This window comes from Aotus nancymaae, unplaced genomic scaffold (assembly GCF_030222135.1).
Source record: "Aotus nancymaae isolate 86718 unplaced genomic scaffold, 86718_ANA_hifiasm-v0.15.2.pri h1tg000049l, whole genome shotgun sequence".
In the NCBI taxonomy this organism is placed as follows: domain Eukaryota; kingdom Metazoa; phylum Chordata; class Mammalia; order Primates; family Aotidae; genus Aotus; species Aotus nancymaae.
This window is the reverse complement of record NW_026988463.1, coordinates 4,640,424-4,903,313: the sequence shown is the minus strand read 5'-3', so window position 1 is coordinate 4,903,313 and position 262,890 is coordinate 4,640,424. Positions and strand designations below refer to the sequence as shown.

General features: G+C 50.5%; 10 protein-coding genes and 1 non-coding gene across 39 annotated transcripts; 6 read left to right on the top strand and 5 right to left on the bottom strand.

Moving 5' to 3' along the window:
• Positions 1 to 21,916: 21,916 nt before the first annotated feature.
• Positions 21,917 to 79,914, top strand: PPL (periplakin). The gene is given in 22 exon segments (XM_012448233.3): positions 21,917 to 21,978; positions 50,800 to 50,899; positions 57,781 to 57,935; positions 58,983 to 59,103; positions 60,135 to 60,260; positions 60,353 to 60,394; positions 62,445 to 62,606; positions 62,730 to 62,837; positions 64,379 to 64,474; positions 66,433 to 66,555; positions 66,747 to 66,893; positions 67,559 to 67,710; positions 68,529 to 68,626; positions 68,827 to 68,984; positions 70,024 to 70,202; positions 70,288 to 70,426; positions 71,646 to 71,839; positions 72,235 to 72,385; positions 73,346 to 73,429; positions 74,194 to 74,310; positions 75,214 to 75,306; positions 76,392 to 79,914. Coding segments are annotated over 22 exon segments (5,271 nt in total). The 3' UTR covers positions 79,056 to 79,914.
• A 114-nt stretch (positions 79,915 to 80,028) lies between these two features.
• Positions 80,029 to 113,256, bottom strand: UBN1 (ubinuclein 1). 5 transcript variants are annotated; one of them, XM_012448238.2, is made up of 18 exons: positions 112,524 to 113,256; positions 106,686 to 106,973; positions 103,596 to 103,682; positions 103,005 to 103,100; positions 102,509 to 102,643; positions 101,694 to 101,797; positions 100,560 to 100,998; positions 93,401 to 93,471; positions 91,956 to 92,085; positions 91,666 to 91,784; positions 91,325 to 91,453; positions 90,996 to 91,142; positions 89,718 to 89,768; positions 89,579 to 89,621; positions 87,236 to 88,453; positions 85,859 to 86,099; positions 85,499 to 85,588; positions 80,029 to 82,307 (listed from the first exon to the last, which is right to left on the bottom strand). In XM_012448238.2, exons 2-18 carry the CDS (start codon positions 106,932 to 106,934, stop codon positions 82,258 to 82,260), a joined length of 3,399 nt encoding a protein of 1,132 aa, XP_012303661.2. In that variant the 5' UTR covers positions 106,935 to 106,973; positions 112,524 to 113,256; the 3' UTR covers positions 80,029 to 82,257. The 5 variants fall into 5 exon arrangements, with proteins under 5 accessions (XP_012303661.2, XP_012303660.2, XP_012303657.2 ...); XM_012448237.3 differs by lacking the exon at positions 112,524 to 113,256 and adding an exon at positions 112,340 to 112,516; XM_012448234.3 differs by lacking the exon at positions 112,524 to 113,256 and adding an exon at positions 112,340 to 112,516 and having other exon boundaries at positions 80,029 to 85,588.
• Positions 113,257 to 113,438: 182 nt separating this feature from the next.
• On the top strand, positions 113,439 to 157,980 carry GLYR1 (glyoxylate reductase 1 homolog). Of its 7 annotated transcripts, none has more exons than XR_010337345.1 (17): positions 113,439 to 113,509; positions 114,556 to 114,592; positions 115,600 to 115,679; positions 128,336 to 128,474; positions 129,029 to 129,271; positions 136,755 to 136,841; positions 137,744 to 137,800; positions 138,795 to 138,845; positions 138,939 to 139,012; positions 143,820 to 143,919; positions 145,736 to 145,846; positions 146,836 to 146,937; positions 147,656 to 147,818; positions 148,102 to 148,281; positions 148,610 to 148,734; positions 155,872 to 156,651; positions 157,029 to 157,980. XR_010337345.1 is itself a non-coding variant. In XM_012448240.2 (16 exons), exons 1-16 carry the CDS (start codon positions 113,472 to 113,474, stop codon positions 155,944 to 155,946), a joined length of 1,662 nt encoding a protein of 553 aa, XP_012303663.2. In that variant the 5' UTR covers positions 113,439 to 113,471; the 3' UTR covers positions 155,947 to 157,980. The 7 variants fall into 7 exon arrangements, 5 of the variants coding, with proteins under 5 accessions (XP_012303663.2, XP_012303665.2, XP_064218502.1 ...); XR_010337346.1 differs by having other exon boundaries at positions 113,449 to 113,509; positions 145,754 to 145,846; XM_012448240.2 differs by having other exon boundaries at positions 155,872 to 157,980.
• A 567-nt stretch (positions 157,981 to 158,547) lies between these two features.
• On the top strand, positions 158,548 to 164,611 carry ROGDI (rogdi atypical leucine zipper). 3 transcript variants are annotated; one of them, XM_012448226.3, is made up of 11 exons: positions 158,548 to 158,649; positions 158,723 to 158,794; positions 159,552 to 159,634; positions 159,842 to 159,896; positions 160,898 to 160,978; positions 161,681 to 161,776; positions 162,800 to 162,898; positions 163,253 to 163,366; positions 163,449 to 163,498; positions 163,599 to 163,725; positions 164,082 to 164,611. In XM_012448226.3, the coding sequence occupies exons 1-11, from the start codon at positions 158,605 to 158,607 to the stop codon at positions 164,121 to 164,123; spliced, it is 864 nt and encodes a 287-aa protein (XP_012303649.1). In that variant the 5' UTR covers positions 158,548 to 158,604; the 3' UTR covers positions 164,124 to 164,611. The 3 variants fall into 3 exon arrangements, with proteins under 3 accessions (XP_012303649.1, XP_064218500.1, XP_064218501.1); XM_064362430.1 differs by lacking the exon at positions 159,842 to 159,896; XM_064362431.1 differs by lacking the exons at positions 158,548 to 158,649; positions 158,723 to 158,794 and adding an exon at positions 159,229 to 159,323.
• Positions 164,612 to 164,993: 382 nt separating this feature from the next.
• Positions 164,994 to 165,945, bottom strand: SMIM22 (small integral membrane protein 22). Of its 3 annotated transcripts, XM_012448229.3 has the most exons (4): positions 165,872 to 165,945; positions 165,464 to 165,607; positions 165,265 to 165,374; positions 164,994 to 165,085 (listed from the first exon to the last, which is right to left on the bottom strand). In XM_012448229.3, exons 2-4 carry the CDS (start codon positions 165,585 to 165,587, stop codon positions 165,044 to 165,046), a joined length of 276 nt encoding a protein of 91 aa, XP_012303652.1. In that variant the 5' UTR covers positions 165,588 to 165,607; positions 165,872 to 165,945; the 3' UTR covers positions 164,994 to 165,043. The 3 variants fall into 3 exon arrangements, with proteins under 3 accessions (XP_012303652.1, XP_012303650.1, XP_012303651.1); XM_012448227.3 differs by lacking the exon at positions 165,872 to 165,945 and having other exon boundaries at positions 165,464 to 165,821; XM_012448228.3 differs by lacking the exon at positions 165,872 to 165,945 and having other exon boundaries at positions 165,280 to 165,374; positions 165,464 to 165,821.
• A 3,863-nt stretch (positions 165,946 to 169,808) lies between these two features.
• On the top strand, positions 169,809 to 181,860 carry SEPTIN12 (septin 12). Of its 2 annotated transcripts, XM_012448305.2 has the most exons (10): positions 169,809 to 169,874; positions 170,502 to 170,689; positions 172,339 to 172,464; positions 172,555 to 172,636; positions 173,887 to 174,024; positions 174,173 to 174,290; positions 174,382 to 174,477; positions 180,106 to 180,202; positions 181,331 to 181,382; positions 181,470 to 181,860. In XM_012448305.2, the coding sequence occupies exons 2-10, from the start codon at positions 170,524 to 170,526 to the stop codon at positions 181,669 to 181,671; spliced, it is 1,077 nt and encodes a 358-aa protein (XP_012303728.1). In that variant the 5' UTR covers positions 169,809 to 169,874; positions 170,502 to 170,523; the 3' UTR covers positions 181,672 to 181,860. The 2 variants fall into 2 exon arrangements, with proteins under 2 accessions (XP_012303728.1, XP_012303729.1); XM_012448306.3 differs by lacking the exon at positions 173,887 to 174,024.
• Positions 181,861 to 187,899: 6,039 nt separating this feature from the next.
• On the top strand, positions 187,900 to 218,675 carry ZNF500 (zinc finger protein 500). Of its 5 annotated transcripts, XM_064362427.1 has the most exons (10): positions 187,900 to 188,032; positions 189,001 to 189,512; positions 193,003 to 193,186; positions 193,421 to 193,485; positions 195,869 to 195,968; positions 200,381 to 204,152; positions 206,087 to 206,158; positions 212,265 to 212,338; positions 215,251 to 215,348; positions 216,832 to 218,675. In XM_064362427.1, the coding sequence occupies exons 2-6, from the start codon at positions 189,099 to 189,101 to the stop codon at positions 201,061 to 201,063; spliced, it is 1,446 nt and encodes a 481-aa protein (XP_064218497.1). In that variant the 5' UTR covers positions 187,900 to 188,032; positions 189,001 to 189,098; the 3' UTR covers positions 201,064 to 204,152; positions 206,087 to 206,158; positions 212,265 to 212,338; positions 215,251 to 215,348; positions 216,832 to 218,675. The 5 variants fall into 5 exon arrangements, with proteins under 5 accessions (XP_064218497.1, XP_012303648.1, XP_064218496.1 ...); XM_012448225.2 differs by having other exon boundaries at positions 195,872 to 195,968; positions 200,381 to 206,158; XM_064362426.1 differs by having other exon boundaries at positions 200,381 to 206,158.
• On the bottom strand, positions 203,363 to 220,854 carry DNAAF8 (dynein axonemal assembly factor 8). 2 transcript variants are annotated; one of them, XM_012448223.3, is made up of 10 exons: positions 220,704 to 220,854; positions 218,184 to 218,401; positions 216,834 to 216,971; positions 212,581 to 213,087; positions 209,424 to 209,541; positions 206,978 to 207,119; positions 205,811 to 205,948; positions 205,296 to 205,379; positions 204,692 to 204,983; positions 203,363 to 204,026 (listed from the first exon to the last, which is right to left on the bottom strand). In XM_012448223.3, the coding sequence occupies exons 2-9, from the start codon at positions 218,310 to 218,312 to the stop codon at positions 204,701 to 204,703; spliced, it is 1,539 nt and encodes a 512-aa protein (XP_012303646.2). In that variant the 5' UTR covers positions 218,313 to 218,401; positions 220,704 to 220,854; the 3' UTR covers positions 203,363 to 204,026; positions 204,692 to 204,700. The 2 variants fall into 2 exon arrangements, with proteins under 2 accessions (XP_012303646.2, XP_064218495.1); XM_064362425.1 differs by lacking the exon at positions 220,704 to 220,854 and having other exon boundaries at positions 218,184 to 220,452.
• Positions 220,855 to 223,268: 2,414 nt separating this feature from the next.
• ANKS3 (ankyrin repeat and sterile alpha motif domain containing 3) lies at positions 223,269 to 259,896 on the top strand. Of its 5 annotated transcripts, XM_064362410.1 has the most exons (16): positions 223,269 to 223,860; positions 226,918 to 227,116; positions 227,315 to 227,436; positions 228,636 to 228,717; positions 242,521 to 242,656; positions 251,321 to 251,455; positions 254,288 to 254,428; positions 254,982 to 255,091; positions 255,355 to 255,519; positions 257,271 to 257,395; positions 257,508 to 257,649; positions 257,795 to 257,967; positions 258,304 to 258,389; positions 258,922 to 259,005; positions 259,308 to 259,394; positions 259,514 to 259,896. In XM_064362410.1, the coding sequence occupies exons 1-15, from the start codon at positions 223,691 to 223,693 to the stop codon at positions 259,382 to 259,384; spliced, it is 1,947 nt and encodes a 648-aa protein (XP_064218480.1). In that variant the 5' UTR covers positions 223,269 to 223,690; the 3' UTR covers positions 259,385 to 259,394; positions 259,514 to 259,896. The 5 variants fall into 5 exon arrangements, with proteins under 5 accessions (XP_064218480.1, XP_064218481.1, XP_064218482.1 ...); XM_012448219.3 differs by lacking the exon at positions 226,918 to 227,116 and having other exon boundaries at positions 223,689 to 223,860; XM_064362413.1 differs by lacking the exon at positions 226,918 to 227,116 and having other exon boundaries at positions 223,764 to 223,860; positions 258,265 to 258,389.
• LOC135269182 (U6 spliceosomal RNA) lies at positions 240,213 to 240,319 on the bottom strand. The gene has a single exon (XR_010337476.1). It is a non-coding gene; the product is annotated as a U6 spliceosomal RNA (small nuclear RNA).
• A 554-nt stretch (positions 259,897 to 260,450) lies between the features above and the next one.
• Positions 260,451 to 262,689, bottom strand: NUDT16L1 (nudix hydrolase 16 like 1). Of its 5 annotated transcripts, none has more exons than XM_012448221.2 (3): positions 262,384 to 262,689; positions 262,035 to 262,295; positions 260,451 to 261,327 (listed from the first exon to the last, which is right to left on the bottom strand). In XM_012448221.2, the coding sequence occupies exons 1-3, from the start codon at positions 262,642 to 262,644 to the stop codon at positions 261,106 to 261,108; spliced, it is 744 nt and encodes a 247-aa protein (XP_012303644.2). In that variant the 5' UTR covers positions 262,645 to 262,689; the 3' UTR covers positions 260,451 to 261,105. The 5 variants fall into 5 exon arrangements, with proteins under 5 accessions (XP_012303644.2, XP_012303643.2, XP_064218491.1 ...); XM_012448220.2 differs by having other exon boundaries at positions 261,965 to 262,295; positions 262,384 to 262,579; XM_064362421.1 differs by having other exon boundaries at positions 261,965 to 262,289; positions 262,384 to 262,579.
• Between the last annotated feature and the right edge of the window lie 201 nt (positions 262,690 to 262,890).

The window sequence follows — 262,890 nt, the reverse complement described above, 5'->3', positions numbered from 1 at the left end:
CCAACATGGCTAAACCCCATCTTTACTAAAAATATGAAAATTAGCCAGGCATGGCAGTACATGCCTGTAATCCCAGCTACTCCAGTGGGCTGAGGCAGAAGAATTGCTTGAACCCAGGAGATAGAGGTTGCAGTGAGCCGTTATGGCGCCACTGCACTCCAGCCTGGACAACAGACTGAGACTCCATCTCAAAAACAAGAAATGTACATAAGTTACCGTTTAAACCGTTTCTTAGTGTACAAATCCGTGGCTTTTGTTATATTCACAAGATGCATGTGCAGCCAACTCCACTTTCCAGTTTTGGAACATTTTAATCGCTCCAAAAGGAAACACACCCATGACGCTGTCACTCCTCCTTCCTCCCTTCCCGCAGGCCCTGGAAAGCATTCATCTGCTTATCTGCTTCCTAGAGGACTCTCATTCATCCCGGACAGCCCCTACATTGTGTTGTTTCTTACCCCTTCTCGAAGCACAGCCCAGAGGCCTCCTGGAATTGGGAATCTCTAGGGCTGTCAGGATGCTTGGCAGGGCCGCTGTGTACAGGTGTACAGGTTGTAACCTGTGCGACTCTATGCAGCAGTCCTGGTCATGGGGGCAGCTTTGACTGAGCAGAGGCTGAGTTTGGGGGAATCTGACCCAGAGTGCTGTACAGCCAGGACCCACCCACCTTGACCCCCAGCCTGGCCCCCAAGTCCATTCACTTCCACAAAGACTTCCAGACTCCACCAAGTGCTGCATGAAGCCCAAAGGAGAGAGTGACCCACAGTGGGAGGTGGGTGGCCCAGGGGATGGGAGCGGTGTCCCTGTGGGAGGGTCGGGTGGCCAGGCACTTGGGGTGGGTACAGGAGTCAGACCAACCTTGATGTGCATTCTGACCCTGTCATCCCCCAGCTTTGTTGCCTCAATGTCCCCTCCTTTAAAAATGGGGTAACATGGTCCGGGCACGGTGGCTCACACCTGTAATCCCAGCACTTTGGGAGGCTGAGGCAGTCCAATCACCTGAGGTCAGGAGTTTGAGACCAGCCTGGTCAACATGGCAAAACACTGTCTTTACTAAAAATACAAAAATTAGCTGGCGTGGCGGCACGCACCTGCAATCCCAGCTACTCGGGAGGCTGAGGCAGGAGAATTGTTTGAACCCAGGAGTTGGAGGTTGCAGTGAGCCAAGATTGTGCCACTGCACTCCAGTCTAGGTGACAGAGCAAGACTCCATCTCAGAAAAAAATAAAAAATAGGGCTGGGCCCAATGGCTCATGCCTGTAATCCTGGCACTTTGAGAGGCCAAGGAGGTGGATCACAAGGTCAGGAGTTCAAGACCAGCCTGTCCAAGATAGTGAAACCCTGTCTCTACTAGAAATACAAAAATTAGCCAGGGGTGCTGGCAGGAGCTTGTAATCCCAGCTACTCAAGAGGATGAAGCAGAGAACTGCTTGAACCCAGGAGGCAGAGGTTGCAGTGAGCCGAGATCATGCCACTGCACTCCAGCCTGGGCGACAGAGCAAGACTCCATCTCAAAAAATGCATAAATAAATAAATAAATAATAAAAATTAAAATGGGGTAACATGGATCAGGCATGGTGGCTCACACCTGTAATTCTAGCACTTTGGGAGGCTGAGGTGGGTGGATCACCTGAGGTCGGGAACTCAAGACCAGCCTGGCCAACATGGTGAAACCCCATCTCGACTAAAAATACAAAAATTAGCCGGGTATGATGGTACACACGTGTAATCCCAGCTACTCGGGAGGCTGAGGCAGGAGAATTGCTTGAACCAGGGAGGCAGATGTTGCAGTGAGCTGAGATCGAGCCACTGCACTCCAGCCCGGGTGACAGGGCAAAACTCCGTCTTAAAAAAAAAAAAGTGTAGGGGGGAAAACATGGCAAATTATTCAGCATTAGAGAGGAATAAGGCACCCACATGTGCGACAGCATGGATGAACCTGGAAGACACTATCCTGAATGGGCAAGAACTGAGTGATTTCACATATGAGACACCCAGAGAAGCCCAATCCATGGGGACAGAAAATACAATGGTCGGGGCCAGGGGCTGGGGGAGGGGCATGGGGAGTTATTTAATGGACACAGAGTTTGGGTTTTAGAAGATGAAAAGAGCTCTGGAGATGGGTGGTGTGATGGTCACACAACATGAACAGGACCGAACCACATACTGAAAAATGGTTAAGATGGGCAATGTCATATGTATCTTACTGCAATGAAAAAAATCACGCAGGCTGGACGCGGTGCCTCATGGCTGTAGTCCCAGCACTTTGAGAGGCCAAGGTGGGCAGATCACCTGAGGTCAGGAGTTCGAGACCAGCCTGACCAATATGGTGAAACCCCACTTCTAAAAATTACAAAGATTAGCTGGGCGTGGTGACATGCACCTGTAATCCCAGCTACTCTGGAGGCTGAGGCAGGAGAATCGCTTGAACCTGGGAGACAGAGGTTGCAATGAGCCGGGATCGCGCCATTGCCCTCCTGCCTAGGCAACAGAGTGAAACAATCACACAAGCTGGTCTGAGTGCAGTGGCATTTACAACTAGTTATCACAGCCAGTTGCAGATTTCTTTGTTTTGTTTTTTCCACTCCTGCTGCTTCACCTGATTACCCCTTTAAAAAAAAAAATCACCTTGAGGCCAGACACAGTGGCTCACACCTACAATCTCAGTGCTTTGGTAGGCCAAGGCAGGCAGATCATCTGAGGTCAGGAGTTCGAGACAAGCCTGGGCAAAATGGCAAGACCCTGTCTCTACAAAAAATACAAAAATTAACCAGGCATGGTGGCAGGCCCCTATAATCCCTGGTACTCGGGCGGCTGAGGAATGAGAATCGCTTGAACGCTGGAGGTGGAGGTTGCAGTGAGCCAGGAGCTTGCCATTGACTCCAGCCTGAGCAACAAGAGTGAAACTCCATCTCAAAAAAAAAAAAAAAATCACATTGGAAACTTTTTTTTTTTTTAAATGGGGTTAACAGTAGTGTTATCCTGAAGGCTGAAGGAAATTACATGAGGACAGCAATGGCACAGGGACCCCCAGAGGACCCGGGTAAATGTTCGTTACTCTGCGAGCTCAGAAGAAGGGGCATCTCCCATGGGACTTTACGGTGAGGGGGAGTGGGGACTTGGTGTTTGACATTTGAGGTGGTGGCCAACACAGTATAGGAAGGTGATAACTCTGCTTTTTGGAGATGCATAATTCATTTAAAGTGTGCAATTCAGCTGAGTGTGGTTGTTCACCTCTGTCATCCCTGAAGTTCAGGAGGCGGAGCCAGGAGGATAGTTTGAGGCCAGGAGTTCCAGGCTGCGGTGAGCCATGATCACACTACTGCACTCCAGCCTCGGCAGCACAGCAAGACCCTTGGCCAGGCACAAGGGCTCACACCTGTAATCTCAGCACTTTGAGAGGCCAAGGAGAGAACATCAGTTGAGCTCAGAAGTTCAAGACCAGCTTGAGCAACATAGTAAGATTCCAATCTCCACAAAAATTTTTAGATGGCCGGGCACAGTGGCTCACGCCTGTAATCCCAGTACTTTGGGAGGCCGAGGCGGGCAGATCACGAGGTCAGGAGATCGAGACCATCCTGGCTAACATGGAGAAACCGTCTCTACTAAAAATACAAAAAAATTAGCTGGGCATAGTGGCACAAGCCTGTAGTACCAGGTACTCAGGAGGCTGAGGCAGGAGAATCACTTGAACCCAGGAGGTAGAGTTTGCAGTGAGCTGAGATCATGCCATTGCACTCCGGGCTGGGAAATAAAGTGAGGCTCTGTCTCAAAAAAAAAAATTTAAGGCCAGGTGAGGTGACTCACACCTGTAATCCCAGCACTTTGGGACGTCAAAGCGGGCAATCACGTCAGGTGCTCAGGACCAGCCTGGCCAACATAGTGAAACCCCATCTCTACTAAAACAAACAAACAAACAAACAAACAAAAAATTATCGGGGAGTGGTAGCATGTGCCTGTAGTCCCAGCTACTCGGGAGGCTGAGGCAGGAGAATCGCTGGAATCCAGGAGGCAGAGGTTGCAGTGAGCCAAGATCGCGCCATTGCACTCCAGCCTGGGCGACAGAGTAAGACTCCGTCTCAAAAAAAGAAAAAGAAAAGAAAATTATTCAGCATTAAAGAGGAATAAAGTACCCACATGTGCTCCAACATGGATGAATCTGGAGGACATTATGCTGACTGAAAGAAGCCAAATCAAAAAAACAGTATTCCAAGCCGGCCGCGATGGTTCACACCTGGGAACCACCAGCACTTTGGGAGGCTGAAGCAGGTGGATCACTTGAGGTGAGAAATTCCAGACCAGCCTGGCCAACATGGTGAAACCCCATCTCTACTAAAAATACAAAAATTAGCCAGGCATGGTGGCACGTACTTGTAGTCCCTGCTACTGGGGAGGCTGAGGCAGGAGAATCGTTTGAACCGGGGAGGCGGAGGTTGCAGTGAGCTGAGATCATGCTGCTGCACTCCAGCCTGGGTGACTGAGCAGGACGCTGTCTCAAAAAAAAAAAAAAAAAAAAAAATAGTATCCATTGTACAAAATGGAAATGTATAACAAAGTGTATGGATAGACCACAATTCGTTTATCCCATGTTTCACTGACAGACATGTGGGTTGATCACTGTCTGAATAATTGGATAAAGAGTATTTGGATAATGGGGAAAGTGAAAAGAAAACACCACACAGGGAAGAGCCCGGAGACGGGAAGCGGACGCTGTATGTGAGCAGAAGACGCTGTGCGTGAGGAGTGGACGCTGGACTACTTGAGCAAGGGACGCTATGCGCAAGCAGGGGATGTTATGCGCGAGCACGGAACGCTGTACTACGTGAGCAGGGGACGCGGTGCGTGAGGAGGGGACGCTGTGCGTGAGGAGCGGACGCTGTGCATGAGCGGGGACTCGGTGTGTAATGAGTGGACGCTGTGCGTGAGGAGTGGCGCTATGCGTGAGCGGGGACGCGGTGCGTGAGCAGGGGACGCTGTGCGTGAGGAGCGGGCGCTGTGCGTGAACAAAGGACGCTGTGCGTGAGCGGGGACGCTGTGCGTGAGCGGGGACGCTGTGCGTGTAGAGGGGACGCTGTGCGTGAGGAGTGGACGCGGTGCGTAAGCAAAGGACGCTGTGCGTGTGGAGGGGACGCTGTGCGTGAGGAGTGGACGCGGTGCGTGAGGAGTGGACGCGGTGCGTGAGCAGTGGCGCTGTGCGTGAGCAGGGGACGCTGTGCGTGAGGAGCGGGCGCTGTGCATGAGCAAAGGACGCTGTGCGTGACCAGGGGACGCTGTGCGTGTGGAGGGGACGCTGTGCGTGAGGAGCGGGCGCTGTGCGTGAGGAGCGGGCGCTGTGCGTGAGCAAAGGACGCTGTGCGTGAGCGGGGACGCTGTGCGTGTGGAGGGGACGCTGTGCGTGTGGAGGGGACGCTGTGCGTGAGGAGCGGGCGCTGTGCGTGAGGAGCGGGCGCTGTGCGTATAGAGGGGATGCTGTGCGTGAGGAGTGGACGCTGTGCGTGTGGAGGGGACGCTGTGCGTGAGGAGTGGCGCTGTGCGTGAGCAGGGGACGCTGTGCGTGTAGAGGACGCTGTGCGTGAGGAGCGGGCGCTGTGCGTGAGCAAAGGACGCTGTGCGTGAGCGGGGACGCTGTGCGTGTGGGGGGACGCTGTGCGTGAGGAGCGGGCGCTGTGCGTGAGCAAAGGACGCTGTGCGTGAGCGGGGACGCTGTGCGTGTGGAGGGGACGCTGTGCGTGTGGAGGGGACGCTGTGCGTGAGGAGCGGGCGCTGTGCGTGAGCAAAGGACGCTGTGCGTGTGGGGGGACGCTGTGCGTGAGGAGTGGACGCGGTGCGTGAGCAGTGGCGCTGTGCGTGAGCAGGGGACGCTGTGCGTGAGGAGCGGGCGCTGTGCATGAGCAAAGGACGCTGTGCGTGACCAGGGGACGCTGTGCGTGTGGAGGGGACGCTGTGCGTGAGGAGCGGGCGCTGTGCGTGAGCAAAGGGCGCTGTGCGTGAGCAGGGGACGCTGTGCGTGTAGAGGGGACGCTGTGCGTGAGGAGCGGGCGCTGTGCGTGAGCAAAGGACGCTGTGCGTGTAGAGGGGATGCTGTGCGTGAGGAGTGGACGCTGTGCGTGTGGAGGGGACGCTGTGCGTGAGGAGCGGGCGCTGTGCGTGGGCAGGGGACGCTGTGCGCGTAGAGGGGACGCTGTGCGTGAGGAGCGGGCGCTGTGCGTGAGCAAAGGACGCTGTGCGTGAGCAGGGAACGCTGTGCGTGTAGAGGGGACGCTGTGCGTGAGGAGCGGGCGCTGTGCGTGAGCAAAGGACGCTGTGCGTGAGCGGGGGACTCGGTGTGTGAGGTGTGGACGCTGTGCGTGAGCGGGGGACTCTGTGTGAGGAGTGGACGCTGCGCGTGAGCGGGGGACTCGGTGTGTGAGGAGTGGACGCTGCGCGTGAGCGGGGGACTCGGTGTGTGAGGTGTGGACGCTGCGCGTGAGCGGGGGACTCTGAGGAATGGACGCTGCGCGTGAGCGGGGGACTCGGTGTGTGAGGAGTGGACGCTGCGCGTGAGCGGGGGACTCGGTGTGTGAGGAGTGGACGCTGCGTGTGAGGAGTGGATGCTATGCGTGAGGAGTGGCAGTGTTCGTGAGCAGGGGACTCTGCGTGAGGAGTCGACATTGTGCGTGATGTGTGGACGCTGCGCGTGGGGAGGTGATGCTGTGCGTGAGCATGGGACGCTGTATGTGAGGCGGTGAGGAGTGGACGCTGCATGTGAGGAGGGGACGCTGTGTGTGAGCAGAGCTGTGATTCTCATGGTGACTCCCATGGTGTCCCTGGCCAATTCCCAAATCTGGACATCTTCCCCCAATTCTCTTAGATTTGGAAGATACCCCAAGAGGCGCAGAGGCAGGGAGCACCCTGTAAGGAGCAATATGCACCTGCTCCCAGGTCTCAGGTGACCCCTAGAACACTGCCCACCGTTTGGGTAACTCTAGTTTGGGAGGTATAGGGTGAAGGCAGGAGAGGATGGTGGAAGGACAGACCCACTACCAAACCCCAACTCCCCACCTTCACCCATGACCTTCCACTGGCCCCGAGTCACCCTGATGGCAGCAGAGACAAAGGCCCCCGTAGGGTGGACAAGGAGCCCTTCCTGAGTCTCAGTATCCCATGGCCACTGCAGCAAATTACCACACACTGAGTGACTGAAAAAATAAGAGGCTAGGTGTAGTGGCACACACCTCTAATCCCAGCACTTTGGGAGGCCAAGTGAGTCAGGAGGATCACTTGAGCCCAGGAGTTCTGGGCAACATGGTAAAATCCCAGAACTGCTAAAAATGCAAAAACATTAGGTGGGCGTGGTGATGCATGCCAGTATTCTCAGCTATTTGGGAGAATGGCTTGAGCCCAGGAGGTCAAGGCTGCAGTGAGTTCTGATTGCGCCGCTGTTCTCCAGCCTGGGCAACAGAGAAAGAGACCCTGTCTCTGAAAATAAAAATTTTAAAACAAAATTATTTAAAAAAAAAAAAAAACAAATTCCTCACCTTTCTACAATTCTAGAGGTCAAAAATCTGCACTCAGCCTCACTGAACTAAAGTCAAGGTGTGGGCAGGGGTGGGTCTTTCTGGAGGCCCTGAAGGGAGACCCTATTTCCTTCGGTTTTTCAGCTTCTAGAGGCCACCTACAGTGGAAGAGGCACAGGAGCCGTGGAGCCTTGCAGAGCCCTCCCAAGTTGAGGTAGGCAAGCCTTTGCAGCCCTGCATTCCCCAGTGATGGGCATGGGAAGGGACACAGGCCAGGTTGTGACCTCAGGGAGAGCTCTGCTGTGAGCCATCAGCAGCCAACACTCCTGGTCACTGGGCCATGTGTGCCTCGTCCCAAAGGGGAATTGGGGCACACGCAGCCAAAGCAGCCTCTGCATCCCCAAACACTGGGCTGATGAGAAATGGAAACTTAGCCTGTCCTGGGGCTTCCTCCCTGTGTTCCCCAGGGGCTTCCAGAGGACCCACAGAGCCGTGCTGGAGAATACTGCAGGGAGAGAGGTCCCAGTCCCCACTGCTCACCCAGGTCTCCTCCTCGACCAGGGCTGCAAGCCCCTGAGTAGGGGGCAGCAGGGAGTCTGCTGTTTCTCATAAGCTCTGGGGTAGGGGGGTCTGGGATAGGGGTGCGCTGGGCTGTGTCCAGGTCCAGCCTCCCCCAGTGCATATGGCCCCATTCAGAGCTACAACACAACACTGCTAAGTGCTGGCAAAGGCCAGGCTGTGTACCGGGCACTGCGAATATTGCAGTGAACAAAAACAAATCAACAAAATCCTGCTTTGGTGGAGCCCCTGTTCTGAAGGAGAGCACATGTGTGACCCGTGAGTGACTTTTTTTTGTTTGTTTGAGACAGAGTCTCACTCTGTCACCCAGCCTGGAGTGCAGTGGCACGATTTCGGCTCACTGCAACCTACACCTCGTGGGTTCAAGTAATTCTCCTACCTCAGCCTCCTGAGTAGCTGGGATTACAGGCACGCACCACAATGCCTGGCTAGTTTTTTGTATCCATGAGTGACTTCTGTTGTGGGTTAGGTTGCACTGAAGGCCTTGATTGGCGGGAAGGGAGAGAGGATGGGAAGTGCAGGATTACTATCTAAATAGGAACCAGGTGGGCTGTGCTGAGAAGGTGATACGAAAGAAAAGCAGGTGGGCCACGCAGAGACTGGGGCCCAGTGGGTAGCTGGTGCAAAGGCCCTGAGGCAGGAGCATGCTTGGCATGTTTGAGGAACGGGAGGCTGTCAGCGTGTGGTGCAGAGTGAGTGGGAGGGAGGTGGCAGGGAGGAGAGCAGACTTCGAAGAGAACCTGAGGGAAGGGTCTCATGGGTTGTCTGGCTCTGATGCCGGGGGACTCAGAGTTCCTGAAAGGCATAGGACAAGGGACTCTGCTGGCTTTACTTTAGCCCTCTGGTCCCTGTGTTGGGAATAGATTGTAGTGGACCATGGTGGAGGAGGGGGCAGGGTACAGAGAGCATGGAGGAGAAGCCAGAGGAGGGAGGAGCTGGGAGGGGAAGGGAGGAGCCTGGAGGAGGAGGGAGGCTACCAAAGTGACCTCAGGAATCTGGAGGTGAGAGGGGTGAGATCCCGGATCTCTTGCCCAGGTAGATGCTGCAGGAATGGAAAGGCAGCACCTATATAAACCAGGAAGGGGAAACTGTTCCCAGAGAGCCCATCCGTGGAGTGGATGCAGACAGAGGAGCCTAGGGACAACCACCTCTTGTCACTGGAGCTCAACACTCCCACCTGAAGGTCAGCTTTGGTCTTCAGGACTTCTCAGTGTGTGATTCTGCCCACCAAGCAGGGGTCAGACAAGAGACTGGCCAATGGGGAGGGGCCACAGGCACCAACACCCAAAGCTCAGCCCCATTAACAGAGTGACTCCAGGAACCCCCAGCTCAGTGCCTGAGGCCCCAGCTGCTCACCCAGCCCCTCCAGGCTGCCCCTGCCTGGAAGAGGACCAGGGACCTTCCGGGCTATCCTCTTGTCCATGCTGGGCCCAGATGGACCCTGTGACAGCCACCAGATACATGCTGGCTACTTATGTTTGCATTAATTAAATTCTGTAAATATGAATATGTTCTATATTTACATAAGTAAAAGTACACATAAACAATGAAAGTAACAATTCAGGCTGGGCATGGTGGCAGGCAACTGTCATCCCAGCACTTTGGGAGGCTTAGTCCAGAGGATGGCTTGAGCTTGGGAGTTCAAGATCAGCCTGGGCAACATAGTGAGAACCCCCCGATCTCTACAAAAAATAAATTAACTAATAAATTAATTTTTTTTTTTGGAGACAGAGTCTGACTCTGTCACCCAGGCTGGAGTGCAGTGGCACAATCTTGGCTGACTGCATCCTCCACCTCCAGGGTTCAAGCAATTCTGCCTCAGCCTACCAAGTAGCTGGGATTACAGGCATGAGCCACCTCACCCGGTCAAAATGAATTTTTAAACATAAACAATTCAGTTCCTCAGTTGCACTAGTAACATTTCACGTGTTCAATAGCCACACGTGGCTTGTCGCCACCATGTATACAGAATATTTTCATCGTTACAGGCAGTTTTGTTGGACGAGGCTACGTTGAAATCTCCCCACCCCCAACCAGGTTTGGCCCTTTAGCTGTGGGGTTGGGACAGGATGGTCTGGGTAGGGGTGGGACAGGGACTTCAGGGCTGGGAGGAGGGTTATTTGCCCAGAGCAGAGTCCTGGGCCTGTGTGGGGATTAAGCCTGAGTTTGTGCTTAGAGAATGGCCTGGGAGGCAGCTGATGGGGGCTTGGCTGTCTGATCTCAGCAGGAATGTTGGAGCTCAGCAGAGAGCTTGAACTAAGGGCGGAGGCAGAGCCAGACAGGCAGGCAGGACAGGGCAGCTCCGTTCTAAAGTGTAAATGGCAAAACACGACACCTAATGGCAGGCAGCTTCCTTTTTTCACTTGCTAAACCCTTGGCTTCCCTGTGAGGCCTATAGGCCTCCCTGAATTCCTCCCAGACTAGGGCAGTTTTGTAATTTACCACCACTTCCCCATTGATGGGCACTTAGGTTATTTCATTTGTAAAAAATGTGATTATCTGTTTGCTTTTCTGTCCCTATTCCCTTCCAAGATAGGGGGACCCCCAGAATGTGGGGGCTATGTTGTGTTTACTACTATATCCCCAGATCTGGGTACATAGTAGATGCTCAATAAAAGGATGAGTGACTTGTTGGAGGTATTGTTGGGGCAAGAGGTCGAGATCCTCTGCTGGAGTCGGGGAGGAGCCTGTCTCCTGGGAAACGCCAGTGATGCAGAGAACACGAAGGCATCTGGCCCCCTTCAAGCCAGGGCCTTCCCCTTCCTCACTGGGTCCTCAACACCCCTCAGACTGGAGTCTGGGCACTTTCTTCATAGTGTCCCTGGGCCCCCACTTGATGGTGGCTCTGTGCCCACTGCAGACTGTCTGCTAGGAGAGGCACCATGATCCACCCAAAGGGGCCTCAAACTTAACACTGTTTGGCCATTCCCACTTCTGTCCCCCTCAGCAAGCTCCCTGGGGGCAGGAACCAGAGTCTGTTGTACTTGATCTTGTATCCTGAGTGCCTAGAACAGGACTTGACATGTCATAGGTGCTTAATAAATATTTGACAAATGAAGGAATGGATTGAGGGAGGGAAAGATGGATGGATGGATGGATGGATGGATGGATGAACAAACCAATGAACCCCTTTTCTTCCATCATAGTTTTAAGACAGGACCAACTAACCCTTCCCTGGTCCTCCTCTAGGGGGACCTTCCCTGGGATAACAACAGTGCACTGGTCCTCCCACTCATTCATTTATTCATTCAACAATGATGCTGAACACTTAGTCTGTCGCCCAGGCTGGAGTGCAGCGGCATGATCTTGGCTCATTGCAACCTCTGCCTCCTGGGTTCAAGTGATTGTCCTGCCTCAGTCTCCCAAGTAGTTGGGATTACAGGCACCTGCCACCATGCCTGGCTAATTTTTGTATTTTTAGTAAAGATGGGGCTTCACAATATTGGCCAAGCTGGTCTCGAACTCCTGACCTCAGGTGACCTGCCCACTTCAGTCTCCCAAAGTACTGGGATCACAGTCATGAGACACCATACCTAGCCTCAAATTTTTTAAAATGTGCCCTTTCTTGCATAGTCATCATGTCTCAATCAAGCTGGAAGAAAAAGTGCCAGTCTCTAAGCCTGGTACTTAGCATGTGGCCTGGTTCATAGTAAATGCCCAACAAAAGTTATTTGCCATTATTCCATGTCTTCCTTTATTGAAGCTTTTCACCATACAGAGCAGGTGTCAGAGTGTCCCCATTTTGCAGATGGGGAAACTGAGGTTGAAAGAGGTGAAGACATTTGCCCAGGATCACACAGCTAGGAAACAGAGTAGTTGAGATTTGACACCTTGGCTTACTGGCTCTTCCCCATGTTACAGAGAGGTTAAGCCCCCAACCCATGGTCACAAAACTGGGCGCATGGCAGAGCCAGGGTTCAAACCCAGGTTGGCTTCAAGCTAAAACCTAATTTGGCTTTGTATTCTGCCCCTTGTGGCTTGGTCTGTCCATCACTCGGGCATCCTGGCTGGGGAGGAAATGGGGCCTGACCTCCTGACCTGGGCTGTCCCCTGTCACACTTGACACTGGCCCCAAAAATGCAGCCCCACCAGTCTGGGCAGCTCGAGGTGAGGTGGGGCAGGGAGGAAGCAGGCTTGGGCGTTGGACAGAGGACATTAGTTTTGGGGCTGGGTTGGGCAGCCTGTCCTGTGGGGATCCTGAGCTGGCAGAGCCTTTCCAGCCCCGCCCAGCCCCTCTCTCTGTCCTGACAGTATGACTTCCTTACTTAATGCCCCCAATGAAAGGCCTAGGGCCAGGCTTGACAAGTGAAAGATGTATAGCAGGTTGTATCACATAGTGGCCCAGGGGCTGGGCATGGTGGCTCACGCCTATAATCCCAGCACTTTGAATGGCAGAGGTGGGAGGATCACTTAAGCCCTGGAGTATGAGACCAGCCTGGGCAACATAGCTAGAGCCTAACTCTACAAAAAAGTTTTTTTATTTTATTTTATTTTTTGAGATGGAGTCTCGCTCTGTCGCCTAGGCTAGGGTGCAGTGGCATGATCTCGGCTCACTGCAGCCTCCACCTCCCTGGTTCCAGCGATTCTCCTGCCTTAGCCTCCTGAGTAGCTGAGATTTCAGGTGCCCGCCAACACCCCCGGCTAATTTTTGTATTTTCAGTAGAGACGGCATTTCACCATGTTGGCCAGGATGGTCTTGAACTCCTGACCTCAGGTGATCTGCCCACCTCGGCCTCCCAAAGTGCTGGGATTACAGGCGTGAGCCACCTCACCTGGCCCAAAAAAGTTTTTAATTAGCCAGGTGTGGTGGCGACCCTGTGGTCCTAGCAACTCAGGATGCTGAGATGGGAGGATTGCTTGAGCCCAGGAGTTTGAGGCTACAGTGAGCTGTGATCATGCTCCTGCACTTCAGCCTTGGTGACAGAGTAAGACCCTGTCTCAAAGAGAAAAAGAAGAAAGAATGTGGCCCACGGTGCAAGATGAGGTGTCTGAAACCCCAAAAATCTGGATCTGCAAGATGGGCTGATGGGCTGGTCATCATCATGATGGACCCCAGCCTTGGGTGAGGCAGAGCCCAAAAACCCTTTCCTGAGTCCAGGGCTAACCCCTCAGTGGCTGGGGAGGGAAAAAAACAGGGTTGCTGGGGGCTCAGAGCAATCACTATTCAACTACCGGTCGGGAGCTGATTCAGTATTTTGATAACACACAGGCTGCACAGGTGCACATCTGCATCCAGGAGAGAGCCAAGAGGGCGGTTGTCAGAGCAGCGGCTCCCTGGGCCAGCAGGAGGGCAGGGCTGCCTGGCAGGCAGGGGGAAGTGGCATTCTGCCAGGGGGCCAGGGCGGGTAGGGGCCTGAGGCACATTCTCAGGGGATGACTCAGGGGCAGGCAGAGCGTGACTCACCATGGACCCTCTCCTGCTCCAGCCGCCAGGGCCTGGCCTCCCCTCTGGCCCCAGGGGGGACTGTGGGGAGCTCACAGGGCCCCCAGCCCGGAGCTGAGCGTGAGTCAGCCCATATGGGCTGGAGGGCCAGCACAATTTTCCACCCCTTGAATTGTCCCGCAAGAAAAGTAAACACATGTTACAAAACAGGGGTGAGGCTGGGCCAGCCCCCTCCTGTCCCCTTGAAGCGGGGTCAGGAACAGGTTCTTCATGCCAGGCGCTGTGTACACGTCCCTGCCCACCAGCTCTTCCCTATTTTACAGACGGGGAAACTGGGGTCTAGAGAGGTTAAGAGAGCCCCTTGCCTAAGGTCACGCAGCTGAGTTGTGAGGTGAAGCCAAGTTTGTTTCAAACCCAGGTCAGCTTCAGGCTGAAGCCTATGTCTTCTGGCTGTGGGCAGACCAGGGCCTGAGCTGCTGCTGCATCTGTCTCTGTTCACAGCTGTGTTTCTCAGGGTGGCCCCCAAACCTTCCTGCCTCAGCATCCCAGGGAGTAGGTGTTTGTTAAAATGCAGATTCCTGGCCAGGTGTGGTAGCTCATGCCTTTAATACCAGCACTTTGGGAGGCCGAGGCTGGTGAATCATTTAAGGTCAGGAGTTCTAGACCAGCCTGGCCAACATGGTGAAACGCCATCTCAACTAAAAATACAAAAATGAACCAGCGGTGGCAGTGGGTGCCTGTAATGCCAGCTACTCAGGAGGTTGAGGTAGGAGAATCACCTGAGCCTGGGAGACAGAGGTTGTGATGAACCGAGATCACACCACTGCACTCCAGCCTGGGTGACAGAGTGAGACCCTGTCTCAAAAAAAATGCAGATTCCTTGGTGGCTCATGCCTTTAATACCAGAGGCAAGAGGATGGCTTGATCCCAGGCATTCGAACCCAGTGTAGGTAACACAGTGAGACCTCATCTCTATAATTAATAAATAAATGCAGATTTCTAGGTCCTGCCAAGACTCACCCAACTCTAATCTCCGGGAGGGACCCTGGAATGTGCATTTTTAAATGTACCCCAGGTGGAGGTGAGGCCATACGGTTGCAGATGGGAGAATGGCTGTCCCGGAGAGGAGAGACCCAGGCCTCTACCCTGGGAGAAGGCTTCGTGTCTATCCCACATGTCACTCTGTCTCGGGCTGGGGGAATGCGGCCCTTCTTGTTTCAAACCGATTCACAGGCAAATACCCCAAACACCTCTCCAGCTGCTGGGACAAGCAACAGTGATGACAAACAAGGAGGGCGGGCGAGGGGGACCCTTCCAAAGTTGGTGGCCTCCCATGAGCTGGCTGCCCAGTCTGGCTCCAGAAGGAGCACAGGTTTCAGGGTTGCTGAGGGCGGCCTGGTTGCCAGGGAACCAATGGCCCTGAAGGTGCAAGCAAACCTGAGGAAAGCAAGCACCCTCCCCCACCCTGGCGGGCTACCCCTCCACCCACAGCAGCAGAAGGGATGAGTCACTTGGCAGGAGAGGGCTTCGTGGATCCAAACAAATCCCATCTGCACAGAGGAGGATGCATGGGGTGAGAACGGATCTCCCACCCCGTCCGGCCTGCCCACAAACGTGTGGCGTGCACACGTGTATACACATGTGCGCACACACAGCCACACCAGCTCCTAGCCCAGCTCTTAGAGAATGGAGAGGGGAGGGATGGTGAAGCACCACTCAAATTCCTCCCTAAATCAGCTAATTCTCCCCGCCACTCCTGGGCCAGGCTCAGCTGAGTCAGCAGGAGACCAGCCCAGCTGCCCCAAGCTCAAGCCTAGGAATTAGAACTCTAAAGAGTGGAGGCAGGCAGGGGTCTGAGAGCCCAGGCCCGGAGCAGGCTGACCCAGGTGCCAGCCCACCTGGGCACTGTGCTTCTCAGGGCCTGTTCCCTTCCCTGAAAATTAAGAGAGGCCAGGCACTATGGCCCATGCCTGTACTCCCAGCACTTTGGAAGGCCAAGGTGGGAGGATCACTTGAGGCCAGGAGTTCTCAACCAGCCTGGGCAACAGCAAGACCTCATCTTTACAGAAAATTTAAAAATTAACCAAGCTTGGCCAAGCGAGGTGGCTTATGCATGTAATCCCAGCAGCACGTTGGGAGTCCAAGGCAGGCAGATCACTAGGTCAGGAGATTGAGACCATCCTGGCCAACATGGTGAAACCCAGTCTCTACTAAAACGCACACAAAAAAATTAGCCGGGCGTGGTGGTGTGTGCCTGTAGTCCCAGCTACTGGGTATGCTCAGGCAGGGGAATCACTTGAACCCAGGAGGTGGAGGTTGCAGTGAGCTGAGATCGTGCCACTGCAGTCCAGCCTGGCGACAGAGCAGGACTCTATCTCAACAACAACAACAACAACAACAACAACAAAATTAGCCAAGCTTTGTGGTGTGTACCTGTAGTCCCAGCTACTCAAGAGGTTGTGGTGGGAGGATCTCTTGAGTCCAGGAGTTCGAGGCTGCAGTGAACTATGATTGCAGTGAACTATGTACTGCAGCCTGGGTGACAGAACAAGACCCTGTGTCTTAATTAAAGAAAGTAAGACAAGGAAGTGGCTACCTCCCAGGCGGGAGCACTGCCGTGCTTCACCCAGTGGGAGTGGCTGGGCATGTGCCATGCTGCCTGGCACGGAGTCGGCCCTCAATAAACAAGAGGTGACATTACTATTATCAGTGTCGTTACTATTATTCAGCAGCTGAGCTACATGCCTGCTGACCTAGAGGCCCCTGGTCCTGTTCCCTCCCCCAAACTGACTATTGCCTTCCTAGGAGTTTTAGGGAAAGGAGATTTAGCAGATTGGAGAAGCCTAGAGTTTTGACAGTGTTTGGAGCTCCTATAATCACTTGCACCCTCAGTCCCACAAACACACAGTCTCTAGCTACAGGTAGAATCCCCTCCCCTTCATCAGGGCCTCCCTAACTGCCAGAGGACATACTGAGTACTTAACACACAAGCTTTCATCCTGTGAAGTTGATGCTCGTCTTGTGCCCACTTCCCAGATGAGGAAAACTGAGGCTGAGAGAGGCAAAATGATTTGCCCATGTTCACACAGCTGAAAGGGACTGAGTGGGATTCAGGCTCGGGTCCGGGCCTGGCACAGTGGCTCACATCTGTAATCCCAGCACTTTGGGAGGCTGAGGTGGGCAGATCGCTTGAGGTCAGGATTAGAGACCAGCCTGGTCAATATGGCGAAAACTTGTCTCTACAAAGATACAAAAGTTAGCCAGCTGTGACTGCGCACACCTGTGGTCCCAGTTATTCGGGAGGCTGAGGCAGAAGAATCGCTTAAATCCAGGAGGCGGAGGCTTCAGTGAGCCAAGTTCACGTCACTGCACTCCAGCCTGGGTGACAGAGCAAGACTCTGTCTAAAAAGAAAAAGGAAAAAAAAAAAGGGCAGGTGCAGTGGCTTACTCCTGTAATCCCAGCACTTTGGGAGGCCAAGGTGGGTGGATCACTTGAGGTCAGAAGTTCATGATCAGCCTGGCCAACATGGTGAAACCTCATCTCTACTAAAAATACAAAATTAGCCATGCGTGGTGGTGCACACCTGTAATCCCAGCTACTCAGGAGCCTGAGGCAGGAGAATCGCCAGGAGGTGGAGGTTGCAATGAGCTGAGATCGCACCATTGCACTCCAGCCTCGGCAACAAGAGCGAAACTCAGCCTCAAAAAAATAGAAGAAAGACCCAAAACCTAAAATGCAATTAAAAAAAAAAAGAAGAAGAAGAAAGAAAAGAAAATTCAAACTTCTTTTTTGTCCTTTTTGGGGAGATTCAGCTAACAGTTTCTCATGTATCCTTCCAGAAGTTTTTTGTGCATAGACAAGCATATTACACACAGCATACTCTTTCTCTTTCCCTCTCTTTTTCTGCACTTTGCATCTGGCACTCGACTTTGTGTGTGGTCTACATATGGCCTCCACATCTGCCCCTTTTCCAGCTGCAGGTCTTCCCAGTGTAGGCAGCTCTGGATACCTGACCAACACCCTCCCAATGGGCAGCAGTTTCTCCCTAGAGCTTCTCCTTTAGCAACAATGTTGCTAAAAGCATCCCGGAATGCACAGTGAGCACAACGTCGGCAACACTCTTGCAGTCACCATCCTCAAGGCATGCTGAGCCAGAGTAAGAGCCCACCTGTGGGGAAAGTCATAGGGAGGGTGTCCAGGCAGAGGCAGAGTAGGGGCAACAGCAAGGACTGATAAGTTCCCTGGAACCCCTCTTGGGTGGTGGGGATGAGGTCTGTGTGGTGAGCCAGCTCTGTTTGAGTTCAGGCTTCTGCAGGTCCCAGGTGACTCCCCACACACCTGTGTTCTGAAACCCCAGCTCCTCTCTAACACCTGCTCCCAATATCAGCTGGCTGGAGGGAGCGTCCCTTAGGGAACCTAGAACTAGGCAAGGCAGTCACTTTTGGACTAGGGAGGGCATTGTGACACCCTTACCTTCCAAGGAGGAATGCCCACCTGGGGACAGCACCTGAGACAGAGCCAGGCAGAGCCGAGTTGGGGGAGGATCAGGTTTGGTGGGAAGCTCTGTTCAGGCCTGCCTGCCTGAGCAGCTGGGGGGCTGCACACACAGGTCTCAAACCACCTGGTGAGCTCGTCCAGAGTTCACATTCCTGGGTCCCTCCCTCCTCATACCCACCAATGAGGATGTCAAGGGTGCCAGGGACACAAAATATGCCTTTTACAAACTCCCCTAGAGATTCTAAGGTGCAACAACCTCAGAACCACCGTCTCTCCCAGGATCTTTCTCCTTCATAGGTCCCAGACCCATTCAAAAAGTTCACAGTTTGTCCAGGAGTGGTAACTGACGCCTGCAATCCCAGAAGTTCGGGAGCCTGCAGGAGTTCAAGACCAGTCTGGGCAACAGAGTGACAGCCCATCTCTACAGACAGTTTTCAAAATTAGCCAGGCATGGTGGTGCACACCCGTGGTCCCAGCTACTTGAGAGGGAGGCTGAGAAGAGAGGATGGCTTCAGTCTGGGAGGTCAAGGCTGCAGTGAGCTTTGATTGCACAACTGCACTCCAGCCAGGGTAACACAGCAACACCCTGTCTCAAAGAAAAAAAAAACAGTTAACATTTTTAATATGTGTCCACTGCCCCAGGACCTGAAAGCTCCCAAAGAGAAAGGCCCTTTTGTGTTTCTTCTTCTTTTCCTTTTTCTCATCTGTGTACAACAAGCAGAGCCAGGCACACTGAGGCTGGGAGAGTGATGAGAAACATCTGCCAAATGAGTGAATGACTGACTGCACTGAGCACTACATCCTCCCCCAGAAACATGCACATATGGACACACACATTTTGAAAGCAACTTTAGGGCTGGGTGCAGTGGCTCACGCCTGAAGTCCCAGCACTTTGGGAGGACAAGATGGGACGATTGCTTGAGCCCAGGAGTTCAAAACCAGCTTGGGCAACACAGTGAGACCCCATCCCTACAAAAAACATATAGGCCGGGAACGGTGGCTCACGCCTGTAACCCCAGCACTTTGAGAGGTCAAGGCAGGTAAATCAACTGAGGACAGGAGTTCAAGACCAGCCTGACCAACATGGAGAAACCCTGTCTCTAGCCAGGCATAGTGGCACATAACTGTAATCCCAGCTACTTGGGAGGCTGAGGCAGGAGAATTACTTGAACCTGGGAGGCAGAGGTTTCAGTGAGCCAAGATCACCCCATTGCACTCAAGCCTGGGTAACAAGAGCAAAACTCTGTCTCAAAAAAAAAAGAACGGAAACAAAAATCATGTAAATATAAAAGTTTTAAAAATTAGCCAGGTGTGGTGGTGGACACCTGTGAATCCAGCTACTCAGGAAGCTGAGGTGGGAGGATTGCTTGAGTCCTGAAAGTCAAGGCTGCAGTGAGCTATGTTTGTGCCACTATACTCCAGCCTGGGCAACTGAGTTTCAAAGAAGAAAGCAAGCAAAAGAGAGAGGGAAGAAGGAAGGAAGGAAAAGGGACAACTTTAGGAGGAATCACGCCCCTAAAAATATATGCCTAGTGTTCCTTTATTGGAACACTATGCCTGTGGGAGTTATTTATCTGCTGCTCAAGGTCATTGGCAAGGTCTGATTGTTCAATTCAAAAATTGCAACCTCAGGCATAAATGGGTAAAACCCACCCATAGAAGCCCCATTAAGAATAACGTTGGCTGGGTGTGCTGGCTCACACCTGTAATCCCAGCACTTCGGCAGGCCGAGACAGGCGGATCACCTGAGGTGAGGAATTCAAGACCAGCCTGACCAACATGGAGGAATCCCATGTCTACTAAAAATACAAAACTAGCTGGGGTGGTGGTGCATGCCTGAATCCCACCTACTCGGGACGCTGAGCCAGGAGAATTGCTTGAACCCAGGAGGTGGAGGTTGCAGTGAGCCAAGATGGTGCCATTACACTCCAGACTGGGCAACGAGAGAGAAACTCCATCTCAAAAAAAAAAAAAAAAGAATAACGTTGGATGGGCATGGTGGCTCATGCCTGTAATCCCAGCAACTTGGGAGGCGGTAGGCAGGCAGATCACTTGAGTCCAGGAGTTCAAGACCAGCCTGGGCAATATGGTGAATTGAAACCCCATCTCTACAAAAAATTGTAAACATTCGCTAGGTGTGGTGGTGGGTGCCTGCAGTCCCAGCTCCTCAGGAGGCTGCGGCAGGAGGATCACTTGAGCCCAGGAGGTTGAGGCTGCAGTGAGCCTGCATAGGCAACACAGTGAGATGCTGTCTCAACAATAATAATAATAATAATGTTTTCTTAGAGTTTCCTGTAATACTTGGAAACCACAGTCCTTCCGTGGCAGGGACAAGAGAGACCTGGAGAACACTTGATTTCTTAGACACTCTGGGGCTGTGGGCAGGAAAAACCCTTGGAAATGAATTCCCCATCAACCGCCTTATTTTTATTTTATTTATTTTGGGACAGAGTCTCACTCTGTTGCCTGGGCCAGAGTGCAGCGGCACGATCTCAGTTCACCGCAACCTTCACCGCCCAGGTTCAAGTGATTCTCCTGCCTTAGCCTCCTGAGTAGCTGGGATTACAGGCGCAGACCACCCCAGCTAATTTTTGTATTTTTAGTAGAGACAGGGTTTCCATATGGCTGGTTTTGAACTCCTGACCTCAAATGATCCACCTGCCTTGGCCTCCCAAAGTTCTGGGATTACAGGCGTGAGCCACGGCGCCCAGCCAAGCCACCTTATTTTTAAATACAAAACAAGTGGAGAAGAGACTGGTCTGAAGACTCAGACAGCTGAACTTGAACCCAGGACTCCAGATGCCCAGTTGGAGGCCCCTCCCCACAGACCTTAATCACTCCCTACCTGAGCCCTAGTAGCCTTTTGGCCATAACATAGTCTCTCGATCGCTCCCTTCTGGGGTCTCCCCTGGGCTCCTGCTTCCTGCTGGGCTCAGATCCTTACCACCCTCCACATTGGCGCTGAACCCTCCCTGCTGTGAGGCCCCATCCGGGCTCCAGGTCAGATTCGATTTCCGTCTAAGGGCAGCCTTCTCCACTGGCACACAGTCTGAGCCAGGACATGCTGGCAGATTTGTGCAACGTCGTTGTTTTGAGCCGGAATCGAGCAGCTTTTATGACCAGCTATGAAGCATTTCTCTCGTGCCAGGGCCTAGAGTTATTGAAGTTTCAAAGGAGTTTTTGTCCACCCGAGATGGCAGGCCGAGAGCAGATTCGGGCCAGGGCACTGCGCTCAGCGCCTTGCTTGTATTACCTGTAGGGACATCCCCACAAGCCTTTTAGATGGAGTGGCGGTTATCATCGTTTGACAAAGAAGTAAACGGTAGCTAGAAGCAGCAAAACACTTTGTCCAGGAGTGCCAGCCGACGTGGGGGTGGCAGGATTTGAACTCAGGCCGATACCCTCCGCAGCCCAGCCCCCTTCCCTCAGTTGCCACCATCTGAGTGCAATTCACTAGCAACTAGGGCACAGGGACTCGTGCGGATCTCTGCTGCACCTGTCTTGCGGGGCTCAGCTGGGTGTCCGCCAAAGCACCAGAAGCGCTGAGTTCCCGGCAGCGCAGAACCAGGTGAAGGCCTCCGCCAGAGGCGCGCCGCGCCGTGTAGGGTGGGGCTGCGAGCGCTCGACCCGGCGGCCTTTGCGCCCCCGCGGCTTCCCAACCCCGGAGTCCCCCGGCTGGGGGTGGGCAGTGTCCGGCCAAGACCCGGTGTCCCCACCCCCGCGCCCAAGCCCCGCCCGCGCGGTTGCCCCTCCTCGGGAAGGTAAGCGCCACCTTCTCGGGGAGCGGCCAGCAGAGCCAGTGGCCGGCTGGCGCCCCGCCCCCCGCGAGTAGGGACCCGGTGCCGCGGCCGCGCTGCACTCGGGGCTCCCCGCGTCGCGGCTCGCTCACCTGTGCTCCCGCCCGCCCCTCGGTGCGCGCCAGGCCCACCAGCCGCCGCCGCCCGCACCCCGAGCGCCACCATGAACTCGCTCTTCAGGAAGAGAAACAAAGGCAAATACAGCCCCACCGTGCAGACCCGCAGGTGAGGAGGCGCCCGCAGCTCCGCTCCGGGACGCTCTTGGGCCTGTGGGCGCACAAGACCGGGAAGACTGCCCGGGCGGTATAGGAATAGGGGGCTGCACGGGGGCCCAGGAATCGGTAGCTGAGCCCCGAGTGCGGGACACGCGGGACCGAGGCCACCTCGAAGCTGGGAAGCAGCGCCGGGTGGGAGGGGACTGCCTGGGGTGCCGGAGGGGGGCGCATAATTGGGGACATCGGGGACTCAATGAGTCGAGGGGGCATTGCTTTCGGGGCCTAGGGCATGGGCAGCTAAGCTAGGGGTACAGGGCACCCCCGGGCCCCAGGGTCGCTTTTGCGCCGAGGGTCGCCCAGTACCGGGAATAGCCACCGGGATGCGGGAGCGGAGTTTTCGGAGGACCCGGCACTCAAGGCGGGGTCGCTGTGGGGGACCCAGGAAGCTCTTGGGTGCGACTTTCACACCTAAGGCAGTACCGTCCAGGGGGCGCCCTGAGGCAGGGAAATTGAGCTGGCGTCGGAGGGGCGCTCTCCGGTGCCTCTGAGACCGCGCAGGTGTGTCCTGGCGTCGGGGAGGTGAGGGGTGGGTGTCCGGAGGGGGCGGGCCACCTGCTGCTGCACTTCCCGGCACCTGCCACCCTGCGCTCCAGAGCCGCGCCCAGAGGCACTGGGGGGTGCGGGGTCGGGTCCGGGGACGCAGGCGGAGGCACCACTTTACCTCCCCACCCTCTGGGTTCTGAGCAGAGGCTGGGCGGCGTCAGGGCCTCGTCTTCGAAGCTCGAAGCTCGGTTTCTCAGAGGTGTGGCTCCCTGCCCCCATCCCAGCCCCGAAACTGGCGGAGTCTCTGAGCCGCGGGTTCCCAGGGCAGTCTGGGAGGGGAATGACATGTCTTGATGTGTTTGCAGTGAGAAACAGCCCACGTCCGTTTTGATAAGCCTAATGTACTCACTTAATAACCGGTTTAGGGGAGCCTGGTGGAGATGCTGAGATTGAGGGAGGGGGTGGGAATCCAGCTCCTGCCTTATTCCCCTACTTTGGAAAATAGAGTGGGGGCTCTCAGCTAGCAAGGACCATTTTGCCAGCTTCCGGGAAGGAGGCTTCAGGCAGGTGAGGGGGCCTGAAAATGGCATGGGAGTTCTGCCCCCAAGCTGCCCTCACTAGGAGCCCCCACTGTGCCCTCCAGCAGCTCCTCACTCCCTCCCTAGCCCCCAGATGAAGGCAAGGAGATGCCTCTGGGCCCAGGGCTCCTACCCCACCTCTGCAGTCCGGCCTAGGCCGACCAGTCGGACAGGTACAGACGGTGGCGGGGCCCTGGCACGCTGGAGTGCGACACTTCATTCCCTGGCCTTCCAGCCCCTTCAGAACCCCCCCCCACCCCTCCACCCCTCCGCCCCGCCAACCCTGTGATCCCACCCAGCTGCATCTCTGTTTGGGCTGTTTCAAGCTTAGAGGCATCACTCGCCTTTGGAGATTTCCCCACCCCTCCCCTGTCTTTCACAACCCCAGAGACTGGGCAGGGCCCGCATGCACGCTGCTTCTCCATGACTGCGTCCAGCTGGCACTCAGACCCAGTCAGGGGCCCGTCCAGTCCCTGCACTGCTCCCTGAGGCATTGCACAATTGGATGCTCTGTGCCAGCTGTGGAGAACCGTTCTGTACTCTCCAACCCAAAGACTAGGCCCATCCAGTCCTTCACCAGTGCAGACACCCACACACCAGGAGAGGGGCCAGGCCTCGCCCAGCCCTCTGCCTCCCCACAGCCTCCCTCCTTCCTGCTGCTCTCCATCCCTGAATGCCCCAGCTTGGACCTGACAGAAGGTTCTAATGAACCCAGATGAGCTGGGAGGGGTGGGACTTTCTCGGAAGCATGAGGGTGAAAGGCCTCCCATTCTTTACAGCTGCAGGGACTCGGAGGGTTTGGGACAGCAAAGATTTGGGGTCCTGCCACTCTCTGTATCCATGGCCCAAGGCAGCCACTATCTGTCTTAGGCTGATAGCCATTGGTCCCAGACATCAGTTTAAAGGTCTCTTTCTCCAGGAAGCCTTCCTGATTCTCTCCCCAGCATGGGGTGAAAGACCCTTCCTTTGAACCTTGCCACCCCAGCAGAGAAAGAGCACAGCCACAGTCCTGAGAAGGTGCCAGATGCCTCCCTGGATGGTCTCCCAGCCCAGCGCATCCCTCTGTCACCCCCCTTAGCGGGGACTAGTTCTCAAACTGGATTGTGAGGTGGGAGCAGCCCTGTACCCCTTTCTCTCAAAGGCATCTCTCGAGCATTGACTGATGCCCAGCTAGTGTCATAGCAAGTGTTGTGGCAGAGGGTGGAGGGGACAGACTTGTGGCTTTAGGCTGTGGTTGCTGGTCACAGGGAGCGGATCCCCCAGTTATTCTTTCCCCCCCGAGTTTTCCAGGGGCCCACTTCATTGTCTGGGGGAGGATGAGGTTGCTGGTGATATTTGGCATGGTGGGGCAGGTAACAGCTCTGGCGCTGACAGCAGAACACCTCACTGTTGATCCTCACGTTTCCACCCTGGAGCCTCTCAAGCCTTGTTTTCCCTTTCTGCACAGCAGGGGTGGTGATACTGAGTATCTCATGCATGGGGCTGCTGGGAGAAACAGTGTCGTGGCACACAGGAGGTGACCCAAAGGGTGCCCCCTTTCTGATCCCAGGGGACCCAGGAGCCCCAGCTTGTGACTTCCACACCCAAGGCAGTCAGGCCTTCGGACTATGAAGTGTAGATTAGCAAATGGAACACCCCACCGAGAAAGCCACCCCTTCCAGTTTGTCTGCCTTTTAGCAGTTGAAGCTTGGGAGGGCTGGGACAGGGTGTGAACCCCGTTGTTACCATTGCCTGGGTTCCTAATGACAGGTGTGGGAGCTGGTGTTCACACCTGAGCTAATGATACAGTCAGGTGGGATGGTGCAGATCACTGAAGACAGCGTCCAGCCTGGCAGAGAGGCCCTGGAGGAGACACACTCCCACCCTCCTAGCTGTGCAACCTCAGAAGATCTGCTTGGCCTCTCTGAGCCTGTTTTCTCACCTGTGGGGTGGGAATAAGCACAGTGCCTGTCTGGCGATGCTGGCTGAGGATTAGATGTAATAATGCATGGGAGGCTGGGCGCAGTGGGTCACGCCTGTAATCCCAGCACTTTGGAAGGCCGAGGTGGGCAGATCACCTGAGGTTGGGAATTCAAGACCAGCCTGATCAACATGGAGAAACCCCCTCTCTTCTAAAAATACAAAATTAGCCAGGTGTGGTGATGCCTGTAGTCCCTGCTACTAGGGAGGCTGAGGCAGGAGAATTGCTGGAACCCAGGAGGCAGAGGTTACAGTGAGTTGAGATCACACCATTGCACTCCAGCCTGGGCAACAAGACCAAAACTTAGTCTCAAAAAAAAGAAAAGAAAAGAGATAATGCAGGGGAAAGATGGAGAACAATAAGAAGTCTCAGGTAATGGCAGTGTGATGATTATAGTTATTAAGCACATGCGGGCAAGGTAGCTGTGTTGTGCCCAGGGTTCAACTTGATATCATGGTGGACAGGCTGTGCACTGCAGAACTTCATAGCACTGTTGCCGGGGTTAGCAGGTGGACGTGGAGAAGACGTTGACAGCCTCCCTGCACTTGAGTCGCTGGCAGTTACATCTTAGAGATAAGATGGAGTTAAGTTTCAGTGCACATGTGATTACATGAGCCTCAGGATGATGGGGCCAGGCAGGAGCAATGGAGCATAGAGCTGGACGGATGAGGTCTCCAGCCTGGCCACCTGTATACTTTGTGACTGGCCTTAAGTGAGAGCTGTCACAGTCTGAGCCCAGATGCTGGGAGGTGAGGGAGGAACTCCCAGAGGAGGCGTCTGACCTGTCATGGGATAAGTGGAGTAGCCAAGACCCAGCTCTGCAGCCAGCCTGAATTCTGCCTCTGTTTGAAAAGAAACAGCCTCCCTGAGCCTCAGCTTCTGAATCTGTAGAATGGGATTAATCTTGCCCTTCCCCACAGACCTGCGTCCCAGTAAACACCCAGCAGCTTGGCCTCAGCTAGATGGGTCTTGCAACACTGACCCAGCCCTGATGTAGGGGATCCTGCATGGGAGGCAGGACCCCAGGCTTTCGAGGGAGAGCTGGGAAAAGGGAAGCGTGCTCTACCAGAGGCACCTGGAGTATGAGCCTCTGGGTGGTTAAGAACACAGTGTTGGGCGGGGGTAGTGCCTCACACCTGTAGTCCCAACACTTTGGGAGAACGAGGTGGGTGGATCAGGAGATAAGGAATTCAAGACCAGCCTGACCAAGATGGTGAAACCCCATCTCTGCTAAAAATACAAAAAAATTAGCCAGTTGTGGTGGCAGGTGCATGTAATCCCAGCTACTCAGGAGGCTTCGGCAGGGAATTGCTTGAACCTGGGAAGCAGGGGTTGCAGTGAGCCGAGATTGTGCCACTGATCTACAGCCTGGGCAACAGAGCAAGACTGTCTCAAAAAACAAATACGAAAGAACACAGCATTTGATGGTTTGATGCTAGCCGGGCGTGAGTTCAGGCCCCAGCTCTGTGTCTCCTAAGCTTCTTGATCTTGGGCAAGTCATTTAATGTCTCTGAGCCTCAATTTCTTCATCTGTGAAGTGGGGTGATAAGAGCAACCTCCAGCTGGTGAGGCTGCTGGGTGGATCAAATGAGAGGATGCACGTGATGGGTCCAGCCCATGACCCGGTTCAGAGCAAGTGCCTGGCAAATCATAGCAGCTGATACTAGGAAGTGCACACTGCTATTAAGAGTCACAACATGTAATCCCAACACTTCGGGAGGTTGCAGCGGGCGGATCACAAAGTCAGGAGATCGAGACCATCCTGGCCAACATGGTGAAACCCTGTCTCTACTAAAAATAGAAAAATTAGCTGGGCATGTTGGCATGCGCCTGTAGTCCCAGCTACTCAGGAGGCTGAGGCAGGAGAATTGCTTGAACCCGGGAGGCAGAGGTTGCAGTGAGCCAAGATCGTGCCACTGCGCTCCAGCCTGGTGCCTGGTGACAAAGTGAAACTCTGTCTCAAAAAAAGTCACAACAGGCTGAAAGAAGTGGCTCACGCCTGTAATCCCAGCACTCTGGGAGTCTAAGGTGGGCAGATCACTTGAGGTCACTAGTTCAAGACCAGCCTGGCCAACATGGTGAAACCCATCTCTACAAAATTAAATTTTAGAAATTAGCCATGTGTGGTGGTGGGCATCTGTAATCCCAGCTACTTAGGAGGCTGAGGCAGGAGAATCACTTGAACCTGGGAGGCAGAGATTGCAATGAGTCGAGGTCACACCAATGCACTCCAGCCTAGGAGACAGTGAGACTCCATCTCAAAAAAAAAAAAAAAAAAATGAGCCAAGCCCAGAGTTTACCAGGCAGCTGACTCAAGCAGACACATGCATGCACCCCTTGATTAGTGACGATGGGAATGCCTGATGGATTTGGGAGAGGGCTCTGCCAGCAAAGCCCGTCCTCCTCCATCCACCATGTGGGTGATGGCTTGGAGAGAGCTGCCCTGCCATATCTCAGGCACGCACTGTGAGCCCAGCAAGGCCATGGATGTTCCATCTCATTCTGACAGTGTGCCTGCCAGGCAGGTGGGAGTGCCGTGTTTCACAGAGGGCTCACATTCACCTTGGGCTCATAGCTCAGAAATGACTGATGCAAGGAGTCCAGGGGGGCCCAGGGAAGGAAATTAGGGCTCTGCACCAATACCTGGGGCTGGCAGCAACTGTGTCTGGGGACTGCTCCAGGCCAGATGGTAGAGTCACTGGTGTTTGTGTTCACTGCCTCCACTCCCAGCAACCCCCTCCATCTCTCTTCCCTCTCTTCCCTCTGGCCTTGGCCCTCCATGCCTTGCCCAGTTCTCTTGGCAGAAGAAGGAATGAGACTCAAAAAATTTGATTCAGGACAGAGCTGAGCTTACCTGGAGGAGCAGCTGCTAATGGTAGCATTTCAGGCATTGTGGGGTGGGGGGTGATTTGAGGAGAGGGTGTTTTGGGGAAGAGACACAGCTCCCTCCACACCCTTTAGGCAATACCCTAAGGGTATGGTGGAGGGAGGCCCTGGGACTGGGGGACCTGGGGGAGAAGATGCCTTAGAAAGCTTCCAAGGCTCGTCCTCAGGGAGGAGAACCCGGGCTTCCCAGCGTGCAGCTGCTCTGCTCCCGCAGGGCTGTGCCAGGGTTGGTGGCGCCACCTTCCATCCTCCCAGCCTGCCTGCCCCAGCCTGTCTTGGGAACAAATGGGAAATGGCCTCTGGTCTTTGTTCTCTCCGATTCTCTCGATTCTCTCGGTGGGTTGCTGTGCTGCAACCTCTGGAGCCTGAGAGACCACCCAGTGTCCCTTTCCGCCTCTAGGCGGGACAGAGCTCTCTTCAGGTCCCAGCCCTGCCCTTCCCTAACCCAATCTGGTTTGGTTTTTGTTGTTGTTTTTTTTAAGTGTTATTTATTCTTTAGAGACAGGCTCTCGCTCTATCACCTAGATTGGAGTGCAGTGGTGTGATCATAGCTCACTATGGCCTTGAACTACTGGGCTCAAGCAGTCCTTGTGCCTCAGCCTCCCAGGTAGCTGAGACTACAGGTGTGCATACCAACATGCCCCACTAATTTTTATTTTTTTGTAGAGATGGGGTCTCACTATATTGCCCACTCTGGTCTTGAACTCCTGGGCTCAAGCAAGCCTTCTGCCTTGGCCTCCGAAAGTTCTGGTTTTACAGCCATGAGCCATTGATTGCATCCAGCCTCTTTTCCCTTTAAATGGACCCCCACTTCTCCCTGCCTACAGAGCCAGCAGCCCAGCAGGTCTTCAGCCCCTCCCCACTGTTGCTTCTTCCACTCCAGCGCTCTAGTCCCTTTTCCCCATGGCAGCCAGGGAGCTCCTTACAACATATAAATCTGACCATACCTCCAGCTACTTGGCCCCTGGCCCAGACCTCCCTTTGCTCTTAGGCCCTGGGAGCTGGTGCCCTACACAACATCAGCACCTGCCTGCCGCTGTCTTGTGTCCATGCTGCACCCAGTCACAGTGTGGAGACAATACAGTGTGTTTCCCTGTGCCATTCCTACTGCCCAGAATGCCCCCCACACCCCTCTCTACTGCTGCTCTTCTGATTCCAGATTCACCTCCTGTTCCTCAGGAAAGCCCTCCCCAGCCTCTCTGCTGGAGCAGACCCACCTGTCCTATGGTCTCCCCTTCTCCTTGGTAGCTCTTCTCTCAGCAGCCATGTGAGTGGGGTAGCCAGATGTGGCTGTGTGGCTGCCTTCCCCCAGAGACTGGTGCTGCACATGTGCTGACTGAATGAGGGTAAGCCATGGGGGACTGCTGAAATTCTCCCCTTCCCTCAGCATCTCAAGAGAGCACACATAGGCCTGTGCTTCACACCCCAGGAGCAGCGTATCCTGGAGGTGGAGGAGGACGGGTGGGGTTCCAGCTAGCCTAAAGGAATGTGAGGACTGAGCAGGCTGTTCCCTGCCCTGTCCCCATCCAGTCAGCTCCTGGACACAGAATAGTGAGCGGAGAGTGGGCTGAGTACACAGCTGGCAGCAATGCGGGGTGATAGGCAGTGAGATAAAGGAGGGCCCTGACCCACCCATAGGGGCTTCTGCAGGAGGGGTCATCTAAGCTGAGCCCAGGGGTTAGCTGGAGATGGGTGGATAGTGTGCGGTTGACAGAAAGAGACAGAGACATGTGTATCCATGACCTGAAAAAGCATGATGGTGAGCAGGCGAAGCAAGCTGATGAAGGATACAAAGACGATGCTTGTATATGTACATTTTTAGAAACATACACAGAGCAATTCCATATACTATCCCCGAATGCAGATGTGTCTATGTATTGGAAGGCTTAGCAGACTGGGTGCAGTGGCTCACACTTGTGGTCCCAGGATTTTCAGAGGCCAAGGTGGGAGGATGGCTTGAGGCCAGGAGTTAACACCAGCCTGGGCAACATAGTGAGACCCTGTTTCTAAAATTAAAAAAAAAAAAAAAATTAGCTGAGCATGGTGGTGCATGCCTCTAGTCCTAGGTTCTCAGGAGGCTGAGGCGGGAGGATCCCTAAGTCCAGGACTTCAAGGCTGCAGTGAGCTGTAATAGTGCCACTGCATTCCAGCGTGGGCAACAGAGCAAGACCCTGTCTCTAAATAAGTTAATAAAATAAAACAGGCTTAGGAAGAACCAGTAAGTCTAAAATTCTGCTGCTCCTAAGGAGAGGGCTGAAAAGATAACGAACATATCATTTTACTTCCTTTTTAGAAAATTCTGCAGCAAAGATGGCACTGTGAAAACCTCAACTAAACCCTGATGGTGGGGACATGGGTAGCTGATTCTTCTCAGTGCTTTTCTGCGTGTCTGAGTAGATCATGAGTTTTACAGTTTAGGTGAGGGGTGGTGTAGAGAAGGCGAGCTAGGGTGGGGCACAGCTGGTGGAAAGAGCCTGCAGGGAAGCCCTGAGTCCTCGGTCTCAGAGTTTAGTCCATAGCAAAAGACAGGGTCTGGGAGAGGAAGGAGAGGGGTCTCAGGAAGCAACAGGGACCCATTCCAGGCAGGCAAGCAGGCAAGCAGGCAGGTTCTGGATGGGAAGACAAAAATGGAGAGTCTCTGTGAGGAAGTGGGAGAGTAGAAGGGGGAGGGGACCAGAACTGGGAGAGGTATGAACACAGAAAGTCCCTCAGGTTGAGGCTTAGCTTAAAACGGTCACCCTAAATCATGATTGCACTGAGATCAATTCTATACTCGGCTCTCTTTTCCACCCAAGCTCAGAGAGTTTGAGTGACTTTGCTCCAGGACTCTCAGTGGTTGCTTTTCTTGAGACAGAGTTTCGTTCTTGTTGCCCAGGCCAGACTGTAATGGAGCAACCTCAGCTCACTGAAATCTCCACCTCCCAGGTTCAAGTGATTCTCCTGCCTCAGCCTCAGGAGAAGCTGGGATTACAGACGCCCACCACCATGCCTGGCTAATTTTTTGTATTTTAAGTAGAGACAGGGTTTTACCATGTTGGCCAGGCTGGTCTCGAACTCCTGACCTCAGGTAATCTACCTGCCTCGGCCTCCCAGAGTGTTGGGATTACAGGCATAACCCACTGTGCCTGGACATCTCAGCAGTTCTTACCCAGACACTCTGAGAAGGCTGGCAGGGTGTCCTGGCTGCCCCACCCATCCTTTCCTAGGCAGAAGGTTTTTGTCACACCTTATGAGTTAAAACATACCAGGACTGCTGGCTGAGCCTGCAAGGCCTCAGGGCTGAGGGAGAAATAGAATTTGCAGAATTTTTTGCTGCTCCCACTGCCTGGGCTTGGACTTCAGGCTGATACCTTTTAGGGTTTCAACTTCTCTGCCTTGGCCATGGGGACACTTTGTTTCCCATTGAAGGCTGAGAAAGGATTCCAAGTGTGTACCACAAAGAAGAGACAGGGCTTTAACCCTGCTTCAACCCCAAGAAGCTCAATTTGGCCAGGTACAGTGGCTCATGCCTGTAATCTCAGCACTTTGGGAGGCTGAGGTGGTTGGATCACTTGAGGTCAGGAGTTTGAGACCAGCCTGGCCACCATGGTGAAACCCCACCTCTACTAAAAATACAAAAATTAACCGGGCATGGTGGCACATGCCAGTAATTGCAGCTACTTGGGAGGCTGAGGCAGCAGAATCTCTTGAACCTGGGAGGCAGAGGTTGCAGTGAGCCAAGATCTCACCATTGCACTTCAGCCTGCACAACAGAGCAACACTCCATCTCAAAAAAAAAAGAAGCTCGATCATTCCCTACTATAAAATGGGCAAGCAGACCCTCATGTTGCTGAGGAGTAGCCAAGGTCTGTGAGGAGGGACTGAGGGCTGAGGGAGCTGCAGACCAGACTGTGCCACTTGTCAGCTGGGAGGCTGGTCACATCGCTGTCCCATTCTGGGCTTCTATCACTGGCGCATAAACTCCTATAACCCCAGAACTGTGCCTAGTGTGTAGTAGGTGCTCACGAAAGAGTGATGGAAGGTAATTTTGAATCTGTGTGTTGGAGATGTGTAGGATTGTGGAGAGGATTGAGAGTATGTGTGTAAAGCATCAGGCACCTAGTAGGTGCTTAAATTATGGTGGCTAGGCTGGGCCCAGTGGCTCACACCTGTAATCCCAACACTTTGGGAGGCTGAGATGGGAGGATAACTTGAGGCCAGGAGTTTGAAACCAGCCTGGGCAACAGGCTGAGACTCCCAGCTCCAGAAAACATTTTTTAAAAATTAGCTAGGCATAGTGGTATGCACCAGTAGTCCCAGCTACTGGAGAGGCTGAGGCTGGAGGATCTCTTGAGCCCAGGAGTTCAAGGCTGCAGTGAGCTATGATTGCACCAGTGCACTTTCAGCCTGAGTAACAGAGCAAGATCCTGTCTCAAAAAGTAAAAAAAAAAAGAGAGAGGCTGGTACTCTTTGTCCACTGGTCGTGAACCCAGAGTGACATCCTAATGTCCAGGGACCCCAGAGTTGGCTTGAGCTCTATTTGTCCCCTGAGTCTAGGAATTCAAGGCTGCGATGAGCTATGACTCCTCCCGCCTCAGCCTCCTGAGCAGCTAGGACTAGAAGCATGCACCACCATACCAAGCTAATTTTTTTTTCCTTATAGAAATAGAATCTCACTATGTTGCCCTATCCTCAGGACTTGCCTTGGTGTTACCGGAAGCAGCTTGAACTTTTGTATGTTAGTAACCAGAGCCCAAAGGAACCCTAGGCCCCGTCAGAGGCCTAGAGGCAGGGCAGAAACAGATTAGCCCTTAAAAACAGACCCGGAATTACTACACCAGCAACCCTCTCATCTTAGGATATATTTCCCCAGGATTAATAGCTGGGTGTGAGGACATTTACTGTCTAATTAGCACAGGAGTTTCTAGTAGGGAGAGTATCAGTCAATTGACCAATCAATCTGGTATTTATTGGGCACCTCCTGTGTACTGCTTTCTCACAAGACTTCCTTCCTATAGAAATCTAGGGATTTTTCCTCATCTGTCTTCCTTTTAACCTTGCTGTGTTTCAGTTCCTTGTTTTCAGCCCTGACTACACATTAGAATCACATGAGGACTTTTGAACAGGATGTCAGAGTCCTTGCCAAGACCAATTAAGTCAAAATCTCCATGGACATGGGTCCGGACATCATTCTTTGGATGTGCAGCTGGTGGGATCTCATAGTTTAGATAGCCTCACTCCCTCTTGACTTTGAGGTATACGGACAGTGCTTTTTCTCTTCGGTGCCAATTGCCTGGTAGTATGTCACTCTCCATTTCTTTATTCTCAATCTTCATGTATCATTTAGTTTCTAGTGTGTGTGTCTTACAAAATGACATAGCTTGGAGGAGGGGTGTATTTTGTATTCTCACCTGAGAGTCTTTTAACTTTTAATAGGTAAAATTAAATCATTTACATGTATTGTAATGACTAATGTGTTTGAACCTATTCCATGTTGCCCTATTTGTCGGCTTTCCCTTTGTTTCCGTTTTGTTCTTTTCCTGGTTTTTGTTGGATTGAGTATATCTTCATCATTAAAGTTAGATTATAAGGCCCACATGGAACACTGGATGAAAACACCCTGATGTAAGTGATCTAGAATCTTTGTAATTACAGCCATTGGAGTGTTTTTCCTTAACCTACCTATTAGCTTACAAACTTTTGAACAGTTGGAACTTACTCATCTTTTGGGAGAAGACCTTCCGTTGTCCTTAATTCCAGGCCTTACATAAGCTTGGAGCTCCATAAATCAGTGTGAAATTGAGCAGATGTTTTATAGCATGTCAACAATTCGTATCTCTGGGGGCTTGTTAACAGAGAAGGGCCTGTTGCCAGGGCCTGTAAGGGGCAGAGAGATGACAAGGAGTTGGGGGGTGGGGTTGAAAATTTATTTGGCAATTACTGAATATCTAGAAAGTGCCCAGCTGGAGCTGCAGCAGTTACAAGCATAGACCTTTACTGACCTGTTAACCCTGAGCAAGTGGCCCCTCCTTCCTGAGGCTCAGTTTCCTCATCTGCAGTAGAGCTGTGATAGCACAACTAGTTGTTATAAGGATCAGAGATGAAACCTGCATCTGGTGCTGAAGTAGGGTGTGGGCCAGGAAGGTGTTCACTCAATGCCAGTTGCTTCCACCTGAAAGGTCTGTTCACAAGGAGAGGCTGGGAGTCCCTTGTGGTGGCATCTTAGGAGAATGACTCAGTTCACCATCACTAATCATTACCCAACCAACCACTGGGATTAATTGTACTGATGAAAATGGCATCAAACTGTAAATCACTCTGCCTTCCTTGGGTGGTGAACGCCTGGCCCCAGCATCCTGTCTCCCTAGTGTCTCTTGTCTCTTTGTCTGTAAGGGGTGAGTGTGGATGGATATTGATGTCCCCTTTGTACTGAGAAGGTAGCTTTGAAGCCTGTCTTCATAAGTTCGAATCTTGGCACCAATGCTTCCCAGCTGTGTAACCTTGTACCAGTTTCTTAACTTCTCTGAGTCTCAGTTATCTTCATCTGGAATACAAAGACATAGGAGTTATTGAATTGTGTTAAAACATCTGCTCAATTCAACACCCGTTTATTGACCCCAAGCCTAATTCCAAGGTGTGGAATCAAGGGTTATAGAAGGGCTCCCAAAAAAGGTGAGTCAGTTCTTTTTGTCCAAATGTTTAATAGCCTAATAGGATTAGGAGCCCCGATAACACTGAGGGTGCCTGCTTCCTAGGACTGTGAGATTGCAGTGGGTGATGCGCAAAAGGGCTGAGTGGTTGCTGGGCACCCAGTAGGTTTCCTCAATGTTGTTACTATTCATAAGTCGTTTCCTGAGTGTCCATGGTGGGTGCCTTTGTGTCAGAGCCAGGACACATGTTTCAGGAGCCAGGCAGTGTTTAAAGAAGGTGGGGGCAGAGGGCTACACGGCACCGGAGGTGCACCTCCCCCCAGCTGGCCCTGCAGGCAGGAAGAATGCCAGAAGAGGATGACCGTGGTGGCAGGAGGCCCGGCCTCTTCTCCGGGCTCTGAGAGAGGTGAGGCTGGTTCCAGGGAGGGGTGTACCCTCCTGTGCGTTCCAGACATTCCAGCATCAATGCATCCCCCATACACACCCACTGAGACAGAATTAACCCCCAGAGGGAGGAACTGCAGACGTGATCAAAGGCCGATGGCCCAGGCCAGACCAGAGTGCTGAGCCTGCAGGGACCCGTGTCCACATATGGGAGGATAGTGTAGGCTGGGCTGTGACCCAACAGGGACACAGCGGTTCTGGGTGACAGGGACAGCTGAGGCGGAGGCGATGGCAGGAACGTGGCCCCTCTGATGTTGCTAAAGTATGATCTGTTTCCGGGGTGGCTGCTCTCCCAGCCTGGAGAAGGGGATGGCTGCGAGCAGGCTAAGTGCCTCCAGCTCTGCCCAGGGGCCTGTGGGCAAGGTGGCAGCAGCTCTGGGGACCTGGGAAAGGGTGTTGTGCTGTGGTCTTTGTGCCAGCGTTCCAGGCTCCACTGGGCACAGGTGGGAGCCCCGGATTGTTTTGGAGTCAAGCAGCCAGGGAGGGACCTGCAGAGGAGACCCTGACCTGGAGCAGACATCTGGCCAGCGAGTGTAAGCAGGAGGAGGAGTCGCAGGGTTCCAAGAGAATGAGTATTTATTAGCTATTCCTGGGTACCAGGCACTGAGTGAGACTGGAAGATGCTCTGAGCGCCCGTCAGCTTTCCTATAGCAGAACTGATAGGCTGTGGTCACTGCGAGCTTAGAGCAAAGCAGGTCTGGGTACCCCAAAATCACCTAGAATCTCACCATCCTATTCAGTAATTACCAGCCCCGTGACATGGGCTGTGCAAGTATGTCTGTGTACCAGGGTTTGAAGACTTGGTATGAAAAAGAGAATGTAAAAGTATCTCGTTAATAATGTTCTGTTGACTACCTGTCAAATTGATCATATTTTGGACATATTAGGTTAAATAAAATAGAAAAACATGTCACTCACTTCTTACTGTTTTCATGTGGCTACTAGAAAAATATAAATTATCTATGTGCCTCAGGTTTGGTTTCTACTGAGCAGTGCTGGCCTTGCATACAAAGCAACTCAATACCTGAACTCCCAGGGGAATGTTTCCCAGCTATTGGGTGGTCTTTCTGCTTGTTACATGACAGGCAGGCATGATAACCCCATTTATGTTCAAGGAAAAGAAGGCCGAGACAGGCGGAGTAATACATGCTGTTCCGAATAGCCAGCAGAGTTAATTCAGTTTGATGGGCACTGTGGACGTGGCAGTGAGTAACAGACAGAGAGCCCTGCCCTGGCAGAGCCTCCGTGCTCCAGTGACAGGGAGGAAGAGGATGAAACCTGGTTATCCTAATCCTGGTGTGGCCACACCCAAAGTGCTTTCATTCACAAGAATTATCTCCTTGAATTATCTCAACCCTCTGCAGTGGGATCAGTTCCTATCTCCATGTCACAGATGAGGAAACTGAGGCACAGAGAGACTAAGGAGCCTGCAGGATCCCACACCTTGGTCACAGCAACAACACCATCTATGTTCCCTGCCCTGGCCAGGCTGCCTCAGTTTCCCCCCTTGCAAGCAGGATAGAGAGAATGGGCCATTTGGTGCCATGTGACTTGAACAAGTAGAGCTGAAGGCAGCAACGGTGGCTCTCAAAGCCCCCACACACAGGGAGCCCCCCTCCCAGGTCACTGCTGGCTAGAAGGTTGGCCATTCATGGTGTCCTTGGAGGGTTCGGGTTTCTCTTGGGGACAGGAGGCTGGGAAGCATATCTCCCCAACTCACGACGCAACCAGATTATCCCATCATCCAAACTAAAATCTACCTATGCTCCCAAGTGCTCTTAGAAAAGAGAGTGGGTGGCAGTCGAATTGGGCCAGGTGAGTAGTGGTAACTTTGACCCAAGTGGAGGCTGGAGGGGCAGATGGAGGTGGATGTGCAGGGCACCTGTTCCCCGGTGGAACCAGCGGAGGGAGAGGCAGGGACAGGTCTCAGGGTTCTGCTACCATAACCGGGTAGACAGGTCCTCCCTACCCTCCCCTTCTGTGGTTTCCCTTCTGCTATCAGAAGAGTGTTCTCAGAGCAGTGGAAACACCCTGTACCCTTCAAATTTCCAAACCTACTGACTCAGATCTTTAGCCAAAACTGTATGTTTGTGCCCCAGCCAGGCCCAGGGGTGGGCATCTGGGACCCAGGGTCTCCTGTCCTCCCAGCACCTGATTACCCATATATGGGCACCAGACTCTCCTCGCAGATGTTGGAGGAGATGCTTCCAAATACTGAGGTTACTTGCGAATTCCCCGTGCCCAGGCAAGGCGACATACATGGGCAGAAGCAGAGCACGTCTGGGCTTGCACCAGGATCAGAGTGAACAGTGTGGATGGGCCAGGGTCTTTTTCCAGCTCCCAGGTGCTGGAGGATTCTGACTTCAGGCCTTGGCTTTTGGCTTTTTGTTTGTTTTTAGGGTTTTTGTTTTATTTTGTTTGTTTTTGTTTTGAGACAGAGTCTCGCTCTGTTGCCCAGGCTGGAGTGCAGTGGCATGATCTCGGCTTATTATAACCCCTGCCTCCCGGGTTCAAGTGATTCTCCTGCCTCAGCCTTCCAAGTAGCTGAGACTACAAGCATGTGCCACCATCCTAGGCTAATTTTTATATTTTTAGTAAAGACAGGGTTTCACTATGTTGGCCAGGCTGGTCTCAAACTCCTGACCTCAGATGATCCGCCCAGCTCTACCTCCCAAAGTGCTGGGATTACAGGCGTGAGCCACCGCGCCCAGCTGGCTTCTGGCTTTTATCAGCTCCTTAAAAGGAGCCCAAATCCCAGAATGGTGAACCTAGATCGAGGCAGAGTCAGGCTCTGAGGAGGCAGCATCCCTTATCTGTTCTCTCAGTCACCCCCATCATAGCCCTGCGGCATGCATACTGTGATGACTGTCATTTTACAGCTGGGGAAACTGAAGCTCGGAGAGGCTAAGTAATACAACTTACTAAGAGCAGAGGCAGGATTTGACCCCAGGCCATCTGGCTTTGGTCTGGGTGCTTAGAAAGTGCCAGTGGCACCCACACAAAATTAAAGCAGGAAGAGAGACCCGCAACAGGGAGAGCGAGGGTCCTCTGAGACACCTGTGTTCTCTTTCTCTGCCCACGTGGAGCATCAGTGGTATGTTGGGGCCGGAATGCTACCTCTGTCCCTGGCTCCTCTGTTGAGCATCCCTGCTGGCCCTCTGAGGACTGTCTGCTGTCCTGGCATGTCCAGAAACAGCCCTGGGTTCAAGTCACAGCTCCCCGCTTTGCAGCTGGGGTCACTGAACCTCTGGGTCCTCAGCCTCGAGTTCCCACCTTTAATGCAGGTCGGAAACAGGCACGGTGGCTCATGCCTGTAATCCTAGCACTTTGGGAGGCCAAGGCAGGTGAATCACTTGAGGCCAGGAGTTCAAAACTAGCCTCGCCAACATAGCGAAACCCCGTCTCTACTAAAAATACAAAAATTAGCCGGATGTAGTGGTGCATGTCTGTAATCCCAGCTGCTTGGGAGACTGAGGCATAAGAATCACTTGAATCCAGGAGGCAGAGGCTGCAGTGAGCCAAGATCATGCCACTGCACTTCAGCCTGGATGACAGAGTAAGACTCTGTCTCAGTCAAACAATCAATCAATAAAGCAGGTTGGGCTGTGGCTACTGAGCCTTTCACTCCTGGTGACAGGGCAGGGTGACCTGATGCTATTTGAGGCTCCCAGGCCCCCTCCCTGGTGGTTCCTCTGCTCTGAGCACATCCTGGGACACAAAAAGACAGCTGTTAAGGCTCAAGCATGCGGGCTCAGACCCAGGAAGCCCTTGTCTGGTCCCTGGGAGTACCCTGAAACCCGGCCCCAGAACTCTGAGGAGGAGCCAGGCAACCCCGTGGCCAGCTGGTTCCATTTTTCCTTGCTTGCATCAGGACCCTCATATGCAGCACTAGGCCGAGAAAATGGGGCTCCTTGAGACTCCTCAGGACTGTCCCAGACTCTGGCGTCCCAAGCCCAGAAGGCAAAAGCTATGGAAAAACAGCCTCATTTGACTCAAGGTGACTCCTGCTGACTTGCGAAACCCATCCAACAGGCAGCCCCTGACCCACAGCCTGGCCATGGCTGAGGGGGCTGTTTCTGCTGCCAACCAAGTCCTGGGTCCCCATTCAGACCCCCTGGTGAAACAGCCAGTGAGGCCCCAGTTGTATCAGTAGTGTAATTATACCAGGTGCAGTGGCTCACGCCTGTAATCCCTGTACTTTAGGAGGCCAAGGCAGAAGGATCCCTTGAGCTCAGGAGTTTAAGACCAACATGAGCTCCATATCTACAATACAGAAGCTCCATATCTACAAAAAAATTAAAAACTTAGGCCGGGCGTAGTGGCTCACACCTGTAATCCCACCACTTTGGGAGGCCGAGCCAGGTGGATCACGAGGTCAAGAGATTGAGACCATCCTGGCCAACATGGTGAAACTCCATCTCTACTAAAAATAGAAAAATTAGCTGGGCATGGTGGCGCACACCTGTAGTCCCAGCTACTCAGAAGGCTGAGGCAGGAGAATTGCTTGAACCCAAACATGAAGATTGCAGTGAGCTGAGATCATACCACTGCACTCCAGCCTGGTGACAGAGCAAGACTCCCATCTCAAAAAAAAAAAAAAAAAAAAAAATTAGCCAGGGCTGAGTACAGTGGCTCACACCTGTAATCCCAGCACTTTGGGAGGTTGAAGCAAGCAGATCACCTGATCAGGAGTTTGAGACCAGCCAACATGGCGAAACCCTATCTCTACTAAAAATACAAAAAATGAGTTAGGCGTGGTGGCATGCGCCTGAAATCCCACCTACTCAGGAGGCTGAGGCAGGAGAATCTCTGGAACCCAGAGGCAGAGGTTGAAGTGAGCCAAGATCTCACCACTGCACTCCAGCCAGGACAACAGAACAAGACTATTTCAAAATTTTTAAGAGTTTAAATGATCTCGAGTCTGTTTCGGGCCCCCGGATGCTGCTCTGAACCTCCAGTTCAGCCATTGAACCACAAAGGTGTCTTTGAAATTTGACTGAGGTGTTTCTCAGAGTGACCCGGATTCCCCACACCCCACACATACACTTTTTATTGTTGTTTTAATTTGAGGCAGGGTCTTCCTCTGTCTCCCAGGCTGGAATGCAGTGGTGCAATCTCAGCTCACTGCAGGCTTGACCTCCTGGGCTCAAGGGATTCTCTCATCTAAGCCTCTCAAGTAGCTGGGACTACAGGTGCGCACCACCACATCTGGCTAATTTTTATATTTAGGAAAACAGGGTCTTCCTACTTGCCCAAGCTGGTCTCAAACTCCTAGGCTCAAGAGATGCTCCTGCCTCAGCCTCCCAAAGTGCTGGAATTACAGGTGTGCACCCTTTTGCCTGGATCCGCACGTACACGTAATGAAAGAGGATTTCTTCCTCTCATTTTATAGACGATAAAACTGAGACTCAGAAATAGAGTAGCTGGCCGGGCATATGGTAGCTCATGCCTGTAATCTTAATACTTTGGGAGGCTGAGATGGGAGGAACACTTGAGGCCAGGAGTTCAAGAGCAGCCTGGTCAACATAGTGAAACTCCATCTCTATTTAAAAATTTGAAGAAAATATAAAAAGATTAAAAACAAACTACAATGTAGCTCCTTAGTCACACTGTCACAGATCCCACTGCTGGTTGGCGCAGTCAGGATCTGAACCCTAACTTCAGACCCAAAGTCTTTCTCCTACACAGGTTTCCCCCAGTGACCCTGGGTGGTGACTTCACATCCGGACCTCGGTTTGCTTATCTGGGTAATGACCAGGTGGGGCCTGATGGTTTCTAAGGCCCCTTTGAGGGCCAGTGGCCACTGCCCTCAGCACGTGTGTCTGTGTTACCCTCTGAGTAAGAGAGGGAGGGCTGGGCGTGTCCTCTTGGCTGTCACTCAGGTCCCTTCCCTTTTCCGGTGCGGGTGGACAGACAGGGGTGCCTTGGTCTTCCTCGCTTAGCCAGGTGGCTGCTGTCTGTGTCTTCGTGGGTAGGATAGGGCTGTGTCTTAACCCGGGGGTGCCACGTCTGGCCTTCTGATAATGGCTCATTACCAAGACGAAAACCTGGACCAGTCTAGCCAGTTCCCAGCACTCCAGGGACCCGTCCCCATTCCTGCAGGTTCCTGCCCCGCCCACATTCCTGCGGCCCTCTCAGCATGGGGCTCCATGGCTCTCCAAAGAACACTCGTGGTTGGTTCATGCTGCCAGCTGGATGGTGGGGGGAACACAGGACCTTATGGGGCCTCTCATTCGACCCCAAACCTACAGGGCAAAAACACTGAGACTGTGCCTCTGGAGGCCTGGATTCGAATCCCAGCTCTGCCTTGCTGCTGACAGCAGAACTGTGGCCAAATGATGGAGTTTCTTTGTACCTCAGTTTTCCCATCCGTAACTGATTTAATTGCATGGAATTCACATACCATGCAATTCACTAATTTAAAGTTGTAATCCTCCAACTTTTTTTTTTTTTTGAGACAGAGTTTCACTCTGTCAACTAGGCAGGAGTGCAACGGTGAGATCTCAGCTCACTGCAACCTCCAACTCCCGGGTTCAAGCAATTCTCCTGCCTCAGCCTACAGATGCGTGCCACCATACCCGGCTAATTTTTTTTGAATTTTTAGTAGAGACAGGGTTTCACCCTGTTAGCCAGGATGATCTCGATCTCCTGACCTCGTGGTCCACCCGCCTCAGCCTCCCAAAGTGCAGAGATTACAGGCATGAGCCACCGCGCCCAGCCAATCCTCCAACTTTTGAGGAGAACAGTGCTCCTTACTTACAGGGTAGTAGCATTGATGAGCTAGTATATATGTGACTTGCTTAGCACTAGGCAGGATAAATAGCCCTCTAAGCGTTAACTAGCATCTTCCAGGCTGCTGGGGGGTTACCTGCAGCTGGCCAGCCTCCCTGGAGAATGAGACAAGAGGCAGGACCTGACTTGGGAGAGAAGAAGAAACAAACCCCTATTATTTCTAAATGGCACTTGCCATTTATTTTTTGTAGCAGCTTTAGTGTGATAAAATTCATATACCATGCAGTTTACTCGTTTAAAGTATCCGATTCAGTGTTTCTGTTTTTGTTTTGAGACAAGGTCTCACTCTCATCGCCCAGGCTGGAGTGCAGTGGCAAAATCTTGGCTCACTGCAGCCTCAACCTCCTGGGCTCAAGCAATCCTCCTACCTCAGCCTTCCAAGTAGCTGGGACTACAGGCGCACACCACCACACCTAGCTAATTTTTTGTATTTTCAGTAGAGACAGGGTTTCACCATGTTGCCCAGGCTGCTCTCAAACTCGCGGGCTCAAGCTGTCTGCCTACCTCAGCCTCTCAAAATGCTGGGATTATAGGTGTCGTCCACCGCGCCTGGTCCAGTGGTTATTAATATAGTCACAGAGTTGTATAACCATCACCATGATCAATTTTTGAACTTTTTTTTTTTTTTTGAGACAGAATCTTGCTTTGTCACCGAGGCTGGAGTGCAGTGACGCAGTCTTGGCTCACTGCAGCCTCTGCCTCCTGGGTTCAAGTGATTTTCCTGCCTCAGCCTCTCAAGTAGCTGGGATTACAGACATGTGCCACCATGCCCGGCTAATTTTTGTATTTTTAGTAGAGACGGGGTTTCACCTCGTTGGCCAGTCTGGTCTTGAATCCTGACCTCGTAATCCACCCTCCCAAAGTGCTAGGAATACAGGTTTGGGCCACCATACCTGGCCGATTTTAGAACATTTTTACCACCCCAAAAAGAAATCTCACACCCTTTAGTAGTCACTCTCCATTTCACATCCTCCTGGACCCTGGCAACCACTAATCAATCCACTTTCTGCTCCTGTACATTTCTCCATTCTGAACATTTCTTATCAGTGGAGTAATACGTGACTGTTCGTATCTGGCTTATCTCACCGAGCATAACACTCTTGGGGTTCATTGGGCTGTAGCAGTGGTCAGTGCTGCCTTCATTCTTTGGCTGAATAATAGAGACAGATCGTATTTTGTTTATATTTTCGTCAGCTGATGAATATTTGAGTTGTTTCCCCTAAAAAGTGGAAGCCAAAAGGCTATTATGAATGATGCTGCTGTAGACATTTATGTACAAGTTTCTGTGCAGGCATAGGGTTTTCTGTTTTTTGTGTTTTTTTGTCTTTGTTTCTGTTTTGAGACTGAGCCTTGCTCTGTCACCTAGACTGGAGTACAGTGGTGCGATCTCAGTTCACTGCAACCTCCGCCTTCCAGGTTCAAGTAATTCTCCTGCCTCAGCCTCCCGCGTAGCTGGGATTACAGGCACATACCACCATACCTGGCTAATTTTTTTGTACTTTTAGTAAAGATGGGGTTTTGCCATGTTGGCCAGGCTGGTTTCAAACTCCTGACTTCAAGTGGTCCCCCCACCTCAGCCTCCCAAAGTTCTGAGATTACAGGTGTGAGCCAGTACACCCAGCCCAGGAACAGGTTTTCATTTCTCTTGGTTAGATATGTAGGGGTGGGTTGGGGGCAATGGCTCATGCCTGTAATCCTAATATTTTGAGAGGCCAAGGCAGATGGATTGCTTGATCCCAGGGGTTTGAGACCAGCTGGGGCAACATCTGAAATCCCCCTCTCTAAAGAAAAATAGAAAAGTTAGCTGGGCATGGTGTCAGCTGCCTGTAGTCCCAGTTACTCAGAGGCTGAGGTACAAAGATGGCTTGAGACTGGGAGGTCAAGTCTGCAGTGAGCTGAGATCGCACCACTGCACTCTAGCCTGGACAACAGAGTGAGACCTTGTCTCAAAAAATAAAAATAAGGCCAGGCTCAATGGCTCGTACCTGTAATCCCAGCACTTTGGGAGGCCAAGGCAAGTGGATCAGGAGTTTGAGAGCAGCCTGGCCAACATGGCAAAACCCCATCTCTACTTAAAGTAGAAAAATTAGCCAGGTATACTGGCACACACCTGTATTCCCAGCTACTCAGGAGGCTGAGGCAGGAGAATCACTTGAGTCTGGGAAGTGAAGGCTGCTGTGAGCCAAGATCACGCTACTGCAGTCCAGCCTGGGCAACACTGTCTCAAAAAAAAATAATAAGTAAATAAAAAGCTGGGCGAGGTGGCTTACGCCCGTAATCCCAGCACTTTGGGAGGCTGAGGCAGGCGGATCACGAGGTCAGGAGTTCAAGACCAGCCTGACCAACATGATGAAACCCTATCTCTACTAAAAATACAAAAATTAGCCAGGCATGGTGGCATGCGCCTGTAATCCCAGCTCCTCAGAAGGCTGAGACAGGAGAATCATGTGAACACAGGAGGCAGAGTTTGCAGTGTTTGCAGTGAGCTGAGATTGCACCACTGCACTACAGCCTGGGTAACAGAGCAAGACTCTGTCTCAAAAAAAAAAAAAGTAAATAAATAAATAATCAAAACTTAAAAAATACAGAGAGTAGACTCGCTGCGTCTTATGGTAACTGTTTAACTTTTTGCAGCATTTCTAAGCTGTTTTCCACAACTGTGCACCATTTTGCATCCCCACCAGCAAGTCTTGAGGGGTTCCAATTTCCACCTTTGTCAACACTTGTTATTGTCTTTTTTATTATAGCCATCGTACTAGGTGAAAAGTGGCTTCCTGGTGTGGCTTTGGGCTCTTGGCATTATAAATTAATCTGTGAAGTACCTGCTGTGTTCTGGGAGTCCTGTAAGATTGTCACATCGAGTTGTTAAGGGCCTGGAGTCCTGGCTCTGCCATCTATTTGCTGGGTGACTTTGGCAGAGTTACTTAACCTCTCTGATCCTCAGTTTCCACACCCATAAAGCGGGGATAATAATACAATTACCCGCTGCCCTAACACCCACCTTGCAGTGTTGTCATAAAGACTAAGTCAGAAACAGTGAGGAGCCTGGCATGTAGAGGGTAAGTATTAGCTGATATTATGATGGTGCAGATTGTTACTGGTGTGATTTTCCTAGCATCCCAGTGTGTAACTATTAGCCTAGTCAGTCACAGGTCTCTGGAGTGAGATTACCTGAGGGGAGAATCATTATTCACAAGCTGTGTGACCCTGGGCCAGTGCCTTGATGTCTCTGAGTGTTGGTTTCTTCCTCTGTAAAGGGGCACACAAACCTCCCTGGGGACTTAGGATGAGGACGATATATATATATATATTTTTTTTTTTATTATTTTTTTGAAACGGGTCTTGCTCTGTCACACAGGCTGGAGTGCAGTGGTGTGATCTCGGCTCACTACAACCTCTGCCTCCCGGGTTCAAGCAATTCTCCTGCCTTAGCCTCCCTAGCAGCTGAAACTACAGGTGCCCGCCAAGACGCCTAGCTAATTTTTTGTATTTTAAGTAGAGATGGTGTTTTACCATATTGGCCACAGGGCTGGTCTCGAACTCCACGTTGTGAACCACACACCTCGGCCTCCCAAAGTGCTGGAATTACAGACGTGAGCCAACGCACCCGGCCACGAGGATTATATTGAGCTGCTGCCTGCGAATGTGTCTGAGGCCTGGCAAAGCCCGCAGCAAGTGGCAAGTGCCCAGGACACCTTTGTGGTTGTTACCAGTGGACAGATGGAGAAGCTGAGGCTGCACAGGGTAGGGCACTTGCCTGAGGCTGTCTCAGCACAAGCGGCCCAGTGCTGGGACTTGGGCCTGGCCTGTCTGCCCGGAGCTTCTTGCTGCTGCTTGCGGCTTTGTCCCATCAGGAGTCCAAGGTCCCTGAGGCAGTGGTCATGGCCCCCCGTAACTCTCATGTCCCCGGGGCAGGGGTGGGGGGCTTTGGCTGGAATAATAGGCCCCACCAGGATAGAGTCTAGAAGGTGGCTTTTCTTGAATCTGCCGCAATCTGTGAAAGGGCTGGTATGGGAGCTGGCCCTGTGCCTGAGATGGGGCTGGGTTCAAGAGAGACAAAGGCCCCCACCTGAGCCACAGTGCAGACCCCAACCATGCTCTGCAGAGTAAGGGGTTCAATATTTGGGGGGAGACTCACCACCTCTCGGTGCAGCTGGCCCAGCATATGGTCAGTGACTGCAGTGGGGGTGTGGGGACCCAGAAACTCCCGTTCTCCATGTGGTCTCCCAACCAGGAAGTGGGGGGTTAGGGAATGAGGGAGGAGTGGGGGGTGGACCTCTGACCTGGCCGTTCTGGAAGCCCAGCTTATCCCTTCTTACCCAGATCCTCCATCCAAAGCTCCCCCTGCTGAGCCTTCCTGGCCACCCCACCAAACACCAGCTTTTTCCACTGCAGGATTTATCAGTGTCTTTGCTGGCTCATGAGCATATCAAGGGTGGGATTTTCCTAACTGCCTTGACCAAGGAAGAATAAGACTTCTGAGAGTTGGGTTCCTGGACCCCACTTTGGGAAAGGCTGCCCCCAGCTGACCTTGCAGAAGGTGTGCTCTGGATCCTGTTTCCCCAAGTTCCCACAGCTCCGGTATATCCACGTCTGCCGCAAAGCTGGCCCTTAGGCTAGGTTTGGGACATAGAGGGGTGGATTCCCAGCATGTTTGCTGCTGCCATTTCCACCCCCAAAATCAACAGCCCCTGCAGTGCTGGTCCATGACTCCAGTGGGTGTCCGGGTCCCCTGGGGAACCTATAAAAATAGCAATAATAGGCCAGGCGTGGTGGCTCACACCTTTAATCCCAGCACTTTGGGAGGCCAAGGCAGGCAGATCACGAGGTCAGGAGATTGAGACCATCCTGGCCAAGATGGTGAACACTTGTCTCTACTAAATAAAAAAATACAAAATTAGCCGGGCATGGTGACACACACCTGTAATCCCAGCTACTCAGGAGGCTGAGGCAGGAGAATCACTTGAACCTGGGAGGCAGAGGTTGTGGTGAGCTGAGACCTCGCCACTGCATTCCAGTTTGGTGACAGAGCAACACTCCATCTCAAAAATAAGAATAATATAAGCCAGGCGCCGTGGCTCACGCCCATAATCTCAGCACTTTGGGAGGCTGAGGTGTGTGGATCCCCTGAGGTCAGGAGTTCCAGACCAGCCTGGCCAACATAGTGAAACCTCGTCTCTACTAAAAATACAAAGATGAGCTGGGTCTGGTGGTGGGTGCCTGTAATCCCAGCTACTCGGGAGGTTGAGGCAAGAGAATCGCTTGAACCCGGGAGGCAGAGGTTGCAGTGAACTGAGACGCACCATTGCTCTCCATCCTGGGCAACAGGAGCGAAACTCCATCTCAAAAAAAAATATATAGCAATAATAATATAGCTTCCTGGGCCCAGCTCTGAAGACCTGTTTCAGCAGGTCTGGGTTAGTGGCCCAGAATCTGAATTTTTCATGCTAGGCCCCAGAACCTTGACCATTAGAGCATCACTCTAAAGGACTGGTGGTCCCCTCTGCCTTGACCATCAAGAACCCCACCCTGGCCCACCTCATGGGACGCGCCAGGACCTGCTTCTCTAAGGCCTCTCCTTACTGAAGCCTTCTGCACAGGAACCCCTCCTTCTCCTTCAGCACACAGCAGACACCACCTCCTCCAGGAAGCCTTCAGTGGCCACCTCTGTCCCCACCCAGGCAGTCCGGAGGCTTCCCTAGGCATCCCCAACCCCCAGGCCTGCCTCAGCCTTGTGACCGTTTCTATAAATACTTATTTCCTCCTGGCCTGTCGGGTGGATCAGGGAGGGAGAGGCTTGTCTGGGTCGGGTGCTGGGCCCACACACAGCAGGTGCTTAATGAGTGTGAGTAGAAGGAAACGTCTGGGTGCTTAGCTGCTCAGGTCTAGTCACAATCGTCACTGCTGGCTAGGTGACATTGGCCAAGTTGCTTTCCCTCTCTGGTCTCTGTTTCTTTGTTTAAAGAAAACAACAAAAGAAGGCTGGGCGTGGTGGCAGGTGCCTGTAATCCCAGCTACTTGGGAGACTGAGGCAGCAGAATCACTTGAACCTAGGAGGCAGAGGTTGCAGTGAGCTGAGATCACACCACTGCACTCCAGCCTGGGTGACAGAGTGAGACTCCGTCTCAAAACAACAGAGGCAGAGCTGGGTGATGGCTAAGGTTCCTTGACAATTAGAATCACAAACCTTTGTTGAGACTTCCTCTGTGCCTGGCTCTGTGCACAGCCTTTTGCCTGTATAACCTCACTTCCATTCATAACCACTGCCGCCCCAGCCCCGGGAAATGTTCTGTTACTCTAGTCTATCGGATTGGCAGGCAGAGGCGCAGAGAGGCAAGGAAGCTTGGCCAGGTCACACAGCCACTAAGTGGCTGATGGAAGCCAAGATCTGAACCCACAGCTGATCCCAGGGCCAAGGTCTTAACTAACTCCCATTGAAGCATTTCCCAGAGTGGTCTGTGTGTGGTTCTGAGGGATGGGGGCAGTAGACAGATGTGACAGAAGGGAACACAGAGGCAGTGAGGGAGAGGGTCAGGCTACTTTCAAGTCTCTTTATCTTTTTCTTTCTTTTTTTTTTTGGTGAGACAGACGCTCTGTCGCCGAGGCTGGAGAGTAGTGGTGCTATCTCAGCTCACTGCAACCTCTGCCTCCTGGGTTCAAGCGATTCTCCTGCTTCAGCCTCCCAGTAACTGGGATTACAGGCACCTGCCACCACACCCAGCTAATTTTTGTATTTTTAGTAGAGATGGGGTTTCACCATGTTGGCCAGGCTGGTCTCAAACTCCTGATCTCAGGTGATCCACCTGCCTTGGCGTCCCAAAGTGCTGGGATTATAGGCATGAGCCACCATACTGGGCATCAATTCTCTTTCAACCTCTCTGAGAAGATCAGGAAAAACGCTGGGCCTGACACCACCACGGCTGTCAGTAGTAGCAGGCAGCCCAGTGTCACCACAGAACCCAATGCCATTACATTCCCGTGAAATCGATTTTAGCAGCTAATTGACTCATGGTGAGGGATTTTGGTTTTCTGTTTAAAATGGGGAGAGCAAGTTACCTTTGTAAACACATTTATTTAACTCTAAAATAAAATGAGTGGTTGAAAGAAAAATATCAGGTGATTAAAAATCAGACTGCTCACACAAAAGCTTGTTCCCGAAAGTTCACAGCAGTGTGATTCTCATGACGGCCCAGAGGTGGAAACGGCTCAGATGGTTGTCAGGTGTTGAATGAATAAGCAAAATGTGAAGTACCCACGTGATGGAATATTATTCAGCCATAAAAAGAATGAAGTTCTAATCAATGCTGCAATATGCATGAAGCTTGAAAACATCATGCTGAGAGAAGGCAGATGCAAAAGGCCACGTATTGTGTGATTCTATTTATGTGAAATGTCCAGAATAGGCACATCCATAGAGAGAAATTTCTGGTTGCCCGGGACTAGAGGGGGTGGGGAATAGTGAGTGACTGCCCATAGGTGTGGAGCTTTGGGGTGATAAAAATGTCTGGAATTAGATAGTGGTGATGGTTGTACAACTCTGAATATATAGTACTAAACACCACTGACTGTGTACTTTAAACAGGTGACTTTTACAGCATGTGAATTATCTCTCAATTTTTCAAATATGGTACATTTTGCCAACATGGCAAAATAGAAGCAGGCTGGGTGTAGTGTCTTACACCTATAATCCCAGCACTTTGGGAGGCCAAGTCAGGCAGATCACGAGGTCAGGAGTTCAATACCAGCCTGGCCAATATGTTGAAACCCCGTCTGTACTGAAAATACCAAAAAAAACTAGCCAGGTGTGATGGGCACATGCCTGTAGTCCCAGCTACTCGGGAGGCTGAGGCAGGAGAATTGCCTGAACCCAGGAAGCAGAGGTTACAGTGAGCCCAGATTGTACCACTGCACTCCACACTCCACACTCCAGCCTAGGCATAGAGGGAGACTCCGTCTAAAAAAAAAAAAAAAAAAAGCATTAGAAGCTAGGTGTGGTGGTGGTGCCAGTGGTCCCAGCTACTCAAGAGGCGGAGGCAGGAGGATTGCCTGAGCTTAGGAGTTCGAGGCCACAGTGAACTATGATCATGCCACTGCACCCCAGCCTGGGTGACAGAGCAAGACCCTATCTTTCAAAAAAAATCTGTAGGCAGGGTCTGGTGGCTCACATCTGTAATCCCAGTACTTTGGGAATCCGAGATGGACGAATTGCTTGAGCTCAGGTGTTCAAGACCACCCTGGGTGACATGGTGAAACCCGCTCTCTACCAAAAGTAATGTAAAAATTACCTGGGAGTGGTGGCATGTGCCTGTGGTCCCAGCTACTTGAGAGGCTGAGCGGGGAGGATTGCTTGAGACTGGGAGATAGAGGCTGCAGTGAGCCATGACTGTGCTGCTATACTCCAGCCTGGGCAACAGTGTGAGACTCTATCTCAAAAAAAAATAATGAATGAATGAAAAAAAATAAAAAATAGAAACAGTAGAGAGAATGATCAAAGCGGAGGCTGGCCAGGTGTAGTAGCTCATGCCTGTAACCCCAGCACTTCAGGAGGCCGAGGCAGACTGATCACTTGAGGTCAGGAGTTCGAGACCAGCCTGGCCAACATGGTGAAACCCCATCTCCACTAAAAATACAAAACTTAGCCAGGCTTGGTGGTGTGCACCTGTAATCCCAGCTACTGGGGAGGTTGAGGCATGAGAATCATTGGGAGGTGGAGGTTGCAGTGAGCTGAGATCGCACCATTGCACTTTAGCCTGGGTGACAGAGCGAGACTCCATCTCAAAAAAAAAAAAAAAAAAATTGGAGGCTGACTCCCTGCCAGGCGCTGCCTTATCTCTATGGCTTTAGTGACGTCGCCCTACAGGAACAGCCCAACTCCCTCAAAGGCTCTGTGAACAGCTCCTGCTCAGAGCGTGGGGCCGGGGCCAGCCGGAGGATGGGGTGCTAGTGAGGGCACAGCCCACAAGGCACCCCGCCCATCTCCTCTCGGCTTCTGCCCGCAGCATCTCTAACAAGGAGCTCTCGGAGCTGATCGAGCAGCTGCAGAAGAATGCCGACCAGGTGGAGAAGAACATCGTGGACACGGAGGCCAAGATGCAGAGTGTGAGTGCCCCCACTCCCACCTCGGTGACCCTGTGCTGCCAGCCCCGTTCAGGACCAGGGTCTATTTGGAATCAGTGATTCTCATTCAGGGATGATTCTGGCCCCCAGGGAACATGCATAGACATTTTGGTTGTCACAACTTGGAAGGAAGGTGCTCTGGGCGTCCATTTGGTGGGAAGTGGGGATCGGGGATGCTGTGGAACACCCTACCATTCACTGCAGGGCAGGGGTGCCGAGGTAAGGAAGCCCTGCTCTGCCAGAGGAACCTTACCATTGTTGTTAATACCAGTACCCACCGAGTACTAAGTTCCTGCCGCCCCCTGCGCCCTGTGCGAAGTGTTTCCTGCCTGAAGGAGCGCCATGGTGTCAGGCTCTAAGAAAGGAACCCAGCCTTGTCCTTGCTGGGTGACCTTGGGCAAGTGAGCCATCCCACCTCCCCATGAACAGGATTCTCCCTAAACGGGCAGGAGTGTTCATTCCCATCCGGTGGGGTGGTTGTAAAGACTGAATGAGACTATGCAGATACAGTGCAGGGCTATTATCATCAGTATCATTCTCACTGCGCATCCTGCTGCGGCCAGCACTCAGGGTGCAGCTCTTCCTCCACGTTTTTTGGAGAAGAGAGAGAAAATAGCTGGGCAAATCACTTTCCCCTCTCTGAGCCTCAGTTTCCCCTTCTGCAACATGGGCCTAAGAACTGCCCCATGGATTCAACATCACGAAGCCTCTGTACCCTGCGGGACACACGAGCCGCTGGAATGATCGCCTTCTTTTTGAACCTTCCACCTCCTCAGCCTGGTGCAACTGAGTTGATGCCCGTTTTGTAGCCTGGAGCAATTGAGGTTCAGAAGGGGCTAGGGTGACAAATCAGTGACAGAGACGGTGCCAGCATCAGCCTGGAGGTGGAGTTAGCAGACTGAGCAAATAAAATACAACATGCCCAGTTACATTTGTATTTCAGAACACATCTTTTTTTTTTTTTTTTTTTTTTTTTGAGACGGAGTTTTGCTCTTGTTACCCAGACTGGAGTGCAATGGCGCGATCTCGGCTCACCGCAACATCCGCCTCCTGGGTTTAGGCAATTCTCCTGCCTCAGCCTCCTGAGTAGCTGGGATTACAGGCACGCGCCACCGTGCCCAGCTAATTTTTTTTGTATTTTTAGTAGAGGCGGGGTTTCGCCATGTTGACCAGGATGGTCTCGATCTCTTGACCTTGTGATCCACCCGCCTCGGCCTCCCAAAGTGCTGGGATTACAGGCGTGAGCCACCGCGCCCGGCCACAAATCATTTTTTAGTAACAGGAAAGCACATGTATTATCAGGGATAGGCTTTTGCTAAAACATTATTATTTATCTGAAAATCAAATGTAACTGGCGGTCTGTATTTCTTCTGGTGTCCCTACTGAGGAGGCAACTAAGAGGTGGGACCAGGCCGGGCACTGAGGCTCACGCCTGTAATCCCAGCACTTTGGGAGGCCAGAGGTGGGTGGATCACCTGAGGTCAGGAGTTCAAGACCAGCCTGGCCAACATGGTGAAACCTTGTCTCTAATAAAACTGCAAAAATTAGCGGGACATGGTGGTGCACACCTGTTATCCCAGCTACTTGGGAGGCTGAGGCAGGAGAATCACTTGAAGCTGGGAGGGGAGGTTGCAATGAGCTGAGATCACGCCATTACACTCTAGCCTGGCGACAGAGTGAGACTGTCTGGAAAAAAAAAAAAAGGTGGAACCAGAGGAGTTGGGGGGCTGAGGGTGGAGAGGTCAGCAGGGAGGTCAAGGTCTTCCTAGCCACACTGCAGTCCCCAGGCCCAGCCACAGGTGTCCAAACCCCCTGGGCTGCCCCTGATGGCCCAGTTGCCCACCCTCTGAGGGCCTGTCCAGAGCAGCTGAGAGACCGGAGCGGGTGGGTGGGCTGGGGTGGGCATAGTCTGCAGGGGTGCAGGGGGCAGGCACGTGGAGACTCTGTTCTCCGCCACCAGCTGTCCCCTGCAGGGGCCCCAGGAGTGGGCCTCACCCCAGCCTCCTGCCTGGGGTCCTGCCCTCCATACCCTCCTGGGCCTCCACCTCCTGCCTCCCTGGCTTCTGCCCAGCCAGCCTGCACCTGTTCCCTCCCATAAGCTCCCCTTGTCATTTTTAGTTACATCCCCTGCCATCTGGGACCCCCTGGGGTGGTGGATTTTTTCTTTCTTAAAACAAACATCTTTTGGGGGTGTGTCTTTTCCTCATAACAAAAGTAACGTGTTCATCACACACATTTCAGGATGGATAAACAAGCATAACAAAGCAAATTAAGATCATAAGCCAGGCGCAGTGGCTTGCACCTGTAAGCCCAGCACTTTGGGAGGCCTAGGCAGGCAAGTGGCTTGAGCCCAGGAGTTTGAGACCAGTTTGAGCAACATGGTGAAAACCCATCTCTATAAAAAATATGAAAAATTAGCCAGGCATGGTGGTGTGTGTGCCTGTCGCCCCATCTCTTCGGGAGACTGAGGTGGGAGGCTCGCTTAAGCCCAGGAGGTTAAGGCTGCAGTGAGCCAATATCACACTACTGCACCCAGCCTGGGCAGCAGAGAGAGACCTGGCCTCAGTTAATCAATCAATCAATAAAATCAATCATGTAGAATTCCACCACCAGAGGTATCCATTGACTATTAACATATTGGTGTATATCTGTTTGACCTTTGTGTGTGTGTGTGTGAGAGAGAGAGGGAGAAAGAAAGAATAGGGTTTAACCTTCTCATTTTATTTCGCTGGAGTAATGACTCTGAATAACAAGCATGTATTTGGGATATAATTTTGAACCATTTTTATTTTATTTTTGTAGAGACGGGGTCTTGCTATGTTGTGCAGGCTGGTCTTGACTCCTGGCCTCAAGCCATCCTCCTGCCTCGGTCTCCCAAAGTGCTGGGATTATAGTTATGAGCCATGTGTGCTTGGCCTGAACTATTTTTACCTGCCTGCCTTCTTTCTTTCTTTGTTTCTTTCTCTCTCTCTTTATTTATTTCTTTTTTTCTTTTTTTTTTTTTTTTTTGAGAGGGTCTCCCTCTGTTGCCCAGGAGTGCAGTGGTAGCTCACTGCAGCCTCCACCTCCTGGGTTCAAACAGTTCTCCTGCCTCAGCCTCCTGAATAGCTGGGATTACAGGCGTGTGCCACCATGCCCAGCCAATTTTTGTGTTTTTAGTAGGGACGAGGTTTCATCTTGTTGGCCAGGCTGATCTTGAACTCCTGACCTCAGGTAACCTACCCGCCTCAGCCTCCCAAAGTGCTGGGGTGATAGGTGTGAACTAAACTTTTTTTTTTTTTTTTTTTTTTTGAAATGGAGTCTCATTCTGTTGCCCAGGCTAGAGCGCAGTGGCATGATCACAGCTCACTGAAGCCTCAACCTCCTGGGCTCAAGCCATCCTCCCACCTTAACCTCCCAAGTAGCTAGGACTACAGGCGCATGCTACTATGCCTGGCTAATTTTTATATATTTTTTAGAGATAGGATCTCACTGTGTTACCCAGGCTGGTCTCAAACTCCTGAGCTGAAGCAATCCCCTGGCCTAGGCCTCCCAGTGTGCTGGGATTATAGGGGTGAGCCACTGCGCCTGGCCCCTATGACTTTAAAAACTTTTTCATCAAGGTATAATTTATATAAACTGTATAGAAGGGTCTGCATTTGAAGACTTCACCTGGGTGAATTTTTGCATCAGTAGATACCCATGTTACTACTGTCTGGGGCAAGATGGATAACACTGTCTAGAAAGCTCCCTGGCCATCTCCTCAGTTAATATCCCTCAGAGGTCAACCCTATGCCAGTCTCTCACCATCGATCAGTTCTGCCTGACTTTGAACTTTTGCACACTAGCCTCCCTCAGCTAGATGTCCTCTTTCTCTCTCAGCCAGTGTTTTGAGAGAGCTTGCATTCCCACCTGGCAGCTTCATGAATTAGGCAATGATTAATAGACTTCCTCCTTTTGCAAAATTAATCTTTGATCTGCAGCTCAGGGAAGCTGGTGATAGTGGAGTGAATAAAATTCCACTCCAAGCCAAGAAGTGTGATGTTTTGTTGTAATTAACTGGCCAGCGTACCCCAGGGTTGGGGGATGCCTGGTTCCATTGGTTTTTTGGATACGTTGGTTTGTTTGAGATAGGGTCTCACTCTGCTGCCCAGATTGGAGTACAGTGGTGCAATCTTAGCTCACTGCAGCCTTAAACTCCTGGAGTCACATGATTCTCCTGCCCCAGCCTCCTGAGTAGCTAGGACGATAGGTGCACACCATCACACCCGGCTACTTTAAAAAAATATTTTATAAGAAGTGGAGTCTCCCTATATTGCCCAGGCTGGTCTTGCATTCCAGGGCTCAAACAATCCTCCTGCCTCAGCCTTTCAAAGCGTTGAGATTACAGGCATGAGCCACTGTGCCTGACCTCCATTGGCTTTTGGAGACATCAGTCTCACCTCCAACCCCCTGGGGAGCCAGGCCTGTTCACCCCTCAGCCCTCCCAGACTTAGCCAGGCAAAGACACTCTGAACACATTTTCTTCCTCCAATAGGAAGCCAAGTTTACTTCATACCGGCACCACATCGCCTCTGTGTATTTCTTATTTTTCTTCTTTTTTTCCTTTTTCTGTCTTTCTTTTCTTTTCTTTTTCTTTCTTTTTTTTTTTTTTTTGAGATGGAGTCTAGCTCTGTCATCAGGCTGGAGTGCAGTGGCACAATCTTGGCTCACCAGAACCTCTGCTTCCCAGGTTCAAGCGATTCTCCTACCTCTCAGCCTCCCGAGTAGCTGGGATTACAGGCACCACCACACCTACCTAACTTTTTTGTATTTTTAGTAGAGACATGGTTTCAGCATGTTGCCCAGGATGGTCTCAATCTTGTGACCCCGTGATCTGCCCACCTCAGCCTCCCAAAGTGTTGGGACTACAGGAGTGAGCCACCGCACTTGGCCGCTTTTTCTTTTTTTAAGACAACTTTATGGATACATATTTTACTTATAGAATGTTCCCATTTCAAGTGTACAAGTCAATGATTTTGAGTAACTTTAGCAAGGGGCGCAGCCACGCCCATGAATCAGTTTCAGCACATTTTTGTCCAGCACAAGATCTCTTGTGCCTATTTACTGTTAATGCCTCTTCCCAGCCCTGCCTGGGGCAACAATTAAGAGACAGAGACTTTTTGTGTCTCTGGACTTGCCTATTTGGGACACTTGATGTAAATGGATCCCACATCATGTGGGCTCTGTCTGGCTTCTTTCCCTTTGAATAACCTCTTCAGGCTCGTAGTTCCTTCTCTTTGTTGTTAAGTGGTATTTCTCAGTTCACTTCACAAAGCGGGTATTTTCCTTATGCCCATTGTAGAGATGGGGATGCTGAGGCCCAGCCAGGGGATGGGATTGGCGGCTGCCTCTGGGTGCCCCAGCGTCAGCCAACCTGTACTCAGTCCCTTACTGACATGTGACTGCCTCCCCTGTGGGACTGGGGATCACTCAGGGATTCATCCCTAGGACCTAGCGTGGTGCAGGCTCACAGCTGGGCTTCTCAAATATTGACACAGTGAATTAACCTGCTGTGTTTAGAAACCTGCTGTCCTGGCTGCCATCCATCACTCTTCTCTAAATGAACAGAAGCCCTGTACTCATCAGCAACTATCGATGGCCCCTCCCAGATATTCCCCCCTGCCCCCGCTCTGTTCCTTCTCGCTGGTGCCACCTTGCTCTCACCTAGCTGCTGCCACAGACCACTACCTGCTCTCCCAGCCCACAGCCTCACTACCGACATCCTCTCCCTGCAGAGCCCCTAGAGGCATCCCCTTTAAGCACAAGTGGAGCTATGCAGGACCCCTCTTTGCAGCCTTTCTGTGCTCTGGCCTCCCGTCTGCGCTGTTTCATCTCTATCCTTATCTACCAGCCACAGCGGCCTTTCACTACGGCTTAGTTGTAGCTTGCTCTCTCTCCTCCCTCAGGACCTTTGCACAGGCCGTTCTGTGACTGGAACACCCGTCCCTTTCATCGTTTGTTCTTAGCTTGTGTCTCCGCCACAGAGAGGCTTCCCTGACCACCAGAGCTGAAGCAGGTCCCCCTCGTTCCGCCTCTGGTGCATTTCTTTCATAAACACTGACTTGGAGGGACTTGCAATCACCTCTGTGAGGCTCATCCTTTGACTGGCCTTCCTGGTGATCTCGCAGACTGGCTGTGAGTGCCAGGCAGGGAGGCCATGTCTCTTCTGTTCACAGCTGTGTCCCAACACCTGGCATACGGTAGGTGCTTGAGCTCTGTTTGCTGGGTGCTTAAGGACAGGCTGGAAGGGGCATAAGTAAAATACCCACTTTGCAAAGTGAACTGAGAAATACCACTTAGCAACAAAGAAATGGAACTACCAACTGTGCTATCTAGACAAGCCTGAAAGGCGTTACTCAAAGGGAAAGAAGGAGGCTGGGCGCGGTGGCTCACGCCTGTAATCCCAGCACTTTCAGAGGCCAAGATGGGTAGATCACGAGGTCAGGAGTTCAAGACCAGTCTGGCCAAGATGGTGAAGCCCCATCTCTACTAAAAATACAAAAACTAGCCCAGCGTAGTGGCAGGCACCTGTAATCCCAGCTGCTTGGTAGGCTGAGGCAGGAGAATGATTTGAACCCAGGGGGCGGAGGTTGCAGTGAGCTATTGCGCCATTGCACTCCAGCCTGGGCAACAGAGCGAGACTTGGTCTCAAAAAAAAAGAAAAAGGGAAAGAAGGGGAGCACCTTGCTGACCCCTCGTGATCTGCCCACCTCAGCCTCCCAAAGTATTGGGATTACAAGCAGGCGTGAGGTTCATCCTTTGACTGGGGCTCATCCTGTCCCATTGCCACAGTGCCCGCTCTCAGCTCCTGTTCATTGTCCCCTCTCTTGTGACCCTCACAGGACGTGGCTCGGCTGCAGGAGGGTCGGCAGCCTGAACAACGGGATGTGACCCTGCAGAAGGTCTTGGACTCGGAGAAGCTGCTGTATGTGCTGGAGGCAGACACAGCCATCGCCAAGCACATGAAGCACCCGCAGGGAGACATGATCGCTGAGGAGTAGGTCCCTTCCACTTCTCGTCTCAGGGAGCGATCGGGGGCTGTGAGCCAGGGTTGGGGATCCTGTTCAGCATTCGGGATCCCAAATCAGAGGTTATCAAGGGTTAACTAGGTGCCAGGCACGCGCCAGAGGCTCATGTGATCTTCTTGACAACTGTATTTTGCAGTTAGGGAAAGGGAGACTCGGGGAGTTGATGTCTCTTTTCTGGAGCCACCAGCCTGACCTTTGAGCTTTTGAGCTAGCTCTCCCACTGCCTGGTGCCCTGTCCCTGGCTTCCTTGGCTCACTTGGCATTCAGTTTATCATGGATGAATCAGCCCCGCTTGTCCCATGCCCCACACCCCCAGCAAGGGCCAGGCTCTCTCAGTGCCCCACGACCTCTGGGACTTGTCTTTGGCATGGCATGCACCACCCCATGGGCCCTGCTGGATGACAGGCTCCAGAAAACAAGGTCCTTCCTGCTTATTCCAGAACCTTCTATGGTTCTGGGCACCTAATAGGCCCTCAGGAAACTCTGATTCGGAAAGGAAAATTGAGGGAAAGTGGGTGGGGCAGGCATGATGGCTCACGCCTGTAATCCCAGCACTTTGGGAGACTGAGGTGGGCGGATCACCTGAGGTCAGATGATCCTGAGGTCAGGAGTTTGAGACCAGTCTGGCCAACATGATGAAACCCCGTCTCTACTAAAAATACAAAATTAGCTGGGTGAGGTGGCGTATGCCTGTAATCCCAGCTACTCAGGAGGCTGAAACAGGAGAATCACTTGAACCCAGGAGGCAGAGGTTGCCCTGAGCTGAGATTGTGCCACCGCATTCCAGCCTGGGCGACAGAACAAGACTCTGTCTCAAAAAAAAAAAAAAGAAAGAAAGAAAGTGGGCGGGAGGAGGGGAGGGTGGGGGTGAGAGGATGCAGAGATTGTCTAGAACCCAAGACCATGGTCGCCGTGTCCTTCCAGGCCACTGAGGCCAGGGTCTGGATGGGAGCCCCCTCCTGGGGCACGGGCAGTGCCAACCAGCCCCACTAAGCGGGCAGCCTCTTTCCCATCAGTATCCGTCAGCTGAAGGAACGCGTGACCAACCTGCGCGGGAAACACAAGCAGATCTACAGCCTGGCTGTGAAGGAAGTGGACCCACAGGTCAACTGGGCGGCACTGGTGGAGGAGAAACTGGTATGGCCAGGGCGGGGCCACTGGCTCCAGGGCTTCAGCTAGGGAGGGGGCCGTGTGTGTACAGGGAGAGCCTCACCATTTAATCAGCATCCCCAGTCTTGCCGGGGAGAGAGCCCTGGTCCCGATGTTTTTCCAGTGTGCCCATGGGAAAAGTGAGGCTCAGAGGAGTGCAGCGCCAAGTCAGGGTCACACAGCTCAAGCAGCGGTGATTCAGACTCTGGGGCCTGTCAGCTGCGCCTGGCTGCTGCTCCTGGGTCCCGCCTTCCAACCCTGGCGTGTTGGGGTCCTGGCAATGCTTTGTGGGCAGGCTGGGGTGGGAGCAGCCAGACTTCTGGCTAGTCTCTGTTTTTCTTATGCCTTCGCCACAGAGAAGCAGGCAGCCGCTGCAGCTAGGTGTCCCAGGTTCAAGCCTCAGCTTCCCTAATTTTATTTTTCATTTATTTATTTATTTTTGAGACAAGGTCTTAGTCTGTTGCCCAGGCTGGAGAACAGTGGCACGATCATGGCTCACTGCAGCCGCATCTTCCCAGGCTCAGGTGATCCTCCCACCTCAGCCTCCCAGGTAGCTGGGATTACAGGCGCACGCCACCACACCTGGCTGATTTTTTGTATTTTTTGCCAACGTTGGCCAGGCTGGTCTCAAACTCCTAGGCTCAAGTGATCCACCTGCCTTGGGCTCCAAAAATGCTGGGATGACAGGCATCAGCCACCATGCCCGGCCAGTTTCCCCAGCATTAGCAGCGTGACCCTGGGCAAGTGACTTGCCTCACTCAGCCTGTGTCCTCATCTGCGAGATGGGACGGTAACCTTGCGGGCCTCTGAGGCTGTGTGAGATAAAAGACAATACGGAGGTCAGTGCTCAGCAAGTGGAACGTCAGGGTTGAAGGTGTGGCCAGCATCTCCCTGTGGCACCACAGGGTCCCATGAGGAAGAGAGCAGCATCATGGCCACCACCGAGGCTCCTGGGGTGGCTGCATGTCCCCAGCCCCCAGCCCACCCTCTCCCTGTTGCTTCTCTGCCTTCCCGGCCAGGACAAGCTGAGCAGCCAGGGCTTCGGGACTGACCTGCCGCTGGTGGATCACCAAGTGGAGGAGCACAACATCTTCCACAACGAGGTCAAGGCTATTGGGCCCCACCTGGCCAAGGATGGGGACAAGGTGGGGCGTGTGCTGGTGTGGTGGGGACCCAGGGATGGAGGGGGCCGCACCTGCATCCTGCCCCTGACCCGTGCCCTTGACTCTGTCCTCAGGAGCAGAACAGCGAACTCCGGGCCAAGTACCAGAAACTGCTGGTGAGGAGCTCCCTGGGGGAAAAGCCTCCCGGGAAAGGAAGAGGGTGGGAAGCTCAGAGTCATGAGGGACAAGGATATATATATATATATATATATTTTTTTTTTTTTTTTGAGAAGTCTCATTCTGTCACCAGGTTGGAGTGCAGTGGTGCCATCTTGGCTCAATGCATTCTTCACCTCCCGGTTTCAAGTGATTCTCCTGCCTCAGACTCCCAAGTAGCTGGGACTACAGGCATGAGCCACCACGTCCAGCTAATTTTTGTATTTTTAGTAGAAACCGGGTTACACTATATTGGCCAGGATGGTCTTGATCTCCTGACCTTTTGATCCGCCTGCCTCAACCTCCCAAAGTGCTGGGATTACAGGCATGAGCCACCGTGCCTGGCCAAGGATGTATTCTTCTAAAAATGACACAAGCAGCTGGGTGTGGTGGCTCACACCTGTAATCCTAGCGCTTTGGGAGGCAGAGGCAGGAGGATCACTTGAGCCCAGGAGTTTGAGACCAGCCTGGGCAACATAGTGAGACTCCAGCTCTACCAAAAATTTAAATATTAGCTGGGCTTGGTGGCATGCCTGTGGTCCCAGCTACTTGGGAGGTTGAGGTGGGAGGATCACTTGAGCCCAGGAGGTGGAGGCAGCAGTGAGCTGAGATCGTACCACTCCACTCCAGCCTGGGAAACACAGCAAGACCCTGTCTTTAAAAAAAAAAAAGAAGAAGAAGAAGAAGAAGACAGACGTGTAGTAAACACTTCAGTCAGCAGAGGGGCCAAGATGGGAAGAGACCTGCCCCAGCCCCATCCTGAGTGGCTGCCAGGTTTGCCCTGTTTGCTCAGGGAAAACCTTAATAGACCCAGGGGTACTGCCTGTCCTGCTTATTAAGTACCTGCTGTGTGCCGCTTGCTTTCTATACAGAAGCTTTCCATTTTCCTTCCCAAACCTTTAAAGAATGCATTCTTGTAAAAATTGCATGAGTGTCATGCAAATACTTCCTCGCTGCCAGTGTTTCAGACAACTCAAATAGAGAGGCAGCATCGTGTAGCTGTTAGGAGCCACGCTGCCTCTGCCCCTTAGTGTTGGTGGTGAGAGACTGAGTGAGTTACTTAGCCTCTGGGAGCCTCAGTTTCCTCTTCTGTGAAATGGAGTTCCTACGTGTTCCTGTCTTATAGGGTCGCTTTGAGGATGAAATGAGTTAATGTTGCAGAAGTTCTTAGCTTAGTACTGGCTTGGGTACGGCCCCATGTACCAAAATGCAAACATCCCTCCTTTCTCTTCCACCCCCGCTTCTCAGACGTAAAGTGGTGCTTTCCTTCTAGCCCTCTATAAGATGATCATGATAAACAGTAGAAGCTGTAGTTACTGATTTTTTTTTTTTTTTTTTTTTTTTTTTTGAGACGGAGTTTCGCTCTTGTTACCCAGGGTGGAGTGCAATGGCACGGTCTTGGCTCACCACAACCTCCACCTCCTGGGTTCAAGCAATTCTCCTGCCTCAGCCTCCTGAGTAGCTGGGACTACAGGCACGCGCCACCATGCCCAGCTAATTTTTTGTATTTTTAGTAGAGACGGGGTTTCACCGTGTTGACCAGGATGGTCTCGATCTCTTGACCTCGTGATCCACCCGCCTCGGCCTCCCAAAGTGCTGGGATTACAGGCGTGAGCCACCGCGCCCGGCAGTTACTGATATTTATTGAGCACCAACTATATGCCAATCTCTGTGCCCTCTGAGGTTGGGGCCGTCATCCTCCCCATTTACAGATGGGTAAACTCAGCCTTCACAAAAACGTCAGTTCCATAAGGGTTTTGTGTGTTTGATTCACTGCTGTATCCCAAGTGCCTGGAGCCACGTCCAGCGCATAGTAGTTGCTCAGTAAACATTTGCTGAATGAATGAATGAGTTTTAGGGGGTCAGGTGATTTGTCCAAGGGGGCCTGGCCTGGAAGTGGCTAAGCTGGGCTTGTCCTCAGGCCAGCTGGGCCCTGCGGGAGTTGGGGAGGAAAGCGAGCAGTGGCAGTGGGCTGAGGATGCAGCCCCGTCCTTGCACCGGCCCCTGCAGGTGGCATCACAGGCCCGGCAGCAGCACCTGAGTTCGCTGCAGGACTACATGCAGCGCTGTACCAACGAGCTGTACTGGCTGGACCAGCAGGCCAAGGGCCGCATGCAGTACGACTGGAGCGACCGCAACCTCGACTACCCCAGCCGCCGGCGCCAGTACGAGGTGGGCATGGGGGGCCTGGGGCACCAGGGAGGAGGCAGCCCTGGGGGGAGCATGGGGCCACCAGGCGGAAGCATGGGACTGGCAGTCTGGGCACTGAGGCTCCTCCCCTGCCCCCCATTGCAGAATTTCATCAACCGGAACCTGGAGGCCAAAGAGGAGAGAATTAACAAACTGCACAGTGAGGGCGACCAGCTGCTGGAGGCCGAGCACCCCGGGAGGAACTCCATTGAGGTGCGTGTTCCCCGAGGCCACACATCTCCTCCAGGGTGGCTTCTGGTCAGCCTCTGCCTGTGGGCCACCTGGAGCTCGGGCAGATCCCGGAGCTGGGGGTCCTGCAAGCTGCATCTTGTGTTCATCTGTCTCTGGCTCTGTCTGACTCTGTCTCCTCCGTTTATCCTGATCTGTTGTCACCTCTGCCCTCAGCTCCTGGATTTCTGAAGGCCCTGTGGGATCTGTATTAGTTTCCTAGAGTTGCTGCAACAAGTTACCACAAACTTAGTGGCTTTAAACAACAGAAATGCATTCTCTCAGAGGTCTGTGGTCTGTACTTCTGAAATCAAGGTGCTCCAGGACCCCATTCCCTCTGGAAGCTCTAGGACAGGTGCCTTCCTTGCTCTTCCGGCTTCTGGAGGTTGTCAGCAGCCCTTGGCATGTGGCTGCATCAATCCAGTCCCTTCCTCCATCTTCACACGGCCTTCTCTCCCCATGTCTCTCTGCGTCCTCTCTTATAAGGACACCAGTCACTGGATTTAGGGCTCACTCTAATTCCAGGATCCTTAACTAATGACATCTGAAAAGATCCTATTCCAAATAATGTCCTATCTTTTTTTTTTTTGAGATGGAGTTTGATTGTTGTTGCCCAGGCTGGAGTGCAGTGGCTTGATCTCGGCTCACTGCAACCTCCACCTCCTGGGTTCAAGCGATCCTCCTGCCTCAGCCTCCCGAGTAACTGGGACTACAAACGCACACCACCACACACGGCTATTTTTTGTATTTTTAGTAGAAACAGGGTCTCATCATGTTGGCCAGTCTAGTCTCGAACTCCTGACCTCAGGTGATCCACCTATCTCAGCGTCCCAAAGTGCTGGGATTACTGGCATGAGCCACCGCACCCAGCCAGGGTCATGGATTTGGTGGGACACTATTCAGTCCACAACAGTGCCTTTGCGCAGATGTGTTGAAGGTACTGCTTTAGGCAGACGAAGCCGGCACTTGCCCCTTGCATACCGCACAGCCTGGGCATCCGCACGTGACATCCCTGTTTGGCTCCCTTTTTTTTTTTTTTTTTTTTTTTTTTTTTTGAGACGGAGTTTCGCTCTTGTTACCCAGGCTGGAGTGCAATGGCGCGATCTCGGCTCACCGCAACCTCTGCCTCCTGGGTTCAGGCAATTCTCCTCAGCCTCCTGAGTAGCTGGGATTACAGGCAGGCGCCACCATGCCCAGCTAATTTTTTGTATTTTTAGTAGAGACGGGGTTTCACCATGTTGACCAGGATGGTCTCGATCTCTTGACCTCGTGATCCACCCGCCTCGGCCTCCCAAAGTGCTGGGATTACAGGCGTAAGCCACTGCGCCCGGCCTGGCTCCTTAACATGATGCCTCTGTCCTCCTCCTATCCCTGAGCAGAAGCTGGCTACCTCTGTGGAAGCCACACCCAGGCAGATACCAGATGCCTCCCTCCCCTGCCATGCCCCGGTCCAGTATCCCAGAAGTCCCTCCTTTGGCGTCTCCGGTACCTGCTCAATGGTGACCAGCCCCTTCTTCTGCTGGCAGGCACACATGGAGGCTGTGCACGCAGACTGGAAGGAGTACCTGAACCTGCTCATCTGCGAGGAGAGCCACCTCAAGTACATGGAGGACTACCACCAGGTACCTACCTCTCCCAGGAGCACCCCCAGCACCAGGGGTACTACTCTCTGAGAGTGCTCAGTGCCTCCTTGGCTCACGCGTGGCCTCGTGCTGCTTGATCCAGGAGGCTTGCAGGCCTGCCATCCCAGGTGCCCAGCGCCCATGCTTCTGATGGCATGTGCAGACATGTCCCAAGCTTGTTGGCCCCTGGCCATCCTCCTTGGGGACCGGGGCCAGAGTCTGATCCCCCAGGTCACATGGGTCCCAGGGATGAGTGTGTGGGGTTTTAATTTTTGCTAAATCTATAATATACATGCAGATACATAAAACAAAATTTGTCTTTTTTTTTTTTTTTAGGAGAGTCTCGCCCTGTCACCCAGGCTGGAGTGCAGTGGTGCCATCTCGGCTCACTGCAACCTCTGCCTGCTGAGATAAAGTGACTCTCCTGCCTCAGCCTTCTGAGCAGCTGGGATTACAAATGCCCACTACCACACCCGGCTAATTTTTATATTTTTAGTAGAGACAGGGTTTCACCATGTTGGTCAGGTTGGTCTCAAACGCCTGACCTCAAGTGATCCTCCCCTCTCAGCCTCCCAAAGTGCTGGGATTACAGGCGTGAGCCACTGTGCCCGGCCAATTTGCCATTTTTAAGTGTACAGTTTAGTGGCATTCATTGTTTCACAATGCAACCATCACCACTAGCTATTCCAACTCTTTCCATCACCTCAAACAGAACCCCTGGCTGGGCGTGGTGGCTCACACCTGTAATCCCAGCACTTTGGGAGGTCGATGCAGGTGGATCACCAGAGGTCAGGAGTTCCAGACCAGCCTGGCCAATATGATGAAACGCCATCTCTACTAAAAATACAAAAGTTAGCCAGGCATGGTGGCACATACCTGAAATCCCATCTACTTGGGAGGCTGAGGCAGGATAATCGCTTGAACCTGGGAGGCAGAGGTTGCAGTGAGCCAAGATCGTGCCACTGCACTGCAGCCTGGGTGACAGAGAGAGAGACTCCATCTCAAAAAAAAAAACAAACCTGTACCGATTAGGCAGTAAGTCTCCATTCCTGCTCCCCCAGCCCTGGTCAACTCTGGTCTGCTTGCTGCCTCTATGGACTTGCCTATTACAGATGTTTATATCTAGAGTGAATGTGAAGGATAAGCAGAATCATGCAGTCTCCGCCCTTTTGTGTCTTGCTTGTCTCACTGAGCATCATGTTTTCTGGATTTATCCGTGTCATAGCATTTTCAGTGCTTCGCCCCTTTTCATGGCTGAATCATATCCCATGGTACGGAGAGACCAGCGTGTATCCACTCGTCTGTGGCTGGATGCTTGTCTGTTTATAGAGGAATGAGAGTTCTTAACAAGCTGCGAGTGACTCTTAGGACTGAGGTGTCTGGGGGAAGCTGGATGTGGGCGACCCCATGTCCCTCCTCGTTCACTGTCTGAGCTGCACGATGGGGGCTTCAGGTGCTGTTCATGGCTGCAGCCCAAATGCTCGGCCTGTGGGGAGAGGGGGGTCACTGACACACCCCTCTGCACCCCCTTGGAGGTTCATGCAGGAGAGGGGCAAATCACTGGGCCAGGGGTTAGCGGACAGTGACCCAAGAGTTCATAGACTGAAGAATGGTCAAGAGATTTTGTGAGAACATAAAGGGGAGACTATTATCAAAACCTAGAAAGAAAGTATCAAGTCTGGGTGTTCCTAGTACAGAGAGAGGAACAGAATTAAAGACACCCCAAAACTTACTTGTATATGAAAGGAAGCATGTCACAGAGGTGGCATTTCGTGGATGGGTGGGAAAGGATCTGGCTTCTCCCCAAGGAGCTGGCTCAGGGAGGGTGGGGCTGTCTCACAAAGGGAGCCTCAGGTTCAGCACAGGGTCCCATCTGAGGGATGAGCTTGAAGCCTCAAACAGAAGCCCAGGTTCTTCTAGTGGTTTCCTGGCTGTGACAGGGTCACATTCTCCCCTAGTTCCACAAAGACATGAAGGACGCTCAGGAGCTGCTGCGCAAGGTGGACTCGGACCTAAACCAGAAATACGGCCCTGACTTCAAGGACCGGTACCAGATTGAGCTGCTACTGCGGGAGCTGGATGTGAGCGATGGCCCAGGACCCCTGCTGGCTTGGGGCAGGGGAGCGGAGGACCCCTCTATACGACGCCCGCCCTCAGCCCTGGACAGGGCCCTCCACAGCCCCCGCCTGTTGATCCCAGCCCCCACTCAGCGCCCTCCCACCAGGGGAAAGGCTGTTTGTCTCACCCCGGTCCCCCACCCCACTTTCTCCAGGACCAAGAGAAGGTACTGGACAAGTATGAAGACGTGGTACGGGGGCTGCAGAAGCGAGGCCAGCAGGTGGTGCCCCTCAGGTACCGCCGGGAGACGCCGCTCAAGCCCATCCCCGTGGAGGCACTCTGTGACTTCGAGGGGGAGCAGGTGCGCGGGGCCAGCTTCTCTGTTCACGTCACTACAAAGTCTTTGGGGTAACATGGCTGGATCCGGGGCCTCAGGCAACGGTCTTGGGAACCTTTGCCTGTTTCCATGGTTGGTGTCACTCTGCCCACCCTTCCCCTCATGCAGGTACACTGACACCCCCATGCGACCCCCATGCGACCCCCACCCCAGCTGGCCTGGCCTGTGTTCCACCAGCTTGGCAACCCCAGCCATTCCCCAGAAGTCCCAGGGCAGGTTCTCATTGGCCCACTGTGAGTCATGTGTCTGCCAATCACTGTGGCTGGAGAATTCGTGTCCACCCTATACCAATGACTGTGGCTGGGGAATGCCAGTCTCTCATTGGCCAGGTCCAAGTCACATGTCCATCTGGAGCTTGGGAATGGAGAAGGAATGAGACCACAGGGACTGGGAATTAGGAGGAAAGCTTCTCCAAAGGGAAATGGAAGTGGGTTGCTGGGCTGGCAGCCTCAACACCTGTGCCCCTCCTGTGTGCCCCCCTCAACTCGATGGGCAGAGTCCAGGCAAAGAGCCAGGGCTCCTCAGGTTCGAGAGTCAGGGGTGCAGGAGTGAGATGGCTACCGGGCTCCCAGGCCATCTCACTCCTCAGCCCCTGCCGGGATCCTGACTGTCCGGCCTGCCCCTGCCAGGGCCTGATATCACGGGGCTACAGCTACACCCTGCAGAAGAACAACGGGGAGAGCTGGGAGCTCACAGACAGTGCTGGGAACAAGCTGATCGCTCCTGCCGTCTGCTTTGTGATCCCCCCCACAGACCCCGAGGCCCTGGCTCTGGCTGACAGGTACAAGGGCAAAGGCGGGAGCCTGCACGGACCAGCCCTACTCCTGGGGCTTCTCAGGCCCCATTCATAGCCCCAGGCATTCGGACTCAGCCTGTGGGGAGGGGGGTCGCTGACACTCTCCATCTACACTACTTTGGAGGTTCATGCAGGACACGGGCAGATCGCTGGGCTGGCTGACTTGCTAAACATGTCTGGCTCTGGGCTTCTTCCAGCAAGCCGTTTCTAAGGGCCTCTGGCTCCTGTAAGCACTGCTTCCTGCACCTGAAGACCCCAGCTCCTCGACTGGAGGACTCAGCTAGGATAAGAGCTGCCTCCTCTTGGCTCCCAGGCACCTTCTTCCACTGCATGCGCTGCTTTTTATTTAGTGACTCATGTATCCATCAGTTTCGTTGGGCCTGGGCTTCTTGAATTTCCTCTCTCCAAGGCCTAGTTCAGTACCTGGTGCAAAGTAGGTGCCCAGGAACTCCCTGCTGGATGAGTGGATGATTCCGGGAATGGCTTTATTTATTCAAGTATTTATTGAGCATCTGCTGTGTATGCTTCCTCAGAGGTAACATCTTGGTGAAGACTATTGGACAGACTACTGTAGGTAGTAAGACTTCCTATGGAGAAGGAAGAGGGAAGGAGGGAGAGAGGAAGAAGGGTTCTGAGCCCAGGAGCACGGAAAGGCCATTACCACAGTTAGCGCTTTCTGTCTGCATCTAAGGAGCCGTAGGCTCCTCTGGGGTGTCTGCCCAGCCAGGGTCCGCAGTCCCGCCTCTGTGGGTGCAGGAGGGTGGTGGGCTGCCCAGGTCCCCAGCTCATTCCTGTCCTCACAGCCTAGGCAGCCAGTACCAGAGTGTGCGGCAGAAGGCAGCCGGGAGCAAACGCACGCTGCAGCGTCGGTATGAGGTGCTGAAGACCGAGAACCCCGGAGGTGGGTGCCAGGGCCACTCGACTGAGGCTCTCGGGGTGCCAGGGAAGAGGGGCTGGACCCAGGGTCTGTGCTGTGGATGGGACAGCAGGGGTCTGGTGCAGGGGGTGGGGTAGGGCAGGTGCTGGTCACCTAGGTCCCTCCCTGGGCCTCATACCCCTGACCCACTGTCACTCCTGCCTGTGTCCTCCCTCTTTCCACAGATGCCTCTGACCTACAGGGGCGCCAGCTGCTGGCTGGCTTGGACAAGGTGGCCAGCGACCTGGACCGACAGGAGAAGGCCATCACAGGGATCCTGCGGCCACCGCTGGAGCAAGGCCGGGCTGTGCAGGACAGTGCCGAGCGGGCCAAGAACCTCAAGGTACCTGCGGGTCAAGAGCACAGGTGGGGCCTGGGGAGTCCTGCACTGGCCCCCGGGGCCCCTATTCGAGGTCTTTTCCCCATGGGGTCCTGAGACACTCACTGCACGTGTCTGACAAAGACAGCCTGCTGCATGTAACCGGGTCCCTAGTTGTGGAGGTGGCAGGGCTGCTCCCATCACCTCCCCAGGTTCCCGAGCAAGGACCAGGCCTCCAGGGAGGTGCCTGGGCTCTTTCCAGACACATCCCCAGGAGAAAGACCTGGCAAGGTTTGCACTGTCCCTGCACGGCTTGTCAACTGGGCACCTGGCACAGCATGTGGACTCTGGAATTCCGCAGGGCCGGGTCACTGGCTGGCTTGACCACAGTCACGTTGGCTAAACCCCAGACCTCAGTGTCTTCAGTAGGATGGGCGTGCCCTGCTTGCAGGCAGTGGCAAGGACACAGCTGATGCCAGGGAGCACGTGGCAGGGCCGCCACCCCCACCTCCTTTCCTACACAAAGTCTCCTCCATCCTTCACACAGCCCTCTGAGGCAGGGAGTAGCACTCCAATTTTACAGAAGGGGATCTGGGATTGGAGAGGTGCCATAGCCCCTGAGGGGGCCTCCCAGTGAGGGCCGAATCAGGGCGAGAGGATGGTGGTCCTTGGGTGTAGCCTGACCCCACAAATCTAAGTTGCTGGGTGTTGCCACGCCGCCCCCCCACCCACGAGTGGGTGGAGTCATAGTACCCACCTCCCAGGGTTGCCGCAAAGATTAAACAGAAGCATCCACATGCTTAGTACAGCACAGGCTGGCAGCTGCCCAGGTGCTGTTGGTGTCATGTGGTCCACGGAGAACCTGCAGCAGTTCCCTGGGATGCTCATGAAAAATGCAGCCCTCAGGCTGGCGTCCAGACCCCGGGTCAGATCCTGAGTGTGCCAGGCCTCTCCGGCTGCTTCTGCCGTCCCTGATGTGGGAATCTGTGCCCACTCTGGGCACATCCTCAGGGGAAGGGGCTGCCTGGCTGTGTCCAACACAGAGGGGCCCTGATCCCCACAGAACATCACCAACGAGCTGCTACAGATCGAGCCTGAGAAGACGCGGAGTGCGGCCGAGGGCGAAGCCTTCATCCAGGCCCTCCCGGGCAGCGGCACCACACCCCTGCTGAGGACCCGGGTGGAGGACACCAACCGGAAATATGAGCGCCTGGTGCAGCTGCTGGACTTGGCCCAGGAGAAGTGGGTGGCAGGCGGGCAGCATGGAGGTTGGGGTGGATTCGGGGGGCTGGCTGGGCACCCCCCAATGCCTAACTGGTATCCTCAGGGTTGACGTGGCCAACCACCTGGAGAAGAGCCTGCAGCAAGGCTGGGAGTCGCTGGCCACACAGGAGAACCGTCTGAATCAGGACAACACCGTGCCTGAGAGCAGCCGTGTCCTGGACAGCAAGGGGCGGGAGCTGGCAGTGAGTCTGGGGTCTGAGTCCTGGGAGTCCTGCTCTGAGGAGGTGGGGCATCAGGCACATCCACTCGCCCTGTCTGGACAGCCGAGGACACCGGCGTCCAGTCTCTCTGGGTTTGGAATGCCCTGTGTGGCAAATTGGGAACTGCAAATGGTGGCTGGCTCGCAAATGGTGGCTGGCAGCACAAATCCAAGCTGTTCATGGGATCTGGGTGACCTATGGGATTTTGGGTGCCAGCATTTTAGGATCGAATATCTGTAATAGCCGATGCAGTAGTGCATGCCTGTAATGCCAGCCCGTCAGGAGGCTGAGGTGGGATTGCTTGAGCCCTGGAGTTCAAGTCCAGCCTGGACAACATAGCAACACTCTATCTCTTTTTTTTGAAATAGATTTTTTTTCTTGCTCTGTTGCCAGGCTGGAGTGCAATGGCACAATCTTGGCTCCCTGCAACCTCTGCCTCCTGGGTTCAAGCAATTCTCGTGTCTCAGCCTTCTGAGTAGCTGAGATTACAGGTGCCCAGCACAACGCCCAGCTAACTTTTTTGTAGTTTTAGTAGACGAGCTTTCACTATGCTGTTCAGGGTGCTCTTGAACTCCTGACCTCAGGTGATCCACCCGCTTCGGCCTCCCAAAGTGCTGAGATTACAGGTGTGAGCCACCGTGCCCACCCAACACCCTATCTCTTAAAAAAAAAAAAAAAAGGCACGTAAACAATCCAGGTTCCCGGTATCTCTTGCTGAGCAGAGCTGGCATCCTGGGCTGTAGCCCACAGGGTAAGTCAGTGGTCAGAGAAGCAGCTGCCTTCTCGGCCTGCTTTCCCCTCGCAGTTGCCACGGGCCAGCTTCACATGTTGCCTGCCTGAGCAAAGAAAACATTCAAGGCTGTGACCCGAGGCCCCTTATTCACACTCCATCTCACAACTTGCTTTTGCCAAGGCCTCACGGCCAGATAGTGGCAGGCAGGCTTTTCCAGTGCCGGGCATGAGCTGCCTGCTGCAGAGTTTTTAGAAGCTAGTTTTTCAGGGCTTTGTTCGTTGTAATAAAACAGAAGATGGCAGAAGTGACCCAGGTTTGAGATGTGCAGAGCAAGGCTCTGGTCCTTCCTGCTGCTGGCCTTACCCACCCTCCCATAGCCAACGGCCCAGGGCCTTCCGGGGCTGTTGTTGCCTGGCTCTGGGAGTTGTGGCCACAGCATCACCACCATCTCCTCCTCTGCCCCTCCAGGCCCTGGCCTCTGAGTTACAGGCCCAGAAGTCTCTCCTGGGCGAGGTGGAGCGGAATCTGCAGGCGGCCAAGCAGTGCTCAAGCATGCTGGCCAGCCGCTTCCAGGAGCACTGCCCAGACCTGGAGCGCCAGGAGGCCGAGGTTCACAAGCTGAGCCAGCGTTTCGACAACCTGTGCCAGCAGGTGGAGCGCAGGTGAGGGTACAGTGGGTGGTGCCCATTTTTCTTTTCTAATATGAGAATGCGATCTAGTTCCCTGTAAGCAATGCTTTAGCTATGTCCCACAGATTTTGCTGTTTTTATTTTGGTGAGTTTGTCAGATCCTCTGACGACGCTGTGGTCTCTCCTTTGAGTCATGGTTACCGGCTCTTGTAATCCACAATCGGCATCTCTGCAAGTCAATGTGTATGGACCCACCTCGTTCTCCACACTCCAACATAACGTTCCCTAATTAACACCCACCCTGTGTGGGAGATGCTTGGGGTATTTCTAGTTAAGTTACATTTGGTCGTTTCCCACTTTTTTAAAAAATGAGGGCTCAGTGAGGCATCTGCTCACTGTGGCCAAGGCCTAAATGCTTTGCCTCGCAGGGCACAGAGCCTGCAGAGTGCCAAGGCGGCCTACGAGGACTACCGCAGCGGCCATGACCACATGCTGCAGTTCCTGGCCAGCATCCCCAGTTATGAGCCCCAGGAGACAGACAGCCTCAGCCAGATGGAGACCAAGCTGAAGAACCAGAAGGTAAGATGGCCACTTCTGTGGCTCCAGGCACATGCTGGCAAGGGAGGGTCAGAGGTCAGCAAGCCCCTTTCTGGGGAGCCAAGCTCTGGGAGGCAGAGCAGGGCAGAGGCCTACCATAGCTGTGTCCTCCCTGGGCCTCGGCTCTCAGGCTCCCAGTACCCAGCCTTCTGAAAACAAGAACGGAGTGTGCGACTCACCTCACCCTGCTCAGTGCCCCACATAGGGCCTGGTGCAGAGTGGATGCTCGGCATGGGTTGGCTACATGAGTTAACAGCTCCAGAACGAGGAGACCTTGTGGGAAAAATCCCATTTCCAAAGACGGGACTCCTGCCTCTCCCATGCCCTATGCAGTGCCTTGGGGTGAGGGAGAAGAACATGGGAAGCCAATGGCTGAGATGCAAATCGTGGGTCCACCCCATCAGCCACATCCCTACCTCAAAAGCTTTGCTTTCCTCACTCATAAGGCTGGTGGTCACACTGCTTGTATCCCGGGATCGCTTGAAGATTAAATGACGAGAGCAGAACAGTGCCTGGTGGTCCAAAGCATCAATAAACATTTATTTCCTAGCAGAGATAATGATCTTGGCCCTTCTTCACAGGGCCTTAGAACTGCCTTTTGTGGCCAGTCGAGGTGGCTCACACCTGTAATCCTATCACTTTGGGAGGCCGAGGTGGGCGGAACACGAGGTCAGGGTGAAATCCGGTCTCTACTAAAAATACAAAAATTAGCCTGGCATGGTGGCATGTGCCTGTAGTCCCAGCTACCTGGGAGGCTGAGGCAGAAGAATCACTTGAACAGGGGAGGTGAAGGTTGCAGTGAGCCGAGATGATGCCACTGCACTCCAGCCTGGACAACAGAGCGAGACTGTCTCAAAAAAAAAAAAAAAAAGAAAAAACAGAAACTTCGTCCATGGTTCTTTTTTTTCCAGTTAGTTTTGATTTTTAAACTCTGTCTTACAGAACCTGCTAGATGAGATAGCATGTAGGGAGCAGGAAGTACAGAAGATCTATGCCAATTCCCAGCAGTATCAGCAAGCTGTAAAGGTGAGCCGGGAAACTTCTGCCCGAAGCACAGACAGTAAGGGGCCTCGTTCCACCATCACCTGGCCAGAGAAGCAGCAGGCACCAGCCCTGGCACAGGGGGTGAAGCTGGCCATCTGGGGGCGCTGCTGGCTACTGTGCAAACTGGCACAGGCTTTTGGGAAAACAGCATGGGACTAGGCATGGAATGCCATAAAAGGGTTTTATACTCTAAAGCAATAAACTCTTTGGGGGAATTTATCCTTAAGGGAAAAATACAAAAAAAAAAAAAAAAAAAATGCAGGATAAACAAAATTGTTGCAACAGCATTATTTACAATAGCAAAATTAGTAAGCTAGAAATGACCAGTGTCCAGTGGAAGGGGATGGCTGCGTGAATCAGCATGCATGCACTTGATAAAGTCAGCAAGCTGGTAAACGTGAGAGGTGGTGGTGGCAAGGTGAGACAGGTTTATGGTACAATGTTAAAAGCAGCAGCAGAACACGAAAATCTCTAGGCATGTAGGAAGCCGGAAGGGGAGTTTGGGGGTGGGGGCGCTGTTTCTTGTCTTTTATGTTGTTGAGTGATGGAGCTATGTCCTGCTGAGGTCTCAGCACTTCTCAAAACCTCCTGGCAGTCACTACAGGGTGTGGCTGTGAGGAAGACCCAAGCAGATCATAAAACCAGCACATAGCACAGGATAGGTCTGGGTCAGCCGGAAGGGGTACCAGAACATTTCCATCTCAGCTGTTTTTGTCTACCCTGTACCATCTCTCTCCCTCATCCAGGACTATGAGTTAGAAGCAGAAACACTAAGGTCCCTTCTTGACTTGGAGAATGGAAGGAGCAGCCACGTGAACAAGAGAGCCAGGCTCCAATCTCCAGCTGCCAAAGTGAAGGAAGAGGTGAGCAATATGGGTGGGTGGGGGGGGTGTGTGTGTGTATGTATGTCTGTGCGCGGGTATGTGTGTGTCTTGGGGCTGAGGTGGAGGCCCAGCTGCCCTGCTCCCCAGGAAGCACTGTGTTGCATGCTGGCCTTAGATGCACACACAGCAGGGAAGCCAGAGAGCCCTCCTGTGCGCAAACAGGTTTGTTAAGAGAAAATGAGGAACTTGTTCTAGGGCAGTGACATCGATACACCTAGAAAGACAGCAAGGCCGGGCACGATGGCTCACACCTGTAATCCCAGCACTTTCGCGGGCCAAGGTGGGAGAACTGCTTGAGCCCAGGAGTTGGAGACCAGCCCAGGCAACAAAGCAGGACCCCATATCTACAAAAACTTAGCCAGGCGTGGTGGTGCACGCTACTGTAGTCCCCGCTACTCAGGATGCGGAGGAGGGAGGATCACTTGAGCCCAGGAGTTCAAGGCTGCAGTGAGCTGCAGTCACACCAATGCACTTCAGTCTGAGTGAGAGACTCTTTAAAAAAAAAAAAAAAAAAAAAATTTTTGAAAACACAGCTGAACAGAGATGCATGGATTTCAGAAGTTCCTGCTTTGCTCACCTCATAAGTACAGTGGACGGCTGAGATTCGTCCCTTATACACACACGAGAGAGAACACTGGTGCTCAGAGAGGTTGAAAGACTTGCCCGAAGTCAGTAGGACCAAGACTCTAGGCTGGATCTTCAGCCTTGAGATCCAGTTTTCCCTCGACCCATGAGACTATCTTCTAACTACAGGAGTGGGCCAGAGCTGTGCCTCTACCCCCAATTTCCACACTTCTCAAGAGCCATGCCCGTGCCATCTAGCTCTCTGTTGCTTACCCTGTGGATGCCTGTTAACCCCTCTCCTAAACCTCTTGTCTGCAGGAAGCAGCTCTTGCTGCCAAGTTCACTGAAGTTTATGCCATCAACAAACAGAGGCTGCAGAATCTAGAGTTTGCTCTGAATCTCCTGAGACAGGTAATTGATCTTAGTAAGAAATTCTACTTCAAGCTGTCCTAACAGGTGACAAATACAGGCTTTGTCTTAGAGAAACGGTCTGTGAACTGATGGGAGTATACCCTTGCTAATGTTTCTGGGCAGGACCAGTGCAAAGACTGGCCCGAGCCAGCGCTTCTACTGACATGAGAACTGAATACACATTTGCTGAAAGTGAATGCTATTTTTGGCTGGGCATGGTGGCTCACACCTGTCATCCCAGCACTTTGGGAGGCTGAGGCAGGCGGATCACCCGAGGTCAGGAGTTCGAGACCAGCCTGGACAACACGGTAAACCCTGTCTCGACTAAAAATACAAAAACTAGCTGGGCGTGGTGGTGCACACCTGTAATCCCAGCTACTCAGGACACTGAGGCAGGAGAATTGCTTGAACCCAGGAATTGGAGGTTGCAGTGAGCCAAGATCATGCCACACTACACTCCAACCTGGGCAACAGAGCAGGACTCTGGCTCAAAAAAAAAAGTGAATGTTATTTTCTGAAGTCCATGATGTTTTATGACAGCATTGTTTGTAACAGCAAGACACAAAGCAGTTCAGTATTCATCAGCAACAGGCTAAACTGCAGTCTGTCCATAGAGTGGAAACGGTGCTACCGTTAAACCATAAAGTAGTACTCTCTGTGCCAAGTTGGAATGATCTCTATTTTTAAGTGCCATCAGCAGCAGGGTACACAGCAGGTATTCCATTTGTGCAGGAAAGACAAACACATGGTGCATACCTCAGACAGACATGCTTATGTGAGCACAGAGAGCGTCTCCAAGGCTGATGGACACACCCTAGGAACGGGACCAGAGGAGGGAGTTCGTGGTTTCCTCTTAAACTCTGCAACAGCTTAAAAATGTTTTACCTAATTCTTAAAAAAAAGAAAATACCCAAACTAGTTGTTTGATCATCTTGTAAGTAACCCTAGAACTCTACAACTAACATGAACTGGCACTGAGGGAGTCCCTTGGGGATCACAGGACAACCGCTCTAACCAGGTGGGGACAGGCCCCATGTGTGCTGCCAGAACCTGGCTTTAACCTTGCCTTGTCTTCCCCGTCACAGCAGCTGGAAGTAGAAGTGACCCATGAGACCCTGCAGAGGAACAAGCCGGACTCCGGAGTGGAAGAGGCGTGGAAGATCAGGAAGGAACTGGATGAGGAGAAGGAGCGGAGGCAGCAGCTGGAGAATGAGATCAAGAGCACCCAGGAAGAGATCCGGACCCTGAGGAACCAGGGGCCTCAGGAATCGGTGGTGAGGAAGGAGGTGCTCAAGAAAGTGCCAGATCCCGCGCTGGAGGAGAGCTTCCAGCAGCTGCAGCGGACACTGGCGGAAGAGCAACACAAGAACCAGCTGCTGCAGGAAGAGCTGGAGGCACTGCAGCTGAAGCTGCGTGCCCTGGAACAGGAGACGAGGGACGGGGGGCAGGAGTATGTGGTCAAGGAGGTCCTGCGCATCGAGCCTGACAGGGCCCAGGCGGACGAGGTCTTGCAGCTGCGGGAGGAGCTGGAGGCACTGAGGCGGCAGAAGGGTGCCCGGGAGGCGGAGGTGCTCCTCCTCCAGCAGCGTGTGGCCACCCTGGCAGAGGAGAAGAGTCGGGCACGAGAGAAGGTCACTGAGAAAGAGGTGGTTAAACTGCAGAATGACCCCCAGCTGGAGGCAGAGTACCAACAGCTGCAGGATGACCACGAGCGGGAACGCCACCTCCGGGAGAAGCAGGAGGAAGAGCTGAGCTTCCTCCAGGACAAGCTCAAGAGGCTGGAGAAGGAGCGGGCCATGGCCGAGGGCAAGATCACCGTCAAGGAGGTGCTCAAGGTGGAGAAGGATGCATCCACTGAGAGGGAGGTCAGCGATCTCACCCGCCAATACGAGGATGAGGCTGCCAAGGCTCGTGCCAGCCAGAGGGAAAAGACTGAGCTGCTGCGGAAGATATGGGCCTTGGAGGAGGAGAATGCCAAAGTGGTGGTGCAGGAGAAGGTGCGTGAGATCGTGCGGCCAGAGCCCAAAGCAGAGAGTGAAGTGGCCAACCTCCGCCTGGAGCTTGTGGAGCAGGAGCGAAAGTACCGGGGGGCTGAGGAGCAGCTCCGGAGCTACCAGAGCGAGCTGGAGGCCCTCAGGAGGCGGGGCCCCCAGGTGGAAGTCAAAGAGGTGACTAAGGAAGTCATTAAGTACAAGACTGACCCCAAGATGGAGAAGGAGCTTCAGCGGCTCAGGGAGGAGATCGTAGATAAGACCAGACTGATCGAAAGGTGTGATTTAGAGATCTACCAGCTGAAGCAGGAAATCCAGGCCCTGAAAGACACCAAACCCCAGGTCCAGACCAAAGAGGTGGTCCAGGAGATCCTACAATTTCAGGAAGACCCTCAAACCAAGGAGGAGGTGGAGTCTCTGAGGGCAAAGCTCTCAGAGGAGCAGAAGAGGCAAGTGGACCTGGAGAGGGAGAGGGCTTCCCAGGAAGAGCAGATTGCCTGGAAGGAGGAGGAGCTCTCACAGGTGAAAGAAAGATTGGTGCAGCAGGAAGTAGTCAGATACAAGGAGGAGCCTGGCCTGAGAGCCGAGGTGAGCTCCTTCGCCGAGAGCATTGACGTGGAGCTGCGGCAGATCGACAAGCTGCGTGCGGAGCTGCGGCGGCTGCAGCGCCGGCGCACCGAGCTCGAGCGGCAGCTGGAGGAGCTGGAGCACGAGCGGCAGGCCCGCAGGGAGGCCGAGCGCGAGGTGCAGCGGCTACAACAGCGGCTGACAGTGCTGGAGCAGGAAGAAGCTGAGACCCGTGAGAAGGTGACCCGCAAGCAGAAGGTAGTGCTGCAGCAGGACCCGCAGCAGGCCCGCGAGCATGCCCTGCTCCGACTGCAGCTGGAGGAAGAATAGCACCGGCGGCAGCTCCTGGAGGGTGAGCTCGAGACCCTGCGGAGGAAGCTGGCCACCCTGGAGAAGGCGGAGGTCAAGGAGAAGGTGGTGTTTTCCGAGAGCGTCCAGGTGGAGAAGGGCGACACTGAGCAAGAGATACAGAGGCTCAAGAGCAGCCTGGAGGAGGAGAGCCGCAGCAAGCACGAGCTGGATGCCGAGGTGAGCCGGCTGGAAGCCCGGCTTTCGGAGCTGGAATTCCATAACTCCAAGTCGTCCAAGGAACTAGACTTTCTAAGGGAAGAGAACCACAAATTACAACTGGAGCGGCAAAACCTGCAGCTGGAGACCCGAAGGCTCCAATCAGAAATTGAAATGGCCGCGATGGAAACACGAGACCTGCGGAACATGACCGTGGCAGACTCTGGGACCAACCACAACTCTAGACTGTGGTCCCTGGAGAGGGAACTGGACGACCTCAAGAGGCTCTCCAAGGACAAAGACCTCGAGATCGACGAGCTGCAGAGGCGCCTGGGCTCCGTGGCCGTCAAGCGGGAGCAGCGGGAGAACCACCTGCGGCGCTCCATCGTGGTCATCCACCCCGACACGGGCCGCGAGCTGTCCCCGGAGGAAGCCCACCGCGCCGGGCTCATCGACTGGAGCATGCTTGTGAAACTCAAAAGCCAGGAGTGTGACTGGGAGGAGATCTCAGTGAAGGGGCCCAACGGGGAGTCCTCAGTGATACACGACAGGAAGTCTGGCAAGAAGTTCTCCATCGAAGAGGCCCTGCAGAGCGGCAGGTTGACCCCTGCTCAGTACGACCGTTATGTCAACAAGGATATGTCCATCCAGGAGCTGGCGGTCTTGGTGTCTGGGCAGAAGTAGGCACAGCCCTTACAACTCTTCTTAGCGGCAGATACTGGCCCTCTCTTATGACGCAGTGACCTCCTTGGTGTCGTCTTCTCCCTGTCCCTGTGTAGGCCAAGCGTTTTATAAACACCCTCGCTGCCAGGCTGTCGAAGTCCAGCCCACATATGGGACAGGCACTGGCTGAAGACAGGCAACTCTCATCCCAACCATCATTCACTCTGAGTGACCCACTTCATCCTCCAGTGATTGGACAAATCTGATACCCTCTTTTCCTCCCCTTTCCCGTACACTCCCAGCAACAAACTCCTCATGATAGTTGCACACAATCTGCAAACCACTAAAGGACAAGCCGACCACAGCAGCCAAGCCCACTCAATGCAGCATGGGCACTGGCACACCAGACAGTGACACTCTGCCCTACAAAGGGCTAGGCCCATTGGGGCTGCTGCCCGCCAGGACATCTCTCCAGATTTCTGACTTAAAACCAACTTTACATCAGAGAAGCCTCCTCGGTAGTTACTCTGCTCCTAAAACAGATCTGGGCTCCATGCCAGGGAAGGCAAACAGAAATCACAAGTTTCCAGCCCTCGGTGCTAGAGTGGACAGTAATTGTCAGCCGGACTGTCCCAGCACCAATAGACAACACTTCACAGTTCTGGCACTGAAATCCTTTGATAGTGGATTGTGTTGCTGTTAGCCCTGGTTTCAGTGCTTTACAAGTCTCACTTACTATCTTATTGGTATTTAGGTATACAAAAACAGTTGATTATTCACCAAGCAAATTTCTGGTTCTCTGTATCTCATGTATAACAGAAAATGGGAACAATAGGGAACTTATTTACAGCATGAAAATAAACCTGGTGGCTGGAGTCTACTGGTATGGTCAGCTCGTTTCTTCTTTTTTTGCATGCAAGGCTTATTTCCCCCACTCCCTCTTGTCTTTCAGCCAAAATGGATATTCCATACATACCAGCTCCTGTAGAAGCACTACTTGTACAGGGTAGAAAGAAAAGAGAAAAAAAATGTTTTGGAAACCTTGAAACAATTTATTAAATCGCTTTATACAAGATTAACAATCTCCACACCACCCCTAACACCAACATAGTCGCTGCACAAAAGCCACAGCCCCTCTCACACCTAAGAAACGGCCACGCCCGGTAAGTGCTCAGAGACGTTTGCTGCGCCAAGGAAACCCCTGCAGCCCCCAGACCCTGAGGCCGCTCTGCCCCACCCTCTGCCGCAGCCTCGCCTGTAGATCTGCCCTGCCATGGCTGTTCAGTCATTCGCTCTTTCATTACCACAAATAAAGCATAAACAAGAATAAGAAATCTCAAACTTCCCATCAAAGAAACATTTCCCTGAGGCAAGAGGCATCACTAGATTCCTAAAAATGAGGGTATTCTGCTCCAGCCGCGCGCGCAATGGTACATGGGGAAGAGGGAGCACCAAAGGGAAAGGAAGGAGGGGCTGGGACCCGGGTGTTCATGGGCAGAGAAGCCTGGAGAGTCCCTGCTCAGCCTCCACTGCCGGCCTCTGCTTGGCTTTGAGCTCAGCAATACAAATCTCTTCTTTGGCTCTTTTGCTACTACCTAAGACTACTCTGTAAACAAACTGGAAATCCAAGTTGCAAAAAATATATATAACAAAGGGATAAGGATTCCGCTTAGCCCAATGTGAAACACCTATCGGTTCTTATGTAAAAAAAGAGTCAGAGCAGAGGCTGGGCCAAAGGGTGGACAGAGGTCTTGCTCCTTGGGAAACCATGAAGGCCAGCAAACCTCTGCATGAAGGATGAGTTACTGAGCACTGTACCCTGGGAGTCAGGAGCCAAGAGCGGTCCATTTTCTCACAGTATGTGCTAAGGATGCTGTATACTCTCAATGTGCCTGACATCACCTAACTGGAGCAGTCAGTTCAGACTCACATTGTGGCACAGACCTCACAGGACAGGCAAGTGCCCTCAAACCCTTGTGAAACAGCCACTGGTTGAGTGGTGACTTAGGAGCTCTGCGGTAACTGTTCTACTCTCTCTGATCTACTCTCCAAGCTCTTCCGCACAGCACCCTTAGGTCGACACATAACCCTACTGCCTGGAGAGCCCCAGGACTTCAAGGCCTATCTCTGGCAGACCCTTCACAGAGGCCTGTTTCTGCAGATCTACCTAAGAATGATTCCGAAGAAGACAAACTGGAATGTCTATCTGTGGTTTGGAACCCCTGGTATCCTTGGCCTTCAGAGAGATGAAGGGCTTTGGGCTCTGCAGTCCAACTGCACAAACTGGAAAATGGGAGCCCTGGCTACACTGGGACTTGGAATTTGGGGGCCCAGACAGCCTTCTAGTCAGGACGGCACAGATGATGTTAAGTGTAAAAAAACTCAATTAAATAAAACTGGCTATGTCTTGAATACAGACAGATCTTTAAAAAGGTCTTCATCTCAGATCCACTCAGGGCTGAATGGACATGTGTTGTCGAATTCTGCTCCACCATAAAGGCACTGGAATTATGTCTTCCTATATGATGTGTGAAGAACAGTCCCCTTCTATCCAATGCATTTAATGGTAATGAAGAAAACTGAGCCCAAAATAGATGTCTGTAAAAATCCTATCACAATTGTTGAATCTACAAAGGTCTTTTCTCTAAAAGAGCTTCACTGTCATGTTCCAAGGAGAAACTGGCCCCCACAGTGTGTTCTTAGTATTCTGCAGGGACAACGTATGTCTCCCAGCTGTGGCTCTGGCCTGGGTTTTGTCCTCTTGAGCACACAGTCTGGAGACGGGACGGCACTGTGACCATCCAGGGAGCTTACTGTGGCCAGAATGAGCCCCTGGGCAGTGGGACGCTCTGAGGTACTCTGACCACACGCCAGGGGGTCGGGCAGATTCATGTGCCAACTGCTCTGCCACCAGAGCCTGTAAACACCGTGCCTCCTGCCACGGCCCAACACACGCCCCAGCCTAGAGCTGCCCCACCAACACCGTCCAGCAACAGAGCCGCAAGGCCCAGAGCATGGGGAAGTATGTGCCTCCTCGGCAGCAAGGAGACGGCTCCCTCCGTGGGAGGCATTATCAGAAGTGCCAACAAGTGCTCCACTGAGAACTCACACTCCTCCAGAAGAACACCAAGCAGCAGAAAGGGCGCAGTGAGTGTCCATTCTGGGAGACCTGCACATTCTGATTCCACCCAGACCCAAGTGGCAAGCCTTGCCTCTGAAACGGTCATAATTTCCGTGGTACAGCAGGCCCTTTCCCGTGAAGCTGAGAAGCACCTGGAAAAAGAGTAAGAAAAATCAGAACACGAGTTTTTCAGGCTTTCTGATTTCCTTAAGGCAGTGGTAACCAAACTTCAAGGGGATCACCTAAATAGCAGAAGTCCCCAAATGCTGAGTGTTCCAGGGTTCAAACGAGCCATGAGACATCGGCCAGTGGTTAGCCGTGTCCACTGCTCCTGGCCACAGCCTGCAAGCACACTAGCACTGTGAGGGTCAGTGGCCATTCAGCACAGTATTCCCAGAATAGCGACTCTGCTATGCAACTTGGATTACTTCATCTCAGGCTACAATTGCCATCCCAAAGTGAGGTCTGACACTGACAATCACACAGAACTCAAAGCAGCAATGATCATTCATTCTCTTACCATCAAAAGACACAGGTCCTATAAAGACAATTTCAAAGGCACTAGCATTCTCAGTCCACAGAGGAAAGGAAAGCAATGCAGACACAAGTCACACAGCTGAAACACGCAAATAGCTTCTCACCCGCATCTGGTGTCCTCCTCTATGCTGAAGTACATCTAAGGAAGTGAGAGAAGCTCACCTGGATAATCCTGTTTTGGCATAGTTGCTTTTCTCATTGCCATTTTTCCCCTCCGAACTTTTAAATTGATGTAAAAAAAATTTTTTAGGGGGGACAGAATTTCGCTCTTGTTGCCTAGGCTGGAGTGCAAAGGTGAGATCTCTGCTCACCACAACCTCCGCCTCCCAGGTTCAAGCAATTCTCCTGCCTCAGCCTCCCAAGTAGCTGGAATTACAGGCATGCACCACCCCGCCTGGCTAATTTTGTATTTTCAGTAGAGATGGGGTTTCTCCATGTTGGTCAGGCTGGTCTCAAACTCCTGACATCAGATGATCCACCCGCCCTGGCCTCCCAAAGTGCTGGGATTACAGGCATGAGCCACCACACCCAGCTGAAAATTTTTTTTTAAGAGATGAGGTCTCACTATGTTGCCCAGGCTGGAGTACAGCAGCTATTCACAGGTGTGATCACAGCAACTATACCCTCTAATTTCTGGTTTCAAACGATCCTCCTGCCTCCCAATGCCATCATGTCCAGCCTCTGAGACCCTTGAAAAGTTTTACAAAGTGACACATAACAATAGTACGTATTTTATGGGGTACATAGTGATGTTTTCACACCTACAATTTGTAGTGATCAGATTAGCATAACTAGCATATCCATCATCTCAAACATTTATCATCTCCTTGTGTTGGGGACATTCAATATCCTCTTCCTAGCTATTTGAAACTACATACTACTGTTAACCACAGTCACCCTACAGTGGTACAGAACATTAGCACTTACTCTTCCTATTCTGGTAGTCTTTTCATACCCAGAGGAAAAATGAAAACATAGCAGAAAGCAATCTTTTTTTTTTTTTTTTTTTTTTGAGACAGGGTCTCACTCTTGCCCAGGCAGGAGTGCAGTAGCATGACCATGGTTTGCTGCAGCCTCGACCTCCTGGGCTCAAGTGATCCTTCTGCCTCAGACTCCTGAGGAGCTGGGACTACAGGCACATGCCACCACACCCGGCTAATTTTCTTCTTTTAATGTAGAGATGGGGTCTTGTCATGTTGTCCAGGCTGGTCTGGAACTCCTGGACTCAGGCAATTCTCCTGCCTTGGCCTCCCAAAGTGCTGGGTTTACAGGTGCAAGCCACCACAGCCAGCCTCAATTACTTTGCTTTTCTGAGAGTGATGTTCCTGGGAGCAAGCAGAGGCAGGGCAGCCTGACATTGAAAAGACCCCTGCTCTCACCGAAGTGGCTCTGCAGCCTCCGGTTTGTAGAGGAAGTCACTGCATTTTACTGCTCCTCCCAAGGAAAGGAGGAGTTACCAGTGTTGTAGGCTTAGCCCCTCAAAGAAGCAAAATTTCCACCATGGAGATTTACAAATCCACTCTTGCCCCATATGGCCTGTGGCATTCACTATAAATGCCATGGTGCCAGGGACCCACAGCACATCATGAAGCAGACATTAACCTGAGATGTGCAGCACAGGGGCTCCTTACTGCCACCTGGCACCAGTTCACCAGGGTTACCTCGGCTGGCTTCCGTAAGAGTGGCTCCCCTTATCCAAGTAGCACCCTGGTCATGTCTGAAGCAGGTCTACAGCAGGAAGAACACTAGGTCAAAGCCAAGATACCATGACACTTCCCATACCAGAATTCCAAGAGGCATACCCAAGAATCGAGGACTCAGGATAGAGTGAGACAGATACACTCAGTGCAAAGGTGCCAGCCCTCTTCTCAGGTGCAACCAAACCAGCCTCAAGCCTGGGGCTTTTACAGACTCCCTATTTCAGAAGGCGCTGTTCTACAGGGAGCAGTGGTCACCTGCCTGGTGTGCTCCCACATCTGTTTTGATGAAGTTTTTACACCTGAACAGATTTAAAGCTGCTCCTCTCCAAGTCTTGCACTGTGGCCTCTGGCTGCTACTTGGATTTTCCCTTTAATGGAAACAAAGCTTAGAGAGCCTTCTGTTAAGCAATCGTATCTGGAAAGTGGAGCAGCTTGCATTTCAAGGCCTTGTTGTACCTAATTGGCCCTTGGAGAAGATGCACCATTACCATTTTTTTTTTTTTTTTTTTGGGAGATGGAGTCTTGCTCTGTCACCAGGCTGGAGTGCAGTGGTGCAATCTCAGCTCACTGCAATCTCCGCCTCCTGGGATCAAGCAATTCCCCTGCCTCAGCCTCCCGAGTAGCTGGGATTACAGGCGTGTGCCACCACACTAAGCTAGTTTTTTATATTTTAGTAGAGACGGGGTTTCACCACGTTGGCCAGGATGGTCTCGATCTCCTGACCTTGTGATCCACCCGCCTCAGCCTCCCAAAGTGTTGGGATTACAGTTGTGAGCCACCGCACCGGGACCATTAACCTTTTATTAACTGAAGAGAAAAAACCAAGCTGAGAGTTAGGAGCTCCTCTGCTGCACACAAAGCTCTCCCCCGCAACTTTCCCTGTGATCACACAGGCTGAGGCTGACCCAGCAGCAGCTCCAAGGGGGGAATAGAGGAAACCCCAAGAGAAGCACGTGTTACCCTGAGTACACAGCCTCAAAGGACAAACCAAAACAACAAGAGCGACAAGGCAAAGACACCAAGACCCTTGGCGGTGGCACAGCACCTAGGGGCAGAGAGGGCAAAGGCACACAGTGCGCGTGGCACACTGATCGTTGGGCGATTACCTGGCAGACTCTGCGGGATATGGGTGGGCACGGCAGCGTGTGGGAGAGGCGCTGCGTGGGGTGGGCTGGAGTGCAAGCCAGCCAGAAGACCTGAGAGAAAACAGGAGGGGAGAAAAGAACAAAACACACACATTGAAGACAGGAACAGAAAAGCAGCTCCAGCAGCCAAGAGCCCCCGACAACCTATCAGGCCAGTCTGGGCACCACACCCAAAAGGGCAGGGCCTCAGCACTGTTCCCCAAGATGTTCCCCACAGTCACACACCAGACTCAAACACAGGAACCAGAGTACACAACAGCAGGAGCCCTGGCGACAGCCTAGAGATTTCCGAGCGACCAGAGGCAGCAAAGAAGCACTTACTGTGGCCAAGGCCATGGTGGAAGGGCCCGGGGGCAGGGCCTGTGACGATGGCATCCTTGGAGACCCCTGCTTTGGCAGAGGAGTCGGTGCTGAAGGAGAGCACGTGAACAGGAATCGGGACGGGGGTTATAATTCCCAGGGAGTTCGAGCTCATGGCCCCAGACAGCTTTGGGCTGCTGGACTTGTAGGGTGAAGGCATCAAAGAGGAGCTGGCCAGCAGCAGAGTCCCACCCGCTCCTTTCTAAGGAAGAAACACAGCAAGCAGTAAGAACTCCAATCCTGTTCCCAGCTGACTCTCACCAAACCTGGCAGCACAAAGGAGGACACACACATGCAGGTCAGATGGCCCTGGGAGGCACCCACTGACCCTCAGCCCTAAAGACAGGACCAAGGACAGTCTTTATGAACCAACATGGAATGGATTCCAGGGAACCAAATTTTTTAAAAAGCAGGATATTAAATACATCTCCTACAAAGTTTGCAGTGAGCTGTGATTGCACCACTGCAGTCCAGCCTAGGAGACAGAGCCAGACAGACTCTGTCTCAATAAAATGAACAAATATGTCTCCTTGGTGAAGGGAAAAATATTGTCAGATATCTACAAATGTTCATGTATATTTATACACGTCTAAAAATATTTACATACAGACATACATACACATACATACATACATACATTTGTATGTATTTGTTAATCTTTCATTTAAAAAGAAAGAGGGAAATAAACCAGAAACTAAGGAGCATAGTTACCTTACAGGGGTGGTGGATGCAGGGAAGAGGGAAGTGAGACCTCCAACAGACCTTTCCAGTTTTGTCTTTTCAACCACATAATTTATATATTACAAAAAGAAAAAAAAATGCTCACTCCCTCTTCCCGAACCTGCTGTAATTACATACAAGCAGGATGCATGAATTATTGGACTCAGTCCTTCTAAAACCAGCAGAATCACTCTTAGAGGGTACTGCTATTCCTGGGCCATGAACACCTCCACATGACTACAAACTGACAGGGGACAGCATTTCCGCCCCTACTTGTTTGCAGAAATGGAGAGGCAAGGGGTCACGGAAGGCAAGTGCTGTGGCTCATTCTGTGCCACACACAGACCCAGCCTCTGAAAAAGCACGGTGCTGGCCGTCCTTTCGCTCCCTTCGCCCTCCTCAGAAGAAGGTTTAGGCCATCCTGGACCTCCAGGATGGAAGCACCAGAAAAGCAAATAGCTGATAACAGGAAGCTGAGTCTCCCTTCCTCCATCTGAGCCCACTGTTCCTACCTGACCTGTGGTTTCAGATCTCACACTGCACCAGGGGCAAGGCAAGAACCTCATCCCCAAGGCCCCTGCAAGTGGGGCAGGGCAGGCTGCTATGCCGGATACTCACTGGCAAGGAGGTAGACGATGTCACACTAACTGCAGAGGGCTTTAGGGACGACGAGGTCAGCAACTTTGCCACTCCCTGGGTCCCACCGCCGGAATCTCCGTTTGGACCACCTGGAGGGGCTACCAGGGTCAACTTCTGGGAAACGGGCATTTTTTTCCCTGCTGAGCTTGGAACGGGTCGGCTGGTGGCCTGTCCCACGGAGGGAGGCTGTATGCCAGGGAGCAGGTTCCCAGAAGCAGAACCCTGGACCGGTGTTCCTCCTGACGAAGAGCTGCCAGAGGAAACCCCATGTTTGGAGATAGAGCTGGCAAAGGGATTACTCTTGTAAGATGAGCCTGCAGAGCTGGCTGAGTGTGGCTTTGCTGGATGGCTCAGGGCAGAAGAGGACGAGGCTGGAGTCTTATGAGAGCTGCTGCTGGAGGCTGGCAGGCCTCCTGAGGTGGCTGGTGTGGAGGGATGGAAGCCCTGGCCTTTGGCCGCTGTCTTCACTAGCTGCAGGAGGGAACGATGACACTGTGGCGGGGAAGCCTTTGGGCCTTGGAGTTTATTGGCAAACGCAGATTGGGGTGTGAAGTTTTTCTGCTGCTGAGTGCCAGCATGAAAGACTTTTACCTGGGGGCCGGGCAAGGGAACTGCCACCTGGGGCCCATGAGACGTCCGTGGCAAGCTGTGGTGCTTTGCTTTGGACTGGTGTACTTCTGGCAGGCCCTTATTGAGGGGAGTCTGGCAGGACAGGTCTTTGTAGCCAGAACTCTCCGGTTTTTTCTCCTGAGAGGACTGCCCCAGTGCCAGAGCCTGTTCTGCCAGAAAATTGAGGGGTGACTGCAGAGAGCTACCTGGTGGTGGAGCAGAAGGATTAGGCTTTGCAAAGTTCCTTTTTTCCTCTGTACATAAAACACCTCCAACTTTTTCTGCAGGTGCTTTTGAGGGTGCAGGCAGTGTGAATTCAGAGTTCCCAGCTGCTCTACTATTCAATGCAGCCAATTCCTTGGACACGGCTTCCACAGAGGAGGCTGGATTACGGATCAAATCTTCACCCGAGTCCTTCAGGGTGACAGAAGGAGGGTTAGCAAGGCCACCCGATGCCTGGGATGGGAGCTCCCTACTTGAGGCCCCAGTGCTCAGGCTTCCTGTCTGGTGATCTGAGGGCAAAGCAATGGGGCCGCCAATCTGTCCTGATGAGACAGAAACCTTTTTATCAGACTTCATAGATGACTCCTAAAGGAAAACAGAAATGTTGGTGTTTAGAAAGGTCCAAGGATGCCAACATTCGTCTGTTGTGAGGAAGCAAACATGTGAATTCGAGTCGCAAAAAACTGGGACTTCCCGTATAATTACAAACAAGTGGTGGGAGAGCAGAAGCTGTGCCCACCTTGACTTTAGATGCCACGACTTCAACACCCCCTGGTGAGTATCTGATTGGCCAGAGCCGGGTTTACCCTGGCATACTTCGTTACTAAGAACAAATACACCACCAAGAGAAATTTTTTTGTTTTGAAAAGTCCAAGACTCTAATGAAGAGACACTCTGCCTACTGGCATTCCCACCGTCTCAACGTGCTCATAGCTGCAATCAGACCAAGGCATGGGGTAAGAATTGCCTTACAGCAGCTCTGTTTTCCTCCCGGATTTTTCCCAGCACCTATCTCCTAAGAATGTATTCAAAGATGAGGGCTTTTTTCATGGGAAAAGGAGTTGGGTCTAATCCTTCACTCCTGCAGCCCTGGTGCTTAACACAGTGTCTGAGACATTGTGGGAGTTCAACAGATACTCAGGAGTAAATGACCTGCACATCTCATTCTCATGGTCTGCTTAGGGATGGCTAAGGACACCACACTAAGAACTGGCAAAAATGTTGATAAACAGCAATTTTTACTACACTGAGAGGTTTCTGCAACATCTAAGTGTCTATTCTTCAGCCACTGCACTGCCCTCCATTTCTGCCTGGTAGCTCAGCAAAGTCACCTTTCCTTTCTGCTGTGGCTGCAAGCTAAACTGCACTTGGCTAGAGTATATTTCTTTCCATACAAAGATCATCACAGTGCAATAATACATTCACACCTGCAGGAGCTCTTGACTCCTCAGAGGGCTGCCAAGATGATCCCACTTAATCCCACAAGAACCCCAGGAACTGGGCCAGCTGCATACTGTTTGTAGAACCAAGGCTAGAAGGGGGGTAAGTGGCTCCAGTCTCTGTCCTGGTAGACTGCAAGAATGCCATCCTGAATAGCTGTCCCCAGACCAACAAAGCTCAATGAGCTTTCACAGTCACTTGAGAGATTTCCAGAGCATGGTTGCAGGGAGATGAGCACAGCTGATGCATGACCTGAGCAGGATGACTCACCTTCACCTTGATTTTAGAAGGGGCCATAACTTTCTTCTTGGCCCTGTTCAAAGGAATGAGCATAGAAAAGGTTTAGAGGATATCCACAGGAGACCAAAACAGCACTTACCCCGAGATGTGAAAACACCACGATACTCACAGGATTGAAGTCAGGTGCCCATGGCCTCGTCTGCTCTCCTTGAACAGAGTCCTGAAAGACACAGAACACTGGGCATCTGTATATGCCCCAAAAAGCTGGGACTCGGCTTCCAGAGCTTTGCTAGTATTCCTGGAATTCAGTGGCTATCCCTCATTAAATGTCAATCGGCTGGGCGCGGTGGCTCATGCCTGTAATCCCAGCACTTTGGGAGGCTGAGGCAGGGGGATCACCTAAGGTCAGGAGTTCGAGACCAGCCTGGCCAATATAGTGAAACCCCGTCTCTACTAAAAATATAAAAAGTAGCCAGGTATGGTGGCGCTGTAGTCCCAGGTACTGAGCAGGTTGAGACAGGAGAAGCGCTTGAACCCGGGAGGCAGAGGTTGCAGTCAGCTGAGATAGTGCCACTGTACTCCAGTCTGGGCAACAGAGCAAGACTTTGACCGCCCCCTCCACAAAAAAAAGGTCAATCAATTGGTGAGCCAAATTCTTGGTGAGATGATCACAATGGGCCACATTGGCTGCCCAAAGGCTGAGTCTGGTTTTTACCAAGAAGTGTACGGCTCTGCCCCAAACCTCTCATGGTGATGCTTCCAAGCACTTTCCTTACTGCCTATGCCCTCCCTTCCAAGAATAAAACAAGGAGTGACCCAGCATGTCCTTGTCCTGAAAAACTCAACAAAAATGTTCTTTATCTGAGTCCAGCCTATGTGGAGAGGACAGCAATTTCAAAGGTTCAAAGATCTGGTAGCACAACAGATGATTTGGGCCCAATCCAGAAAATCACTCCAGATAACTTTCTCTGTCCCGTGCATGACAGAAGTACTTCATTCACAGGAAGCAACTTCTTATACGGCAGCCTCTAAGATAGAAACCTGGCATTTAGTTCCAATAAGGAATCATCCCTGCTACCTTGCAAATGAGACTTCTTCAGGAACATCAGGAAAGACCCAAGAAGAATCCATCTCTCAAATGCTCACAGGAGCCCGTATGTTAAAACAGGAAAGTGCATACTGAGATGGGAGGCCAAACCTCAACTGAAGTGGGACAAGAAATGACAAAGACAAAACCCCACAGGCAACTTCCCTTCCTCCAGGGAAAACCCAGAAGACCCTTTCCCAGCTACCTGCATGTCCCCCAGTTACTCAGGTGAGTGAAATCAGAGTTGAGGCAACTAGACAGTGACTTCCCGCAGGCAGGGATCCTGTTGGCCTGGCACAAAAGCAGCGTTCAAACATGTCTTGACTGCACAGATGCCCCATCTCGGCACACAGCCCTCACCTGGCCTGCATCCAGCCTTTAGGCCAGAGGGGCTTGACTTCCGAGTCCAGAAAGGCCTTCACGCAGTCCTCCCAAGCCTGGGCTTTGTTGTTCCTCTCCAGGTCGTGGCTCTCCAGTTTGATCTTCACCACCTGGCACAGCAGCTCCCTGAGGAGGAGGCAGAAATCATAAACTCCAAACTACTCCAGATGTTTCTTCAAGGTTCCCGTCATGTGCTTTCAGCAGCCCTGATGAAAGCGAACGAGCCTAACCTTTGTCAGCAATAGGGGACATGCTCAGACACTGCCCCACCAACCCTCCAGAGAGGCCAAGTCCCAGTGCGGGCACACCTGATCTCATCATTCCACTGGAACTTCTTCCGGGGTCCCATTATCCTCCTGCCCCCCTTTTCTTCATCTTCTTCCTCATCTGAACAAATCCGGTCCCTCTGCTCCTTGTCTTTCTCCTCTTCCAGCATCCTATGGGGTGAACAGAACTACATGGGGCCCCAAGGTGCTCCTGCCCACCACCTCTCCCCTCACCCTCTGCACAACTGGGACTTCACAGAGAATGAGAAAAGGCCAAAGAAGAGCTAAGAGGCTCCTTTGGAAACAGCAGTACATATTGAGAAACGGGAGGGCAAGAGGCAAGATGGGAGGGTCACGCCACTGAAATGCCAGGACACACTTACTTGGCGACCTTTGCCTGCGTGTGTGCCTGGCATTCGTCCTGGTACTTGGCCATCTGCTCCGGCATTGCCCTGCCAATGGCTTCCTTCAGCTTCTGGAGAGGCTCCTTCAGACGCCCCCCCTGCAAAGGGCAGGACACAATTCAAGGCAGGTTTACACATGGCCCTTACACTTGGGATGCATGACAGGGTGATCACAAGGAGGCAGTGGGGCAGCAGATGTGGCATCAGTGAAGATTCAGTCACCCCTCCACCAGGCCCCAAAGCCAAAGGGCTTCACTTCAGTCACCCACCTGCTCATAAAGGTGAAGTTTCCGAGCACGCTTGAGCAGGGCATCCTTGCTGCAGGGCAGGAATGATGCGAGATAGGCATACACCCCAGAGCGGACCTGACTGTTCAACTCCCGAGTCTGCGCCTCTATGCTGAAGAAGAGAACACAGTCACCACTGGCTGCAGCTCGCTGCAACTCCCGTCTTCATCGGCTCCCCGTACGTGCAGAGGAAAGTTAGCAGCCAAAGGCAGGTCAGATCCTGTCTTGTAGGTCACACAATGTAACTGAGGGCCCACAGAAATACATCTTCAGCAATCAGCAAACAAGAACAACTCCCAACCTGATGAACATGGCTAAGTAATGTGGATCAAGGCTCAGGTCAAAAACAAGACCGGGAAAACAGAGCCCAGAAGAACAACCTCTGAAGCATTAAATTTCATAGAGAAAACATAAAGCTTTCAAAGTAGAAAGTCGTGAGTTACTTGGGGCTGACAGGAAATACTTCCCAGCAGCATTTCTTTATTTTACCCCCTAGTTCCCAGTTCTATCAACCATTATAATGTTAGGGAAAGCCTGACCCCTCCAGTTTCTCCATCTAAATAAGCAAAAAAAAAAAAATTCTCTTCAATGCCTTGAGCTGTCCATATTTGGCATGCTCAAGCAGGTTCCTTGTTTACACAACCCTCTCATCCACGCCAATGCTCAGGTGCTCTCTGCAGCCTACACTTCCTGACCCAAGGAGCCGATCCAGGTCCTGGCCAGGAGAGGCCATTTGCTAAAACACACCCACATACTGACAACTCGTCTTACATATACAACCTCCTCAGCTGTTGAGCAATAAGCTTCTCCTGCCACAAACTGCAACCAGGAGAAAAGATGCAACACTGCAGGCCAGGCCACAAGGATTCACTTTTCTCAGTCTGGATTTATAGAACTTTGCTCTTCTGCTTTTTAGCCCAATTCACACAGCATGGTGTCTCAGAGGCTCAGGAGTATGGGAACAGCGTTACAGGATGATGCAGGTGGCACTAGGATCAGAAGTGTGAACGAGAGGGGACCGGCCAGGGACGCCATGCAACACTTGAGGCAGAGCAGGTCCCTGAGGCCACCAGGCGATCTCTCATTCTTCACAATTCTGAGAGACAGGAAAACAACACCTTCTCTCTCTCTCCTCATCTCGTACCTGCCAAGAAATCCTCTTCTAACAGGCCATGATTATCATATGCTATTAATGCCTGCTGCCCAAGATCAGGAAGGTCTATGGCTTCTGGAGACAAGAATTTGGTGTCCCTGTTGTGTTTTGTTTTTTAATAGAAAAACAACAAACGATGTTATTAATCCAATCCTTTTATCTCATTGGTGGTCACTTTTACGCAGTTCAATTGTACTCCCATTCTCCCCTGGCTGGCTCACCCCAAGCGCAGTAATAGCAGAAACAGACAGACAGACAGACAGAAGATACTCACTCTAATAGGATTCCATTAATATCCTGGGTGAAGAACTTCTGTCTGCTCTCCCCCTCAGCAGCTCTGGCAGCCTGGTGCACAGCAGACAGTAACAGCCGTTAGTGCACTTTCCCCACATGTCCCTCAAGCTCACCCACCGGCACAGGAGTCATCACTCCATAAAGAGCACCTGTCGATACAATCACACTGCCACCTTTCGACTCCACCCTAGTCCCGGGTTAACTTCGCCTGTGATCAATATGCTCTCTTCAAACGATGCTGCAGCATCTGTGGGCTGCTAGTTCTCAGGACTTAAAACAGTCACAGAAAAGAAAATCACAGAGTCAAAGCAATTACAATGCACTTTGTCAGAGGCCAATACGGCCAACTAACCCGTGTCCACATGCTATCAACTACACCGTTAGTTGGGATTTCCATGTATCTACAGTACAAAAATAATCAAAACTTCCACCAGCCTATAGGATTTAAAGGCCTTTTATCTACGAAAATAATAATAATGTGTAGCTCTGGCACTTAAGGACATTAAAACTCTTTGAAAATTCCTAATCTACTTATGGTATACAACAAGCTCTCTATCATCCAGACCATGTGTATAACTAACCCAGCATACCACCTATTAACACAAGGTTACAGGAATTTTGGCACAGTCTTAGTTTACTTTCCAAAAGAACACAGTTAACAGACACCCTGGATGGCAAGCTCAGAGACTCCTGAAGCAGCCATGGCGGGCAGCCAAGACACTGAGAGAAGACAGAAAAGCAGACCCTGCAGAAGTTTGCATTAGGGGTTCTCACACTTGGTTGCATACTGAAATTCCTGGGCAGCTTGGACCAACTCAGGCCACTCAAATCACAATCTCTGGAAAGGAGACTCAGAAATGTGCACTCTCTAAAAGTGGCTCAAGTACTCTTTCAAAGCAACCGGGCTGACACTGATGTGCAAAGAGGGCTGGGAACCACTCATCTAAACCCAAGAGCTGCTGGTTTGAAGGCTTTGGGTGAAATAAAATTACTGAAATCAGACATGAGATATAATAATGACAGCAAACAAGGGTGATAAGGTGACTATCTAAAACGAAGGGATCAACCCCTCTGAAACTGCAGACACTGCTAACCCCTTCACCATCATCTCCCCTACTCATCTCCTCTCACTGCATCCTCTGGGGTCCCTTCCAACCATTCAAACTTCTCCATCTGCCTCCTCCACCAGCTCCTTTCCATAAGTGGACCCCAGGATTCTCAACAGAACCCACTTCTCCTAATACCTTCTTCCCCCTCAGGGCTTCAAAATAACGCAGACAACTCTACCCTCAAATCTAAACTAAGCCCTTAACCCTCTCATCTAAGCTCTGGACCAGAATTTCCAGTTACCTCTGAGTAATTTCCAATTACAGTCAACGCCGGGTATAGGCAGAGTATTGGTTACAGGACCCCCGCATATACCAAAATCCAAGTGTACAGTCAGCCCTGAGGAACCTGCCTATACAAAAAGTTGACCCTCTGTACACAGATTTAGCATCCCTCAAATCAGCCTGCTTTTGGTTAGAAAAAGTTTGCGTGTATGTGGACCCACGCAGTCCAACCCCATGCTATTCAAAGGTCAACTACACTTCTGTGGATGGATGACCTTCTGGATTGCAAACTCAACTTACACCAGACCTACTAGCTTCTGCTCTTCTGCCTGTGCTCCCCACTTCTGATAATCGCACTCCAACCTTAAGAGCGTCCACTCCTTTCTTTAGAATCCTTCAGCAGCTCTTCCCAAGCCTAGAATCAAACCGAAACTCCTTCACATGGCATTTGGGGTCCTCCACAATCTGGCCCAGCCATCCACCAAGTGGCCCATCTTCAGCTCTGCTCCCCACCGTCTCTTAGGCATCTTCCCCAGGAGGCCGGCCAAGTCTGTTGCCTCCAGTCCACTTCCTATATGCCCCCCTCAGTGTCTCTCTTTTACCCCTTAAGTCTAGCTATTTATAGCCATCTAGACATCACAGAGCTTACTTCATTCTGCTCTGTCCTACAGTCCACTGTCTGCCTATCTATCAGTCCTTTTACGTAACGAGCTCATGGAAAATAACAATGGAACCTTGGCCAGGAACGGTGGCTCACACCTGTAATCCTAACACTTTAGGAGGCACAGGTGGGCAGATCACCCGAGCTCAGGAGTTTGAGATCAGCCTGGGCAACATGGCGAGACCCTGTCTCTACTAAAAATACAAACAACAACAAAAAAAGCTGGACATGGTGGTGCATGCCTGTGGTCCCAACTACTCTGGAGGCTGAGATGGGAGTATCATTTGAGCCCTGGGCACGGAGGTTGCAGTGAGCCAGTATCATGCCACTGCACTCCAGTCTGGGTGACAAGAGTGAGACCCTGTCTTAAAAAAAAAGAAATGAGTCTTATTCATCAATATATTTCCCATGGCTGCCTGTCACATAATATTTACTAAATGTTGACTGAGTGAATGAATGAACCAATTAACAGGTACTCCTGTAAGAAGGCACACCAGAGGAAGAAAAGCTTAACGTCAAACAACCAAAACTAAGTTGGAAGAAAATATGCAAAACTCAAGCTTCTAAAGATCCCTTGGCTAGGAGAAAGTCCAGAGGGGAGAAAAGAACAGAAGGATAATGACAAAAAGGGCATGACTTTTCAACCAGCCATATGCCAATTTCTTACACTCTTGGAGGCATTCAGAATTCTACCTTGGCACTTGGAAGGTACTAGAATTATATTAGTCTGAGAAAAAAATAAAACAATTTTTTTTGCTTAAGTTTATGCTGCTAGTTATAAGATCCAGAAGCACCCTCACATTAATTCAAACTAATTAACAAGTATTTCAAATGCCACACTGTTAGACCCATCAAGAGCTTAAATTTCCAATCAAATTTTATCTCATTTTATTGAGATGGTCTCACTCTGTCACCTAGACTGAAGTACAGTGGCGTGATCATAGCTCACTGCAGCCTTGACCTCCCTGGCTCAAACAATCCTCCAGCCTCAGCCTCCCAAACAGCTGGGACAACAGGAGCACACAACCACATCTGGCTAATTTTTAGATATTTTTCTCACTATGTTACCCATGCTGGTCTCAAACTCCTGGGCTCAGGTGATCCTCCCACCGTGGCCTCCCAAAGTACTGCAATTACAGGCATGAGCCACCTTGCCTGGCCAAATTTTCTGTTTAGATAGCCATTTGTACAATATTTCAGAAGCTTTCTAGGTAATCTTTATGTAATCTTATTTTAAATATTATGTCATTTTAAAAAATATTTTTCTGAAACTTTTTAATTGCATAGACAATATCTCCAAGGGTCTGGTTTTATACTGAAGATAGTGTACTGTGGCGTTTTAAAGTAAATCTAATTAAAAGAGCAACTGAATATATATCTGACAGTCTTCCAAAAATAAGTGAGGTCCCTCACCCCTAAAAAGAGACACTCTTACCCCAGAAGTTGTGTAAATTAATCCTAAGTTAACTAGGAAATGAAGTTAAACACCCCAATCATGCTGACTCATAACAGTTCCAACAACCTTTTAAAGGGCTGTTTTATTTATTATAAGAAAAGCCACTTGTAGCCTTTTGACACCCAGCTCAAAATCTTAAATACTGTATCTGTTTTTCCTGAATAGAAGAAAGTCTGGCATGATTTCTTTTTTTAGGAAGATCAAAAAAATATTTCTTTTTTGTTTTTTTCCTACCTTATTCTCTTTGGAGCCATCTCTCCCTAGACTTCCTGTGATGAGGGGTTCTAATTCTACAGGAGGGCAGACTAGAGGGGTGGATGACATGGGGTCTCTTTCATTCCTGCTCTTAATATTGTCTCTATGTTACCCTTGACTGAAGAGGACCAAAATAGACCTGGGTTATTTGTATAGCCTGAGGCTGAGTAGCTGCCAAACTACCTCAAGACAGTAACCCAAAGGGACATCAAGCCTGAGCTTTCTCAGCACCTGTACCTGCCAACGACCAAGACAGAAGACACCATCAATGCATATTGAGAGGACAGGATAAGGCCATCAAATCACTGGATTCATTGGAGCCTATACAAGTGTACAATACAAATCAGTAAGAAACGAAAAACAGGCTAATCTGAGAACATAGTGAATGTTAGCAGAGGCATCACCAAGGTTCCCTCTCAGAGGACCTCTTTAACATACACAAGTTTTCAAAGGTATTTCTTAAAGTTTTAAGTACCATATTTAGTTAGAAGATATATCTAATTTTGCTTCCCACAAAGAAAGTGTTTTTCCCCTAAGGGATCAATACACATGGGATGAGAATCTGCTATGTATTGTGGTAGAATGCAAAACAGGATCACAGGCTAGGCACAGTGGCTCACAGCTATAATCCCTGTTACTCAGGAGGCCGAGGCACGAGAATCACTGGAACCCGGAAGGCAGACGTGGAGGCTGCAGTGAGCCGAGATCACACACTGCACTACTCAAGCCTCAGTGATGGAGTGAGACTGTCTCAAAAAAAAAAAAAAGAAAAAGAAAAAACCAGATTACTCCCACAAAGAAATCCTACTCCCCAACCCTAGCTCCCTAATCCTTGGATCTGTGTGGAGCTTGTGATTCATTCTGACCAACACTGTGGTGGAAATCATGTGATACAGCCTCTAAGGCTAGATCTCAAGGGACCTGCGGCTTCCACCTTTGCACTCTTGAAATGCTGCCCTGAGACCACCATGCCCTGAAGAAGGCCAGGATGAAAGATCAGGAAAGAAAAGCCCTGCCAGCACCTGGCCAACTTGCCAGCTGAATGCAGCCGCCTGCGTGGGTCCACAGTTAGGAGAAACAAACTGCTGTGATAAGGCAAATTTTGGGGGCAGTTTTGTAGCCAGTGATAGAAACTGATTTGTGTGTCATCTAGGATCAAGATGTAAAGTCTAACTAATCTTATAATAAAAATAAAGGAAAAAGCAGGGAAAAATTAGGGGTATAAAAAATAAAGTGAGAAACACATAACACAGCTAATGTTCCAGTTATATACACCACGTTTAATTTAAATTTTTAAAATGTGATGTCCATTTCAAGATCTAGGATGGACTCCTTATTAAGGATCCAAATATCCACATGTGGCTTTTGGAATCATATGCAATTTGTGTGTACCAGTGCATTCTTTCCCTGGGAAGCCTATCTTTCTCAGCAGATTCTCAGTGGGGTCAGGGGTCCAGAGCACTTGCACACACATGCAGGGACTCCAAGTGCCCCAAGTGCAGGGCCCTGCCAGAACAGAGCACCTGAGGACCCTGTGGAGTAGCATTAAGCAACTTTCTAAAACAAGCCACCTTTTTAATGCAACCATGAAAAGTGATGAGGGCTTTATAATAGTATTTATTAGGTAAAAAAGCAGGAAAACAGTTATTCACAACTAAAATTACAGCTGCATAAAAACATATACACAGAGGCTAGGAAAGAATACGCAAATAGAAATTGTTCTTATATTGGCAGGATGATGGATAATTTCCATACACTTTCCACCCCATTTTTCCAAAGTGTCTTAATGCTGTTATAGTAAAAGGGCAATGTGAAGACTCGAGTATCAACCTCACACTTGAATACTGCATTTTCAAACCAGAACATCAGCCTCTCCTGGTCACCACCTCTCCACCGGGACCCAGGCCCACCTTGTTTATGGGATCCTGAACCCTGTGTTTGTTATGCCCAAGAGCTAACTGACACTTGGCAATCACTGAGGAGGGACAGCCTGCCTAATGAGGTATTTACTCAGCTCCACTTTCTTGTACCACAGCCCAATGCTGTTTCCAGTTATGTCATTTTGTTGTCACTAAATTTACTTCCATCTTTGCCAAGAAAGTGAAACACTAAGTTTTCACACTAGAACACAACCTATGACAGGAGTAAGGACACGGACAAGAATTCATTTTTTTGACTTTTCTCTAACGACCAGCTCTTGTCACATAGACCTTACTTAAATGATTAAACGAGACTTTCAGAAGCTATGAAACAATTTGATTACGAACTGGAGGATTAAAAAGAACAAGGAGTAATGTTTGTTTAACATGAATTCTGAGAGCAAATATAGGACAGTAGGCTCAAACATGCCAAGTTCAGATTCAGCTACTTCCACCTCAATGTCATACTAAGAGATACTCCAAACCCCAACATGGCATAATTCATTTAAATCATTACATTCAAATACAATACTTGAATTTCCAATGCTGCACACAAGCTGACAAAGGTGAGCTAGAGATTTGAATAGGATACTTTATTTGCTTTGTATATGGTGTTCAAATATTTTTTCAAGTGAGAAAATCATTTTAGCAGTGGCTGACAATTTATCCTGCCCTAAAACACAAGGGATATTATACGGAACAATGCTTCTGACATCCTGTAAGAATCACTGGTGTAAAACCTACAGCTGTAGATTATGAGTACCACTGGAGCTGCATCACAAGTCCTGATGCTCAAGGTAAAACGTTATTTTAACTTAAAGGTAAATGACATTACAACCAATGATCCATGCCTGGTTTACAGTTAGAAATGTGTTACTGAACAGACAATTCTCAGTACTTATGGAACAATTTCCAATCACTGGAGGAAAACGGCAGCAATAGCTGCTGTATCCTAAAGGTGGTGATGGTGGGTTTTAATGGGACACAGACAGTGTTTAAAATTAAGCTCCTTTTCATTCATCACATTTGAGGCATTCTTGTAATTGCTTCCTAACACTGGATACACAACATAAGGGAGCAACTGAAACCTAGGGGCAACGAAGCATATACTCTATGTGTAACTTACATGTTTGCAAACTTTTGTCAATTTGCAAAACCCACAAAAGAATACAAAGATGAATCTCTTTCTCAGCTGCCTGCTGCCAACATCATCCGTCTATCACATAAAAGAAAGATACCGTGTGGAAAGCAAACTGACAGAAAACAGAAAGAACAATCTCCCCAGAAGAAAGCAAATTTTCCAGAAACAAAACCAAGAAAGGCCTAAAATGAAGCCTGATGGGCAAGGCTTACAGTGTTTTCTCACTCAGGATGAGAAGAGAGTTTGGAAAACGCTGACACCTTAACTGCCAATTCACTAAGGGTTTCTCTGGGCATCGAGCTTCATGCAGTGCAGAACCAACGGCAATCTGCCCAAACTGCTTCCAGGAAAGCCCAGCCACATTGTGTCACCATACCTGAGCCAACTCCTTAATGCGCTTCTCCAGGGGTGCTGGCAGGCCTTCGGGGAGAGAAGAGGGCTGCCTGAATTCCTGGTCCAATCCCACCCCAAGGGAATCGCTTCCATCATCCATATCACGGAAGGGGCTTCCTTCTGGAGACTCACTAAGCAGATGCTCCAAGTCCAAATCCGTCAGCGAGTCCATGGCAGTGGCTGCCTGGAGCAAGTCGTTGTCAGAAGTGGAGCCGAAGAGTGAGAGCAAGGGGTCAGAGGCACCCTCCAGTTCCCGAAGGCCCTGAGCTTCCGCCGACGAGACTGCAACAGGCTTATGCTCCTCCTCCCTTTTTTTCTGAGCCTCTTTCTCCTTCTGAAATTTCTTTAGCATCTCTTTAACACTTAAAGCCCCAGAGTATTTCTTCTTCTTCTTCTCCTTACTGGCATTGAGGGCTGTGAAGCTGCAAACAAGAGGAAAACTGGTCACTCAGACTACAGGACACCTCCAAAGGGAACTCAAGAGGCCTTCACCCCTGCTCCCAGGGCCATGGTCTCCAGGAGAACCTGTCACAGTCCACCCTGTTATTCCTCCTCCCTCCTCTTGACATATGGAGCTCGTTCTTGCTGAGACCAAAGCTTGAGAGTTAATACAGGTTAGCAACACAGTGTCACATAATGCTAAATTTCCGATGGGTTTTTAGAAATCACTGCCAGGCTGAAATAAAAGGTTGCAAAAAGGGGCAGGGAGGACAAGAAAAGTATTTAGAGGGAGAAAGCAGGAGCAGCAGAGAATAGCAGCAACTTGAGGAGCAGCTGGGGCGAGACCAAGTGAGAAGAAGGAAGCATGACCACAGACGACAAGGGAAAACAGCAGAGAAAGGAAGAGAACTGGGGCGGAGAGGAGAGCCCCGGAGAACGAGAAACATCAGCAGTCACACAGTGACAGGAATAGCTGCCAACACTGACAGTGGAACTATCTGACACACAGAGAGGTGCGCGTCTATGCCCAGAATGGCACTGCGGGAGGCGTGCAGGAGGACAGGAAGGCCAGGCCCTGCTGCCTCTTCCGAAGCTGTGGGGAGGAGGTGAGTCAGCTCCCAGTCGTCCTGCCCTAACAGTTCAGGCTTATCCTAGCAAAGAAGCTGCTGCCTCTCACCCGGCTTTGGAAAACTTGGACTTTTTCGATTTCTTCTCCTTGTCATAAGTGTCATCTTTTTTCTTCTTCTTTATCTTCTCACCACCTTCCTTCAATTTCCGCTTCTGAGAATTAAAGACAAGGCACAGTTACACGGCTCCCTAACTCAGGGAGCAAGTGCACTACATGGCACTGGCCTTGCTCCGCCCGGGGCACATCCTGAGACCTGTCTCATTTTCTTCATGAACAAAAAGCTCTCAGATCAGTCCCTGGACCACAAACCCACAGCATTCCCACCGATGGTGTCTCCTGGAAACACCTGGGGCTGAGATAAGTGACCATTCTGGAGCCTGAAACCTTTCTAGTTTGAAACAGTTACAAGTGAGCCCTACCTCTTGTTTTAAACACATCGGGAGTGGCAGACAGGTTTTTAAACACAGTGATCCTAAGGTTGACTGGTTTTCAGTGGGATGACAGACAGCCCTGGGAACTGAAGTCCTATACACGTCCACAGAAGAGGGTCAGCAAGGGTGGTGCACACTCCCTCACTCCACATCCTTCCCACCCTGAGGCCACTTCCAGAAATGACCCCTGCTGAGCCTGCTGGGCTGTCATGTGATGTGACACGATGACCAAGAGCTGAACAGAGCCCCCACAGGCACGTGTCCTCGTCAGGGCACACGTGTGAGAGGTGAGCTATCAACCTGGCATGGCTCTGCCTTTCCACCAGCCTCCTGAGCCAGCCTAAACCACCGTATATTCTGGCAAGTCACCTACTGATCTGAAAGGGTCACGTCAAAAAGCATTCTGAAATCCAAAAGCAAGCACATTCTAACCTTTGGAGATTTTTTCTTCTTTTCTTTAATGAAGTCATCCTCAGACTCTGATGCTTGTCTAAATTGCAGGGTTCCCGAGTTAATGTAAAATCCTCCATACTTTGTAGTCAAAGAAGCAGGAACAAGCTCATCATACTGAAGGAGGGAAACAAACGGTCAGCTCCAAGTTTTGGTTCTATAGTCCGAAGGTGAAAAGTAGGTCTCAAGAGAGAGGTGTCTACGTTCCTCTGCCACTTCCAAGAGTATGCTAAAACATCCTTCTGGTCAATCATGAATGTCTCAGCTACAAGGTGTTTTGGACAGATCTGATCATCATTTTCAGAAGAGGGAACTAATACCCGGATCAAGAACGTCATTTCATCTCTCATCAGTGCTGCTACTGCCTCATGCTGGGAAGAGGGCACATCCACTCTGATCCCACCCCCAGCTTCCTGGCCAGTATCAGGAGGAGCTACAGTGCAGTGTTTCTGACATGGCATTTTCAGTAACTACTTACCGCCTCAGAGTTATCGATGAAGGAATCGGATTCATCATAACCATACCCCATATCAATCAAGTCCTGTATTCGGTCTTTTCTACGTTTCTTTCCACCCTAAAAATGTAAAAGCAACAGATCACATACTTTTTGATAAAAACACATAATTAACTATTGCCTCAAACTTCATCAGCTATGATTCAAAGAGGTAACGCACTAACTAGAACGGTCACTCTCTCACATACACACAAACCCCAAAACCTTCTTTCCTGAACAACTTTTAACGAAGGACAGATTTCTATCTGTATAAAATGTCCTAGGACAAAAAAAGGAACTAAATGGCTTCTTATGCTTCGTACCAAAACATTTCTTCTAAGGCGGTCACAGCCCTTCTCGGTTATTTGTCCAATTACCTCCTCACACTAGCTCTGCCATGCACCTTTTCTGTACCTTAATGCATTAGATTTAATAACTGCTTCTGTTCTCTCCAAGCTTAATGCTTACTTCCGGAGCAGTGTTGTTTACATGACAATCCACTAAAGGCATACAGAAATGTGTGGAAACCTCCCCAACCCAGGAAGGTTGTTTTGTTGCTCATGAGAGAAATCTTACATATTTTTCTTCAAATTTCCGGGCAAGGGCCTCCACTTTATGCCTTTCCTTTTCTTCATCATTGAAAGGATCCGACAGATCTTTCTTCTGTAAAGAGATCATTCCACAAAAAGTAAGTCACAAAATATTCCCATGTTCTTATTCACAGAAACTTCACTGACTACTCAACACCTATAAACAATGTTTTTATGAAAAGGACAAGGTAGAAAACATGCTACCATCTCATCAGTGTTTATCTTAATTAAGAAAAATTTCCATTCATGTACTTTAGTAAAACTTCACTGAACGCCTAAAATTGCTCAGCACAGCATGAGGGGCTGCAGGGCTCAAACACAGCAAAAGGCCTTTAGAAAGAGATGCCCAACCACTAGACAACCATGTTTAATAAAGCGGACTTCCTTATTAACTCTAAAATTTACTTTATGCATTTAAAAACATTCTAGAAAAGAGTCTACTGACTTCCAAGATAGCCAATCGTTCAAAAACATTAAAATCCCACTGAATGTAGTGCAAGTTCCTGAGAGCCATTCTGCCATACTGTTTAGAAAGGTCTGAATCTGTACTTCTCTCAGTGCTACCAAAGTTAAACTCAGGCTTCCAAGACTTATTTCCATTTTATAAGCTTATTCTTTTCTCATCAAATTTTCCAGAGGAAAGCCTTAAGCTTCTTGAGCAAGAAATCTAAAAAAAAATTTGTTTTTTTTTTTTGAGATCAGAGTCTCACTCTGTCACCCAGGCTGCAGTGCAGGGGCACAATCATGACTCAATGCAGCCTAGACTTCCCCAGGTTCAGGTGATCCTCGTGCCTCGGCCTCCCGAATAGCCGGGACTATAGGCATCCAACAGCATGCCCAGCTAATTTTTTAAAAGTTTTTTATAACCCAGGAGGCAGAGGTTGCGGTGAGCCGAGATCGTGCCATTGCACTCCAGACTGGGTAACAAGAGTGAAACTCTGTCTCAAAAAAAAAAAAAAGTTTTTTATATAGACAGGGTTTCATCATGTTGCCCATGCTGGTCTCAAGCTCCTGGGCTCTGCCCATCTCGCCCTCCCAAAGTGCTGGGATTATAGGTGAGAGCCACCACACCAGGTGCTACGGTGCAGTGGTTCTGACATGGCATTTTCAGTAACTACTTACCGCCTTAGAGTTACCAATGAAGGAATCTGATTCATCATAACCATAAGTGGAAGAGGCCAGGAGCCAGGAATCTTAATTTTAGTAAGACTCCTATACCAAATATGCTTAAGACTTCAAGGCAGACGAAAAACACTAAAGACTATATGCCTCATTCAAACAAACTTTCTTATCTCACCCTCCCATCTCTGCCTACTAAAATAGTTATCAGTTAAATGATTTGTGGTATACACATAGAATGGATATTACAGAGCACACATCTAATGAAGATACCACAAATGGGGAGTCTTTCAAACACACTTATCTGGATCTTCTAATTTTTCTACAATGATCACATATAACTTGAGGGGTTATGTAACTATAAGAAATCCACCAACCGGCTGGGCGCAGTGGCTCAAACCTGTAATCTCAGCACTTTGGGAGGCCGAGGTGGGTGGATCACGAGGTCAAGAGATCGAGACCATCCTGGTGAACGTGGTGAAACCCCGTCTCTACTAAAAATACAAAAAATTAGCTGGGCATAGTGGTGCGTGCCTGTAATCCTAGCTATTCAGGAGGCTGAGGCAGGAGAATTGCCTGAACCCAGGAGGTGGAGGTTGCAGTAAGCCGAGATTGCGCCATTGCACTCCAGCCTGGGTAAAAAGAGTAAAACTCCGTCTCAAAAAAAAAAAAAAAAAAAAAGAAATCCACCAACCTTGAGCAGCACTGGATTCTATGTATACTACTCAATGCCTTGCCTACAACAGTCTTCCAGTAACTTCTGTTTCCTGACTATATGACAGAAGGTCCAGCTCTGTCCAAACACTAATCAGGATGTAGCTCTCTTCTGTCCAAGCCCTCCAGGGCCTGTGTTGTACCAGACTTAAACAATGACCATATTGTAACTTCTGTTACCTGTGGGTACCATTTTTAAAACACTGGGCAACACAGTGAGACCCCATCTTTAAAAAAAAAAATTGTGGGAGGCCAAGGCGGGTGGATCATGAGGTCAAGAGATCGAGACCATCTTGGTCAACATGGTGAAACCCCGTCTCTACTAAAAATACAAAAAATTAGCTGGGCATGGTGGCGCATGCCTGTAATCCCAGCTACTCAGGAAGCTGAGGCAGGAGAATTGCCTGAACCCAGGAGGCAGAGGCTGCGGTGAACTGAGATCGCGCCATTGCACTCCAGCCTGGGTAACGAGCGAAACTCCGTCTCAAAAAAAAAAAATTGTTTTTAATTAGCCAGGTACAGTGGCACAAGCTTGTACTCCCAGCTACGCAGGAGGCTGAGGTATGAGGTTCATTTGAGGCACTTAAAAATGCTCTTCACCAATCACGTGCAGTGGCTCATGCCTGTAATCCCAGCACTTTGGGAGGCTGAGGCAGGCAGATAATTAGTTTAGGAGTTCAAAACCAGCCGGGCCAACATGGTAAAACCCTGTCTCTACTAAAGATACAAAAAATGGGCAAAGTGGCGTGCGCCTATAATCCTAGCTACTCGGGAGGCTAGGAATGAGAATCGCTTGAACCCGGGAGGCAGAGGTTACAGTTAGCTGAGATCACACCATTGCCCTCCAGCCTGGGTGACAGAGCGAGACTCTGTCTCCAAAAAAAAAAGATAAGCAGTCTGTATGTTTTCTTGTCTGCCCCTATACTAGGTAGACAGCAAGATTCCCTTGGAAGAAAAAAATGTCCAGCATGAAGTTCTAACACTGGAACTGTCAGGGAGTGGTTTCATTAAACCTAATGTTTATAACCTAGGCACAGAAAAATTTACTATTTTAAAAATTTATATTAATTAGCTATTATTTAAATTAGCCTCTCCAAACCTCGTGCTTGCCTTGAGTGAGTGACAGGATCTTGGGGCAGCCAAAATCTCAGTAAGTCTTGCCTCCTGACTCCGGAAGCCCCACATGCACACAATGACCCCTGTGCGTTAGAGCCATAGTGCCTCTGGGAACCCAGGAGTGTACCTTGTCTCCAGGCTGAAGGCCTTTCACCTTCCCTCGGATATTCTTCACCAGCTCTGGGTAGAAAAACTCTGGGCAGCGTTTGTGATCTGGTTCAAAGAGGGTGAGTGTAATTCGAACAGCTGCTGCGGCTGGCTCACAGTCCTGATGCTGTTCTGCTCCCCCAGCCTCCTCCTTCCGGGACTTCTTCAAAAATGCAGGATTCAGGGAACCTGGGAGAGAGGTGAACTGGACCCTGTGGGGCTCCGACATGGCTACCAACAAGTCTTAGCGGGTGTCACTGCATGGCTTCTGTTAACATTGAAAAGAAGAGCCAGGTCAAACGAAGACGATAAAATGGTTTACCTGTCTAATTAAACAGATTTAAGTTTAAGAAAATTTAATTGTCTTAAACTTCCTAACAAACACTCCTGCCCTGCGTACCAGCCTCTCACACCCAAACACTGCCCTTGCCAAAATAACAAATTATCACATGCCAAAGACCTTCAAAATCACTTGAGAATCATCAAAATAGATTCTGAATCCAGAATTCTAAATGTTCACAGAATATAAATATGCTAATACATGTTATACATATTTTCTGCTTACTTCATACATAATTTTGTGTCCTGCTTTTTAAAGTTTATATTCTAGTGTGAACTTTCTACCATACCAATAAATAAGGATATTCATTGCAGCCTTGTTTATACAAGAAAAATGATGGAAGCAACCAAAGTGATAATCACGAAATAGTTGAATAAATTGTGACTTTCTAACTGATTTGTAAGGGCTCTTGATATTATACATAAATTATTATATTATAGATTTATAACACCTGTCATATCTCTTTTAAGTGCTTTTTCTTGTCTTGTTTTTTAATTTGCGGTTTAATGTTGCTTAGAGTGAGGTATGATAAGAGTCTCGCTGTTATACCCAAGCTGGAGAGCAGTGGCCCAATCACAGCCACTTCAGCCTCAACCTCCCAGGCTCAAGCAAACCACTCACTTCATCCTCTCAAGTAGCTGGGACTACCACCACCACACCTGGCTAATTTTTTCTATTTTTTGTAGACATGCCGACCCAATATGTTGCCCAGGCTGGTCTTAAAGTCACAACCTCAAGTGACCCTCCTCCCAAGGAAATGTTACAGTCAAAACTAGGCTCTTTTCCTCTGTGACTCCTCCCATTTCTTTAATGCCTAGAATGTCTCCAACCAGATCTTACAGAAGAACTTGTGTATATGGGTTTGTTTTGTTTTTGAGACAGGGTCTCACTCTGTTGCCCAGGCTGGAATGAAGTGGCCCAACCTCAGTTCACTGCAGCCTCAACCTCCCAGGCTAAAGCAATCCTCCTACCTCAGCATCCCTAGTAGTTGGAACTACAGGCCTGTGCCACCATGCCCAGCTAATTTTTTAATTTTTTGTAGGAATGTTGTTTTGCCATGTGGCCCAGGCTGATCTGAACTCCTGGGCTCAGGTGATCCTCCTGCCTTGGCCTCCCAAAGTGCTGGGATTACAGCTGTGAGCCACTGAGCCCGGCCTATATGGTCGTTTATTGATATTTTTTCACATTTACCTCATTAACACCAGCTGAATTTGCTATGCTATAAAGTATGAGGAGAGGCTCTAACTTGTTTCTTCCAGCATCAATCACTGAAGAGTCCTTCCTTCCTCTGCTGATTTGGTATATACTGCAAAGTAACATCACAGATATCTAAGGTCTGGTTCTGAAGTCCATCGGTCATATTAATCTCGTATTTAGAGATTCTTTAACCAGTCTGCGCTGTTTTGAAAAGTTTTATATGTTAATAATGTGAAGTTAAAACTCACATTTAGGCTGGGTATTGTGGCTCATGCCTGTAATCCCAGGACTTTGGGAGGCCGAGGAGGACGGATAACAAGGTCAGGCGTTCGAGACCAGCCTGACCAATATGGGGAAACCCCAACTCTACTAAAAATACAAAAATTAGCCAGGCGTGATGGCATGCCCCTGTAATCCCAGCTACTCGGGAGGCTCAGGCAGGAGAATCGCTTGAATCCAGAAGGTGGAGGTTGCACGAGCTGAGACTGTGCCATTGCACTCCAGCCTGGGCAACAAAGTGACACTTAGTTTCAAAAAAAAAAAAAACCCTCACATTTATTATCCTTCTTTATAAATAACACTTTCCCATTCCAGCCTATGTATTATTTTGACAGGTTTCCAAAAAATTCACTGTATTTTGGTTGTTAATGAATCACAAACGTGAATTTAGGAAATTCAGTATATATCGTATATATCCATACACATGTAGAAGTGTATATAGCCAATATTCACTTGTCGAATTAGGACTGTAAAATTGAAATTTATAAGATCAAATAAGGGAACAAAATATCTACAAATGAAGAGCTAAAATAATTCTAATCAGGCAGCAAAACGATAAGCAGCAAAACAGTCTGGTGCTCCAAAAGACCATCTCCCAGCACACACTAAGACGTTAAAGATTTCCCTATAAGAAACCTCCAAGGCCCTCAGGATATCTGTGATGCACTGGGTTGTGGAAATAAATCCAAACTGAAGGCTTACAGATTCCCCCACTAATAGAACCACAACAGTCTCACTTTAAGAAGGGAATCCGGCTGGGCAAGGTGGCTCATGTCTGTAATTCCAGCACTTTGGGAGGCCGAGGCAGGTGGATCATAATCAGGAGTTCAAGACCAGCCTGGCCAAGACGGTGAAACTCCATCGCTACAAAAATAAGTCAGGTGTGGTGGCATGTGCCTGTAGTCCCAGCTACTCGGAAGGCTAAGGCAGGAGAATTGCTTGAACCTGGGAGGCGGAGGTTACAGTGAGCCAAGATTGCGCCACTGCACTGCAGCCTAGACGACAAAGCAAGACTCCATCTCAAAAAAAAAAAAAAAAGGAATCCAATAGGAGGTAGGAAGGTCATCCCGGAAGTGGCAACCAGGTCCTACTCTCCCTGTCCAGCCAGTAAACACACAACCTTATCTCAGTCCAAGTCTGAGAGACTGCAGCTTCAATCCTAGATGGTACAACTGCTCCTGCAAGCACAAGCAGGTATACAAATAGGACTAAAGGATAAAGTAAGTCAAACCTGTTGTCTATTAACACTAAGATTCTGGGTTGTTTTATAATCACTATGATAATGTTCTGCTGTTACTAACCCATTTGGAACGTTTAAGAGAATCAGATACATTAAACAACGGTATGTTAGACTTACGACCTTAATTCAAAATGCTTAAGAAAATATAATTAAGTTCAAACATGTTTGAATGTTTAAAAAAATTTACATGTTTATTAGACTTATGAGAGTAGCTGAAGTCCTTGGAAAGGCTTTTTTTTTTTTTAAGTTGCCTCCTCACTCCTGTTGCCCAGGCTGGACTGCAGTGGAGCAGCACCATGTCAGCTCACTGCAGCCTCAACGTCCAGGACTCAGGTGATTCTCCTATCCCAGTCTCCTAAGTAGCTGGGGCTACAGGTACCCACCACTACACTGGGCTTTTTTTCTTTTTTTTTTTTTTTTTTTTCCAAGTAGAGACAGGGTTTCACCATGTTGCCCAGGCTGGTCTCAACTGCCTAGATTCAAGCAATTCGTCATCCTCAGCCTTGCAAAGGTTTTACTACTAAGTTCACCTCTTTAGAAGTTTGAAGTATTTGAGAGCATTGGAAATACATGGCTTTAAGTGCAGTTCAAAACATTTAAGATAATTAACTTTGTAAAAAGAGTTAATTGTATGAGGGAATTTAATCTGTTCAACTGGTGCCTTAATTGAACCTTTGTCAAAGATCAAGTTTTAAAAAAAAGTTCTTAAATTTGTAAATAAAACAAGATTTGTGAGTAATACTTAAAAACAGCTAAGTTTTTAAATACTCAACGTTAGCCCAGCATAGGGGCTCACGCCTGTAATCTCAACACTTTAGGAGGATGGCTTGAGCCCAGATCAAGACCAGCCTGGGCAACACAGTGAGACCATCTATACAAGAAATACAAAAATCAGCTGAGGTGTGGTGGCATGCACATCCACTCCTCAGTAGGCTGAGCCGGGAGAATCCCTTGAGCCAGGGAGATTAAGGCTGAAGTGAGCAGTGATTGTGCCACTGCACTCAACCCTGTGTAACAGTGCAAGACTCTGTCTCAAATAATAATAATTATTATTATTAATAAATATTCAACTCTAATGACTTGAACATTATTTTAAGTATAGAAGTCTACACACAGAAACATCCCTCTCAAGGCTGGGTACAGTGGCTCACTTCCCGTAATCCTAGCACTCTAGTAGGCTAAGGCAGGATAACTGCTGGAGCCTAGGAGTTTGAGATCAGCCTGGGCAACACGGTGAGACCTCATCTCCAAAAAAAAATTTTTTTTAATTACCCAGGTGTAGTGGCACACCCGTGGACTCTCAGCTGCTAAGGAGGCTGACGTGAGATGATGGCTTGAGCCTTGAGCCTGGGAAGGTCCAGGCTGCAGTGAGCCACGATCCTGCCATTGCACTCCAGCCTGGGCAACAAGAGCAAAACTCCATCAAAAAAAGAAAAGAAAACGATCCCCCTTTTAAAGCCTCAGCCAATGTTACTAAGAAAATATTAGCCTTCCCTGTCCCTTGGTTATTCTCAGGAATTTTATATTTTTTCTTACTTTAAATATATCCTTTTAACCATTATATTTTCAAACTGGTTACTGATGAAACAGAAAAACTAACAGCGTATTCCAATTTATAATGAGTATCCTTCCTGAATTCTTATTTTAATGGCTTTTTTTCAAAATAGGCAGACCTATCATCCACAGAAATGAGAATTCTGTCTTCTCTTTTCCACAATTGCATTTCTTATTTTTGTTTCCTGTCTTATTGCATTGGCTAGAACTTTCAGGATATTACAAAATATATTCTTATTGTCTAATCGTAATAGAAACGTACCATGTTTCTGATGTTAAGGGGAATACCTCTAGATTTTGATGCAATGTTGATTTGAGATTTTTTTTTGGAAACGGAGTCTCTGTCGTCCAGGCTGAAGTGTGATGCCGCGATCTCAGCTGACTGCAACCTCGCCTCCTGGGTTCAAGCGATTCTCCTGCCTCAGTCTCCAGAGTAGCTGGGATTACAGGCATACGCCACCACGCCCGGCTAATTTTGTATTTTCAGTAGAGATGGAGTTTGACAGTGTCGGCCAGGCTGGTCTCGAAGTACTGACCTCGGGTTGCCCGCACGCCTTGGCCTCCCAAAATGCTGGGGTTATAGGCTTATGCCACCATGCCCAGCCAAGATTCATGTTTTTAATTAAGTTATTAAAATATCCTTCAATTCCTCACACACTCATAATTTTAAACTTAGGAACATGTTAAATTTCTATCAAATTATTCCCTGATAAATAACGCTTTAAAAATCACTTTTGTCTTAAAAACACACACTCAGTACATGACAGTCTGTGCAGGTATTTCATGGTACTTCAGGGGAACTTATCTCCAAATAATCATCAAGCTGCTGGACAACCCTGTAGGCTAAACAGCGACTTGCAACCGAAACCTCTCAACACCACAATGCATTGGGGAAGTGCGTGTGGACCCGTCACCTTTTCCAGCAGGCAGTGACTCAACAAGAGACCGACACCAACTTTAGGTCAATCCTTGACACTGTGGTGTCTGTAATTGGGACTAGGATCTTTTGCATAATTGTTTCTACCTGGGCTGCTGAAGTTTGGGCCCGCGTTGCGCTCAACTGCAGTTAACACTTCTTACTTCACGGTTCAGTTTTAAAGTGTCCGAACTACGCCCGGCATCTGTCTTCCTGTTGTCACAACTTTTTCAAAAGTGCAAAAACTAAAGCAAGGCTAACGGAAGAGCCCGGTCCCGACAACGACACGCACCTTTGTCCCCAACGCCGACGCGGGCCGCAGACGTCCTCCCGCGGCGGTCCTCATGCCGGCCAGGGCCCCGGGCGGCCGCGCAGCTAGCGGTCGGCTCCCGAGTCGCAGCTCCCGGCGGGCGGGCGGCCCGCGCCTCGGTCCATGGCCGGGTCCCCGCGCCCAGAGAAGCTTGGTGTGCCGCGCCGCGCGCCGGTCCAGGAAGAAGCGGAGAAATGCCAACTCGACGTCCGCGCAGCCACTCCGGGGACACCAGGAGGTCGGGGAAGCAGTCGCCGGGCGCCCCGGGAGAACTTGCAGCGCGGGACCCCGCGCTCAGACGCCGCCTCTGAAAGCGGCCGTCGGGAGGAGCGCTCCAAAGAACCCGGGCGGCGGGAGGGGACGGGCGCGGACACCCGGGCCTCCCGGCCTGCGGTCAAGCGGAGCCGCCGGGCACGGGAGCCCAGACCTAGGCGGAGGCTGAGTTCCAGGCCGCGCCGAGCTCCGTCAGGGCAGCTCGCGGGCACAGCGACGCGGCCGACCTGCGCCTCGGGCTCGGGAATGGCCCCGGGGCCCGCGCCGGACTAACGGCCGTAACGGAAGCGCCAAGAGGGGAGAGACGCCGACTCAAAAGCCCGGGGGCGGGGCGGGCCGCGAGGCCGGCTCCCTCTTGCGCTCAGCCGGTCGCACAGTCGCCGCCGCCGCCTCAGACCGCGGACGCTTCGTCGTCACGAGCCGGAGGGAGGGGGAAGGAGCCGGGAATCTCTGCGCTCCGGCGCGCGGAGACCGCGGCGCTCGCATCACGTGCCGCTTGGCCGGCCAATGAGCCCCGGCAGGCGCGGTGACGTCAGAGTAGCGGCGTGGCCGTTGACAGCCGGCCCCTGTCACGTGGTCTGGCTCACTCCAATGGGCGGCGCCGGGGCGACCTGCTGTTCCCGGCGGCCCGTGCGTCGACGGTGGTTGGATGGTAAGATGGCGGCTGTGAGTCTGCGGCTCGGCGACTTGGTGTGGTGAGTCCGGGCGGCCGGGCTAACCGAGACGCGCCGGGGAACTGCCCGCCTGGGCGCGGGGTTCGCGGCCGGCCCGGGAGCTGCCTTTCTGTGCGCTCCAGGTCGCGCACAGAGGGGAAGAGAAGGTGCCGGCGCTTGCAAGAGGCGCCGGGCGGAAGGGGCAGTCCAGCCCCGGGGGACCGAGGCCGAGAGTGGCCACGGCGGGCACCGGCTCTGATCTCCGAGGCCGCCCGGGAGGGGGCTGCACTCGGGGCCCAGATATCGGCTGTCATGGTGAAGGGAGCCGCTGGTGCCGCGAGGCTTCCTCGGACGCCGGGTCCCCGGGGTCTTGCTGCGGCTTCCCAGAAAGCAAAAGCGCCGGTGACCAGACCCGCGAGTCCATCTCGGCGGTGCCAGTCGGTCAAAGCCCTGGTTGCAATGCAGCCGACCTGTGCGGGCGGCGCAGCCGGGGGTGTCTTAAATCGGACTGCCTGCGTTGCCCCGCGAAGAAACCGCGGGGGGACTTCTCCTTTCCAACCGATGGCTTGGCAGTGACCAGTGCCGGCTTGGGTGCCTCCTGTGGTCTGCTTCTGTGTCCCAGACAACCGCCCGAACCAAGACTGATTGTCGCCGCCTCCCTCGAGCTGCGTAGCTTGTTTCTCCACCCAGAGGAAGGCTTCCATTAGCATTTGTCAAAGCCAGGCAGGTCTCCTGTTGAATTAAATCAGACTTAGGGAGGGGAAGTCTGTGTTTACAAAGGAAACTGTTCTCCCGCCCCCGTCATTGAGAAGCTCTAGACAAGTGACTTTTGACAGTTTTATTCTGTATTCATTATCAACAGAAGAATGGACATACGTTGTACACATAAGTATACAATTTTACGTTTTACTTACGAGGGTCTTGGGCCCAGATGTGAGAGACAGGTTAAGAACTCTCGTTTACAAGCTTTTGTTCCGGTACTTGAGGATGCCAGCAGAGATTTAGAAAAATTAATAGCGTATTTAGTGGGTTGAAGGAGCTGGACGGGCTTTTTGAGGGCAAGTGCTGACTCTTTGTGTTTTCTCTAGGGGGAAACTCGGCCGGTATCCTCCTTGGCCAGGAAAGGTGAGTGTCTTGCTACTAAAGGAAGATAACTGAAGATGGGTATGAGGAGGTGGAGAATATAAAATTCATTCCTCTAAATTTCTAGCATTGAGTTAAACGGGGCCAATTCAGATGGCACTTAGAATTTTCTTCCCCCGAGTTTTTTTTTTTAAGGCAATACAGTATACACCAGATCGTTTAATCTGCTCCAAACACTATTTGTTGATTTAGAGGAGGTTTATGAAGTTTCTTTTTTTTTTAACCCAGGAAATAATTCTAATCTGAATTTAGCTTCATGTTTAAATGTAACAAAAGGAGAAGAAAATATAAATTATCCAGGAAGAGAGAGAAGTCTAAATGTAGGTTAGTGAAAAGCCGAAGTATTTTTGTCCCAACTAAGTTTAAATCTTCTTTCTGTGTTACCATATGTGCTACTCCATTGCCTCTTTGCAGAAGTTTGGCATTCCAGATTTTGCATGAGGTGATCTATCATTGCTTTCCAAATGTTCTGTTTTTATATTCTTGTTCGGAGCCCAGGAAGTGTCTTTAGATGGTCTCTTTGCAATATGGTGTTTTCTGTGCTTCATTTGTCCTTTGTTTTCACTATTTCCTATCTCAACTCTTCCTGCACAGGAAGTATTTCAAAGAGTAGCCTCTGCATTTCTTCTATAACCAGTGTCATATGTTGAGGGGGCAGCAAGGGGGCAGGGGATGCTGTTGATTTAACTGCTGGTAAAGCAGGGCCACTGCAGTGAAAGGGATATTGTGTTTACTAAGCCCTGCACTACATGTTAGAGATTGGGAACTTCTAGAATATCTGCATGTTTCCACACATCTCAATCGAAAAATGGGAGATTTACGCAAGTACTGGCCTTGGGTTCCATTTTGTACGTGAAGAAATATGTTTATAAGTAAGTCTTTTAATTGACTTTTTTCTTACCAATGTAGAGCTGTGTAGAGACTGTGGAGCCACTAGAAAGTGGGCTGCTATGTTACCAGCCATCCTTTTTCCCCCTTTTACTCTCCAGATTGTTAATCCACCGAAGGACTTGAAGAAACCTCGTGGAAAGAAATGCTTCTTTGTGAAATTTTTCGGAACAGAAGACCAGTGAGTAGTAGTCACCAGGAGTCTCCCTTTGCCTTTCTTTCTGTGTTACCTGGAGTTTGAGCTGCTTTGAGAATATTCTAAAGATCCTTAGTTTAGTCTTCTTATAGTGTATAAGACTGGCATCTAATTCTGGCTTCATACCTAAATAAAGGTGCAATTTTCTGCAGAAATTGTCTTATAAGAGCCATGTTGAGTTCTCTTTTAATGCTATATTATCATTATGGTTCATGCATGAGGCATACAGTGAAAACTAAAATTTTATTTATCTTAATAAAAGTAATTGTACAATCTTGTTCTCATTTGTAAAACTAAGTGATTTGCTTTGACATTATTATAGTAAGTCTTTTTACCAGATCTGTCCTAAAGTTGAGCAAACCAAGACCATTAATCTGAGACTCTTTGACCGTATAGCATGTCACAGTGAGGGGAAGAACGTGTATTTACTTGAGTTGCTAGTGATTTGTTTAGCTTTCTCATCACTGCATCAAGTTGCTTACCTCAGTCTAGCTAGATGGTTTGATTTCTTTTTTTCTTTTTTTTTTTTTTTTTTTGACATGGAGTTTCACTCTGTCACCCAGACTGGAGTGCAGTGGCATGACTTCAGCTCACTGCAACCTCCACCTCTCAGGTTCAACCGATTCTCATCCCTCACCCTTCCAAGTAGCTGGGAGTACAGGCACATGTCAGCACGCCCAGCTAATTTTTTTGTATTTTTAGTTAAGACGAGGTTTCACTATATTGGCCAGGCTGGTCTCAAACTCCTGACCTCAAGTCATCTACCCCCTTAGCCCGCAAAGTTCTGGGATTACAGGCAAGAACCACCGTGCCCAGCCAGTTTTATTTCTTTAAGTAGTTGTATTTCTATTTATTATCATTATAGGAAGATACAGGCTTAGATTTGAAAAAAATGTCTGTGACTTCTCTGGTAAATCTAATTCTGATGATTAAAGTATTTCTTCGTAGAAAATGATATGTTATAAACAGTATTCTTCACTCATCCAGGAGTTTTTATGTCAGAGTGCTCTTCCTGGTTTCATGTTTACGGATATACCCAGCCCCCAGTTCTCTATCACAAGCCAGCTTAGCAGCCTGTGGTGGCAATATTTCAAGGAGATCATTGGCCTGGAGCTGTGGAGCCAGAGCTTCTGGAAGAGGGAATGTTCTTATAATTCCAGGGATTTAAAAAAGAAGATTTGGCTGGGCATGGTACCTCAGGCCTGTAATCACAGTACTTTGGGAGGCCAAGGTGGGCGGAGGTCAGGAGTTGGAGACCAGCTGCCAACATGGCAAAACTCTCTACGAAAAATACAAAAATTAGCCAGGAGTGGTGGCGCACAGCTGTAATCCCAGCTATTTGGGAGGCTCAGGCTTGAGAATCACTTGAACCTGGGAGGCAGAGATTGATTGAGACACTGCACTCCAGCCTGGGTGACAGAACTATACCCTGTCTCAAAAATAAAATTCTAGAAGAGGGAGAGATCAGTGGAGAGCCATGAGATCCAAGAAGACTGACAGAAGAGACGGAATTGGAATACAGCTCTGGAAGATAAATAGAATCTAGATGGGTGGGGACTATAGGGGCATTTCAGGCAGCGGGGATACTATGAACAATTGGCATTAAGCTGGGTGATGTGGGAAGGGAGAGGCTCTCTGTCTGGGGTAACGTGCTTAGGAATAACAACCAATATGGTTGGCCCAAACTTCATTAGCTAAATGAATAGTTACACAAGCCTGAAACAAAAATGGGAACTCAGTCTCATTATAGGGAGCCTGAAAGCCATTGTTTCCTTATGATAAATTTTTTTTTTGAGACAGGACTGGAGTAGCATGGACATGGCTCACTGCACCCTTGACTTCGCAGGTGCCACAGGTGTATGCCACCATGCCCTGCTAAATTTTTTACTTTTTTTTTTTTTTTTTGAGAGACAGGTTCTCACCATGTTTCCCAGGCTGGCCTCAAACTCCTGGGCTGAAGCAGTGCTCCAGCCTCAGTCTCCCAAAGTACTAGGATTACGGGCGTGAGTCATGGCACTAAGCCCCAATAATTTTTTTTTTTAATAAATTTTTTTTTTAATCCTAAAAGACTAGATGAATAGGCTGGGCATGGTGGCTGACACCTGTAATCCCAGCATTTTTGGAGGCCGAGGTGGTCAGATCCTGAGGTCAGGGGTTCAATTCCAGACTGGCCAACATGGTGAAACCCCGTCTCTACTAAAGAATACAAAAAAAAATTAGCTGAGCAGGGTGGCTTGTGCCTGTAATCTCAGCTACTTCGGAAGCTGAGGCAGGAGAATTGCTTGAACCAGGATCCGGGAGGTGGAGGTTGCAGTGAGCCGAGATCATGCCACTGCACTCCAGCCTGGGCTACAGAGCAAGACTCCATCTCAAAAATAAAAATAAAAAAAGGCTAGATGAATAAACTGTGATCCTTGTTTATAACAAGTGCTAGAAATAGGACACAGAAAACTGGAGTTGAGTGAATTTCAGAGCTTAACCAGGCAAATAGGTGAAAACAGTGGTGATGTGCTTGCTGCAGACAAAAATATCCTAATGGTGGTAGTGGTGGTGATACCATTTCTAACTGACTCAAGTTCTTTGGAGGTTTATAAACAAGTGGGATACAAGGCAACTGCTAAATGCAGTATTTTTAACCTTTTAAACTCCCTTGATAGAGTTCCACATTTTTAAAGACTATATAAAAATGAAGTCACTGTGTTACTAATGTGTGATCTTTTTGTGAGTAGGCAGTTAACTTAGCAAAAGGAAATGAAGGGTAAGGATGTACAGGACTTCTCTAAAGGAGGATCACTTCCTTAGTGACCAGTGCTGGGGCAGATTTTATTTAGTGTTTTTCTATTAAGGCAAGATCTCCATATTAGCTTGTGGCAGCAGATTACTTTGGGGAAAGAGCTCTGGATTGGTTACCTGCCCAATGTGCATTCAGGTACTGGTTTCACCCTGCTCCATGATCTGGGCAAGCTATTCACCTTTCTAAGCCTCTGTGTCCTCCACATAAGGGGATGATACCCCCTACCTCATAGGAAGGAAAAGTAGTATAACTTGTGTAGTGTGGCTTGGCACACAGCAAGTGTTAGCAGATATTGGGCCAGGAAAATAGATCTGCTGGGAGAGAACAAGTAGGAAGCAGGTGGCTTTAAGTATGGAAAACAGAGAGAGAGAGAAAGAGAGCCAGTTTGAAAAGAAAGGAATATGAGAGTTGCAAAGTATGGAAAACTGAGAGAAAGACAGACTCCCCCTATGAGAGAGTGAGGGGAGTGTGTGTGTGTGTGTGTGTGTGTGTGTGTGTGTGTAAAGAAAGGAATATGAGAGTTACAAATTCGTAAAGGATGTCAGCCAGGTATGCTCTTTTTACCAAAAAGGCTTTGAGTTCAAAACCATGCCTTATTCCACCTTTATGTGAAACTGTACTGTGCCTCCCCAGGAATAGTATATGTACTTCAGATCACGTTTCCAAAGTGATCTGTTAGAACTGGCCAAGATGCAGAAAAGGGAACTGAGACAAAAAAGCAGGACTCCAGAATGTGGAGAAGCAAAGACTGAAGGAAGCACAGGATCAGGATGTAAGGAACAGTGTATGACCTGGAGGAGCTTGGTGACAGGCACTGTGAGTGGATTGTCATGCGACTATGTTTAGGACCTGCGTGAGGAGCACTGGATGAAATGGGCATTTAAGAGGTGGTGTGGACAGGTATTACAAGGGGATTTTTTAGGGATGAGAACTAATTTGTGAAGACAAAGCCATAAGTGTTTCCTGGAGAAGGTGGACTGCGCCTCACCTTTGACATTTAACGTCAGGGATGGGGCATGTGGTCCCGGCACATCCTGGGTGGGGGCACCATTGATTACTGACTCTGGCCCAGGTGGATAGGGTCTGAGCCAGTGGAATGTCCTGTGTTCCCGAGGAATACAGGATTTGGTCAGAGATGTTCAGTTTCAAAACTGGCATACTACTTAGGGAAAAGATATGTGTAGTTACAGTTTTTTATTTGCAAGGTCTTTTATTAAAAACAACAGCTCCTATGACAAGATAATCGATGATTCCAGTCTTTTAGAAACCTGATTTTTCTCTCTCCCTTTCTCTGCCACAAGACCTAACAAATTGTGTTGACATCCCACTGTTAGGAGAGGGCCACACCTTCCTAATCGTGTGTCCCAGTGAGAGAAGGACTTAATAATATGTTTTCAGCTCACTGAGCCAGATGGCTAAGGCAAAACTGCCCATGGAATTTTTGTATTTTCATGGAAACACAAAGAGGATATAACTTCGACATAAACCTGCCAGCTCCACCTGGTGACCACAACCAAAGATTAGGTGTCAAGTGCAGGAGGGTCCGTCTTGGACAGGTCTGATTAGTGGTGACCACCCATCAGAGAAGAGACAGAGCTAATGGTTTAAAAGTTTCACTGAGGCCAGGTGCGATGGCTCACACTTGTAATGCCAACACTTCAAGAGGCAGAGGCAGAAGCATCACTGGAGCCTAAGAGTTCAAGGCCAGCATGGGCAACGCGGCAAGACCCATCTCTCCAAAAAAAATTTAAATAGCTGGGTGTAGTAGCGTGCACCTGTGGCCTCAGCTACTTGGGAGACTGAAGCAGAAGGATTACTTGAGCCTGGGAGGTCAAGGCTACACTGAACTATGATTGAGCCACTGCATTCCAGCCTGGGTGACAGAGCAGGACCCTGTCTTTACAAAAACAAAAAGTAGGCTGAGCATGGTCGCTCACACCTGTAATTCCAGCGCTTTGGGAGACCGAGGCAAGTAGATCACGAGGTCAGAAGTTCAAGACAAGTCTGGCCAACATAATGAAACCCCATCTCTACTAAAAATGCAAAAGATTAGCCGGGTGTGGTGATGTGTGCCTGTAATCCGAGCTACTTAGGAGGCTGAGGCAGGAGAATCACATGAACCCAGTAGGTGGAGGTTACAGTGAGCTGAGATTGCACCTTTGCATTCCAGTCTTGGCGACAGAACCACACTCCATCTCAATAAAAAAAATAAAAAGTTTCATCGGTGGCTGTGGATAGTGGAGCAGAGGGAGTGTTCATTTGAATTACAGGTGTTTGGAAGCCACCAGAAACCAACCAATTCAGCAGATTGTAGACAAACAGTGGAGAGGCTGCAAGTGGCTACCTGCGGTTTTCCATAGCAGTCCTCGTGGCAGTCCTGTCAGGAAGTACGTAGGGTCATTTTTCTGGTTCTTATTTTTTTTTTTTTTTTTTTTTTTTTTTTTTTAGAGAAAGAGAGAGAGAGAATAGGAAGGAGAAAAAAAGAAGAGAAAGAGAGAGAGAGAATGGGGAGGAGGGAGAAGGAAAAGAAAGAGGGAGAGAGAATGGGAGTATTGCTTTCTTGCCCAGGCTAGAATGCAATTTAGTAATGGGTATTGAAAACCTCTTTTATACTGATAATTATACTTAATGATGTAATCAGGAAGGAGTAAGGGAAGAAGATAACAAACAAACAGCCAACCAATATTTAATTTAAACCTATGAAATGCTATGCGATTACTGAGGAGTGATTTACTTCCAATTATATAGTCACCTTTGGAATAGGTGTGAGGTGGTAATGTATGTTTTGTGTATTTGAAGTGGAGAGTACTATAAATATTTATTAAGTTTACTTGTTCCGGGTCTGAGTTCAAGTTCTGAATATCCTTGTTAATTTTCTATCTCGTTGATCTATAGAATCGTTAGCTCTTCTTGTTGCATTGATCCTTTTGCCATTATGTAATGTCATTCCTCGCCTCTTTTGATCTTTGTTGCTTTAAAGTCTACTTTATCAGAGGTGAGAATTGCATCTGCTGCTTTTTGTTTATTAGTTTATTTTTACTCTCTGTTCAATTGGTAAATCTTCCTCCTTCTCTCTGAGTCTTTGTGTATTGTTTCATGTAAGATGGGCCCGGATGCAGCATACCGATGGGTTTTGGCTTTTTATCCAATTAAAATATATGTAAGTTTAATACCAGCATTTGATGCTAGCTGGCTGTTTTGCCCATTAGTTGATGTGAATTTTTTATTGTGTTAAAGTTCTTTGCTTTTTGATATATTTTTGGAAAGGCTGATATTGGTTGTTCCTTTATATGTATAGTGCTTCTTTCAGAAGCTCTTGTAAAGCAGGCCTGGTGGTGGTGAACTCTCTAAGTACTTGTTTGTTCGCAAAAGATTTAATTTTTCCTTCGCACATAAAGCTTAGTTTGGCTGGATAGGAAATTCTGGGTTGAAAGTTCTTTTCTTTAAGGATGTTAAATATTGGTCCCCACTCTTTTCTGGCTTGTAGGGTTTCTGCTGAGAGATCTGCTGTAAGTCTGATAGGTTTCCCTTTATGGGTAACCTGAACTTTCTCTCTAGCTGCCCTTAGTATTTTCTCCTTCATTTCAACCCTAATAAATCTGGCAATTATGTGCCTTGGGGTTGGTCTTCTTGAAGAATATCTTTGTGGTGTTCTCTGTATTACCTGGAGTTGAATATTACCCTGCCTTGCCAGGTTGGGAAAATTTTCCTGAATGATATCCTGAAGAGTATTTTCCAACTTGGATTCATTCTCTTCATCACATTCAGGTACACCTATCAAACGTAAATTAGGTCTTTTCACATAGTCCCATATTTCCTGGAGACTTTGCTCATTCCTTTTCATCCTTTTTTCTGCATTCTTGTCTTCTCGTTTCATTTCACTGAGCTGGTCCTCGACTTCTGATATCCTTCCTTCCGCTTGATCAATTCGACTGTTTAAACTTGTGCATGCTTCGCGAAGTTCTCGTGTTGTGTTTTTCAGCTCCATCAATTCACTTATATTCTTCTCTAAATTGTCCATTCTCATTAACATTTCGTTAAACCTTTTTTCAAGGTTCTTAGTTTCTTTGCATTGGGTTAGAATAAGTTCTTTTAATTCACAGAAGTTTCTTATCACCCACGTTTGGAAACCTGCTTCTGTTATTGGAATACCGGTGTAATCTATTAAGCCTTGTTCCGTTACTGATGAGGAATTGCAATCCCCTGTAGAGGGAGAGGCATTCTGATTTTGAGTATTCTCTACCTTTTTACGCTGGTTTCTTCCCTTCATTATATATTTGTCCGTCTGTCGTCTTTATAATTACCGACTTTCTAACTGGGTCTCTGACGTCCAACTTGTTGATTCCCTGCGCCGAAATCTGAGCAATCCACTGAGCCGGCCAAAACAGCGGTGTTAAGATTGATGGTGCTTTTCTGCCCGGGAATATCCGGACTCTGCACCAAGAACTGGCGTGCTAAGGCACCAGCAAAACCGCCACGCCGGCCACAAGAGTCGCCCTGGCGACCCGTGGAGCTCCTCCACTGGGAATCTCGTGGTCCGTGAGCAACTAATATTCGTCTGAAAGTGTGGCGTCCTCTCGTTCTTTGCGCTTTCACTGGGAGGTACATGCCCGAGCTGCTAATCATCAGCCATCTTGGATCTCTCTCTCCTTATTTTTTAACAGATGAGGAAACTGAGAGGCCAGGGCTACTTTTTCCATCAAGCCACATCTAAGGTAGACAGGTCTGACTAGATGTGAGGTGTATGAGTCAGGACTAAAAGTAGCTGTTCTAGAAGGATTTGTAGTTAATAATTAGAAGCACAGCAGCTTGGAATATCCCTTTTTCCTTTTACCTGGCACCCGATTTGTGTGGGTTTTTTTCTGGTGCTTTTATTTCTGAAGAACCTAAGGTTGTACCTGTAACACCTCAGTAATCTTCAGCCCATTTTGATGGATTTTTTTTAAAGGCACTCCTAGAAATTGTTTACTAAGTATTCACCAAATCCAAATGGAAAAGCAAACCCACACCTTCTGGCCCCATCTTTGTTCTCATCTTTTATTTTATTTTATTTTATTTTTGAGACGGAGTCTCGCGCTGTCACCAGGCTGGAGTGCAGTGGCGCAATCTTGGCTCACTGCAACCTTTGTCTCCAAGGTTCAAGTGATTCTCCTGCCTCAGCCTCCCGAGTAGCTGGGACTACAAGTATGCATCACCATGCCCAGCTAATTTTTATATTTTTAATAGAGACGGGGTTTCACCATGTTGACGAAAATGGTCTTGAACTCCTTACTTCGTGATCCGCTCTCCTCAGCCTCCCAAAGAGCTGGGATTATTCTCACCTTTAGACTGTGTGTGTGTGTGTGTCTGTGTGTGTTCTTTCTCCCCTATCTTCTCCTCACCCTTTCCTCTTTTCTCTTTCTCTTACCTTTAAGTCTTCAGCCCAGGTCACTATGTCTGTGCAAAGGCTGAAACACAAATGAGAGGGTTCGAGATTGGTCATAGGCTGCTATTGTTAATACACAGTTTGTACATGTATAATTTTGATTAAGTCTTGCTCTATCACCCATGCTGGAGTGCAGTGGCACTATTTTCACTCACTGTAACCTCCACCTCCTGAGTTCTAGCAGTTCCTGCCTCAGCCTCCCAAGTAGCTGGGATTACAGACATGTGCTACCATACCCGGCTAATTTTTGTGGGTTTTTTTTGCAGAGATAGGGTTTCGCCATGTTGACCAGGCTGGTCTCGAACTCCTGGCCTCAAGTAATCTACCTGCCTCAGCCTCCCAAAGTGCTGGGATTACAGGCGTGAACCGCCACACCCAACCCTACATGTATGATTTTCATTTAAGAGGAAAGCAAATCAGAAGTGTGGAAATTACTGAAAATACCAGATTTTCATTCATTTGGATTGGAGTCATCTGAGAGTGGTTTATCGGTGGTTCTGTATTTACAGATGAAGAGACTTTTTGTAGAAAGTGTGTCAGGTCACCAGGGTAAATTGGCTGTGTTACAGGTACAGTTATGCCGGCAGCCAGGCAGGAGTGACCCACCAAAGCAAACCTCAGGAAGTCATGGGGGAAACCCTCTGGGCAGTCAGAATAGCCTATGTTCTATGACAGAGTCCTTTAGTATTGATTTGGTGTTTTTTCACGATAATATGTGTTCACCATTCAGAAAAAAAAAAAAGCTGTAAACATTGTAACAGTGGCATTAATCCCCATCCCACAGCCACCTGGTTAGACCAGTTTCTGCTGGTGTGTCCCTCCAGAGATCAGTGCAGAGTCAGCCCTTTTTTCTTGTCTTTGCACGAGTGGTAGCACATAACATACATTGCTTTTCATCTTGCTCGTTTCCACATAGCCAGATATGTTATGGGACTTCCATTTCCTTCTCTGGAGTATCTTACTTGTTTTCAGGCATTTACTACCACAATGTGTCGTTCATTCCATTGCAGATCAAAGCAAAGCCTCCTACTTTAGACACAACTTGAGGAAGTTTGATTTTTCTGACTTTCTAGCCCACAGCTAATTGGGCTGAAAGATACCACTCCATCTAAGCCTTGGGAGGATGTTGGGAAAATCACAAGTTACAGCTTATATCAAGGAAAGAAACTTTAAAAACCAACAGTAGCAACAACAACAAAACAAACACTAAAGCCTTACACAGCAGAGCATTGTAGCACCTTGTAACTCACTGGTAAGCAGTACATCCTCCTGAACATCCGGGAAGGCATCCATAACCCAGTGATAGAACTATAATTTTTAGAGAAAAAATTATATTCAGATAACCAAAGTGATTTAAGTTTGGTTTGCTTACAAGAGGCAATCCACCTAGGGCTCTGGTAAGCTGGGTTTTGTTGTTGTTGTTTTTGAGATGGAGTCTTTCTCTTTTGCCCAGGCTGGAGTGCAGTGGTGCAGTCTTGGCTCACTGCAGCCTCTGCCTCCTGGGTTCTAGCAATTCTCCTGATGAGTAGCTGGGATTATGGGTGCATGCCACTGCACCCAGCTAATTTTTATATTTTTAGTAGAAATGAGGTTTCACCATATTGGCCAGGCTGATCTCAAACTCCTGACCTTAGGTGATCTGCCTGCCTAGGCCTCCCCCAAAGTGCTTGGATTACAGGTGTGAGCCACCGTGCCTGGCCAAGCTGGTCTTTATGACTGTTTTCTGATGTAACAGGATGCTTCTCCAGCAAAAGCTGATGCCTTAAATAGATGAACATTTCTTGCATTTACCCTCCTATTCATACTGGCAGTTCATTTAGCCATTTTAATGTTTTGGAGATGGTTATAAAGAAGAAAATTTCAGTATCTCAAATGCTTTAATGTGAACGGAGTTTTGACTGTACGTTTCCTTACAGCAGAAATTAGTAAACCTTTTAAAATGCTTCAACAAAAAATGGGATTGATTTCTTGGCACTTCCTTCACAGACATCCTTACCTTCCCATTCCCTCAGAATCAGGGGTTGTCTTGAGGCTGGGGAGTGGGAGGTGAGGATGGAGGTAGGAGGATGTGGGCATGGGTGGGATTAGTGAGTCTTGGAGTCTATTGTCCATCTCAAGGGGCTCCATAAAAATCATCTTGTTGGTCTTACATTGGGAACTTGTGTGGTTCTCAGCTTCTGACCACAAGCTCCTAGGAGAGAGAGACTGGTCCTGAGTGTCATGACTCTTCAAGCTTCATGCCTGATACTGGTTGTGTCATCTCAAACCCATGGGTTAGTATGATAGCTTCACTGACTTTTGGGGCTGAGTCTGACTTTGCATCTGATTGCTCTGGTCTCTCATTAGCATCCCCATAAGGAGAGAAAAGGGAGTCATTTCAGGGATATACTTGCTAGAAAATCTGGGGTCAAAATCTCATTCCACTTTTCCTCCTGGTAGATTGGACTCATAGGCACTCTCATGTTGAATTTCAAATTTTAAGATGAGTTGTCACGCCTGTAATCCCAGCACTTTGGGAGGCTGAGGTGGGCGGATCACGAGGTCTAGAGATCGAGACCATCCTGGCTAACATGGTAAAACCCGTCTCTACTGAAAAATACAAAAATGAGCTGGGTAAGGCTGAGGCAGGAGAATTGCTTGAACCAGGGAGGTGGAGATTGCAGTGAGGTGAGATTGCACCACTGCACTCTATCCTGGCGACAGAGCGAGACTCTGTGTCAAAAAAAAAAAAAAGATGAATTGGTCACTACAAAGGAATTTGCAGGTTCACGCCTGTAATCCCAGCAGTTTGGGAGGCCAGGGCGGGTGGATCACTGGAGGCCAGAAGTTCAAGACCAGCCTGGCCAACACAAAGAAACCCCGTCTCTACTAAAAATATAAAAATTAGCTGGGCATGGTGATACATGCCTATAGTCCCAACAACCCGGGAGACTGAGGCAGGAGAATTGCTTGAACCTAGAAAGTGGAGGTCACAGTGAGCCAAGATCGCAACACTGCACTCCACCTTGGCTGACAGAGCGAGACTCTGTCAAAAATAAAAATTAAAAAAAAAATAAGGAATTTGCCTAACTCCTTGCCAAACTCCTCTAGTTGGAGCTGTGCCTGGAATACCAGCTTCTGTATCCCCATTGGTCATCTTGTTGTCTCACTTAGCCATGGGTGGCATGCCTGATAGTGGTTTGCTGTCTTGACATCTGCAGGCCGATGGTCCCAGGGCTGTTTTTGCACAGACCCCATCATCACAACTACTGGCACCAGGTAGCTGGTAGAGGGTTGGTAGCATTATTTGTAAGTACAAAGGTTAACATTGTCACCAATATTCTCTACCTTTCTATAAAGAAAACAACCTTAAGCCAGTGAGATAGCCCGGTTTCTATATCCTTAACCTCATCTACTTTTTCTGAAGGTTATGCTGTGGAACCTGTGAGTATCACAAGCTAAAACATGTAAATTAACTGATAACCTTGGCAAGCCTATGAAATTATTTTGTGCTTGGATTCTATAAGCTGCATGTCATTGAGGGAAACCGTAGAAAGCCAGCTGCAGCAGATTTGTTCAGGTTTGTGTGTCTGGCCAGATACCCCAGAATTGACACCTGACTACATTCACTTTCATATGTTACACATTGATGGTTGGAATGAAAAATTAAATATCAGGGGTATGTGTTCTTCTACCTTTAATCTCAAGAATCTTGTTTCTATTTCTTCTTTTTTTTTTTTTTTGAGACATCATAAGACAGCATGGCGTCTCGTTTTTAAATGTGTCCTTTTGTAACTGCTGCCCTTATTCCAAACCATGTGGTCCATGTTTTGTGTGGTTTAGTAGCCATGGTTACCATCATTTATGAACAAATATAGGCTCAGTGGCTGTGAATATCCATAAAAGCCACAAATTTTAGAAGATGTTGCATTTCTTCAGTTCTGTAACATCCCTGACTCTCTGTTGATCAGCAGATCATAAATCTGGTTCTGATTGTTGACAGGCAGCAAGCATTTTCCTGCGGAGTAATGCTACTATCATCTGTCACGTTTCCAGATACCCTGATTCCCAGGGAACTGTGTGTAACCATTTGTGCTGCCTGGTGAGAATGGTAGAGGGTCTCCAGATTTCTTTCTGCCCTGAGCAAGTGGCAGGTGTATGTGGTTGGGCATTGAAGGCTGGTAAACAACAGTGGAGATAAACAATCTGCAACACAGGGCTTTCACTGGAGGAATTTGATGTGTGGTTGCTGCAGTGGCGGTGGTGGTTGTTTAGGCTCAACACTCTGAGATGGTTGATAGCATGTTTTGAAAAAAATGGCGAGGCCTCTTACAAAGTCCAGATAAACCAAATCAATATTTACACTGTGCTGCAGTGAGGTTGTTGATACTTTATGGCATATGCAATATGGATCCTACCCTTTCTGTGTTTGTTTTCTGCTAGTGCCTGGATCAAAGTGGAACAGCTGAAGCCATATCATGCTCATAAGGAGGAAATGATAAAAATTAACAAGGGTAAACGATTCCAGCAAGCAGTGGATGCCGTCGAAGAGTTCCTCAGGAGAGCCAAAGGGAAAGACCAGGTGAGAGACGACAATGTTCACTTTCTTCTAACGCCAGATTGCTTATTTTTGCATAGTAATTAGCAGATTAAATGTCACCCAAACCCAAACCTTTGTTCTTCTGAAATGCCACTGGAGAAAGCTACTTCAGTTCTAAAGTGGCAGCGTTTTGCTTATCAGCCTGAAACTCCCTGCGGCTAACCTTGCTGGAATAGGTTGTTGCTTTTAGGAAAGTTGCTTGAACCCAGGAGAAATAGCTCAGCATTTGAGTCTGGCACAGGCCATTTCTTCCTTTTATAGCACAGAGATTAAGAGCATAGCCTCAGAAACATATATACTACCTGGATTTAAATCCCATCTCCTTGTTTTGGGACCTAGGGAAAGTGACTTTTGATATATATATTTTTTTAATCTGCTTCTCCCAATGTCTGAGGAGAACAGCAGATTGTATTTCTAGGGTCATTGTGAGGATACTACACAGAGTGCCTGTAGCAGCGTGTGGCACCTGTAAATGGTGGTGGCGATGGCGGCAGCAGCTGTGGTGGTAGTTATCATTATTATTATTAAACTTTCAGACGTCATCCCACAATTCTGCTGATGACAAGAATCGACGTAATTCCAGTGAGGAGAGAAGTAGGCCAAACTCAGGTGATGAGAAGCGCAAACTTAGCCTGTCTGAAGGGAAGGTGAAGAAGAACATGGGAGAAGGAAAGAAGAGGGTGTCTTCAGGCTCTTCAGAGAGAGGCTCCAAATCCCCTCTGAAAAGAGCCCAAGAGCAAAGTCCCCGGAAGCGGGGTCGGCCCCCAAAGGATGAGAAGGTTTGTTTTCTCTCTGCAGCTTCCAGGATTAGTGATGTCCTTTTAGTATAAGGTAGAGTTAAGCTTTACAGTATGCTTCTGCTCACAGAGTGGGAGCAGAATTCTGTGCTCAGGAATCCTGCAGGGCAGGTGCAGTGACTCACACCTCATCCCGGCAACTTGGGAGGCTGAGGCAGGAAGAGGCATGAGCTTGGAGCTCAAGGCTGCAGTGAGCCGTTTGTACCACTGCACTCTAGCCTGGGTGATTGAGTGAGACCCCGACTCTTATTTCAAAAGAAAAGATAAAGAATCCTGCAGACCAGGTGAGAGACATGGCCTGGATGCAGGTGTGAAGTAGGAGCACTAGGCAGGAAAACACTCCACTTGAGCCGGTGTGTAAGGGCTGGTCCTGGGAAGGGCTTAGCAAGAAAGAAGGGAAGGCATTCCAGAGGTGGAGGGCACGGCCCATGTGAGGCTCAGTGCTGGTGAAGATACTCTTGAACAGGGAGAGAAGAGGGAGGAGAGCAGAAAAAAAGGAAGCTTGTCCCTGGATCATGGAGAGCCTGAAGTTCTACCTAAGGAGTGTGGTACTGAAGCGTCCTAGAGTCAATGGGGCCTGTGAAGGTGACTGAGCTGGTGGCACTGTGCTTCCCGTGTGTGCGTCAGTATTCACAGAGTGCACAGGAGAAAGGTTAAGAGCCAATTAGAAGGCTAAAGCTAGGTGTGCACTCATAAGGGGGTGATTGCATATATTGCAAGCAAAAAGGTGAGAGGTGCTTCAGAGGAAGAGTTCCTAAGATTCCGTAACTGGTTATATAGAGGATGAATGAGAAAAAGGAAAAGATTTCCAGCTTCATTCCTGGGAAAGTGATGATTACTTTCTTAAAAGTAAAGGAGTGGGCTTATAGAGATGGCTTGTGGAGAAAGAGCCCCAATTCTGTCTGAAATGTGAAGAATTTGAGGCAAGGCCTAGACAGTCTAGGAGCTGTCTTGGTGCGACCTCAGGACTAAAAATGTAGATTTGGGAGGGGAATTTGTAAAAGGGTAGTTGAGTCCAGGTGGTATGATGTAGTTTGTCTCTGTCTCAGGAAGAGAGGTATAAGAAGGAAGGGCAGAAGGCTGCTTTGCAGTGAGAATGCTGTGCTCAGGTGCAGGAAGGAGTGGGAGGAGCTAGCAAGATGAGATAAAGCAGCAAGGGTGCATCTCTTGCCTTCTTGCTGACAAGATTTGAGGCCAGTCTTAGAAGGCCACATAGAAGAATTTCAAAACGAAGGGGTCTGTGTCAGGAACACGGCAGGATTGTCAACAGCAAGATAAATGGAACAGAAGCCAGATGGCTGGCAGAAACTGTTGGGTGATGAGGCCATAATGAAGCACTAGACATTGGATCAAGGCTCAAAAATTCAGACATCAGCGAGCCCAGACAGTTAATGGAAGCGAGTGTAGCTGACTGGACCTAAGAAGCAGTGGCACGGGTGCCAGGCACCCCAGCTGACGTGCCTTGGTGCTCAGAGCAGCAGAGCTGACCATGGTCAGGGAGTCTGGGGAAGTCATGCTCCATCCACACGGTTCCAACCAGCTTCTGCCAAATTGTCTGTTTTTTTCTCAGAAGAAGTCGGAAATTATTTCTGAACTTCAAAAAGAAAAAAGAGGCTGGAAAGGCCAGGTGTGGTGGCTCACACTTGCAATCATAGCATTTTGGGAGGCTGAGGCAGGAAGATCACATGAGCCCAGGAGTTCAAGACCAGGCTGAGCAACATAGTAAGACCCTTTCCTACAAAAAAAAAAAAAAAAAAAAATTGTCCGGATGTGGTGGCTTGTGCCTGTAATCCCAGCATTTTGGGAGACTGACATGAGCAGATTGCTTGAGCTTAGGAGTTCAAGATGAGCTCTACAAAAACTAAAAAATTGCCCAGGCGTGGTAGCTCATACCTGTCATCCCAGCACTTTGGAAGGCCAAGGCAGGAGGATCCCCTAAGCCCAAGAGTTCAAGACCAGCCTGGGCAACATAGGGAGACCCCATCTCTATTTTTTTAAATTATTTAATATAAATGAATTAAAAATGAGCTGGGGTTGGTGGCATGTGCCTGTAGTCCCAGCTATTCAGGAGGCTGAAATGGGAAAATCACTTGAACCCAGGAGGTAGAAGTTACAGTGAGCCAAGATTATGCCACTGCAGTTTAGTTTGGGTGACACAGTGAGACCCTGTCTCAAAAAACAAAAAAGAAAAAAAATAGCTGGGCATAATGGTACACACCTGTAGTCCCAGCTGCTTGGGAAGCTGAGGTGGGAGGATCACTTGAGCCCAGGAGGTCAAGGCTGCAGTGACCTACAGTTGTACCAGTCTCACACTCCATCCTGGGCAGCAGTGTGAGACCCTAACTCAAAAAAAGACAGAAGCTGGAAATACAAGTTTTTATGTGAAATATCCAAATTTTAAATATGCTTAGTTCAAAAATATGTCATGGGTCCACAGGAACATCTCTGTGGGATGCCAGTGTGAGGCCTCTGTGAGAGACAGCCCTTCTCACTGTTAAATGACCTAAGGCTGAGGGAGGTAACAGGGAGGGTGGTGCTATCCCTGAATACCATGACCCCAGGGTTTGCAAAAACTATCAGCTGCAGTGCAGAGAAAACTTTATAGGGAACATGATCTAAATTGATCCACAAAAAATGTAATGTGACTTTAGAGTTTATTTCCTGGAATCCAAAAGGAATCTGGGCTGTCAGATTTTATACTATTTCCCAAATTGATATTGCCTGGTATGTGGAGCCATGCATCTCACCAGTGGCTGTGTCACCCCGGAGAGAAAACACCTTCTCCTTGGGTAAAGAGAAGTACAAAGCCGGGCTTGGTAGCTCACTCCTGTAATCCAAGCACTTTGGGAGGCCAACGTGGGCCAATCACCTGAGGTCAGGAGTTCGAGACCAGCCTGATCAACACGGAGAAACCCCATCTCTACTGAAAATACAAAATTAGCTGGGCATGGTGGCACATGCCTGTAATCCCAGCTACTCAGGAGGCTGAGGCTGGAGAATTGCTCAAACCGGAGAGGCAGAGGTTGCCGTGACCCAAGATCATGTCAATGCATTCCAGCCTGGGCAACAAGAGTGAAACTCTATCTCAAAAAAAAAAAACAGGGAAGTCCAAAGGAGAGGTTATGACAAGGGCCCAGAGTTTGAATCACATATATGGGACCTTGACAAAGCACCTTTGCCTCAATTTCCTCGTCTGATCGTTAGGAATTATAACACTATGTGCCTCAGAGGTTCACTGTGAGGATTAAATGAGTGACATCGACACAGCACTTAGAACAGTGCCTGTGTACAAGACATTTGATAAGTTCATTTGGTTTGTTTCACAGACAGTAGCCAGTTGTGCAGTGAGAACCCCAGAGGCCCCTGACCAGGCTTACAGGGACTCATCTCACAAGTCCCAATGATCAGCAGCCTGCCCTTGGGTCTGAATTATTAATCTGGGGAGTAGTGTAGCATACCTTGGAGATACTGCAGGTTCGATTCCAGACCATTGCAGGTCACACAAATGTCTTGGTTTCCCAGTGTTTGTATAAGTTATGTTTATACCGTAGTCTATTAAGTGGCACAATAGCAGTATATCTTTTAAAAATGTACACAACTTAAGTTAAAAATACTTCATTGCAGCCGGACACAGTGGCTCACTTCTGTAATCCTAGCACTTTGGGAGGCGAAGGCAGGTGGATCACAAAGTCAGACATTTAAGACCAGCCTGGCCAGCAGAGTAAAACCCCGTCTCTACTAAAAATACAAAAAAAATTAGCCGGGCGTGGTGGTGCATGCTTGTAATCCCAGCTACTCAGGAGGCTGAGGCAGGAGAATCACTTGAACCAGGAGGTGGAGGTTGCAGTGAGCTGAGATTGCACCACTGCACTCCAGCCTAGGCAGCAGAGCAAGACTCTGTTTAAAAAAAAATGCAGTCCGGGCACGGTGGCTCACGCCTGTAATCCCAACACTTTAGGAGGCCAAGGCGGGTGGATCATGAGGTCAGGTCAAGAGATCGAGACCATCCTGGTCAACATGGTGAAACCCCATCTCTACTAAAAATACAAAAAAATTAGCTGGGCACGGTGGCGCTTGCCTGTAATCCTAGCTACGCAGGAGGCTGAGGCAGGAGAATTGCCTGAACCCAGGAGGCAGAGGTTGCGGTGAGCCAAGGTCGCACCATTGCACTCCAGCCTGGGTAACAAGAGCAAAACTCCATCTCAAAAAAAAAAAAAAAAAATGCTTCATTGCTAAAAAAAAAAAATGCTGACACAAAGACATAAAGTGAGCACATGCTGTTGGGAAAATGGCCCCCATAGACTTGATTGACACTGTGTTGCCACAAACCTTCAATTCGTTTTAAAAAAAAAAAAGTGCAACACTTATGAAGCACAATAAAATAAAGCGCAATAAAACAAAATGTGTTTGTGGTCCAGGAGCTCTACCTTCTATTGACCTTTCGAGGTGTCCTTCCTGCCTGGTCTTTGTGCTTGACCTGGCCCATAGTGAAAGGACAGAGCTGGCGAGTAGTACAGGACAGATAGGGGTTTCAGTTCAGCACCTTCAGACAAGTAGGGAATCGGTGCCTGGGCTTTGGAATTTTGGTGCATTTTAATTGTGATCTAGGCTGGGCATGGTGGCTCACGCCTATAATCTCAGCACTTGGGGAGGCTGAGGCGGGCAGGTCATGAGGTCAAGAGATTCAGACCATCCTGACCAACACGGTGAAACCTTGTCTTTACTAAAAAAAAAATGTATATATGTATATATACATATATATATATATATTAGCTGGATGTGGTGGTGCATGCCTATAGTCCCAGCTACTCAGGAAGCTGAGGTAGGAGAATTGCTTGAACCTGGGAGGCGGAGGTTGCAGTGAGCCAAGATCAGGCCACTGCACTCCAGCCTGGTGACAGAGCAAGACTCCATCTCAAAAAACAAAGTGATCTCTCCTGTAGTCTCACAGGAGGGTGTTTGTGTGTGTGTTGCTATAGTAATTGTCATCTGGCTGGTGAGCCCCTCTTAGAAACAGTGAGCAATCGCATAGGCTGATAACTTGGCAAAGCCCCAGATGAGTTCCATTCCTGGACATAATCTCCTGCCCCATGAGGATTAATGGAAAAGGCTGACCTTGATGGCAGAGGCGTCGATTATGTGCAGGCAGAGGAAGGCTGGGAAGTTAAATACAAGTTAAAAATGCAGCTTCTCCATCACATTATCATTGTGTGAGATGCTCCATGGTGACACTTGACTGATGCCTGCTTTATCACACAGTGCAAATAAAGAACACACCCGTCGTTGCAGAATATTCTTTTGGGCAGCTCTGAGCTGGGCCTTTCTTTTCCCTAAAAAACCTGTATTCAGCAAATGTTTATTGAACAATTCTACCATAGGCCAAATGCCTGGAGGGAGAGCAGCTTAAAAGTCAGACAAGGCTCATTCAATAAATATTGAACCTGGACTGTATGCCAGTGCGGGTTTTAGAGTAGGCAAAGCTGGCAGAGTTCTTGCTTTCCTAGGACATGCTTCTAATATGACAGACCCTGGAACCAAATTCTGTCAGTCACCCAGGCACAGTGGCTCACTCCCATAATCCCAGCACTTTGGAAGGTCAAGATAGGAGGATCACTTGAGGCCAGAAGTTAGAGACCAGCCTGACCAACATAGCAAGACCCTATAAAAACAAAAAATTAATAATTATTTAAAAAAATTGCAAATAAATAATAAATCTACAAAAATTAAAAATTAGCCGGGCATAGTGGCACACACCAATAGTCCCAGCTACCCAGGAGGCTGAGGTGGGAGGATCACTTGAGCTTAGGTAGTTGAGGCTGCAGTGAGCCCTATTCGAGCCCCTGAACTCCAGCTTTGGTGACAGAGCTAGAGTATGCTTCCAAATTAATAAATAAATTGTATCTACCACACCAGTAACTGGCTCAGTGACCTTAGGCAAGGCTACTTAAGCTCTGTGTGCCTTAGTTTCCTCTTCTGTAAAAGAAGATTATAATAGTTCTATAAAAGGAGATAATAGTTTTGTTTCTTGAAGGGATGAGAATTACATGAGAACGTACATATTAAATAGCATTTACAGTGATGTCTAGCACATTGTAAGCCCTATGAAAGCATTTGCTGTCATTATAATCCACATCAGCATTATGTTCTGTGGGCAGAGGTACAGAGAGGTCAGTTGAAACCACTCTGATAAGGTGACATTTCAACAGAGTCCTAAAATGAGCCTGAGCCAGGGAGGTAACTGTGGGAAGAACATTCCCAGTAACACAAAGGCACCAGGGCAGGCACGTGCTTGGTGTGTTTGGGGCCGGGGTGGAAGGCCAGCAGAGTGCTAACGAGCTGGAGAGCAGTGGGAGGGGAGGAAGAAATAGGACTTGAGGTTGGAGATTGGCATGGGGTGGATGGGAGAGTGCAGAACTTGCAAGCCCCTCCCTGTAGGCCATGTTCATAAAGCCCAGAGCTTTACTATGTGAGACTGGAAGCCAATTTTAGGCAGAGAAGAATCACGGTCTGATTTGTCTTTTTGGTAGATCACTCTGGCTGCTGTGTAGAGACTGGACTGTAAGTGGAAGCAGGGAGGTTTATTTTTGCAACTATCCAGGTGGCCAGTGATGGTGGTCTGAGTTTGGGTATTAGTAGCCAGAATGGTGAGAAGGGGTTGGGCAGAATAGATCCCCAGCCATAAAGCCCCATTTGTTACCAATGGATTAGAGAAGAGAGGGGTCAAGAAGGGTTCTAAAGATGTTGGCCTGGTAGAATGGAGCAGGCGTTCTCTAAGACTGGAAAAACCTCAGGAGTGGTTTAGGCAGGGGTGTCAGGAGGGCCACTGTAGCTGGAAGGAAGCAACCAGGGAAAGGGAATGCAGGGTAGCATCAGAGCAGTGGAGAGGGCCCAGACCAATGTTAGAACTGGAAAGACGACCCTTTGCCCAGGAAGAACGTGAGCTGGGAACTTCGGTGAAGAGGAGCTGCTCGCCCTACCAGGTCCTCGCCTGTGTCCATCTCAGGATAGCTTGGGCTCTTGGGTTCCAGCCACTCTGGAGGTTAATTCTGCCTTTGTTATGGTGGCTATAAAATGTGGGCAGATCTCCCCAGCACCACGTGGTTTTATTTGTTTTTTTGAAATATTGTGGATTCCTTCTGAAGCCACTCTTCTTGTCTAAATGTTCGGTATTCACCATCAGAAATGTGTTCTGCAACTTTGTGGACAGCACTGCAGATCATACTTGGGCTTTCCAATTACCTCCATCCTTGTGAAATTTAGACATAAGCACATGTTTTATTATTTCTGGAATTGAAAAGAAAGACTCACTGTGTGTTAATGGGAAGAACTGGCTCATTTGTCCTGAGGGACAGTCATCAGAACAGTGGCTGGGGATTGGCTTGAACTTGCATCTAGACCATGGCACTTGCAATGGGTTTCATTGGGGTTTGAATGTGATTATAAAATGCCCTGCCCCTCCCTCTAGGATCTCACCATCCCGGAGTCTAGTACTGTGAAGGGGATGATGGCCGGACCAATGGCCACGTTTAAATGGCAGCCGACCGCAAGCGAGGTAAGGAGCTCTCCTGCTGGCAGCAGCTTAGGGCTGCAGCTTAGGGCTGGGTTCCTGGCGTCCCTGTGTGATCCTCTTTTTCCTTTTTCATCTTTTTCTTGTGTGTGAGGCTTAATTTATTGTTACAAAATAGTATAGAAGTCCATGAGATAAAAATTTAAAATCTCCTCCCTCTGGTTTGAGCACTGTAAAGTTTGAGGTGACTGATTTCAGTCCTTTGGGATGCCCACTCAGCATTCATTTAGATGATTATAGACCTATGTTTAGTTTTTGTTATTGTGGGCAGGGCTGTTTTTCGTAAAAGTGGGATCATTTCACAGGTTTTCCCCCCGATAGTTAGTAAATACCCTCTCATTGTCTGTAATTACAACTTTGATGTTTGGTTCTGTTATCCTTGGTGCAGCTGCACCTGTTGCTGGGCATAATAATGGAAAGCCCATGCCTGCAGGTCCACCATCCTGGCTATTCCGTTTCTGTTAATATGCTCAGTAAGATGAGATCCCCAGGGCTTAAGTACCAGACACAAGTAGGCCAAAAACCCTGAAATTCCGGAGAATAGATGTAACTTAGCCTGCTGTGTTATCTGCTGTACCTGATAAGTACTGAATTTATAAAACACTAGTATGCTTATTAATATTTTCCCACAGGATTATTGGAATAATTTGCATACGAACCTAGCAGAATCATCTCTTCTTTTCCACTTGAAAGCCAGTTTTCCTCTAGCTGGAATGGGGGTTGTTTATAAAAGGCTTAGGCCAAAATGGGAAAACAGTTTCCATACAATTGTGAAAAAGACCAGAATCCAGAGGTGTTCCAGCCATAGGAGAGTCCAGTTACCAGGGAGAAGGAAATGACCTTTGGTGGCAGATAACTGGTTTTATTTCATTGTTTTCTGGTTTCAGCCTGTTAAAGATGCAGATCCTCATTTCCATCATTTCCTGCTAAGCCAAACAGAGAAGGTGAGTTGCCCTTTGAGGCTCTTGGCCCTTGGTTAGGGGCTAGCCAAGGAGTACTCCTCCACTGGGTCCTGGCCTGGCCAATCTGAAAAGTGAGGCTCTGCCAGTGCACTGCCCAGAGCAACTAGCCCAGAAGCCCCTGTATGGGCCCACTAATGAGCCAAGCATTGTTAAGATTAAAAATAAATCCAAAGGCCGGGCACGGTGGCTCATACCTGTAATCCCAGCACTTAGGGAGGCCTAGGCAAGTGGATCACCTGAGGTCAAGAGTTTGAGACCAGGCTGGCCAACCTAGGGAAACCCTGTTTCTACTAAAAATACAAAAATTAGCCGGGAGTGGTGGCGAGTGCCTATAGTCCCAGCTACTCAGGAAGCAGAGGTTGAGCGACCAGCCTGGGCGACAGAGCGAGACTCCGTCTCATAATAAATAAACAATAAACCCAAAAAAAGCTTTTAAAACTCGGCCAGCTGTGTAGTTCAGACATTCACGAAGACCTTTAGAGTCTAGAGCATAGGGCAGAAACCAAACATTGTACACGGTCAGCCCTTCCCCCTCCCCCCCGCCCCGCCATGAACTAGCGCATGTTGCATAGCAGACACATCTTGAGGCTCACTCCCAAGTCCTGTGGATGCAGAGGGACGCTCTCCCAAGGTCTGCAAGGTTACGGGTTAGGCTGAGCCTTGCTAGGATCTGATGAGAGTTTGTGGCTTTGGGGTTGGACAGATACGGGTTCCAAGCTTGTAACTGTGGCACATGACCTCACACCTCTGGCTCTCAACACCATGGTCAGCAAAAAGACCTTGTAGAATTGCATGGGGACTTGAATGAGGTAATGTGTATGAATTTCCTAGTATAAATTTGGAGTTGACTAAAGTATACAACAAATAAGTATTTGATGTTCACTTCCTGCTTTAGGCTAATCCTTTTAGGGGATTATTATGAAGACTGGTTAAGTCTGCAGTTTATTAAGTGTTCTCTTTTCTCCTCCTTTATTAGCCAGCTGTCTGTTACCAGGCAATCACAAAGAAGTTGAAAATATGTGAAGAGGTATGTAGGCGTCATGCCTCCCCATTTTAACTTTCACCTGGGGCCTTAAACTGCGTGCAGACTGACTTTATGATGTGTGCTTCCTATCCGTAGGAAACTGGCTCCACCTCCATACAGGCAGCTGACAGCACAGCGGTGAATGGCAGCATCACACCCACAGACAAAAAGTAGGACCCTTGACGAAAAGGCCTCCAGCGGCCCTGGTTCTGTTGAGGGTGGGAAGAACATGACCCCAGCGGATTGAATGGAATTCCAGCCATTGCTGGGATTGAATGGAAAAGGCGGGAACATTGTAACTGGTACTGATAATGATTTGTCTAGAAGCAGTTTGACTCATAGGAGTCAAGCTGTGTAAATCTATAGTCAGGTCTCCCTTGGGCATAAGCTGAGGGATTGGCTCAAGAACTCAAGAGCAAGGAGCACTTGGCTCAGTGGTCCTCAGACTTCCCTGTGCCTTAGAGTCACCTGGAAGGTGGCTTCTGAGTCAGTATGTCTGGGTGGGGCCCAAGAATTTGTATTTTTAACCGGTTCCCAGGTGTACTGCTGCTCCTGGCCAGAGAGCCACACTGTGAGAACCACTGGCTGAGTAGAATCATGATGAAGCCCCAAAATTGGCCATGGTGGGCAGGTGGGGGAAGAGAGATGAAGGTGCTTGAGGGTCCTCGCTGGGCGCCTGCCAGCTGTCCTGCACCCTGCCCAGTGTGGGTGGGGCAATCCCTGGACGTGCTCACAGACCCAGCTTCCACCCAGCATCACCTCTGTGCCTGTTCTGTAGGCCCATCTCTTCTGCAGAGTCTTGTTGACAAAAAGGTGTCTTTTCTAAGAAAACATGTTCTCTGGAACAAGTTAGCTAAGTCAGTCTCCAGTTTGTGCCTTTCACATTGTCTTCTCAGACTGAAAACACTGCATCTTTTACTTTTTATATATATATATATATATATATATATATTTTTTTTTTTTTTTTTTTTTTTGAGATGGAGTTTTGCTCTTGTTACCCAGGCTGGAGTGCAATGGCGCGATCTCAGCTCACTGCAACCTCTGCCTCCTGGGTTCAGGCAATTCTCCTCCTCAGCCTCCTGAGTAGCTGGGATTACAGGCATGCAACACCATGCCCAGCTAATTTTTTGTATTTTTAGTAGAGACGGGATTTCACCATGTTGACCAGGATGGTCTTGATCTCTTGACCTTGTGATCCACCCACCTCGGCCTCCCAAAGTGCTGGGATTACAGGCGTGAGCCACCACACCTGGCTACTTTATATTTTTGTGCTGTTGAAATCACTAATTCTACCAGTTGTTTTTGGTGAACTTCCCTCTGTAGAGGAGAGGAGATAAGGGCATATTAGGTGCTAACAAAGGGGGAGAAAAAGGTCATTTGTTAATTTAATGAGGATTGTGTTAGTTTTAAAAACAAAACAAAACAGGATGGGGCTGAGAACAGAATCCTGATGTTTTGACCCAGCACATTTATTGGCCCATTAGTCAAATTTTAATATGAATATGAAGCCAGCATCAAAACCAACCAGTTTCGTTGTTGCCCAGCCCACCTTAATCCACATTTCCGTCTTATTTGGGGCCCAGTGTGAAGGAGTTTCAGTTGCCATCTTAAAAATCCAGAAGCAGTCAGGCACAGTGGCTCATGCCTGTAATCCCAGCACTTTGGGAGGCCGAGGTGGGCAGACCACGAGGTCAAGAGATCGAAACCATCCTGGCCAACGTGGTGAAACCCTCTCTACTAAACTACAAAAAAATGAGCTGGGTGTGGTGGCATGCGCCTGTAGTCCCAGCTACTCCGGGGGCTGAGGCAAGAGAATCGCTTGAACCTGGGAGGTGAAGGTTGCAGTGAGCCGAGATCATGCCATTGCACTGCAGCCTGGAGATAGAGTAAGACTCCGTCTCAAAAAAAAAAAAAAATACAGAAGCTTGGCCAGGCGTGGTGGCTCACGCCTGTAATCCCAGCACTTTGGGAGGCCGAGGTGAGCGGATCATCTGAGGTCAAGAGTTCAAGACCAGCCTGGCCAACATGGTGAAACCCTGTCTCTACAAAAATTAACCAGGCATGATAGTGGGTACCTATAATCACAGCTACTGGGGAGGCTGAGGCAGGAAAATTGCTTGAACCCAGGAGGTGGAGGTTGCAGTGAGCCAAGATCACACAGTTGCATTGCAGCCTGGCAATGAAGCAAGACAGCCTCAAAAAAATATCCAGAAGCTTCATCCCAGGTACCTCCTGGACTTCCTAGAACACCAAGAAAGAAAAGGAAATTCGCCTGTCGTGATTTAGAATCATGGGGGAATATTGCAGTACCCAAATAATGAGTGACAAGAAGATACGTCCTTGTTTTTAAGCCTCAACTTGAAGCAGTGGGCAAGGGGGCCTATTTTGGTGAGGAAGGCAGTAGGTTCCATTTTCAACATGTGATCCAAATTAATACAGACTCAGACTGGGAGAATGTGAGCAGCTGATATTCCAGCAGAGATTAGGGGTGCATTTGTAGGGATGGTTCCAGAAGACTAAAACCATGAAAAGGATGACGGAGTCAAAGTGGAGGAGCTGCGGGGGATGTCCAGCACTCAGAGAAAGCCTAAATTGAAAACAAGAATATGGCCAAGTGCAGTGGCTCATGCTTGTAATCCCCACACTTTGAGAGACCAAAGCAGAAGGATCCCTTGAGGCCAGGAGTACATGACCAGCCTAGGCAACACAGCAAGACCTCATCTCTACCAAAAATTTTTAAAACTTAGCCAAGCATGACGACACACACCTATAATTCTAGCTGCTCAGGTGGGCTGAGGTGGGAGGATCACTTGAGCCCAGGAGTTTGAGGCTGCAGTGAGCTGTGATCACACCATTGCACTCCAGCCTGGGAGACAGCAAAATGCTATCTCTAACAAAAGAAAAGAGGCTGGGCACAGTGGCTGACACCTGTAATCCTAGCAGTTTGGGAGGCCAAGGTGAGAGGGTTGCTTGAGGCCAGAAGTTCAAGACCAATCTGGCCAACATAGCAAGACCCGCCCCATGTCTCTTTTTAAATAAATAAATAAAAATAAATTTTAAAAATGTAAAATAAAGCAAGAACTTGATCAGAAATTAGGAAAGAGGCTTTTTTTTTTTTTTTTTTTTTTGAAACTGAGTCTTGGTCTGTTACCCAGGCTGGAGTGCAGTGGCGAGATCTCGGCTCACTGCAAACTCCACCCATTGGGTTCAAGCAATTCTCCTGCCTCAGCCTCCTGAGTAGCTGGGATTACAGATGTGCGCTACCACACCCAGCTAATTTTGTATTTTTAGTAGAGACAGGGTTTTACCATATTGGCGAGGCTGATCTTGAACTTCTGACCTCGTGATCTGCCTGCCTCGGCCTCCTAAAGTGTTGGGATTACAGGTGTGAGCCACTGAGCCCCGCCAAAAGAGGCATTCTTTAGCACCATTGTCACATGCAAGGAGAAGTAAAGAAGTACAACAATCAAGAAAAGACACTTGGGCAAGCTAGAAGTCACCTGTAAAAGCAGGTTGAAATAGCAGCAATGGTGGTCAGCCCCCAGCTCTCAGGGTTGCAGGAAGGAGCAGGCAGAGTATATGAATGTGTGTGAGCAGACTGGCCAATGAGTACTTCTGTCATAAAGATCAGGAAGGATCTGTAGAAGGAAGGGCTGGGGGAGCGCTGAGAGGTTTGGGGGAAGGCAGGCATGGGGAGAAGGATTTGTAGACTGGGAAAGATTGGGTTCCAAGCTCAGGTGAAGGACTTAGCTTTGGAGAGGAGAGGCAAGGCTTACTCTGTTGATAACAGGAGGACTGGAAAGGCAATGTATGGCTGGAGAATTGAAGTTGGGAAAGAGAGGTGAAAATTATGGTCCTGGTTCTTGCAGTCAAGGAATTTGCCTGGCTCTGAACACACGGCTTCAGTGACTTGTGGTGGACCCTCTTGTGCTATAAAGTAGTATCCAAGGCCGGGTGCAGTGGCTCACACCTGCAATCCCAGCACTTAGGGAGGCTGAGGTGGGCGGATCCCTTAAGCCCAAGAGTCCGAGACCAGCCTGGGCAACGTGGCAAAAGCCCGTCTCCCCAAAAAATTAGCCAGGTGTTGTAGCACATGCCTGTATTCTCAGCTACCCTGGAGGCTGAAGGGAAAGGATTGCTTGAGCCTGGGTGGTCAAGGCTGCAACAAGCCATGATCACACCACTGCACTCCAGCATAAGCAACAGCAACAACAGAATATTTTTTGAGACACTGTCTCAAAAAATAAGTAAATAAAGTGGATCTGAAAGCCTAGCACTCAAGACAGCTGATTGGGAAGCCATTTCAAGGGCCGAAGACAAATGTCTGGTTTCTCACTGTAATGGCATTGTGAGCTCAGACCCTCTATCAAAGCAACAAGACGACTTTGCCTTGGGAGCCTGGCCCTGAACCATACACGTTATACTTTTTTCTGTGACAGTCAAGGGTTTCAAAACGCCTGTTTACATCCTCGGACACATTTAGACCATGGCATAAGAAAAGACCCATGTGCAGGCACGGTGGCTCATGCCTGTAATCCCAGCACTTTGGGAGGCCAAGGTGGGCGGATCATGAGATCAGGAGTTCAAGACCAGCCTGACCATCATGGTGAAACCCTGTCTCTACTGAAAATACAAAAATTAGCGAGGCTTGGTAGTGCACACCTATAATCCCAGCTACCTGGGAAGCTGACGCAGGAGAATCGCTTGAACCCACGAGGCGGAGGTTGCAGTGAGCCGAGATCGTGCCACTGCACTCCAGCCTGGGCGACAAGAAGGAAACTCTGTCTCAAAAAAGTAAAGACCCATGTGCCTGACACCCCTGGCTCTGCAGGTGGATTGGCACACTGCTGTTGCTGGTGGTCTGACTTCCCCCACCCCAGGCTATATAAAGGAGCAAGCCTTGTGCTGCATGAAGGACTCATCATCACTCTGTCCCTCCCACTCTGCTCTGAACTCACCAGTCTCTGTCTGTTTCAGGATAGGATTTTTGGGCCTTGGTCTCATGGGAAGTGGAATCGTCTCTAACTTGCTAAAAATGGGTCACACGGTGACTGTCTGGAACCGCACTGCAGAGAAAGTAAGCATTCAGGGGTGGTGCCTGTTGGTTCAGGGGAGTGTGGGGTAACCATAAGGATGGAAATCTCCCCCTCCTGTCTCAGCATTCTGCATGCAGTAGAGTAGAAGCCAGGCTTTTAGTCCAGGCAGGTAGAAATGTAGATGCCTAAACTTAGGATGTTATTATAAAAACTAAGCATTTAAAAATACCCAGTGGGTAAAAAATGAGGAAAAGCATCCCCCACTTAGGTTTGACATCCTTGTTTCCATGCCTATACGAACATACACACTTATAGTGAGTGTCATTCACGCGCAGTGTGTGGATAGATCTTGGTTCTTTTTAGCGGCTGCATGGTATTCTGCTTGCTGGAGCATTCTGCAGTGATGGCAGTGTTTCATATCTGTGCTGTCCAGTGCAGTAGCCATTAGCCACTCAAGGCTATTAAACATTGACAACATGGCTAGTACAGCTGAATAACTGGATTTTTATTTCATTTAAATTAAAATTTAAATAGCCTCACTTGGCTATCATACTAGATAGCATGAGTTTAGAAGTTCTCAACCTCAGGTGGTGGTCCGTGGCTTCAGAAGGTCTGAAGCCCAGAGATGGAGTTCCAAAGCCATGAATGATCACCTTTTGTAATGGAGAAAGGCAATGGCTCCCACCAAGTTCTCATCCGAGAAAAGGTGAAAGGCCATGGCCTGAATACCAGAAAACTGAAGCACTGCATTCCTTCATGGAACAAAGGAAGAGAGAATAAAAAGTCCCAGCCTCTTAACATGGTTAGGTATGGTGGCTCACGCCTATAATCCCAGCACTTTCGGAGGCCACGACAAGTAGACCGCTTGAGCTTATGAATTCGAGACCAGCCTAGGCAACATGGCAAGACCCCATCGCAATTTCTGTTTTCTTAAAATATATATATATTTTTTCTTTTTGAGGCAGTCTTACTCTGTCACCCAGGTTGGAGTGCAGTGGCACGATCTTGGCTCACTGCAACCTCTGCCTCCCAGGTTCAAGTGATCTTCCTGGCCTCCTGAGTAGCTGGAATTACAGGCAAATGCCACCATAGCTGGCTAATTTTTGAATTTTTAATAGAGATGGAGTTTCACTGTGTTGGCCAGGCTGGTCTCATACTCTTGACCCCAAGTGATCTGCCCACCTCATCATCCCAAAGTGCTGTGATTACGGGTGTGAGCCACCGTGCCCGGCCTGAAAAAAAAAAATTAATGCATATAGTGTGGTCGAGCTTGTTTGTGAAAGGGGTGGGTGTGCACTTGTCTGCACAGCAAGGTGCTTCTGGGAGCCCTGTGAACAATACAGCAGTGGCATGAGCTGGAAGGAGGTGTCATTGCTGGAGTATTGGAGCTGACGACTTTAAATTTAAGTGCTTTTAGGCACTTCCAGAAGTCTTATTAATGTGACAGCAGTGCTGAGAAACAACCCAAAAAGGAATGGCCACCAGGCGGAAGGCTCCCTGCCACAGCCCCACGTCCCCAGCAGAGTGTTGATAACTCAGGGCCACAGCCAGGACAGCACAGTGGGGCTAGGGACAGGTACTGTTCACGTCCCATTCGTCAAATGACGCACCTTCAGCACACACTCATGAAGCAGTTCATCATCTTAGGCACCTGTCAGGCCAAAACTGAAGATGGCCAGTAAAAGACCCCATGCACTTCCTCAAAAGTTGGGCTCTCATGTCCATGACCCAGGCTCCTAGACTCAGCCTCCTGCTTTGGGAGGCCAGCCAGGAGACCTGGTCAGCGTTTCTCTGGCCTGGCTGGCATGTTTGTTGTGCACTGCCTGCAGCTCACGTTGGGATCTGTGACTTTTGCAGTGTGATTTGTTCATCCAGGAGGGGGCCCGCCTAGGAAGAACCCCCGCTGAAGTCGTCTCAACCTGTGACATCACTTTCGCTTGTGTGTCGGATCCCAAGGCGGCCAAGGACGTAAGGATCCCCTCCCTTCCCTCAGCGACTTGGGTCACAGCCAGGATTGCTGGCTGGCCTCCTCCCCTCCTTCCCTGCACACCAAGTGAGTGTCCACGTGTGGGGGGCTGGATTTCCCTTCAGAGGCCATCCTCCATTGTGAAGGATATTTGCATTAATTGAATACAGACTTCCTTCAATTCAGAACGTAGAATGAACACTACCAGGGCCCTTGTAGTCTGTGCTAAAGTGGGTCTTAACAGGCTTCATGTGTTCTTGTTGAGATGGAAGCTTTGGGGCCAAGTGTGCCTTTGGTCCAGGTGCCAAGCTTCTATGTTTAGCTATGGCTGTATTTGTATGTTTTTTTTTTTTTTTGAGACGGAGTGTCGCTCTTGCTACCCAGGCTGGAGTGCAATGGCGTGATCTCGACTCACCGCAACCTCCGCCTCCTGGGTTCAAGCAATTCTCCTGCCTCAGCCTCCTGAGTAGCTGGGACTACAGGCACGTGCCACCATGCCCAGTTAATTTTTGTATTTTTTAGTAGAGACGGGGTTTCACCTTGTTGACCAGGATGGTCTTGATCTCTTGACCTCGTGATCCACCCGCCTCGGCCTCCCAAAGTGCTGGGATTATAGGCATGAGCCACCACGCCCTGCGTATTTGTATGTTTTACAAGTTCAAGTGCAGTAGTCATCTTCTTAAACTGGTGACTAGCCTATTCCAAGTAAATCCAAAGAACCCCAAAAATAAATGCCGAGGTTTATTCTTTTAAATGCCTTTTTTTTTAATAAAAAGAAATGCACACACTCACATTCTTTTTTTAAAGATAAATGGGAGCATGCAAGAAGTATTTTTCTATCCCTTGCTTATTTCATTGTTCTTCCCTTTTCAGCTTGATAGAAATCAGGAAATGAGCCAAAACAGCAGCAGGATTCTGATCTGAGGTCTGTAGGGCTCCTGAGCATCTGCCCGGGAGCCTGGGCTATTGCTTCTCCCTTGTGTCCCCACAGCTGGTGCTGGGCCCCAGTGGTGTGCTGCAAGGGATCCGCCCTGGGAAGTGCTACGTGGACATGTCAACAGTGGACGCTGACACAGTCACTGAGCTGGCCCAGGTAGCAGCCTTGCTCGGGCTGGCTCTCCAGCATCCTTTCTATCCGAGCCCAAGACCCAGGCTTACAAGAGTGGGCAGTTTGGTTACTGTAGAGCCAAAGCCAGAGAGAGAAGAGGAGAGACAAGTAGCCTTGGGACTAGCCTATCCCGTGCTCCACCTTCAAACCACAGGTCGTCTGAACAGCCATGGGCAGTCGCTGCATTGCTGGGATGGGCATCAAGCCCTGGAACTGCCAGCCTTATGATGAGAAGCAACCCAGGCTGCCCGCCTGGCATTGGGGTTTGAGCAGCTGTCTGCATTTGACACTGGCAAAGCATCCCTCCTCCCCAAACAGCTGGCCCAAATAAGGGAGTGGGGACTTTGGGACCCATGTATGATCTGAGGAAAGAGCAGCATCCACAGGGGAGTTGTGTGTTCAGCCGAGGCATTGGCATGGTCATATCTGGTTCTAGTTGTTGATCTCTAAGAAAGTCCTAATCACTGGGCGCCTGTGTGGAGACCCCCACATCTCATCACTGCTGTGATTCGGCCTGTCTGACCTGCACATGGTTAGTCCCTGGGTTCGCGTGTCAGCTGTAGGGCCTTGGTATAGGTGGCCATGCCCTCCAGCTCTGGAAGGCATTATGAGCAGCCATGGCCACCCTGCAACAGTCTTTGTGTCCTGCCCAGAGACCCCTGGGAGAGGTGAGACCTCCAGAAGTGGTGACTTTTCTTTCCAGGTGATTGTGTCCAGGGGGGGGCGCTTTCTGGAGGCCCCCGTCTCAGGGAATCAGCAGCTGTCTAATGATGGGATGTTGGTGATCTTAGCGGCTGGAGACAGGGGCTTATACGAGGACTGCAGCAGCTGCTTCCAGGCGATGGGGAAGACCTCCTTCTTCCTAGGTAACATGACTGCACCCGTCAGGCCTGGAGCGTGGGGCCACATACCCTCTATATCACACTGATGACAACGTCAGTCCCACATGGCCTTTCTGCCAGGGGCCCCGGGGAAGATTTCCTTTCACCTGCATAGTCAGTGCGTGGAAGGAGGATAAGCCAGTCTGTCGGGGGCAGGTGAAGGGGGCCTCGCCTGGAGAGAGGTGGGTCTGAGCAGAGGTGAGGGCAGGCAGAGAGGCCCTGCCTGTGGCATTCTTGGGCCATGACCATGAGTCTTTGCCCTGGGCAGGTGAAGTAGGCAACGCAGCCAAGATGATGCTGATTGTGAACATGGTCCAAGGGAGCTTCATGGCCACTATCGCCGAGGGTCTGACCCTGGCCCAGGTGACAGGCCAGTCCCAGCAGACACTCTTGGACATCCTCAATCAGGGACAGTTGGCCAGCATCTTCCTGGACCAGAAGTGCCAAAGTGAGTTGCCTTTGGCCCCTCTTTTTGTGTTTGGTGTTTGATTAGAGCAGGGGACTAGTTCAGGGATTCAGTGAGCAAGAAAGATCCCCCTCTCCAGTTATTCCCTGACCCTGGCCAGAGGAGGTTCAGAAACACAGTGGGAGGGATTTGGGGGTAAAGGCTGGGAGCTCTAGCTCTCAGGTGTCTAAGGGTGTGGGAGGAGCCAGGAGGCCTAGGCTACGTCGAACTGAGCCCTGAATATGTTTTAGGTATTGAGCCCTGATGGACTGTAGGTGGTTTTTAATTTCAGGTCCTTACCTTTTGTCTGATGCTGGCTTTTTCTCCTCAGATATCCTGCAAGGAAACTTTAAGCCTGATTTCTACCTGAAATACATTCAGAAGGATCTCCGCTTAGCCATTGCGCTGGGCGATGCGGTCAACCATCCGACTCCCATGGCAGCTGCAGCCAACGAGGTAGGGCAGCTTGACAGAGGATGTGGCCCAGGCCCCAGGGCCCTTCAGTTTCTCGAGACAGAGTCTCTGTTGCCCAGGCTGGAGTGCAGCAGTGTGATCTCAGGTCACTGCAGCCTCTGCCTCCCGGGTTCAAGTGATTCTCATGCCTGAGCTTCCCAAGTAGCTGGGATTTCAGGCGTGCCCCAACCTATCCAACTAATTTTTGTATTTTTACTAGAGATAGGGTTTCACCATGTTGACTAGGCTGGCCTCGAACTCCTGACCTCAGGAGATCTGCCTACCTTAGCCTCTCAAAGTTCTGGGATTACAGTCATGAGCCACTGCATCCAGCCTCTTTGTTCTTTTTCTAACCCTTTAAAGTGGAATCTTTTTTTCATTTTTCTTTTTTCTTTTCTTTTTTTTTTTGAGGCAGAGTCTCACTCTGTTGCCAGGCTGGAGTACAGTAGCACAATCTTGCCTCACTGCAACCTTCGCCTCCTGTGTTCAAGCGATTCTTTTGCCTCAGCCTCCTGAGTAGCTGAAACTACAGGCGCCGACCACCACGCCCAGCTAATTTCTGTATTTTTAGTAGAGACAGGGTTTCGCCATTTTGGCCAGGATGGTCTGGATCTCTTGAGCTTGTGATCTGCCCACCTTTGCCTCCCAAAGTGCTGAAATTACAGGCATGAGCCACTGCACCTGGCCTAAAGTGGAATCTTAAGTCACTGATTTTAAACCTGCTTTCTATATAACGTGAGCATATAAATCTTTAAACTTCTATTGAGCCATGTTACTTTGCCTTCTGATTTCTTCTTTGACCCATGAATTATTCAAATTTGTCCAGTGTTTGGGGCTTTCCTAGATATCTAATGATTATTGATTTTAAATTTATTTCTCTGTGTGATCAAAGAACATGCTTTGTATGATTTTTCTTTTTTTTTTTTTTTGAGATGGAGTTTCTCTCTTTTGCCCAGGCTGGAGTACGGTGTCGTGATCTCAGCTCACTGCAACCTCCACCTCCCGAGTTCAAGCAGTTCTCATGTCTCAGCCGCTCAAGTAGCTAGGATTACAGGGCACCACAACACCCAGCTAATTTCTGTATTTTTAGTAGAGATGAGATTTCACCATGTTGGCCAGGCTGGTCTTCCAACTCCTGACCGCAGGTGATCCGCCCACCTGAACCTCCCAAAGTGTTGGGGTTACAGGCGTGAGCCACCACACCTGGCCCCTGTATGATTTTTAAACTTCACGTTTATTCAAACTTGTTCTGTGGTCTGGCAGATGATCTGTCTTGGTGACTACACCATGCACACTTAAAGAGCATATGTATTCTACAGCAGCTGAGTGGAGTGTGCCACAGATAGCAAGTAGGACAAGATGGTTGTTGGTGTTTTCGGGCCACCTTTACTGACCTTTTTATCCCATTCCTTCGGTTGGTGTGTGAAGGCTATTAAAATCTCCAGCTACGGGCTGGGCACAGTGGCTAACACCTGTAATCCCAGCACTTTGGAAGGCCGAGGCATGTGGATCTCTTTAGGTCAGGAGTTCAAGACTAGCCTGGCCAACTTGGCAAAATCCCATCTCTACTAAAAATAGAAAATTGAGCCAGGCGTGCTGGCGGTCGCCTGTAATCCCAGTTACTCGGAAGGCCAAGGCATGAGAATCACTTGAACCCAGGAAGTGGAAGTTGCAGTGAGCCAAGATCACAGCATTCCACTCCAGCCTGGGCAACAGAGTGAGACTCCATCTCAAAAAATAATAAAAAACTAAATAAATAAAAATAAAAGTACAAAAATTAGCCAGGCGTGGTGGCGGCAGTTGCCTATAATCCCAGCTGTTCAGGAGGCTAAGGTAAAAGGATCTCTTGAACCCACGAGGGGTATGTTGCAGTGAGCCAAGATTGCACCACTGCATTCCAGCCTGGGTGACAGCAAGACCCCATCAAAAAAAAAAAAAATCTCCAACTATGATTGTGAAAGTGTTTGCTCCTCCCTTTATCTATGTCCATTTTTGCTTAGTGTCTTTGAAGCTATTGTTATTAGGCTCTCTTAGCCATTTATGATTGCCATATTTTCCTGATGAGTTGCCCCTTTTATTGTGAAATGTCCCTATTGGTTTTGTTTTGAAGTCTATTGTTTGACATTAAAAGAGCTGCTATAGGCAGGGCGCAGTGGCTCACGCCTGTAATTCCAGCACTTTGGGAGGTTGAGGCGGGTAGATCACAAGAACAGGAGTTCAAGACCAGCCTGGCCAAGACAGTGAAATCCTGTCTCTACTAAAAATACAAAAAATCAGTGGGGCGTGGTGGTGCACGTGGTGGTATAATCCCAGCTACTCGGGAGGGTGAGGCAGAGAATTGCTTGAACCAGGAGTTGGAGGTTGCAGTGAGCCGAGATTGGGTCACTGCAGTTACAGCCTTGTCAGGCTTATTGTTTTCATGGTGTGTATATCTTTCCATCCATTTCCTGTCTTATTTCTGACTATGTTTAATTTATGTCTTTTGTAGACAGTATATAATTGGGGCTTGGATTTTTATCCATTTTGACAGTATCTGCCTTTTAATTGGAATGTCTATTAGCATTTTTCAAGTGATATTTTAAGGACTTACACATGCACTTTTTTTATTTTTGAGACAGTCTTGGTCTGTTGCCCAGGTAGAGTGCAGTAGCGCAGTTATAGCTCACTGCAGCCTTGACCTCCTAGGCCCAAGCAGTCCTCCCACCTCAGCCTCCCGAGTAGCCAGGACTACAGGCATGCACAACTGTACCCAGCTTCACATGTACTTTTGAAAGTTTTTTAGGGTAGAAGTTCTGCTTTCTTAGTTCACCTTGATAGAATTTTAATCTTAAAAAAAAAGAACAATATTTGTCTTTACCATATGATTACAATAAAAATGACACTTTGTGGCCGGGCATGGTGGCTCACGCTTGTAATCCCAGCACTTTGGGAAGCCGAGGCAGGAGGATCATGAGGTCAGGAGATCAAGACCATCCTGGCCAACATGGTGAAACCCAGTCTCTACTAAAAATAGAAAAAATTAGCCAGGCATGGTGGTGCATGCCTGTAGTCCCAGCTACTCAGAAGGGTGAGGCAGGGGACTTGCTTGAAACCGGAAAACAGAAGTTGCAGTAAGCCAGGATCATGCCACTGCACTCCAGCCTGGCAATAGCAACGAGACTCAATCTCAAAAAAAAAATTACACTTTGTAAAACATACATGTGAAGCACATAGATCTATATTAGCAGCTGTATTTTTTAGGTACTATCAGCTGATAACACTTTTTTTAAATTTTTATTTTATTTTGAGACAGAGTTTCACTCTTGTTGCCTAGGCTGGAGTACAGTGGTGTAATCTCAGTTCACTGCAATCTCCACCTCCTGGGTTCAAGCAATTCTGCCTCAGCCTTCTTAGTAGCTGGGATTACAGGCACCTGCCACCATGCCCAGCTAATTTTTTGCATTTTTAGTAGAGACGGGGTTTCACCATGTTGGCCAGGCTGGTCTCAAATGCCTGACCTCAAGTTATCCACCTATCTCAGCCTCCCTAAGTGCTTTTGAAGGCATAAGCCACTGCACCCAGCCAGTACTGTGTTTGTTCTTTTGACACGTGGCTTTTCATAGTGTAATTCTCCGTTCCTGAATTCCTTGCTGTGTTTTATTTTGTTTTGAGACAGAGTCTCATTCTGTTGCCCAGGCTGGAGTGCAGTGGCATGATCTCAGCTCACTGCAGTCTCCACCTCCTAGGTTCAGGCGTTTCTCCTGCCTCAGCCTCCCAAGTAGCTGGGACCACAGGCATGCATCACTATACCCAGCTAATTTTTGTATTTTTAGTAGAGACGAGGTTTCACCATTTTGGCCAGGCTGGACACGAACTCCTGGCCTCAAGTGATCCACCTGCCTTGGCCTCCCAAAGTGCTGGGATTACAGGTGTGAGCCACCGCACACAGCTTGTTCCTAAATTCTGTCTGTCTCATCCTTGTCTGTTTCAACATTTCAGAGTGCTTATTTCATTACTCTTTCAGATTATGATACAATTTCAAGTCCCTCCTGTTCATCCTACCTGTGGGTTCTCTCTGGACAGTAGAATTCTCATGTATTTTATGAGCCTTTATTGATGAAAGTTCATCTCTGACTATAGTTACTTCCCAAGCGTTCCATGTGGCTTGGACTGGGAAAGCTTCTCTTCGAAGTGGCTTCCAAGTTGCCTCCACCCTGACTGGTTTGGAAGCAGAGTTTTAGGTTAATTTTTCAGTGCAGCTCAGTGCTTTCAGGCCATTTGGATGGTATGAACTTAGGCTCTATATACTGTTAGAGGAGTTAAGTGGTCAGGTTCCTAAGGTTAACTGGTGCATTGACCTTTAGTAGTTGTGTTGATACATGGTTTAATTTGGTGCTACCGTTTTATCGTTTAATTTGTTTGTTGCCTTTGTCTTTTGTTTGTTCCTCCTTGCTTGCCTTCTTTTTAGAATTCCAGTTTCATTTATCTATCGGGTTTTTGAGACGGAGTCTTGCTCCATCACACAGGGTGGAGTGCAGTGGCATGATCTTGACTCACTGCAGCCTCTGCCTCCCAAGTTCAAGTAATTCTCCTGCCTCTGCCTCCCAAGTTCAAGTAATTCTCCTGCCTCAGCCTCCCGAGTAGGTAGGATTACAGGCACCTACCACCACATTTAGCTAGTATTTATATTTTTAGTAGAGACAGGGTTTCACCATATTGGCCAGACTGGTCTTGAACTCCTGACCTCGTGATCTGCCCGCCTTGGTCTCCCAAAATGCTGGGATTACAGGCGTGAGGCACCACGCCTGGCCTATTGGCTTTTTGACTTTGCCTCTTTGCATTGTTTTTTTAGTGGTTACTCGACAGATTGCAATACACATGCTTAACGCAGAGTTAATCTTGCCAGGCACGGTGGCTCACACTTGTAATCCTAGCACTTTGGGAAGCCAGGTAGGATTGCTTGAGCCTAGGAGTTTGAGATCAGCCTGGGCAACCTATCTGTACAAAAAAAAAAATACAAAAATCAGTTTGGTGTGGTGGCAAACACCCTATTCCTAGCTACCTCAGGAGGCTGAGGCAGGAAGATTGCTTGAGCCCAGGAGTTCAAGGCTGCAATGAGCCATAATCCTACTGCTACACTCCAGCCTGGGCAATACAGCAAGACCCTGTCTCAAGAAAAAAAAAAAAAGTTAATCTTGTGCCATTTCTCGTTAAATATAAGAACTTTGCAACCACATAGAAGCATTTATCTCCCCTCCCTCATCCTTTAAGGCAGGTTTTCTCAACCTCAGCACTGCTTCCATTCTGTGTGTGGGGCGATCATGAGCACTGCAGGAATTTGGGCAGCCTCCTGGGCCCCCACCCAACAGACGCCAGTGATGTAGCTCCTTCTAGGGTGACAGAACATTTCTCCAGGCATGACCAGATGTCCGTTGGGGGCAGAAGCACCATAGGTGTGAGAACCCCCAATCTGAGGTACAGATCTCCTGGGTGTTTCATCTGCCTTTGTTTTAAACCCACCAGGCAATATTGTGATTTTTTACTTTAAGCAGTCATACGTATTTTAAAGAAATCAAGTAAAAAGGCTGGGTGCAGTGGCTTATGCCTGTAATCCTAGCACTTTGGGAGGCCAAAGCAGTTGGATTGCTTGATGTCATGGCACATGCCTGTGGTCCCAGCTACTCAGGAGACTGAGACACAAGAATCTCTTGAACTTGGGAGGCGGAGGTTGCAATGAGCCAAGATTGCACCACTGCACTCCAGCCTGGTGGACAGAGCTAGACTCCATCACAAAAGAAATTAAGAGAAAAAATAATTTTACTTTTCTTTAGATTTACTGTTCCTAGTGGTCTCTATCCCTCCCTAAAGAAGAGTTTCTCTCTGGTCTTACTTCCTTTCCACTGAAAAAACTTTCTTTGGAATTTCCTATAATCTAGGTCTGCCCAGTGACAGTTTCTTTTACCTGAAAATGTCTTTATTCAGTTGTAACTGTCAACTGTGAGCCGACAGTTACATCTGAGCTGTAGAGACCTCAGTTATGGTGGCTCTCACAGGACTACTTAATTAAAAAAAAAAAAAAAAAAAAAAACCCACAACTAGTTATATAGGAGGGACCCTTGTGTCCAGTCATATTGCTTGTGGAGCAATGGCTTTTTAGTTCTTTTCAAGCGTTTTCATATTCCACTAGTATCTCTGGGGCAGGTGCTGATTGCCAGACACTGTTCTGGACTCTGAGGACATGTTGGTGTGCCGCTCCCTCTGTCCCTCCCAGGGGCACTTACATTTAACTGGAAGGAGGTACAGAATTAGCACATAAGCAGTTAAAAAGGTAACAATTTCAGAGTATAAGAAATACAAGTAAAGACAGAGATGACTGGGTGAAGTGGTGGGTGCAGCTGCTGCTTCAGTTGGAGTGGTCGGCAAAGGCCTTTGAGCTGACTAAGAAGGAACCGGTGATAATTGAGTGAGGGAAAAGCATTCCATGCAGAAGGAAGAGTAAGGACAATGGCCCAGAGGATAACATGGAAAGGCTTTGGAGGGTCATCTGCATGAAGGGACATTATTAAATTACTAATAATGCTGAATGCTTTTTGTTGTTGTTGTTGTTGTTGTTGTTTGTTGAGATGGAGTCTCACTCTGTTGCCCAGGCTGGAGTGTGATGGCATCATCTCAGCTCACTGCAGCCTCCGCCTGCTGGGTTCAAGCAGTTCTCCTGCCTCAGCTTCCTGAATAACTGGGATTACAGACACGCGCCACCACACCCAACTAATTTTTGTATTTTTAGTAGAGATGGGGTTTCACCATGTTGGCCAGGCTGGTCTCAAACTTCTGACCTCAGGTGATCCACCCGCCTCAACCTCTGGGATTACAGGCGTGAACCGCCACACCTGACCAGTGCTGAATGCTTTATATCCCATGGTACGTTTCATTCCCACAAGAACCAGCGGGTACTGTTCCTTCTCCCAGAGCAATAAGCCCAGTGGCCGAGGCCCAGAGAAACGGAGGTGCTTCATGCAAGGTCAAAACAGGATTCATACCCAGACAGCCTGGGCTCCCTCCAGCACTGCCTGCTAGCCACATCCAGCATTGCCTCCAGGAGTCAGGTCTAGGTCTTACAGGCTCCTCTGGGGCAGAGATTGAGCCATCTCTTTTTTTTTTCAGGTATACAAAAGAGCCAAGGCGCTGGACCAGTCTGACAACGATATGTCCGCCGTGTACCGAGCCTACATACACTAAGCCGTCAACACCCCACCCCCAGCCCTCCAGTTTCCCCTGACCCCCTCTTCCTCACATGGGGTTGGGGGCCTGGGACTTCATTCTGGACCAGCCCGCCTGTTTCCATTTCCTTTTATACAGACTTTGAGACTTGCCATCAGCACAGCACACAGCAGCACCCTTCCCCTGAGGCCAGTGGGGAGGGGATGAGTGTCAGCAGGATTGGCTTGTGGGAAAGCTCTTGAGCTGGGCACTGGCCCCCAGACAAGGTGGCTGTGTGTTCACACACACACGCACACACACATACACACACAGGCTCTCACCCCAGGATAGAAGCTGCCCAGAAACTGCTGCCTGGCTTTTTTTCTTCCAAGCTTGTCTTATCTCAGACCCCTTCCAGTCAACGAACTAGAATCAGCAACGAGATTTGGAAGCCTTCCCATAGCTTCCCCCAGAGCAAAGAGGCTGTAGGTGTGTCCACGTCCCCCACTGCATCCCCTGCAGGAAGAGGCCTTGGGCCCAGATGAGCCAGCACAGACTCCAGATGGAGGGTCCCATGAGGCCCCCCAACCTCAGGTGATGATCTGAGAAAGATGTTCACGTCTAAGCGTCCAGTGTGCCCCCAGCGCTCCATAGACGCCTTTGTGAACTGAAAAGAGACTGGCAGAATCCCAAGAAGATGGGGCCCTGGCTTTCCAGGGAGTGCAGCAAGCAGCCGGCCTGCAGGTGAGCACGGAAGCCCGGCCCTCACCGCCTCGAAGCAGCGCCCCAAACGCCACTGTCAGAGGGCGTTTGCTCCTCCCTGGGCCGTTCTAGTATTTCCATTTGCATTCTAGCCCTTGGGAGGGGGTCCTCAGGGCCACTAGTGAGGAGCCAAGAGGAGTGGGGGTTGGGGGGCCCTCCTTCCTGTTTCCGTTAGGCCACAGACTTGACCTGGCTCTGAAGAGCCGCTCTGACCTTGGTCCCCTCCCAGTGGTCCCCTCTTCTCCAGCCTGCCCTGCCGAGTCCCCTGCATGCCCACTGCTCTCCGTCCTCCCTCCTCCCCATCTTCCTCCTGTGGAGACAGTATTTCTTTCTGTCTGTCTGTCCCTTCTTTGGCCCAGACCCAGCCTGACCAACGATGAGCATTTCTTAGGCTCAGCTCTTGATACGGAAACAAGTTTCTTCACTCCAGCCAGCGTCATGGTCTTCGGTGCTTCCTGGGCCCGGGGTCTGTCGGGAGGGAAGAGAACTGGGCCTGACCTACCTGAACTGACTGACCCTCTGAGGTGGGTCTGGGACTTCCTCGAGGCCCTACATTTCTCCTTGGATAGGGGACCAGAGGGGGCTTGGGATATTGCAAAAAAAACAAGGAGAAGTCACCCAAAGGATGTCAGTTTTTTATCCCTCTGCATGGGTTGGATTTTCTAAAATCATAATTTGCAGAAGGAAGGCCAGCATTTATGGTGGAATATATAATTATATATAAGGGCGGCCACACTGGGGCGGTGTCCCTCCCCGCTCATGGATTTGGCCCCTTTTCACAGATTAAAACCTCGGTTAGAGGATTGCAGAAGAGGAGTGGGGAGGGCAGGGAATATGCCTGTTGGGTTTTTAGCACAGTTCATTTCACTGGGATTTTGAAGCATTTCTGTCTGAACACAAAGCCTGTTCTAGTCCTGGCGGGACACACTGGGGTGGGGGTGGGGGAAGAGGCGGTAATGAAACTGGTTAGTCAATGTTGTCTTAATATTGTTGACAATTCTGTAAAGTTCCTTTTTATGAATATTTCTGTTTAAGCTATTTCACCTTTGTTTTGGAATCCTTCCCTTTTAAGGAGAAAATGTGACACTTGTGAAAAAGCTTGTAAGAAAGCCCCTCCCTTTTTTCTTTAAACCTTTAAATGACAAATCTAGGTAATTAAGGTTGTGAATTTTTATTTTTGCTTTGTTTTTAATGAACATTTGTCTTTCGGAATAGGATTGTGTGATAATGTTTAAATGGCAAAAACAAAACATGATTTTGTGCAATTAACAAAGCTACTGCAAGAAAAATAAAACATTTCTTGGTAACACAGCTGTGCTGCGGGGGTCCTGCATTCCTCGCCCTCGGCGAGATGGGTGGGAGGGGAGGGCCCGCGGGCCGCTCGGAGGGCAGCGGTGGGGCAAGGGTGGGCTTTCGGGACCTCTGCCTCCGAGGGAGACCGACCTGCGAGTGGCGACGAGGTCCGCAGCGGGACGGGAACAGCGACCAACTGAGCCAAGCGGGCCAATAGGGAGGCTGGGCCGGGACAGACTGTTCTGCAGGCCAATCAAGTGTGCGCGGGTGAAGCAGAGCACCCCCCCCCCCACACTCCCCCCGCATCAGGTGGAGACCCAGGCCAGCGGCCCCAGCGCTCCGCCCCTGAGTGGTCGTCCCTACGGCGCCCCAGGCTGGTGTCGGCAGCGTCCCTAGGCCAGAGAGAGCCAGACTCGCCCAGCAGGCAACCTCGTTCCTGAGCGCCCGCAGGTCTCGTGAGCCGAGGCGGCCGGCAGACGCCGGCCAATCGCGAGCACGGAGCCAGTCTAGGGGCGGGGCCGGCGCCCGCTCAGCCAATCGGGGGCGGAGGCGGAGGCGGAGCCGGACGCTGGGGGCGGACGCGAGGACTGGAGGACGCTAGCAGCAGCCGGTGGGGACGGCCCTCTGCGGCGGCCTCCGGCCATGGCCACCGTAATGGCAGCGACGGCGGCGGAGCGGGCGGTGCTGGTGAGGCGCGCGGGCTGGCGGGCGGGCTGGCAGGGCGGCGGGGCCGGGCGTGACCGCCGTGGCTGTCCCGCAGGAGGAGGAGTTCCGCTGGCTGCTGCACGACGAGGTGCACGCGGTGCTGAGGCAGCTGCAGGACATCCTCAAGGTAACGGCCCGCGTCCTGCCCCGCCGGGCGTGGCGACCCTCCCTCCTCATCTCCCTGGCTCCTCGAAGCTCCCCAAGGTTGCGTCCTGAGCGCCTACTGCGTGCGGCCGCCGCCGCTTTTCGGCAAGCCGCAGCCTCCGGGAACTCGAGCCGACCCCGTTACACAAGCACCTCTGTGCGGGCAGGGGCGAGTCCTGGCGGGGGGATTAGCAAGGGCCGCCTTGAGAGCAGCGGCATCCAATCTGGGAGATGAAGAATTCTGCCTCTGCCCGGCAGTGGGACCTCAGCCAAGTCACTCAACCTCTCTGGGTCTCCCTTTTCTCATTTGCAAAAATAGAGATAACAGTACTCGCTTCGCGGGGCTGTGGTGTAGATAAATGAGCCAGGCAGCTCACAGAAGTGACCGGCGCAGTGCTTGCTGAGGCCCAGGACCGCGGGTTACCGTGACTGCTGCCTTGTTCCCCGACTCTGTGCTTCTCCCCCCTCAGCCAAGCTCGGCGGCTGCCCCTGTGTATCCTGTACTCCCCGAGGTGGGCACACAGGAGGTGTTCAGGGAATATGGGATAAGCAGAGATCGGGCTCATGATTAGGTGCCCTGGAGGCTTGGGCAGGGTCTTCCCACCCCAGCTGAACCCAAGTGAGACCAGGCCACCTTATTTCTTATTCTCCTGACTTGGAGGGAGGGGGACTTCTGGAAGAAGCATTGGGCCGGGCCTGGGTGAGCACTACCAGCTCCCCTCTTCCCCTCTGTCCCGCAGGAGGCCTCTCTTCGCTTCACTCTGCCAGGCTCAGGCACGGAGGGGCCCGCCAAGCAAGAGAACTTCATCCTAGGCAGCTGTGGGTGAGCCTGGGCTGGGCAGAAACCAGGGAAATGGTCTCCTTGGGCTGGGAGACTCCTTGGGTACCTTGGGTGTGGGAGGCATGGCCACAGCCCTGTCCTGCAGACCAGTTGGGTGTGCGGCGGGACAGGAGGGGGCAGCCAGCCAGGAAGGAGGGCTGGGTGGTGGGGGTGTGGACACAGGCACCGCTCTGATGCCACATGTTACAGCACAGACCAGGTGAAAGGCGTGCTGACTCTGCAGGGGGATGCCCTCAGCCAGGCGGTGAGTCCCCCGGCCCTGTCCCCTCCCATCCTGCCAGCGGGGAAGAGCATGGGGGCTCCCACTTTCTCTCTGTGCAAGCTCTGGGACTCTGGGTGGGACCCTTGGTCTCTCTGGCCTCAGTTTTCTCTTTTGGAAAATGACAGCAACCCCCACACCTCCTCCAGGGATCGATGTGCACATTCAGTAAGAGGTTCAGGAGGGGAGTTCTTCCCACACAGCCTGGTCTGGCATCTGGACCCAGTGAAGCATGGGCATTGGCAGATTAAGCTGGCCACAGCTCACAGTTGAATCAGCCAACGCCTGAGCTCCGGTCTGCACCCAACCCTGTGCCAGGCACCAAGGCGCAGGGGGAGCCCCCCTCCTAGGCTCCATCTGTTGGCCTTTGTAGACACTAGATGCACTCCATTCACACCAGGCCTGACAGAGGCTGTCTTCCACTTTCCCCTATCTCCACCTCTTTCCATTTCACTTTTTTTGTTGTTGTTGTTGTTGTTTTGAGATGAAGTTTCACTCTTGTTGCCCAGGCTGGAGTGCAGTGGCACGATCTCGGCTCACTGCAACCTCCTATGCCTCCCCAGTTCAAGCGATTCTCTTGCCTCAGCCTCCCAAGTAGGTGGGATTACAGGCATGCTCTACCATGCTTGGCTAATTTTGTATTTTTCATAGAGACAGCGTTTCTCCATGTTGGTCAGGCTGATCTTTGAACTCCCAACCTCAGATGATCTGCCCACCTTGGCCTCCCAAAGTGCTGGGAGTACAGGCATGAGCCACCGTGCCCTGCTCCATTTCACTTCTTTGTGGCTCCTCTTGGGCCTGGTTTCCTGTTTCCTGACCTCCCTGTTCACCCGCCAAACGGCCAAGGCATCTGGAGACCCTCTGCCCTACAGAGCAGCTGAGGCCTGAGCTGCCACAGACACCGTTTCTGCCCCAGGCTCAAGGGCTCAGAGTCGCTGTGGCAGGAGGTATCCCCTTGCCCGGCTCATCCCACTCTTGCCTGTCAGGACGTGAACCTTAAGATGCCCCGGAACAACCAGCTGCTGCACTTCGCCTTCCGGGAGGACAAGCAGTGGAAGCTGCAGCAGGTGACCCCGCCCGTTCCTGGTCAGTGCTCAGCCACAAGGACAGGCGGCAGCAGGCCCGCCTTGGGGCCTCCCTAAAGAGGGACGGGCCCTGGGAATCTGTAGCCACAGCAAGCCTGGGAGGGTGTTTCCTAGCAGCAAAACCGGGGGCAAGTGTGGCCTGAGCCCGTGGGAGCATGGGCCATGTGGGAAGGTGGAGAACTTGGCCTGAGGGCCACATCGGGACTGCGAGTCCCCACAGCACCTGGTGGGATGGGATGATTCAGAAACCCTCTGAAAAGTCATGCTTTGCCCAGAGCCTCCAGGGACTTGCCGTGGCTCTGGGGAAGAGGTCCGTGCTCCCTGGCAGCTCCTGTGCCATTGGGCCCTGCCTCTTTCCCCTGCCCCCTCCTCCTGACTGTCTCCATTTCAGGACCCTTGCCCCTGCCCATGTCATCCTATTTGCTTCCTTCTGCAACTCGCACAGATTCTTATCTTGGGCACTACTGTCTGTCCATCCCTTAGAAAGTGAGCCACACTAGGGCAGAGACTGGGCCTGCCCCAGGTGATGCCAAGTACCCATCCCCTGGTGCAGATATGGCCCTCTGGGGCGCAGAGATGACAGTGTAGAGAGTGCAATGACCTGGGGCAGATAGGTGGCACCCACCCTCCCTTCCTGACCACATGGAAGCTGGAGTGACCCCACTGAATGACCCATGCTTCCAGATCCAGGATGCTAGGAACCACGTGAGCCAAGCCATTTACCTGCTTACCAGCCGGGATGAGAGCTACCAGTTCAAGACAGGCGCTGAGGTCCTCAAGGTGAGCTGCCCCTAAACCTGACTCCTGGAGAGGGCTGGCCCCCTGGGCCTATTCCCTTGTCCTTGATCCAGATTCAGACCCGGGTTCCAATCCCAGGGCCTCCACTTCAAGCTGTGCAACCTCTAGGCACTTACCTGCCTACTCTTTGTCTCTATTTTCTACCTATGGGGTGGGGGGCCAGCTGGAGTGACTGTGATAATTCAGGTCATGGGGCCCCCAGTGAGCACTCGGCACGCCCTGCTGCCACGAGCATTAGTGAAAGCCTTCACATTAACCACGTGGCACGTGTGAAGAGCTGACCCAGGCGCCTGGCCTCATCCTTGAGCTCTGCCCCTGACATAGTGTGTGTCCTCTGGTGGCTCACCTGCCCTCTCTGGACCTCTGGTTCGTCATACTTGGAACCAGATAGACTGAGGTCCGTTTGAGAACTGTGACCACCCTGGGGTGGTACAGCCCCCATGCCTCCAGTCAGCTCTTGTGTGTTTCCTGAGAGCCACATCGCCCCCAGTATCCATGGCCACGGCTGGATGGCATGGAAGCTGTGGCTCTGAGGAGTCTGCCCAGGCTCTGCTCTGTGGCAAAGGCAGGGGATGGGCTCCACGTGGTCCCACCATCCACCAGCTGTGACCCTACCTCGCCCCCCTGAAAACAACCCAGCCATCCCATCGCCTCCTCCAGGAAGCCCTCTCTGGCCTTTCACAGCCAACTTTGGTTGCCTGTACCCCTCTCTGCAAAGCCTGTGCCCCTGGGACTGACCTCCCAGGACCCTCCATTCCCCATTGATCCAGCGTCTGGGACCCCCATGCAGTGAATCAGCCCCATCCTGATGACATCAGTACAGACATCTTACCCTCCCCCATGCCCAGCTGCAACCCAACTACCCGTCTTTAACAGGCCCCTGCTGCTGGGGTTCCGGCCCTGGGAACCGTGGTGACTGGGTGGGAGTAGGAGCTACCTTATCTGCTGTTCCCTGGTGCGTGGGCGCACAGGAGGAAGCAGAGCCAACCGCACCCCTCCCCACAGCTGATGGACGCAGTGATGCTGCAGCTGACCAGAGCCCGAAACCGGCTCACCACACCTGCCACCCTCACTCTGCCCGAGATCGCTGCCAGCGGCCTCACGGTCAGTACCCCTGCTCACGGAGAGGGGTCCCCGCAGCGGGACCCAGCTTGCCCACAGGATGGACACAGGGGGCCACCCCGCAAATTGTAGTTAGAATTCTATCTAGGTGGTTTTCTGGGATGGGGTTCTTGGCTTCCGTCCTTTACCCTCAAAATGTGTTAACCCTGTTTGGGTGTGTGCTTCCCAAATCTGGCGGCACAGGAAGATACTTGGGGCACCTGGGAAAAGCCTGGAAGAACATCCCTGGGGTGGACACTGGGGTCCCCTGCAGAATCCATGACTGACCACAGAGCCCCACTCCATCCAGCCTGGGTTGGGGGCTTGGGAGGGCCTCATCCTGCCTGCCTCCTGCAGCGGATGTTCGCCCCTGCCCTGCCCTCCGACCTGCTGGTCAACGTCTACATCAACCTCAACAAGCTCTGCCTCACGGTGTACCAGCTGCACGCTCTGCAGCCCAACTCCACAAAGGTGAGGAGGGACCCCTGCCCTCCTGCTGCCCCCCACGCCCACACCCTGTGCGGTCTAACGGCTCTGGTGCTGTTCTGCCTAGAATTTCCGCCCGGCTGGAGGCGCAGTGCTGCACAGCCCAGGGGCTATGTTGTAAGTAGGCAGGGGAGGGAGGTCCAGGCACGGCCACCCCGTCCCGCTGCAGCTGGAGGGCTGGGCCCCGACTCAGGGACCCTTCCCTCACCACCCACAGCGAGTGGGGCTCTCAGCGCCTGGAGGTGAGCCACGTGCACAAGGTGGAGTGTGTGGTGCCCTGGCTCAACGACGCCCTGGTCTACTTCACCGTCTCCCTGCAGCTCTGCCAGCAGCTCAAGGACAAGGTGGGGCCCGGGAGAGCACCTTCATTAGGGGAAGGGCTTCTAAGGGCCCTTGCCACACCCTTAGAGCACCCGACCTTGGGGTCTGGTGTACCCCCACAGTGAGGAGGGATTCTGAGGGCCCTGTCACACCCTCAGAGCACCCCAACATTGGGGTCTGGTGTACCCCCACAGTGAGGAGGGATTCTAAGGGCCCTGCTACACCCTCAGAGCACCCCAACATTGGGGTCTGGTGTACCCCCACAGAACCGCTAGGCAGCAGTGCCCCATCCTGACCCAATGCCCTTGGGTGACCTTGACATCTCACCTGGGCCACCCGTGCCCTGCATCCAGCCACTCACCAAACCCTCCCCTTGCAGGTCTCTGTGTTCTCCAGCTACTGGAGCTACAGACCCTTCTGAGCACAGCGCCCAGGAGCCTGTCCTCAGGAAGGTGACCCCAGTCCCTACTCAAACCCGCGCCAGCACCAGCCAACGCCAGGCTGCTATTTATCTCCCATACCATACCCCTCCCCCACCTAACACATTTGCACTGCTGGGAGCAGACACTGGAAGCACCAGGAGGAAGGGAGGTTGGTCTCCTGGGGTGTTAGGGGGAGGTCAGGAAGGCGGGGCTGAGAGGGTCCCATGTTCCCAATCCCACCTTCCTGGTCACCATGGGAATCTTTGAACTCAGGGCAGGGCCAGGCCCAGGGCTCTCATTCCTCTCCCTTTTGCTGTCCCCTCCCCCTGGAGGGCATAGGGTAGGTGATGGCACTAGCTATGAGTCCCAGGGGACGGGCAGGAACAGTGCAGACAGAGCCACCCCAGGAGTGAATGTAGCGCTGGTACCAGTGTGTTCCACAGCCCCGACCCAGGATCCTCTAAGAAATAAAGATTATCAGACTCCACCTGGAGCCCCTGTCTGTCTGTCTGAGCAGGGACCCAGGCTGGGGGTCCCTGGTGGTCAGTGGCCATCAGCTTCAGGAGCTGGCAGTCTCCCCTTTTCCCAGAGCCTGGCTTCCGTGCTCCCTATGCCAGGGCTGGACACAGAACCCACCTTTGAGAGAAGACCCTCTGGCTGCCAAGAGACCCCAGGGTGGTGACAAGAGCTCCACCTGGGAGTTGGAGCCGCTGAGTCTGAGACCAGCTGCCCTCCCAGCTAGGTGACCCAGGGTGACCTGGCACAGTTGTGCCAGCCGAAGACTTGGAGGGGCCAGGTGGGCACCTGAGTGGGGCAGCAAGTCCCATGTCACCCACCCAGATGGGCTGGAAGACACTGCAGACTCAGAGTTTGGGCAGACAGAAGGCTTTGTTACTGCCAATGGGCAGGACACACAGGGTCAGGGTTCCAGAGCCAAGTTATCCACTCCCTTGGGTCTTTCCTGCAAGAGAAGCACAGAGGAACCCAGCAGGTTTGCTCCTTGTTCCCTAGGAGGGGCAAGCCCCCTTTCTACCACCGCCCCCCATCCCCCTCCACCCCATCCCCCTCCTTCACCCCCCTCCTCCACCCCAGTACAGTTCTGTGCAGGTCCCCTAGCACCCAGAGGCCAGCGGGGCTCACCTTCCAGGGGCTCACCTTCCTGGGGCTTTCCCTGTGGGGCCTGGGGGAGCCAAAGCAGCTACAGCAGCAGCAGTGGGTGACGACCAGCAGCAGCAGGAGCAGCACGGTGCCTGGGGACAGGACAGGTGTCTAGATGTAGCCCCCAACCTGGGACCTGGGCAGGGGTCCGGTGGGGCCCGGAGGCTGCAGCCACACTTACCCACAAAGGTGAGGAAGACGATGAAGGAAGCGGTGTCCCATGCGGACTGGAACAGCTGGCGGCTCTTCAGTCTCCCCAGGACTTCCTGAACTGTGGCCTCCACCTCTTCTGTGGACACAGCCATTTTGGCGTCCACAGTGCCACCTGCCCTGGCCCCCAGAGGCTGCATCAGAACCCTGGGCTCGGCTCAGTGGGGACCACATCCAGGCCTCCCAGAGCCCAGTGTCTGCCCACTCCTGGCCCAGTGCCAGCTTCCCCGCCACCTCCCACTCTTTTGGCCCCAGGCCCAGCCTCTCTCCTTGCCCAGCCCTATGGTCCCTATCCTGACCCCAGCATGGACAATCTTCTCCCCAGCCACTGTCTCCTCCCTTTCCCACTGGCAGCCCAGACCCCAGACCCCCGACCTGCCTCCTAGAAGCCTCCAACTGCCTCCAGCCAGGCAGGTCCTAGGTCCTGGGGAGCATAGGCTGCTTCCTGCTTCCGGCTCCACACCATCTGAGGCCTTGGCAACCAGCCCCGCCCTCCCCAGGGCTAGCAGAGGCTGCCAAGCCCAGGGGAGAGGGCCCAGGCCTGGCAGGTGTGCTTCCTGGCTCCCCACTGCTCGAGGCCCAGGGAGGGCACGGGCCTGTGGCTTCTTCAGTCCTGGGACTTCCTACCTTTCCTCAGTATCCCACATATGCAGCTGGGAATACGTGGGTGCTTGGCCACTGCTGACTTCGTGAATGAGAGAGAGGGAAGGGAGGAAGGGGGAAGGGGGAGAAAACCTGCCTGCATCCCACGACTCTGGCAGCTAGGACAGCTGTGCCTGGCATCATATAGTTGCCCCTGGTATCCTCAGGCATTGGTTCCAGAACATCCATGGGTACCAAAATCCACAGATGCTAAAGTCTCTTATACAAATTGATGCAGTACTCTGCATATTCTCCTCTATACTTTAAATCAAAAATCACTGGATTACTTACAATGGCCAGGCATGGTGGCTCATGATGGTAATTCCACCACTTTGAAAGGTCAAGGTGGGCAGATTACTTGAGGTCAGGAGTTTGAGACCATCCTGGCTAACATGGCGAAACCCCATCTCTACTAAAAATAAAAAAATTGGTCGGGTGCAGTGGCTCACGCCTGTAATCCCAGCACTTTGGAAGGCCGAGGCGGGCAGATCATCTGAGGTCAGGAGTTCGAGACAAGCCTGACTCGATATAAATATATATTTATATTGGGTATAAATATATATATATTTATACTCAATATAATGTAAATGCTACATGAATAGTTGTTACATTATTTAGGGAATAATTAAAAGGTCTGTATGTGTCCAGTACAGATGTGTTTTTTTTCCAAATATTTTCTGTCTGGTTGGCTGAATCCACAGATCTGGAACACACATACAGAAGGCTGGCTGTGCTAGGAGTCTTCGCCGTCCTTATTTTCTCTATTTTAATCCTTGAAAATATCAGCTAATGTGAGGCTCTGCCCCTAGCACTGTACTGTGTCACCTAGCTTATTTCTCATGGCAATACTAAAGTGGGTATCACTGCTTTTCCCATTTTACAGATGAGGAAACGGAGGCCTAGAGTAGTTAAGCAGTTAGCCCGTCACACACCTAATGTATTCATTTCCCAATGCTGCCGTAACGTTACCACAAACTCAGTGGCTTCAAACAGCACAAACGTATTACCCTACGGTTCTGAGGGTCAGAGTCTATAATGGGTCAGCCAGGTTGGGTTCATCCTGAAGGTTCTAGGGCAGAGTCCATCCCTGGCCTTCTCCAGCTTCTAGAGGCTGACAGCATTCCTTGGCCCACAGTCTCCCATCCCTCTAACCCTCCAACCTCTGCTTCCAGGCTCATGTCTCCTCCTCTGACTAATCCTTCTCCCTCCCCCTTTTTTTTTTTTAGACGGAGTTTTGGTCTTCTTCCCAGACTGGAGTGCAATGTGCAATGTCAGTTCACTAGAGTCTCCACCCCCCAGGTTCAAACAATTCTCCTGCCTCAACCTCTGGAGTAGCTGGGATTACAGGCTCCCACCACCATGCCCGGCTATTTTTTTGTACTTTTAGTAGAAATGGAGTTTCACCATGTTTGCCAGGCTGGTCTTTCCTGACCTCACGTGATCCACCTGCCTCGGCCTCCCATAGTGTTGGGATTACAGGTGTGGGCCACCATGCCCGACCCTTTTTTTTTTTTTTTTTTAAAAAGCAGAGTCTCACTGTTGCCCAGGCTGGAGTGCAATGGCGTGATCTCAGATTAGCCAGTCATGGTGGCAGATGCCTGTAATCCCAGCTATTCGGGAGGCTGAAGCAGGAGAATCACTTGAACCTGGAGGCAGAGGTTGCAGTGAGCCATAATGGTGCCACTGCACTCCAGCCTGGGCAACAGAGCCAGTCTCTACCTCAAAGAAAGAAAAACCACACAAACAGTGTTACTGTAAGACCCAGCAATTCTGCTTGTAGGTGAACTGGGGAAATTACCCATGATTATTGAAAAAGGGCACTCAGGCCAGGCACAGTGGCTCACGCCTGTAATCCTAGCACTTTGGGAGACCAAGATGGATGGATCACCTGAGGTCAAGAGTTCAAGACCAGCCTGGCCAACATGGCGAAACCCTGTCTCTACTAAAAATAACAAAAATTAGCCAGGCGTGGTGGCAGACTTCTGTAATCCCAGCTACTCAGGAGGCTGAGGCAGGAGAATCACTTGAACCTGGGAAGCGGAGGTTGCAGTGAACCGAGATCCTGCCGCTGCACTCCAGCATGGGTGACAAGCGCGAAACTCTGTCTCAAAAAAAAAAGAAGCACTGACAAACGCTAACCATGGATGAAGCTTAAAAACAGGTTACATGATGGGCTGGGTGCAGTGGCCCACGCCTATAATCCCAGCACTTTGGGAGGCCGAGGCAGGGCGATCACTTGAGGTTGGGAGTTCAAGACCAGCCTGACCAACATGGAGAAATGCTATCTCTACTGAAAAGTACAAAATTAGGCCGGGCTTGATGGCTCATTCCTGTAATCCCAGCACTTTGGGAGGCCAAGCGGGGTGATCATGAGGTCAGGAGTTAGAGACCAGCCTGGCTAGCATGGTGAAACCCCATCTTTACTAAAAATTAAAAAAATTAGCTGGGCATGGTGGCATGGGTCTATAGTCCTAGCTACTCGGGAGGCTGCAGGATAATCACTTGAACCTAGGAGGCGGAGGTTGCAGTGAGCTGAGATCACACCACTGCACTCCAGCCTGGGCAACAGAGCAAGACTCCATCTCAAAAAAATAATAAAATTAGCCAGGCGTGGTGGTTCATGCCTATAATCCAGCTACTTGAGAGGCTGAGGCAGGAGAATCGCTTGAACCTGGGAGTCAGAGGTTTCAGTGAGCCAAGATCGCACCACTGCACTTCAGTCTGGGCAACAGAGCAAAACTCTGTCTCCAAAACAAAACAAAACAAAAGCTTATCAGAGAGACGATAAGGGAGCAGTGAGGGCCAAGGCGGTCTGGAAAGCACATAGCCCATTTAAAGAGGGCATCTCGGGCTGGGCGCAGCGGCTCACGCCTGTAATCCCAGCACTTTGGGAGGCCGAGGTGGGTGGATCACGAGGTCAAGAGATCGAGACCATCCTGGTCAACATGGTGAAACCCCGTCTCTACTAAAAATACAAAAAATTAGCTGGGCATGGTGGCGCGTGCCTGTGATCATAGCTACTCAGGAGGCTGAGGCAAGAGAATTGCCTGAACCCAGGAGGCGGAGGTTGCAGTGAGCCGAGATAGCGCCATTGCACTCCAGCCTGGGTAACAAGAGCGAAACTCCGTTTCAAAAAATAATAATAAAAATAAATAAAAAATAAAAAAAAATAAAGAGGGCATCTCAAGTCAGAGTGATAATCTCTAAGATACACTGGAAATCTAGATATTTCTGTAAACAAGAAAAGAGGCAGTAGTAAACAAGTTAACATCTTTGGGCTCCTAGAACGATGCCATGTGCAGAGTCAGGACTGGGTAAATATTTGTAAAGCAATCTCATAATGTTTTTCACACTGGCAACTTAAAACACATGGCACCAAGGATGGACAGGGATGTCCTGCTAGCCAGTTGTGGGGTCCAGGTTTGCTCGTCCCAGCAGAGGGGTTGAGGGTGTGAGCTTGGAGGTGGAAGCCCAGCTGACATGGGTGCCTTGGGCTCCTGGTTCTACGTGGGGTGGGGATCGTTGCATTATTAGGCTAGGGTCATTGAAAGGATTAGAGGGGTAAGAGTTCCTATTCCTGCTGCAGAGAAGTCCCCAGGTTGGGGGGGGGTCACAGGAAGCGGGGATGGAGCTCAGATTCTTCAGTTAACTGTCATCCTCTCACCTCCCCCGTCACACACACCAGGCCCTGCCAGGACAAGGCAGTTCCTCGAAGCTCCACCAGGACCCACGTGCACCAGGTGCCACACCATGCTGCTTCTCTCTTCCTGCCCAGAGGGCTCCCGCTCCGCTCCTTCCCAGCCATCTTCCCTGCCTGGCCTCGGTCTATCCCTCTGTGTGTCTCCATCACCTTCATACCTGTGCCATCTTGCTCGCTCTCCATCTCTATCAACTCTGCTGTGTGTCCCCCTGGGAAAAGTAGGGGCACCTCATCCTGAGCCCCTTGCCTTGTTCTCTGCTGGGATGGGAGCCACTTCATCCCACACACACTCCCTGCGACCCCTCCAGGATTCCAGCTGTCTACAGACACCATTACTGGACTCTGTCCAGCCTACCAGGCTTTGCTGAAGGAAGTGACCTGAGAGGACAGCCTGGGCTGTAGGTAGGGACAGGGCAGACCACTGGGGCTGGAGCCTCTCTGGATGGGAATTGAGGCACCCTGGAGAAACGGCTCCCCACACGCCCCCTCACCACACCCCTGGGACTATGGGCACTTAGGGTACACCAGAGGCATGATGTGTGGAGGGGGTTGGCCAACAGCCAAGCTCAAATTGGGGTTCAGATCTGAGGTTAGTGTGGGCTCCTTTGAGCCCCACTAACATCCCTGGTGACAGGCATCTGTGACATCCCCACCCACCTGGTGACAGGCATCTGGAACCCTCGGCCCCCATGGATCCCCTGAGGCGCTCCCCCTCTCCCTGCTCATCCTCGAGGCCCTCCAGCCCCAGCACCCCAGCCTGCGAGATGTTTGGTCCCATTGGCATCGAGGCTGTGCTGGGCCAGCTGAAGATCAAGGCTATGAAGATGGGCTTTGAGTTCAACATCATGGTGGTGGGTGAGTGAGAGGCGGGGCCCACCGTGGGACAGACCCACGGTGCTACCCTGCAGGCCTGGGCCTGTGGCCTCACCTTTGGCAGACTGTCGTCCCTCCCTGACTGTTAAGTGGGCCTGATAATGGCACCTCACAGGGATGTTGCCATTGAAAATTTGAGAAATCCTGAGTCATTAAAAGACAAAAATCCGCCTGAAGCGGTGGCTTATAATTATAATCCAGGGTTTGGGGAGGCTGAGGCGGGTGGATCACTTGAGCTCAGGAGTTCAAGACTAGCTTGGGCAACAAGGCAAAACCCTGTGTCTACAAAAAGTACAAAAACGAGGCCGGACGTGGTGGCTCACACCTGTAATTCCAGCACTTTGAAAGGTTAAGGCAGGGCCGGGCGCAGTGGCTCACTCCTGTAATCCCAGCACTTTTGGAGGCCAGGCGTAGCAGCCTGGCCAACATGGTGAAACCCTGTCTTTACTAAAAATACAATTAGCTTGGCCGGGTGAGGTGGCTCACGCCTGTAATCCCAGCACTTTGGGAGACTGAGGCAGGCAGATCACGAGGTCAGGAGATCAAGACCATCCTGACTAACAAGGTGAAACCCCATCCCTACTAAAAATACAAAAAATTAGCACACACCTGTAATCCCAGCTACTCGGAAGGCTGAGGCAGAGAATCACTTGAACCCCACGAGGCGGAGGTTGCAGTGAGCCGAGATCATGCCACCGCACTCCAGCCTGGCAACAGAGCAAGACTCCGTCTCAAAAAAAAAATACAATTAGATGAGTGTGGTGGCTGGCGCCTATAGTCCCAGCTACTCGGGAGGCTGAGGCAGGAGAACAGATTGAACTCGGGAGGCAGAGGTTGTAGTGAGCCAAGATCAGGCCAGTGCACTCCAGCCTGGGCAACAGAGCGAGACTTCAAAAAAAGAAAGACAGAAAGGCCAAGGCGGGAGGATCACTTGAGGTCAGGTGTTTGAAACCAGCCTGGCCAACGTTAAAACCTCATCTCTACTAAAAATACAAAATTAAGCCAGACGTGGTGGCAGGTGCCTGTAATCCTAGCTACTTAGAAGGCTAAGGCAGAAGAATTGCTGGAACCTGGGTAGCAGAGGTTGCAGTGAGGTTGCTGGATTGCTCCACTGTACTCTAGCCTGGGCGACAGAGCAAGACTGAAGCAGAAGGCTCCCTTGAGGCCAGGAGTTCATGACCAGCCTAGGCAACACAGCAAGACCCATCTCTACAAAAAACTTTAAAAAATTCGCTAAGGATGGTGGTGTGCACCTGTAGTCCCAGCTACTTGCAGGGCTGAGGTGGGAGGATCATCTGAACCTGAAGGTGGAGGTTGCCGTGAGCTGAGATCACTCCAGCCTGGGTGAGAGTGAGACCCTGCCTAAAAAAAAATATATATATATATATTAAAAAATTAGCCGGGCGCGGTGGCATGCACCTGCAGTCCCAGCTACTCGGGAGGCTGAGGTGGGAGGATCCGTAGAGCCTGGGAAGGTTGAGGCTGCAGTGAACTGTGATTGCATTACTGTACTCCAGCCCAGGTGACAGATTGAGACCCTGTCTCCAAAAATAAAATTAAAAAGTAAAGAGTTAGATAAAAACTGCCTAAAATGCCCACCCTAACAGCTGTCATGTGGTCGCCACTCCCAGGGCAGAGCGGGCTAGGCAAGTCCACCATGGTGAACACGCTGTTCAAGTCCAAAGTGTGGAAGTCAAACCCGCCAGGTTTGGGGTTGCCCACACCCCAGACGCTGCAGCTGCATTCAGTGACCCATGGTGAGTGAGCCCCTGCCCACACCACACCCCACCACACCCTACCCCTCCCATCCCGGTCCAATCTCTCCCAACTCCGCGGTCCCTCCACAGTCATCGAGGAGAAGGGCGTGAAGCTGAAGCTGACAGTGACCGACACGCCCGGCTTCGGGGACCAAATCAACAATGACAAGTGGTGGGTTCTTGAGGTTGGGGCCCAAGTCAGGGCTCTCCCCTCCTGTCCCTGCCCCTGCCCCTCCAACCTTTGGGAAACACCCCAGACCTGGACCAACCAGGCCCCGTGTGCTCTTTTTTTTTGAGATGGAGTCTCCTTCTATTGCCTAGGCTGCAGTGAACAATCTCGGCTCACTGCAACCCCCGCCTCCTGGGTTCAAGAGATTTCCGGCTAATTTTGGTTTTTGTTTTTTGGGAGAGTCTCTCTCTTGTGGCCCAGGCCAGAGGGCTCTGGTGCAATCTCGGCTCACTGTAACCTCCACCTCTGGGTTCAAGCAATTCTCCTGCCTCAGCCTCCCGAGCAGCTGGAATTACAGGCATCCACCAACACACTTGGCTAATTTTTTTTTTTTTTTTTTTTTCAGTAGAGACAGGGTTTCACCATGTTGGCCAGACTGGTCTCAAATTCCTGACCTTAGGTCAGCCTCTTAAAGTGCTGGGATTACAGGCGTGAGCCACTATGCCTGGCCCTGGTTTCATTTCATTTCATTTCAATTTGGAAACAGTGTCTCACTCTGTTTCCCAGGCTGGAGTGTAGGGGTAAGATCATGGCTCACTACAGCCTCGACCACCCTGGGCTCAAGCAAACCTCCTGCTTCAGCCTCCTGAGTAGCTGGGACCACAGGCAGATGCCACCACACCCAGCTAATTTTTGTATTTTTTGTAGAGTTGGGGTTTCCCCCACATTGCCCAGGCTGGCCTCTAACTCCTGGGCTCACTCAATCCTCCTGCCTCAGCCTCACAAAGTGCTGGGATTACAGGCATGAGCCACCGTGCCTGGCCTGACTCCTGTTTTTAAAAGGCCCTTTCTGGCTACTTATAGTGCAGACAATATCCCAGAGGGGAAGGGACTCCGAGAGGAGAAGAGAGACCCCTGCAACCATCAGGCGAGAGTCCTTGGTGGTTCCAGCCCTGCTGTGGCCCTTTAATGCAGTTAATGCTCACCCCTCCCTTACTTGCAAATTAGGTGCTACTCGTCCCCATTTTATAGACAGTGAAACCGAGGCCTCCACTGGAGAATGGCAGGAGGTCTCCTTATGTCTCTGTGATGGTACAGGAAGTGGAGGAAAGTAACGGGGTGACCCAGAGGTCCCAGGCCAACTGGGACGATTCCTTATCCCAAGGGAGGACCACCCAGAGGACACAGCGGACAGGGATGGGGCTCCCTGGGCCCAGCACACTTCTGAGGGGAGGGTCCACCTCCCGCCCCAGCTGGGACCCCATCCTGGGCTACATCAATGAACAGTACGAGCGGTACCTGCAGGAGGAGATCCTCATCACCCGCCGGCACCACATCCCGGACACCCGCGTGCACTGCTGCGTGTACTTCGTGCCACCCACTGGGCACTGGTGAGGGGGCTGCACCTGCAAGGCAAGGAACACCGGCATGGGGCAGGGAGGAGGAGTAGGGGTCCCAGACATAGGCTGCGGGCTGCACCCCCACCCGCTGTCACACATTCACCACCACCCCCGCCCCCATCACTGCCTTGCCCGGCAGCCTGCGGCCCCTGGACATTGAGTTCCTGCAGCGGCTGTGTCGGACTGTAAATGTGGTGCCTGTGATCGCCCGGGCAGACAGCCTGACCATGGAGGAGCGAGAGGCCTTCAGGCACAGGGTGATCTGGGTGCCCGGGGCAGGGCTGGGGTCAGTGGTGCAGAGGGCAGAGCGGGCAGGGCAGGCTGAGGTCACCCGTGCGGGATCTCCAGATCCAGAAAAACCTGAGGACTCACTGCATTGACGTCTACCCCCAGAAGTGCTTTGACGAGGACATCAATGACAAAATCCTCAACAGCAAGTTACGGGTGAGAGGCTGTGGGGTGGGAGGTGGATGAGGTGATTTCCTTCCCACCCATCCTTTCCACCCGAAGATTCATCTCGCTCTACATCTCGCTCTACATCTACATATTCCCAGCAGATATGACTTTTCACGCATTCACAAACTCAAGGTGAGCAAGAAATAACAGCTCACACTCACAACCCACAGAATCAGAGAAAACGTCTACAAATCACATATCCAGTAAGGGGCTTGTATCCTGAATATATAAAGAACATTTGGCTGTGCAAACTGGATCATGCCTGTAATCCCAGCACTTTGGGAGGCCAAGGCGGGCGGATTAATTGAGGTCAGGAGCTGGAGACCAGCCTGGCTAACATGGTGAAACCCCATCTCTGCCAAAATACAAAAAATTAGCTGGGTGTGGTGGTGCATGCCTTTAGTTCCAGCTACTCGGGAGGCTGAGGCTGGAGAATTGCTTGAACCAGGGAGGCAGAGGTTGCAGTGAGTGAGCCAAGATTGCACCATGGCACTCCAGCCTGGGTGACAGAGTGAGACTCTGTCTCAAAACAACAACAAAACTCTTACAGCTCAACAATAAAAGAGGCCTGAGGGTGGTGGCAATCCCAGCACTTTGGGAAGCCGAGGCGGGAGGATTCCTTGAGCCCAGAGTTCAATACCAGCTTGAGAAACATGGCAAAACCCCATCGCTCTTTGCGTGTGTGTGTGTGTGTGTGTGTGTGTGTGTGTGTGTGTGTGTGTGTCCCATGCTGGAGTGCAGTGGCACATTCTTGGCTCACTGCAACCAGTGCCTCCTGGGTTCAAGCAATTCTCCTGCCTCAACCTCCCAAGTAGCTAGGACTACAGGCACGTGCTACCACACCCAGCTAATTTTTGTACTTTTAGTAGAGACAGAGTTTCAACATGTTGGCCAGGCTGGTCTTGAACTCATGACCTTGTGATGCACCCACCTCAGCCTCCCAAAGTGCTGGAATTACAGGCATGAGGCACAGTGCCGAGCCCTCAAAACCCCATCTCAACAAAAAACCACAAAAATTAGCTTGGCATGGCAGCACATGGCTATAGTCCCAGCTACTCAGGAGGCTGAGGCAGGAGGATCACCTAAGCCCAGGAAGTGGAGGCCGCAGACAGCCATAATGGTGCCACTGTGCTCCAGCCTGGATGACACAGTGAGGCCTTGATAAAAAAAAAAAAAAAAAAAAAGGGGCAATAAAAGACAACTCAAGGCAGGGTGCGGTGGCTGATGCCTGTAATCCCAGCACTTTGAAGGCCACGGCAGGCCGATCACCTGATGTCAGAAATTTGAGACCAGCCTGGCCAACGTGGTGAAACGCCATCTCTCCTAATAATGCAAAAATGAGCTGGGCATGGTGGCGGGTACCTGCAATCCCAGCTGCTCAGGAGGCTGAGGTGGGAGAATCATTGAACCCGGGAGGCAGAGGTTGCAGTGAGCCGAGATCACGCCACTGCACTCCAGCCTGGGCAGCAGAGTGAGACTCTGTCTCAAAAATTAAAAAAAAAAAAAAGTACAGTGAGACACCACTTCACACCCACTAGGATGGTTTTTGTTTGTTTGTTTTGTTTTGTTTGTTTTTGAGACAGAGTTTTATTCTTGTTGCCCAGGCTGGAGTGCAGTGGCACAATCTCAGCTCACCACAATCTCCGCCTCCCGGGTTCAAGCCATTCTCCTGCCTCAGCCTTTTAACTAGCTGGGATTACAGGCATGTGACACCATGCCTGGCTAATTTTGTATCATTTTTAGTAGAGATGAGGTTTCTCCATATTGGTCAGGGTGATGTCAAACTCCTGACCTCAGGTGATCTGGCCACCTCGGCCTTCCAAAGTGAAGGGATTAGAGGTGTGACCCACCGGCCCCTGCCTAGGATGGTTTGTTTTTTTTTTTTAAAAAGTGTTGGCCAGCATGGTGGCTCACACCTGTAATCCCGGCACTTTGGGAAGTTGAGGCGGGCAGAAGTTGAGAAGTCAGGAGTTCAAGACTGGCCTGGCCAACATGATGAAACCTCGTCTCTACTAAAAATACAAAAATTAGCCAGGCGTCATGGCAGGCACATGTAATCCCAGCTACTGGGGAGGCTGAGGCAGGAGACTATCTTGAACCTGGGAAGCAGAGGTTACAGTTAGCTGAGATCACTCCACTGCACTCCAGCCTGGGCAACAAGAGAAAAACTCATCTTAAAAAAATAAAGTGTTTCGGAAGATGAGGAGGAAGTGAAACCCTCGCCTCTCGCTGGAGGGAAAGCGAAATGGTTGAGCCACTTTGGAAACAGTCTGGCGGTTCTTCATATGGTAAGCATCCAGTTATTGTACGACCCAGCAACTGAACTGCTACATATACACCCAGAAGAAACAGAAACGCACACTCACAGAAAAACCTGTACATGAATGTTCACAGCAACATTATTTATTTTAGTCCCGAAAGTGGAAACAACCCAAATATGCATCAACAGATGAGTGGGGAAACACAATGTGGCCTGTCCCCTGCTGTGGGCTGTCCCTTAGCCATGGAAAGGAATGACGTTTACCCTTTAAAAGTGTACAGTTCAGGCCGGGCACAGTTGCTCACACCTGTAATCCCAGCACTTTGGGAGGCCGAGGCAGGCGGATCACCTGAGGATAGGAATTCGAGATCAGCCTGGCCAACAAGGTGAAACCCTGGCTCTGCTAAAAATACAAAAATTAGCTGGGTGTGGTGGCACATGCCTATAATCCCAGCTACTTGGGAGGCTGAGGCAGGAGAATAGCTTGAAGCTGGGAGGCGGAGGTTACGGTGAGCTGAGATCATGCCACTGCACTCCAGTATGGGCGACAGGAGCGAAACTCCATCTCAAAAAAAAAAAGTGTACAGTTCAAGGCTGGGCCTCTCGCCTGTATTCCCAGCACTTTGTGAGGCTGAGGTGGGTGGATCACTTGTGGCCAAGGGTTCAAGACCAGCCTGGCCAAAACGGTAAAACTCTGTCTATACTAAAAATACAAAATGAGTCAGGTGTGGTGGCACTCGCCTGTAATCCCAGCTATTGAGGAGGCTGGCAAGGGAGAGAGACTCTGTCTCAAAAAAAAAAAAAAAAAAAGAAATGAAGCACTGTCACCTACCTGCTATAGCATGGAGGAAGTTTGTAAACATGTTTCTTAGACAAAAAGAATTCGGACAGGCTGGTCGCAGTGGCTCACGCCTGTAATCCTAGCACTTTGGGAGGCCGAGGTGGATGGATCACCTGAGGTCAGGAGTTCAAGACCAGCCTGGCCATCATGGTGAAACCCCATCTTTAAAATAAGAAAAAAAAAATTTATTAAAAAAAAAAGAATTCGGACACAAAAGGTCACATGTTATAGGATTCCATTTATATCATTTATATGAAACGTCCGAAATAGGCATAGGCAAATCTATAGAGATACAAAGTAGGTTAGTGGTAGCCAGAGGTTGTGGGGAAGGGAGAAATGGGGAGGGATTGCTAAAAGGTATGGGTTTTTTTGGCAGGGGGTATGATGAAAACGTTGTGAAATCAGATTGTGATGATGGTTGCATTACCCTGGGCAAACACTAAAAACCACTGTACTGTACAATTTTTTTTTTAGACAGGGTCTTGTTGTGTGGCCCAGGCTGCAGTCTAGTGGCACCATCTCTGTTCACAGCAACTTCCACCTCCTGGGTTCAAGTGATTCTCCCACCTCTACCTCCTGAGTAGCTGGGACTACAGGCGCGTGCCACCACCCCCAGCTAATTTTGGTAATTTTAGTAGAGACAGGGTTTCACCATGTTAACCAGGCTGGTCTCAAACTCCTGACCTCAGGTGATCCGCCCGCCTCAGCCTCCCAAAGTGCTGGGATTACAGGTGTGAGCCACCACGCCCAGTGTTATTAACATCAACATTATTCTCCATCACAGATGAACTCAGAAATAACAAACCTATATGTGTCACTTCGGAGTTTACAAGTTTGAATTTCTGCTTCTGGCCATGAGCAAGTATACAACTGAAGTTTACAATAGGGTTCAACAACCTTTTCTGCAAAAGGCCAGGTAGTAAATGTTTTGGACTTTGTGAATCGTAGGCTCTCTGTTGCGATGACTCAACTCTGCTGTCATGGTTCAAAAGCAGCCCATAGACAAGAGTGACTCACGGGCCTGACTGTGTGCCCACAAAACTACATACAGGACCAGATGAGGTGGCTCACGCCTGTAATCCCAGCACTTTTAAAGTCCAAGGCCGGCAGACCACCAGAGGTTGGGTGTTCAAGACCAGCCTGACCAACATGGAGAAACCCCATCTCTACTAAAAATACAAAATTAGCTGGGTATGGTGGCACATGCCAGCTAGTGGGGAGGCTGAGGCAGGAGAACTGCTTGAACCCAAGAGGTGGAAGTTGTGGTTAGCCGATATTGCACCTTTCTGCTCCAGCCTGAGCAACAAAAGCAAAACTCCTTCACACACACACAGGAAGGAGGAGGAGGAGGAGGGAGGAGGAGGAGGAGGGAGGAGGAGGAGATGGAGGGGGAGGATAAGAAGGGAGAGGAGGAGGAGGAGGGAGGAGGAGGGAGGAGGAGGGGGAGGAGGAGGGGGAGGAGGAGGGGGAGGAGGAGGAGAAGGGGGGAGGAGGTGGAGGGGGAGGATAAGAAGGGAGAGGAGGAGGAGGAGGGAGGAGGAGGAGGGGGAGGAGAAGGGGGAGGAGGAGGAGGAGGGGGAGGAGGAGGGGGAGGCAGAGAAGATGATGATAACACAGGCTGTGCATAGTAGCTCGCTCCTATAATCCCAGCACTTTGGAAGGCAGAGGCAGGAAGATCAGTTGAGCCCAGGAGTTAGACCAGCCTGGGCAACACAGAGAGAACTCATCTCTACAAAAAATTAAAAAACAGTAGCCAGAAAAAAAAAAAACAAAACAGTAGCCAGTCATGGTGGTGTACACCTGTGGTCCCCAGTCCTCAGGGGACTGAGGCAGGGGGTTATCACTTGAGTCCAGGAGCTTGAGGCTGCAGTGAGCTATGATTACACCTGTCTAAATTTTTACTTTTTGCAGAGATGGGGTCTTACCATGTTCCACAGGCTGGTCTCATACTCCTGGGGCTCAAGTGATCCTCCCACCTCGGCCTGCTAAAGTGCTGGGATTACAGGCATGAGGTACCTCATCCAGCCAGAGGCACCAATTAGACTTGATGTCTTTTTTTTTTTTTTTTTGAGATGGAGTTTCACTCTTCTTGCCCAGGCTGGAGTGCAATGGCACGATCTCGGCTCACCGCAACCTCCGCCTCCCAGGTTAAAGCAATTCTCCTGCCTCAGCCTCCTGGCTAGCTGGTATTACAGGCGTGCACCGCCAGGCCCAGCTAATTCTGTATTTTTAGTAAAAACAAGATTTCTCTGTGTTGGTCAGGCAGGTCTCGAACTCCCGACCTCAGGTAATCCGGCCACCTTGGCCTCCCAAAGTGCTGGGATTACAAGTGTGAGCCACCGTACCCCACCTTCCGACTTTATGTCTTTGAACTTGGAAATTCTGTGCACGTTCTACCATGTTCCCTCCTCAAAAAAGACAGGGCTCTTCTCTCCTGCCTGGGTGCCTTGATTTTTCTTCTCATCTCCCCAGCAAAGTCAATATCCTCCTGTCTCCGTCTCCTCTCCTCTCCCAGGACCGAATCCCCTTTGCTGTGGTAGGAGCTGATCGAGAGCACCTGGTGAACGGGAGGTGTGTCCTGGGCCGGAAGACCAAGTGGGGCATCATCGAAGGTCAGTGTGGGGCCCCTGGGTAGGATTCGGGTGAGGACAAGTTGGACGCCAGAGCAGCCCTGTGCCTTTGGCATCCTTAACCCCCATCACAGGGCCCTCAAAAAGGTTAAGCCCACGGGACAAACAGGCCTGGGGAACGGTCCTTCTTTCCAGCTGGGGGGACACGGGCAAGTTTCTGGATTCTCTGGGCTTCAGTTTCCTCCCAGTAGAGTGGGCATCACAGTGGCATCAACTTCCTAGGGTGCTAGAGTGGGGAGTGGCACCGTTTGGCACAATGCTCGGTACCCAAGGGTGCCCTAGAGGCTGGCCAGTACTTACAATGGGCCTACTGTATATCGGGCACCGCTATGTGCAGTTCCTGACAAGGTCCCCGTCCCCATAGAGCTGACGAGACAAGGACAGGTGGGGGAAGTACAGTGAAGGGGATTGTGGAGGGAGGGAGAGGAGACCACCTCAGGGCACTGGAGAAAGTGAGACAGGAGGGGCAGCCAGGACATAGCCCCTGATGCATTATTATAATTATTAGAAGTATACTGTACTTTTTTTTTTTTTTGAGACAGAGTCTTTCTCTGTCATCCAGGCTGGAGTGCAGTGAAGTGATCTTGGCTCACTGCAACCTCTGTCTCTAGGTTTAAGCGATTCTCCTGCCTCAGCCTCCCAAGTAGCTGGGACTACAGATGTGCACCACCACACTCGGCTAATTTTTGTGTTTTTAGTAGAGACGGGGCCCGGCCAGAAATATACTATACTATTATTTATGATATAGCACATAGTCATTCCACTCTATTTGCAGGGGGTGGTTCCAGGACCCCCAGGGATACCAAAATCTGCAGATGCTCAAGTCCCGCAGTGGGCAGCCATGGATACAGAGGCCGACTGTATATATAATATAATAATGACTTGTGGATTCATTCATTCAATGACTACTTGCAGGAGCCCCCTGTACCAGGCTCTGGGGACACAACAGTGAATGAATGAATGAATGAATGAACCAACAAAGAGAAGGCGGGATAGGATAAAGAGAAATGTGGGGAAAGGGCTAAGGGAAATGGTGTCAGGTGGTGCATACAGTAGGCACTTACTCAGTGCACACTAAGCAGAGCCCATACTGAGTCCTGTGTCTTGCAGTGGAGAACATGGCGCACTGTGAGTTTCCTCTCCTGAGAGACCTGCTCATCCGGTGAGGGTGTGGGGAGCCTGGGGCTGGGGAGCTGGCGAGGGTCGCTGGGGACACCACAGTTGGGGCTGACCGCCTCTGGTCTCCCAGCTCCCACCTCCAAGACCTGAAGGACATAACCCACAACGTGCACTACGAGAATTACCGCGTCATCAGACTCAATGAAAGCCACCTGCTGCCCCGAGGGCCAGGCTGGGTGAACCTGGACCCGGCCTCCCCAGGACAGCTGACCTCCCGCCGGCCCTTCAAGGTCTGCAGGGGGGCCCACGACGTTTCTGAGGATGAGTTCTGAGCCCCGACTGATCCCGGGCCTGTGGGGTTTCCTGAGTCCCCAGTGGCCCTCAACACAGATCCTTGTATCCAAGCATCTGTTAAATGTGGACCTTGCTTTTTATGAAAAGCTGTGCTTTGAAAACAAAAGGCATTTTGTAAATGACTTCTTTGAGCTATCCACAAATAAAAGGCTGGGTCTCACCTGTTACCCAGGCTGGAGTAGATTGCCGCGATCATAACTCGCTGCAGCCTCAAATTCCTGGACTCAAGCGATCTTCCTCCCTTAGCCTCTGGAGTAGCCAAGACTACAGGCATGACATCACCTTGACTGGCTGATTTTTAAAATTTTTTGTAGAGATAAGGCCTTGCTAGGTTGCCCAGGCTGATCTTTAACCAACCTCAAGTGATCCTTCCACCTCAGCCTCCCAAAAAACTGGGATTACCACTGCTCCCAACCAAGTATGTTTTTGTTATTTTCATTGTTGTTTCTGAGATGGAGTCTTTTTTTTGAGATGCAGTCTCGCTATGTCACCAGGCTGGAGTGCAGTGGTGCGATCTCAGCTCACTGCAGCCTCCACCTTCCAGGTTCAAGCAATTCTCCTGCCTCAGCCTCCAGAGTAGCTGGGACTACAGGCATGGGCCACCACGCAGAGCTAATTTTTGTATTTTTAGTAGAGATGGGGTTTTACCATGTTGACCAGCATGGGCTCGATCTCTTGACCTCATGATCTGTCCACCTCAGCCTCCAAAGTGCTGGGATTACAGACATGAGCCACCACACCCAACCTCTGAGACAGATTTTCATTCTATCACATCAGCTGAAGTGCAAGGACGCGATCTGGGCTCACTGCAACCTCTGTCTCTCAGGTTTAAACAAATCTCCTGCCTCAGCCTCCCTAGTAGCTGGGATTACAGGTGCCTGCCACCATGCCCAGCTAATATGTGTTTTTAGTGAAGACAGGGTTTCACCATGTTGGTCAGGCTAGTCTTGAACTCCTGACCTCAAGTGATCTATCCACCTCAGCCTCCCAAAGTGCTGGGATTACAGGTGTGAGCCACAGCACCCAGCCTTCTTTTTGAAGTAATAATGTGAGACTTGCTAGGCACAGTGGCTCAGCCCTGTAATCCCAGCACTTTGGGAGGCCAAGGTGAGGTCAGGAGTTCAAGACCAGCCTGACCAACATGGTGAAACCCTGTCTGTACTAAAAATACCAAAAAAAAAAAAAATGAGAAGGGCATGGTGGTGTGCGCCTGTAATCCCAGCTACTCGGGAGGCTGAGGCAGGAGAATCACTCGAACCTGGGAGGTGGAGGTTGCAGTGAGCCGAGATGGTGCCACTGCACTCCAGCCTGGGCAACAGAGCAAGACTCCGTCTCTAAATAAATAAATAAAATAATAATGTGAGACCCAAGGCTGTAGGAATCTTGAAGGCCTGGGAAGGCATGCCTTGGACAACCAGCCTCCTGTGCCCGAGAGCCAGACCCAAGTTACAAATCCAGCTCTGTCGTCTGTCCCAGCCCCTTACTCTTGGCCCAGGGCTAGGCCCACAGGCCACCAAAAACACTTTCAAAATCCCCAGCTTTGTGGCCTGATCGCTGGCTGTCTTACCTGATCTCCGTGTTCCACTGTCCCCCACCTTCCTCATTTCCCTGCCCCAGGGACCAGCATGGCCAGATAACAGCTTCCTGAGTCCCCAGGCTTCACAGCCTGGCAATGCCGATGTGAAAATCCCGGCAGGCAAGTCAGTTACTTATGCTTCCCTTGCTTCACTTTCCTCATCTATAAAATGGGGATCATAGTATTAAGCACATGGCACAGTTGTTCAGACAAAATGAAATACTCCCTAGGATGTGCTGACCACAACCTGGAGAAATGGCACGAAGACAGAAGCAGCCTGAACGAGACGGAGCAGCAGTCCAGGGTGGAGGACCTGCTGCAGAATGGGTGAGCTCCATGGCCCAGGGACTCTCCAGACAGCTTGAAAAAAGGCTGGGCACGGTGCTCATGCCTGAAATCGCAGCACTTTGGGAGGCTGAAGCAGGCGAATCGCTTGAGGTCAGGAGTTTGAGACCACCCTGGCCAACATGGAGAAACTCTGTCTCTACTAAAAATACACAAATTAGCCAGATGTGTTGGCAGACACCTGTAATCCCATCTACTTGGGAGGCCAAGGTAGGAGAATCCCTTGAATGTGGGAGGCTTGAATACGAGAGGTTGCACTGAGCTGAGATCACACCATTGCACTCCAGCCTGGGTGACAGAGTGAGACTCCATCTTAAAAAAAAATAATAATAGTAATAAAAGAAAGCTAGAAAATAAATGGACTTCACAGAATCCCACACCGTGGGGGCCAAAGTTACGTTAGTTTGGTAACAAAAAAAAAGGTGGCCCCTATAATCTAGGAAGCTGGGTGCAAGGTGAGCTTTCAACAAATGACAACAGTAACAATTTGGTCCCAACTAAAAGTCACCTACTCCATGAAGCCCTCCTTGACTTTCCCAGGCAACCCACTCACTGCCTTCTCTGGGTGTGTGTCACCTGGTTTGTTTTCTGGTCAGTTACCCCCATTACACTGGAAACTTAGTGAAGGCAGAGATATGTCAGTTTCATCCCTGCATCCAGCCCATGGCAAGTGATAAGGTCACAGCTGCTGACTGAACAGACCCTGCATTGCCTTCTCCATAGTAATCCGCTGGTTGAATTCACAAACCTACTTTTCCATCCACACCCCAGGCTGACTCCAGGACTGGGGTGGTTCCAGAGCCTGTGGGCATGCAAACCACCCACGACCAACATCTGAGTTGGCTGAGATACTGGCCCACATCACAGCACATTCCCAGGTTTAAGATTAGCCCTGGGCAATATGGCAACATCTACGCATTTCAAAAGCCCACACCCAGACCCACATGGTGGCTCACACCTGTAATCCCAGCACCTTGGGAAGCCGAGGTGGATGGATCGAAAGGTCAGGAGTTCAAGACCAGCCTGGCCAACATGGTGAAACCCTGTCTCTGCTAAAGAAATACAAAAATTAGGCCAGATGTGGTGGCTCACACCTGTAATCCTAGCACTTTAGGAGGCCAAGGTGGGTGGATCACAAGGTCAGGAGTGCGAGACCAGCCTGGCCAATATGGTGAAACCCGTCTCTACTAAAGATTAGCTGGGCATAGTGGTGCACACCTGTAATCCCAGCTAGTGGGGAGGCTGAGGCAGGATAATCTCTTGGACTGGGGAGGCAGAGGTTGCAGTGAGCCGAGATCGCGCCATTGCACTCCAACCTGGGCAACAGAGCCAGCCTGCATCTCAAAAAAAAAAAAAAGAAAAAAAAATACGAAAATTAGCCGGACATGATGTTGTGCACCTGTAATCCCAGCAACTCGGGAGGCTGAGGCAAGCAAATTGCTTGAACCCGGGAGGCGGAGGTTGCAGTGAGTCAAGATCCTGCTACTGCACTCCGGCCTCCGAGACAGAGCAAGACTTTGTCTTGTCTAGAAAACAAAAACAAAAACAAAACAAAAAAAAACAAAACACACCCTTTGGGTCAGCTGCATTTCTAGGAATGCATATCACAGACAGACCAGGTTTCTCAACCTCTGCACCACTGGCACTTGTGCTGGATCATTCTTTTTCTTCTTCTTCAATTTTTTTTCTTTTAGACAGTTTTGCTTTACCTCATGGGTTGGAATGCAGTGGCTCAATCATAGTTCAATGCAGCCTCGATGTCCCAGAGGTGGGGGTTCCAGTGAGCCAAGATTGTGCCACTGCACTCCAGCCTGGGCGACAGAGCTAGACTGTGTCTCAAACACACACACACACACACCGAACTCTAGCCTGGGCAACAGAGCTAGTCTGTGTCTCAAACACACACACACTCCAAACTCTAGCCTGGGCAACAGAGCTAGACTCTGCCTCAAACACACACACACACCCCCCAAACTCTACTGACTCCAGGATAAAATCCTTAATCTTCACCAGAGTCTCCAAGTATGATCAGGCCCTGCCCATCCCTCCAGCCACATCTCCCAATCTCTGGTTTCGGAGAATCTCAGAGGAGATTCTGTCTCTCAAACGCAGCATGTTCTCTCTGGCCCCAGGACCTTTGCACCTGCCACTCGATCAGTCTGGAATCCTCTCCCCCAATTCCCCAGGTTAACCCAAGGCTGCTCAACCGTTATTTCCACCCTGAAGGTATCAGGTCCCCTCTTTTACATCCCTTGGTAACATTTGCCTAAGATGTGATTCAACAATTCTTCGTGCAATTATTTTGTCCACTGTATGCCTCTCAGTAGAATGCAAGCTCCATGAAAGCAGCACCTGCCAGCACTAGGTCACCAGAGCGCCTAGTTAAGAAGGCAGATGAGAGGACTCAAGCATTTAATATGCCTGGATGAATGGTCTTAAATGAGTTACAACCTTGAGGGTTAACCTCCCCCATTAACAGATGTGGAAACTGAGGCTCAGAGCGCGCAAGGGAGTGGCCCGCCGTCTCGACAACAAGGACGCTGCCGCGGGGAGACTGCAGCCGCTTCCTCCGAGTCCCTGGTATTGCTGGCAGCTGGGGAGAGCCTCTAGGCCGCCAATCCACCGCTATGGAGCTCGCAGGAAAAGGCCTCCGGGGAGGGCGCGGGGCGCTCTGGGAAATGTAGTCCCTCCAGCTCCCTGAATCCAGCTTCCCCAGCTTTCGCTTCCGGAGAGCTCAGTTCTCGCGCGATGCTTTGGGAAAGACGCGCGATATTCCAGGAGGTCTCTCCAAGTCTCCCCACAGTTCTGGAGGCCAAGGCAGGCGGATTGCTTGAGCTCAGTTCAAGACCAGCATGACCAACATGGCAAAACCCCTTCTCTACAGAAAATGCAAAAATTAGCCAGGTGGGTCAGGCGCAGTGGCTCACACCTGTAATCCCAGCACTTTGGGAAGCCGAGAGGCAGGCGTATCACGAGGTCAGGAGTTCGAGACCAGCCTGGCCAACATGGTGAAACACTGTCTCTACTAAAAATACGAAAATTAGCCGGGCGTGATGGTGCGTGCCAGTTATCCCAGCTACTTGGGAGGCTGAGGCAGGAGAATCACTTGAACCTGCGAGGTGGAGGTTTGCAGTAAGCCAAGATCTCGCCATTGCACTCCAGTCTGGGCAATAGAGAGACTCTGTCTCAAAAAAAAAAAAAAAAAAAAATTAGCCGGGTGTGGTGGTGTAGGCCTGTAGTTCCAGCTACTCAGGAAGCTGAGGTGGGAGGATCGCTTGAGCCCAGCAGGTCGAGGCTGCAGTGAACTGTGACTGTACCACTGCACTCCAGCCTAGGCGACAGAGCAAAACACTGTCTCAGAAGAAAATAAATTTAAAAAGCCACTTCATTCCAACAGTGATATTCACGCGGGATCGTCTGTGTGGCGTCTGTTCATTTAATCCAGTGTTGCTCATGCTGTGCAGTGCTCGAGGCCATCCCTTTCTGGTCTTTTTTTTTTTTTTTTTTTTTTGAGACAGAGTCTTGTTCTACTGCCCAGGCTGGAGTGCAGTGGCGTTATCTCGGCTCACTGCCACCTCTGCCGCCCGGGTTCAAGCGATTCTCTTGCCTTAGTCTCCCAAGGAGCTGGGATTACAAGGCGCATGCTGCCACACTTTTTGTATTCTTAGTAGAGACAGGACTTTTCAGCATTTTGGCTAGGCTGATCTTGAACTCATGACCTCCTTCCTGATCCACCTCTCTCAGCTTCCCAAAGTGTTGGGATTACAGGCCTGAACCACCGTGCCCAGCCCTCTTTTCGGTCTTAAGAAAAATTGTTTCTCCTGAATTTGAGCCTTAGTGGTTAGCAGCCTGAACTGAGACATGGAGTCAAGTTTTGTTACAAGGAGGACCCTTGCCTCAAGCTATCCTCCCCGCCTTGGCCTCCCAAAGTACTGGGATTACAGGCCTGAGCCACCATGCCCGAACGAGTTTGCTGGCTTTTAACAGGGAAGAAGCGGCCTTCATCTGTGAACTTTTTCAGGCCAGAGGAGAGCGGGTGTGGAACAGTGACTGGAAGAGTAGCCCAGAGACTCCCGAGTGCCACACGCTCGCGCATGTTTACTGAGATGCTGGGCTACGTTACCCACAATGCATCCCTTTGAGGACCACATTAACCACAATGCGCATCGCGGGCGCGCCCACGCGGCCTTGTTGCCACGCCCAAACAGCCGGCTCAGCCAATGATTCGAAGGCTGCGTTACCCACAATGCCGCCCGCTAGCCCGGCCACACACGGCCTGGTTCCCGTGCGTGGTCTGGGGCGTCTTCGGCCCGGCTCTGGCGTCCCGGGCTGCGAAACTTGAGGTCCTCGGTCTCACTCCACCTCATACCCGCCGCTCCGACTCTGGCTCGAACTGTCCACGGCCCGCAGCGCTGCCAGTGAGTGCGAGGGGCGCTGGGACGCAGGTCCCGGCAGAAGCTTCGATTTCGCGGCCCCCGCCAGCGCCGGGGTCTGTGCTGCGGCCTCGGGCAGCGCTCACCCTCCACCTGAGGAGTGAGACGGGAAAGCAGCCCGGCCTGGGAGTCCCAGCCCTCCCAGGACCCTGGAATTGGGGGGCCGTTGTGACCACCCACTTACGGGTGTCTGACGGGGTCTCGTAGGGACTTCAGGGTTTGCCAGACCCGGATGCCGAGGGTCAAGTTGAGGCACAGTCTGTACCTTGCTTGGCAGAAGGGCCCCAGTTTTCATCAGATTTCCAAAGGAACCCCTTCCATATAGGACCCACTGTAATCATAGAAAATGACGATTCTCGAGCTCTGACAGCAAACATCCCTTTTAGATTGTTTTTGTTTTTGTTTTGAGACGGAGTCTATTGCCCAGGCTGGAGTGCGGTGGCGTGGTCTCCGCTCAGTGCAACTTTTGCTTCCCGGGTTCAAGCGATTCTCCTGTCTCAGCTTCCCGAGTTGCTGGGATTACAGATGTGCTACCACTACGTCGGGCTAATTTTTGTATTTTTAGTAGACACGGGGTCTCACCACGTTGAGCAGGCTGGTCTCAAACTCCTGACCTCACGCGATCTGCCCGCCTCGGCCTCCCAAAATGCTGAGATTACAGGCGTGAGCCACTGCGCCTGGCCCATCCCTTTTAGTTCTCTCAGCAACCTGTGTGTGTAGGCCCTGTTATCATCTCTGTTTGCCCAGTGAGGAAGCAAAGCCCAGAGCCCTTCAGTAAATTACGTCAGAATTAACAGGGGTTTAGTAGCAAAGATGGCATTGATCTAATTTATCTCTTTTCCTTTTTTCAGGGGAAGTGAGCTGGTCTTGGAACCAGGGCAAGGGCTTCCTAATACAGAGGGCTTATCTATCCCCAATGCTGCCCTTCAAATGGTTTTGTCATCTCTCCACAGGGCCCTGAAAAAAACTCTTCCTGTGTCTGGCCAGAGGTATACAGAGAGAGGCAGGTTCAATTCTAAAGCCTAAAAAGGAACAAGGCCCACTGGGAACAATGGCCACCATCCCTGGCCTCCAGCCCCTGCCACCCTTGGAGCAGGATCTGGAACAGGACGAGATCCTGATTGTGAAGGTGGAGGAAGACTTCTGCTGGGAAGAGGAGCCCTCCGTGGAGACGGAGGACCCCAGCCCCGAGACTTTTCGCCAGCTCTTCCGGCTCTTCTGCTACCAGGAGGTGGCTGGGCCCCGGGAGGCCCTGAGCCGCCTCTGGGAGCTGTGCTGCCGCTGGCTGCGGCCGGAGCTGCGCACTAAGGAGCAGATCCTGGAGCTGCTGGTGCTGGAGCAGTTCCTGACGGTGCTGCCGGGGGAGATCCAGGCTCGGGTGCGCGAGCAGCAGCCGGAGAGCGGTGAGGAGGCCGTGGTCCTCGTGGAAGGGCTGCAGCGGGAGCCCAGGAAACACAGGCAGCGGGTGAGGTGGGGGGCATTTTGACCCTCAGGTGAGAAAACGGGGCCCTGCTGCTGGGGTTTGCAGCTGGAGATTCCTTGGTCATTGGGTGACCAAGGGTGGCTTCCTGGACACTGTGAATTGAAGAAGGCACCTGCAAAAGGTTTCTCAGCCATGGCCAATGGGTGTCCACCCTTTGATTAACCACATCCTACCCTGATAGCCCTTTATTACCTACAGCAGATGGTTTGTGAACACTGTCCTAGGATAGGCCAAACAGGTTTTTGGGTTGTTGTTTTTTTTAAGACAAGGTCTCGCTCTGTTGCCCAGTCTGTCATACAGGGGTATGATCACAGCTCATTGCAGCCTCAACCTCTTGGCTTCAAGTGATTCTCCCACCTCAACCTACTAAGTAGCTGAGACTATAGGCATGCACCACCACACCTGCCTAATTTTGTGTATTTTTTGTAGAGACAAGGTTTCGCCATGTTGCCCAGACTAGTCTCAAACTCCCGGCCTCAAGTGATTCTCCCACCTTGACCTCCCAAAGTGCTGGGATTACAGGCATGAGCCCCTGCGCCCAGCCCAAACAGGTTTTAGTGGGAGAGAGGTCCAGCGCACCTTCGAAGGCAAAGAGTTGAAACTACCCCCAAAGTGGGAGAACACTGGGAAGAAAGACCAGGGGCATGGGGGGCACTTGAGTTAGAGCCCCCAGAGGTTCTAGAGTTGTGTCGTGCAAAACAGTAGCTGCTAGCCACATGTAGCTTTTAAAATTATAGTTATGTACTTTTTTGTGTGTGTGTGAGACAGAATGTGTCTCTCTCTCACCCTGATAGGAGTGCAGTGGTGCGATCTCAGCTCACTGCAGCCTCCACTTCCCGGGTTCAAGTTATTCTCATGCCTCGGCTTCCCAATTAGCTGGCATTACAGGCATGTGCCATCATGCCAGGCAGATTTTTGTATTTTTAGTAGAGAAAGGGTTTTTGCTGTGTGGCTAGGCTGGTCTCAAACTCCTGACCTCAAGTGAACTGCCTGCCTTGGCCTCCCAAAGTGCTGGAATTACAGGTGTGAGCCACCACACCTGGCCACTATGTAGAATGTTAAATTAATTCCTCGGTCAACTGGTCACCTCTCAAGGGCTCAGTCGTCACACATGGCCAGTGGCTACTCTACTGGATGGCACAGATAGGACCCTGCTGATGCCCCGAAATCTGTATAGACTGTCCCTCTCCACCTCCTTCCAGCCCCATTTGGAGGAGCAGGAGAAGCCTCTTACTCATTGCTCCTGCTTCAGTTTCAGTCACTGAACTCCTTGAGATTAGAATAGAAAAGTCCTGCCACCTGCTGTTTCAGTGCATTTTTCAGGGCCTTTCATGGATGGGACACATGGGCGGTGCTTACCAGCTGCCTTTATCCCTATGGCAGCGCCACTGGCTGCACACTGCTGGTCTTTTACAGACAACAGAGGAGACATATCCCCTAACGCTTGACCAGATGGTGAGCTGACTGCAGTCAGAAAATCCTCCCATTGGCCAGCGTGGTGGCTCACGCCTATAATCCCAGCACTTTGGGAGGCTGAGGTGGGAGGATCATGAGGTCAGGAGATCAAGACCATCCTGGGTAACACGTTGAAACCCTGTCTCTACTAAAATATAAATTAGCCGGGAGCGGTGGTGGGCGCCTGCAGTCCCAGCTACTCCGGAGTTTGAACCTGGGAGGCGGAGCTTGCAGTGAGCTGAGATTATGCCACTGCACTCCAGCTTGGTGACAGAGTGAGAGTCTGTCTCAGAAAAAAAAAAAAAAAAAAAAAGCCAGGCGTAGTTGCTCATGCCTGTAATCCCAGCACTTTGGGAGGCTGCAGCCCGTGGATTACCTAAGGTCAGGAGTTTGAGACCAGCCTGGCCAACATGGTGAAACCCCATCTCTACTAAAAATGCAAACATTAGCTGGGCATGGTGGTAAGTGCCTGTAATCTTATCTACTCGGGAGGCTGAGGCAGGAGAATCGCTTGGACTCAGGAGGCGGAGGTTGCAGTGAGCCAAGACTGCGCCATTGCACTCCAGCTTGGGTAACAGAGCGAGACTTTGTCTCAAAAGAAAAAAAAAGAAAGAAAGAAAATTGTGCCATCGTGGTGGCCAAGAACTCAGGATTTCTTCGTAGCTGGCCAGCCTCTTTCCTGGCTCCTGCAGCTTCAGTGTTTGGGGTTCCTGGCACGGCTTCCTTGTGTCACTGCCCCGGCATCTCTGCACACATGCCACAGGGCCATCATTGAGCAGGGGGGGCGGGCTCTGCTCCCCAAGGGGACTACCCTCCCTTAGAGGTGTGGAATGTTGGACAAGGGGAAGCCCAAGATGGGGTCCCTGACACTGAGTTTGCAGTTGTCTGGGGATGTCTCTTGTCCAAGTGCTATTGCAGAGCTCAATTCTAAGATCCAATTTCATCCAAGTCACCTTTTCTGGAATTAGGAAATAGAGCATCTCAGAGCACCTGTTGATAATTTCAACAGAGCAAGACTCTGTCACCCAGGCTGGAATACAATGGCATGATCTTGGCTCACTGCATCCTCCACTTCCCGGGTTCAAACGATTCTCCTGCCTCAGCCTCCCAAGTACTGGGATTAGAGGCATGTGCTACCATGCCCGGCTAATTTTTGTACTTTGAGTAGAGATGAGGTTTTACCATGTTGGTAGGCTGGTCTCACACTCCTGACCTCAGGTGATCCGCCTGGCTTGGCCTCCCAAAGTGCTGGGATTACAGGTGTGAGCCACTGTGCTTGGCCAGATAATTTCAAAAAACCCAGCAAATGCAGTAATGTCAAGTTCTGAAATGAGGCCAGGGCTGACTCAGGGCCCTTCTGGCCCAGGGTCTATCAGGAGGACCAAGGAATGGAGGGTAAGAATGTGAAGGGGTTGAGTGCGATGGCTCATGCCTGTAATCCCAGCACTTTGGGAGGATTGGGCAGGCAGATCACAAGGTCAAGAGATCGAGACCATCCTGACCAACATGGTGAAACCCCATCTCTACTAAAAATACAAAAATTAGGCTGGGTGCAGTGGCTGACACCTGTAATCCCAGCACTTTGGGAAGCCAAGGCGAGTAGATCATGAGGTCAGGAGTTTGAAACTAACCTGGCTAAGATGGTGAAACCCCGTCTCTATTAAAAATGCAGAAATTAGCCAGGTGCAGTGGTGGGTGCCTGTAATCACAGGTACTCAGGAGGCTGAGGCAGGAGAATCACTTGAACCCAGGAGGCAGAGGTTGCTGTGAGCCAAGATCGTGCCACTGCACTCCAGCCTGGTGACAGAGCAAGACTCTATCTCAAAAAAAAAAAGAATGTGATGGAACACGATTGCAGTGACAGGAGAGACCATGAAATAGAGCAGACTGGGAGCTGGCTGCAGGGAGCCCAAGAGTGGGCAGCGGCTGGGGTGCCTGAGATGAGGGTGTGGGGCCCTGCGGGGATTTTCCTTTTGCCCTTCTGGGAACCAGTGGGCAGATCTCTGTCTGTGTGCAGGGCTCAGAGCTGCTTTCTGATGATGAGATGCCCCTCGGGATAGGGGGACAGTCCTTAAAATGCCAGGCGAAGGCTCAGACGGAGGAGCTGTTTCTGGAGGAAGAGGCTCGATGCTCCAGCCAGCAACCCCCAGCCCAGCTAAGCCACAGACCACAGAGGGACCCACTGCTGTGGCCAGAGAGGGGTGAGCAGCACCCCTTTGGAGGAACGGGAAGTGGTGCAGGGAAGGAAGGTGAAGGTGAATGGGGCATGGGGTGTGGCCAGAACAGGGCCTGCCTGGGTGCAGGGTGCACAGGCTCTCCAGCAAGGAGTGGGTCTTGGGTGGGCAACCACCGGGCTGTTGGGGCCTTTGACTGCAGGGGTGGTGGGGCGGTGCTGGATGAGCTGTGTGACGGGTGGTAACTCTGCTCCTTTCCAGGCCCTCCGGCCCCCCAGCATCAGGAGATGGCGTCGGCCTCGCCCCTCCTTTCGGCCTGGTCCCAGGTGAGTAGGGTGCTCCTGGTCTGCAGCGTCCCAGGGTCTGGCCCGACCTCCTGTGTGTCACACTTCCTTGTTGAGGGGAGACTTCTCTCCTGGTGGCCAGGGTTTTGGATGTCAGAGGAGCTCCTCCCTCGCCTTTGCTCCAACCCTGGAGTTGCTTCCTCTGGCCTCCTGGGGAGTGTTTTCTTCTCCCCAGAGGCCATTTAAGTACTCGGTGATGCCCAGAAGATTCTGGGGTCCACCAGTGAGACAGAGTGGTGACTCCTGTCCTGCTGGGCACAGGGGCCTCGTGGGGCTCGGGAAAATACAGGTTCCTCTTACACCCCTGGTGTGGAATAGGAGTCTCCTTTGTTTGCTCGCTTGTTTGTTTGATTTTTTTTTTTTTTTTGAGCCGAAGTCTGGCACTGTGCTCACGCTAGAAGGCAGTAGTGTGATCATGGCTCACTGCAGTCTTGACCTCCCGGGTTCAAGAGATCCTCCTGCCTCAGCCTCCTGAGTTAGCTGGGACTACAGGTGTGTACCGCCACACCCGACTAGTTGTTCTTTTGTTTTTTTTGTAGAGACACAGTCTTCTCTGCTGCCTAGGCTGGTCTTGAACTCCTGGGCTCAAGCGATACTCTTGCGTCAGCCTCCCAAAGCACTGGGATTACAGGCATGAGCCACCATGCCTGGCCTGTTTGATTTTTATTTTCATATTTATTTATTTATTTATTTATTATTTATTTTGAGATGCAGTCTCGCTCTGTCACCCAGGCTGGAGTGCAGTGAAGAGATCTTGGCTCACTGCAACCTCTACCTCCTGGGTTCAAGCAATTCTCCTGCCTCAGCCTCCCGAGTAGGTGGCATTATAGGAGTCCACTACCACACCCAACTTAGTTTTGTATTTTTAGTAGACATAGTTTTACCATGTTGGCCAGAATGGTCTCGAACTCCTGACCCTAGATGATCCACCCATCTTGGGCTCCCAAAGTGTTGGGATTACAGGCATGAGCTACTGTGTCCAGCCCTGTTCATTTTTAAACAACAGCTTTGTTGGGGTATGATTCACATACTATACAATTCACCCATTTAAAATGGGCCAGGTGCGGTGGCTCACGCCTATATTCCCAGCACTTTGGGAGGCTGAGGCGGGTGGATCACTTCAGGTCAGGAGTTCCAGACCAGCCTGTCCAACATGGTGAAAATCCTGTCTCTACTAAAAATAAAAAATTTAGCCGGACATGCTTGCCTTGGACCCAGGAGGCAGAGGTTGTAGTGAGCCCAGATCACACCACTGCACTAGGCCACGGCAACAGAGCAAGACTCTGTCTCAAAAAAAAGAACAGTACAGTTTATGTCCAGGGTTGTGCAGCCATCACCACAGTTTTAGAACCCTTTAGCCCCTCCCACAAAGACCCCCTTGACTCATTAGCAGAGTCTCTCCCTTTTTCTCTCTCAGCACCTGGCAACCACAAAGCTCCTTTTTGTCTTTGTGGATTTGCCTGTTCTGGAAAGGGTTGGCTTTTTTTTTTTTTTTTTTTAACATGTTTAACCTATGCTTTTTTTTTTTTTTTTTTGAGACAGTCTTGCTCTATTGCCCAGGATGGAGTGCAGTGGCACGATCTCAGCTCACTGCAACCTTCACCTCCCGGGTTCAAGCAATTCTCCTGAGTAGCTGGGATTATAGGCTCGTGCCACCACACCGGTTAATTTTTTTTTTTTTTTTTTTTTTGAGACGATGTGTCACTCTGTTGCCCAGGCTGGAGTGCAATGACTTACTGCAGTCTTTCCCTCCCAGATTCAAGTGATTCTTCTGCCTTAGCCTCCTGAGTAGCTAGGATTACAGGCGCCCACCACCATGCCCAGCTAATTTTTATATTTTTAGTTGAGACAGGGTTTTGCCATGTTGGCCAGGCTGGTCTCGATCTCCTGACCTCATGATCCGCCCACCTCAGCCTCCCAAAGTGCTGGGATTACAGGTGTGAGCCACTGCACCCGGTCACTTGTTTTTTAATCATGCTTCCGGGTCAGTCTGTTGCTACATCTGGGAGCCACTGGTTCAGAGGTGTCCTGAAGTCCCCTGTCTGCCGCATCAGGGTCCCAGGGCTGGCTGGCCAGAGAGCCAGGGGATGCTCTCATCTCCCTGTGGAGCATGGGAGACTGTGCCACCACTCCTCGTGGCAAATCTGTCCCTTCCGCAGTGGTGTCCCAGCTCTGCAGCAGTGGCACAGGGAGCAGTATGCAGAGGCACCAGGACTCACCACTGTAACAAGAGTGGAGAGGACCAGCTGCACCAGCATGCTCGGCCCCAGGTTCGAGGGGCAGTGAGGGTGCAGCTCCCTGGGCCAGTGGCCCACAAGGAGCAGGCAGCTTGCTTGGGGCCTGGACTGAGCAGGGTGCATTCCAGCAGGCGCCTGTGAACTTGGAGGACGTGGCTGTATACCTTTCTGGGGAGGAGCCAGGATGCCTGGGCCCAACTCAGCAAGATGCGCCGCTTGAGAATGAAGGTAACTTGCAAGGGACTCTGTCCTCCAGGGGGCTTGTTAAAAATAGGAACTGTCGGGATTACAGACGTGAGCCACCAAGCCTGGCCATGCTGAAGTCTTTTCTATCGACAGTGAGAGGTTGCTTTGTATTAGGGCTCTTCTCCAGAGAAACAGAACCAACAAAAGATACACACACACACACACACACACACACACACACACACACACACACACACACACACACACACACACAGATTTGTTTTATGGCATGGACACTCAAACAGCTCCCTTGGCTGCTTACAGAAGTTGACAAGTTTGAAATTTGCAGGCCAGGCCAGCAGGCTGGAAGCTTAGGATTTCTGTGCCATGGTCTTGAGGCAGAGTTCCTTCTTTGGGAAACTTCCAGGATTTTCTTCCTTTTTATGGCTGAAGAATATTCCCTTATGAATAATGCTGCAGTAAATGTGGGTATGCAGATGCATCTGTGATAAACCCTGCTTTCTGTTCTTGGGGTAGATATTTCCAGCAGTCAGACAGCTGGTGCACACATGGTCATTCTGTGTGTAACTTTTTGAGGAACCATCATGCTGTTTTCCACAGCATCCGTACCATCTCATGTACCCACCAGGAGTGCACAGGGGTTCCATTTTCTCCATATCCTCACCAGCGCTTGTTATTTTCTGGGTTTTTTTTGTTTTTTGTTTTGCGATGGAGTCTCGCTCTGTTACCAGGCTGCAGTGCAGTGATGTGAGCTTGACTCACTGCAACCTCCACCTCCCGGGTTCAGGCGATTCTCCTGTCTGAGCCTCCCGAGTAGCTGGGATTACAGGCATGCACTACCACATCTAGCTAATTGTTGTATTTTTAGTAGAGGTGAGTTTTGCCATGTTGGCCAGGCTGGTCTCGAATTCCTCACCTTAGGTGATCTGCCTACCTCATCCTCTGAAATTGCTGGGATTACAGGCGTGAGCTACCGTGCCCAGCCTGATTTGCAAATGTTCTCTCCCATTTTGTGCATTTTCACTTTGTTGGTAGTGTCCTTTGACAAACAAAGGTTTTTGGTTCTAGTGGCCATTGTATCATTTTTTTCTTGTGTTGCCTGTGAGCAGGTAGATTTAGACCATGTTGTATGAGGCTCCGGTTGGTCAGCAGCAGCTTTGGTGATGTGCATCCAGACCAGCAGTCTTGCCCTCTAGGGGACGTCTGTCCATGAATGGAGACATTTTTGGCTGTTACGATACTTGTCAGCTATATTTGATGAGCGGAGGGCAGGGATGCCACCCACCCTCCTGCAGTGCATAGGCTGGCCCCATCAGCGACTCAGCCCACTCCAGGCCCCATGGATGTCACCTTTACCATGATTGAGGAACCCTGATCTGAAGGTTTCTGAGAGTGTCTTACCTGTGGGCCACTTCATTCCCCGTACCAAAGGCAGGTGGCAAAAGGGAAAGAATTTGCCAGCCCTCCCAACTCCCAAGTGGCCACATGGAATCCTCAGAAGGGAAGGAATGAGGTTCTGCCCAGCTCTGTCACGAGTTCCTGGAGCCCAGACACAGCTTCCCTCCCGGGGTCACAGTCATGAAGTTGGATTTTACTTACCCTGTGCCAGAGCCCATGGTAAAAAAAGGCCGGTGGAGCCAACAAAAGTTGAATTTATTTGATCTTGCTTAAAAAAAAAAAAAATCCAGATGCGATGGCTCACACCTGTAATTCTGGCACTTTGGGAGGCCAAGGCAGGTGATCACTGAGGTCAGGAGTTCGACACGAGCCTGGCCAACATGGCAAAACTCTGTTTCTATTAAAAATACAAAAAAATAGCCAGGTGTGGTGGTGAGCACCTGTAATCCCAGCCACTAGGGAGGTGGAGGCAGGAGAATTGTTTGAACCCAGGAGGTAGAGGTCACAGTGAGCTGAGATCACACCATGGCACTCCAGCCTGGGTGACAGCAGCAAAACTCAGTCTCAAAAAGAAAAAACAAAAATAGGCCGGGTGCGCTGGCTCATACCTGTAATTCTAGCACCTTGAGAGGTCAAGGTGGGTGGATCGCTTGAGTCCAGGAGTTTAAGACCAGTCTGGGTAATATGGAGAAACCTTGTCTCTACAAAAAATGCAAAAATTAGCTGGGCATGATGGTGCACACCTGTAGTCACATCTGCTTGACAGGCTGAGGTGGGAGGATCGCTTGAGCCTGGGTTAAGGCTGCAGTGAGCTGTGATTGTGCCACTGCACTCCAGCCTGGGCAACAGAGTGAGACTGTGAAAAAAAACAAAATTAACAAATTAGGTTGGTACGTGGTCTCAAAGTTTTTACATTTTTTCATGAGATGAAATTCACATAACATAAAATTAGCCATTTTTCAGTGAATAGTTCAGTGGCATTTGGTATATTCACAATGTTGTACAATGTCACCTTTATCTAGTTTCAAAACTTTTTATTTGAGACGGTCTCACTCTGTCACCCAGGTTGGAGTGCAGTGACACAGTCTTCACTCACTGCAGCTTCAACTTCCCAGGCTCAAAAACTTTTTTTTTTTTTTTGAGATGGAGTCTCACTCTATCATCCAGGCTGGAGTGCAGTGGCATGACCTCGGCTCACTGCAACCTCTGTCTCCCGGGTTCAAGCTATTCTCCTGCTTGAGCCTCCCAAGTAGCTGGGATTACAGGCACCCACCACCATGCCCAGCTAATTTTTCTATTTTTAGTGGAGATGGTGTTTTGCCATGTTGGCCAGACTTGGTCTCAAGCTCCTGACCTCAGGTGATCCGCCCGCCTCGGCCTTCCAAAGTGCTGGGATTACAGGTGTGAGCCACCGCGCCCAGCCTCCTCTGTTTTATAGATGTAGAATTTGGAGTCTCAATAAGTGCCAAACCCACCTTTGGCTTTCCAGAAGTTGGGCCTGGAGATGGGAGGGGAGGGCAAGGAGGATTCACCCAGGAGCTCTGGGTGTGGAAGTGTCTTAAAGTGGACATTTCCAAGGGCAGTGGGTGGTTCTGTCCCTCCTCTGTGGGGTCAGCGTGTGCCTGCCATGCACAGAGCTTCTCCTGGGACTGGTGTGAAGACGGCTGCTCCCCCACACCTCCAAGCATCATGGTGTGCTTTGTGCCACCAGGTCCCCTGTCACCCTCATGCTGCAGACAAGGAGCAGAGAAGTCAAGGGCTTTTTCCTGGAAGGGGCAAAGCCTGGATCACTCCAGGCCCCTCTCCCTGTGCTCCTGTCCTGACGGTGTCAGCTCTAGAACTTGGATCTGCAGAGGGGCCTCAGGGGCTGCACCAAGTATATGACAAGAGAGGGCCAGTGGCTGGGACCCATGACTGCCCTGCTCAGCCAGAACAGCCCAGAGCAGGGCTTCTTGATGTTGGCGCTGTTGGCGTTTGGGCCGGTTGGCTCTCCACATGAGGCTGCCTGTGCTGGCAGGAGCTTTTCCAGCTACCCGGGCCCCTGCCCACTAGAGGCCACTTAACAACCCCCTCCCCAGACTTGACAAAAATGTTTCCAGACCTTGCCACCAAGTGGGAACCCCCGGCTTAGGGCATACAGCAGAGTCCAGAGCTTGATGGCCCTCGCTCTGTAACTTACTAGCCCAGTGATTCTGGGTAAGTTCCTTAACACTTTTGTGCCTCAGTTTCCTCAGCTGCAAGATGGAGATAGTAACAGCACTGACCCACTGGTTATTGTGATGGTTAAATAAGTTCCTGTATGTTTGTTTTATTGATTTAGTTTTTGAAACAGGGTATCACTCTGTCACCCAGGCTGGAGTGCAGTGACATGATCACGGCTCACTGCAACCTTGACCTCCTGGATGCAAGTGATCCTCCGACCTCAGCCTCTTGAGTAGCTAGGATTACAGGCACATGCCACCATGCCCAGCTAGTTTTGCTTATTTTCTGTCAAGACAAGATCTCACTGTCTTGCCTATGCTGGTCTTGAACTCCTGGGCTCAAACATCCTCTTGCCTCAGCCTCCCAAAGTGCTGGGATTACAGGCATGAGCCACTGTGCCGGGTCCCTGCTAGATGTTTCGTAGGGGAACTTTAGAAGCCCCGTAAGACCTTCATCTTCCTTTCTATTAGAAGCATTTCCCGGCTGGGTGCGGTGGCTCACTCCTGTAATCCCAGCACTTTGGGGGGCCGAGGCGGGCAGATCATCTGAGGTTAGGAGTTTGAGACCAGCCTGGCCAACATGGTGAAACCCCATCTCTACTAAAAATACAAAAATTAGCCTGGCATGGTGACAGGCGCCTATGATCCCAGCTACTCGGGAGGCTGAGGTAGGAGAATTACTTAAACCTGGGAGGTGGAGGTTGCAGTGAGCCGAGATCATGCCATTGCACTCCAGCCTGGCAGACAAGAGCAAGACTGAATCTCAAGAAAAACAAATCATTTCCTTTGCCCTCTTGCCATGAATTCCTAGAGAATATGCTTTCTCTGTCTCAGGACCTGTGATCCAGTTGGTGGATGGTGGTGATGGCGGAGAGGACGCCCCGGTGAGGATGGAGTGGTACCGAGTGTTCTCGGCGCGGTGCCAGGGCCCTGGCCACTCGCTCCCAAGTCAGAGGCGAGCCCCAGTCAGGGGCTTGGCCAGGTCTGAGCAACCAAGAGGTGGCCCCCCACCAGGAAGAGGGGCTTCCCATGGGGCTGACAAGCCGTACACCTGCCCCGAGTGTGGCAAAGGCTTCAGCAAAACATCCCACCTGACCAAGCACCAGCGCACACACACGGGTGAGCGGCCTTACAAGTGCCTGGTGTGCGGGAAGGGCTTCAGCGACCGCTCCAACTTCAGCACACACCAGAGGGTGCACACGGGCGAGAAGCCCTACCCGTGCCCCGAGTGCGGGAAGCGCTTCAGCCAGAGCTCCAGCCTGGTCATCCACCGCAGGACGCACAGCGGGGAGCGGCCCTACGCCTGCACCCAGTGCGGGAAGCGCTTCAACAACAGCTCCCACTTCAGCGCCCACCGCCGGACACACACGGGTGAGAAGCCCTACACCTGCCCGGCCTGTGGCAAGGGCTTCCGCCGGGGCACCGACCTGCACAAGCACCAGCGGACCCACACGGGGGCAGGCTCCCTGCTGATGCTCCCGCCAGTGGCTCCTGGAGGCCCCGGGGCCAAGGCCTGATCACCATGCCTGAAGCTACCTTTCCAGGACTCTCGTCCCTGGGCACAGAATTCAGGAAGCTGCCAGAGACCCTGGTCCGAAGCATCTCCTGTTGCCTCCCATGGCCCAGTATGAGGCCAGCAGGAGACATTTGGGATGCTCAGACTGAGGAGGAAGCTGGGCACTGGGCACAGAGCAAGGGCAAGGACAGGCTGTGTGAATGTCCAGTGGCGGCCAGAACAGACGAGACAAAGCGAGGGCTTCAGACACAGTGACACACTCAGGAAGCCAGAAGCCCGCACCCAAGGTGTTGGTGGGGCTGGCTCCTGGAGGGCCTGGGAGGCTCCATCAGCCGCCTCCAGCGTCCAGTAGCTGCTGGCGTGTACCCTCATCACTGCGTCCCTACCCATCCCCTGTGCGTCTGTGACCCTGTGTGCCATCTTCGTGTGTCCTCTCCTGCCCTTTCTTTTTTTTTTTTTTTAAAGACAGGGCCTTGCTCTGTCACCCAGCTGGGAGTGAAGTGCCATGATCATAGCTTACTGCAGCCTCGAACCCCTGGGCTCAAGCAGTCCTCCTGCCTTGGCCTCCTGAGTAGCTGGGTTACAGATGTGTGCCACCATGCACAGCCTCTTTTTGGTAGGGCCACCACTCACTTGGTTTAGGGTCCCCCAATTCACTGTAACCTCATCTTAACTAATTATATCATCAAAACCCATGTTTGCAAACAAGGTCACATTCTGAGGTCTGGGTGGACATGAATTTGAGGAGCCCCTCTCTGGCCTGCTGTTAGGAGCCCTGATGTACCCCAGCCTTCCCAGTACCTGGTCTGCAGCTTCTCCATCCTGCCAGGGTTTCCAAATGAAGCCTGGTGCTGGCTAGCATTCCAGTCCCTTTTGCAGATCCATATCTGCTCTGCAGGCTGGCAGATACCTGGGGTGGGAATACAACCCTGAGTTCCATCTTCCTGAGCTGTCGCCAGGGATGTAACAGGCCTGACACCTCTCCAGGGACATGGCTCAGGGCTGCCTTTGCTTCTGGCTCCTTAGTATCTGGGACATGGCCTTCCATGGTCGCCCCACTTTGTCTTTGTAAGGTAAGAAGTCCACCTTCCAGCTTCTGTCTGTCCTGTGCTGTGTGGGAGCGTCTGGTCTGTACACATCGTCTCAGCGTGTGAGTGGCCGAGGCGAGTGGTGTAATAGAGTCCTTGGTGTGTGTAGTTGTCTGAGAAGTCACAGGACAGCTATGGACACCACTGGGTTCTGGAATGTTCCAGCTGGGCAGTGGTGGTTCCTTATGGGTAGGTAGCCTTGGCCCTTGTCCCAGCCTGGGATGCTCCATTCCATTTGTCACCTGGTCACTGTATATACATGCACAGTTTGATCTTGTGGCACAGCCCATGTTCCAGCTGCGTGACCTGCCCTTTCCTCGTTCCCTTAACTAACATAAGTAGTCAGTGCTTCTGGCACCTGTGTACTCTGTCCTGTGTCTGCAGAGTGGGGCTGCCTGGTTGAGGAATGGCTTTTACCTTCTAGATCAGCTCTGGGAGCTCTCATGGGGCATAAGGTACCCAGCTAGATGGGGCCAGGTCACCTTCCCACCAGTTAGCAAAGCACCTGGTGTTGCTGACACCCATCTTCCCGTTGGCAACCTGAGCCCCCAGGCCTCTCTCATATGAAGGCCTGTGCTGGAGGTGGCAGCCTGGGGGGAAGTGTGATTGGGGTCTGCCCACTTCCTTTGCTCTGCTGTGGCCATGGCCTCCCGCTGGCTCAGAGGGTCCCTTCCCGTCTGGGTGTCATCCTCAGTGCTCATGTGATGGAGTGTCACAGGAGCTGTGAGTCCCAGGTTCGTGCATGTTGTGATGTTCTCTCATGCATCCCAGTGGCAGGGCTCCCATGATTGTCTTTTTTTTTTTTTTTGAGATGGAGTTTTCCTCTGTTGCCAGGCTGGAGTGCAGTGGTGCGATCTAAGCTCACTGCAAGCTCCGCCTCCCGGGTTCAAGCAATTTTCCTGCCTCAGCCTCCTGAGAACTTGCGACTGCAGGTGCCTGCCACCACAGCCAGCTAATTTTTGTATTTTTAATAGAGATGGGGTTTCATCAGTTGGCCAGGATGGTCTTGATCTCTTGATATCTGCCTGCCTGAGCCTCCCAAAGTGCTGGGATTACAGGCGTGAGCCACCGGGCCTGGCCATGATTCTCTGGGTGGAGGAACTGGGGCACTGGGAGCATGAAAACCTTGCCTAGGTGGTGGAGCCAACTTAGGACCCAGGTCTGACTTCCCACCCCTTTCCCCTTGCCTTGACAGACACCAATTCACAGAGCTGAACTTGGAACAATTTATTTTCCATCACTGTGGAACATTCTCAGTGAGCTTACTGACATTAAAGGGGCGGGCGGTGATGGAAGAAAATGGGGTTAAAGAATAAAAACAGCTTTTGCTTTTTATGGCTAAGCAGCCACAGCAGAGGCTGCCAGGCTGTGAGGGCAGAGTATGGGGTTGTAGCCCGGTTCTGGCTGCATGTGCCCCAAGCAGAGGGGGCAGGGGAGGGTCTCTGCAGGTGGAAGAGGGCCTGGGAGCTGGGAGGCAGCATGGCCTTGTGCCCCGCAGGAGGGGCCTCCTGGGACTTTATGGTATCCTGTCTTGCCTTTGGCTTGTAAGGAAAACACCACTCATTGGGAGTGAGGTCAGGTGCAGAGTCCCCATTGCTAGATCACATGGGGTCTGGAGAGCAGAGGTCTGTGGCCCCAGTCTTGGCAGCCTGTGGCCATGGCCAGGAAGGGCCTGTCTTTTGCCTGGTACAAGTCTTGATGCGAAGAGACCCTTGCCCATCCTTGGTGGCATGGCAGAGGGGGGTGAGCCACAGGGGAAGCTGGGACACTTGACGAAAGGCCAGGTGCCCTGCTGTGCTGCCTGAGCCGGAGGTGCAGTGGGGCCCGAGGTGGTGATTTCTCTGTTCTTCCCACAGAGCAGGCAGCAGGACACATCCTGGAGACAAGGTTGGGGAGAGAACAGGTGCCCAGGTCAGGGCTGATCACAGCAGTTACAAAAGCTTCCTGTGAAGATGGGGCTGCAGGATGGTGCTGGCAAAGAAACAGGACCCAGGAAAACCAGGCATGTCCCGTTGGTGGGGTGGGTCTCGGCAAGGGGCAAGCAGCTGTGCCCAGCTCTTGCTGGTGATCAGCAACTGAGGCTGCTGCTCCACTCTACACAGGACTGTGTTTCCAGGGGTTTCCTGTGTTCTGTCTAGATTCATAAAGGTCAAAGACCTTGAGAGTCTATGTGTGCCTATCTTAGGTAAAGAAGAGAAAGAGAAAACCAATTCTCATCGTTACCCCTCTTTCAAAAAGTTCATTAAGAGCCAGGCATGGCATTTCACCCCTGTCCTGCTGTCCCTGCCCATCTCTTAGAGGACCAGACCCCTTTATCCCAAGCTGTTGTCGTGTGTTAGGTACAGATTTGTGTCTGCATCCTTGCTCTAAAGGCATGCACCTGTGACTGAGCTCTAACAGGGTTGGTGACAGACCACAGTCTGAGGGTCCCTGCCTCTGGAAGGCCCCTGCTAGTGGAAACGCAGGGAGAGCAAAGGGACAGCAGGGCCCAGGGTCCATGGCAAGTCAGCCCGCCCCCACCCACTCCTAGGATCCTACTACCTGGGGTGTCTACAGTTGGTCCAGAGGAGGTACCAGGGCCTCCCTGGCTGCCTCTGGCTCTAGAGTGTCCCCTAGGGCTCTGGGTCTGCCTCCTGGGAGTTGGGCCTGGGTGTTCTGCCCCTCAGCGCAGAGCTTCACGTGTTGCTTCCTCCAAGTTCCTGATCCAGCGGCATCTTCAGGGACCTGCGGCCCCCCACCACCAGGCCCTTTGCTGGCAGGCAGCTCAGGCTGGGCTGTCCTGTTCCGAAAGGCCCTGAGCTGCTGGAGAAGCTGGCTCTTCCCAGTACAGCTCCTGTGACACGACACCAAACTTACTCAACCCTGTGGGGGCCGCACCTCTCAGCACTCACCACTGAAATGGGAGAAAAGCAGGTGGGCCCAGCTCCCATTTCAGAGTAAGAATGCCATTCAGATGGCCAATCGCCGCTGCCACTGCTGGGACCCAATGGACATGGGCCAGATGATGGAAGCTGTGCCACCCCCCTGCCCTATGCAGTAGGTGCAGCAGGACCTCACCACAGCGGTAAATATGCCAGGTGGAGGGCTTCCTGCGGGAAGCAGAGGTGGGATATCCGCAGGTGGTGGGAAGCCCCTTGGTGGTTACCGTAGCCCCAGGGAGGAAGCAGATGCCCCCTCTACGTCTCCCATAGCTGCCATCTCCTCTTCTTCCTCCTCACTGTCAGAGGAGCTGTGGGGGAGAGAAATGCGTTTCTGGATGTGCCCACTCCACCCAGCATTCCGACTCCTGTTGGGGCTTGGGGCACTTGGGCTTCCCTGGTGACCCAATACAAGAAGGCAATGGCCACACTGGAGGCTGGCGGACGTCCTGCCAGGAGGCGAGGGCAGGTGTGGGCGATGCCCTCCAGCTTAATGTGTTGGGCTCGAGTCCAGCTTGACGGGGTGTGCCCCGTGCCCCTCTTCCCTCCCTCCCTCCAGGGACCCAGGGGGACTACGCCAGGCCCAGTTCACCCGTGCTAAAAGCACTTCTCAATTGAGCAACAATCCAAAGCCTTTTCAAGTCCCTGGTCCTTCCCAATGGGATCCACCAGAAGCTTTGTGAGGTCAACAGGCAACTTTGCAAAGTAGAGGCTGCCATGGGGTAGTCACTGCCCTCCAGACCTTTCCGGGAACAGGTGGCCTGGTGGCTCCGTCTGCCGCAGGTCAATGAAGATGGTGGGGGGCTCTGTGTTAAGCCTCATGGGCTCGGCCAGCTGCAGGCCTGGCACAGCCTGGGAGCCTGGCTTCCTTGAAGCACATCTGAAATGAGAGAAGCAGGCATTGTGGAGTCACTTGTCTGTGATGACTCTGTCCAGTCACAGTGCTCGTGGCTGCCGCCCAGTGAGTGCCCACTCTGCCAATGGGCACATCAAACATATTTGCTCTTTTACTCTTCAGAACAGCTCTCAAGATTTAGGCCAGCGCTGGCCAACAGAACTTCCCTGATGATGGAGATGCTCTCTATCTGTGGTAAGTATAGCCATTTGCCACAAATGGCTACGTTTACATTTAAGCCAATTATAATCAAATGAATAAAAAATTTAGTTCCTCAGTCACACTCGCCATGTTAGGTGTTTAACAGCCACACATGGCTAATGGCTGTCATGGCGAACAGTGCAGGTCTCGCCATTTCTTTTTACTTTTTTTCTGAGGAGGAGTCTTGCTCTGCTGCCCAGGCTGGACTGCAGTGGCGAGACCTTGGTCACTGCAACCTCCGCCTCCTGGGTTCTAGCAATTCTCCCGCCTTACCCTCCTGAGTAACTGGGATTACAGGCATGCACCACCAAGCCCAGATTATTTTTATGTATTTTTAGTAGAGATGGGATTTCGGCATGTTGGCTAGGCTGGTCTCGACCTCCTGACCTTAGGCAATCCACCCACCTTGGTCTCTCAAAGTGCTGGGATTATAGGTGTGAGCCACCATGCCCAGCCTGGCCTAGCCATCTCTGTTAGGTACTTTTAGTTTCCAGGCATAGAAATCCACTGCTGTTCAGATGAAAAGGGATTCACTGGCTCTCAGATTCCTAAAGTGTACGACAACCAAACTGGGGAGAGCAGGCATATCGCGGGACCTTACGCGACCCTGGGGCTCTGCGTCCACCTCTGCCTCTCCCAGCTTCACTGCGGCTTGCCTTTCTCCCTGTGGGGAGCGACTGCCTGATCAGATGTTTGAGGGTGACTGAGAAAATGCACATCGAGTACCCCACTCTTAGTAGGCCCAGTCAGTGCTGCCAAACCATGGGGTCCTTCTAAAGGACCACAGGAGCCGTGCCTGACTACAAGTCCCACCTGTTTCGGGCCTTTGCCTCCTCGGTGTCCTGGGGGGTGTTGGTAGGCATCTTCTGGGCACAAGCAGAGGCCCCGGACTGCGTGGTGCACAGGAGAGCCAGCTGTTCCATGAGCCTGTCTTGAGCACTTGGCAACGTGTGGTCTGAGGATGGCCAAAGGAGGCTGATTACTGGGGACTTGGCCCTGAGCATGGCTTACAGCAGCTCGAGCCTCAGGATCCCTGGGGTCTCCGAGTGTGAACGGACCTCAGGCTCCTCCACTGCCCCTGCCCAGCCCTCTCACTACTCAACCCTCTGAGGACTCCACCTCTGACTCAGCAGAGCTTGCAGGGGTGGAATCTTTACGAGCAGGGCCTGTGGCACGTGAGCTTTGTGAAGCAGGAGTGAAGTATTTTTAAAAGTTTATCCCCTTCCTTCTGCCTGGGTCCCACTTGTCACAGGTGATCATAATGAACAGTTCTGTGTGCTGACGTAAAAAATAATAATAACAGCAATAGGATCATCCTCTATAGGTTTCTTTCAACTTAACTTTTTTCACTTTGTATATCACATCCTTCCACATTAACCTACAGAGATCCCCTCATTGAGCTGCAGCGTATTCTGTGCTAGAACGATCTAGCTGGACTCCTACCGAATATGGGTTGTTTCCAGCTTTTCAGATTTTTTTTTTTTTTTGAGACGGAGTCTGGCTCTGTCGTCAGGCTGGAGTGTAGTGGCACATTCTTGGCTGACTGCAACCTCCGACTCCCTGGTTCAAGTGATTCTCCTGCCTCAGTCTCCTGAGTAGCTGAGATTACAGCATGTGCCACCATGCCCAGCTAATTTTTGTATTTCTAGTAGAGACGGGGTTTCACTACGTTGGCCAGGATGGTCTCGATCTCCTGACCTCATGATCTGCCTGCCTCAGCCTCCCAAAGTGCTGGGATTACAGGCATGAGCTACCACGCCAGGCCAGCTTTTCAGATTTTTAAACAACACTGCAGCAAACATCTTTGAACACACATCTTTACCTACTAGACTAAGAGTGTAGGACAGATTTTCCAAGCAAGACAGCTTGATCAAAGGGTATGTGCCTTTAAAATAGAGAATAAGGCCGGGCGCGGTGGCTCACACCTGTAATCCCAGCACTTTGGGAGGCCGAGGCGGGTGGATCACGAGGTCAAGAGATCGAGACCATCCTGGTCAACAAGGTGAAACCCCGTCTCTACTAAAAAATACAAAAATTAGCTGGGCATGGTGGCGCATGCCTGTAGTCCCAGCCACTCGGGAGGCTGAGGCAGGAGAACTGCTTGAACCCAGGAGGCGGAGGTTGCGGTGAGCCGAGATCGCGCCATTGCACTCCAACCTGGGTAACAAGAGCAAAACTCTGTCTCAAAAATAATAATAAAATAAAATAAAATAAAATAGAGAATACAGGCTGGGCATGGTGGTGCACACCTGTAATCCTAGCACTTTGGGAGGCCGAGGTGGGTGAATCACCTGAGGTCGGGAGTTCAAAGACCAGCCTCATCAACATGGAGAAACTCTGTCTCTACTAAACATACAAAATTAGCAGGGCGAGGCGGCCTATGCCTGTAATCCCAACTACTCAGGAGGCTGAGACAGGAGGATTGCTTGAACCCAGGAGGCAGATGTTGCAGTGAGCCCAGATCGCACCACTGCACTAGAGCCTGGGCAACAAGAGTGAAACTCCATCTCAAAAAGAAAAAAAGGAATACATTCTGCCCCACTCTCCTCCACAAAGGGAGTGCCAGTCACACTCACTCACACACACACAAACACACACACGCTCTCCATAAGGGTCGACCTCTCTACCTCCTGCCATAAGGGGTGTGAATGATAAACAAAATGATATTTAAGACAACTCAGGGCTGTCAGTCACAGGGGAGTCTTTGCCTTGGGACAAGAAGAGAGGCGGAAGCTCCACACCTGCCCTGGCTCCTCTGCCTCAGACCTACCTCCCCTCGCCTTTGCGGCCCCAATGGGTGGGGAGGGGTTGGAGAGCTTTCATTTTACTTGCAGGACTTCCCAGAGCAAAGCCAAGAGTGTAGTGACAGTGGTGACATCCTTTGCCTCCCTTTTTAAATGGAGAGGGCAGGGGAAGCAGGAGCGTGCTTAGGAGCTGACTGTGCGCAGAAGGTGGGGCTGAGGAAGAGGAAAGGGAAGGCAGAAAGGCCCAGCGAGGTGGGGAGGAGGAAGTATGGGTCCTGGGGTAGGGATGTGTGTCGGCAGGCCTCTTCTTTGTCCCTGGGACCTGGCCCATGCCTAGCACATAGCAGGTGGTCACATATATGTTGAATGAAGTCTTTCAAGGACTGGCAGCATGAGTGTTCAGGGCTAGGCCTGCAGGAAAGACACCTGTGGGCTGCAAGGCTGTCTGTGCCTGAGGGTCCCAGGGAGGAGCTGCTTGTGGGGGTTCACTTGGGCTCTAGTGTTCAAGGTCAGACCTTGAATTTGGTGGCGGTCAGCTGCCCACCACGCAGTTCCAGGTGCATGATTTCCCTGGTTGTCTTCTTGCCTTGCCAGACTCTGAAGGATGTAATCCAAATCCCACGCTTCAAGTTGCTGAAATCATTAAAACCAGTGATTATGAGGATGCTGAGGGGTCCCAGAGGCATGAGTACCTGCTTCACAGCTGCTGTAACCCATGGAGATGGTCATTGGATGTTGGGGGTAGAAATCAGGAATGAAATGCATGACAGAGTTTGCAAATGGCCTCACCTTACCTTTTGATTACAGATTGAACACCTCCATTAAGGTGGCGCCTGCACTTTGCCACCTCCTTCCTATGCTTTTTTGGGGATCAGTACTTTTGTTTCTTGCACAAGGACATTGTTTGACCTGAAGGAAACCCTGCATTGTCATTTAGTTTTGTTTTGTTTTTTGAGACAGAGTCTCGCTCTGTCACCCAGGCTGGAGTGCAGTGACGTGATCTCGGCTCTCTGCAACCTCTGTCTCCCAGTTACAGGCATGTACCACCACATCTGGCTAACTTTTTTTTGTGTGTGTATATTTTTAGTATTTTTTTGTGTGTGTGTATATATATACACACACATATATATACATATATATGTATATATGTATATATATATATATATATATATATATATTTTTTTTTTTTTTTTTTTTTTGTATTTTTAGTAGAGATTTTACCATATTGGCCAGGCTGGTCTCAAACAAACTCCTGACCTCAGGTGATCCACCAGCCTCGGCCTCCCAAAGTGATGGGATTATAGGCATGAGCCACCACGCCCAGCCTAATTTTTGTATTTTTGGTAGAGACAGGGTTTCACTATGTTGGCCAGGCTGGTCTTGAATGCCTGACTGCAAGTGATCCATCCTCTTCGGCCTCCCAAAGTGCTGGGATTACAGGTGTGAGCCACTGTGCCCAGCCAAACCCTGTGTTGTTTTAAGAAAAGCTATTTAGGTTCACCGGGCATGGTGGCTCACGCCTGTAATCCCAGCACTTTGAGAGGCCCAGGTGGGCAGATCACGAGGTCAGGAGTTCGAGACCAGCCTGGCCAACATGGTAAAATCCCATCTCTACTAAAAATACAAAAATTAGCTGGGCATGGTGGTGCGTGTCTATAATCCCAGCTACTAGGGAGGCTGAGGCAGGAGAATCACTTGAACCTGGGAGGTGGGGGTTGCAGTTAGCTGAGATCATGCCATTGCACTCTCATTTAGGTGACAGAGTGAGAGTATGTCTCAAAAAAAAAGAAAAAAGAAAAAAAAACTATTTGGGTTCATACAGGTTCAGAATATTTGGAGGTTAAAAAGTTTTGTTAAGAATCAAGTTGTTCCAGGCAGGAGCTAAAACTGGAAGGCTTGGCAGTGAGTGATTGGGGGCAGAGTAAGTGTGAGGAGGAGGGAGGAAATTAATCAAGAATTCATGCTTATCATATGACCTTTCAACTCTCTCCAGCCCTCTAAGTGGAGAAAAACAAGTTTTTAGGTGAGCAGAAAGAACAGTTGATTTAAACAGTAATGAAGATGACTTCTGTGTAAGCCTGGTGCCAGTTTTCTCTAAGCCATTAAGAAAAATTATCCAAAATTTGTAAAACTGAGAGGTGTGATGGTTACTTTTCTGTTTAGTAGACAAGATAACTCCTCTAGGACACTGAATGTAGCAAGCATATGTCGTCATTCCTCTCTTTTTCCCCAGTGTTTTACAAAATCCCAATTTCTTTTTTTTTTTTTAGATGGAGTTTCACTTTGTTGCCCAAATTGGAGTGCAGTGGTGTGATCTTGGCTCACTGCAAATTCCATCTCCTGGGTTCAGGGGATTCTCCTGCCTCAGCCTCCCAAGTAGCTGGGACTATAGGTGCGCACCACCACACTTGCCTAATTTTTGTATTTTTAGTAGAGTTGGGGTTTCCCCATGTTGGCCAGGCTGGTTTCGAACTCCTGATCTCAGGTGATCCTCCTGCCTTGGCTTCCCAAAGTGCTGGGATTACAGGCATAAGCCACCACGCCTGGCAAAAATCCCAATTTCTCATGATCTCATTAAGCCAGCTCTGTCATCCTGCTGGTTCCCTCATTAATGCACTAAATACAACTTTTTACCAGGTACTCACTAGTTTATGAGAATGAGGGCTTTCATAATTTTGAGATCAGGCTTTGACAGAACCAGTTTCTATATTTTAGATATGGTTATATATGTATTTATAAAAATGCTTGGGAGTAGAATTCCTTTTCTCTCTTTTTTTTTTCTGCTTTTATTTTATTTTTATTGCATTTTAGGTTTTGGGGTACATGTGAAGAACATTCAAGATTGTTGCATAGGTTCACACATGGCAGTGTGATTTGCTACCTTCCTCCCCTTCTCTCTCTTTTTTTTTTTATTTTTTATTTTTTTTTTAATTGCATTTTAGGTTTTGGGGTACATGTGAAAAACATGCAAGATTGTTGCATAGGTGCATATGTGGCAGCGTGATTTGCCCTTCTCTCTCTTTTTTTGAGACAGTTTATTCCTCTGTCACTAGGCTGGAGTGCAGTGGCACAATCTTGGCTTACTGCAACCTCCATCTCCCAGGTTCAAGCAATTCTCCTGCCTCAGGCTCCCAAGTAGCCGGGACTACAGGCATGCACCACCAAGCCTGGCTAATTTTTTTGTATCTTTAGTAGAGATGGGGTTTCACCATGTTGGCTAGGGTGGTCTTGATCTCCTGACCTCATGCTCTGCCCGCCTTGGCTTCCCGAAGTGCTGGGATTACAGGCATGAGCTATTGCACCCGGCCCCTTTTCTCTCTCTTTTTAAATTTATATATTATTTCTTTTTTTTTTAGAGATGAGGATCTTGCTGTGCTGGTCTCAAACTTCTGGATTCTCCCCTTGACCTCCCAAAGTGCTGGGATTACAGGTGTGAGCTGCTGTGCCTGGCCTCAGGCTCTGCTTGTTCTGTGTTCTTGTTAACCCTTCCCAGGATGTGCTCTGCTGGGACCGCCCCAATCCCCTGCTAAGTCAGGTACACAGAATGGTGGATCATGGGCCTAAGGTCCTAGTGGGCAGCCCTCAAGCTGCTTCTAGCCCCAGCCCATGGGGACAGTGGCCATCCCACAGGTGACAGGCCTGAGGAACAGCCAGGCATGGGGAGGCACCTACCTGAAATGAGAGCACTGGTGGTCCCTCCTGAGGCTCCGCGATGGGTATTCTGGGCCTGGGAGCTGACTCCATGGCAGGGCAGGGCGCCTCCTTCACCCGGCCTTGGTCACTGCTGGCTGGGCTGCAGGCATCCCAGGTGACTTTCTGGAGGATGTCCCTCTCTATCATCTTCCTTCTCTCCCGTCGGAGGGCCCGGCGGTTCACAGATTCTCGTGAGGCAGTGCTGGGGGGCTCTGCCTTTAGGTCTCCTTCATGGCTGGAGAGAGTGGCTTCGGCCTGTGTGTCCCATGGAGGACCCTGGGATCCTATGGTGTTGAAAGACAGGTTTCCAAGGTCACCTTCCAGCCACCTGGGCGTCTCCTTGGCCATCCCAAGAAGAGAGATGACCTCACAAGAGCATTCAAAAGGCCTGCCAGGGTCTTTTCCTTCCTGAGAGGGCACATCCTTTGTCCTTGCGTTCTGCGTGCTCCCAGGTTCTGTGGCGAATTCTGCAGGCACCAGAACTGGCTGTCAAGAATACAAGTGTGTTCAGTTAGCATCCTCAAAAACGCTTGAGGCAAGTTTTTTATAGTAAAGTACGTACATAATTTTTTTTTTTTTTCATTTTAAGACGGGGTTTCACCATGTTGGCCAGGCTGGTCTTGAACTCCTGACCTCAGGTGATCCCCCTGCCTCGGCCTCCCAAAGTGCTGAGATTACAGGTGTGAGCCACTGCGCCCGGCCAATTTTTTTTTTCTTTTGAGGTGAAGTCTCGCTCTGTTGCCCAGACTGGAGTGCAGTGGTGCAATCACAGTTCACTGCAGCCTCGACTTCCCTGGCTCAGGCGATCTTCCAACCTCAGCCTCCCAAGTAGCTAGGATGACAGATACATACTACTACACCCAGTTATTATTTTTTTTCCTCTCATGAGGTTTCATTTTTTAAAATATTATTTTGTAGTGACAGAGTCTCTGCAAAATAATTTTTTTTTTTTGAGACGCAGTTTTGCTCTTGTTGCCCAGGCTAGAGTGCAATGGCACAGTCTTGGCTTACCTCAACCTTGGCCTCCCAGGTTCAAGCAGTTCTCCTGCCTCAGCTTCCCAAGTAGCTGGGATTACAGGCAATGTGCCACCACACCGGGCTAATTTTATATTTTTAGTAGAGATGGGTTTCTCCATGTTGGTCAGGATGGTCTCAAACTCCTGACCGCACGTGATCTGCCCACCTCAGCCTCCCAAAGTGCTGGAATTACAGGTGTGAGCCACCGCACCCGGCTGCAAAATAATTTTTTTTTTTCCAAAATGTTTTAAGTGTATACTTTACTAAAAATACAAAAATTAGCCAGCGTGGTGGCTCGCATGTAATCCCAGCTACTCAAGAGGCTGAAGTGGGAGGATCGCTTCAGCCCAAGAGGTGGAGGCTGCGTTGCACCAAGAGGGCACCACTGCACTCCAGCCTGGGTGACAGAGCGAGACCCTGTCTCAAAAAAAAAAAAAGGACAGTTGGAAAGCTACTGTTAAACATGGGTTGGCTAGAGACACCACAACTGAGGCATCCCACTATTTAAATACAAGGCTAGAGTGGAATGTATTGTTACAGCAATGGGACGGTATTTAAATTATCAATAATGACCACGTTGGGGCTGAGAAATTGATACCCCAGGCTGGAGTACAAGCCAACCTTCCACCTCAGCCTCCTGTGTAGCTGGGACCACAGGCATGCCACCACACCCAGCTAATTTTTCAGAGCCCAGATTACCGAAAAAAAAAAAAAAAAGAAAAGAAAAAAGAAAATTATCCAGAAGAGTTCCTGAAGTAACTGATTGTAGAAATGAGGAAGCAAAATTAAATCATATGGAAATTGTTCTACCTGAACCCGCCCTGGGGATCTCTTGCGTGGGGATGTTTCAGAGCTAGTTCTAGGCATGGCCAGGCTGATGGGGGATTTCCTTTAAGGTGATGGGTGGGGGCATGTCCTGGTTCTGTGAGATGATCTGGTTCAGTGCCCCTGCACCCCATTCGGTTGGTTAACGATTCTCAGCAGAACACTTGAGAGAAGTGAAGCTGGACCTAGGCCCCTCCCCCATTCTGGAGGTGGGTTAGAGCCTCTACACTGTTTTCTTTCTTCCCCTTTCTTTCTTTTCTTTCCTCTTTCCTTTCTTTCCCCTTCTTTCCTTCCTTGCCCTTTCTTTTTCTCTGTCTCTCTGTTTCTTTCTGACAGAGTCTTACTCTGTCACCCAGGCTGGAGTACAGTGGCCCAATCTCCGCTCACTGCATCCTCTGTCTCCCAGGTTCAAGCGATTCTTCTGCCTTAGCCTCCTGAGTAGCTGGGATTACAGGTGTATGCCACCAAGCCAGCTAATTTTTTGGGTATTTTCAGTAGAGATGGGGTTTCACCATGTTGGCCAGGCTGGTCTCAAACTCCTGACCTCAGATGTTCCACCTGCTTCTGCCTCCCAAAGTGCTGGAATCACAGGCGTCAGTCACTGTGCCCGGCCTTCTACACTATTTTCATTGGAAACAGGACAATGAACCACAACCTCATCAACATGAGCTGAACACGTGGTCAGTCAGGGCCTGCCCAGATGAAAGCTAATGGATAGGCTTTATTTATAAAGGCAGCAATTAATTTTAAGCATCAAGCCATTAACTGTATTTATTTATGAGACTGAGTCTTGCTCTTGTTGCCCAGGCGGGAGTGCAATGATGCAATCTTGGCTCACTGAAACCTCCGCCTCCTGGGTTCAAGTGATTCTCCTGCCTCAGCCTCCCAAGTAACTGGGATTACAGGTGGGTGCCACCATGCCTGGCTAATTTTGTATTTTTAGTAGAGACAGGGTTTCACCGTGTTAGCCAGGATGGTCTTGAACTCCCAAGCTCAGGGGATCCACCCACCTCTGGCTCCCAAAGTGCTGGGATTACAGGAGTGAGCCACTGAGCCCAACCACTTGTTAGTGTTCTAAGAGAAAGAGTCTCGCTCTTTCGCCCAGGCTGCGGTGCAGTGGCATGACCTTGGCACACTGCAACCTTCACCTCCTGGATTGAAACAATTCTCCTGCTTCAGCCTCCGGAGTAGCTGGGATTACAGGCACCTGCCACTACGCCCAGCTAATTTTTGTATTTTTAGTAGAGATAGTGTTTCTATCTCTACTAAATGTTAGCTAAGCTGGCCTCAAACTCCTGACCTCAATGATCCACCCACCTTGGCCTCCCAAAATACTGAGATTACAAGGCGTGAGCCACTGTGCCTGGCCAGAAATGGGGTCTTGCTGTATTCCCCAGGCTGGTCTCAAACTCCTGGCCTCAAGGGAACCTATATCTCAGCCTCCAACATTGGTACCACAGGCTTGCACCAGCGCACTCAGTGCACATTTGCTCGTTGTCTCCTGGGTTGTCCCTCCCACGAGGTCCAGCTTGTGTGCTTGCTTAGGCACTGACAGGCCATCTTCCTCCCTCCCACTCCCCACTGTAGCCTGCAGCAGTTTAGTTTAGCAGTTTAGTAAACTGAAGTTCCTGTTTACTTGCCAGGTGCTGGGATGAGCCAGGTAGCCATGAAGCCAGCTGGGTTAAGGGAGAGACATTTAGGACAAGTGGTTGTGACAATGGCCAGGAGCTATTCAGGATGCCATGATAGAAAACAGAATAGGAGCCATCAACAGGAAGAGGAGGGGTCAATATCAAATGGAAAATCAAGCCCCCACGCTGGCCCTAAGGTGCCAGGCTCCCTGGGAGAGGGAGTTGCCTGGAGGTTAGATGTTGGGCATCTGAATACCTTGGGTTGTACATGGGGAAAAAAAGGACTGGGTATCGTGGAAATGCTAGACCAGTGGTTTAGACCAGTCAGTTTATTTTATTTATTTATTTTTTGAGACGGAATCTCACCGTCACCCATGCTGGAGTGCAATGGCACAATCTCAGCTCACTGCAACCTCTGCCTCTTGGGTTCAAGTGATTCTCCTGCCTCAGGTTCCCAAGTAGCTGGAATTGCGCACTTGGGAATTCAAAAAACAGGTGCACACTTCCATGCCTGGCTAATTTTTCGTATCTTTAGTACAGACAGGGATTCACCATGTTGGCCAGGCTGGTTTCAAACTCCTGACCTCGTGATTTCCATCTGCCTCAGCCTCCCAAAGTGCTGAGATTACAGGCGTGAGCCACCATGCCTGGCCAATCAGTCAGTTTAGACTTTTGTTGCATGCGTGTACACACATACATACACATCACACACACACAGACACACACACACACTCACTCACTCTTCCGTGTCCCACAGACCTCAGGAAGGGAATCTTCAGCTGCAGCAGCCCAGGTCCTGGACTCGGCAGGGTCTTCAGCCAGCTCCTCCGACAGGTCTGGAATCAGGACGGTTTGGTTTCGCTGGAAGATGAACAGCTCCTCTTCCCCACAGTCCGACTGTGGACAAATGAGAGGGCTTTTTGGAGGACATGGCAGCAGGCAGAGCCCTGAGGGCCCAGCCGCTCTCCACTGTCAGTTCCAGCGCAGCCTGCCCAGCCCTGCTGCTTGCTCAGGAGCCTCGGGGAGATCCAGTTCTCTTCCAGTCATTTTTTGCTACGCGTGGCTTCTTGCCACTGTTTAGAAATTGGCCCGGCAGCACCATCTCGTGGAGATTGGGGCTCCTGGTTCTTTAAGTGTCTCACATGCAGCAGGTGCTTCATTAATGCTTCGTGTGACATGAACAGGGCAGTGAGGTGGTAGCTGAAAGAGCCGAGTACAGCCCTCCCTGTCCCCTATGACCCTGAGCCATCACATACAGCTTGGTTTGTGCTCTTAAAGGAGGTGGGGCTCATACTCTCAAATGAGACTGAAGATGTGAAAACGCCCTGAGCACTGAGGCGTGGGGTGTCCTTAGGTACTCCTTAGCCTCACCATGCACTGGATGACATCTGAGGTCCCAGAAGCTCTGTTGCTGGTGCCCAGGTAGGACCCAAACCAGCCCATTCCTTCTAAAACCCTTGCACTGTCTCTCAATGCCCAGTGCCATCCTGTGCACTGAGGAGCCCCTGCCTGGAGCATCTTCAGTGAGGTCTAACACCTGCACCCATGGCTACTGGTCTGAGTGCCTTTGAGGGCCATTTCAGGGACCCCATACCATGACTGCAGAATCCCTTGAAGGCTTATCATAATGCACTGGAATGGTACCCATTCTCGGTGCATTTTCTGGCCCTGTCCTGGCCAAAGAGAGAGTGGAGAACAGTAGAATGGAAAGGACAGAGCCTCTGCATCAAGCCAATCTGTGTTCCAGGTGAGGACCAGAAACTCCACTGAAAGGGTCTCCCAAGATGCTGAGCACCAATACTTGTGCTCAGAGATGATCATTAAGGCAGAGGAAAGGGTAAAGAAGGAAATAGGCACCCAGAAAACAAACAATGAGTGTGGCCATGTAATTCAAAGTAAAATGACAACAAACTCCACAGGTCAGTGGGAGAAGTCTTCAGAGAAGCGCTCCAAAGCTGTCCTGGTCAGTGTCATGCCTGCTCTATTAACAACAAACTCCACAGGTCAGTGGGAGAAGTCTTCAGAGAAGCGCTCCAAAGCTGTCCTGGTCAGTGTCATGCCTGCTGTATTAGGAAGGACAAGGCATCCAGGGAGAAAGCTTTTGCTTACCAAGGAGGAGTCGGAGTCCAGAGATGGGAGCTGGTCTTTGACAGCCTTGAGGATGGCATCCCAGGGCCTCATCTGGGAGGCGCAGGGAGAGCCCAGCGAGGGTGCCATACCTTCGTCGTTGGATGCCATAAGGGCCCAGGCTTCCGGATACCTTCTCAGTGCACCATCATCCAATGAGCTTCTGGGGCACGTGGAGTGACAGAAGAGGGTCTGGGCCACTGAAGGTCAGAAGAGAGGGAGCTGCCCTACCAGCTGTAGGAGACCAAACAGGCTGGCAGGCGTCACCTCCTGCCAGTTTCCTTCTGGTTATGCAAGCTCCTGTTACTGGCACTGTGTCTGTGTGTGTGTGTGCATGTCTACTCACGCATGCAGGTATGTGTGAAGCCTGCAGGTGTATCACGTATATAGTGATATATACATAATATACAGATATATGTATTGATATATGTGTATATGTAGAGATATAATATAAAATGCCATATGTGTATGATATATAGGTATATTTTATATATACTCCATATAGCATAACTATTATCTTCATTTCATAGGCTTAGGGTGTTTAGTAAATAGCAACAATGGACTCTGAATTGGGAAATTTCAATTCCTACTACCCTATACTACCTTTTACCAAGGAAGAGAAGAGAGACACCTTGCTTTTTTTGTTTGTTTTGGAGGTAGGGTCTGGCTTTGTTGCCCAGGCTGGAGTGGAGTGGTATAATGATAGCTCACTTAAGACTAGACCTCCTGAGCTCAAGTGATCCTCCCACCTCAGCCTCCTGAATAGCTGGGACTACAGGTGTGCACCACTGCACCTGGCTAGTATTTTTTTTGTAGAGATGGAGTTTCCCTGTTGCCCAGGCTGGTCTCAGACTCCTAGCCTCAAGTGATCCTCTTGCCTCAGCCTCCCAAAGTGCTGGGATTACAGGCATGTGCCACTGTGCCTGGCTGACACTTTGGAGTCACCGATTTTTTTTTTTTTTTTTTTTTTTTTTTGCAGTCACCACTCTGACCAGCCCCTGCGTTTGTATCTTTAATTTATTTTTATTTATTTATTTATTTATTTATTTTGAGACGGAGTTTCGCTTTTGTTACCCAGGTTGGAGTGCAATGGCGTGATCTCGGCTCACCGCAACCTCTGCCTCCTGGGTAGAGGCAGAGGAAAGGGTATTCTCCTGCCTCAGCCTCCTGAGTAGCTGGGATTACAGGCACGCGCCACCATGCCCAGCTAATTTTTTGTATTTTTAGTAGAGACGGGGTTTCACCATGTTGACCAGGATGGTCTCGATCTCTTGACCTCGTGATCCACCCGCCTCGGCCTCCCAAAGTGCTGGGATTACAGGCGTGAGCCACCGCGCCCGGCTTATTTTTATTTATTTATTTAAGAGACGGGGTCTCGCTATGTTGCCCAGGCTGGAGTGCAGTGGCTATTCACAGGCGTGATCCCACTACTGATCCGCACGGGAGTTTTGACCTGCTCCGTTTCCGACCTGGGCCTGTTCACCCCTCCTTAGGTAACCTGGTGGTCCCCCGCTCCCGGCAGGTCACCATATTGATGCCGAACTTAGTGCGGACACCCGATCGGCATAGCGCACTACAGCCCAGAACTCCTGGGCTCAAGCGATCCTCGCACCTCAGTCTCCCGAGTAGCTGGGACTACAGGCACGTGCCACCGCGCCAGGCTGTATCTTAAGAGTCTAAAAGGAGACGGTTCTGTTTTTCAGGAGGCTGGAGAGCTTGAGAGCTGGGGGATGAGGGTCCTCTAGAGTCAGTGTCAGGAGAACCCTACAGCCCCAGAGGCTGCTGTGGCTTTGGCCCTGCAGTCAGTGCCCTAATCCCCAATCAAGGCAGCCGCAGGAGGTGTGAACTGGGGGCCGCTTGCTTCCTTTGTGCTTCTGGGACCAGGGCAGGTGCTCTGAACTGGGAGCAGCAGGTTGGGGACGCAGCTGGTGCACACCCAGCGGGTTTTTTGTAACTAAAGCTCTGTTCCGCAATTCAGAGCACAGTATTTCTTAGGGCAACAGAAATGCCGAAGAGAGCCTCCAGAGACTCCGAGAAACTCTTCAGGCAGACCCAACAATAGGGGAGGGAACGGCATTACCGTCCAAGAGGTTTGAGGGAATTAAGTGTCAGTTGCTGGCATCTGCGGTGAAAACAGACCAGACAATGCAGGGCAATGAACGCCAAGTTGAACTCAGCGCATTCAGGAAGCAAAGGAGAGGCATGGAGCCGCTTCTGAATAGCTGCCTTCCGTCTCCGTCTCGGGGTCGGTTTCTCGGCTTCAGCCTGTTAGCCCCGCCCCCAGCCCCGCCCCGGTCACCAGAGCCCCGCCCCCGGCCCGCCTGCCACGAGGCTGCCGGTTGTTATGGCAACCAGACGCCAACAGCCTCCCGGGTCGAAATTTTAAATTTTAAAGCTGTAGAAGTAGAAAGTTCATCGCTCCGCGTCTCACCCACCCCTTGCCTGTGTTTCCTCATGTTTTGTTCAACATCCTGTGGCCGCAGCAGGTCCGAGGCCCCTCACCTCAGGCCTCCCACTCCACTCCCTGCGCGGTCCTGGCACGGCCGTAAACAGCTTTCTGCGCGTCACTCCGGTCGCCTCCGCCCCACGATCCGTGCCGCAGTTATGGCGGCTGTGCCGTTCGGAAGTCTCCCTCTCAGCAGAGCATTACATTATTGGACTGCCCCCACGTTTTCCCCGCCCCTCTTTTCCGGCCTTTGCGCGTCCAGCCTCTCCTGCAACGGGATTGGTTTCCCTGGCCAGGGCAGGGGCGGGGCAGGACAAACACACCTTGCTCATTGGCTGCCGCGGGCATCGTACAACGAGCCGGGAGGTGACCGGAAGCTCCGGATGCGGAACGTGCTCATTCCACTGGGCCCACGAGCTGCCTCGGCGTGGACTCACGAGCTTCCTGACGTGCTCCGCGCCCTCCCGCAACTACTTCCGGGGCAGGCTACGGGGGTGGCGGCCCAGCGAGGGAGCGTGGCGGCAAGCGGCCGGCGGGGCTGGCAGCTGCGGCCCGAGGGCGGCGCGAGGCTTGCGGCGCAGCACAGGTAGGTTCCGCGGCGGCCCGGCTCCACCACTTGCCAGCACCTGCAGCCCGCCTAGGCCCGGCGCTCCAGGGTCCAGCGCTGCACTTGCTCGCCGCGTGACTGGAGAACCGAGCCCCGCGCGGCGTGACTGGAGCTTCGAGCCCCACGTTTTCTTTATGTGGCTGTGGAGTGGGGACGATAGTACCCAGTGCCCCTTAAGATTCCTGTGGGGATGCGGCCAGGGGACGTCGGGAAGCGTCACAGCTGTGAGTTCTGGGGTTGTCGGCCAGGGACCCGACCCAGGGCCAGTCAGCGAGCTTTGGGATGCGCCGGTTCCCGCTGCGGTTCCACGGGGCGAGACAGGGTGTCCAGGGGCTTTCACAGACCTCCTCTGTGGGCGTGACACTTAACCACCAGCATCACATTTGTTGAGATTTTTTATTTTAAATTTTTGTGGGTCCGTAGTAGGTGTATACATTCATGGCGTGAGAGGTTTTGATATATAGGCGTGCGGTTCGTAAGAATCACATTATGTAAAATGGGGTCTCCACCCTTCAAGCATTTATCCTTTGTGTTGCAAACAATCTCATTAAACTTTTAGTTACTTTTTTTTTTTGAGAAGGAGTCTCGCTCTGTCTCCCAGGCTGGAGTGAAGAGGCGCGGTCTCGGCTCACTGCAACCTCCGCCTCCCAGGTTCAAACGATTCTCCTGCTTCAGCCTCCCGAGTAGCTGGAACTACAGGCGTGTGCCGGCACGCCCGTGTAATTTGTTTTGTATTTTTTCGTAGAGACGGGGTTTCATCGTGTTGGCTAGGATGATCTCGATCTCTTGACCTCGTGATCTGCCCGCCTCGGCCTCCCAAAGTGCTGGGATTACAGGCATAAGCCACCATGCCCAGCCTAGAAAAATTAATTGATATTTAAGATTTACAGGTCAGGTGAGGTGGCTTATGCCTGTAATCCCAGCACTTTGGGAGGCCGAGGCCACCGTGCCCAGCCTAGAAAAATTAATTGATATTTAAGATTTACAGGTCAGGTGAGGTGGCTTATGCCTGTAATTCCAGCACTTTGAGATGCTGAGGCAGGCTGATCACTTGAGGTCAGGAATTCAAGACCAGCCTGGCCAACATGGTGAAACCCTGTCTCTACTAAAAGTACAAAAATTAGCCTGGCATGATCATGCACACCTGTAATCCCAGCTATTCAGGTGTCTGAAGCGCAAGAAGCACTTGAACCCAGGAGGCAGAGGTTGCAGTGAACTGAAATCACACTATTGCACTCCAACCTTGGCAACAGAGCGAGATTGTCTCAAAAAAATAAGTAAAATTTACCTACAGTAAAATTTATTTTGGTGTTCAGTTCTGTGGGTTTTCATAAAGGCATATAGTCACAGATCCACCATTACAGTCATGCAGAAGAGGTCTGTCATCCCCCAAATTCCCTCTCTGCCCCAACCTCCAACCCTTTAATTTTACCTTTTCCAGAATATCACCTAAGTGAAATTATGTGGTAAGCAGGCTTCTTTCATTTAGCGTAAAGTGTTTGAAATTTGTTCATGTGTTGCTTGTCAACTGTTGGATCCTTGTACTTAATGCTGAGTAGCAGCCATTATACGGATGTGCCACAGTTTATCCATTTTTCCATGTGTTGTAACAGCAGCTTTTTTAGATACTATGACCTCGTTAGACAGTGAGGCACTGGAGATTGGAGTTGCTAAGGAGCAGAGCTGATTTTTTTTTTTTTTTTTTTTTTTGAGTTGAAGTCTTACTCCGTCGCCCAGGCTGAAGTGCAATGGTGCAATCTCCACTCACTGCAACCTCCGCCTCCCTTGTTCTAGTGATTCTCCTGCCTTAGCCTTCCTAGTAGCTGGGAATACAGGTGTGTGCCACCACACCCAGCTAATTTTTGTAATTTTTGTATTTTTAGTAGAGGCAGGCTTTCATCATGTTGGCCAGGCTGGTCTTGTACTCCTGATCTCAGGTGATCCGCCCGCCTCGGCCTTCCAAAGTGCTGGGATTATAGGCGTGAGCCACTGCACCTGGCTCGAGCTGAATTTTGATCTAACTCCAAATTCAGCGTTCTTCCCCACCACATCAAGGAGTTGATTTGGTTAAATAACCCAATTAGTATTTCTTTACTGCCTATCTAAGAGGTTGTCAGGTTCCTAGAGTTGATGGAAAATTCTCTTTTACCTGGTGCCTGTGGATGGAAGGAGGAGAACGTACTCTACAGTTAATGCCTCACCATATGTGCCCCTCTTTTCCGGTGTGGTAGCAAGCTCACCAGATTTAGCATTGATGGGACTACCCAAACCATACACTGTTTAAGCAAAGAAACTTGTCTAAGTTACTCCCAGGGTTGACTGCATTGGGTTATCAGTCTGCTAGGGTAGTGGCATAGCAGGGGCAGGACCAGCCTGTTGCATGCCCTGGAACAACCAGCCAGGAAAGATCTAACCTATGGGCCTTCCTCCGCAGTGATGTCCGAGCTCAGTGATGAAGCCAGCGAGCCGGAACTCCTGAACCGCAGCTTGTCCATGTGGCATGGGCTAGGGGCACAGGTTAGCCAGGAGGAGCTGGACGTCCCCCTGGATCTTCACACAGCTGCCTCCATCGGCCAGTATGAAGTGGTGAAGGAATGTGTGCAGCGGTAAGAGATCTAGGGAAACTTCCCTCTCACATTTTGAGTAGCCCAGTGATGGCTTCGGATCTCATGTGATGGAGGTTTGCACATATTTGTGGATGTTTAATGCTTGTGGAGCAGGTTAAGCTGGTTATCTCAGGCAGCTGTCAGTAATTATGCTGGGGACTGACAAAGAGGCAGTTTTTATTCCTAGGAAGAAAAAAAGGGTGTAAACTTGGATCAGAAGCTTATAAATAGTCATTTAGCCAGAGTAATTTTATTCACTGATTGCAGAAATGCTCAAACAAGCAAAATAAAGACGGAAAGTGATGGCAGAGCGCCGCGGCTCATGCCTGTAATCCCAACACTTTGGGACGCCAAGGCAGGTGGGTCACTTGAGGTCAGGAGTATGAGACCAGCCTGGACAACATAGTGAAACCCCATTTCTACTAAAAATACAAAAATTACCTGGGTGTGGTGGCACGCACCTGTAATCAGCTACTCGTGAGGATGAGGCAGGAGCATCACTTGAACCAGGGAGGTGGAAGTTGCAGTGAGCTGAGATTGTGCCACTGCACTCCTGCCTGGGCAACAGAGTGAGACTCCATCTCAAAAAAAGAAAAAAGAAAGTGATGCCCCTCTGGCCTTCTTTTCCTGGAGGGTTCATTCCATCACTGTTCCCCTCCAGCTTCTGCCATGAAGGAGGAGAGAGGCCGAGCTTTTAGCACCTCTGGGGAATGGCCTCTGACCTCACTGCCCACCTGCCCTTTACTAATCTGTACATAATAATTAGAGACAAAAAGCCCCTGGCAGGACCCACAGCTGTGTCTTGCCCGTAGTAGGATGTGATCATCTTGTTTTTGGAAAAGGATCTTCTCCTCACCTCCACCCCCTTATGTTCCACACATACTGTGCTTACTCTTTCTGCTGGTTCTCATTTGATACTGTGGTGCAGCAGCCTCTCTCCCTATCTCCACCTGCCTCTTGTTCCTGGTGAGCCAAAGCAAAGCCTTGCTGAAGCCCCAGGTCTCTGGTACCCAAGTTGTGGCCCTCACTTAGACATACCCAGCCCATGGAGTGCTGGGGCACCTTGGTACAGGGTGGTCTGTGGTGCCCTGTCCACAGGAGGCTCTAGGCACAGGCAGCTGGGTATGTAGTCAGTGCGGCCCCTCACAGGGCCACATTTGGAATTCTCAGGCTCTTAAGTCTTTGGGTGTCCTGTTAAGATGCAGAGTCCAGAACAGCTCCACAGAAGAGCAGGGGGAGGTGTTTGTGTTCTAATGGGATTTCGACAGTACCTGAAGCAGAGGCTTGCTGACAGTAAGCACAGGATGGGGCCTGAGGGGAGCTGGGGGCATCAGAAGAGGGGGTAGGGCTGAACGGGGAGTAGTGAGAGAGCCCCAGAGAGATGCTCTGCTGCTGTGTAAAGGAAGACAGTGTTAGGATGAGCTGGGTGTGTTCCAGCCCTGCTGCAGAAGCATCTCCACATGGCTCCCTTGGCCAGGAGCTGCACCCTGGTATCAGGACCTTCTGGAATGGCTTCCTGGGCATGCGTCCCAGAGTCACTGGGGCATGCCAGGAAAGTAGTTGCCTGGTGTGGTCTAATAAGAGAATCCCACTGGAGGCACAAATCCCGGGGTTCTATCACCAGTTTTTACCCCCACTGCAGGCAATAATTAGAGAAGGGAAAAAAGGCCTGTGCGTGTTAACTGTGCGGGATGCCAGGTAACTATGCAAGTAGGTATTTTTTTTTTTTTTTTCGAGAATGCAGTCTTGCTCTGTCACCAGGCTGGAGTACAGTGGCTCAATCTCGGCTCACTGCAACCTCCACCTCCCAGGTTCAAGAGATTCTCCTGCCTCAGCCTCCTGAGTAGCTGAGATTACAGGTGCATGCCACCACGCCCAGCTAATTTTTGTATTTTTAGTAGAGACAGGGTTTTACCATGTTGGCAAGGATGGTCTTGATCTCCTGAGCTCTTGATCTACCTGCCTTGGGCTCCCAAAGTGCTGAGACTACAGGCGTGAGCCACCGTGCCCAGCCACAAATGGGTATTATTTTAAAATGTAACTCCCTTGTCCCAACCCCAAAGTCAGGGCTGGGAACCCCATAATTTTTTTTTTCACAGGAAAATACATTTTCAGATTTTTAATGGAAATCAGTGAGAAAGATGGGATTCTTTGATCACCGATTTTTCTAGAATGTTTCTTTCTTTTTTTTGAGACAGTTTCACTCTTGTTGCTCAGGATGGAGTGCAATGGCATAATCTCAGCTCATTGCAACCTTTGCTTCCTGGGTTCAAGTCATTCTCTTGGCTTAGCCTCCAAAGTAGCTGGTATTACAGGCATGTGCCATCATGCCCGGGTAATTTTGTATTTTTAGTAGAGACAAGGTTTCTCTATGTTGGCCAGGCTGGTCTCGAACTCCTGACCTCAGGTGATCCTCCCACCTCGGCCTCCCAAAGTGCTGGGATTACAGGCATGGGCCACTGAGCCCAGCCTCAAGAATGTTTCTTTAGGGTGAGGTGACAAGGAATGAATCAGTGGCAGTGGAGTCCCATCTGCTCCTCTCCAGCCAGCACTGGGCTGGTAGATGTGTGTCCTGTGGTCGTCAGGGTTTTTCAACTGGGCTGTGTTGACAGTCCAGCCTGGATCATTCTTTGCTGTGAGGGCTGTCCTGGGCACTGTAGGATGTTTCATGGTAGCCTTGGCCTCCATCTGCTAAATGCCAGCAGCTCTTTCCTGCCCAGTTGTGAGAACCAAAAATGTTACCAGACGTTGCCTGATATCCCCTGCTTGAGTGCCATCTGTCTATCTGGTGGTGTGAAAGAAGAACATAGCTGATCTTGGGCTAGGAGGATGTGAAAGCAGAGCAGGGAGATGAAGGCTCAGGGCCTCACAAGGCAGTGTACGAGCAACTGTCAGCATCTCTCTGCCTACCTGCCCCCAACCTTCACAACATTCAGGATGGCAGGTAACTTCTGTTTCCTGTCAGCTCATTCCGTCTGGTGTAGCCTCGCCACCAGCTTTGGCAAACCACACATGCGAGGCAGCTGGGCTTGTCTAGCGTATCTTGCGTTTGTTTAGGAGAGAGTTAGATTTGAATAAGAAGAATGGTGGTGGCTGGACCCCGCTGATGTATGCCTCCTACATTGGCCACGACACCATCGTGCACCTGCTGCTGGAGGCGGGGGTGAGTGTGAATGTGCCGACCCCAGAAGGGCAGACTCCACTGATGCTGGCCTCCAGCTGTGGCAACGAGAGCATCGCCTACTTTCTCCTCCAGGTGAGCTACGAGGGAACTCAGGTGCAGAAACCTGAGGGGCTCCCTGGCCGCCCTGACAGAGACGCGAAGCACTGCAGGCCGTGGTGTGCGTGTGTGCTCGTGTAATCACTTCTGATTCTTGCAGCATGGCCGCCTGGAGGGCGCCCGTCCCACACAGAGGAGTTGAGGCCATAACGCACATTCTGTGTTCTCTTGAAGCAAGGTGCAGAGCTGGAAATGAAAGACATCCAGGGCTGGACAGCCCTCTTCCACTGCACTAGCGCCGGGCACCAGCACATGGTCAGGTTCCTCTTGGACAGTGGAGCCAATGCCAACGTGAGGTGATTGCCATGTCTTTAGTGGCCTAGCCGTTGTCTTACTCTAAGGAGGGCAGCTCTAGAAGCAGCTAACGAGAGTCTAGGGCCACTCTGCTTCAGCATAAGAGGCTCAAGATAAGGAACAGAATGAGAGTCCTCCCAGGCGCGGGTCTTTCCCGCATCTGTGAGGTGACGTTGTTTGCATCTCTTCAGGCCCTCTGAGCTTCCTTTTCTTTATCTGAAACCCACTTGGTTCACAGAGTTGTAAGAATTACGTGTTTTATTGTATGCCAGGGGCCTAACACAGTGAATGGCATTTTAAATGTCATATTTACATGCAAATTCTTTCTGCTTTCTTGTTTTTTGTATGGATGAGGTGAGGTGATGCTTTAAAAACAGTCATGAGTTTTATAAGTTGGAAGTGGGATTGTTGTCTAAAGCTTGTCGTGATAGTAATTACCTTTGAACAAATGCAGCGGGTACCAATGCAGCACCCTCTCTGGCTGTGACCTATCCTAAGACACCCTATAATTTTGTACGCCACTAAGAAAGAAGAAATATGCTACTAATGAACATTGAACTTGCCTGTTGATTTAAAGACATGTTCTGACTTCAGAGATGTTAAAATGTGAACATTGTGTGTCTTAGAATGGATGAAAACCAGCATTTCCCATGCATGGTTCCTAACTTCTAGACCAGCATGAGACAAGGAGGGATTCAGAAGCCCTCTGAAGACAGTGCCAGGTTAGCATAACCAAGCACGAAAGCAAGCTGCAGGAGCTAAGCATAGCAAGGACAGCTTAGATATTAGTACTTGACCGTTTCAGAGGGGGTTCACGGAGGACTTGAAGCTAGGATTTGGATGAATGGATGGGAGATGCTGGCTTTCTGTGAGGAGTGAAGAGTCAGAACCGCTTTTCGAATATGATTGAGGTGGAGATTTCAGAGGTAGCAAGTGGGAATAGCCAAGAGGAGGGACGATAGGCAGACTCTGTCTTTAAGACAAAGACCAGCCCTCGGGACAGACACCGGAAGAGTAAATGGAGCTGATGTGTTATATTCAGCTTTCTCATCTCACCTGTTAATTCTTGAGAGGGAGAGAGAGTATTCTACACTTAGGGATCAGTGACTCGTGCACTACCCTGGGTTTATCTTCAGCAGGAAGTTTTTGCCTGTTGGAACTGGGCTCTGCCAATCGTCTGACTGTGACCCGCATCTTGCAGGGAGCCGATATATGGATTTACTCCTTTGATGGAAGCAGCTGCGGCTGGCCATGAGATAATCGTGCAGTATTTTCTGAATCATGTAAGTTACCCTGTTTATTAGCCTGTAATGTAGTCACAGCAAATGAGGAATATTACTGAAGTGTAAGCAATTGCAGAATTTTCTTTTGCACAGAAATAACTGCCCTTCATTAATTTATTCAACACATTTTCATTGAATATCTGTTGACTCCCGGTGTTGAGCGGTGCTTAGACGTTAAGGGTACAGTGGTAAGTAAAAATAGACAACTCTTCCTATAATTATTTTGAAAATACTATTTGAAAAGTATGGAAAAATACTTTAAAAGTAAATAGCACTCTTTTTTTTTTTTTTTTTTTTTTTTTTTGAGACGGAGTTTTGCTCTTGTTACCCAGGCTGGAGTGCAATGGCACAATCTCGGCTCACCGCAACCTCCGCCTCCTGGGTTCAGGCAATTCTCCTGCCTCAGCCTCCTCAGTAGCTGGGATTACAGGCACGCGCCACCATGCCCAGCTAATTTTTTGTATTAGTAGAGACGGGGTTTCACCATGTTGACCAGGATGGTCTCGATCTCTTGACCTTGTGATCCACCTGCCTCGGCCTCCCAAAGTGCTGGGATTACAGGCTTGAGCCACCGCGCCCGGCCGTAAATAGCACTCTTAATCCTGTCACTTGGAAAAATTATACAAAATAAGAAGGCAGAGTTGTTCCTCTCTTTTTCTGCCTCCTTAAGATATCTACTTGGTTTGAGAAAGAGCCACGCTAGGATTCTCCTCTGCTGTGGAAATGTGTGTCTATAGGCAAGTGTGCGCACATCGCTTTGTGTTTGAACAAAGTGGGATTCTGTGTATATTCTGTAACTTACAGACATCTCATACACATCTTTACAGCATTCCATGTACAGTCTGCCTCAGGTAATTTAATGAGTTTCTTATTAGTAGAAACTTAGTTTTTAACATTTTGCAGTTATAAACAGTGCTCTGAGAATATCCTTTTACACAAAGCTTTAACACACTTGCAGTTATTTCTGTATATTGTATTTCTATTTTATTTTATTAATTTATTTTTTTGAGACAGGATCTTGCCCTTTGGCCCAGGCTGGAATTCAGTGGTGAGATCATGGCTCACTGCAGCCTCAACCTCCCAGGCTCAAGTGATCCTCCCGCCTCAGCCCCCGAGTAGCTGGGACCACAGGTGCATGCCACCATGCCCAACTATTTATTTATTTATTTGTAGAGATGGGAGTCTCAGTATGTTGTGCAGGCTAGTCTTGAATTCTTGAGCTCAAGTGATCCTCCCACCTCAACCTCCCAAAGTGCTGGGATTACAGGTGCAAGCCTGTTCACACAGAACCTTGTACATAAATGTGCATAGCAGTATTATTCATAATTACTAAAAAGTAGAAACAACCCAAATGTCCATCTACTGAGGAATTGATAAAATATGTATCTGTATAGCAGGATATTATTCGGCCACACAAAGTAGTGAAGTACTGACACGTGCTACGCCGTGGATGAACCTTGAAGCATTAGGCTTGGCCAAGTGCAGTTGCTCACACCTGTAATCCCAGGACTTTGGGAGGCTGAGGCCAGAGGATCACTTGAGCCCTGGAGTTAGAGGTTTCACTGAGTTAGGATTGCACCACTGCACTCCAGCCTGGGTCACAGAGTGAGATCCTGTCTTAAAAAGAAAGAGAAAAGGAAAACATGAGGCTCAGTGAAAGAAGCCAGACACAAAAGGCCATATACTGTATAATTTCATTCTTACAGAATGTCCAGAAGAAGCAAATACAGAGACAGAAAATAGATTAGTGGTTTCCTGGGTCTCGGGAGTTGGGAAGATATGGGTAATAAAAATGTGCTAAAATTGTTTGTAGTGATGGTTGAACAACTGTGAATACACTAGAAGCCATTGAATTGTACATTGTAAATGGGTGAATTGTAGGTATGCGGATTATATCTTCGTAAGGCTGTTAAACCCAGTACACAGGAGTTCAGGTGGTCCTAAAGAATTCCTTCTTCCAAGGTCTCCTGTCTTGCCCACTAGTCATATCCAAAGGCACCCTTTTTCTCAGGTCTTCACCAGCCCTGATATCAGTCAGCTTTTTAAGTTTTTGTCACTTTGGGAGAATTGCGGCATGTCATTTTAGTTTGTCCTTGTTAGTGTAGTTGAACTTCTTTTGTGTGTGTGTGTATGAGACAGTGTCTTACTCTCTTGCCCAGGCTGGAGTGCAGTGGCGCCATCTCGGCTCACTGCAACCTCTGCCTCCCGGGTTCAAGCAATTCCCAAGCAATTCTCCTGCCTCAGCCTCCTGAGTAGCTGGGAATACAGGTACATGCCACCATGCCCAGCTAATTTTTTGTATTTTAGTAGAGACAGGGTTTCACTGTGTTACCCTGGCTGCTCTCGAACTCCTTGGCTCAGGCAGTCACCCACCTTAGCCTCCCAAAGTGCTAGGATTATAGACATAAGCCATCATGCCCAGCCAGTTGAACATTTTAAAATACATCTGTTGGTCATTTGTATTTCTCTTAAGAATTGTCTCTTTATAGCCCAATTTTCTGTTGGCTAGTTTGTTTTTTTTCTCACTGATGGGAATTTCTTAAATAATGAAATTTTCATAATATCTCTTTTTAACAAAGAATTTTGGGACAGAACATGCATGTGGCACACGTGCAGAGCAGAAGGTGGGTACACCACAGGCCTGTCCCCATCCTGCCTCCATCTCCTTGGTACCTTCCCCACGGGCATCTCTGTGAGTACACCTATACACGTGCATGGTCCTGCCCCATGCACAGCTGCTCTCATCTTGTGGGTTTTTTTCTTTCTTTATTTTTTATAGAGACAGGGTTTCATCATGTCGGTCAGGCTGGTCTCAAACTCCTGACCTGGTAATCCACCTACCTCGGCCTCCCAAAGTGCTGGGATTACAGGCATGAGCCCCCGCGCCTGGCTCATCTTGTGTTTTTTAAAACGTAATCATGAAGATTGTTCTGTATTGGTGTATAAAGAGACGAGTTCAGGTGCAGTGGCTCATGCCTGTAATCCCAGCACTTTGAGAGGCCAAGGCAGACGGATCACTTCAGGTCAGGAGTTTGAGACCAGCCTGGCCAACATGGTAAACCTTGTCTCTACTAAAAATACAAAAATTAGCTGGGCATAGTGGCAGATGCCTGTAATCCCAGCTACTTGGGAGACTGATACAGGAGAATCACTTGAGCCTGGAAGTTGGAGGTTGCAATGAGCCTAGATGGTACCACTGCACTCCAGTCTGTCTCAAAAATAAATAAATAAATAGATGGAATCTTGCTCTGTCATGCAGGCTGGAGTGCAGTGGTGCAATCAATCTCAGCTCACTATAGCCTTGACCTCTTGGACTCAAGTGATCCTCCTGCCTCAGCCTCCCAAGTAACTGGGACTACAGATGGGTGCCACCAGGCCCAGCCAGTTTTTGTATTTTTTTTTTTTTTTTTGTAGGGACAGAGTTTTGCCACATTGCCCAGGCTGGTCTTGAACTCCTGAGCTCAGGTAGTTCACCTGCCTCAGTCTCCCAAAGCACTTGGATTACAGGCGTGAGCCAATGCGCCTAGCCCCCCTCTTCTTTTTTTTATTGGTGGCATGGTATATCCTGTAGGGATGAATCAGAGTTTCTATAACAATAATCTGCAGCTAGAATTAGGTCACTCCCAACCATTTGCTGTTATGCACAGCACTATGCAGAATATCTTTGCATATGTGTCTGTAAACGTGTGACCACATCTGTACGGTCCAGTACAAAGGCAGAAGTTTTGGGTGAAGTGTAAGTACAGTCTTAATATGGATGCCAAAGTGCCATCTTTCACTCCCACCACAGTAAGAATCATGCATCTAAACTATGAAGCACTGAAAAGAGTACAGTGGTAAGATAGCCAACCACACAAACCCAGTACCTGTGTATGACACACGTTAACCTCTTGCCTCATCCGCCTCAGCTTTCTCCCATTGTATTTGTAAAGGACACAATTAAAGTCCCCTTTATGTGCCTTTCTGTCCCATCCACGTTCCTCCTTGGAGGGAACCGCTCTCCAGCTGCTGGCGTGTACCTCTTCTGTCCCTGATTGATACTTTCATACTGTGTGTCCTTATGCTATGTGCAGACTTGTTTTGAATCTTTAAAGATGGATGTAAATAGCATATCAGGTTGTGTGTGTCATTCAGCAACGTGTTGGCTTGTGCAGCAAAATGCACTCTTAACAGCTCTGTGTGTGTAAGGATGCATCAGTCACCTTCATCCTTTCCTTTATTAGTGGGCTCTTAAGTTGCGTTCCACTTTGCTCTCCTGACAGTGCTGCCATTGACATTTCTTTCTTTCTTTTTTTTTTTTTTTTTTTGAGACAGAGTCTTGCTCTGTCCCCAGGCTGGAATGCAGTGGTGCCATCTTGGCTCACTGCAACTTCTGCCCCTTGGGTTCAAGCGATTTTTCTGCCTGAGCCTCCTGAGTAGCTGGGATTACAGGCACGCACCACCATGCCCAGCTAATTTTGTATTTTTAGTAGAGACAGGGTTTCACCATGTTGACCAGGATGGTCTCGATCTCTTGACCTCGTGATCCACCCGCCTCAGCCTCCCAAAGTGCTGGGATAACAGACGTGAGCCACCGTGCCTGGCTAGGCCTCTCTCTTTTAAGAGAAAGTTGATTTCTGCTTTCCAGATAAGTATCGTTCCAGAGTTTCTAAACTTTCTGATCCCACCTTCATGTTAAAATAAATTACCATGTGTCACTTTAGTAATATAGACATTAAAATAGGAAAAAAAATTATTTTAAAGCCTAAGGAGATAAAAATGTATTTTCACGTCAGGCACTGTGGCTCATGCTGGTAATCCCAGCACTTTTGGAGGCCGAAGTGGGAGGATCACTTGAGGGTGGCAGTTGGAGACCACTAAGGATAATACAGGGAGACTTTGTCTCTTCATTAAAAAAAAAAAAAAATGGCTGGGAGTGGTGGCGCAGGCCTGTAATTCCAGCACTTTGGGAGGCTGAGGCGGGCAGATCACCTGAGGTCAGGAGTTCAAGACCAGCCTGGCCAACATGGTGAAACCCTGTCTCTACTAAAAGTATAAAAATTAGCTGGGCGCAATGGCAGATACCAGTAATCCCAGCTACTCTGGGGGCTGAGGCGGGAGAATCGCTTGAATCTGCGAGGCAGAGGTTGAAGTGAGCCAAGGTCATGCCATCATACTGCAGCCTGAGAGACAGAGCAAGACTCCATCTCAAAAAAAATTAGCCAGTTGTGGTGTGTGTTTGTAATCCCAGGGGGGCTGTGACGGGAGGATCGCTTGAGCTGGGATGGTCGGTGCTAAAGTGAGACACGATAGTGCCAGTGTACTCCAGCCTGGGCCACAGAGTGAGATTCTGCCTCGAAAAAAAAAACCAAAACCACAAATAGATAAGGAGTGAAAATCCTACAGTAAAGAGGCTACTGTTTTTTTCTGGTTAAAGCCTTGGGGTTCATTCTATCAAACGTAAACCAGAAATTTTTTATTGTTGTTGAGATGGTGTCTCCCTCTGTTGACCAGTCTGGAGTGCAGTGGCTCACTGCAACTTCCGCCGCCCGGGTTCAAGTGGTTCTCCTGCCTCAGCCTCCTGAGTAGCTGGGGTTACAGGTGCGTGCCGTCATTCCTCACTGATTTTTTGTGTTTTTAGTAGATGCGGGGTTTCACCATGTTGTCTGGGCTGGTCTCAAACTCCTGATCTCAAGTGATCTGCTCACCTCAACCTTCTCAAAGTGCTGGATTACACATGTGAGCCACTGTGCCCAGCCAAGAAATTATTTTTTATTTTTGAGACGAGTCTTGCTCTATCGCTCAGGCTGGAGTGTGGTGGCATGATCTTGGCTTACCGCAACCTTCACCTCCTGGGCTCAAGTGATTCTCCTGCCTCAGCTTCCCAAGAAACTGGGACTACAGGTATATGCCACCATGCCTGGCTGCTTTTGTATTTTTAGTAGAGATGGGGTTTCACCATGTTGGCCAGGCTGGTCTTGAACTCCTGATGTCAGGTGATCTACTCGTCTTAGCCTCCCATAGTGCTGGGATTACAGGCTTTAGCCTCCTTGCCCAGCCTATAAATTATTATTATTAGTTTTTTTTTTTTTTTTTTGAGAGAGAATAGGAAGGAGGAAAAAGGAAGAGAAAGAGAGAGAGAGAATGGGGAGGAGGGAGAAGGAAAAGAAACAGGGAGAGAGAATGGGAGTATTGCTTTCTTGCCCAGGCTAGAATGCAATTTAGTAGTGGGTATTGAAAAGCTCTTTTATACTGATAATTATACTTAATGATGTAGTCAGGAAGGAATAAGGGAAGAAGATAACAAACAAACAGCCAACCAATATTTAATTTAAACCTATGAAATGCTATGCGATTACTGAGGAGTGATTTACTTCCAATTATATAGTCACCTTTGGAATAGGCGTGAGGTGGTAATGTATGTTTTGTGTATTTGAAGTGGAGAGTTCTATGTTTATTAAGTTTACTTGTTCCGGGTCTGAGTTCAAGTTCTGAATATCCTTGTTAATTTTCTATCTCGTTGATCTATAGAATCGTTAGCTCTTCTTGTTACATTGATCCTTTTGCCATTATGTAATGTCATTCCTCGCCTCTTTTGTTCTTTGTTGCTTTAAAGTCTACTTTATCAGAGGCGAGAATTGCATCTCCTGCTTTTTGTTTATTAGTTTATTTTTACTCTCTGTTTGATTGGTAAATCGTCCTCCTTCTCTCTGAGTCTTTGTGTATTGTTGCATGTAAGATGGGCCCGGATGCAGCATACCGATGGGTTTTGGCTTTTTATCCAATTAAAATATATATAGGTTTAATACCGGCGTTTGATGCTAGCTGGCTGTTTTGCCCATTAGTTGATGTAAATTTTTTATTGTGTTAAAGTTCTTTGCTTTTTGATATATTTTTGGAAAGGCTGATATTGGTTGTTCCTTTATATGTATACTGCTTCTTTCAGAAGCTCTTGTAAAGCAGGCCTGGTGGTGAACTCTCTAAGTACTTGTTTGTTCGCAAAAGATTTAATTTTTCCTTCGCTCATAAAGTTTAGTTTGGCTGGATAGGAAATTCTGGGTTGAAAGTTCTTTTCTTTAAGGATGTTAAATATTGGTCCCCACTCTTTTCTGGCTTGTAGGGTTTCTGCTGAGAGATCTGCTGTAAGTCTGATAGGTTTCCCTTTATGGGTAACCTGACCTTTCTCTCTGGCTGCCCTTAGTATTTTCTCCTTCATTTCAACCCTAATAAATCTGGCAATTATGTGCCTTGGGGTTGGTTTTCTTGAAGAATATCTTTGTGGTGTTCTCTGTATTACCTGGAGTTGAATATTACCCTGCCTTGCCAGGTTGGGAAAATTTTCCTGAATGATATCCTGAAGAGTATTTTCCAACTTGGATTCATTCTCTTCATCACATTCAGGTACACCTATCAAACGTAAATTAGGTCTTTTCACATAGTCCCATATTTCCTGGAGACTTTGCTCATTCCTTTTCATCCTTTTTTCTGCATTTTTGTCTTCTCGTTTCATTTCACTGAGCTGGTCCTCGACTTCTGATATCCTTCCTTCTGCTTGATCAATTCGACTGTTTAAACTTGTGCATGCTTCGCGAAGTTCTCGTGTTGTGTTTTTCAGCTCCATCAATTCACTTATATTCTTCTCTAAATTGTCCATTCTCGTTAACAGTTCGTCAAACCTTTTTTCAAGGTTCTTAGTTTCTTTGCATTGGGTTAGAACAAGTTCTTTTAATTCACAGAAGTTTCTTATCACCCACGTTTTGAAACCTGCTTCTGTTATTGGAACACACGTGTAATCTATTAAGCCTTGTTCCGTTACCGATGAGGAATTGCAATCCCCTGTAGAGGGAGAGGCATTCTGATTTTGAGTATTCTCTACCTTTTTACGCTGGTTTCTTCCCTTCATTATATATTTGTCCGTCTGTCGTCTTTATAATTACCGGCTTTCTAACTGGGTCTCTGACGTCCAACTTGTTGATTCCCTGCGCCGAGATCTGAGCAATCCACTGAGCCGGCCAAAACAGTGGTGTTAAGATTGATGGTGCTTTTCTGCCCGGGAATCTCCGGACTCTGCACCAAGAACTGGCGTGCTAAGGCACCAGCAAAACCACCACGCTGGCTACAAGAGTCGCCCTGGCGACCCGTGGGGCTCCTCCACTGGGAATCTCCTGGTCCGTGAGCAACAAATATTCGTCTGAAAGTGTGGCGTCCTCTCGTTCTTTGCGCTTTCACTGGGAGGTACATGCCCGAGCTGCTAATCATCAGCCATCTTGGATCTCTCTCTCCTAGTTTTTTAGAGATGGGATCTCGCTATGTTGCCCAGGCTGGAGTGCAGTGACTCTTCACAGGCTCGATCCCACTATTGATTAACATGGGAGTTTTGACCTGCTCTGTTTCCGACCTAGGCCGGTTCACCCCTCCTTAGGCAACATGGTGATCCCCCACTCCCAGGAGGTCACCATATTGATGCCGAACTTAGTGCAGACACCCAATCAGCATAGTGCACTACAGCCCAGAACTCCTGGGCTCAAGCGATCCTCCACCCTCAGCCTTCTAGGTAGCTGGGACTATAGGCATGTGCCACCGCTCCCAGCTATAAATTATATTACTGTTTTTGGGATGGGGTCTCACTCTGTCACCCAGGCTGGAGCACAGTGGCACAACCTCAGTTCACCATCTCAGCCTCCCAGAGTGCTGGGATTACAGGTATGAGCCACCAGGCCTGGCCTATAAATTATTTTGTAAGGCTGGAAGTTTCATAGGTAATTTTTAATCAGAGTCGAAAGTAGGGTGGGGAGTAGGGCTGAGGGCCCCACAGGGTCGTGGGGTGTGGCTTATGCTGTGCTGAGGCACAGGATCCGAGAAATAAAGAGACAGGACACAGAAGTACAAGGAAAACGCAGCTGGGCTCAGGGGGCCACGCCACCTATAAGCGGAGTCAGGCGAGGCCCTGAATGTGCAGAAGCGTGAGTATTTATTGTGTATAGGTTAGGGGGCAGGGCAGTGAGTGAAGTCATCCTTAAGGATAGTGATAGGGTCGTGAGCAATAAAACATGGGGTCCACCCCCATTAGGTCACCTAGGCCGGGAGATGGACAGTGCGCAGCAAGGGGCCCGTTCCCATGAAGGCAAGGGCCGTGTGCAGTAAGGGGTCCACCCCCGTTAGGTCACCGAGGCTTGAAGGTGGGCCGTGTGCAGTGAAGAGGGTGCAGTGTGCAATACTTCTATCTATGGGCAAATTACTTCTAAGAAGATTTATAGGAGGATGCTTTAAGTCACACAGCAGTGACAGAGCTGTCAGGGTTACTGCCACCTGCTGGCAGCTTCCAATGAGTTCTATGGGCACATGCTTTTCGAGCAGCATAGTAGCAAGAGCTGATAAAGTTCACAGTCACCAAGGTGGATTACCGGTCTGAGGGCAGCCCTCCACAAGAACTGGAGCAAGGTCCTACAAATCCTTTATCAGGAGGAGTGGCTCTCGCCCCAAGCCTGCCATACAGCGGGTATCTTTACGATACTGAACACTGCCGCCTGGGCCATGGATTCTTGTCCTGGTGTAACTGTTTGTCCCTTAAATCATGCTCTGCACTGTGTGTGCTCTAGGCATTCCTCCGATTATAAGCTGCTTATTCCTTAATTAATGCTCTGTACTGTGTCCACTCTAGGCATTCCTCTGATTATGAACTAAGATATAATTATAGGTATATATGTAGGGAAATATTCTTTAGGCACTCATACTATCAACTATTATATGATTATATATAGAGGATTATATAAAGGGATTCGTCAAGCCCTGTTTCTATAAACTAATATATGATTATGTAAAGGATTATATAAAAGGAAATAGCTGAGTAGTAACACTATAAAGTGAGATATTCTTCAGGCCCTAACTGTGCCAGAGTTCTGCTTAGCTCTCATTCGTTGGTGCCCATATGAGGGGTTACCCACAGTGGGGGGCAGTCTAGAAAGTAAAACTCCTCAGGCTTTGTGAAAACACACTTTTTTCCTGTATCCTTGCCCAGAGGGTGTCAGGGTTGAGGTTCCCTGGTCTCACGGGAGAGCTAGTTGCAGTATGGATGATAGCAGAACTACTTAAGGGTTGTAAATCTTTTGTATTTTTTTGAGACAGAGTCTTGCTCTGTCGCCCAGTCTCTAGCGCAGTGACATGATCTCAGCTCACTGCAACCTCCACCTCCTGGGTTCAAGCGATTTTCCTGCCTCAGCCTCCCCAGTAGCTGGGATTATAGGTATGTACCACCATGCCCGACTAATTTTTGTATTTTTAGTAGAGACAGGGTTTCACCATGTTGGTCAGGCTGGTCTTGAACTCCCGACCTCAGGTGATCTGCCCGCCTTGGCCTCCAAAGTGTTTGGATTACAGGCATGAGCCACCATGCCTGGCATTTTTTTTTTTGAGATGAAGTCTCCCTCTGACACCCAGGTTAGAGTGCAGTGGTGTGATCTTGGCTCACTGCAACCTCCACCTCCTGAGTTCAAGTGATTCTCTTACCTCAGCTTCCCCGAGTAGCTGGAACTAGAGGTGTGGGTCACCACGCCCAGCTAATTCTTTTTTTGTATTTTTAGAAGAGATGAGGTTTCACCACATTGGCCAGGCTGGTCTTAAATTCTTGACCTCAGGTGATCCACCTGACTCAGCCGCCAAAAGTGCTGGTATTACAGGTGTGAGCCACTGCACCCAGTCTATGATTCCCGTCCCACCTTTTTTTTTTTTTTGAGATGGAGTCTTGTTCTGTCACCAGGCGCCAGGCTGGAGTGCAGTGGCACAATCTTGGCTCACTGCAATCTCCACCTCCCAGGTTCAAGCGAGTCTCCGGCCTCAGGCTCCCAAGTCGCTGGGACTACAGGTGCGTGCTGCCACGCCTAGCTCATTTTTATATTTTTAGTAGAGATGGGGTTTCACCATGTTACCAGGGATGGTCTCGATCTCTTGGCCTCGTAGTTCACCCGCCTTGGCCTCCAGAGTGCTGGGATTACACGTGTGAGCCATCACGCCCTGCTGATTCTTAAGAGATGTGTAGTGATCACTTTCTGTACTGGGCCCAAGACCATCAGTTGATCCTAGTTTTTCAGAATGGAGAGGGGGGGAGTACATACACGAATGTTTATTATACAGTTGATATATAGTTGCTATTAATGAATTGGAAAATACAGTAGATCAAAAGGAAAATGAAAGTTACTCATGATCATTCAGAGACAGCATGTGTTAATGCATAGACAAGTGACCTGGGTTTTTCTTTTTTTTTTTTTTTTAATCTTTTATTTCATTTTTTAATTTTTAATTTTTTTTTGTAGAGACAGGGTTTCACCATTTTGACCAGGATGGTCTCGATCTCTTGACCTGGTGATCCACCCTCTTAAAGTGCTGAGATTCTAGGCATGAGCCACCGCGCTCGGCCGTGACCTGGGTTTTTCTAGATGTAGATGTTGAGTGAGAGTGGAATCACGCTCTATAAAATGTTTTGTAAATCTGCTTTTTTTCTCTTTTTCTTTCCTTTTTTAAAAAATATGAAACGCTTCACTAATTTGCATGTCATCCTTGAGCAGGGGCCGTGCTAATCTTCTCTGTATCGTTCCAATTTGATTATATGTGCTGCCGAAGTGAGCACTCCTTTTTTTTTTTTGTTTTGTTTTGAGATGGAGTCTTGCTCTGTCACCCAGGCTGGAGTGCAGTGGTGCGATCTTGGCTCACTGCAACCTCTGCCTCCCAGATTCAAGCAATTCTGTGTCAGCCTGTGTAGCTGGGACCACAGGCGCACACCACCACCCAGCTAATTTTTATACTTTTAGTAGAGACAGGGTTTTGCCACGTTGGCCAGGCTGGTCTCGAACTCCTGACCTCAAATGATCTGCCCACCTCATCCTCCCAAAATGCTGGGATTATAGGCATGCGCCACTGCACCTGGCCTGACTTTTTTTCTGTTGATGATATTTTGTGCACCCTAGTCTGTGTCACTGCAGGTACTCCCATCCACCACATAAATGGGTGGGAGGCGCTCTGTTTTCTGAATATGCTGTCACATAGCTCACCGATCTCTTAATTTAGGTTCTTTCTAATTCTCACTATGCTAAATGTTGCAGTGAAAATTCTAAATTTCAGTGAATGTCCTGCATTATTTTCTTTGGGGCCACTGCAATTCAGCCTGGGTGACAGAGTAAGATCCTATCTCGGGGGAAAAAAAAAAAAAGGAAACATGCTTATGGTAGTACATTTTAAAAACATAGAAGATTGGAAAATTGGAAAAATCCTCATCAAAAATAATAACTTAAAATAATATTTTGGGCGTGTTACCTTCCAGTATTGTTTCCTGTGTACTTACTTGTTTTGTCTCTTTTTGCTGCAGTTGTAATGTATGCATAGTTTTGTATCATGTTCCTTTTTTATTTTTTTGAGACAAAGTCTCGCTCTATTGCCCACGCTGGAGTGCAGCTGCGCAATCTCGGCTTGCTGCAGCGTTGCCCTCTGGGGCTTAAGTGAGCCTCCTGCCTCAGCTTCCTGAGTAGCTGGGACTATAGGCATGTACCATCACACGCTGCTCATTTTTATTAAAGGTGCTCCCCCTTGCCTGGCTCCCACATGCTCCTCTGAGTTTTGGCTCTTGCTTCCCTGCCTCCCCAGCTGCCTGGTCTAAGAGTAGAGACAGTTCCAGTGCACCAAAAGCATGCTGTATTGATTAGAGGTTGTTGTTGTTTTCCCGAGATGGAGTCTCGCTGTGTCACCCAGGCTGGATTGTAGTGGTGCAATCTCGGCTCACTGCAACATCCACCTCCCGGGTTCAAGTGATTCTCCTGCCTCCGCCTCCTGAGTAGCTGGGACTGACTACAGGCGTGCACTACCATCCCTGGATAATTTTTTGTATTTTTAGTAGATGGGGTTTCACTGTGTTAGCCAGGATGGTCTTGATCTCCTAACCTCATGATGCACCCACCTCGGCCTCCCAAAGTGCTGGGATTACAGGAGATAGCCACCGCGCCCGGCCAGAGTTGTCGTTGTTGTTTTTGTAGAGATTGGGATCTCGCTTTGTTGCCCAGGTTGTTCTCCAACCCCTGAGCTTGAGTGATCCACCTGCCTTGGCCTCCCAAATGATAGGATTACAGGCATGAGCCTCGTTTGGCCATGATCCTTTTTTCAACTTGATTACACAGCTGTTTGTAAATGTCATCATTTGTGGCAGTAATATAGCTGACTTCTCATCCCCCTGAGCATTTGTCTCTAGGTACGTTTTCATTATTGTGAATGTGTTGTGCCCAACATCTTTGTGCACTGAAGCTTTCTCTGTATTTAGGGTTGTTTCCTTAGAGTCATAGAAGTGGAATTGTTGTGCTGCAAGACCTGTAAATACATTATAGAGCTTTGGGTAAAAGTTATGAATTCTGCTTCAGAGGATGGTGCTTTCATTCTGAATATGGTTTAAAAGACTGCTTCTGTTGTGAACTGCTGTCTCCAGTTTTCTTTGAGTGAAGAGAAGCAAAGAGAGTGGTACACAGCCTAGGCGCAGAAGGTGAAGGCTGGGCTCCCCCTGCAAGTGAGGGCTTGAACACGGCAGGCAGCAGTGGGAAGCCGAGAGCTGTTGCAGCTGGGAGATGACTCCCCAGCCCCCCTCATCCTTGTCACTAAGAAGATAGTGAGAGCAAAACTTGTGGCTGTAATGCAGACAAGCCTGCCCCTCTTTTTCATGTAGACATGATTTTTCCCACGCAGGGAGGCAGTAAGAAGCCAGCACATGACCTCTCTTCCCAGCCACCAGCCCAGGAAGGGCAGGTGCTTTGAAGGAGAGGCCCCTAACCCTCCTTTCATGGACATTTGCAGGGAGTCAAGGTGGACGCAAGAGACCATAGTGGAGCCACAGCTCGGATGCTGGCCAAGCAGTACGGACACATGAAGATCGTGGCGTTGATGGACACTCACTCACCCTCTCTGCCCAAGAGCGTCTATCGGAGCCCAGGTACCCGAACCTGCCAGCTGCACTCTGCTGGGATCTGTGGTTGTCTTGAGCTTTAGGTAACCTGGCAGAGAAAGATGCCCACTAACCTGCAGCCGGGCATGGTGGCTCATGCCTGTAATCCCAACAGTTTGGAAGGCTGAGGCGGGAGGATCACTTGAGGTCAGGAGTTCAAGACCAGCCTGCCCAACATGGTAAAACCCCGTCTCTACTAAAAATATAAAAAGAATCAGCCAGGTATGGTGGCACGCTCCTGTAGTCCCAGCTACTCAGGAGGCTGAGGCATGAGAATCACTTGAACCCAGGAGGTGGAAGTTGCAGTGATCCAAGATCCTGCCACTGCACTCCAGCCTGCGTGACACAGCGAGACTCTGTCTCTTAAAAAAAAAAAAAAAGAAAGAAAAGAAAGGTACCCCCACTTCCCTGGCTCCCACCTGCTCCTCTGAGATTTGGCTCTGCCCCCGCCGGCTGCTTCCATGGCAAGGTTGAGGCTGCTGCTGTAACAGGAGAGAAAGTTGATTACAGTGGAGTGTGGCACCAAAACCAGAAGCTTTCTGTAGCATGCCTTACTACTGCGTAGGCCAGTCCACTCTTAGTTTTCTGTTTTCCCTGTTTCCTGAGCTATGGCTTGTTTATTTTTCTTTTTTTTTTTTTTGAGACGGAGTTTCGCTCTTGTTACCCAGGCTTGAGTGCAATTTCGCGATCTCGGCTCACCGCAACCTCTGCCTCCTGGGTTCAAGCAATTCTCCTACCTCAGCCTCCCGAGTAGCTGGGACTACAGGCGTGCGCCACCATGCCCAGCTAATTTTTGTATTTTTTACTAGAGACGGGGTTTCACCTTGTTGACCAGGATGGTCTCGATCTCGACCTCGTGATCCACCCGCCTTGGCCTCCCAAAGTGCTGGGATTACAGGTGTGAGCCACCGCGCCCGGCCCCAGCTTGTTTATTTTTCTATATGAACTTGAATATCAATTTGTCTAGCTCCTTTAAAACAGTATTAATATTTTTATTGAGATTGTCACAAATTTATAAGTTAACTGTATCTTTGTGATGTTGAGTTGTCCTATGCAAGAACAAAGATGTCTTCTTGTTCCAGTGTACTTCTGGCTCTTGCAGGAGGGTTTTACATTTTTCTTCATCTACATTTTGCATATGATTTCAGTTTATTCGTGTTTGGTCATCTTTGTTGCTGTTGTAAATGGGGTTTTCCCTACCATTATATCCTTTCCCCCCACCCCAACTCTCAGGGTATTAATTACTCAGTGCTCTTTATTTTGTATTTACTTTTTATTTCAGTAGGTTTTTGGGGAACAGGTGGTGGTTGGATACATGAATAAGTTCTTTTTTTTTTTTTTTCTTTTTGAGACAGAGTCTCACTCTTTTGCCTAGGCTGGAGTGCAGTGGTGCGATCTTGGCTCACCACAACCTCTGCCTCCCGGATTCAAGTGATTCTCCTGCCTCAGCCTCCCAAGTAGCTGGGATTACAGGTGTGTGCCACCATGCCCAGCTAATTTTTGTATTTTTAGTAGAGACAGGATTTCACCATGTTGGCCAGGATGGTCTCCATCTCTGACCTCATGATCCCCCCTGCTTTGCATTCCCAAAGAGCTGGGATTACAGGGATGAGCCAGTGAGCCTGACCATGAGTAAGTTCTTTAGTGGTGTCATTATATTGTCAGTGCGTTGGAAGGCAGTGGATTTCTGCAAACTAATTTTATATTCTGCTACCTTATAGAATTCTTTTATTGGTTAGGTTAGTTTTGTTATTGATTCTTTAGGGGTTTACAGGTGTACTATCATATAATATTTAAGTATCAATGGATACACTGCTTCCTGCTGATTCTTGTGACTCTGACTGTTGAATTGCTTTGTTCTTTTGTTTAGTTGTTAACACCTCTAGCCCATTGTTCAACATCGTGGAGATAGTATGCATCCTTACCTTGGCCCTGATCTTAGTGGAAACGCCGTCACATTACGTGAGAGGCTGGTTTTTAAAAGGGAAGGCATATGTTATTTTAGCATATTAACAAAGTACTGGCTGGGCGCCTGTAATTCCAGCACTTTAGGAGGCCGAGGTGGGTGGATCACCAGGTCAGGAGTTCAAGACCAGCCTGGCCAAGATGGTGAAACCCCATCTCTACTAAAAATACAAAAGCTAGCCAGGTGTGGTGGCGGGTGCCTCTAATCCCAGCTACTCAAGGAGGCTGAGGCAGAGAGTTGCTTGAACCCGGGACGCAGAGGTTGCAGTGAGCAGAGATCACGCCACTGCACTCCAGCCTGGGCAACAGAGTGAGACTCATCTCAAAAAAACAAATAAAAGTATTCGTCAGTTCTTCTATTCTTGAGTATTGTTTTATAGGAGTAACTGTTGAATTTTCTTTCCACATCTTTGGAGACGACTGGAATGTTACCTGTAGCTCTAGTCATACGGTAGATTATCTTCATAAACCTCCTAATAATGAATCAACCTCACATTCTTGAGAGAAATCTCACGTTGTATTATTTTAATGTGCTTTTTAATTCTGTTTATTAATATTTAGTACTTTTCTGTGGATATGCATTCATAAGTGATACTGGTCTATAATTTTCTTTTTTCTTTTTTGAGACAGAGTCTTGCTCTGTTGCCCAGGCCAGAGTGGAGTGGTGAGATCGCAGTTCACTGCAACCTCCGCCCCTAGGGTTCAAGCAATTCTCCTGCCGTAGCCTCCCGAGTAGCTGGGATCACAGATGTGCACCACTATACCCAGCTAATTTTTGTATTTTTAGTAGAGATGGGGTTTCACCATGTTGGCCAGGTTGGTCTTGAACTCCTGACCTCTGGTGATCTGCCCGCCTCAGCCCCCCAAAGTGCTGGGACTAGAGGCCTGAGCCACCACCCCCGGCCTGGGCTATAATTTTCTATTTTTATTGTGTCTTTATGAAGTATGGGTATCAGTGTTATACTTCATAAAAGTAATTTGGAAGTTTTCCTTCCTTTTTTGTGTTCTAGGACAATACACGTATCATTAGTGCTACCTGGTCTTAGAAGTTTTGATAGAATCCTCTCGTGAAACCATCTGGTCTCTGTCCGTGAGTCTATTTCTTCTGTAGAGACTGGCCTCCTCACGCTTTCTCTTCTTACGGGGTCAGTTTTGGTAAACTCTGTTTTCCTGAGCGATCACTTCATCTAGGGTTTCAGACTTATTTGCGGAGGTCTACAACATACTCTTTTCCTCCTTCTAAAATACTGTGTTTCAGGCCAGGTGCCGTGGCTCACGCCTGTAATTCCAGCAGTTTTGGAGGCTGAGACGGCTGGATCACTTGAGATCAGGAGTTCAAGACCAGCTTGGCCAACATGGTGAAACCCCGTCTCCACTAAAAATACAAAAATTAACTTGGTGTGGTGGTATATGCCTGTAGTCTCAGCTACTCTGGAGACTGAGGCAGGAGAATCACTTGAACCCGGGAGGGGGAGATTGCAGTGAGCCAAGATCACGCCACTGTCATCCAGCCTGGGTGACAAAGTGAAATCTGTCTCAAAAAAAGTAAGTAGATAAAATAAAATACTGTGTTTCAGTGGTTTTCTCTGATTTTTTTTTTTTCCGGAGTGGAAAATACTGATTTACTTCTTGAGACAGGGTGTGTCTTTGTCATCCAGGCTGGAGTACAGTGACCAGATCTGAGCTCACTGCAGCCTCCGCCTCCCGGGCTGAGAGCAGTTCTTCCACCTCAGCCCCATGAGTAGCTAGGACTGCAGGTACACCCTACCATGTCCAGCTCATGTTTGTATTTTTTGTAGAGACGGGGTTTTGCCATGTTGAACAGGCTGGTTTCAAAACTCCTGAGCTCTAGCAGTCCACCTGCTGCAGCCTCCCAAAGTGCTGGGACTACAGGCATGAGCCACTGCACCTGACCTGGAAAGTATTTATCTCATTTTAATTGACACAAGTAACCACATTTTTTTTTTTTTTTTTTTTTTGAGACGGAGTTTCGCTCTTGTTACCCAGGCTGGAGTGCAATGGCGCGATCTTGGCTCACCGCAACCTCCACCTCCTGGGTTCAGGCAATTCTCCTGCCTCAGCCTCCTGAGTAGCTGGGATTACAGGCACGCGCCACCATGCCCAGCTAATTTTTTGTATTTTTAGTAGAGACGGGGTTTCACCATGTTGACCGGTCTCGATCTCTTGACCTCGTGATCCACCCGCCTCGGCCTCCCAAAGTGCTGGGATTACAGGTGTGAGCCACCGCGCCTGGCCTGTAACTACATATTTACAGGGTACTGTGTATGATGCTTTGATACATGGATACACTGTCTAATGATCAAATTGGATAATTAGCTTATCCATTGCCTCATTTATCATTTCTTTGAGGTAAGAACATTTAAAATCCTCTCTTCTAGTAGCAATCTCGAGATATACACTACTGTTACGTATAGTCACTCTACTGTGAACACCAGAACTTGTTTTGTTGATCTGTAATTTTGTACCTATTGACCTTTCTCTTCCACTACCTCCTCACCGCCAACCTGTGATAACCACTGTTCTAGTCTACGTGTATGACATAAGCCTTAAAAAATTCAGTAAATGGGTGAGATCATGTAGTCATGTAGTTTTTGTTTTTTGGGACAGGGTCTTGTTCTGTCACCCAAGCTGGAGTATGGTGACTTGACGTATTGGCTCACTGCAGCCTCCAATTCCTGGACTCAAGGATCCTCCCATCTCACCCTCCCGAGTAGCTGGGACTACAAGTGCCCACCACCACACCTGGCTAATTTTTATTTTTATTTTTGTAGAGACAGGGTCTTGCTATACTGACCACATTGGTTTTGAACTCCTGGCTCAAGCAGTCCTCTCACCTTGGGCTCGCAAAGTGTTGGGATTATAGGTGTGAGTCATCGCGCCCGACTGGCATTTGTCTTGCTGTGTCTGGCTTATTTTACTTAACATAGTATCTTCCAGGTTTATTCCTGTTGCCACAAATGATCAGATTTCATTCTTTATGTCTGAATAATATTCCATGGTGTATGTAAACTTCTTTTCTTTCTTCATTCATCCTCTGATGGACACGTGTTGATTGTATATCTAGGCTACTGTGACTAGTGCTGCAATAAACATGAGGTTGTAGATGGCTCTTTGGTGCATTGATTTCCTTTCTTTTGGATAAATGCCTAGTAGTGGAATTGTTGGATCTCATTTCTTAAATTTTTTTTTTTTTTTTTTGAGACGGAGTTTTGCTCGTTACCCAGGCTAGAGTGCAATGGCACGATCTCGGCTCACCGCAACCTCCGCCTCCTGGGTTCAGGCAATTCTCCTGCCTCAGCCTCCCGAGTAGCTGGGATTACAGGCACGTGCCGCCATACCCAGCTAATTTTTTGTATTTTTAGTAGAGACGAGGTTTCACCTTGTTGACCGGGATGGTCTCGATCTCTTGACCTCGTGATCCACCCGCCTTGGCCTCCCAAAGTGTTGGGATTACAGGCATGAGCCACCGCACCCGGCCCTCATTTCGTAAATTTAAAAAATTTTTTATATTAAAAAAAAATAGAGGCAGCATCTCACTATGTTGCCCATGCTGGTCTTGGACTCCTGGACCCAAGCGATCCTCCCACCTCATTCACAGTGCTGATATTGTAGGTATGAGCCACTGCGCCTGGCCTCATTTCTTATTTTGTATGTTTGTGTTTCTTTTTTTCTGTTTATGTTAAATACTAGTACTTTGTCTATTTAGTGGAAAACTCATAGGATTTTGGTTTATTAATTAGATCTGATTGTCAGTTCTCTATTAATTTCTGCTTTTATTTTTCTTTCACTTTGTTGGTCTAGTTTTTTGAGTTGGGAATTTCTTTCATTTTCATTGTTTCTCTTTTGTTGCTAAATGTTGGAGGCTGTGAAGTTTTGCTGACTGCTGCTTTAAGTATATTCTGGGGGTTCCGTATTTAGTGCTTTTTTTATTTTTCAGAAATTCTATAATTTTTATTTGTATTTTCTCCTTCAACCAGGAGTTGTCTAATAGAAGTTTTGTGGTTTTTGTTTGTTAATTTCTAGGTGGAAGGGCCTTTCTGATCTTGTGATTAATTTCTCATGTTATTCTGATCACCTTTATTCTAATGTATCTGGTCAGAGAGTGTTTATAATTCTTAAATTTACAGAACTTCCTTGTGATCTTATTTGTCACCTACTGATCAATATATATATATTTTTTTCAGATGAAGTCTTGCTCTGTTACTCAGGCTGGAGTGCAGTGGCACGATCTTGGCTCACTGCAACCTCCACCTCCCGGGTTCAAGCGATTCTCCTGCCTCAGCCTTCCAAGTAGCTGGGATTACAGGTGCCCGACAGCACGACGGCTAATTTTTGTGTTTTTAGTAGAGATGGGGTTTCATTATGTTAACCAGGTTGGTCTCGAATTACTGACCTCAAGTGATCCACCCACCTTGGGCTCCCAAAGTGCTGGGATTACAGGCATGAGCCACCATGACCGGCCTAATCAGTATTTTCAAATACTCCTTGTTTTGCTTGAGAAGAAGTTGTATTCTCTATTATCTATGCTACAATTTAGCATATCTGTAAGTCTGTCTTAGCGTGTTTCTGATTTATGAAGGAAGATGGTGCATTTTTTTGGTAGCAGATATTCATAATTTGTTACAGATTCATTGTGAATTACAGCTTTTAGTATTAGAAGTGTCCTGGCCTGGCATGGTGGCTCATGCCTGTAATCCCAGCGCTTTGGGAGGCCAAGGCGGGCAGATCACCTGAGGTCAGGAGTTCAAGGCCTGCCTGGCCAATTTGGTGAAACCCTGTCTCTACTAAAAATAAAAAAAATTAGCCAGGTATTGTGGCATACGCCTGTAATCTCAGCTGCTCAAGAGGCTGAGGCGGGAGAATTGCTTGAACCTAGAGGTTACAATGAGCCAAGATCGTGCTACTGCACTCTAGCCTGGGTGACAGAGTGAGACTGCGTCTCAAAAAAAAAAAAAGTATCCTTCTGTGTCACATGTAATGCTTTTTGGCCTGAATTCTACTTTGATAGCAGGATTGCAGCCCTGGCTTTTCTGTGATCTCCATCTGCCTGTTCTTTTTAAGTCATTTTGAGGGCATGTTGGGTGCTCAGATTCCCGCAGCTGCCTCTGTACGTTTACTGTGTTACGGCTCCCTCCCCTTCAGCTTGGATGGAAGCAAGGTTCCCTGGGGTGCTGGAGATCTTTGAGTGTGAGGGGGTGTGTGTCCGCACGGCTAGCTCACTCGGCCGAGTGTGAGCCTTTTCGTGGGGAAGGGCACAGTGGCCAACGTTCAGGGCCTGAGCTCTCCCACGTCACTGGCCTTCCCCGAGTTGTCCCGAGTGAGAAGCTTCTTTCTCAGGGTCAGGCTCAGCCCAGCACCTTCCCTGACGCGGAGATTGTTTCATAATAAAAACTACTCAGGTGGTAAAATGGTAACACAAGGGACCTCTCCCTGCATCTCCACCCCAGTTTACTAAGTTTACAAGGAGATCTCATTTCCTCCTATATACAACTCTTGTATTTTTTTTTTTTTTTTTTGAGAGGGAGTCTTGCTCTGTTGCCCAGGCTGGAGTGCAGTGGCATCATCTTGGCTCACTGCTGCCTCCGCCTCCTGGGTTCAAGCAGTTCCCTGCGTCAGCCTCCCAAGTAGCTGGGATTACAAGTGCCTGCCAACATGTCTGGCTAATTTTTATACTTTTAGTATAGATGGGGTTTCAGCATCTTGGCCAGACTGGTCTTGAACTCCTAACCTTGTGATCCATCCGCCCTGGCCTCCCAAAGTGCTGGGATTACAGGCATGAGCTACTGCACCCGGTCTCATATCTCTTAAAAGTAGAATTGGACCAGAGCCTTATATGAATCAAATATGAAAAACTGAAAAGCTACAAAATAGTAAAAGCTCTGGGTTGAGCTCTGAAAGGTCAGACTAGGTAGTGATATGAAAGAATTAATAATCATAGCAAACATATGCCATGCTTTAGAAAATACAGAATTCCTTAAGAAGTTGTTTCCAAAGGAAGGGATCTGGAAAAAAAGTTGTGACTGATATTACCATATTTTAATGAAGAGATGAATTTTAGTTATTCCTTCAACTTACAACAAAATTATTTCTGATTATGAACAATACAGGCTTTTTATGAATTTGCAAACCCCAACAAAGAGATAAGAATGAAACTCCTCACTGGACTTGGTGGCTTAAGCCTGTAATCCTAGCACTTTGGGAGTCCCAGGGGGCAGATCACCTGAAGTCAGGAGCTTGAGACCAGCCTGGCCAACATGGCGAAAGTCTATCTCTACTAAAAAAAGAGGAAAAAAACATTAGCAGGGCATGGTGGCGTGCACCTGTAATCCCAGCTACTTGGGAGGCTGAGGCATGAGAGTTGTTTGAACCCAGGAGGTGGAGGTTGCAGTGAGCTGAGATCACACCACTGCACTTCATCCTGGGGGACAGAATGAGGCTGTCTCAAGAAACAAAATTAAGCTCCCCATTCTCACTAACTTTGCAGCTCCCTGTGGCCCACTGGAGCAGCACCCCAGCCTATGTGGGCATTTCCCAAAAGTGATGTCCTGGCAGATACCCTCTCCTTAATAAAACCTGTGATAGTTACTTTCTTTGAGTTTACTCTGAGGATTAGTAAATGAGTCCATCACTGAACAGACTGTCTTAATCTTGGTGTTTGACCTACAGAAAAATACGAAGATCTGAGTTCTTCTGATGAGTCCTGCCCTGCTCCTCAGAGACAGAGGCCGTGCCGGAAGAAGGGTGTCAGCATCCACGAGGGGCCGAGAGCGCTGGCCAGGATCACGGGCATCTGTCGCTATGGTGAGTGGCCCGCGTTTCTCTCTGTTACTGCATACCAAGATTCTGTGTTGGCAAGAATGGAATAGCTCTTAGGCTCCTGAAACATGGGTCCCTGGACCTCAGGTGGCAGCAGGACAAGTGGCCCAGGCTTTCATGCTCAGGGAGAATCAGGATTGAGTCCAGTGATGGAAATGCATTGGTCATGAGCTCATTCTGGTTTTTTGCTTTAACTCCTTGAGTTTCCTTTTCATTTGTTAAATTTAGGAATAAATTTAACATAGGTGGGTTGGCTCATACAGGGAGGATGCAAAGTGTGTGAAGTTCCACTTCTCTGCCCTACCCATACCAGCTGGGTTGTGTGCGCTCTCAGGGGCAGGCAGGCCCAGCTGTTTTCCTAGGGTGATGGAGCTGAGCTCGTACCTTCCTGAGAAAGGGCGCACTTGGGGTAAAGAATCCTAGCATTCGGGTTTTCAGATCTCAAGTTTATTCTCAGGTTGTCAGCCCCATAGTGTTAAGTGTTTTGCTCTTGGGGAGTGCCAGGGGCTGTTTTTAGGTGAGTTGGGTTTGGTACCCACTCTCTCTTGCTGAGCTCAGACTGAGCTTTGAGTTGTATCTTCTTTTGATGGCTGTCACCCACCCATGGCCAGGCCAAGGCTGCTGGTCTCACAGGCCTCGTGGCTGGTCCCTCGCAGGAGCAAGGCCTCTTTGAGGCCAGTACTTGGAATAGTCTGACTTGCCCAGTGAGAACAGACAGTGTTTCAGCCAAGGGTACATGAATCACTGGATTCCCTTCTAAGACTCCAGGAAGAAGCAGATGTGCAAACTTCTGTCTTCCCAAGCCTGGGTGTTGGGTTGGGAACTGGAGCCCCACCTTCTCCCATCGTCCTGGGAGGGGCGGTTGACTGGGCCACTGGGAAGGCCTCTCTCCAGCTGCTGGCCACCTCCCACCACAGCAAGAGGGCCCACCTGTGTTCCAGCCACTGAGCTGTGAGCACTGGCTCTGGGACACTGGGCTGGTCATTCTGAGCAGCAGTGTCTCTTCCTTCTGAAGGATCCCGGGCACCTGCTGCAGCCTGAGATGTGGTGGGGGGAGGAAGGAGGGGTTTCATCCTGGGCTGGGATGGTAATTTATCTGTATAGCCATACAACAGATGCTTTATCAAAATAATACATGTCTGAAGCTGTTTGTGTGCAGTTCTTTTTATGTATCCACAGAGCAGCGATGATGGTAGTGGTCTCAGGTGTGGTATTTCAGAGGATTTTTTTTTTCCTCTCATACCTTATGAAATTTAAATTTTCCATAAGTGCATATATTCTCTTTGCCAGTAATTTAAAAAATTTGGGGCTGGGCACCGTGGCTCAGGCCTGTAATCCCAGCACTTTGGGAGGCCAAGGCAAGGATCACAAGGTCAAGAGATTGAGACCATCCTGGCCAACATGGTGAGACCCCATCTCTACCATAAAATACAAAAATTAGCTGGGCATGGTGGCACGGGCATGGTGGTACGTGCCTGTAATCCCAGCTACTCAGGAGGCTGAGGCTGAAGAATCATTTGAACCCGAGAGTCGGAGGTTGCAGTGAGCTGAGATCTTGTCACTGTACTCCAGCCTGGCAACAGAGCGAGACTCTGTCTCAAAAAAAAAATTGAAGGGCCAGGTACAGCGGCTCATGCCTGTAATCCCAGCACTTTGGGAGGCTGAGGCAGGAGGATTGCTTGGGCCCAGGAGTTGTGAGACCAGTCTGGGAAATGTAGGAAGACCCTATCTCTACAAAAAATTTTGAACATGAGCCAGATATGGTGGCCCATACCTGTAGCCCCAGCTACTTGAGGCTGAGGTGGAAGGATTGCTTGGGCCCAGGAGATCGAGGATATAGTGAGCCATGATGGTGCAACTGCACTCCAGTCTGGATAATAGAGCAAGACCCTGTCTCAAAAAAATTTGGAGGGGAATGATAAATAGCGTGTGCCGATTGTAAATACTTCTCCGTAACTAGGAAAATATGTAAAGAAGAAGGTAAGTTCCCCATGGTCCTACCAACCAGTCTTTTGGGTTTTTCTGAGACAGGGTTTCACTGTCACCTAGGCATGATCATAGCTCACTGCAGGCTTGAATTTTGGGCTCAAGTGATCCTCCTGCCTCAGCCTCCCGCATAGCTGGGACCACAAGCATGTGCCACCATGCCTGGTCAAGTCAGTCTTTTGATGTGAATAAATGTGCTTTCTTTGGAGAAGGGGCAGGGACAAAACTGGAGTGAAACTGCCTGGTATGCATGCCTTTTTCTGCTTGGTTTTAGGGGGAGGTAGAGCTAGGTAATTTCATATTATTGCTGTTAATTTTTAGCCCAAGGCCTTTTTCCTTCCTGCTTAGCCAGATCTCTTTCTCACTGCGGTTGACTGACCTGAGGAGGCCTGCCTGTAAGGGCCTATGGTTAAAAGAGATTACAGGGACATAAAGATACCCAGTCAGTGGGCATCTGTGTGAGGTCATTAGATACTTCCTGCTAAAAGGAACATCTGGTCAGGCATCTGTAAACACAGCTTACCATTTTGTACGTTTTCTCCTTGAAAAAGAGGTCGTGCGGTGCAATGGAGATGTCCCAGGCTTGACCCAGCTGCCACCCCTGACCCCACCCGGAATTTGCCTGAACCACTGACTGACCCAGAGTATCTTTCCCACCACACACCACAGATACAGCCATGCCGGGTTGCAGGGGCAAGTGGATGAGGTGATGGCTGGGAAGTCACCTGCCTCCATCCTGGGCCTTGGCCTCTGAGGAGGTATGGGCATCTGGAACCAGAAGCAGCTTCACTTTGGAGTTCCCTGGGCTTATGGCCCCCATTCTGTACACAGAGCAGGCACCTCTCCGCGGCTATGTCACCTTCAACAGCAGTGGTGAGAACCCCTTGGAAGAAGAGGGCCTCTGCTGCCGGGATGTCACCTCCCCCATCAACGAGCGGGACATAGAAAGCAGCAGCAGCAGCAGCAGTCGGGGTACGTGTGCCCCACCCCGTTCAGCCTGTGGCTCAGCCAGGTCTCCTGTGTGCCCATCTTACCTACCCCCCTGGCCTGCCGCTGGGGCACAGCCATCCAGCAGAGGACAAGGAAGGGCCAGATGTGGACAGCCCTGGTTCTTGTGAGGAAAGGGAGAAGCTTCGGGTCCAGCAGCCCCGTGCAGCTTAGGGGAGCCATTCCACACCAACAGGTTGAGCCCCTTGCTTGGGAGCCCACTGAGGCTTTCAGGACACACTCCACTAGGAATGTCTGTTAGAATCACAGCTCTATGCAGCAGCTGTTGACAAAGTGCCCACCTTGGGCCAAGCATTGCTCCAGGTGCTTGGGATTTAGCAGTGAACAAAAAGACAGAAGCCCTGCTGGTCTGTATAGAGGGGAGGTTTTGTTCCAGGCAGCCTGAAACAAAAGGAATCAACCGCTGCACGCGCCAAGGAATGCCCTGGCTGAGGCAGCTCAGCCTGGACCCAGGGCACGCCCACGCACAGTACCTTGGTGAGGCCTGCAGGCGGACGCCCTGTCTTCCCGCCCTCAGAGGGACATGGTTTCTGTGCCAACCTGGGGCCTGTCAGGAGCAGCAGCAGCAGCGAGGGCCTGGCCAGAGCCCAGGGGCTCAGCAGCGAAGCTTCTGTGGAGAGCAACGAGGTGCGGACTCTTTCTTTCTTGGTCCCCTATAGCGGTCCCTGGCGTCGTGAGGGTGCCTAACATCCCCCAGTCACTTTAAGGTGAGCACATGTGTAACAAGCACGTGCTTCGTGTGTGTGCTGGGCTGGGACATGCCGTGGACACAGCCTGGGTTCTCAGACTACAGTGAATGGCACTGGAAGCCCCTGCGTGGTGGGTGGGACGTTCAGGAAGGCTCTCAAATCAACCTGCGTGCTCCTTCAAATACATGCCTCTTGCTGCAGGACTCGGATCACGCCTGTAAAAGTTCAGTTCGCAGACAAGCTAAAAGTTACATGAAGACTAAGAATCCTGACAGCCAGTGGCCGCCCTGCCCTGGGACTGACAGGGGAGCCTTTCCCCCCGAGTCCAGGCCCCAGACTCAGAGGACACCCTACTCAGGACCCCAGGTAAGACCACTTGTGAAATTGGCGGTTACACTCAAGAGACGGCACTTAGTTTCTGAGTATGAGGCATGTGTTGTGTATATGACATGCCAGCCGCTGCTGGGAGAACAGAATGGCAGTGGCATCCCTGTGGCCTGACAGCCTCCACAGGCTCACAGCCGGCTCCGTGGCTGGCGGCCCAGCTGCAGGACTCCCACTCCATTCCTCGCCACAGGAAGGACCTGTGTCCCTGCTTTCCTTACTGGAGTTGGCCTCCCTGAGCCTGGGGAGAAGAAAAACGCGCCTGGCCTGAGAGCTGCCTACGGGAGTCAGTGACAGGATGTGGTGGAAGCAGAGACAGGGATCGCACTCAGCTTGTGCTCAGTGACGGTTACAGTGGCCACCATCCTCATCCTCCCTGTGGTCCGTCTGACCGCACATTACCTAAGGGATACAGGTGTGGTTCACAGCTCAGCTGTCTCACCTGTGTCTGTTGTGTTCTGCCCTGTGCGGGCACAGAGAGGAGAGGCAGAGGGAAGATCTGGCTATTTGTTTTTTGTTTTTTTGAGGTGGAGTTTCGTGCTGTCCCCCGGGTTGGAGTACAGTGTCGTGATACCAGCTCACTGCCACCTCTGCCTCCCAGGTTCAATCGATTCTCCTGCCTCACCCTCCCAAGTAGCTGGGATTACAGGCAGCCACCACCATGCTCAGCTAATTTTTTCTATTTTTAGTAGACATGGGGTTTCACCATGTTGGCCAGGCTGGTCTCAAACTTTTGACCCTTGTGATCCGCCCACCCTGGGCCTCCCAAAGTGCTGGGATTACAGGCGTGAGCCACTGCACCTGGCCTGGCTGGTTATTTGTTGAGGCGCTGGCTTTGCTGCTGAGTAAAGCCTCGGATTTGCTGGCTTCTCCTTGCAGCCCCGGCTCAGTGTAGGTGCCCATCTCAGGCCTGTCCGCATGCCCTGAGTGGGGTCCAGTCAGGGTGGTGTCCTAAGTATGTTTTTCTCAGAAAATAGTTTGAGGAAAATGGCCGAGTAATAACCTTCGAAAATTTGTTCCTCCATTAAATGCAACAATAAACTTTCAAAAGTAGGGTTTCTGGAGTTGAAAAGTAAATGAAAATATCACTAGATGGGCTCAACAGCAGATTTGAGCAGGAAGAAGAATCAAAACTTGTGAACACAGGTCACCTGGTATTTTGCCTGAGCAACAGAGAATGAGTGAAAAAAATGAAGAGAAACCTGTGAGTCCCTCAAGCACACCGATGACGTTCCAGAAGGAGAGAAGAGCAGAAACAACGGGTGAGAAACAGCCTGACCACCCCAAGTGGATCAGAAACATGGATCTTATATCCAGGGAGCTCCGTGAACTCGGACAGGTGAACTCAGAGAACAACTGTGCTTAGACAAGTCAGAACGTCCGACACTGAGACTCTTGCACGAGAGAGGAGCATTCTCTGCGCGCAAAGCATCGTCCAGATCAGCAGCTCCATCGCCCCTTCACAGAACTGAGCCTGGGATGAGGCGGCCGGTGTCTGGTCATGGACACACAGTGCCCCAGGTGGAAGACCATAGTGTGAGGATGTGCCTGCTGCGACACCCGGCCCTGCCTGAGGCACCGGAGTAGCGGGGGACAGCCTGGCTGCTGCACCAGCACACAAGGCACCATCTTGGTGTTGAGCTGGGGCAAGCGGTGGGGCTCCGAGCAGAGGAAAATGGCTCTGCTTCGTTGTAGGTCACTACCTCCCCAAACCCATCCCCTGTGCCCGCCAGGACCTGGCCGCGCTGCTGGAGCAGATTGGCTGTCTGAAGTACCTGCAGGTGTTTGAGGAGCAGGACGTGGACCTCCGCATCTTTCTGACTCTCACCGAGAGCGACCTGAAGGAAATTGGCATCACGTGCGTCCAGAGGGGCTGCTCTGGCCCTCAGCCTGGGGTTGGGGCAAACTTCCTGCCCACCTAAGTTCCCTTGGGAGGCTGAGGCATGTCGTGGTCGCGTTGTCCCCTGCAGGCTGTTTGGGCCCAAGAGGAAGATGACGTCTGCCATCGCCCGTTGGCACAGCAGTGCCCGCCCGCCTGGGGACGCCCTGGAGCTGGCCTATGCCGACCGGCTAGAGGCTGAGATGCAGGAGCTTGCCATCCAGCTGCACAAGGTGAGTGGCTGTGGCTGGAGGGCGGGGCAGCACCCCGGAGTTGGCCCCAGCTCTGACAGAAAAGGCAAGCGCTATGTGGAGGGGTTCCACACATAGGACAGGGCTGGCTTGCGCAGGCACCTCCCAGCCTCCATGCCCCCTGCAGCGCTGCGAGGAGGTAGAGGCCATTCGGGGCCAGGTGTGCCAGGAGCAGGAGCTGCGGGCCGTGGTGGAGAGCTGTCTGCTGGAGCAGGACCGCGCCCGCGAGGATATCCAGGCCCAGCTTCGGGAGACGTGGGCCCTAGCCCGGGATGCTGCCCTCATCCTGGACCAGCTGCGGTGAGTGGCTCTGAGCTGCCCTGGGCTGGGTCTCCGGTGGTCACCCCTGGCATCCTTTTTTCCTGACTTTGTAACTGAGAGGTGGATTTCAGGGCCTGGGGCCACCATCCAGGCCTTTGCTTCCTGCAGGCAGACGCAGGCAGTACTCGGGGCTGGCAATCTGCATGGGTTTTCCTCCTGCTCCTTAGTGCAGCTTCATGTGGCACTGGCCCACCCCTTAAAGGCCAGCTGCAGTGACAGACAGGGCAGAGACCCTCCCTCCCCTTGAAGGTCTGAGTTGGGGGCTCTGCATTTCAGGCCTCTGCCCTCACCAGCACTTGTTCCTGTGTCTGGCAGAGCCTGTCAAGCTGAACTGTCAGCCCGAGTGAGGCGGGACCAGCCCCCTGGTGCAGCCACCCTGGGCCCAGCCCTCCCGCCGGCTGGTAAGAGCGGTGGCCTGGCTCCACACTGGTCGGAGGGGAAGGCAGGGAGCCCTGAAGCCGGGTTTGACCCAGTGGGCTTGGTCTGGTTCTCAGGCCAGCAGCCACTATCCCGGGTCCCTGTGTGCACATGACCTCAGAGTCTAGGGAGAGGGAGCCCTGGGGATGAAAGCCCACTTCCTCACCTGTGACAGGAAAACTGTCCCCCAGCGGTGGGAGGCACTGGAAAGACCCTGTGCCGTGACTGTGCTGTGCTGACACCTCCGGTGACTTTGCAGCCTCCAGCCAGGGCCCAGACCCAGGCCCCCACCAGCACAGCTTTGTATTCTCTTGTGGGGCTGAGCGGGCTTGGTACTTTCCTCAGCCCATGGGAGGAAGGGCTCCCCAGCCTCGGCCCTCTGAGGTCGCTTAGACACAGGCAGGCAGGCAGGGAGGTTCTGATCCAAGGAGGGTCTCCTGCTTGCATGGGCTCAGGATAAAGAGGCAGGGCCTGTGGAGACACAGATCCCCAGCTAACTAGGTCTCTGCATCGCAGAATCCAAGGGGTGGCAAGTGTCCCTGCAGGCCATGACCCTCCCCGAGCTGTCAGGAGCCCTGGAGGACCATGTTCGTGAGATGGGTGAGTCTCCGGGGACCAGACTTCACTGAAGACTGAGAACCCCTTTTGTTTCTGAGTGAGGCAGAGGGGCCCCTTTCCAGGGAAAGCAGGTTTGAGTCCCTCTACCCCCAAGGCTGCCCTTAGGGCCGGGGCCATGATGGCTAAGGGGCAGGTCACAACCTGAAGCTCAGAGCCCTGGGCAGCACCACTCAGCCCCACCCAGCCCCACCGAGCCTGGGCCTGAGAGGCTCAAGGTCGTCCCTCCTAGTGCCCTGAGCCTGCCACCCAGACTTGCCAAGCATGGTATCTGGTCACATCCTCAGGACAAGCACTGTGCTCAGTGACCCAGAGCCTGGAGAAGCTGCAGGTGCTGAACGGGAAGAAGTGGCGGGAGCCCTAGCCCTCGGCTGGTGAGTGTCTGGCAGTCTGGAGCCCACACGTCGGGAGCAGTAGGGCCTGTCTGGGCAGCTGCAGGTGCACCTACACACCCACCTGTCCCCTCCCTTCTCACCAGGGCTTTTTCTTTCAGAATCTGACGTTGGGTGATTGGTCCACCCTGAAGCTGTGTGCCAGGGAGTGAGGAAGGCAGTGAGCAGGTGGCTGCCATGGGCAGCGCAGGCCCAGGCAGGGCCAGAGGATCAGGCCCCGGGAGCAGCCAGCAGACAGAGGCAAAATGGGAGCTGCGGCCCTGGCTGGGCAGCTTGGGCCAGCACTGAGGCGGGACAAGGAACTCACCCCGAGCCTGGCGGTGAGGCCAGAATGCATGGGCTGCCCTGGCCCCGACCAGGCAGGGCTCTGGGGGAAGTGTGTCCATACACACACACAGGTGCCAAGTGAGGTGTGACCTTAGGGGTGAGGACAGGGCACCTGGAAAACACCATTTGTTGGAAAATAAAATTTTAAGATCAGCTAGTGAAGGTCTCAGTTCTGGTTACATGACATGTGGCACTGGCCCATGTGGTGCCTTTGCTCCTGGAGCCCACGTGACTGAGACAAGGTTTTGAGAGCCAAGCCCGTTCCCAGCCTGCATAACACAGGGCCTCCCCCGACACACCGCCTGCACACGGAGCTCTGTGAAGACGCCGGGAGCACTGCCTCCCTCCCAGGCATGGGCTGTGAACATTTTCCGACGGCACCACTGGAGTCTGTCTTTCCAGGCGTGAGGCTGTAGGCTCCCACGGGTGATGGCTCTGTGTTGCCTTCTGCACAGTAAGCGTGCACTTCAGGGTGTCCCCTGAAGCTGCTTGCAGACAGATGATAGATAGATAGATAGATAGATAGATAGATAGATAGTGGGGACAGGTGGGTTTTCAGAGCAAAGCAGGTCAGCCCAGGTGGAGCCAGGACCGGGAGTCTACCCTGAAGGTCTGGGCCCAGAAGCCCCAACCGGGCTGTGCCCAGCACACGTGCTGGGAACCCCTCTCCTGGGCCCAGCCTAGGGCCTCCATCCAAAACCAAAACACAGAGCAGCTGAGGAGTGACTTTATTGTCTTCTTCTCTTGCCACAGATCCATACATAGCTGGGCCCCCAAGGCCCTGACTGTCCCTGGGAATCAAGCCACGTGGGGCAAAGCTACTATGAAACCTCACCCACAGTTCACACGTGGTGAAAGAGAAAATCGCAAAGTAAATCCAACAACAAACAAAATTAATTAACAGTATTAACTTCCTACCCCAAGCTGGCTCTCCCCTAGGCCCTAGGCTGGCTCAGGAAGGAACGAACTGACCTAGACAAGGCATCCTCCACCCACATATCCTATATCTTCTGAGTGGTCCAAGAACTGTGCACCTCCCCCGTGGGAAATCAATCAGGCACTACCTGGGCCTCCATCAGTGGCAATGAGATGCACACAAAGGAGGGTCTGAGCCCCGGGAATGAAAGCATCCTGAAGCTGGAGAGGCAGACCCAGTGTGCCCAGACCACCCTGCCCAGCCTGAGAGGATGGGCTGGGTTCCAGCTGGCCTGGCCACTACCTAGTGACTGCTTGGGACAGTGGAGGTGACAGGAGGCCCACTCGCCCCAGACAGTCAGAAGCAGGGCACAAACACTCTACAAGCCACACTTGGCAGGAATTCCCAGCCTTCTAGCCCAGGGGAGGGTGCCAGCAGACCAGGCCGCCCTCAGGAGGAGGCCGGGAGCAGCTTCTCCAGGGCCTTCTTCTGCTTCTCGGTGGCCGCAGCCAGGGCCTCAGCCAGCTTCTCCTCGGGCATCATGTTGAGCACCTTGAGGGCAAAGAGGAGCTGACACTTGGCTGTGCTCACAAAGGCGTTGCTCAGGAAGTTGGGGAAGCCTCCGACACGATCCTTCTGGGTGTACAGCGGGACCCGCACGAGGCCCAGAACCTGCACAGACAGGAAGGAGGGCTTGGGGCCAGGCCCACCACGAGATGGCACCCCTGGCAGGAGGGGCCTCGAAGCTAGGAGGCCAGGGCATGAACAGCCAGCTTTGCCAAGTTTAATGGGAGACCCAGGCAGGGCCTGGCAGAAACCAGCCAGCTCCCTCGGAGGAGTACAGCCCCCTCCTCAAGCAAGTGTGGAGACTCACCCCATGCACTCCTGCCTGGTACCTGGACCACCCCCCAGGGTCCACACCCCATGCTCCCCGCCCACCCAGCGAAGCCTGAACACCCCGAGTCCAACCCTTCCAGACCACAACACACAAATCCAAAGAGTCTTCACGCCCCCCTGAGGTTCCCAAGTTTTAACGACCCCCTCTGTGCTCGTTTCCCAACTCCCCAAGCAGGCCCCACTCCCACATCCCCTCCTCCCCACCGATCCCACTCCCCACTCCCAGGATTGGCAATGGCAGGCAGCAAGGCAGATGTAACACAGCCCTGAGGGAGCCCCAGCCCCGGCCCCGGCCCTTACCCCCGCTCCTCCTTTCCCGACCCCCCAGCCCCAGACCCCTCTCCCCAACCCGTTGCTGGAGACAGCGACACCCGACCCAGCCCGGCCAGGGGACCCTCAGGGGACGTGTTACCCATCGGTGCCTTCCACGGGGCCAGAGCCAAACCCCAGGGCGGGGGGCGGGGCCCGGACGGAGGCCCCACCTCCAGGCCGTGGTCGCGCGAGTGCACCGCGCTGATCTCCACGGCGTGCAGCTGCTCCAGCGTCAGCTGTCGCGCGTACAGATGCGCCACGACGCGGTGCGGGCCCTCGGTCAGGTGCGAGCTCAGGTAGTCGGCCTCGGTGAGGCGCAAGCAGCCCAGGCCCAGGCCCAGCACCCGGTTCAGGCCGTCCTCCAGCGACCAGAAGCGCCGGTCCACGAAGCCCCCGGGGAAGCCCAGCAGCCCGTCGAAGCGCATCTGCATCTACAAGGGAGCGCGGGTCACCGGCGCTGGAATGACGGACGCTCCCAGCCCAGCCCGCGCCCACGCCTGGGCCCGCGCTCGTTCTCACCAGCACCGAGAAGCGCATAGGGATGCGGCCGAAGAGCTGCCCGGGGTTGGCGGCGTACAGCATGGCGTGGCACGAGTGGCTCCAGCCGGGCCCCAGACGCATCGCCTCTACCCGGCTGATCTGCTTCAGCTCCGGAACCGCCGCGGTCGACATCTTGGCACTGACCCCGTCCCCGCCGCTGCCACTTAAGAGCATGCGCGAGCCCTCCCCGCTGCACTCTGCCAATCCGCCGACGGCCGCGCCCCCGGGTCCCGCCCCCATGCCAATCGCCGGCGTGCCCCAGGGCCGAGCGCCGCGCCGCGTCGTTGAGGCGCAGGGGGCGATGCGCGTCAGCCGTCACCCAATAGTCGCACACCCCGGGCGGCGCCCCGCCCAGCCGCCACCCAATAGCCGCGCACCCCCAGCGGCGGACCCGCCTCCGACAGGAGCGCTAGGTCGACTGCTCGGTGCTATCGTTGGGTCAGCGTTCACACTGTAGGCGACACACATCTTCATGGGCGCCCCAAA

Coding starts and splice junctions, on each gene's coding strand:
- NUDT16L1 (XM_012448221.2), bottom strand. CDS start 262,644: ATGGGGGCGGGACCCGGGGGCGCGGCCGTCGGCGGATTGGCAGAGTGC. Junction 262,296..262,383: donor CTATGCGCTTCTCGGTGCTG/GTGAGAACGAGC, acceptor GCTCCCTTGTAG/ATGCAGATGCGCTTCGACGG. Junction 261,328..262,034: donor CGCGCGACCACGGCCTGGAG/GTGGGGCCTCCG, acceptor CTGTCTGTGCAG/GTTCTGGGCCTCGTGCGGGT.
- UBN1 (XM_012448234.3), bottom strand. CDS start 106,934: ATGTCGGAGCCCCACAGGGTCCAGTTCACCTCTCTCCCAGGTTCCCTG. Junction 102,644..103,004: donor TCATCGATAACTCTGAGGCG/GTAAGTAGTTAC, acceptor TCCCTCCTTCAG/TATGATGAGCTTGTTCCTGC. Junction 86,100..87,235: donor CATCGTCTACCTCCTTGCCA/GTGAGTATCCGG, acceptor TTTCTTCCTTAG/AAAGGAGCGGGTGGGACTCT.
- ROGDI (XM_012448226.3), top strand. CDS start 158,605: ATGGCCACCGTAATGGCAGCGACGGCGGCGGAGCGGGCGGTGCTG. Junction 158,795..159,551: donor AGCTGCAGGACATCCTCAAG/GTAACGGCCCGC, acceptor TCTGTCCCGCAG/GAGGCCTCTCTTCGCTTCAC. Junction 163,499..163,598: donor CACAGCCCAGGGGCTATGTT/GTAAGTAGGCAG, acceptor CACCACCCACAG/CGAGTGGGGCTCTCAGCGCC.
- SMIM22 (XM_012448227.3), bottom strand. CDS start 165,632: ATGCAGCCTCTGGGGGCCAGGGCAGGTGGCACTGTGGACGCCAAAATG. Junction 165,375..165,463: donor CGTCTTCCTCACCTTTGTGG/GTAAGTGTGGCT, acceptor TCCTGTCCCCAG/GCACCGTGCTGCTCCTGCTG. Junction 165,086..165,264: donor GGAAGGTGAGCCCCTGGAAG/GTGAGCCCCGCT, acceptor CTTCTCTTGCAG/GAAAGACCCAAGGGAGTGGA.
- DNAAF8 (XM_012448223.3), bottom strand. CDS start 218,312: ATGGCATCCAACGACGAAGGTATGGCACCCTCGCTGGGCTCTCCCTGC. Junction 213,088..216,833: donor CTGAAGATTCCCTTCCTGAG/GTCTGTGGGACA, acceptor TATTCTTGACAG/CCAGTTCTGGTGCCTGCAGA. Junction 205,380..205,810: donor GGCCACCTGTTCCCGGAAAG/GTCTGGAGGGCA, acceptor TCTCCCCCACAG/CTCCTCTGACAGTGAGGAGG.
- SEPTIN12 (XM_012448305.2), top strand. CDS start 170,524: ATGGATCCCCTGAGGCGCTCCCCCTCTCCCTGCTCATCCTCGAGGCCC. Junction 172,465..172,554: donor GCTGCATTCAGTGACCCATG/GTGAGTGAGCCC, acceptor GTCCCTCCACAG/TCATCGAGGAGAAGGGCGTG. Junction 172,637..173,886: donor CAAATCAACAATGACAAGTG/GTGGGTTCTTGA, acceptor CTCCCGCCCCAG/CTGGGACCCCATCCTGGGCT.
- ANKS3 (XM_064362410.1), top strand. CDS start 223,691: ATGTCCGAGCTCAGTGATGAAGCCAGCGAGCCGGAACTCCTGAACCGC. Junction 223,861..226,917: donor GTGAAGGAATGTGTGCAGCG/GTAAGAGATCTA, acceptor GCGTTTGTTTAG/GAGAGAGTTAGATTTGAATA. Junction 242,657..251,320: donor GAGCGTCTATCGGAGCCCAG/GTACCCGAACCT, acceptor TTTGACCTACAG/AAAAATACGAAGATCTGAGT.
- ZNF500 (XM_064362427.1), top strand. CDS start 189,099: ATGGCCACCATCCCTGGCCTCCAGCCCCTGCCACCCTTGGAGCAGGAT. Junction 193,486..195,868: donor TCCTTTCGGCCTGGTCCCAG/GTGAGTAGGGTG, acceptor GGTGCATTCCAG/CAGGCGCCTGTGAACTTGGA. Junction 195,969..200,380: donor TGCGCCGCTTGAGAATGAAG/GTAACTTGCAAG, acceptor TCTCTGTCTCAG/GACCTGTGATCCAGTTGGTG.
- GLYR1 (XM_012448240.2), top strand. CDS start 113,472: ATGGCGGCTGTGAGTCTGCGGCTCGGCGACTTGGTGTG. Junction 145,847..146,835: donor ATCCCAAGGCGGCCAAGGAC/GTAAGGATCCCC, acceptor GTGTCCCCACAG/CTGGTGCTGGGCCCCAGTGG. Junction 148,282..148,609: donor CCTGGACCAGAAGTGCCAAA/GTGAGTTGCCTT, acceptor TTTTCTCCTCAG/ATATCCTGCAAGGAAACTTT.